The following is a 287,406-nucleotide window of genomic DNA, read 5'->3' as shown; positions in this document are numbered from 1 at the left end:
TACCATGGGAAACTTCAACACCAAGGAGAAGGAATGATGGCTCAGGAAGTAAAAATCATTGAAAATTACCCAGCTAGGAAGTGACAAAGGCCGCAGACATTTGAAAAAAAGCTGGGGAGATCTAAAATCTAAGAGAGCTGGAGTTGGGCTCTCATAATGAGCTATGAATAAATTTCTCTGCTTTTCTGAGCCTGGTCTCTTTGTGAAATGGAAATAACAGTTACCTTAATTATATTAGCCAGGGCTTCCCAGAAAAACAGATTCAACAGGCAGCATATACATATACATATACATACACATACATTTCCACCCAAATATATACATACTCAAACATAGCTCTGTATTTGCATATGCATAAGCATATATACATAAATAGATATGGTCCTCCACATACATACATAAATACACATGCAGATATATCTCCACATAAACATACATGCACAGATATATGCATATGTACACATATACATGGATTTCAATGTCCGTATATATATGAATATGAATATATAATATGAATATATATGTCTGTATATATATATATGAATATATATGAAGGACAGATAACTCAATGTATACGTGTGTATACACACAAGCACAAAAAAATACATGTGCATGTGGCTACATAGCACCATATATGCATGTACATGTACAAACAAATTCACTGTGGTTTTATTTCCATATATACATACATGCACACACATATGTAAAGAGAGAGACTGGGATTAAAGAAACGGTCACGCGATCGTGACGGCTGAAAAGTCCAAAATCTACAGAACAGGGCAGAAGGCTGAGAATCCAAGGACGACCCGATGTTGTGTTTCAATGTTGTGTTCCTTGCTCTGTGGAGGTCAGACTCGCTCTAGTCATGTCTTCAAGTGATTGGACAAGGCCCATTCCATTATTGATGACAATCTGTAGTGCTCAGAATATACTGATTATTCATTTTGGTTGCTATTGAAGAGGCACACACACACACAGAGCAAGTGAGAGAGAGAAAGAGAGAACATCCCATCTGAGATTCACTCCCCAAATGCCTACAACAGTCAAGACAGCCTGGCTAAAGCCAGAAGGCAGGCCTCAATCCAGAGCTCCCCGGTGGAGGCGGCACAGACTCAGTTACTCGAGCCATCACGAGCCATCACCGCTACCTCCTAGTATCTGCATCAGCAGGTGGGAGGAATCTGAAGCTGGAGGCGGGTATTGAACCAGGTATTCCAATGCAGCACACAGGCATCCTGACTGGGTCCTAACTTCAGACCGAGCACCTGTTCCAGAATCTTCCTTTCCACACCTCATCCATATAAACATCCAGACAATGTTTGATTAAATATTGAGCATTCTGTGGTTCAGCCAGGCTGACATATAAAATCTCTATAGTAAGGACCATATTCATTTCCCTGCCTAGGAGAATGTATACAAATGTTTTGAAACTGTTAAGAAGAATGGTAAGAATGCCAAGGCCAAGAAGTATATGCAAAAGTGTTCTACATCATTATTTACCAGAGAAATCCAAATCATAATCACAACGAGGTTTCACTTCACCTAGAATGGCTACTATCATAAAGATGAACAACAAGTGTCAGGGACTGTGTGGAGCAGATGAAACCATGCACAGTGTTGTTTGGGATATAAATGGATACAGTCATTACAGAAAATCAGTGTGCAGGTTCCTCACAAACATAAAAATAGAGCGGCCACATGAACCAGCAATCTCACCTCTGGAGATAAATCCATTGGAAATGTCCAAGAGATAGCTGTACTGACCTTTTCATTTTAGCTCTGCTCACCACAGCCAAGATGGAGAACCTTGTGTCTAAGTGTTGGCCCGTAGAGGAACGGGAAGTGAAAGTGTGCCGTATATGCACGATAGACTACTGGCCAGTCACAAAGAGGAATTTTGTCATTTCCAGTAAGGTGGGTGGAACTGAAGAACTGTTTGTTCTGTGAAATAAATCAAGTAGTGACAGACACATAAACTTTATGGTCTCATTTACATGTTGCATCTAAAATAGCTGAACTCATGAAAGTAGAGTGGGGAGGAAGTTGTCAGGGCATGTGGCATTGTTGGGGGTTCTTCAAAGAGCCACCTATCACACATCATGGTGACCAGAGTTAAATGCGACGTATCATTTACTTTACAATTGCCAAGCACAGATTTTAAGTGTTGTTCCACACAAAGTGATAGTTACGTGAAACAATGCAGTATCAATTCATGATTTGACCATTTTAAAGTATGTACATAGTTCAAAACATTGTATATACAATAAATAGATATAATTTTAATGTATCAATTAAACACACAAGAATTGTGGCAGAGAGAGCCAGGAGACCATCGGCTGTGTGGGTTTCCCCAATGTGGGCAAATCCTCCCTCACCAATGGGCTGGTGGGGCGCAAGGTCGTCAGTGTTTCCAGGAGCCCCGGCCACACGCGCTCCTTCCAGACCTACTTGTGAAGCTGTGTGATTGCCCCGGCCTCATCTTCCCCTCCCTCCTACCTAGGCAGCTGCAGGTTCTGGCAGGCATCTACCCCATTGCCCAGATCCAGGAACCCTACATTGCTGTGGGCTTTCTGGCCTCCCGCATCCCCGTGCAGGCCTTGATCCACCTGCGCCACCCAGAGGCCAGTGACCCCTCCACAGAACACCCCTGGAGCGCCTGGGACATCTGTGAAGCCTGGGCCGAGAAACGTGGCTACAAGACCGCCAAGCCGGCCCGCAACGATGTGTACCGGGCAGCCAACAGCCTCCTGCGGTTGGCGGTGGATGCCGCCTCAGCCTGTGCTGCTACCCTCCCGGCTACAATGAACGGAAAGGCACCTGGGAGTCTTATCCAGAGACCACGGAGCTGGTAGTTTTACAGGGCAGGGTGGGGTCAGCAGGCGACGAGGAGGAAGAGGAAGAGCTGAGCAGTTCCTGTGAGGAGGAGGGAGAGGAGGGCCGCGATGCGGATGAGGAGGGAGAAGGGGATGAGGACACCCCAAGCTCAGCTCCAGCGTCCAGCCTGACTGCCCGAAACCCTTACGCCCTGCTGGGTGAGGACGAATGCTGAGTGCCTGCCCAGGCCCACCTTCCCACCCGATGGCTTTGCTTTCGAACTGACTTAGGGGTACCATCCCTCTGCCGCCCCAGTTGTGAATAAAGAGTATCTGTTTTGTAAAAAAAAAAAAAAAAAAAAAAAAAATGTAAGGCCTCCAGGTTTGAGTGTGCTGACTGAAGGCAGAAACCACACCAGGGTGGGTGTTTGGCTTAGTGCTTATTCTGCCAGTTCAGACAACAAGTGCCATATCAGAGTGCCTGGGTTTAATGCCTGGCTGCAGCTCCTGATTTCAGCTGCCTGACAAAGCAGATCCCGGCAGACAATACGGAAGGTTTGAGTGGCTCCAGCTGCTGATTTCAGCTGCCTGACAAAGCAGATCCCAGCAGACAATACAGGAGGTTTGAGTGGTTGGAAGTTCATCACCCACTTGGGAGCTAGGGATTGAGTTCCTGGCTGCCAACTTTGGCCCATGAGCTGTTGTGGGTATTTGAGCAGTAAAGCAGCTGATGAAAATATTCTCTCCCTCTCTCTCTGCCTTTCAAGATAATAAATAGTAATTGAAACAAATAAATAAAAGTGCATGACCACTGACGGTGGAAAGCCCTAGTTGATAAGAACTGTGAAGGGTTTAACTTGCTATCTGTTATAAGGTCACCTTCCCTCACTTCGTGAATTCAAGCAGAAGCCAGGGAACTCCTAGGCCAAAGGCCAGGACTTTGGTGAGGGCAGTTGGCAGGTGATGTGTACATAGGCTTGACAGTTGTATTCCAGAAGAGGCACAAAAACTTTCCTGCTCTAACCCTGTGTTACGAACTGTAAGCTCTGCTGGCTTTCCTGCCATAGCACTGGGCAGCACCAAATTTCCGTTTACTCTAGAGACAGACCCTACACTCACACAAAGACAGCCTGGAAGGGGAGATGCTTGCTGAAGCTCTCTTGATGTGCACACACATGAGACCCACAGGAAATTAACTCTCAGGACAAGCCTGTACATGAGAACACCTCAGACCTCAGGTCCTCTGCGTGATGCCAGAGCACAGGAAGACATCAGTAACTGCTTAGACTCCTTCTCAATCTGGATGCCAGCAGGAGAAAGTGCATGGCACTGATACCAGTGGAGACCCTGTCATACATGCTTCCTTGCAGAGGTGAGATGGGCAAGAACTCAGCATGAAGCAAGCACTACCCCTTGCCTGGGCCCAGGCATGATGGAGCAGTGGTGGGTCCAGCTGTCTCTTCAACACCAGCATCCCATATCAGAGCGCTTGGAAGAGTCCTAGCTGCTCCACCTGCCACCCAACTTCCTGCTGATGTGCCCCAGAAGGAAGCAGAAGATGGCCTGAATGTTTGGGACCCTGCACCCATGTGGAGCCTTGGATGGACTTCTAGGGTCCTGGCTTCTGCCTGGCACTGCCCTGACCGCTGTGGCCATTCAGGGAGGGAAACACATAATGAAATAAACAAAGAACAAAGGTTGTCGGCCTGATAGTGTCAAAGCAATTTCACCTCCTCATGCTGCTTGATCTCACAACAGCATTATCCTGGACCTGTGACTCATCTCCGTTCTACAGACTAGATAACTGGGCTTCGGAATGTCAGCCTAGGTGCCCAGCATCGTTGCTCCTGTCTTCACAGGCCATAGTCTTCCCACCACACCACAACTGTGTCCAGAGAGCAGGATGAAGGGGCTTACCGTGTTGGGTATTCTGCACTTCTGAATTGCTCTGTGCTGGTTGTGACTTGCTTCTCTGATCTCTCGCTCAAGTTCAAGCTCCAAAATCTTATGCTCATGACACCCCCGGGGTGACTTGATTCACCTACACAGTTTAGAGACCAGAGTGTGGGAGTGTGATTAGGTTGGATTAGATCATTAGAGTGGGATTCCTAGGACTGAATCCTTGTAAGTTTGTAAGGCTTGAGAGTGACACATGGACACCCTGGCTTGCGTCATGGGGTATCTGTGTCACCTGAGGATTCTGCAAACACGCTGTCACCAGAGGTCCAACCAGTGACAGCCACTCTGCCTTATACTGTGATTCCCCAGAATGATGAGCCAAATCAAATCTGTCCCCTTTATAACGTAACCTGCCTTGGGCCTGGCACAGTAGCCTAGTGGCTAAAGTCATCACCTTGCATGCGCCAAAATCCCATATGGATGCCTGTTCATGTCCCGGCTTCTCCAGTTCCCGTCTAGTTCCCTGCTTGTGGCCTGGGAAAGCAGTCAAGGATGGTCCAAAGCTTTGGGACCCTGCACCCTCATGGGAAACCCAGAAGAAGCTCTTCGCTCCTGGCTTCAGATTGGCTCAGCTCTAATCATTGTGGCCACTTAGAGAGTGAACCAGCAGACAGAAGATCTTTCTGTCTCTCCTCTCTGTAAACCCGACTTTGCAATAAAAATAAATAAATATTAAAAACAAAGAAAAGTAACCTACCTCAGTTGTTTCTTATGGTAATGGAAAGCATGTCACATGTACTCTCTCCTAACAGTGTTCATTATATGCTAATTGCCCTTCTGGGAGGGAGCAGAGTCCATCACAGCTGGAATAAGCCCTTTATATGTACACCAGGGGCTTACATTTGGTACAGCAGCTGGGATGCCTGTATCCTGCTTCGGCATGCCTGGCTTAGACTCCTGTCTTTTCCACTCCCTATTCCAGCATCCTGCTATTGCTGACACTGGCAATGGTTCACTGAGTTGGGCCCCCGCCACTCATGTGGGAGGTCTGGATTGAGTGCCAGACTTCTGCCTCAGGCCTAGCCCAGGTTTGATAGCTGTGGGCATTTAGGTAGCGAAGTAGTAGCCTCTCTTTTCCTCTGATTTCAAGTGAATAAATAAATACATGTCAGAGGATACCACTCTCCTGCTGTCCCTTCTAGTGGACACAATAACAAACCCTTACTAAGTCTAGCCTGGCTCTGGCAGGGTGATCCCCCTAGGCATGACTTTCTTAGTCGCCTCCCTGTTCTCCTTCAAGCACAGCAAGCTCAGGTCCCATCCCAGGCTCCCTCCACCAGTTGCCCTCTTCACTTGGAATCCTCTCCCCAAGGATTTACACCGAAGTTTTCAAAGAAGTGTGATTCACTGAAGCAGTTAGAATTTGGGGTCATTTGCATATAAAGCATCAACTTCCCCAAGAAAGCCTTCAATGAAAGGCACTCTGGGGTTACGAACCACACACACACACACACACACACACACAGTCTTTTAGGGTTCACTTTTTCCAGAAACACCCAGGCAGGACTCACCCTTGACCCCTACCTTCTTGCCTCTTTCCCTCATTCCCTCCTCACTACCTGGCAGTGTATTTATTCATCATCTCTCTTCCCCTCGGGCAAGTACATGCCATGGAGGCAGCAATTCTTTCCATGGTCTCCAAAGCGCGTGGGTGGACGAGGGAGGAGATGCAGGGAGCACAAGACTGGGAGTCCCAGCTCAGAATTGTCAACTTCTCATCACTGTAACAAACCACCTGAAGCAATGAACTTAGTGCTTCACATCCAAGATAGGCCAGCTCAATTAGTTCAGTCTCTTCTGACTGCAGCAGGTGGACAAGGCAAGCCCTGAAGCAAAGTGCAGCTTGTCCAACTCAGCTTTTATACCTGACCTTCTGGGAGCTCAGTCCCCAGGACCAGCCCACCCCCAGGACACTGTCATTGGACTCAGTTGCTTCCCCCATTAGTGCCATGAACTTATGATGGCGACCTAAACATCTGTATGCATGGAGCCAGATCTTGTTAGATCTGCACTGACCATCTTCCTCCTCTTCCTCTCCTCCTGCTGGGGGCTACAAGCTGTGATATTCCAAACGCAGCTGCAAGTGCCCCCTTGCAGGGTGTGCTCAACACTGCAGAGCTCCCGAGCAGGAAAGAGGATCTGGAAACACACGGAGGAAATACACCAATCCCAGTTCCAGACGTTAGGGATCCCTAGGAGAATGGGCAGGGAGGATGCCATTACACTGTCTGTGGTATAGAACTGGGTCCCTGCCTCATCCTGGTCTCTGGTTACATCTGTGCTTCTTCCAGGGAAAAGAACAGCCCCGTCTGCCCCCAACCCCCAGCTCCTTCTCCCCCTCTTCCCCTCCCCGCCCCCAGGGAAACACAAGGCTGCAGACAACAGGGAGAGGGAAGACCTTCATCTTTTTGTCCCCATCCCTGCTAAGACAGGGAGCTCTGAGGCTCTTGGAAGCCTCTGTGTGCCTGCTCGTGCTTGGAATGCTGGACATGTTCATAGCATTAGGAAAATTTGCAAAGGACAGTTGCTCTCTGGCAGAAATATTTCTTTTTTAAAAAAGAGACAGCAGTTCTGTAAATAGTTTTACTCAGCACATAGTAGGACCCTGTACAGGGCGCTTTAAACATTTCATGGAAAATAAAATCAAGAGTTTAGTTGCATCCAAACATTTTAATAATTTGTGCATAATTTTCTCATGATACCTATTTTCCACGAACTTTTGGAAGACCCCCTATCCATGCATTTTGAGAAGAATGAAAAATTGCGAATTTAATGAACCAGGTTGGTGCCACCTGCAGAAACCAGGATGTTTCAGAGCGAGTTAGGCGTTGCAGCTGGCTTCTGAAGCATTTGACCACCTCCCTGTCACCTTCTTTCCAAGCTGCCTACAAGGACACGTGACCCAGAGCTTGACAGAGGAATAGGAGAAGCAGTGGGTGCGGCCAGGCTGTTCCTTGGAGCACTGGGAGGTGTGATTTACAGCTCTTTCAAAGCAATCGCCATGAGCAGGGATCCATCAGCAATGAAGGACAGAGTGGCCTCCAAAGTCAAGGATTCACTGTGTTGCTGCACAGGGAGAGGTGCCATGGAAAAGGACAACAAGCACAGGCTAGGGGACATGGAGCTAGCAACAGTGATGCCACAGCTCCTTCTGCCAGCAGTGAGCCCCTAGAACCCAGGACAGGATGAGCCAACGTTGGAATCTAGAATTCAGCGAGCCCATGCTGGTCACTCAAGCCTCTGTGTGCACAATGTAGACTGCAGCGTCCACCTCCAGCCTACAGCAATGGAGGTGTGGACAAAACATCACAGCTTTACCCAAGCTCCTGGTGAGCTTGAGGAGCCCTGGGCTCTGTACGGAGCAAACCAGAGTATTTCTTGGCAGCTTGATTTCCATCTGCAGAGTGGAGTTGATCACACATCCTCAGAGGCTGGCAAAGGATGAATCAAGGTTGCTGCCGTCAGGCTCACAGGCTGAACACAGTCGCCACCACCAGTCCTCGGGGCAGTGGCCATGGCTGGTGCTCTGTCCTCTTGCCACACTGAGCTGTCCCCTGGAAGATGCACAGTCCAGCCTCCTTGAACAAAACAGTGATGAGCAACCATTCTGCTGGGCAGCCCCGCTTCTCCATGTGATCTTTGTCACTGATGTATGATCTGATGGGAGGTTTTGTGGGCAGCTGAGGGGGAGGCCAGTGGACAACTCCTAGGCAGAGAGACTTGTCCATGCCTCTATAGAGTCAGAAAGGAAACAGGCTGTGGACAGCAAATGCTTCTTCATCTACGTGAGCCTCATATGTACAGTCTAGGAGCTGCCAGGTTGTCTGGCAGGACCCTCCGGGCAAGGGGTTCTGTGATCTTTTTTGAGGTGTGCATGTGTGCTTGCTTGCCTGGTGAACTGCACTAGGGGTAGACTGTGGCGGGGTGAGGGTATGATGTGCACCCTCTGAGATACCTGGTTCTCCTTGCAATCTGAACTCTGAGAAGCCGGAGAAGATTGTGCCATATCTGCTGGGAACCTCATTACAACAAAGCTGGTCTGTTGGGGGGAGACCTGTTGCAGACACTGCTAGACTCCTTCTAATGTGGCAACTACCTGAGTTTCCAGGGCTCACACAGGTGAGTTCTGAGCAAAACAGGACCAGCTGGTCACTGTACACTCCTGGGCAGGCTGTCAGAAACAGGACAGTGACCTGATTATCTAATCAGCCTTCCCATCAGTCACTATATTTTCTCTTCTCTTCCATTCCAAGGAGAGGCTCCTGTGCCCAGAAAGGCACACTCTGGGCAGGCTGAGAGCCGAGCAGGAATGAGGATGAGGGCCGATACTCAGAGACGAGTGAGAAAACAGAAGGAGCCCACAGACCATTTTTAATAAGCAGCAGTTAAGCCTTCACTGTAGGCATACAATACTAGAGCTCTGGTTACAGTCCAATCCACCTAGGAAGACAGCAGATGGCCCAAGCGCTGGGACCCCTGCTAGGCATGCAGGAAACCCAGGTGGAGTTCTTGGCTCCTGGTTTGGGCCTGGACCGGCCTTAGCCATTACAGCTGTTTGGGAAATAGATGGAAGATTCTCTCTCTCTCTCCTCTCTCTCTCTCTCTCTCCCCCTCCCTCCCTCCCTCCCTCTCTCTCTCCCCCTCCCTCCCTCCCTCCCTCTCTCCACTACACTGCCATTCAAATACATCTTTACAAAAGAAATGGTAATACCACCCACTTTCTTAACAAAGCGAGGCCCAGCCCCAACCTCTGCCCCATGGGCTTTGCGTGTCCTTTTTGTCATCACACTTGTTAAAGCACTTAAGTCCTACTGACAGCTTTGACCGCTGCTGGCCTGAACCCACCATCCATTTTCCCCTGAGGGACACGTCCCACCCCAGTGTGGGTCTTCCCTGCCCTGGGAACTTGGGGCCAGGGTCAGGGCTCAGCTGCTGGCCTCAATACTTGGGGCCCTACTTCCAGCACCAGAAGGCCATGCACACATCTGCTTCTCGGCATCTCAGATCAGCCCCAGGAGTTCCTGGAAGCCAGAGTGATTAGCTCAAGGTCACAGTAGAGCTGTGCTGACACCCAAGCTCTGGCTCCTCACTCTGGCTCTTATGCTCCACTCTGCAGCAGCACGGTCAGACAAGGCCTGCCAGGCGCTAGATGGTCCAGGCAGGCATGGCAGGTGTCATACCACGTGTAGATAAGCACGGAGCTGCAGGTGCCAATGACCTGGGATATGGCCCAGATGTCTCCACCCCCAGGGTCCCCACTTTAGATGTCTATGCCAGGCCTAAAGCTGGATGGAAATACCTTTCAGGACAGACTGTACCTGCAGAGCTGCCAGCAAGCGCTCAGCAGGTCTCTAAATACTGGCGCTCATTCCCACAGATACCAAAATATAACAGAGGTGTCAGCTCTTTTAAAGCTGCATTTTCCATCCCTTTTCCAAGTTAAATGCTCTCAGCAGCGACGGATCTTCTGGGTAATTTCCTGCCAAATGAGGGGGTGTGAGGCAACACATGCCCCCCAGCTTTGAGAATGGAAACAGCATCCTTCCTCAGAGATGTGGCCTCTGATGGGGAGGCGTGCACTAGAAACGCAGACGCCAAGGCACTGGGACCTCCCATCTACCTCCTTTCAACTGTACAGAAAGAACATTCTTACTCCCAACATGAAAGCGACCTCTGAAGGCAATCTGAAGAGGAATACTCTATCCACCCTGGGGAGCCCCATCTTTCGTCTTCTAACTCCTGGGTGGCTCTGGACTCTGCAATTCGGCATCAGCTTTCCATGTCTATGAAATGGCATCTTTTTGTTGTCTTGTTTTATTTTTGATTGTGCTGTTTAAAATATTGTTGATAACAATTATACGTATTTTGAGCACAGTGTGACATTTCTGTGTGCTCCTAGAAGCGTTTTAAAACTTTACCGTTAAGATTTCACAATTTTTAGGGCTCGGCAGCGCGGCCTAGTGGCTAAGGTCCTCGCCTTGATCCCATATGGCTGCTGGTTCTAATCCCGGCAGCTCCACTTCCTCTCTATCTCTCCTCCTCTCAGTATATCTGACTTTGTAATAAAAATAAAATAAATCTTAAAAAAAAAAAAAAAGATTTCACAATTTTTAACATTCTGCCATGTTCCCTGCATATGTAAATGTTATATACATATATACTGCACTGTTTTTTTCTTGAAAACAGTGGTACTAATTTCACACAATGTGGTTTTTGTAATAATGATCATAAAGTGAGAAAAGGGGAGAATATTGTCATGTAGACAACATAATTCAGGGAAGACAATATTTACAGCGTCCTGTAATTGAATAGTAATATAGCCACACAATTTTTAACACGGTGTGGATATCAGCTTCCACATGGGAGAGAAAACGTGGCTGTCTTTCTGGGTCTCATTTCATTTAAATAACCTCCACTTCCACCCATTTTGTGACAGACAGGATTTCATGCTTTTCACAGCCCCGTCATATTCCCGCATGCACGTACCACATCTTCCGTGTCCCGCCATCACTTTGCAGATGCCCTATCTTTGCTGCTGTGACTTTCACTGCCACAGATAGGGTAGCACAGATGTCTATTTCATAAGCTTAGTTCACTTCCATTCGATCTGTTTCCAGAAGTGGGTTAATCGGGCTGTGGGGTGGACCCACTTTCAGTTTTCCGAGGAATCTCCACACTGATTTCCGTGTGGTTGCATTAAGTTGCATTCCCAACAACAGTGTATCAGGATTCCCTCTTCTGCATAGCCTCATCAGCACCTGTTATTTTTTGGACAATAACCATCCTAACCAGGGTGAGATGACACCACGTTGCAACATTCCCGCGTTTCAGTGAGGATCCTAGTAATGCCCACAGGTGGTAAGAGAATCCTGGTAACACCAGATGAGTGAGTACAAGTCTTCCTGCTACCACAGTCCTGGCTCACAGTCCATGTTTCGATGTGCGCAGGGAGCAGGACAGGGAACTCCACCAGGGACGATATCTGTGTCACCTCAACTAATCTTAAAAAAAATATTTTGAAGCCTTGAGACGGATGGTATTCATTTCTGTTTTAGAGATGAGGAGCTAAACTGAGCAAGGTCATGGGGAAGTACACGACCAGGTCAGCAGAGGGTCGGAAGGCTGGAGACGGGGCAAGCGGACATAAAAACACAAATCCCCCCAAAGGCTTCCTCGCTTGTCATTGCGCTGAGATTCAAGTTCCAACAGCTGCTGCCTTCCCTCACCTTGTCGCATGTTCCAGAATGTTCCTTGCTCCATGCCTTCCGACCTCATCTTTCCCCTCCGGAGCTTCCATTTTGCCACACACCTAGCTGGCGCCTCCTCAGGGACTCCCAGATCATGGGGCAACCACAGGAATTAAGAAGAGGTAGCTGTGCCAATGATGTAGGACCCGGTGCAGGCCGTGTTTCAGGGCTTTCCTGGTTCTGCACCCCAGAGGCTCCCTACCCTAGCCTTCCTGCTGCTCTTAGCATGTCCTGCCTGGCATTCACTGCATTCTTCAAGGTGTAATATGTTTCTTCGTCAATATCCACTGCCCCGTCTGGGCTCAATGAAGGAAGCACCTATACCTGATTGTGTCCCAGGGACCCAGCAAATGCCGAGTTGGGTGGCTGTGTGGATCAAACAGCAGCACCATGCCTTGCACTAACAGAACCGCCTGCTTGGCTTCTGCGAGCACCAGGGGTCAGAGATAATTTACGTACATATAAACACTTCCAACAGAGCCCTTGCTGGGGACAGACACTTTCTTGGTGGTTCAGCATGACGTATGGATTTCCAAAGTGGTGACTTCCATCACAGGCTAAAGGGTAGACGTGCTCTATTCACTCTCTGAGTCGTTCCTGCTAATGACCACTGTTCCTGGCACATGGCAGAGATGTCACCTACTTTTGTTAGATTAAGAATGTTTCCTCCCTGCAGAGGACACCTGGTACCACAATAGAGGACAAAAGACAGAACAAATTGCCAAGTGTTGGCAGTGAATACCTGGGCAAACAGAGACTCTAAGGTGGACTACGTCAACCAGTGGAGTCTGCAGTGATTACACCGTGCTTGGAGTGGTGAGATTGGCAGCAATTCAGAACTGTTGAACTATCAAAACCGCTTGAGCAGGACCCCCGGAGCATACCCCACATCAGAGACCTGGGATGGGTGGGAGGCTGAGTGGGTTTTCTGCCTTTATCTTCCCCTTTACCCCAGATACAGAAGGAAAAAAAAGCAATAATATGGAAGCAATAGTCTTACCCACTTTCCTGTAGCCCTTGACCTTTTGTGCCCTCAACAACTATGTGAAGATTGTCAAAATAAAGCAATTTCAAAAAAAAAAAAAAAAAGAATGTTTCCTCAGAAGTGGATTTCACGGAGCCATGTTTGTATTTAAGCTAGAATTCCATTTCAGATTAAAAATTAGCTGCAAAACCATATACTCTGGAAATTTCCAGGAACTTCCGGGAAAATGTGATCATGACATAGGCTTGGGCTTCAGCATGTAAGCGTCAGGAGACCGCGTTGGTAGGTCATACACCATCACCCTCTCTCTGTACAGGTAGCAATGACACAATGCACTCAATAAACAAAAACAGCGCCACCCAGGGGCTGGTGGTGGGCACAGCAGTTAGCATCCCCCTTGAGAGAGCCACCCCTCACCCCCCTTACTAAAGTGCTGTGTAGGAGTCTGGGCCTCAGCTCCTGGTTCCAGGTTCTTGTTAATGTGCACCCTAAGAGGCAGTGGTAATGATTCAAGTAGTGGGTCTCTGTCACGGCCATTGGACACCTGAATGGAGTTTCTGGCTCAGCTTGGTCCAGCCCTAGCTGTTGTGGGCATCTAGGGAATGAATCAGGATATGTGAAATCTCTTTCCCTTCCTCCAACCTCTCTTTATATAAGTGTGTGTCTGTGTGAGTTTCTCAAATGCAATATATAAATAATATTTTTTTAAAAAGAAAGAAAAATTGGGTCCAGCAGTGTGGCATAGTAAGTTAAACTTCATCTGAGGCATCAGTATCCCATATGGGGATACTCAGTTCCAAGGCCCAGCTGCCCATTTATGGCCTAGGTAAACAGCAGAGGAAGGTCCAAATCTGTGAGTTCCTGCATCCGTATGGGAAACTTGGAATAAGCTCCTGGCTTCAGACCAGCCCAACTCCTGACATTGCAGACTTAGTGGGAGTGAACCAGCAGATAAGACCTCTCTTCTTTCTGTCACTCTGCCTTTCACATAAAAATAAAATAAATCAAATCTTTTATTTAAAAAGAAAAGTAAGAAAAGTGCTTGCCTGGGCTCGGCAGTGTGGCCTAGTGGCTAAGGTCCTCGCCTTGATCCCATATGGCCGCTGGTTCTAATCCCGGCAGCTCCACTTCCTCTCTATCTCTCCTCCTCTCAGTATATCTGACCTTGTAATAAAAATAAAATAAATCTTAGAAAAGTGCTTGCCTGACTAGACTTGCAGTCATGTATTTTGCAGAAATACATGAACCTCAGTTTATATATCTCTATGTAATGCAGATCCTTACTGTGCAGGGAGGATTTAAGTCATTATTTCTGAAAGATTTACTTTTATTGGAAAGGCAAATTTATAGAGAGAAGGAGGGCGGGGGGGAAAGATCTTCCATCTGCTGGTTTGCTTCCAAATGACCGCAATGCCCAGAGCTGAGCCAACCGGAAACCAGGAGCCAGACGTTTCTTCCAGGTCTTCCACGTGGGTGCGGGGTCCTAAGGACTTGGGCCATCCTCTACTGCCTTACCAGGCCGTAAATAGGGAGCTGGATAGGAAGTAGAGCAGCTGCGTCACGAACCAGTGTCCATATGGGATGCCATCACTTGGAGGTGCAGGATAAACTTATTACCACCACACCGACCCCAGGGGGTACACATGCCGCACACTGAGCAGTTATTATTACATCTGTTTGCATAGAAGGTATTATTTCAGAAGGAATCTGTGAGGTCTTGAAGAACTGTCCAGATATGATTCTATGTATGAGAACAAGTCAAGACATTCTGAAATGTGGTGCCTTAACAGGAGTTTTGCATCCAAACCCCATATTCACCACAATTAGTTATCCAGTTTGAGGTGGATTCTGATTGAAATAATAAAAAAAAATTTTTTTGGCAACAAGAATGTATATTGCAAAACAAAATGTGTTGCTTTTAAAGTGATTTTGGAGCCTCAGTAATTAGTCTAGCAAGTTCCAAAGATACATTCTGTAGTCATCACTCAGTGTTTGCTTCCTCTGCTATCTGCCTTTCTCAAAAACTGGGGGCAACATCTGCTCCGAAGCTGCCTGGGCTCCCTGTCGTGAGGAACCCCGCTTGGATCCCACACTGCTCCCCACCAGGCTGCTCCAGGGTCACTTCTCAGCTCGGGTGGCTGCCGAAACAAGACAGCTGCTGCTACACAAAATAACTCAAGAACATACCAGAGCCTGTTGCTTCCAGCACTTGGAAAATCTGACATTCAAATATGCAAATATTTTATGGCACGAAGAGAAAAAGAGCTGGAAAGTCACATTTGAAGTGAAACACTCTGGAGATGTAAGCAAACTGGAACTTAAACTTCTGGATTAAAATTAAGCGGAGTCTATTATCAGAAAAGAGCAAGGATTTTGCTGGGATGAGCCTAGGGCTCCCTCCTTGCCGCTGACGTCACCGGCTACGCTCCACCCAGCACCACCCCGTGAGAGCCAGTTCTCAGTGCGATCTGCAGACACAAAGGGCCCAGGCTGGGGGTACTGCAGGGCAGGCAAAACGCTGTCTTTGCATTTCTCTAAATGTGTGTATTTAAAAAACTCATCAAGCAATCTCCGGTATTCATGTTTTCTCAGAGCCATGAGGGGATACAGAGTCAGTCTTACTATCTCAGATAGTGAATTGGCAACAAAAGCAAAAGCAACGCAAGGGCAGTAGCCTAGCAGCTCAAGTCCTCTCCCTGCACGTGCCGAGATCCCATATGGGAGCCGGTTCTAATCCCAGCAACCCTGCTTCCCATCCTGCTCCCAGCTTGTGGCTTGGGAAAGCAGTCAAGGACGCCCAAGGCATTGGGACTCTGCACCCGCGTAGGAAACCCAGAAGGAGCTCCTGGCTCCTGGCTTCAGATCAGCACAGCTTCGGCTATTGCGGTCATTTAGGGAGTGAATCAACGGACAGACGATCTTCTTCTCTGTCTCTTCCCCTCCCTGTTAAAAAAAAAAAAAAAGGTAATCTGGGTTGTACCATTCATGGTAGAGTTGAATTGACCCAGTAATTAATCTCTTAGGGTCTCTCTCTGTAATGTAGCAGGAGAATCAATCTGGATGATTAGTTGTTTCCATGATACAGTTACATAGGTATAGGGATTCCTCCCTTCACCTCCCCTTCCTCCCTCCCCAATCTGCCTCCCCCCACTGTTTTCCCCCATATGATTAAAACAGCATAGTTCTTCAACATCGGTTACAAGAATCTGGATAACTGTGAAGTTGCTTCCCAGAGGGCAGAGTCCACGAAGATGGTAGTAATAAGGTTAGAAGCACACAGAACCAAGTTTAAATTGTGGTTTCATTTACTAGCTCTGTGAACTTGGCAAAGTTGCTTACTATCTTGGAGCCCTGGTTTCCCATCTGTAAAAGATATAATAATAGCTTCTTGCTCATAAGGTTGCTGTTCAGTTTAAATGAAGGTGTGTCAGTAGAGCATTTGACAGGGTACATTCCAATTTTATTCTGTCTTTTATATCCCTTCTCTGTTGCGCTGTAAGCTACAGGATACAACTAGATGAATTATGTCCAGGGAGAATTAGCTGCTGACATATCTATATTCTTAATCTCATTAGTTGTACGTTCCAGGTAGCTGGGATAGCTTTGAATGTCTAGATTCAGATGTAGTTACCATGGCACTTTTTAAACTTATAATTGGTCATCCCCTGATGCCAAATGTACTTTTTTTCAAGATTATTTTCTTCTTTTTTTTACTTGACAGAGACAGGCATCTTTTATCCACTAGCTCACTCCCTCAGATGCCCACAACTCCTGGAGGTAGGCTGCTAGTTGGTTCCAAAACTAGGGGTCAGAAATTTAATCCAGGACTCCCGTCTGGGTGGCAGGGATCCAATCACTGGAGTCATCACCTGCTCTTTGTCAGGCTCGTTAACAGAAAGCTGAAATTGAGACCTGACCCTTGAACCCACGTACTCTAATATGGAAGATGTATATCGCACCTGATATGTATCACCAAGTAATGTGTGTTTAATGACTAATGGTATTTTTAACACAAATCTAGCAACAAAGTGCAACCTTTGCTACTACTCAACTACTCTTCCTGTGAGTCAAAAACAGATGTACAGAGTTGTGCTTTAATGTTGTTAGTGAGAACAGTTAAAAGAGTTGGCTCCGAGTTGGCACTGCAGTATAGCATACTAAGCTGCTACCTACATGCTGGCTTCAGGCGAACACTTGTTCTAGTCTCAGCTGCTCCACTTCCAAGCGAGCTCCTTAACTAATGGCTTGGGAAAGCAGAGAAGGATGACCCAATTACTAGGGACCCTGTAGCAATGTGGGAAACCCACAAGAAATTCTTGGTTCTAGGCTTCAGCCTGGCACAGCTCCAGCCATTGTGATCATTTGGGGAGTGAACCAGCAGATGGAAGACCTCTCTCATAAACAAAAAATAAGTTGTTGAAAGAGTCATAAAGAGTCACTTTTGGAGGGACGTGATGAAAGAATCCTTCCTCTGAGGGAAATGGGAAACATTACCTATTGGTGGTTAATGAAACACCCCAAACTTCGTAGCCAAAAGAGTTAGGATTATGATTTTAAACCATTTCTAAAATCTGGAAGCCACTTGCAGTAGCTTAACTAGATGGTTCTGTAATCTTGTGAGGTACAATTAAGAGAACATCTGAAGACTTAATTAGCACAGTCACATGCCTGGAAGAAGAGCTCCGGTTCTAGAAAAAGCCTTAACTCCTCCTCTAATGGATCTTTCTGCTGGGGCAGTTTCAGCATCCTCATGGCATGGCCGTTGACATCTCCCAACAGAAGCAGGTCTTGGAGAGCGAGCCAGGAACAAGCCACATGCTTTCTGCCACATTGTCAGTCCCACCTGCTGTTGCAGGGCCCCAAGAATTGCACAAGCGAGATCTACTTGAAGTGGGCAAGTATGCTTAGAGTGGGCCCATCTGCTTGGAGTGGGTAGGTTCTATCATGAATGTGATGCCAGGAGTCAAGAATCACCAGGGGCCGTACTTGGCACTGGCTGCCACTCATATAAGTGGACCCAGAGTGAATTCTGACTTTTGGGCATGGAATTTTTACTGGCAAAAAGTGGAGTTCTGAATTTCTGGCCATGGAATTTCTACTGGACAAAGAGACAGGAAGGAGGCCTTGATAGAAATAGCAGTCCCAGGAGCACTCACACTGCACGTCTGCTATGGTTAGAGTGTGTTCCCGAAAGTTCATGTGTCGGGAACTTAGTCTCCAAGATCAGATGTCGGTGGGTTTTGCAGCTGCATCCTATAGAGGTAACTGGGATAAAAGCCTGGCTTTCTAGGACAAAGGAAAACAGAGACCTAGGCCGGCACCTCTGCATTCTCTTGGCATTGGACTGCCTTTGCTGGGTTACCTTGATGAGGAGGAGACCCGCCCCAAGGGCTCTACTACCTTCACAATCTTTCCTGTCCAGAAGCAGTTTCCAAAACCCTATATACATGATCAATTACCAGGTGCATCATCACAGCAGCAGAACGCAGAAGAAAGAGGGTGTTGAAGGAGACAGCATCAACTTCACATTCTAAGGGAGCTCCTACCCCAGAAGCCCTTGTATGCTCCACGTAATGATTGTGTCAGGGTCCCCAGAGGGAAGAAAGCACCTCACCTTCTGAAACGTGAGTCATGTTTATATGCTGGAAACCTTCGGGTCCTTCTTCACTAGGTGCTTTGAAATATGGCATCAAATGTTACACATCATAGTTCGCTTCTCATGCTATTGAACACTAGCACTAACTCTTCTCCAGTTACACGTTGGTATCCAAAATAAGAAGCCTCCAGAAACTTCACAGAAAATGCATTTTGTGAAAATAAAACTATGCATGCAGTTCAATTTTTTGGGCACCCAATAAGCTTGTCTGTCACCTGCATTTTTGTCACATTATTTCTGTAAGCACCCTATAGCCTAACCTGTCTCTATCCTCTGAAGACCTTTAAAAAAGAAGTTTTATCTAAACATCAGCCTCCATATGCCCATAAAAGTTGTGTGACTGGCATTTTTCATGCATGAATTATATATGTCATAATTTTTGAATGATCTACTTTAATTATTTGAAAAAGCAGACAGAAACAGAGAGAGTGACAGAGATCACTTAACTGCTGGTTTATGCCTGGACTGCTCACACAGCCAGGGTCAGACCAAGCCAAAGCCAGAAACCCAGAACCTGATTTGGGTTTCCTATCTGACTGGTACAGGTCCAACTGATAGAGTCATTCACTGCTGCTTCCCAGGGCCTTCACCACTAGCACCCAGGCTCAGGCCTGAAGCTGGGACTCCAACCCAGATATTCCAACATGGAATGCAGGTGTCCGAGTCGTCAACTCAGCCAGACTAAATACCCCTATCATTGTAATTTTAAAATGAAAACGAGAATGCAGGTATTATATTTAAAACTAATATCCTGAAAGGCATCGTTCTGAGGCTCCCAGCTTCCCACCAAGCAGTGATCTGACTCCGTGTGCTTGCCTGGGGCCTCTGGGGGTTACTGTTTTGCAACCTGCAGGCCCTCAGCTGTAAGCTAGTTGTGACAGAGAGGCAGAGCTGACAACTCCCAGCACTTCTGCAAAGGCCAACTAGTAATGAAGACAGTGGAGCCCAGTTTCCCCTCCCCATCAGCCTGCAAGTGTGTTGTCCTCCTTCGGGGCTGATAGCACAAGAGCTGGTGTCATTCCAGAGCCTGCAGCCTGGTAGAAAGAACTTAGAGATGGCAGGAGGCACTGAGACTGTTTGCCCTGGTGACCGATAGCGTCAGGACCAGTCTATTCAGAACCACCTGCCTGTATCCCTTGAGAGACAGCATAGGACAGTAACAGGCTGTGGGATTGTAATGCAGCCAGAACCCAGATGCTCATGAAAGGGACGTGGTCTGACAACAGAAAGCTGCACAGAGCTCTCTAAACTCTGGTACCCTGGGGTAGAGCTTCTCAGTGGCTCACACATCCTTCAGCACCCACGGCAAGGTGTCAGGGCCCAGCAGATAGGAAGCAAAACTGGCCACAAGCACACCGTGCGAGTAGCTGGGACAAGGGTGAGAGCATTCTTTCCTCAGAAGAAAGACGCTTTCCTCATCAGTCAGGAGCTGCTATACCACCAGAGAAGCCACCAACCTTTGAACAGCTCTGCTTCCTGTTCATTGTTGCCCCACAGCTGAGAGCCTGCTTGCTCTGGGATCTTTACATCAGGGGTAGGGCTTTGGCCTTGTCCAGTAACCAGAACAGCTGAGACAGATGTGGAAACAGACTCAATCACCTTACCCTGCATGTCATTCCCCATCCTATTCACTCTGCATGGATGTCACGTCTTGCCCTATGACAGGCATTCCTGTCCCCAACATGAACTTTTTTTTCTTCCTTCAGTACCATGTCACAAGAAAAAGGAATCTGAATTTCTGTTCCAACTTCTTTTGGGGGCCAGTGTTGTGACCTAGCAGGCTAATCCTTCACCTGATAGTACCAGCATCCTTTATGAGTACCTGTTTGTGTCCCAGCTGCTCCATGTCTGATCCTGCTCCCTGCTTATGGCCTGGGAAAGCGTCTGGAGAGGACTCAAGTCCTTGGGACCCTACACCCACATGAGAGGAAGCGCCTACTTCTTATTTTGTTGTTGTTGTTATTTTATTTTATTTTTTATTCATTGATTACATTGTATTATGTGATACAGTTTCGTTGGAACTGGGAATCACCCCGCCCTCCCCCCATGTGGAATATTCCACCTTGTTGCATATCCACTGATCAAGTACAGTTGAGATTCCCTCTTTGCAAGCATAAACTGAACATAGAGTCCAACAAGAAGCGCCTACTTCTTGGCCTTGGCTGAGCTCAGCTCTGGCCATTTGGGGAGTGCATCAATGAATGGAAGACCTCTCTCTTTCTCTCTTCTCTCTCTGTAAAATCTGCCTTTCCAATAAAAATAAGTATTTCTTTAAAAAGCTAATCATTGTATCTTTCTAGACAATTGGTTAATTGATTGACTTGAAAGACAGAAGGACAAAAGGAAAAGCTGTCAAGCACACATGGACTCCCCAGATGCTCACCATCGATGGGGCCTAGGAGAGGGAAAAGGCAGGAACCAGAATTCCAATTAAGTCTCCTGTGTGAATAGCAGGAATGCCTGTACTTGGACCATCAGCTGCTGCCTCCCAGACACATTAACAAGGAGCTGGTGGAAACAGAGGAGTTGGGACTCAAACCTGCACTCTGACGTGGAATGCAGGTGTCCCAGGCAGTGGTTAAACTTGCTGGGCCACATCGCCCACCCCTGAATACCTTGCCCACTAATAGCGGCAGCAGGAGAGCAGAGTTTCAAATCCCTTCCCTAATGGCCTGGAAAATTCATTAGAGAACGCATAGTAAAGAATATATATTCTTAGAGTATATACATATATGTGTGTGTGTGTCTGTGTGTGTTCTCAGAGAATTTAGAGAAAATCGCGTAACCCAAAAGAAAAATGACTACTAAGAAATCCAAACAGGCAATTCATTGCAGAGAGTATCATGGCCATCAAATACATAGAAATACCTCAGTGATCAGGAAAAAATTAAATCTATAAGAAGGCTACTACTGCACACCCATTAACATTTAAACTTAAAGGATGGTAAAAAAAAAATTGTACAAGGCTGTAGCACAAGTTTGCTCCTTCAAACTGATACAATTACTGTAGGGACATGTTTGGCAGTGGTAACTACAATTGAATCTATGCATCCCTATGATTAACCATGTTACTGCTAGACACAAACCTTTCCAACAGGTGTGCACATTCTGCCGAAAGAGACATGAAAATGTCACAGCAGCAGCATGACTGGACATCCACCACTAACTAAATAAATGAATTGTGGTAGATGAGCAGACTTCAGGGAGTTTACAGAGAGTGTGTCATTTTTTAATTCCATTTTCCATGAGCTTTTTGAAGTTCCATCATATTCAAATAATGGAATACTATACACTGATGAAAGTGAATAAACCACAACCATAAAAAAAATAACCTGGATGAACCTCAGAGTATAACCTGTAATAAAAGAAAGTAACACAGAAAACATATGGTGAATGGCTACATTTACACAAATGCATAAACAAGCAGAACTTTTAGTTTTAAGAAAGAAAGCTGGAATGATAAAAGTATGAGGACTCTGCTGAGAGAAATGGCCATGATGACTTTTAGGGCAACTGGACGGATAATGCTTATAAGGAAACATTATGAGAGTATTGGAAATGTTCTACGTTCTTAGCAAGAGCTTGATGTAGGATAATTTGTTGAGCATTATTTTATGCAGTATTAATCTATGTGTGCACAGAAGTCGTCCCTTCTGCCCCGCTTTGCCCTTTTGGAGGCATGCTAAGAACACAGGCCCAGCCTTGACCTCAGGCACACATAGGATGAAATCAGCTCCTGACCTTGGCAAATCACTTATTTCCGCAAGCTTCAGTTTCCTTGTGTAGGCGATGAAGCGAATAATGATTAAAGGGTCCATGAAATATCACACAGTCCAGAACAAGTTGAGACCTGTTTAGAAAACTAAAGACACTTTATAAATGGAAGGTGGGCATAGTCAGAGAGGAAACAGCTTGCTTCTTGCCCTGTCATCAATTTACCTCAATTATTCAGTTCACACTGTGAGACACAAGGAGGTATTGCTAATCTCGAATGAAGCAGAGAGTTATTTGCGTTCTTTATGATTCAGTTGTCATATCTTTGAAACGTGACTAATGCTGCCTACCCCAGATGGTTGTTGTGAGGATTAATAGCATGTCTGGAACATGGTAGATGCCCAAGCTTGTTTCTCCTGCAGTATCAGCAGTTGTCATTGTTTAACTTACGACACCCACCAGGGCAGCACTAGAAGGAGGCTGCAGCAGCCTAGGATGCTCTTCTGCTCATGTATTGCCACATGGTACTAGTACAAACCTAGAGTTTGCTGGGTCAAAACAGCAATTTTCTTTCACTTCAAACTATGGGGTCAGGGAAGGGAGGGAAGACAAGGTTCCAGTGGGTAGTTCTTTAGGATCTATCATGCAGTTACATTTAAGGCTCAAGGTTGGCATTTGGCATAGAGTCAAGTTACTGGTTGAAACACTAACATCTGTATCAGATTACTTGGATTTGACTCTTGGCTTCATCTCCTGATTCCAGCTTCCTGCTGATACACATCCTGAGTTGCAGCAGGTGATCTTCTGCCATCGACAATGAGAATCCAGATTGAATTCTGAGTTTCTGGCTTTGACCAGATTAGCCCTGGCCACTGTGTATGCGTTTGGGTGAGTGAATCAGTGGATGAGGCCTCTGTCTCATAAACAAATAACTTTTACTTAAGTTAAAAAAATAATTTTAACTTACGTTTATAACGTGGAAGCTAAGCTTGGCTGGACGTCAAACAGGGCTCCTCGCTCGGCTGGCAGTTACCAGTGGCTTTTGGCCGAAGACTCGCATGGCCTGCTGACCCCTATGGACACCTGTACAAGACAGCCCCATTTGGACTTGGCCTCCTCAGACTGTGGTGAGGCTACAAGAGCGTCCTGTGGACAAAGCAGAGCAGTATTGTTTTCTAAGACCTATTCAAGAAGTCATCTAGTGTTACTTCCCCTTAATCTGTTCTTCGAAGTAGTCTCAAACCTGGCCAAATTCAAGGAAAAGACACATAGAAATTGTCTCCATGTTTTCATTTCAGTGAGCAACACTGAGGCCCCTGTGGATCCTGTTGGGAAACGTGTGGCTTCTACTCACAACTGCATTCAGTTCTAGGTTCTTTGCACTGGTTGTGTACGCCTTAAGACATTCTCAGACCTCCACAAGCTTTCTGGGCAGGTGACTTTCCAGGGATCTGGGACATGTGACCCCTCCAAAGAGGATGAACCAGGCACTTATGTTAGAGTTTGAAGAGCACTCAAAGCTGGGTCCAACAGTCCACAGGGAAAGTCCTCTTCCTGGCTGTTACTTGAGGGACACATTGCCCACTCTCTGAAATACACTTTCCTCATCTGTAAAGGGTGGATATTCAATGAGAGAGTACTGATGGAAGCACTTGCACCAGGACTTCGTATGTGTTTGGTATTTTCTTCATTTTTAGTTCTCAGAGACAAAGACTATGAGTCTCAGAAGGTAATTTAAGAAGCCTATGTCAGGGGCTGTCATTGTGGCATAATGCGTAAAGCTACCGTTTGTGATGTCAGCACATCTTATGGGCACTCTTCCCTGCCCTGGCTGCTCCACTTATTATCCAGATCCCTGTTAACAATCTTGAAAAAGCAACAGAAGATGCCCCGAGAGTGTGGACACCTGCACCTATGTGCAACACCTAGATGAAGCTCCTGGAACCTGGTACCTGCCTGCCCCAGCCCTGGCTGTGGTAGCTACCTGGAGAATGGTTCAGCAAACGGAAGACTTTTTTTGTCTCTCCCTCTCTCTGTAAATTTGATTTTCAAAATAAACAAATCTTTAAAAAGTGTTTTTCGGTGGCTAAACACCTCAATGAAAACCATCCTCTTCAGTCAAGAATTGGGTACAGCAACTCTTGGTCAAGGATGAAACGTTAGTGCTTGCTCTTCTTGGCGCCTTCCCACACACTCCCTGATCTCTCTGAGCCCTACAGCTTGAACAATCTCTGCCCTCCGTAGACACATCAGAAGAAACATGGTGCTACCAGCTCTCTGGCAACCGCTGCCACTCCCTGGCACTCTGGATGCATGCAACCCTCCCAGGCTTGTTCCGTTGGCTCTTTTCTCTGTGTAGTCCAGAGGTTCTGTGATGGAAGTTCATTGGCCTCTTCTCTCCCCCCAACCCATGAGCAAGCCCCCCTGATATTTGTTGAAATTCTCCAGAAAGGATTCAAGGTCCTTGGTGGGAATAGGCTGCATCCTCCCTCATCTTTTCACTTCCTTTTCTCCATTTGATGTTAAATAGCTCTCACCGCCTATCTTGTCTGGGCTTCCCTACCTCATCATTCCTGTAACTGGCATTCATTTATTTTTGTTCCTAAAATAATTAAAATGTGATTAAAACAGCATGCAATCTTGATTTACAAAGTTGTATTTTTTTTGAAGGGCAAAAAAAGAAGAAGAAAAAGGGGAAAGAAAAAGAAATTTGTGAACATTCAGTGTAGTCTCCCAAATGCTCACAACAGCTAAGAGCTATCCTGGGATGGGACAAAACCTGGGCCAGGAGCCCAACACGGATTTCCCATGTGGGTAGCAAGGTTCCAGGCATGAAGTTCATTGACTGTTCCCTTCCAGTGTGCACATTCATAAGGAGCTGGAATCAATAGTGGAGTCAGGCATTCTAACATGGGATATGACCTACGTCAGTGATTCCTTCACTACAGTGAGCACCTGCCGTACAACTGATGCTTATTAAACACTTGCTGCGCAAAACAAAAGCAAAGAACTCTGTTTTTCTGGACTGCATTTTTACCAGGCTATCTTCACCAGCTCCCAAAAAAACCTTTTCCAGCTCCTGCCTGAAGCACAGACTTCAAAAGATACAGCCCACCTAAATGACCCTGTAGGGTTTTAAGGTTGCTTCTAATAGAAGGCCCATTTGGATTGTAGCTACTGATGTGAATGCACAGGGATGGCTTGGCTGAACTGTGGGATAGGGTAGCGGGTGCGACGGCCAGCTACCAAATGCCTTGCAGCTCCAATCAGCCCTGAATTTGCAGATAACAGCAACACTTGAGTTGGAGTAGGACCCCAGCAAGTCTGGCCAGCAAACCCAGAAAAGAGCCAGATGATCGCTTCTCTCTTGGACATTCAGGGCCTACAAATATGCCAGCAGTGTTAGGGAGGGAGTTCGACAGCCACTCTCCCAAAGAGCTGTAGAAACTACCCTACCCATGTCACAGGTCTGCAAGCAAGCAGGTGGCTTTGCTTTTCAAAAGCAGGAGTGACCATTGACTCTTGTGAAGATCAGATGCTGGGGACCACCAGGAAGCTTCTCTGCATCCGAGCCACCATGCTATTTCATTTCTGCACCAACTCTGAAACGCTGAAGAGCACCCAGTCACAGCCAAGCACACACCCCCGAGCAAACTTGAATGTCAGCACTCAGAAAGAAAATTATACAAACAGGTCAATGCAGAACAAACAGAACAGAGATTTTAAATCTTTGACAAACTGCCCGAAGTTCATCAATAGCACTCGGTTCTCTGGCATCGCTTCCTGACCTCTAGTGCAACCCATCTCTCACAAATCATTGTCAGCATAAGATGGCATAATCAGAAGGTGACATGGATCTCTACTTCCGTCCTCAGAAAGAACAGACTTTGGAAATAATTTAAGTACAAGGGAAAAAAGTTTCCTGAGGGAACAGCCAGGGACAGATTAACCAAATTACATCAGGGTGACAAAGACACTTACCTTGATGCCTGCATAATTGAAATGTTCCTTTGATTTTTTTTTTTAACTTTGCTCATTGTGTCCTGTGGGTGCTTGCCTGTGCTACGCTGCTCTCAAGGGGATCTCTGCCTCAAATAATGTTTCTTTAAAAATACAAACAAATGGGACCTGGCACAGTAGCCTAGTGGGTAAAGTCCTCACCTTGAGTGTGCTGGGCCCCATGTAGGTGCCGGTTCTAATCCCAGCAGCCCTGCTTCTCATCCAGCTCCCTGTTTGTGGCCTGGGAAAACAGTTGAGGACGGCCCAAAGCCTTGGGATCCTACACCTGCATGCGAGACCCGGAAGAAGCTCCTGGCTCCTGCCTTCAGATCAGAACAGCTCCAGCTATTGCTGTCACTTGGGGAGTGAATCAACAGATGGAAGATCTTCCTCTCTGTCTCTCCTTCTCTCTGTATATCTGACTTTCCAGTAGAAATAAATTTAAAAATGCAAACAAATGAAATAAGCCAGGCTCAGAAAGATAAATATTGCACATACTCACTCATCTGTGGAAGCTAAATATGCTGATCTCGTAGTTAAGAATGGAAGAGTAGTTACCAGTGGCTGAGAAGAATGACAGAGAGACCAAAAAAAATGTGGTCAGTTAGGAGGAAAAGAGCCAGTGTGGCATAGCTCATCAGGGTGACCGCAGGACTCCAGTGACAAGCTTCTTAAAGACTTCAGCAAGGAAGTTAACTACATAGGGAAAGGACACTGGTTGTGAGGATGAATATGTTCACTGCCCTGATTTGATTATGATATGTTTTATATCTATATCAAAACATATACTTCCCAAATAAGTGAAATTCTTAAATGTCCGTAAACTTTTGGAAGTAGATGAGTCTGCCTACTTTCCGTCAATGTGGGGAACACGGTCTGAGTGAAGTCTGAGAAAGAGGTCAGAGTGTTGCTCTGCTCAGCAACAACTTCTACCCTGTTTCTTGCTCCTGAAGTTGACAGACACAGAGAGGAGGCTCATGACAATCATCCTGGGCAAAAAGGTGCCAGGAAATGGGATGCCCCTGCCCGAGAGCAAGAGCAAGCTTTATTGGGACTGTTGGTGGAAGCTCTGAATGAGGAGAGAATGTTCAACAGTAAACTTGGGAGCAGGCTTCGGCACAGCGGTTAGGAATCCTACATTCCATATCGGAGTACCTGCGTTCATGTTCCAGCTGTGCTTCTCATTCCAGTTTCCTGCTCGAGGGCTCCCTGGGTGGCGACAGGTGACATCCCAAGTGCCTGCCTCTCTGCCATCCGTGCTGGACACCAGGAGGATTTCTCACCTCCTGGCTTCCTACTGGCCCAAGCCTGACTGTTGCATCCATTTGGAGAGAGAAACAATGGATGGAAGGTCTGACCTCTCTTTAATGTGTCTCTCAGCTTGAAAAAAAATGAGTGAATGAATGAATATTTTCAAAATGTTTCCCATGTTTAGAAACAAAAGGTTCATAAGTGAAAAGAGCAGAATAGAGACTGAGATTTTCAGGGACACATGATTAAGAGCTGGGAGGCAAAACTAAGAAGTTGAGCAAGTCAATTGGATTGTTGTAGAGAGCAGGGCCAGGGGATCCTGGCAAAGAGGATGCTGTGAGGAGGTACTGCCAAACGACCAATGTTGGTGCAGACAGAAGGGTACGTTTAACAGATCCATCTTACAGTGTGGTAACTATGTGTTATGCACTTAAGAACCAGTAAGAGGGAAATTGTTAAAGTATTTTTTTAATTGTAAAAAAATATATATTTGAAAAGCAGTGAGAGAGAGAGAATGTACCCATTGTCTCTCTGCCCAAATGACCACGGCAGCCAGAAATAAGCAGGCCAAATCCAGAAGTTCAGACTATCTGTGTCTCCCACATGGTGGCAAATGATAACCATGTGAGGTAATGCATTTACTAATTAGATCAATTTAGTGCTTCCATAATGTTTACATATATGAAAACATGTAGCACACCACAAATACACACAATTGCTCCTTACTTGCGTAAAATGAACTCTATAGTAACAAACATTTGGTGCAGCAGTGGAGATGTTGGTTGGGGTTTAAATACCACTCTACTCTGCTTCCGGCACTGCACACGCCGGGAGGTATCAGGTGATGGCTGAAGTTGTTGGGTGCCTGCCACCAAGGCGAAAACCCTGCAGTGATCTCTATACTCTGGTGATCATCTCTCCCTCTCTCCAAGCCCTCACTCTGTCTTTCTGCCTCTCAAATAAAATAAGTAAGTCTACAGTCTTTGAAAGAACAGGGAGAATTAGAAAAAGAAACTATGTGAAATATTCAAAGACAATGGATTCATTCTTTTAAAAAGAAAAAAATATTTATTTTTATTGGAAAGGAAGATTTATAGAAGAGAAGGACAGACCAGGAAAAAAATTTCATCTACTGATTCACTCCCCAAATGGTTGCAACAGCCAGAGCTGAGCTTATCTGAAGTCAGAAGCCAAGAGTTTCTTGCAGGTCTCCCATGTGGGTGCAGAGTCCCAAGACGTTGGGTCATCCTCCCCTGCTTTCCCAGGCCATAAGCATGGAGCTGGATGGGAAGTGGAGCATCTGGGACACAAACAGGGGTCCATATGGGATGCCCAGTGCTTTGCATGCGGAGGATTAGCCAATTGAGCCATTGTGTCTGGTGTAATGCATTCATTCTTGATTTTTAACAATGCAACAAATGGTACCCACGAATTTCTCTTCAGAAGAAGGAAAAGAAATTCATGCAGAAATACAAACTTCCTCAAAAGAGTGTTTTCTCGCATTTGCGTTCTACATGATCGCTGCACAGTTGCGCCAGACATTCCCCCCACTGGTGTTTACGTAGTTGACCAGGGTGGGAAAGGTCAAGGACTAGGGGAAAGCAGATGAGACCATTGTTTCCAACTTTGCCCTTTCTTCTGCTTGCATCTGGGGGAGGGGGGGAGATTAAGGGAGAAGCAACATCCACCCTCCCAACCTCCTCAGTACCCAGATACGGGCAACAGCCACCTGATGTCATCCTAGGGTCCCCAATGTAGAATATGCTACGAGGATTCCACTTAAGCGGTTTCAATAGTTCTGAATGCTGTTGGTCTCATCGATCTGAGGATGAGGAAATCCTTCCAAGGTCCATTTGTCAGCACAGTCCATCTCAGAGTTTCCATCCACCCAAATATTTGCTGTCAACTCTTGGCTGGGTTAGTTGACCAATTAGCTCTTTCCTTCCTCTGCTATGGTACCAGAGGTCCTCTGCAGACCCTGATGTGCTCCCAATTCTTCCATGTGCATCTGGGCCTGCTGTCCACTGCTCCATCTTAGCCACTGAGGAGGCCCAGTTCTGACACATGCACTCCATGGTCAGACCACAGGGCCTGCTACTTTCCCCATGATTGGAGTTCTGATTCCAGCAGTTTAGTTGGGAGAGATCCTGAAAGAAATCTCTGAGGTGATCCCAGACCTCACTCTTGTGTGTGCCTGCCAGCATGAAGTCTGAGCCAGATATGTCAATAAAAGAAACAAAAATCTGACTCCAGATCACCCATCGTGCACCAGCTACTTACAGTGGCTGCATGGGAGCCTCTGACAATGCAGTCCGGCAGTGTGTGCAGCCTCACACCTTCTGCCAAGACCTCACACTGATCTCTACATTTCTAGTAGATCCAAGATATCTACGGGTGTTTTTAGCCTGGCTTCTTAGCAGTTTTCCAGGATGTTCATATGCGGAGACCTTAACAGCACAAAATTGAAGGGCTCCCCAGCAAATTTCCTACCGCACCAGAACCCTCAGCCCTCAGAAGCCCCATCAACCCTGCCTTGTTCTATGTCTTCTTTTGGTTCTCTGACATGCTTGGGTGCCACAAACATACACTGGGTCTAGCTTCATAAATCAACTTGAACTCTGGCATGCAATGAAAAAAAAAGCTTTCATAGTTATTACTTTTTTTGGACTAACTTTCGTTTGACTGTAGGGCGTTCCACGCCGGGAAGTCTAGAGCAGGTGAAAGACAGAAAGCATATAAAGGGTGGATTTGCTGATTTGACGCTGGTGGAAAAAGATTTAAGCATGGAGAATCCATGTCCTCTGTCCTGAAAAGCTTAAGAAATTGGGTCACAAGAAAATGGAAAGTCATGGAAAGAAAGTTGTGATGCCAGAGCAGTGTTCCCTGTCTAGTAAAATGAACACATTGAATCATTTTCTCCATAGCAACTTACAAACACTTTCCCTTACAGATGTTTAGGGAGAAAAGAGATGGCTCAAAAGCAAATGCACCTGAAAGTAACAGTGAGTTGGAGCAACCGAGCGTGGCTTGAGGAAGAGTGACTTGTGACAAATCACTTCAACATTTGGGCCTCAGTGTTCTCTTGTATGGAGTAAGAAGCTGATGGGGGAGATTGCAAGACCCCCTCCAAGCTCTAGCATAGTTCGATTCTGGACCTCTCACCCAACTTAAGATGAATTTGATTCCAGATGGAGGAGCCCTGAGCTGGTAAGTTCACACAACTAAAAGCCATCAGCTCAACTTTCTCAACTACTGTTATGCATCATCGGAGACTCATCTCTAGGCAACTGAACGAACATCAGCACACACTACAAGAACCTTGATGGAAGACACCAATCCCTGCCATGAAATCAAGGGACTTACACTGTGTTACTACAACATGCCGAACTGTCTTATAGTTGACTTTTAATGTAAGAGTATACTTTAAATTACAGCAAAACGTATGACGTAGCAAATACATTAACCTGTGCCAAGGTCATTTATTATCATTACCAAAATATTATAGACAGCACATAGTTGAGTCTGTTGCAATCAGTGGCACAGGGCATGTGCTTTCGCCAGCATTGCCACAAACATGTGACTGATGTGCTGTGCTAAGACATTCTGACGGTGTCAGCATCACCGGATGATGGGAATTTTTCAACTCCATTACCTCTCATGAGATCGCCATCAAATACAGGATCTGCCAGCTGCAGGGTCGTTGTACACACAAGATTGTGTTTGTGGGGGAATGTTGGACTTCTTGGATGTCATAAAAAGGTTAGATTGGAGGTCAGGAAGAATGCATGCTCACAGAAAATCCGTGGAGAACTTTTCGCTTGATAGGGCTCAGTGGAAGGAATATGGCTGGGGGAGGCAGAGGGAAGAAAATATGAGAGGAGGATTGAGACCTTCCACTATCTGAGGACTGCAAGAAGGGAACCTACATATGTTTGCCTGTCCAAGAAAAAGAGGAAATTATGTCATAGGAATACACAGCTGCCCTTGCATAATGGCTCATGCCCCAATTCACAAGGTGAGCTGGAATATACTAACCCTTGTACAACAGCCTTGTTCACATTTCTCGTGTCTCTTTCAAACACGCGGCAATTGACAGGAAGGGCAGTTTGTCTCCTTTCCTCACAGTGATGGACATGAATGGTGTTGTGCAGTGATGACCTCTCTGGTAGGAAAGAAGGCTGAAGCTCATCACAGCTGTTCCCTGTGCAGACTTGTGCATTGCCCTCCAGGATCTGAGACCACACTGCACTGCTGAGTTCTTGTGCTGAACCTTGCAGCACCGGGTTGAGCAGCACAACCTGGTCAAAAACCTTTGCCATTGAGCTTCAGATGTGTACCTGGCGTTTCTTAGGAAAACATTCTGCTTTTTCTTCACATGTAAAATGACATTGAGATCTGTCTGTTCTTGCAGGGTATGAAAGCAAACCAACAAGTGCATGTAGATAAGTCCACAAAAGCACGCTGTCCATGTTAATAAAAGCTGCTATTAGCACACTGCCCTCCCTGTTGGAGACATGGCTGCAATCCCAGAGTTATTTACCACACAAAAGACATCTCTGCCTCTTGCCACCTGGAATAGGCATCTTGCTTCTGTCTGTTTTATTGATTGCTGTCTCATTTCCTTTCTTGCTTTTAAAAAACAAACACCTCTTCCCTTGCTGCTACCTCTTGATTTCCCTCTCTTCTCTCTCTTACCTCTCGGTAGCTCTGCTGTTTAGCTCAGAGCAGACAGTTGGTAGGAAAGCAACCGTGCTCACTGGAATAGTATTGGAATCCAGGACAAGCTTCTCTGTGGTTCGAAAGCACTCCACAAAGCACATCATAGCTTGGTCATTCTGCAAGGGGATTCCTTTGGTAAGAGAGGAAAGAACACCTTGAATCCCATCCCTCCCTCATCATTACACACACAGCACAAACTCCAAGAGCAAGCCCAGTACACCTTTTTTTGTCAGCATGAATGTAGCTGTAACCACCCTTCCTCCTTCTGGTACAGGAGACTCAACAACCATCTGAGTCTTGGTGCCAGTCCCTGCTCCAGAACCAGACAGCCTAATGCCCTGTTTTTGTTAGAATAAATGTGTAGTGTTTGCAAAGTTGTTCAGATTCTTCTCAATACATTGAACTTGGCTGGAAAAAATAAGCACTACTCCCTGTTTTGGGAGCCGGAGGATATGTGAGTTGCCTGTGTGGGTGATTGCAGAGCTGGTGATCTGGAGCTGGGACTTCATGCCCCACGGGGTCACCATGTCACCCTGAGCAGCTCCCCTTCTCCCGTTTCTGGGTCCACAGCAGGGTTCGCAAGCTGCTGGGGCAGTCCCCGCTTGTGTCAGTTCACCAAGAGAAAGGGTCTTGTAGTAGAAAATGAGCCCTGAAATCACTCAGTGATCCAACCCCAGCACTGCTGCTCCTGCCTGTGTGACCATAGGCAACCTGCTGAACCTGCCTGGCCCCAGCTTCCTCATCTTCAGACTCAGGACCAAACGAGAGGAGACACAGCTCTTCCATTCATTGATACATCTTAAAAGAAAGCAAAATGGTTTTAAAGGCAAAATCTTTTTTAAAAAGATTTACTTATTTTTAATGGAAAGTCAGATATACAGAGAGGAGGAGAGACAGAGGATGATCTTCTGTCCCATGATTCATTTCCCAAGTACCGCAATAGATGGAGCTGAGCCAATCTGAAGCCAGAAGCCCAGAGCTGGATGAAAAGTGGGGCCTCTGGGATTAGAACCAGCACCCATATAGGATCCTGTCACATGCGAGGCAGGAACTTTAGCTGCTGGGCTACTGTGCCAGGCCCCAAAGACAAAATCTTATAAGTTACACTGCACGAGCCAATAGAAAAGCTGGCCTGACACTCGGGGATCCTTATGTGCTAACGGGTCATAAATATAATTCTTTCATTGACTTGTAAATCCTGAAGCTATAGATATAATCACCAACAATGACAAAACCAATCATTCATAGCAAGCCTACAGGGCATCACTCCACTCTTTCCCTTGAAAGTTTTAAAATATGGAGGGGCTATAAATTTTTGAATCACTAAAAGATGAAGGAGCGTAGCCTAAGTGACAAGTGATGGAAGTGTACCACGCAAGGTCCCCTAGCTTCAGAGGAGTGAGTGACCATCCCGGCACCATGGAAATGGGCTTAGCCCCTCCCATTCCCCCACATAACTCAAGGCTCCACTTGAGCTTAATCAATTCCCACTTCAGGCAGAAGAAGACACGATAATGTGTCACTGGGAGGATGAAAAAAACTCCCAAGTTTTCTGTTTTCAAAGGAAATGGTGAGGCATGTGCTTCCTGGTCAGGCTCCTGGTCTGGGGAGTTGTGTTATGGCCCTGTGGAAGAAGTGGCCCCACTCAGAGTCAGGAAACATCCCCGCATCTGCATGAGGAGTGAGCATAGCTTGGAAGTAGCAGAGCATTTGGCTGAATCCAAGTCTTACAACTTCCCTGGGACTCTAGCAAGCATAAACCGCAAGGGAAGGATATTTTCCTAAGTTTCAGACACTGAACTGTGGGTGAAGGTCTTGAACCCTAGACGGGCTCTAGGTGGTCGCATACACACACCTATATCCCATCCCACACACAGCTCAAGCTGTTGCTCAACCCCGTGGCTGAAGCCTGGTGAGGGACATGTGGTTGGTGCCAAGAAACAGTCTGCATGGGTGGAGAAGGAAGAGAAGGAAGAAGAGTCCTCTCTCTAGGGAGCCAGTTACTCTCACTGCTGGGTTTATGCTTTTCGAATAAATCACTTGGTATAATAATAGAAACGGAGGCGCTGGAGTGAAACATCGCGACAGGAAGAGTTCCCACTGGTGTCTCAATCAATTATCTCTCTCTCTCTTTTTTTTTTTTTTTTTGGCCCCAGTGTCCTCCTGCTTACAGGCAGAGGCAATCCTGACCTGAGCAAGGAGAAGCAGCCACTTCCTTCCCCTGCCGAGATGGGGAGGCTGCTTGCCACTGTCTTTCTGACCTAAATCCGACTTCCAAGGAGATCCAAGTGCCGTAATCACTTTTGTTCAGCTCTGCTGTGTATTTAGAAGGAAGAAGACAGTTTTAAAGCTGGCAAGGACTTCAGAGAGCTCAGCAAGGTATTCCAGTCATGCAGCTGGTCCACAGGGCTCCCCAAGTCCAGACATGCATCTTCTGACTCTCCTTGCCATGAGCCTTCTTCCACCACAGCAGTTTACCCCTGTGGGAAGGTCGCTGGCTGCAGCCTTTGAATAATGAGTTGCAAGGCAGCTGGACACTGGCTCCTGCTCTTGGCTTTGCTTCCTAGGTCAGAGAGGAGCAGTCCGCTTGTCCTTCTCTCAGTCTTATGGGCCCACCTCAAGCCTCCATGTCCCCCACTGCCTTACCCTCACCTCTGCTCTCTCTGCGAGCTTCCTGCTCCCCAGGCTGACTTGCCTGTTGCTCCATTTTGTTCCTAAGCAGCCTCCTGCTTGGTGCCTTTTGAGTCACGGGGACAACCTGGCTTTGCTTGCCTGCTTCCTCGCTCAGTGGAGTCATCCTTGGAGGGCAGAGACCCCGTGCAGGAGGTGAGGCAGCCCCAGTGCAGCAGAGTGTCTGGCACAATTCAGGGATGCAACAAAGTTTGCAGGATGGGCACAGAAATGCTGACATTGCAGTCCTGGTCTGTTGAGAAATGACAGCGTCCCCTCCAGGCGCTCCAGGCCCTTCTCAGCCAGCTTCAGGGTAGGAAAGCAACAACTAATGGGGGCAAGACCAGCTGTGTAATGCACAGAAAGGAACAACAGGTGGAGTGGAGGAGGCCCCAGTGGAGGCGGTGATGGGGTGCGGATAGAGAACGTGTTCATGACCAGTTCGTTGTGGGAGTAGTGATGATGACGAGTCCAAGTTACAGGAGAACTCAAGGAGATGCAAAGGAAATGACTGGTTGGAGTTTTGCAAGATCACTCAGAGTTTTGGCTGTTGCAAAGACTGATGGGATTCTGGAAGCAAAGTGGTGCTTCTCTTGGCTTAACACTCCCTGATGATCCCAGGAGGACCCACTAGACTACACACAGGACACCTTAGGAAGGACTTAAGATAGCAAAAATGTGTCAGGACTGCTGTTCAGGGCCAGAGCCCTCTGCAGTGGAGAAGGCTTTGTGGACAGCAGGAAGCATTGGGAGTAGGGCAGTTTGCATTTTCCTCCTGTTCTCTATTCAGTGTGCAAGACCTTTGACAAATCACTACATCTCAGGAGGTGTCAGTTCACTTTGATAGAAACCCCAATGTATATTCTCATGTATGTATCTAGAAATACCTACTCCCTCAGCTTCTGCTTCAAATCAGACCCTGCACCCCAGTTGGCTGCCCTGATCCCTCACGCCCAGGGAACCACAGTTACCTCTTCAGTGCTTCATCTGACAAGACTCAGCCAAGAGCAGGTTGGGGCAGAAAGTCAAACGAGGGGTGTTGGGAAAGGACTGAGACCCAAACTCACCCACTTAAAGTATGCAGTCATGCCAGGAGATCAGGATTGGGCTTCAGCACCTGCTGACCAATGGAGCAAGGAGGTATCACAACACAGCCAGCAACCTGACACTGGGTTGGCTCCTGTCCCGCCCTTTCCTTTTTGCTCCTGGGGAGGAGTGGGCCATGGGGTAGGAAGCCTTGTGATAATATCTGCCTTAAGACTCTTCACCGTGCTCTGTCTAAGCAGCAGAGGCAGCTGAGCAGCTGTCTTCTGGAGGAGGCCAGCTCAGTTTCCATAATGTGCTCCTCCTGTATTTGCTTGCTCTTCCTACTTTTGCAGTTCCATCTATATACTGAGTCTTGGTAGCCACTCACTAAATGGCAAGAGGTTTCAGCCCACAAATGTGAAGTGAAAAGGAAGCTTCACGGGAGAGTCATATATTGCTCTTTGTTTGGTGGAGGCTGATGAATGCGTGGGGGAGCGGGCTTTTGGGGGAAAAAAATGGACTCCTCCAAGCTGAGAAGGACACCTGAGCAGCCAACAGCCCAGGGAGAAGCAAACCTCTCATGGCTATAAGAATGGGGATGTTACTTCTGATGCTCGCTGACATACAGGTCTTAGGTACCCGGCTACCTGATCTAGTGGTAAAATCATCTTGCATGGCAGAGTTCTTGCAATTCATAGAATGTTCTGGATGCAGTGTGCGAAGGAAAAAACCCTGATAGATCCAAAACCCAGACCTGCTTAAGGATGCTCCTGAAAAAAGAAAAAAAGAACTTTGCTTTTCTCAATTCCATAATCAGCATTTAGAGATGGAAGGGAAGCTCTATATCAATTGTTCATACCTGGGAAACAGGCCAGCTCATAACAAGAGTTCTGAATGGTCGGAGAGCCAGAGCTGGTGTGACTGCAGGATTGAACTAACTAGAACAAGCAGATGACTCCCCTCCACCACGATGGGGTGCCTACGAGCTGAGCTCTATCTGCGAGAACACTGCTATCTCTACTAGTTGGAATCAGATATGGAGCAGGCAAGGACTCCCACCGGTGCCCATACGGGATGTCGGCACTGTAAACAGAGGATCAGCCTGTCATTCCACTACACCAGCCCCAAATTAAAACTTTGCTTTAGGCATATGCTTAGTGTATCCCAGCCTGAGAGGGGCCGTTAGGTAAACTTGTCTGAGATCCAGCCTCAGCTCCACGCTACAGTCCTCTCCCCAACCCTCGACACAGCTGGGCTGAGCGGTCTTTTTTATTCCATATGCATTTCTCCAGAATCCCCATGGCTTCCCAACACCTCATCGCTGTGGCTCAGCACCCCAAACATAAAGCAGTACCACCTAGGTCTCCTCCAAAGCCAGCTGGGCACTTTCAGGCTATGTGTGTTTTCATGGCCTTCCGCAAAGGTGCAAGGCTGGTTGGCGATGCTAACACAATCTGTTTCATTAAATAGTTGCTGTATCTTTTTCTGGTGATTTGTCTTCATGGCTGCTCCACACCGGCGACTGTGCATAAGCCAAGCCCAGCTCTTGCTGCTGGTCTAATGTGCTTGTTTCTCTGGGAATAGAGGAGAAGACCAGCAGAAACATGGGATGCTGCTTCTTTGAAGGCATGTGCTAGTCGTGTCCCCTCCCGGGACGGAAGCAGTGAAGGGTGCTCCATCTCATGATCATCAGCTCCAAGAGCCCCACATCTGCCTCGGAAGTGGCCATTCCTGAACACAGAGCTTCCTGCCCTTCATGTCCAGGAAAGGCTCTCAGGCTCCACACATCACCACAAGAAGGCTTAAGGAATCTCAGTACAGCCTTGTGAGTTGCTGTGTAGACAAGGTCCTGAGCTGCCTCTGGCTCGCACATCTTCTCAGGCTGGGCGCTAGTAAGGCAGGTGAGGTGGGAGGGGAGACAAAGCCAGCCAGCCACAGTCCTGAGTCAGCGATGACTCCCAGGTACTTCTCAACACAGATGAATCGCCTCCAGTTACAGCCTGTGACTTAGCCGAGAGTCATTTACACATTGCCTCCGCACTTTGCTCTCTCCGCCCTACCAACTGGCTACCTCGCAGTTCAAGAGGCTGGTCACACACCCTCCTTCCCGGAGGCCCCCAGAGGTGTCCCAGCAGCCAAGTGACACAAGAGTAAGGACTCCACCCTCTCCCCCTCCCCATCAGCACTCAGTATCCTGAGGCTTGTTGGAGCAAAACTAAAGAGGGACATGAAATCTCCCTCTGGAAGCCTGGAGGGCTTTAGCTCCCTCCTTTAGCAGATTGGATAATACCTGTTGAACTTCTCTTACATGAACAGCCGCCACACCCCCTGGCAGGTCTGTGATGCCCCCTTGGATGACACCCCATAACTCCACCTCCCTCTTGCCCCAACTCCCTCTCTGACTTCACATGCACACCCACTTCCCTCCTGTCACTGAAGCCTGGGACCCAGCTGCCTCTATGGAATTCCTAAGCTTCCTCATTTTGGCTGCTGGCCCAGGCACATGGGTCCTAAGGGCATCATGCCAGTTGCCCGCCTCAGGGGGTGTCACACTGGGCTCCATGCCCAGAGCCACCAGCCAAGGGAAGGGCACAGCACCCCATAGAGCATGAGTAGGGACTGGCCCAAGTACTGAATGCATTTCTATAGCATGGTACAGTTTGCAAAGAACTTACCCAGATATGGTTCATCTGTTCTTTGTGCAATCAGGAACAATTGCCGTACAGCTATTCTCCCTGAAAATATGGCAGCACTGCTAACCCTGCTCTTAAACTCATCCACACCTACTCAGCAGCCATGTGCCACCCAGGGCCTTTAGCTCTCCACTGTGTCAGACCATGATGTTTGCATTAGGAGGAGAAAATATCTCCTGAAAATCTCTCCCTAAAGCATTGAATTTTCGAGTTAGGGAGAAAGACCTATGCTTGATGCTAAGCGCTGTTGTTTTTTTAAAAAATTATTTTTTATGATACAGTTCCATAGGTTCAGAGATTTCCCCTTCCACCCCCCCACTTTGTTTTCCCCTAAGCTGTTACAATAGTATAGTCCTTCAACAACAATCACAAGTCTGTCATTCTGCTATTTAAGTATATCATGGCATTGTAGGTATAGACAATGGTAGAAAGTCCAGCACCCTATTATCAAGATGCATGTAACAGTTTCATTGGGAGTCCATCTTTTATTCGTAAGTAGAGATGTATACTGCAATGTATCTTCACTTCTCAGTAATAAATATTAGTCTAAGACTTTCAAACACACTTTAAAATTCCTTGATCTCCATAATCGCCCTTGAAGCAGATATTACCTCAATCTGCAGCTGAGATGGTAGACGCCGAAGTCAGCTCACTCAGGAGGGGTGCCTGCCGTAACCCCTCTGCTAAGCATCTCTTCCCACTTTTCGTCCTGTATGAATTGGGTTAAATAGAACTTTTCTTGTTCCAACCTTCTCATCTTGCATTATTTTGATTTTGTTAAATTTAAAGGCAGAGGCAGACAGAGAGAGAGAGCTTCTTCTATTCACTGGCTCATTCCTAAATTCAATTTGGGTCTCCCATGTGGACGGCAGGGACCCATGGACTTGAGCCACTGCCTGCTGCTGCCCAGGCTGTGCAGCAACCAGAAGCAGAGCCGGCACTCATGCGCAGGCACTCTGAGACGATGTGTGGGTTTCCCAAACATCATCTCAGCTGCTGCGCCAAGTGCGTACTCCCAGCTTCATCTTTCAAAGGGCAATAGTTTGAGAACCTTTCCTGTGGTGATGTGTGAGGGTCAATGGGTGTACCATGGAGGGAGTCCTGGCACAAAGCAGACCTGCAGCACACAGATGCACAAAGGCAGGAGAAGCGAGAGACCGGGATATTCAGGTGGGGATGTCATGTAAAGAAGACTCACTGCTCCTTTTACTCAGAGGTCCCCACTGGGGCAAATGCTAAATCTTGGAGACCCTGTGCTTTGGAGCAGGTGCAAGTTAACTTGTCTCATGTTCTTACCCAGTGCTCATCCCTTTTCTAAGTATCTTTAAAGGATCCCCAATCAATCAGTACCTGAGAGAATTCTGTTTCTGAAAAGCAAAAGCTTCTAAAATTAAGATTATTACCTACCAAGAACCTTTATCATCTTACAAAAATTGTAACCCATTTTTCCAGAAAAATCCACACAAACACATTTTTAAAAGTTCGGGTGATCATTAGGTCATTAAGAGGTGCATTTGAGCCCAAGCTAATGAATGAGTCTCTTTTCTACATGATCAGGACGCATCCTTGTAATCTTGTTATCATCATAGCTGAGACTGTCAGATTGTTTTTTCTCCTCTTCCTCTCCAATACACCCACAGGCTTTCTTCTCTGTCTCTCTGTCTCTCTCTCTCTCACACACATACACACACACACACCCTATCTCCCCTCCCCCTGAGTCCCTGGACACTGCCCCTAGCCGGTGCAGGAGTTGCTGTCGTGGTTGCGATAGCAATGGGCATGGTTGTTGCTAAGGGAGCCAGGAGGCCAGGGTAGAGGAAGAAGAGTGGGCAGCAGCCCAGCAGGGCGGCACCCCCCATGCATGTCTGAGTGCCTCAAGCCCTGGAAATGGTGTTCCCAGCTGGTTGCCATGGCAACAGCAACCATGGGAAACTATTTGTCAAGGTCTGGACAGGTTTCCCAGCCTGCACTTGTGCGTTCTTCTCCCTAAGTGGCTAATTGAGGTGAAAGGGTCTGCTGTAAGTAGGCAAAGAGGCATGGAGGTGATGAAGGTTTGGTGAGCAGGAACCCCTTTAGTCTGAAAGGTCAGGGGTGAGTCCAGCCAGTTTGCAAGCAGAAGATCCAATTGCTAAGGAGATAGCCCTGGTACCCGGAGATGCCCGTTGCCAGTCCCTCTGCCAGATAGCTGTGCTTATGAGCCCCATTTCCTTACCAAGAGGTCATCCAAGGGAGCAGAGCTACTGGGGAGACCCAAAGTAAGCAGCAAGTGGGTGACACACAGCACAGTCACTCAGAAGATGGGTAAGGGTGAAACATTGGGGATGGATGGTCGTCCATACCCGAGGACGGATGAAGTCAGAGCTGATGAAACCATGCCACAACTTTAATACTTCTGAAATACCAGTCTAGTTAGAGCTGTCTGGAACTATCATCATCTAGCAGCACCATCCTTGGTACCACTTCTTGAGTGGTGGTTAAACATCTTTCTAACCTCAACATCAGCTTCAAGGCAAACTTTTTTAAGATTATATTTATTTTTGATGAGAGTTGATTAGGGTGATAAGGGTCAAGGGCTACAGGAAGGTGGGTGAGATGACCATTTCCACATTCTCTCTCTTTTTTTTCCTTCTTTTATCTGGGGAAAGAAGGGACAAGCAGAGAAGCCACACCCAGCCTCACAAACACCTCTGCAGATGGAGAGGAGGACAGCCACCCGACACCACTTCAGATTCCTCAACGTGGTGCATGCTCTGAAGGTTCTGCTCAAGAGGTTTTGATAGTTCAACAGTTCTGAATTATTGCAAATCTCACCACTCCAAGCACGATGAAATCACTTCAGAATCCACTGGTTGACATAGTCCACCCTAGAGTCTCCATTTGCCCAGATACTCACTGCCAACACTTGGCTCGGGTAGTTGGTCAGTTTGTTCTGTCCTCTATCATGGTACCAAGTGTCCTCCGCAGGCTCCAATGTACTGCCATATCCTCCATATGCTTTCAGATATGCTGTCCACTGCTTTGAGCCACTGAGGAGGTTCAGCTTTGAAACATGCACTCCATAGTCAGACCATGGAACCTGCAATTCTCTTCATGGACTGGGTTCTGAGTCCAGCAGTTCAGGTGGGGGATTGCTAAAGAAACTTCATCTGAGGTGATCTCAGACTTGATTCTTGTGTGTGCTTGCCAATACAGGGTAAAGCACAGTCCGTTGCCCAAATCGGCTTATGCATATACTGGTAGTTGCAATTGCTCGGTCAATTTTGCCTCCAGCCTTGTCTTCTACACAAACCAATGGGTGTTTGAGTCCAGCCCAATCCTACCCACCACACACTCAGCCCTCACACAAAGTAGTGGGAACTGCAGCCTAGTTGGAGTGACCCCCAGTAACTCCCACCAGTCCCATGCACTTCACTGGTTCCCATGCCTGCCGGTATGTACAACAGACTGGTCTCATTTGACCCGCATCTCATTCAGTTCTCATACATGTCAATGGGCATTGAACCCTAGTTCAATCCAACCAACCCCACTATCCAGCCCACACATATACTGGTGGGTACCACTCCCTGTCTAGCCATGCCTGCCCCAGTCCTGGTTCTCATGTTCACCAGTGGGAGTGGCAACCCAAGAAGGAGGTGCCCATTGTTTCCCAAATGGGCCCTCTCCCCGATCTGTACTCTTCAGGTGGTTCTGCAGTTTAACTTGACAGAATTTGCCCCCAGTACCAGCATCTGCCAGCTGTTGCGATGGCAAAGCCCAACCAACCCACACCCACTCTGGTTTATGCATGCACAAGTAGGAATAGTCACCCCAGCCTGCTTTTCCCTGATCTAGCTCACGTGACGCCAACAGGCATTGTAGCGCTGCCTCGTCTGATCTGCTCTCCAGTGGGGGTGGTGGTCCAGCATGGGAGTCCCATGCAACCCCCCTACTGGTTTTACCCCCTCCCTCCCGGGGTCCTATTTGTGCTGGTTGAGTGCTGTGGCTTGATCTGGCATGGCCCACCTCACCTCAGCATTTGCCAATGGGTGCTGTAGCCTGGTCGGGCCCAGCCCACTCCCAATTCCAGCTCATACTGGTGGGGGCTACAGCCTAGCTCAGCCCAGCCTACCCACAGTCCCGACTCTCATGTGAACTGGCATGTGTATGAGGCATTTATCATCCTCCATTTACAAATACGGAAATTGAACCTTAGAAAAATCAAATCATTTTACTACCAGAAAGTAGTAAAGCTGAAATTTGAACTTGTATCTGTCTGCTTACAAATCCCATCCACCACTGATGAATCAGCAGGCCCAAGGCCACAACTAGAGCAAGCACTTCAATAGGGGTTTTGGAGTTTAGAGCCCTGGTGGCCGAGTGTGCTTCCCTAGACACGCAGCCTGTAACACCAAAAGGAGCAGTTCTATTCCTTGGGGATCCGCAGTGCTGACTGCTTTGTGTAGTTGTTTTAAAACATACGTGATAAAAGGGAAGGATGGCACCCATGCAGCAGCATCCATGTGCCAGAGCTTTCTTCACCTGGTAGTGACTCCTAGGAAGCTCCACACAGAAGAGGATCCTGTGTGGGCCACACTGCCCCCCCCCAGAAACTTCCACTGTAAGAGGGTCTCTGGGCCTGGCAGGGTTAGTGGAAAGGAAGGAAACTGGCACTTGGAAGCAGTTGTTATGTTGCAAGAATTCTAGTGTAATTCTTTGTTTAATGTTCACAATAACTCTCTAAGGTTGGTAGTCTTCCACATGAGATTATGGAGTGAGAATTCTGAGTTCAGTGGTGTCAAGGAACCTCAATCAGGACTTACACTCAAATTCATTGGCTTTGAAATCTGTGCCCATCACTTCCATCCTCTGACCAATCCCCCACCCCACCCGAGGCCGCTCCATGTGGCCTGTTAAGGCCGCTTTGCTGGAGTCCAACCCTTTCCACACTCCCTTGCCCACATGACAGATGGGCACCTTTCCTCCTGCAGCTATTTTTAGCTCTCTTCCCCATTCATACTCTCTCGGCTCAGCCCAGGCAGCAGAAGAGGAGTCAGAGCGAGCCAGAAGCCGAGACTAGGCTCTCAGTCCATCTCTGTCTCCAACCACAGGCAGAGGGGGAAGGCAGGACCCTCACCATCCTTGAGTGCCAAGGGAGGGTTGTCAGGGAACAACCTGGGTCTTGGTCCCCAGGCTGGCCTCAGGCCGAGTGTCCCTTTCTTCCCTGGGCTCTGCTTCTTCGGTGAGGCTTTCACATCCACAGCTCCTGCTGTGACCCTAGGGGCAAGTGGGAGCTGGGAAAATGTGTGCCTTAATGCCCCAATTTCATGCCTGGGCAAGGGCCCTTTCCGCCTCAGCCCGACCTTCCTTCCCTGTCCAACACCAGAAGCTGCCTTCAAGCTCAGCCTGATTTAAGGGCCGCGTTCCACTGTGACCTGTTCTCAGGAGGTGGCTTGGGATTATGGGAAGAAGTCAGGACTGGCAGTCAGAAGGCACAAGTTACATTCTTAGCTGTGCCGCTGACAAGAATATCACCAACAAGGGCTGATCTTCAACTGGGAGCTTCGAGACCATGAGGCTAAATCAAACTCCGTCCTAAAGTAGCTCATCTGGACTGTTTTGTTGCAGCAACCACGAGTTGACTAATACACATGTCTTAGCTCTGCCTGCCTCTTCCGAGGCTCGATGTGTAGGTTAGCTTTCTAGGATACCTGAGAGCAGTGACTCTGGTGGGGGAAGGCTTAATGAGGCTTCCAGTTGGAGGCACACAGTCTGTGACTGGGGTGCCCTGTTGGTACTGACATCTGATGAGGCCCAAGGATAACAGAGAAAACTTTCACATGACGGCCAGAAGCAGAGAGGGGCAGAGAGCAACACCTTCTGAGAGCAAGCCCCCATGGCCTAAAAGCTTCCAACTGGGCCTGCCTCTCACGCCATTTTTTTAAAAGATTTATTTATTTTTACTACAAAGTTAGATATACAGAAAGGAGGAGAGACAGAAAGGAAGATCTGCCATCCAATGATTCACTACCCAAGTGACCACAACGGCTGGAGCTGAGCCAATCCAAAGCCAGGAGCCAGGAATTTCCTGCAGGTTTCCCACACGGGTACAGGGTCCCAAGGCTTTGGGCCATCCTCGACTGCTTTCCCAGGCCACAAGCAGGGAACTGGATGGGAAGTGGAGCAGCCAGGATTAGAACCGGCGCCCATATGGGATCCTGGCACATTCAAGGCGCGGACTCTAGCTGCTAGGCCACCATGCCGGGCCCCCTCTCATGCCATTATTAGCTAGAACAGAACAGAACAAAACTCATGTTAATCCACTGACATGAGTCTATTAACTATTACTATAAGACTTTGGGGACCTAAATCTGATTTAAACCATAACATTTCGCATTTGTATTCTCACTGCCAAAGCAGCTGGAGAGGTCTCAACATCGCCAGGCAGTGACCTGGAGCTGAGTGGTCACATGCTCTCTCCTTGTCTCAGTTCACAAGCAGCTCTGCGCTTCTCTCACCTATATACGTTGCCCATGAAGGTAGATCCTCATTCCTTGCACAACATCTGTCTGCTAAGAGAGTCATCACTTACCTGCACAGCTCACCTGCCATCAAGCACATCACAGCTTTCAAATCCTTGCATTGGGCTGCAAAGCTGCAGGATCTACATAGCTGAGGCCCTGTCAGGAGAAGCTGTGGATGGTGGTTCCCTTGACTTTTCCCCCTCCAGGAGACTCTGCACACTTCTCCCATATGAACAAGGCCCAGGCTGTATGCTCAGCCTGCTCCTCAGTGCACCTGTAGCGGTTTTGCTCTGCATCCGCACAAACCCGTGTAGGGCCACCGCCTGGTCCTTAGGCAGAGCTCCTGCTGCCCTGCCCATGCACTTTGACCTCTGTGAGCCCTGGGCTGTGGGCCAGCAACCCCTGCTCTTTCTCCCCAGATGGGCTTTCTTCCACAGCCAGATGCTTGCTAGTTCTTACATGGGGCCCCCAGGCCAATGTTCTGTTCTGTTTTGTTTTGCTTTTTGATTTTTTCCTTCTTTATTTCTGCTCAGGAAAAAAAAAAAAAAACAAAGGAGAAGGGGAAAACCACAAGAAGTACACACTGCATGTTCTCAGCCTTCGGTGTCACTACAAAGAAATCGATTGTCCATCTGGGCTGCTTTGCCTTCTCCTTAGCCGGGGGTGTGGGCACAGGAAAACTTGGATTTACTTGCACCTTGAATTCGGAGCTCTCAATTAACATAAGGAAATAGGGTGAGAACTTCAGGTGCAAGCCTGCAAGTGCCTCCCGCTCCTCCAGATCCTGATGGTGGAGAGGAGTGGTGAATGCAGTAGGAAGAAGGAGTTTCTCCCTTTCATTGCACGTGGAGGACCTTGCTGGAGGTTGACAAAGCAGCACCCAGGGCAGAAAGAACTCTGTGACATCCCAGCTCAGCTCAGCTGATCCTGCTGTGAGGCCTGGGGCTGTTCACTAAATCTCTCTGAGCCTCAGGTTCTTATCAGTCAAGAGGAGCAGTAATAATCCTATCTCACAGCGTTGTTGAGAAGATTAAATGAGGAACTATGAGGGCAGGCCTTTCGCAAATTACAAAGAGCTATAGAGAAGTTATTATTTATGGAGCAGATGTGGCCGTTTGGGTGTTGAGAGTAAAGGAGGAGAGGAGGCAGCAGGCAGCAATTGCTAAGAGGTTTAATGATGGGATTAGAGCAAAGAACTCAGGAACACAAAGCTGCCTGGGAGCTCAGGGGCCCCAGGAAAGGAGGAAGGCAAGTCCCCACTGCCTGCACCATCTCCGCCTGCTGAGAGTGTCATGGCTTGCTGGCATGGACACCACCCGCAGGGCACAGAACTGTGGTGTGCTGCAGGGATGCAGGAACTACGGTTCTGTGATCAGGAACAAGGTGAGAGCCTGGAAGCACTAGGCTTGGATGGTAGGGCTGTAAACTGGAGCCCTGTCTTAGGGTCGAGTTTCTCCATCCTTGAGAAGATAGGACCATGGCTCAACGATGACAAAAAAAATGTGGTACTAGTAGAAAATGAACAATTAGGTGAGTAAGGAAACGTTAACACATTGAAGCACATCAGACACTTTATCCTTCACACTCCACTCCATGTTGCATACCTGTTGGTTTTTAAGTTCCTCTTGGACGAAGACCTTGTCATTGTGGATTACTTTACTGTATGGTGCCTCACTGACACATCCACTTCATATATATTGCTTGACCAAGTGATTGGAAAAGATCAGGGATGAAGAGAAGGTAATAAGAGATGGGCTTTTTTTGTTTTGTTTTTTGTTTTTTTAAGATTTATTTAGCTTTATTGGAAAGTCAGATACACAGAGAGGAGGAGAGACAGAGAGAAAGCTCCTGTTTGATGATTCACTCTCCAAGTGAGTGCAACAGCCAGTGCTGCGCTGATCCAAAGCCAGGAGCCAGGAGCTTCTTTTGGGTCTCCCACATGGGGGTACAGGGTCCCAAGGCTTTGGGCCGTCCTTGACTGCTTTCCCAGGCCACAAGCAGGGAGCCAGATGGGAAGCCGAGCTGCTGGTATTAGAACCGGTGCCCTTATGGGATCCCGACGCATTCAAGGCAAGGACTTTAGTCACTAGGCCATCACGCAGGGCCCAGAGGTGGGCTGTTTTTATGTAATCCGTTGTGCAAGAGACTGAGCACCCTCTTGTTCTTACTAATTGGGGCACAGTTTAAATTTGATCTTCTGCCTGGTTAGAGAAGAAGTTATAACAGCAACAGACCAAGCGCTTGGTCTCTCTCTGTCTCGGTGGGTCTGGACATCAACCGGTGGAGTGCAAGGCGTCTTTTGGTAAGAGAGGGTGATGGTATGGAAGCAGTACGGGGGACAACGAAGCTCAGAGGAGCAGTTTTGAATCTTAGAATGGAGTGGTTGGTCCAGTTATTACGGATGAGGAAACTGAGGCACAGAAAGGCAAAGAAAGGGAACTGGGTTTAGAGTTGTGGTCTCGAAGCTCGCAGTTGAAGATCAGGCGGCCCTGTTAGCTCGGCCTTGGATACCGGTGCGGTTGCTGGCAGCATCCTGAGGCGAGCAGAAGTACATGCTTGTCTGTGTCCACGGGGTTTCTCAGAGAGCCACCAGGATTCACTCATGAGGGCACCACCTGAAGGCCCCACATCCAAACACCGCAACTGATGTCCACCCCCTAAGCATTATTACACAGAGTTGAAGACCAGCCCCGTAACATACCTTCCAACTGATATCCACAGTAAGTGGGTGGGAAGGATGGAAAGCGCAGAAAGCCTACAGAGCAGACAGAAAGGGGGCCTAAAGATGCGAAGGAGAAAGAAGCAGACAGGGTCTGTAAGGCCAGGTAATAGCCGAGAGACAAAGGAGCTGGGTGAGTGACCCAGGTCGCAGTGACCCATCCTCTTCTCCTGCCACTGGTGGTCATCATGACATTAAACAGGCACCTGCCACTCACTCACACCCTCTAGCCTCCCTGCTCCCCTTCCCTGGGGGCTGACATAGGCTCTGCACAGCCCCTCACCCCTCTGCTCCCTACAGCGCCACAATCCCTGTTTCCCAGGCTCTGTCTGTGCATTCCCCTGCCACAGCCAAGGGTTGAAATTCCAGAAGCCAAGCTTCCGATCACAGCTCCTCACACGCTGGTATCACTGGCGTCGTGTCTCCTGTTCTGACACAGCAGTTTCTGCATTTCCGAACCTCCCATGAGAGTTGTAAGGGGATAACAGAGCGCATGCAGGATTGTAAGAGCACTGGAGAATGAGCGTCTTTGGATTCTGCATTTATTTCTGGAGCCAAAGCCCTTGGGTTCCTAAAGGGGAGATGCTACCCACCCCCTGCCGCCCCAATGTTTGTAGTGTCACCTGCGGGAGGCGCTGCAGCCTGCCTGGGGGGGCCATCCACTCACGAAGCACCTTGCTCCAAGTCAGAAGAGGCAATTCTGGAAAGGCTGTGCCCTGCTTGGGCAAAAGGTAGGTGTGTCTAGTAATTTTCTATCCAACTAATGTGGACTACGGTCTGAGACAGGGTCCTATAATACTAAGAAGTTTCATTCCTGAAACAGATCTTGGCTTTTAACAAGTCAAATAATCGAGGTGAATTTTCCAGCAGCCACTGAATTATGTATGAGAAGTAGGGAGCAAGAGCAAGCGAGAGAGAGAGAGAGAGAGAGAGAGAGAGAGAGAGAGAGAGAGAGAGAGATCAACTGTGGGGAAAGCAGCAGAGAAACAAAAAAGGAGTGAAGGAAAACGGTAAAAGGGTGCAGGCCGGGGGAGGGGGGTCCTGATGCGGTGGGACAGGGACAGGCAGCAATGCTGGGGCAAACCGGGGCCAGGGCCGGACTTAGAGCGAGAAATAAAGAGGCCGAGGGAAGCTGAGCCAGGCTGCCGGTGGAGCAGGCAGATGGGCCGACAGAGACAGAGAACGGAGCCACGGAGTGGGCACGCAGCGAGGCCTGGCAGCCAAGCCCTGTGGGTTTCCGTGGGAAGCAGATGCTTCTATGGGGAGCAGCAGCTGACTGCCCCGAGCACGTGCTTCCTTGTTGACTCCGGGCCCAGCTCAGCCTCCTCGGCAGGCAGCCGGCCCTCTCACGCAGCAACCCTGGGGCCAGAGAGGCAGGTGCAAGGTAGCCCCCGCCCTGCGGCAGCTCCGTGTCTTCTCCCACATCCTCCTCCAGGCTCTCCCCAGCTCACCATCTCCGATGGAGAACTTAGGAATCCTAGGGAAGCCATGAGCTTGCTCATCACTCCCGGAAGGAATTGGGCTGTGTTGGAGGGTGAGGGAGAGCTGCAGCAGACACTGGGTGCTGGCTGTCCCCCTCCACCCACGCTGAGAGGGGGACAGGCGGCTGGCACTGGAGTCTGGTGCCAAGAGGCTAGACGTGGGGGCGGCCGCAGCCCTGCAGCATGGCTGGCAAGGGGTGGAGGCACTTCTGTTCCCAGAGCCCTCTAGCTCCAGGTTGCGCCAAGTGCTGCTCTGCAGCCCCCAGCCTAGCTAAGCCGCAGGATTGAGCGCACAGCCTCTTCTGAGCAGCAGGGAGTTGAGGAAACCCTGTGTGCTGATTGGAAGTACCCCCTCTGTAACATTTGCGGAGCTGATGGAGGTACCACTCCCCCTTCCAAGTCTTCCCTCCAGCAGGAAGGGAGCCCAGAAGGGCCTGGGGAGAGGCAGGTACTCACCAAGACCTACCCTCCTAGTCTAGCGCCCCACCTCCAATGGCGTCCTGAGACCGCTGCAGTGACATTCCACATCAGACTCCGCAATCCCTACAGACACCACAGCAAAGGTCGAGAATTCCCCTCTGGTGGCCCCAGATGGACAAAAGTCAGCCCTGCGAGCAGAGGTGACGGAGGAGGAGCTGGAGGGCAGGGAATACAGTCTAGAGGGCCGGCTCAGCCGGCGTGAAAGACAGGTACCACGGGAGCCAGATGGGCCGAGCAGAAACAGAAGTTAAGTAGGAAGAGACGGATAAACAGCAGACACCAAGCAAGCAGCCAAGCATATGCTTTGCAAGCAGGCAACACAAGCACCCAGTAGAGTTTGGGGTGGGGGAGGGGGACACGCAACCACTGGGAGGGGGACATAGATGTCTGGGCGGAAGAGGTGAGCTCATTCTTCTCCATGGAGCTTCAGAAAAAAATGGAGTCTCGGCTCCAGCTGGCATGGAAGGAAAAGAGGCATTTGGCAGGGTTGGGGGGAAGGAGTGCTCAGGCTGGCTGCCCAAGGAATTGGTCTCTGATGGAAGAAACACAGCCTCAGACTTGCATGTCTGAATAGGCAGGCACCAGGCCCAAGACCCCAGAGCAGAGGCCCCAAGCACTGAAGCGGACTGAGAAGAGAGGCCGACAACAGCGGCTTGCAAACCAACCCGGGAAGGAAATCCTTGCGCTCCGCATTGCCGACTGCCCTGCTAGGGAAGCCCGGCCAGCCTGCAGCCCTCAGCTGGGTGATGTCATCCTTTTGAGCTTCAGGCGGGGGGGGGAAGGGGCGGGGCGAGGCTGCGGCTTTACTGAGTTAGCAGGCTCCACCCCCAGTGTCGCCTCTGCTTCTGGGCCCTGCTGCAGAGCTGCGGATGGAAGGAGGGTCACCCAGTGTCGAAACCATGTCTGGGCAGGGGATGGCCTTTCCCTAGAGCCCTTGTCTACCTCATCCTCACTCATTCCCACCGTCATTTAGGGCAGCTCTGAGACTTATAGCAGCCCAGTCTCAGCCTCTCCCCTCCCCAAGCATATGTAGAAGTGCTCAAATGCACGGCCCAATTTCATGAGTCTCATTGGACTTCTCTGTCCAAGGTCAATGAACATCGAGGCCTGTTTGTGCTGACCCCAAGGACTAAAGGCCGTGAGACGAGTTCCAAAGCCCAGAGGCCCCCTGAATGAGGGACCTCTCACACATTTGTGCCAGACACAGGATAGCCCCATGTCAGCTGGTGGCCTCTTTCCAAAGCTGAGAGTTGGCCCAGTTTCTTGCCTGTCCTTCTCCAGAGCCACCCAAACCCGCATCAGTCACTGGCCTTGGACGAGGCAGAAACCTGCTCGAAAGGTGTGACCTTGCCCGTTCGATGCCAGGATACTGTGGGTTGGTCAGTGAAGATCCGTAGCTACGTGGGGTAGCTGAGGAGCAAGAACCAATGCCAACTTGATCTGTTAAATTCATCACTCCATGGCTTCTTTTAGACCCAGCTGCCTGGTGGGTGGCCAGGAGCATAGAGGAGCTCCTTTAAGTGGGTGCCCTTGGAGGGCTGAGAGCCTGGCCCACGCGTGCCCTACACCGGAGGAGAAGGCTCTGCTCCCTGAAGACCCTCTTAGCTCTTGGTGCTGTGGCTGTGATTTGTTGGGGTGGACAAACATGGACATGAAGGTGGTGCTAGCAAGAGGCAAGGAGGGGCTAGGAGGGAAAATTGCACTTGGATTTGCTGAACTGTAGACTGGGGCCTCTTGGTGAGACCAGCACTCAGCCAACTCATACAGGGAGAGCACTACACTGGATACTGTTACGTCTTGGACTTGACTCATGGAACAAGACAAGTGGCTCTGAAACTCCCATTCTTGTGCACACGATCAGCCTACTTTCTTGTGTATCACATTTTATTCCCATCATTTACCTTAATGGCAATCAAGCAGTTGCAGGTTCATCCATTGTGTAGATGAGGAAACTGAGATAGGAAGACCTCACCAGCATTTCAAGGTACACAAAAAATAACTGTGGGAACCAGTTCTTGGGAATATAGCTGAGGCGGGAGCCCAGGCTTCCAGGCTGGCACAGACTCGCTGCCCTCCCCCGGGCAGCTTGATGAGGACACTCATGGCAAGACTTCCGCCCAGGGAGGGCTGCTTGAGAAAGGAAGGAGGAAAGACAGCAGGGAAACGGTGTGACACAAGGAGAGGCCACGCGCATGTGGACATGCCTGAGCAGATCAGCTGGGACTTGAATTGACACACCAATGTAGGATATCAGTGTCACAGGCGGTGGCTTAACCAGGTGTACCGCAACTCAGGTCCCATGTTGTCATTTCTGTGTGCAGTGTCTGTGTGCAGGAAATGCATGCTGTCTGTAGTTGTACACGTACACTTAGAAAAAGACTTTCAAAAGTTCACAGAAATGGGATTTTCCACGCATGTGGGTTCCATGAGCTTGTGTGTGTTTGGATGTACAAGCATGTCCTGTGTCTAGATGCAGATGAGTTCTTAGGTAAGGAACATGAGCGCAAACCTCAGAAGGACATTTCCTGGGGCTCCTGGCTAAGACGGACTCAAGTGCACCTCTCCTGCTTTCAACGTGACTCATAGAGAACCTACCCACCCAGGATGGAACAGTGAATGTGCCCAGGCCTGGGTGGCTCTGGCAGAGCTGTACTATCCTGCACTATATCCTCCATTTCCTTCCCAATTCTGCAGGAGACAGTGGGGGCGGCAGCAGTGGGGCAGTAGCAGCCCAGGCAGATAAATTATGGCTAATCACATTTGAATTCTGGCCCAGAGGTGCTGAGAAGGCCCTGGGAAAGAGACAGGAAAAATTGGAATGGATTTCAAAGGCAGGACTTGGAGCTAGCCACTTCCCACTGCATAAAGTTCTCAGTGCCCAGTACTTCTTCCCTTGTGATGCCTGGAACCTGATCCTGGAACCTAAACCTAGCCCTTTGTGCTGAAGCTGTGGCTAGGGCAGAAGGCTTCAGGACATTAGGCAGACCCGCTCACATCCATGCTTCTAAGAGTAGCACGGGGCAGACAGGGTACTATCCTCTACTCTGTGAGCAGTGCTCCAACTAAACCACTGGCAAGGTGGTCCTGGATATCCCTGACATTGCCATAAGTCCTTGGGAGCAAAGAGCCATGCACTCGCACACACACAGCCCTGCTGCCCAGGGAGTCCATCTGCCACAGTAACCACGGCTAGCCTAGTTTCTCTTCCACCTCCAGTGTTTCGACTGCGCTGAGCCCTCCTCATGGAATGAAGATTTATAAGGCAGTAACCTCTGCCACAGCGATGACAGCCTCAGCTTTAATCATGGAACAGGGGTGCTAGATGCTGACGCCCCATAGCAGCTGCTACAGCTCTGGCCCCCTGTATCCAGCTTCGGCTTCAGAGGGAAGAGTGATGTGGAAGGAGGGCAGAGGGGTAGGGTGGGCAGAAATATGGCAGGCGCGCACACCTTCCAGCAGCCGAGCGTTGTCTCCTGGGCTCAAGTCCCCAATGCCTGGGGAGCTGCAGCACGGGTCGCGGGGCGTTCTTTCCCTCCTTAGTAGAGCACACAGCTCAATGGCCGCACTGCAGAGATTCAGAGCTGAGAGAGGGCTCAGCACTACCCCAGTACCTTAGTCACAAGCCAGGAGGTGGAGCCCTCAGCCTCACTCCTAAGAGAGAAGGGTCTCTGTCAAGGTCATGGAGTTCGTCAGGGACAGCAGCACACTGAGATGGTAACTTGGCAGGATTTTTGAAGATGGGGTGTTCAGCAGTGTAGCGGAACTTAGAAATTTTTCATCAGGCTAGACAGCAGCCAGCTTCCCCTAATCTGCACTGGCAGAATGCTGTGATTAAAATTCAGCTGCATAGCTTTGCTGGGAAATCTGGTGATATATCCATCCACGCAGGCCCCAGCAGCTGCCTCCCACTCTTAAACAAGTGCTCTAAATCCAAGGTCCACGCGTGTGAGTCTCCTGGAGCACACAACCTCTCCAACTGTGGGAAGATTTTTGAGTGTCTGTTCTGGGCATCTTTCTGCAGACAGGTTCACAGCTTTAATTGATTTACGAAGAGCTGCATAGCATAAGGCAGGCTGAGAGTTACAGCCTGAGCTTCCAGAATTGCACCCCTGGGGAAATAAAACAGAAGCCATTGGTTGCTAGGGACCTCAGCAGCACTGAGACACAAAGGGTTGGCCAGTTGTTCATTGTGTGATACTCAACAGCGTCTGTGCTTCAGTTGTGAGTTCCTCTAGGGAACGGCCCTTGCCCATATGGGAGCCTGGTGCGGTACCTGAGCTTAGTAGATGCACCCACAATTGGATAACCTATTATCCTACACAATGCTCCCCTTCCAATGCTGTCTCCCACTTGGTGTCCAAGAATCAAGAGAATGACGCCCTCTGGGAGTCGCATACCCAGAATTGCCACAACTATCTTGTAATTCATTGTTGAGCTTCTAGACCATTTTGCCTAATGCTAAAATGGTGTTACAAACTGATCATCCAAAGAAGCCAAGGCAGACAACCAGATCCAGGGCCCAAGCCTCTCCATGCAGCATGTGGTGTGTCCTGCAGGCACCTGAGCTCCTTGGGGAAGCCTGGTTTCAGGGCCACTCATGAGTGGAGGCAACTGTGCATAGCTGCCTTGAACCCTGCAAACAGAGCAAGACTGATAAATCCCCTGTCTCAAAGACTACACCACAGGAGCGTGTGTATGTGTGTGTGGGGGGGTGCCAACTAAAGAGAAGTTCCGAAGCTGGCTAAACAGAGGCTGGTCAAGGCCTCAAGGCAGGCGCAGGCTGCTGTGCCTATCTCAGCCCCCCTCTGCAGCTCAGCTGCTAAATCCACTGAGGATTAAGAGGCAGGTTCGTTAGGATGCCTGCAACTCTGCATCCCAGTATGTGGGGGCTGGTTCTTGGCTCTACTCCTAACTCAAGCTTTTTGTGATTGCAGACCTTGTGAGGTAGCAGGGGATGGCTGTGCTGAGGGGCTCCTGCCCGCTGCATGGGCAGTTGAGCTCCTGGTTCTGGCTTCCAATCCAGCCAGGAAACAATGTGGGCATTTGGAGAGTGAACCAACGGATGGCATCTAGCTAGCCCTCACTCTCCCTTTCTCTCTGTTTCCCAAATAAATAAAAACAAAATTTTTTTTTTAAAAAGGAAATGAGAAGTGGACGCAGTAGGCAAGTGAGAATCCGCTGGTCCAGGACCAGAGGGCCCCTCTCTGAGGAAGGCAAGAGGAAGCTGAATCTGGTAGTCCTGCTAACTTGGATGAGCTCGGAGAGACAGAGGACAGCTGCCGTGCGGTCCGAGTCTAAAAACAGCCACCTTCCTGATCATGTCCAGCCCTGGCAGTTCTGCAGAGGACTCAGAGGCAGAGGGATCCAGGGGGGGCTGGAGACCCCCCAAACAAAGGCCAGGTGCAGCTGGAGTGGGGAAAGCACAGCCTTGCTCCCACTTGTCACCCAAACCCCGCTCATGTCTTCAGAATCTCTCATACCAAGGGCAATGGGTTTCTCAGCACTGTTTCCAAGGGCCCACGGTTATGCACCAAAAGGCACCATTGGTGAACTGCAGCCCAGGCACCTGACACTGCTTCACAAACCATGGATGGAAAAGGGGCCTTCGACATGGCTGTTACTACTGCTGCTATTCCTCTCGAAGAAATGAAAACCCCAAGACATCTTTTTCAAGTGGCTGGTGTCCCCCTGGGCAGCCTGAGTGCATAACCCAAGCCCCTGCCATGCCCATGGCCCCAGACGCAACAGACACATGGGTTCTTAGGAGCTAAAGTCCCATGCAGGCCCGAGGAAGAGTGGTCTCGGAACTGAAGGGCCTGCCTTCATTTTAACCTTGGACTCTCGACATCTTGCTAGGCCTATGGCCCCTTGAGCCACTCCTTCAGATTTGCTGCAAATGTTTAGATCAAGTTCCCCACTCACCCCATCCCCCCTTGCATGCTGCGTGTTCCCACCACAGGGAAATCTGCTCAGCTGCCCCTGGAGGCGTAGGGGTCCCAGAGACAAGGCGGTCACAGCTGAGTGTAGGGATGCGGCAGGAGGGCCAGCTGAAGGTCAGTTAAGGGCCTGTGTACACATTGTAAAGCGGGGGTGAAGATGAGAAGGACAGAGGGAAGGTTAAGGAAAAACAGAAAGGTTAGGAGAGAAGGTAGAAGGTGGAAGAGGAAGGATGGTAGAGGATAATTACCCAAAGACAGCTGCCAGTCTGGTGCCTCTCCCAGCTAGAGGATCCCGGGAGGGGAGGGCACACCTTGCTGGCCCTCATGGGCTACAGTTCAGCAGCAGTGGAGACAGGTGGCCCGAACAGAGCCTGGTGTTGGCAAGAGGGGGAAGGAAGAGAGGAGCCCTGGTGGCCCCAGCTTTCCGGATGCCTTGTCCTGTCTGCTGTACAGACACCTCTGCTGGGCTCATCTTGTTTAAGGCCAGAATGTGCTCCATCCTCCTGCAGAAACAGTAATGCAATTAGCAAAACGCATTCATAAATCTTGCATGACGTCCGGAGCTGTCTCCTCTTGCCACGCATGGGGGCCAGCTCTGGAGATGCTTTGCAGAGAGTTAGCTGGCCTCTCTGAATGCAGCATGACTCTTAGTAGGACAGCAGGACCAGCCCTTTAGGTTGAACCTCTTACAAGGAGGCTGGGGGTGGGGTGGTGGGGATAGAATTCTGAAAGTACAGAGAAGTCAGAGGAAGCTGAAACAGGAGAGGCAAAGGTGGAGGGGAGTGACTCAGGCCTTTCAGGCTGGGAGAGAGGACATTCTACAGGGTCCCACAGGGTCACCTCTGCCTGGGCCACACGGTTGTAGGAGAGTGCAACAGACCTAAGGCACCCGTGTGGCATTGCGAGCATGTTTCGGGATGTGTTGGTGTTTCTGTTTCTGTTTGCCTATGTGTGTGCATGCACGAGAAAGGCTTCAGTCTGGAAAAATGGTGACTCACTAACACAGGGAGTTTTCTGATCGGAAGAGCTTCTATTCAGCTATTTTTATCTCCTCTTGTCTCTTGGCCCTTTTTTCCCCTTGTCTTTTCCCAACACACAGGACGTGGGGGCTGTGGATGCTGGGTGTGCATTTGCTGCTTTGAGGCCTAAATATGAGCACCCCTCAGAAGTTCAGCGTCATGGGTGGCTTGTGGGGGCCACTGCACTGATGCAGACATGAGGCACACCATGTTATTTGGAGATGGGCGTGGGCACACCATGCATGCACACCAACGTGACAGAGGCCAGAAGTGTCCCTGGAAAAATTTTATAACAGCTGCCTAAACTCGAATGGGATTGGCTCATATCTAACCCTTAGTACACGTCCCATAAACAGGTCCCCCTATCCCATATCAGACCCACACCCACCTCACACAGGCCCAGGTGCTACACCCACCTGAACTCGTGCCTGTCAGTCTGGCCGTTATTTCGGGGTGACTCTGGTGCTTGTGTCTGCTTATTCTCTGCCTGGCCACACTTTTGACCCCAATATCATAACCTCTTGCCATAAATCCTTTCCCCATTGATGATCATTAGGGCATAAGAGGTGGCCCGGCACTGAACGGCACACCTCCCATGACTGAACTCACTAAGGCCCTGGGCTTTGCCCAGCCCATCAGTCATCACCATGTGGGGCTTCACAGTACTTGGTGAGGTTGAGCACTCTGGTCCTCTGGGCTGGCATGGGGGAGAGAGGACAACTACTCTGACAATTATAGGAGCCAGGGAACTTCGTGTGACCATGTTACAGGGCGGGAGCAGGCAGGGCAGACTGCATCCTTCAGGGCCCTAGAATGACTGCAGGGGCCTCGACTTGGACTCTCTGCTCACACCAAGTCCCAGCATCACAGCAGGTGACCTGTGTTGTCAGCATCTCCTGCACCCAGCAGGAGGCCCATGCTGCCTTTCTGGCCACAGGCATATCTGTTGTACACTGGCCCAGAGCAGGCCAGACCTGAAATCTGTGCAGATCCTGTTATTACCAGTACCAGAGCAGGCTCCAAGCCCCCCAGCCTCTGAAGCGTGCGACTCACAGGTGACTCCTAGACTCCAGGCCTGGGGACTGAAATTCAGTGTAATGCTACTCCTTGAGAGAGCCAAGGCACAGGGCAGGGCACCTGTGTTTCCTCTGTGTGCCCAGAGGAACTCCTGGAGCAGACTGGCTGTCTGTCCACCCACTGACTATTAACAGCACTCTACAACCAAACGAGGATGAAACACCTGGGTAAGTTACCCCAAGAGTCATTACAGAGCCCCTGTCCCCAGATCTGCGCCCCCAGAAGGCAGCCTGCACAGTAAGCTGTGACAGAATTGCCCCCTGAGGCTGGCCACTCAGGAGAAATCATTGGTCCCTCTTACAGGGCTTCTCACTTACATGGAAAATGGAGCACATGCCTAGAGCTTTCATTTTCTTCATGTTCAACAGTATTTTAAATTCTATCTATTGATATGAAAGTTGGAGAGCTCCCATCCTCAGGTTTATTTGCCACATGCCAGCAAAGGCCGGTTCTGGCCAGGCTAGGAGCAGACCATTGCGGAGGGGGAGCAAACCCCACTCACCCGAGTCATCACTGTGGCTCCCAGGATCTGCATCGGCACCAAACTGGAGCCACCACGTGCCAGGAACTGGGAATCCAACCCAGACAGGGCTATGGGAAGTAGGCATCTCCACTGCTACGCTAAACACCTGCTCCCTTGAACTTGGCCTGGAGAGATGAACAGATTTCATCAGCTCAGGAAGCAACCTCTCAGGTCAATGCCTCAAGTGTCCCCTGACACAGCTGTGGTCCTGTGGAATCTAGCTGGGGTTAGTGGGAGGCGACAGGTCCGTTCAGCTGGCAGACCTGGGCTCCGGGTCTGCCTTGTCTAGGCACCGACTGCCTCTCTTGCTTGAAAGGTCTGCGCAGCCTCTGTTTGGACACCTTCCAATCATCTGTGAAATGGCCATAGGGATGTTCTAGAGACTCAATGAGTGACTTCATGGGCTAAAGAACTACATAGTTTTCACTTGCGATTATTAGTCTATTTCATAGTCCATGACAATGATTCTGAACCCATTTTCCTCTCAAGAGACACTTGGCAGTTCCTGGAGCCATTCGTGGTTGTCACCACATGCTGGCACCTGGAGGGTGGATGCAGGGTTACTGTTAAGCCTCCCACCACATCCAGGGAGGCGCCTCAACCATGGGGATCGACTCAAAGGCAATGGTGGTGGGAGAGAGAATCTGTCCAGTGGAGTCTGATGTGCTACGAAAGCCAATGAGTAGCGGTCATGGTGAAGCAGGGAATGACATCCCAAAATGTAAGTGTCTGGTGAGGTGATGATACGACCAGAGGGCTTCATCAGGAAGCAGCACAGTTGAGCAAGATGCTAGAGGGGCCTGGAGGGGCTATTACAGCTAGAAGAGGGCCCAGGCTGAAATCCTGGTCAAGAGGGTGGGGGTGGAAGGGACACACAGCTAAAGAGGGAGCTCTGAAGTCTCCAGCTATGGGTTGCTAAGAGCAAAGGACAGACACAGTGACAACTGAGGGCTCTGGGCATGGGCCAATGTGATGCGTTCTTTGATGGCGTCAGAGACGTCTCCATTCTGAAACTGTACTCCTAGGGTCCTGGCCGTAGGGAAGCATCCTCAACAGCCTGATGGTGAGTTGAGCACCTTCACTAAACGTCCCCCAGTACACGCTTGGCATGCGCATCAGTGCCCAGAAGCGGCAGGCATCTGACGGTACCCTCTCCTCCTCTTCCCATCCAGCCCCCTCCCTCACCAAGTGACTGGGGACCGGGAGGCCCTGAAAGGGAGGACCACAAAGACAACCCTCTGTGTGCCTGATACTCCAGGTACTTCCAGATGATCTGAGTACCTGGAGCCACCCTGGGCAGACTGATGGACGTGGAAGCCCTGGACAGACTGAGGCTCCTCACAGCCCCAACTTCCCTGCCCTTGGATCTGCTCTAAGGAGAAATCAGAGTGGGGAGATGCGAGCAGTTCGTGCATCAGCAGGTGAGCCTGTCATTGTCCTACCTGGTGTTCAGTGAGGCAGAGTACTAGAGCAACTTTAGGTAACCTTTCCACCCTCACAGGTATTACACCTGCAGGTGGGAAGGTAAGAACAACAGGCGAAAAAAATCAAAACACAGCCCAGGGGCCTGCATTCTGCTGTAGCAGATAGAGCTACTGCCTGTGGCACTGGCTCTTCATCTGGGTGCTAGTTCGAGTCCCAGAGAGTCCATTTCCAATGCAGCTCACTGATAATGTGCCTGGGAAAGCTGCAGAATGGCCTAAGTGCTTGGACCCCTGTATCCATGTGGGAGACCTAGAGGAAGCACCTGACTCCTGGCTTTGGACTCGCTCAGCCGTGACAGTGAACCTGCAGATAGATTACAAGCTCTCTCTCTCTCTCTCTCTCTCTCTCTCTCTCTCTCTCTCTCTCTCTCTTTCTCCTCCTCTGTAACTTTTTCAAGCAAAATAAATAAATACATCTTTCTAAAGGCAATTAAAGAGGTGCCTGGTATATAGGAAAAGGAGCTTTGAAGAGAGCCTAGACCAGTGTTTCCATCCCAGTGCCTTGGGAGAAAGATCCTGCCCCTCAGCAAGCTCCAGCTGCCTCCAGCTGCCTCATCATGGAAGGCAGTAGCACTTTCGGCAAGTTGTGCTGTGCTGTGTCAAGCAGGACTCTGAGGCAGTACACAAGCTAACCGAGAGTCCTGTGATCAATTGGCCATACTTGTTGAAACACTTTGCCAACGTGACTGCTGCTTGTTCACCACTCCTGAGGCAGAGCAACTGACTGGGGTCATCCCTGAAGCCTCTTCCAACTCCCACACTCTATGATTCAAGTGTTCAATTTGGAGGCACTGGCTGCAAGCACAATGAGGCAGAGGAGGCTGCGATGGGTGTAGGCCCAGATGATCAGAGAAGGCTTGGGGAAGGAGGCTGCACTTAGTAAGGCCTCGAGGTGGGAGAGTGTGAGTTGATGTGCACGAGGTGGGAGGACATTTATGTGTGTGAAAACAGGGCTGAGCACGGGCTGTTCTTAGCACAGGGAGGAGGAGGAGGCCAGCGTCACAGGCACGCACTGCCTGTATTCGGGTTGACAGGGATTACATCAAGGAGGCCAGTTATGGACTTAAGCAGAACTAGCATGTGTGGACAGCTTACAGTGCAGTAACACGTGGGACAAAAAATGATGTTCCATGTACCATCTCATCCAAACTCAAGGGAGGAACCAGCCTTCCCCAGAATGTGAAGGCAGAGCTGTCCAGCGACAGGACCAGGGACATGTGACAAGCAGGTGCCTTAGTGAGGGATGCAGCTTAGGCAACCTGGAGCTCACAGCTGCAGGCGTAACTTCTCTACCCTTTACCTCCTCCACCCTCAAAAGATGGGCATGGAGGAAACCCAGCATTGCAACGGGGGCATCACAGCTGGATGTGCGGAGTCAGAGGTCTAGACTCAGGAAGGAAACCTTGCCCTAAGCAGTCCTCATACACACATGGATCCAAACCAAGCATAAGGTGGCATGGACATGGACCACAAACAGGTGCTGAGTGCCACAGAAGACCTTTCCAAAGCCTGATACTCTACTGGAAGCCATGGGGGTACTTCCCCACAATCCTAGGGACAGACATGAAATTCCAGGGACTTAGAGGGTGACAGCCTCCTCTGCCATCATCTCACCAGGAACCCTAGAACAGCAGCAACCTGAATGAAGATCTTCTTTCTGTCTGACAAAGCCTAACCTAGCCTTTGCCCGGGGCTGCCATCTCCTGCCAGGCCACCTCCGCTGCTGTCCCTGCCTTGTGGTGTGCGGGGGAACTTTGATTCGCTCTCCTTTCCCCAGCCCTTTGTAGTGCTGCTCTCTCTTCCTCTCTCTCCCTCCCTTTCTTCCTTCTCTACTGGGTTCCAAGCAGCTCCAGCCTCTATACTCAGCTGGGCTTCTCACTTTGGTGAAAGCCTGAGTAGTCCTGCTTTGTACCACACTGTCCTCAGCCACCAAAGCTTTCATCACTCCTGGCCTTGTCTATTTTAGTCTATGCCAGCAGGTGTTTCTCAGACTTCAACACTATAGCAAAATACCTGAGGCAACTAACTTTGTTTAAAAAATAAGCAGGCTTATTTACTCACAATTCTGGAGGTCCAAGTGCAGGATCAAGTGACCCCACAGGTTTGGTCTCTCACAGGGCAGTGGATGGCAATGGCTGAACTTGGGCCAAGACAAAAAAATAAGGATCACATGGGGGCAAATCAGACAGCAGACAGAGCAGCTAAACCACCCTTCCAAGGACTCCTGGCTAGACCCACTTGCGAAACACCGCAGTTGGATTAGGCTTCCAACCTCTTAGCACTGCTCACTTATGACCTTGGAGTCTATACACCTGCATGAGTAAGGAGCCCCATCTTGCTCAAACCATGGTACCATCAGCAGCAGCACCTATAACAAGACAGTGCCGCTCAGAAGCATTGAGATCCACAGTAAACTTAAACTTCAGAACTTGCCGGCCCCTCACACCAGCTCTCGCTCTTGCTCTCTCTCTCTGCCTCTCTCACTGTCACCCTCTTTCTCCTCCCCATGGAACTTGCTGGCTGCTGGCATTAGCGGAAGGAGCAGAGCTGAAACGCACAGCTGAAGACCCCAGAAGCCAACAGCCGCTCCTTCCCTCCCATTGCCTCCTCACCTGACACTGATTCTCCTTGCCAACTTGTTGACTCAGGGTCTGATTTTGTAACTGTTCAAGAGTTAGTTGCTTTCTCCTGGGGCCAGCAGGCCAGAAGAACCATTCTCAGTGTCGGGAGGTTCATCCTCATTTCCAGCTCTGTTTCTCAAGTGTGCCCACTCTTCCCCTCTTCTGGGTAACAGCAGGCATGATGCATCCTGCTCCCATGAAAACAACTTCCTGTTTTGTCTTTTCCAAAGTGCATGGCCCCAGATATGGACTTCCTTCAGTGGGTGACAAAGCAGGACAAAATCCCAGGCTCCCAGACTATGTCATCTACCTCTGGGGGGGGTGCCTTGTGGACCCAGAAGTCCTATGGAGGCCTGGCCTCACAGACAGGCAAAGGGACACCCACGGAGGCGTCGAGCCATCCCTGATATAACCTCAGCTCCTCCAGCGAGGACAGAGCTCCTACGCCTGGCCCCAGCGGGCTGCGCTCGAAGGACAGGACAGGTGTCCTGGCCATCAGGAGGAGCTGCGACAAGTGGGAAATGATGGGAAAGAGTGGCAGCCACTTGATGTCATCACTCTCTGCCTTCTGGAGGATGAAGTCCCCGTTACATAAGGCTCCAACTGACTTGGTATAAGTTATGACTAAGAAAACTTCCCCAACTTTCCAAAGACAGTTGGTGATCCTCCACCCTCCACTGTCAACTGGGAGAAGCAAGCCCACCCCCCCCCCCAACCACCGGCTCCCTGCCCTGACTCATCCACACACAAACACTCCCCAACACTCTTTCCCAAAACAGTTTCTCTCCCACCCATCCACCCTCCTACCCGCCCTGGGTGACAAAATGAACGCCCCAGAGATCTTGCCAAGTTCTCGCCCCACTGAGCTCAGAGAACATGAAATTCCCACGGAGAATAGAAAAAGAAAGACCATGTCCCTTTGGAAAATAAAATCACCATTGACCCTCCCATGACCATTAGTCTATTTTCCAAATATCTTTCTCCCCCACACACCACCACCATTCCAACAGAAGAGCTCAGAGCCCTCAATTCATAAAGCATCAGAGCTTCAAATAATCTTGGAGGTCCCTGATTCCCTCTCGTTTCCATCAGTTCACTGGTCTCTTTCTTAATTCGTCAGGTAGGTGTTGAGTTCCTACTGTTTGCCATACATGGTCCAGCCACTGGAGACTTAAGAGCTGTAGTCTGTTTCCCAAGGGAACTGTCTTGTAATGGATAAGAATGCAAGTGGAAAAGCAGTTACTGCAAACTGTGGAAAGAATGCGTGTTCTAGAAGCATCAAGAGGGCACCTCACCCTAGTTGGGGGTCATTGGAGACATCCATGGAGACTTCCTGGGAAGCGCTCTGTTTAAGTCAAGCTATGGAAAAAAGGGGGAAAAAATCCCTTTTCATCCACTCTTAACATGACTAAAACACAGTGTTGGTGCCTCATGCTGCATGAAGATGGATATAGCAGTGCCCACAAATAGAGTCTACCTCCCGCGGAGGACATAAATTAAAGGTGAGATGACTAGAGTGTACCGCGAAGCATCAGACAGTGTGCTGGGAGAGAGATCCATGCGGCGCCTTGGAGGAATCCGGGTGTGCTCGGAGCACAGATGGGACTCCGAGGCACAGTCAAGATGGGGAGCAAGGTGCTTGGGGTGACCAGAATGTCCCCAAGGAGGCTGAGATGCGCACAGGAAGTGTGGTGGATGGAGCTGAGCCAACGTCAAGGGTCTGTGTGTGATTCTTCTTCCTCAAGGCCACAGGCTGAGAGGCAGGCCTTCTGGACTCCTCTTCAATGCTGCTGGGACGCTTCTGACCTCGACACCCCTCTCCCTCGAGGGTTCTCTGCAGGCCAAGTGAGGCAATCCAGCTGCCCTCCCCCCCGGCTGCCTGTCTACAGATGACAGAAACATCTCCCCAGCAAGCTGAAGTGGGGCCTGGATCTAGTCCTTTCTAGTCCAGTTTGAAATGTTTGTAATTGTTATTTCTGTGAATTTCTGTGTGTGGGACCTGTGGCCGTTAGCCTTCACCCTTGATTGTTTCATGTACATATCCAGTTCCGGGACTCCTGTTCACAAGCACAGGCTCTTTAAAACACTGGGACGCAGGATTAAAATATTGTCCTCAAAATTCTGCTCGCGCTCTGAACATGAAGCAGGCACGCATTTAAAACGAATGTGTGTCCTTGAAGGGCTATTTCTGGACCTCGTGGGACTAGGGTGAAGGGCATGTCTAAGGAAGAGGAATTGTAATAGTACGAACTGACCACAAGGTGGAGCAGTGAGGCTGAGGAAATGGCGTGTACAGGGCGGAGAGGAGAGCTCCCCATTAGTCCTGGAGTCCGGGGCTCAGGAGGCTGAAGATCAGGTGGTGCAGGGGAGCCTGGGGACCACCAAAGCCTCTTTTGTGCTTAGAGCTCCTTCTCTCCTTCAATACGGCCATCTGTGGTCACGAGCAGTACCCAGGGTACCCGAGGTCATGCGGTTGGACCCTGCTGTGGGCAGCCTTGACTGTGATGGGAGACCTGTGCTCCGATGGGAGCAGTCCCTTGTGCCAGCCGGAGGCTGAGGGGTCCTGCTGGCAACCGGGGAAGCTCGATGTGTGTTCTTGAGATTGGAACCCTGTGAGGTGGGGTTAAAGCTGCTTTTATCTTAGTCTTAGGAGCTCTTTCCTGGATTACAATCACACCCTGAGCATCGGCCTCTGCTCTGGGGTGTGATGTGGTAAGGGGGCTGTCCTAGGAGCCAGTTTGAAACGCTTCCTGGAGTGTAGGTGGGCTACTTTTTTGTCCTTTGCCCAAAATCCATCCTAGTCATAGATCACACAAATCAGAGACCTCTCCCTCCTTAGATCCCACATACCATTTGATGCGTATTCCTGCAGAAATTCTTTCCCAAACACTCCTTGATAGCTTTCTGCCAGTGCCGCTCGGAGACGGGCCTCTATTCAGGCCTGCACATATCCACCTTCCTTTCGGCCATGCACTGACCACCAAGCCAACTCTAACCTCTCCACAGCTCCATGGCCAGACCTGCAGAGAATTGTGCGTGTCCTGTATACAGACGCAAGCAAGTATGCTCGCACACCCCCCTCCAGAGCACAGATGCAGCTTCCTACGGAGACACGCACAGAGATCCTATCCAGCCGGAGGGCTGATCCCCATTTGACTTCGGAATGGGCTGCCAGTGTCCCTCGCATGCCCAGTATGACCCCGAGTGTCCCTCCTGTGCCCAATGCAGCCCCGAGTGTCCCTGCCATGCCCAGTATGACCCTGAGTGTCCCTCCCACACCCAGTATGACCCCGAGTGTCCCTCCTGTGCCCAGTGCAGCTCCGAGTGTCCCTCCCATGCTCAGTATGACCCCGAGTGTCCCTCCCACACCCAGTGTGACCTTGAGTGTCCCGCCTGTGCCCAGTGCAGCCCCGAGTGTCCCTCCTGTGCCCAATGCAGCCCCGAGTGTCCCTGCCATGCCCAGTGTGACCCTGAGTGTCCCTCCCACACCCAGTGTGACCCTGAGTGTCCCTCCCACACCCAGTGTGACCCTGAGTGTCCTTTCCTTGCCTAGTGCAGACACGAGTGTCCCTCCCACGCCCAGTGTAAAGAGATGGGGTGGGGAGGAGAAACAGAGGAGAGACTTGGTCAGACTGTAACCTCTGATGCCCAGCTTCCCTAACAAAAGCACACAGCAGAAGGAGCTTTTGATCTAGAATTTTCTATGAGGTCAAGAGCATGTGCGGAAGACACACCCGGGAGAAGCTGGTCTCAGTAAGGGAAGGAAGAAAGACCCAGATCCTTGAATTTGACCTTTTCAGGGCAGCCAAGGGTCAGAATCATTTGCTGATGCAAAGGAAGTGCGTAGATCTCTGTAAACAAACAGATGTGGTGGGGGAGCAGGCAGAGAGGAGCAAGAGGCAGCAGCCCACGGGAAGAGAAGGCACACACAAAGAACATGGTGCAGGAATGGTTAGCTCAGGAGAGGAGAAATGGAATCCAGGGTGAGAAGTGAGTAGGGAGCAGGAGGAACTGAGCAGACGCGAGGGGGAGGAGGGCGGGAGGCTGGAGCAGAGCTGAGCCGGGCGTGCTGCAGGGCTGGGCTGGCCTGGCTGTGAGCACGGCCAGGCTTGGGGGAGACCGCCCAGCTCATCTGTTACTTACAAGCACAAGCTCAGCCTGGATCCTGATTAGCAGGAATTAGGTGGCATATGGCTAATCCTCCCTGCCACGGTTATTAATACTTTGCAGATTCTACAAAGGGAATCCAGAGGCTCCTCCCAGGCTGGTATGTGGGTGCAGGCAGGGCTAGACTGGACACCTGCTGTGGAGGGACCCAGCCCATACAAGGAGGAGGAGGCGGAGAGGCAGAAGTGTCTGGAGAGCTTTCTGGAAGGCCTTGAGAGACTCCTAAGCCCGCACAAGTGTGTGCCTCAGGCTCTTCTCCCAAAACATTACCGTGTCTCTCTTTCCATGGGAATGGTCACAGAAAGCCTGTGGGGAGGAGAGAGGAATGCCGGAAACTGTTGCCCTCAATGTTAGGCAAACATAGCCAAGAGCAGTGCAGCTCAGGCATCCCCACACCCTATGAGGTGTGTAGAATGTGGCGGCTGACGCACCACATGACTTGAGGAGACAAAACAGAAAGGCAAGGACTGTGTGTGAGTGTGTGAGAGTGTGAGTCTGTGTGACTGTATTATGTGTGTGCCAGTGTATGTGTGTATGAGTGTGTGTGCGAGTATTGTGTGCGGGAGTGTTGTGTATGAGTGTGTGCGCGTGTTGTGTGTGTTTGTGCGTGTGTGTGTGCGCATGCGTAGGAGTTTCTGAGACTTCCCAGTGCAACTTGCTAGGCTTTGCCTCAGGTGAGGGACAAAAGCCCTTGTGGGATGAGGATTGACGTGGGAGGAAGTGTTCCCTGAGGGACTTGCAGTGTGGGAAGCAGGTGGTGAAGGGTCGTGGCCTTCCAGAGCACACATCCAAGGACGGCCCTGCCTCAGGGGATCCCTAGGGAGCTGGGGAGGCTGCAAGGAAGGGATCAACAGGCCTCCAGAGGACAGAACTGCCAGGCACTCACAGTGAGCAGGGGGAGTTGCACCCCCAGCCATCCTCTGAAGAGAGTTGGGGTGCACAATGTTCCTTCCTGCTGGGTGTTACCCACATACGCACAGGAGAGCGTGGAAAAGGATAGGTCCTGCTTCATGGATATCTCCAAAAGCCTTGGGAGCGTGGAATGGGAGATGTAGTTCTGTCCAGGAGGGTCAAGCAGGGCAAGCCTCCATCAGCATTGCTTGCTCACAAGCCAGCTGCAGCGCGTCTGCTTCCCCCCTCCCCCGGCAGCCTGGTCGCTATTCAAGGTCCTTTGCCAGGTCCCTGTTGTCTCAGTCTCTGATCTGGACCCTGGCTGCTTCTCTGGACTCCTTTTAATATGGAAGCACACGCATTTGCCTGGGAAACCTAAGCACAATGAAGCTGTCCTGGTTTCCCACATGCCATGGGCCTTCCTCCTCCAGTTACTTGTGCTCCTTTTATTTTCAGCCTCGCAGGATGCTATCATGGGTGCCAGCTTAGGTTGCAGAGATGTGTCCACTTGCTTATGAACTTCTTAGAACTGCTGCCTTCCAGCGATGGCTCCCTCCTTTTTAAGTGTCTTCTAGGGTTTCTTTCTATGAGTAAAAGAGCATAAACGGTCTCAATTTTTTTTTTACCTCTACTCTTTTTTTCTTAAAGATGCATTTATTTATTCAAAAAAATCAAAGTTACAGAAAGATAGCGAGACCTCCCATCTGCTAGAGCACACCTCACTGGCCACAGCAGCTGGGGCTGGGCCAGAAGGAAGGCAGGAAACGAGGATTCCATCTGGCATCTCCCACCTGAGTGACAGGTGGTTTAGAAGTGGACCATCTGAGACGAGCCGGCGCTCCCATGGGATGGCAGTCACAGGCAGCAGCTTAGCTCACTGAGCCGCAACATCAGTCCTCGCCTTTGCTCTTGAATTACAGTTTCACTGGGCGTCGAATTTTGAACTGATTTCTTAGAAGCAGTTAATCCTCACTTTCCCCGTGAACAGCAGATCTTTCCAAGGTAACTAGTCCCAAGATAAACCTCCAGTATTTCATTAGGCTGTGTCTGGGAACAACCACGTGACTGAACGATGAAACATCTCCTTATTCTGTTTGAGATAGTGATGTCTTTCATCAGTTCTGGAAAGTTCTGAGCCATCGTCTTCTGTTGCTGCCCTTGTTACGTCTTTGCTCTCATTTTGCTCCACTCCGTCTGTTACTCTAGCATTGCGCAGCCCCGGGCGACTCTCCCACAGGTCCCTGTCTCACCTCTCCGAGCTTCCTCCTGGACCAGCCCTTTGTCCTCACTGGCTTTCTTTCCGTCTGCTCCTTCATTCTCCCATCGAGCACCTCCTGTCTTGGTTTTGCTTTCCAACATGCTTTATTGCTGACGGTTCCACACGGCTGTTTCTCGTCCGCCAGCCCTTTCCAGTGTCCTCATTCCTCCGTGTCCCTCCTGCCCTGTTTGATCACTCCCTGCAGGTTGTTTGACGAGGTGAGGCTCAGGCTGTGCCAATTCTCTGGGCTGACTTTCCCCTTGGCCGGCGCCTTGAGTGTGAGATCCGCTTCTTGGGGATTGTTTTGTCCTGGGGGGCGCCCTTTGGTTCCAGGGTACCTGGGCAAGAATTGTGTACCTGCTACTAAAGGTTTCCCGGAGGTTTCCCCAGTGTGACAACAAGGGTTACATGAACGGGTTGGAGACTTGATAGTGTCACTGCGCACTCTGCCTCACCTGGAGATGCTAGTTTCTCACTGGAAATGTGTTTTTCTTCCTAGCCAGAAACTAGGCAGAGAAATCTGATTTTTAAAATAGATTTATTTATTTTTATTGCAAAGTCAGATATACAGAGAGGAGGAGAAACAGAGAGGAAGATCTTTCGTCTGATGATTCACTCCCTAAGTGACCACAACGGCCAGAGCTGCACGAATCCAAAGCCAGGAGCCAGGAACTTCCTCCTGGTCTCCCATGCAGGTGCAGGGTCCCAAAGCTTTGGGCCGTCCTCGACTGCTTTCCCAGGCCACAAGCAGGGAGCTGGGTGGGAAGTGGAGCTGCTGGGATTAGAACCGGCGCCATATGGGATCCCAGGGCACGTTCTAGGTGAGGACTTTAGCTGCTAGGCCACAGCGCTGAACTGTGGTGTTTTTGTTTGTTTGTTTGTTTGTTTTAATTTCCTAGACACCTTGCTTTGAGGGAGTAAGATTTTAATTCCAAGGCTTAATTTCATAACTTAGTGGTTGTTGTCCCTGCTACCTTTGTTGCAGTAAAAGCCATCCCTGCCTCTTCCTTACACCCATGTCCCTTCATTCCCATGATCTTGATCTGACTTGCAAGTGTGTTGGGAGTCTCGGTCTCCCACTGAAGCTCTGCGTGCATTTTAACTGTTCTGTTCTCTTGCGTCCAGAACCTCTGTGTGCAATATGCTGAACAGCAGACATCCCCATCCGAGGCCGAGCAGGCCGCTAGTCACCACGACCAACTTTTCTCCAGCAGGCTCTCGGAGGCAGGAAACTGCGTGCATGTCCCGTGTGGTCCTGAGGCTCAGTGTCAGCCAACATGCACAGAATGAAGCAGAAAGTCACTATCAAGTCAGAGCTCTCCATCCTCAGGAGGCTGTTCCTTATGGAGGGTTCTGCACCGCACACCCCCATGTGTGGATCGCTGTGCGATGAGCTCTGCTGAGCTGGTAAGGAATTCATGACTCTCACACAGCGACATGGAGAAAGAACACCGTGTGCCGCACGCTCATTCCTTTGAGGATCGTGCTTGTGGGAAGACAATGTTTAACAGGCCTGCGTGGGGGACCATGGCGACGGGGGCAGCTGCTCCGAGGCCAGGCAGGGACTGCACGTTGAGCCGGATGGAGGAGGCAGTGAAAGAACAGGCCGTCAGCTCTCTCATGCCACCAGGAGGGCACCACATTCCAGAACCTGTGCCACATGGCTGAAAGTAAAGCACCCTGACAGAGTGACGGGATTTGAGCAATCCTTATCAAAGTGGGACTTTTTAAAAAGATTTATTTATTGTATTGGAAAGGCAGATGTACAGAGAGGAGGAGAGACAGAGAGGAAGATCTTCCATCCGATGATTCACTCCCCACATGACCGCAATGGCCGGTGGTGCTGTACCGATCCGAAGCCAGGAGCCAGGAACATCTTTCCCGGTCTCCCACACGGGTGCAGGGTCCCAATCCTCTGGGCCAGCCTCAACGACTGCTTTCCCAGGCCATAAGCAGGGACCTGGATGGGAAGTGGGGCTGCTGGGATTAGAACCGGCGGCCATATGGGATCCCGGGAGCGTTCAAGGCGAGGACCTTAACCATTATGCTATCACGCTGGGCCCAAAGTGTGATTTTTTAAATAACAGTTTTCAAGAAATGATAGCAGAAGAAAGCAGCCACAACAGCAAAGGTAAGGAATGTGCTACTGAACACTCAGTCCCTGTCCCTGCGCCAAATCCTGACAGCGAGGACAAGGGCTGAGGGTAAATGAAACAGCAAGTTTAATCTATTGGCAGGTGGCGACACTGGCAGATTTGGGGGACGTTCACCTGGCTGAGAGAGGCTGTTTGGGAGCTTACTAAGGAAACTGCAAGGGAGAGGGAGCTGGTGTGGTGAGCGCGTGCGTGCAGGGACCACCCAGTGCTGGTGTCCGCCCCCAGAGATGTCTCACCAGCCCACTGGCAATACTTCCCTGCTCTGTTTCTTCAGGATGGAACCTGAGTACTACAGCGGTGAGGTTAGCTTCCGGTGGCCAGGTTATTCTGCTGTTTGTCCATAAAAGAAACTCAGACAAGGAATGAGGCAAGGTCCTTAGGACATGAGCAGGCAGGAAGCCCACTGGCCAGCCCCAAAGCATCAACAAGGCCCTGCGGAGACATCTCTGTCCCTGAAACGTCAGCTGGTTGGAATCTGATCTGTACAAACAGAACAACTTCCTGTCTTTACGTGTATAAATGGTAGCAATATACCTGGTGTGCTATATTTGCATAGCATAATAAAGAAACTGAATTTATAGCTTGAGGCCTTTATCAACTATGATTAATATACTTTTGCAAGAAGAATGTATTTATTTGTTTGAGAGATAAGGGATAGAAATCTCTGCCCTTCTGATTCAAACTGCAAGTCCTGTGGTGTCCAGCACCATGCCAGCCTGAAGTCAGAGCTACAAACAACAAGTCGGTTTCTCGCCCGAGTGTCAGAAATCCAGTCACTGCTACCCAGCTCTCGGTTAGAACAAAGCTGGGATCAGATGAAGCTGCAAATCAAACCCAATACTCTGATACAAGAGTACCTGAAGCAGGTTTCTCTCTGACTCTAACTGGAAAGGCAGATTTACAGTGAGAAGGAAAGACAGAAAGATCTTCCATCCGCTGCTTCACTCGCCCAGTGGCTGCAAAGGCCAGAGTTGAGCCGATCTGAAGGCAGAAACCAGGAGCTTCTTCTGTCTCCTATGCGGGCACAGAATCCCAAGGTTTTGGGCATCCTCAACTGCTCTCTCAGGTCACAAGCAGGGAGCTGGGTGGGAAGTGGAGCAACTGCGACATGAGCCAGTGCCCACATGGGATCCTGGCACATGCAAGACAAGAACTTTAGCCACTAGGCTACTGCACTGGGCCCAAGGCAAACATCTTATTTTTAAGCACACATTACACATTTTATTTTTAAAGATTTATTTATGTTATTGGAAACGCAGATTTCCAGAAAGGAGAGACAGAATGATCTTCCATCTGCTGGTTCACTCCCCAAACTGTTACAATGGCTAGAACTGAGATAATCTGAAGCCAGAAGCCAGGAACTTCCTCCCAGTCTCCCATGTGGGTGCAGGGTCCCAAGGACTTGAACCATCCTTTACTGCTTTTCCAGGTCATAGAGCAGAGAGTTGGATCAGAAGTGAAGCAGCCAGGACCTGAACCAGAACCCATATAGATGCTGGCACTTCCAGATGGAGGATTAGCCTGTCAAGTCACCGCATTGGTCCCCCTGCACTGCACATTTTAAACAGTCCAACTTGGAGAGGGCATTAGGCCTGCTGGTTAAGGTGTTGGGTAGGATCCAGCAGCCCAAGTTAGAGATCCTGTACCAACACCTGGCTCTGCTCCACATCTCCCGATTCCACTTCCTGCTGGTGTGGCCTTGGGAGACAGTGCGGATGGCTGAGCTCACTGGATCCCTGCTGCCCGCATGGCAAACCTGAGTTGAGTTCTTGGTTCTCTGCTTCCGTCGGCCCAACCCTGACCACCACAGGCATTTGCAGAATGAATTAGTAGATGTGTACTCTGTTTCTCTTGCCTTCTCTCTGATTCTCAAATAAGCACTGATTTTTTTTTTTTCAAAAAAAATATGAAAAGCCTGTTATGGGGTACAGCCAGGGATAGCCAGCACCCGTTGGCAGTGGGGAAATGAAATGTGGCTGGGTCCCCCACTCTCTGTCCTGAAGGTGGGGTCTAACAGCAATAGAATTCCATCCTCAATCACTCCCCCCACGCCCTAATTTAGCCAGGATGTTGGAAGCAGATAAATCCGATTAGTCTAGGTGTTTTTAGCTACAAGTACAGTTCCTGTTCCTGCCATCCCAATGAGCACTAATCAACTCCTTAGCCCACAACACTTAGGTATTTCCTCCTGCCCACCTGTGACTCACCTATCAACTGAGAGGGGATGGTATTGCATTGTTGTGTAACCACTCCCCTCACAAGCCCCTTTAAAAAGGCCCATGAAGCAGGGGCTCTCCCTCTTTCTGGTCAGGTGCTTCTGTTACTCTGGCACCTCGACTCTTGGCTGACCCAGGACAGGTAATCCCCTGAGCATGGTCCCTGTGTGCTGCTTAGATGGGACAATGGTTATAATAATGTTGTTTCTGGTCTGTGTACTATCTGGAGTTCCAGGAGAGATGAGGCCGAGCAGTAGTGGGATGTGGGCAGAGAAGCCAGGGAAAGGTGAATGTCTGCAGCTTTGTAAGTGTGTCCAGGTTATTCACTGCATGTCTCCTAGGATAACTTATGTTGTTGGGGAAGCTGGGACATAGGTCTTCAGGTTAATGGATGAACTTAAGGATAATGACCATTTGTTCCTCTTTGGATCATATTTGGTTGGATTATGATTGGTTGAATTGCCATATAGACTTGTGATTTGCTATTTCTAGTATACTCTGTTATCACCAAGCTTGATTAATAAAGACTCCTTAATAAACCATAGACATGTCTGGTGTGATCTCGCTCGCACCCTGCAACAGGCCTTATAAAAGAACCATTTCTAAGCCATAAATTCTATCTCCACAAAGACAAAACATTTGACTTTATACAAAACTTGCTCTTGGATCACAGCAGTTAGTGTTAGCAATATAGCCATCTGTCGAAAAGGTAGTAAGTCAGACTTCGAAGTGATGGCTGGCTAAGTAGAGATCCTCAATGAAGTTATAAAACTCTCGGGAGGGTATGCTGTCTCTGTTCACTGTAGGGCAAAGTGACCATCCCACTGAAGAAGGTTTCCGCTGAGCCTATTGAGTGCTTTGACAACCTGACATTTCCTAAGAGGACCAGACGTGTCTACTCCTCCTGGTCCTAAATTTTGTGGGACTGTAATCCTAAGAGATTAAACACAGACTATACCCAGACTCCTTATCTGCTTCCTTAAGAGACATGATATTGGGAGGCCAGTAAAAATGCTCAGTTGGCTAATTCTCTGCCTGAAAGTGCCCAGCACCCCATATGAACACCAATATATCTATCTAAAAATAGATCAATATCAAAAACGAAAAGGACACACAAAAAGCAGAAGCTGTTGTCAGGAGTCCAGGAAGTGTGTTCTTAAAAAGAAAAAATAGGAAAAAAAAGGAGACACGGTATTGGATAACATATGAGGAGAATGTCTTCCAAATACAATCCCTCCCCACTATTGCGCAGTCCTAAAGCAGGGTATCCATGTCCTCTTTGGGGGAAGTCACAAAAACCACCCTTGGATTTTCTGGAAGGGTCTGAGCAGTACAATGACCTGCTAAACCTCTGGGCCCAGATTCTTCTGGAAGAACTGGTTCCATCCCAGACTCTGGGATGGGGTTAACTTTAGGTCTGTGTGTAAGATGCAAAGTCTCTATAGTAGAAGCAGGAGGACATCAGAGTGCCCCCTCCTGCCACCCCTCTCATGCCACCAGGGAGTAAACACTCGATGGTGCAATTTGTGTGAAGAGAAAATTACCTCTAATTGGAGGGCTGGGATAAAAATATCTGCAATCTGTAAACAGAGCTGTTAGAGCATCCTGGAGGCATGCAACTGGAGCACCGTGGTACGGTACCAACCTTACGTGCTGGTCTGCAGGGGCAACCCCAACCTGGATCCCCAGCCTGATGGAGGCTGCGGACCTCATGAGCAGCAGGGGGTCCTGGGTTTCATTTTAAGACAAGTTGCTGCAACATATATACTCTTCGGGTTCCCTGGGGCCCCCAGCCCTGAGGCCGAATTGAGGAAAACAACTTTTCACCTTCTCCCCCAGTCCAGAACAAGAATTCAAATCAAATGGAGAAAAAACAGAGAGAGAGAGGGAGAGAGAGAGGGAGAGAGAGAGAGCGCTGCTCTGTTTCAATTCATTGCAGGTGTCCCTCCTGGAGGGCGTCTGGAACTGTTGTCTCCTGGCTATCCCGGATACACTTTCTCTGGTGTCTGCAGGAGGTACCCAGCCAAGCGCTGTTTCTTCTCATCTACAAAGAATGAAAACAGGCACCTAGACAGAGGCAGCAAAGGTGAACTTGTCCAGGGGACAGGGTTTGCGATTCTGACGGTTCTCCGTCTTGGATAGCATTTCTGGACCCAGTAGAGACTGGCGTTCTTTTACCTATGGCTGTATCCTCTGTTGATCATCATGTTGCATTTCCTTTCTCTTTCTCTGTCTTTATTGATGTTTTATTTTCAGGTGCACTGGCTAGCAGTTCCTGTCTGGCGAAGATGTGACTGGGGCATTCTTCTGTCCCAGTGTATGTGGCTCTCTTGGAACGCGGTTTACAGACACGCAGGACGTGAGTTCTTACACGCACACGCACACACACGTGGTTTATTAGATATGATAAAGGCCTCTCTCTCGAAGCCACTGGCTTTTAGTATCAGCATGGCTTTTGCTTCCTTTACAGAGTACAGGCAAATTGTCTTATTGGAGGAAACAAAGGTTATGTCTGCTATGATTTTCCTAGGTAAGGGGAACCCGCCTATGTTTAAATCAAATACGTGCTTTGAAGAGAAGAAGCAGGGGATGAAATGAAATGTGGGCAGAACATGTTAAGAAACATTACAAGGAAGTTGGGATTTAAAGGGAGGAGAAATGGAGCAACAGAAACGTCAGCTGGTCTCTGGTGAGCCTTGAAGAGGAACGCTTGTGGGTCAGTGTGGAGTCTGAGACTTCCCTCAAAGGCTCACACTTCCCTCAGGATGTGCGGGTGCAGTTCGTGTGTTGTTCAGAGGTGTGAGGGTACAGTGTCAGAATTTTACTTTTCAAGAATATAGACACAGGGTAAAGACAGCGGAGCACAGGTGCAGCTTTTTGCTGATCACATTGAATACATGTTGGCTGCTGTAGCCAGAGGAGCCCCTTCAGTGGGAATTAAAGATGCAAATGGCGCCGCTAGCAACTGGGAAGAAACGGAAGTCCATTCTGTGTGGTGAAGCGAGTACACATGAAGTGGAGCCATGATCAAGCACAGAGATTTGGGGTATGGTGGCGTGGGCCCTGGTTACACAATGCCAATGCACAGAGTTTAGAAGCTCACCCAGCGAAACTCACATTCCCGCAGCTCAGTGGGTGCAGAGTGGCTTCTATGAAGCAGGCATCCACCAAGCCAGTTGGCGTGCATGCATCTGTACGCATCTGTGGCTGGAGTGAAGGATGGTCACACTTACTTGTCAGGTATGTATGCAGTGTATTTTTGCCTGGAAGGCCAAAGCACTGGGAAAGTGAATGGGAAAGCTTGAGAAAACATACAATGAATATGCCAATCATACAGCCATCCTAACCCAAAGGAAACTTCGAAGGACCAAGGACGGAAGATAACGCAGAAGTTGGAATCTGCCATGCAGTGCATTTAGGAGGCTTACACCAACTGAGTTTAAGGACTGCTTGGTTGCCATAGCTTAAGAGTGAAGTGAATGAGACGTTGGAAATTTTACACATTCAATCTAGTTAAATACATTTAAAGTATGTTTTTCTCTGTGCACTTTTAAAACTTTTTGTTCATTTTTATTAGAAAGGCAGATTTATGGAGAGAAGGAGAATAGAGAGAGGGATCTTCCATCTACTGATTCACTCCCCAAGCGGTCGCAACAGCCGGAGCTGAGCAGATCCAAAGCCAGGAGCCAGGAGCTTCTTCCAGGTTTCCCACGCTGGTACAGGGTCCCAAGGCTTTGGGTTGTCTTCTATTGTTTTTTTTTTTTAAAGATTTATTTTATGTTCATCACAAAGTCAGATATACAGAGAAGAGGAGAGACAGAGAGGAAGATCTTCCGTCCGATGATTCACTCCCCACATGGCCACAACGGCCGGTGCCGTGTCGATCCGAAGCCAGGAGCCAGGAACCTCCTACAGGTCTCCCACACGGGTGCAGGGTCCCAAAGCATTGGGCCGTCCTCAACTGCTTTCCCAGGCCACAAACAGGGAGCTGATTGGGAAGTGGAGCATCTGAGATACAAACTGTGCCCATAGGGGTTGCTGATGCTTGTAGGTGGAGAATTAATCAGTTAGGCCACTGTGCCAGACCTGCACACTTTTTGCAAACTTATTTCTGCATAGTTTAATGGACTGATGTCCTGGAAATGGTACTTACAAATCGTACTCAGCTGTTAAATCCAAAAAGGGAATATAAGCACACCAAGAGAACACTGATGTCAGACTCTTTGCTTCTCATCCCTTCTGACCCCCTTTCAAGCTCTTCAGAAATATTGGAAACATTTTGCCTAATTTGAAGCAACATAGCAGGAGAAGGCAGGTGTATAAGTAATAAACATTTATTGAGCACTTAAGTTTCAGAGATTAACCTCACATGATCCCCACAATAACCATTTGCGATAGCATTCTCCCTATTTTAAACAACAATATCAAGGCTTAGGAATTTAAGAAACTTTCCCAAGTTTACAAGAAACAAACTCCTCGACTGTACTCAGATGTGAGTTTCCAAGAAAGCCAACTCTTTGTTGCCACTTGATCTGCAGTTTTTATATTGAATAGCATTGCAGATCATTGTGCAAGTTCAACACAAGTGTATTTAGCTCCCTGAACTCTTTTAAGAAACTTGCATTCTTTAATCAAACAAACATGGAAATAAGCGTGCTCTAGTGCACGATGCTGTGACAGGCACAGACCCCACAATCCTGTTATTTCTTCCAGGCTTTCCTTCTGGCCCCACTTGATCTCCAGTTCCCTTCTCAGGGCCAGAGCTTTCCAGGAAGCAATGGGTCCAATGGAGGAGCAAATCACATCCCAGCTACAGGAGTCCTACCTGGCCCTGCCACATTGCTAGGTTATGCCTCTACCCCTCAAAATGTGTCTCGGCTACTGGTAATGCCATGGGAACTCCACCAAGAAAAATCTGTGTTTCACAAGGAAACATCTGCCATTCACTCTCCTAGAAAACCCTGACCCTTATAGAATATTCATGAGATTCTTTATAATCTTAGATTGAATTCCAATAATTGCAGCTGAGAAGAGTATAACAGAGGAGAGCCATTGTACACAGGTAATCAGGCAGCAGAGAGCAGGCTCTGGATTCTGGAAACTGTCCACACCAACTCACATTTCCCATGGAAACAAAATGGCACCTCCAATTAGGTGAATATTTCTGGCCCCATGGCCAGGAGATCAAGATACAGTAAGGGGGCCCGGCGGCGTGGCCTAGAGGCTAAAGTCCTCGCCTTAAAAGCCCTGGGATCCCATATGGGCGCCGGTTCTAATCCTGGCCGCTCCACTTCCCATCCAGCTCCCTGCTTGTGGCCTGGGAGAGCAGTCGAGGACGGCCCAAGGCTTTGGGACCCTGTACCCATGTGGGGGACCTGAAAGACGTTCCTGGTTCCCAGTTTTGGATCGGCGCGCACCGGCCCGTTGCGGCTCACTTGGGGAGTGAAAAACAACGGGTGGAAGATCTTCCTCTCTGTCTCTCCTCCTCTCTGTATATCCGGCTTTCCAATAATAATAAAATCTTAAAAAAAAAAAAAGATACAGTAAGGAGAACTGAGAGGGCAGGAAAAGAACTCATTGGACCTAAGAAGAAACTCTTCCACCTTGAAATTTCTCTCTTTTCTGTCTGATGGAGAGAGAGATATCATCATTATAAAATAACATACACAAAAGAGGGTTTAGGAAAGAAAATACAAACAAAACATAATAGATTAGTGTGTTATTTTGTATTTTAAACTGCCTTTATGAGATTTGAGGGAAGGTCATTTTCAAACAGGCACGCATTTGAGAAGTTTTAGGAATTTATAAAGTGACATAAGTAAAAGCATATTCTTGGCAACATCCTCAGTTAATTTCCTATCTCTTGGCATTTGCATAATGTTTATAAATAATGGACTTAAGAGATAAGTGTATTTTTGTACAAATATTTTTGAAATCCATGCAATGCCTTCATAATATTATTTTCTATAAACTACTTTGTGAAAGATCATTGTATAAATGTAGCATGTGCTACATTGTAAAAATACTTTGTAAAAATAAAAACCCCCAAAATACTAAAAAGAGTTGGATGGCGTATATGATTAAAGTCTTTAATTCAAACATTGAAAATGGGGCCTGGTGTGGTAACCTAGAGGCTAAAGTCCTTGCTTTGCATGCACAGCTATCTCATATGAGTGCTGGCTCTAATCCCGGCAGCTCCACTTCCCTCCCAGCTCCCTGTTTGTGGCCTGGGAAATCAGTCAAAGGTAGTCCAAAGCCTTGGGACCATGCCCCCGTGTGGGAGACTAGGAAGAGGCTCCTGGCTCTTGGCTTTGGATTGGTTCAGCTCCAGCAGTTGCAGCCACTTGGGGAGTGAACCAGTGGATGGAAGTTCTTTCTCTCTGTATCTCCTTTATGGAAATCCGACTTTCCAAAAACAAAACCACATTGAAAATATTAGGTTTTGGAAACTGGTATGTCTTACTAATACTTGTGATGATAATTGTTGCCCTATTGATTCTGAGGACCTCAGTGATGTACTTTCCATACTAGATAAAATAGATTCTTTCCCAAGATTTCCCACAATATTAAGCAATACATCCAAGCCTGCTGCCTTCTTTGGCCCAATTTCTGGTCCCAGCTTTCTTTGGTTCGATTTCTGGTTCACTTTAGTAACCTTCTTTTCATCTTATCTGTTTGTCCTTGTAAGATCCTGCCCCTTTTTCCTCCCCCAGCTCCACCATCCTCTGGCATTCAGAAAGCAGAGTAAAAAATTAGCCGACCTTTCTGCAGAATAAACTATTTTGGCATATCATCATGCCTTTGATCTACCACAGAAACAAACCAGTTCTGTTTAGTTTAGCAAGGCATTGCTTTAAGGTACTCATGTATGCGTTGCTTACGCTTTATCAGATTTCAGTGCTTTTTCCCCTTTCCATTGCATGTGTAATTTGGGACCCAAAAGATAAGAAGGCAAAAATGATTTCAAGATAACTGGACTGCAGTCTTATTTACAAATTAGGAAACGCTTCCTTTTCTCGATTCTATTGTATCTCCTCAAACCTGTCATGATGGATTCCTTCCACAGCTGGGGGGTCTCCCAGAGCATCGCCGCATCCACAGCAACAGTCGTCGGCTTCCTCTGTTGCCATGGCAGCAGCTCGGTGGGGCTGGGCGGTCGCTATGGTAACCGAAGGCGGGTCGCAGGGTCCCGGCCGCCGGGCGCATGCGCGCGGGGACGGCCTGGCGAGCCGGAGCGCGCGGAGCCACCGCGGCCCCTCAGGCGGCTCGTCATGGCGCTGAGGCGGCGGCCGGTGCTGCGGCTGTGCGCGCGGCTGCTCGACGTGCTGCTGCTGCTGCTGCTGTGGGGTGAGCCGGCGCGGGGGCCGCGGGGCGGTGAGGCCGGGGGTCCCCGAGGAGCGGGGGCGGGAATCCGGGCTGGCGCTGCTGCAGGGTGCCCCGGGCGCGCCCTGCACAAAGGAAGCGCCCTCGGGGGGCGCTCGGCGGGGCTCGCTGCGGGCGGGGAGCCCGAGGAGAACTTGGGAGACTTTGCGGAGTTGGCCTTGGAGCTGCTGTCCTTGGACGGCCCGCGCTGACGGGGTGTGACTCCGTATCCTGAACCGGGCACGTGGCAGCCACGGTCTCGGTGCCCACAACAGTTGTTGGGTCGGTTGTTTTCTGGGCCCGTTGTCAGAGCCGAGTGTTTTCCTAAGTCAGAGATAGGACGCGGACTGAAAAAGTTGGCCCGAAGCAACGCCCCGCACTTCCTTCCCTGGTGTTGTTATCCACAAGTGGCCGAACCGGGTCACCGAGAAGTTTGGTCCCAAGAAGACGACAGAGTGTAAGGGAAAGAAAGCAAATTCACTCGACACTAGTAGACTTCCTTCTCAAAAGCCGCTGTCCTGCGCAGTGAGGGTGTTTGGGATTTTTTAAGGAGGCCACAAGGAAAGAAAGGGCAGATCGGGGCAGCAAGTTACTGGTGGAGTTATGGTATGCTGGTCATTGGCTGCCGAGGAAATACTCCTTGCCCCGTCTCATCATGGTCCTTCCTCAAAGCTGCAGGTGCGGGACTGGAGTCCCCTGGCCGGCTCGTTCTGCCGCGCTGGTCTGCGAAAGAGGCAGGCAGGAGGGACAGGCGCCGTGCCTCTTAGGATGTGGGCATGGCAGGCAGCCCCGAAGCATCACCAAGATGCCCTGGGGAGCCGCGTGCGCTGCGTCCTCCGCTTGGAATCTTGTTTGTAAGGCCAGAACAACCGTTCCTTTTTCTTTAGTTCTCTGAATAGTTAGCACTATCATTTAATACCTGGTTCTACCAGGACCTTTTTCAGTTCTAAAGTCATTTTATTCTCTAGTTTCTGAAGTTGCTTTATTCTGTAGTTCTCACTGTTATCCCATGATGTTTTCCAGAATGTTCCAAGTAAAACACCAACGGACTGTTTGGAAGTGGGGGTGGACAGATTTAGGCAAACAAAGCATCCTTGTGTTTCACGCTTTTTCTAGTAGGGTGCTCAGGGTGGTGGTGGCGAAAAGGGAGGTTCCCTCTGGGGGGCCTGGAAGCAGGGCTCTCTGACACAGGGCAAGCTCCCTGAGGTCCATTTACTTTCTTCAAGTGCTTTCCAAAAGCAGCTTCGATTGGCGATGGAGGCGATAGGAGGCTGTCCAGGCAGGAGGGTGTGGGCAGGGGCCAGCCCCCACTGTGGCAGTCACACTGATATTGTCCTGTTCTCACACTGGAACAGCTCTCTATTGTTGGAAAAGCCTGTTCACGTGGAAGTTTGCAGTTTTAATTGCAGAAACATTTGGCATAAGTTTCGGCTTGGTGCTTTGTTAACAAAACTAGAAAAACGTTAAAAATATAAGACTTCTGATTTTGCTCTAACCAGCTATTTTTTTTTTTTTTTTTGAGTGACAACTGAAGGTTAGGGTCTACCTGCTGACCTAGGAAGAGGAATCAAAATTTTCAAGCTAGAACGAGTGACAGAATCAAGATGCAAGGGGATATTAGTGTATTCTGAAGGGATGTACTGAGGGTTTTTTTAGTTAAGGTCCCTTTTTACATATTTGCTTTGTTCTCTTAGCCAATTCCTGAACTTTATTAGCCCGCAGATCATAACAGCTGTGTCTCCTTAAGTTTCTCTAATCATTCTTTTCAATTGCTGTAACTGTTCTGCGTTTTCATTCTGATTCTTTTTAATAGCCAGCATTTCCTTGGGAGTTACCCTTTGTTAGGCTCTGTTATAATAATTAATATAAGCTGATTCATTTCATCTTGATAACAATTCTGAGGAGCTGTTCTTTTTAGTTTGACCACATTGTGAATGAAGAAGTAGAATATGGAGAAATTCAATAATTTGCCCGGGGTGGTGGAACTCTTCAATTGTTTTTATTAATCCAATTTTGGTTACCTGAATTATTCCATTTGACAGGGAATAATAAGATCAGTGTAACCAAATTGTTCAGTGCTAGAAGCTATGTGCTTTGTTTATGTTCTTTCGTTAAATTGGTGACAGGTGCAATTCAGCTTTACAAATGTTATGCCACATGTCTTGTGATTTATTACGTAGTAATTACTATTAGGTTTCTACATCTTTTGATGTCCTGCAAAGAAATGCTTCTTGTAGAGTCAAAATCCTAACAGTTTGTGTTCTTGGGACGAGAGAGTTTGTATACTGAAAGACACAAAAATGTGAAAATGAGGATTACCAGGAAAACAAGATTAATTCTTCCATTTGCATTTGTTTCGATTCCTCTAATATATTTTAGAGTGGTCTTTTCTTTTATGTTGTTTTGATTCTTTTTTAATGATCGGGGAAAGTATAATTGATGTTAGACTTGCCTGTGTGCTCTAAGAAAAACACGGGACACCTGTCCCGAGAACACGAACTGCTGTGGCTCAGCTGCTCATTCCCGGATGGTTTGCTGATGGGCATCTGTTGTCCAGCGCTTGGGGCAAGGGACGCCGAAGGATAGCTACCTCAGATGCTTAAGCACACGTCCTTGGAGTCTTACACCCACAGAGATTTATCTACAAAACCCCCTGAACTCTGTGGAATTTGTTGTGAAGGCAGCCCCAAAGGGTGGAAAGTTTTAGTTAGTCATTTTGAAAGAAACCAGACTTTTATCAAGCATGCTTTCTGGGCTGGCCACATACATAACAGCAGCAGCTATGCATTTAATGCCTTCAGCCAGCAGCTGTTGGAGGGATGTGATATTAAGAAATTCCTCCTCCATGAATTCCTTTAATTTTTTTGAAAGCACAGGTGTTGGAGAAGAAAGGGAGATCTGTGGGAATGAAGTTTAGATAGTGGAATCTGAAGAACAATGCCGTAGTCATGAGCTGGACTCTCTCTTAAGATATGTTCATAGTCAGATGGTGTAAAATAACGCTGTTAGGGTTGCATGCAAATAATAACATCTTTTTACATAGCCTCTGGATACTAGCAGTATATGAAAAAATAGTTTCTTTGGAGTATAAAGAAATCCTGGTAGGCACCGTTTTTACACCTGGTTTAGCAAGGACAGTATCCCCTTAGATATTGTATGTGGAGAGCTAAATTCTTCATTTACTCTTTCTTTGCTATTCTGTCATGGTGTACAGAAAGCTTGCCGAGAGTTAATCCTTGCTTTGATGTTCAGGAAATGTTGTAGTATTTTCTTCTCTCTTTTTTTAAGATTTATTTTTTTGAAAGGCAGATTTTATAGAGAGAGAAGAACCAGAGGAGTCTTCCATCTGCTGGGTCACTCCACAAGTAGCTGCAGTGGCCAGAGCTGAGCTGATGTGATCCAAAGCTGGGAGCCAGGAGTTTCTTCTTGATCTCTCACGTGGGTGCAAGGACCCAGAGATTTGGGCCATCCTCCACTGCTTTCTGAGGCCATTAACGGAGAGCTGGGTTAGAATCGGAGCAGCTGGGACACGAATTGGGATGTGGGTGCTGCAGGCTAAGGATTAGTTTGCTATGCTGCTGTGCCAATCCTGTTTTCTGTTTTCAAACACCTGCTGTGTGTTACATACAACATTCAGCATTTTTTGTGCAGAGGACCAAACTATTTAATACAGTTAGGACTATATAAATGTTTTTCCTTCTGTCTTTAATTTACAGAGGTTTCTATGGTTCAGTTTTCTTTCCTCAAATTATTGTGGAAATCACATTCTGGCGTCTGTCCTGCCTCCAGTGTCTGACAACTTCAGCCTTGGTGATTCTTGCTGGCTCTAAGCTTAGATCTGCAGTTCACTTCAGTGCAACTGACCCTGAGTATCTGTTATCCCAGGCACCATTCTTCATGTTAGGGATCCAGAGTGAATGAAATGTCCCCAGCCCTTGAAAAGTCAGTGTGACTGCATGTTGCATCAACACTGGCCTTTAGTTGTTGGCTATGAATAGATTGTGTTTTCTCAATGATAATAGAAATTGGTGGTGGAGGGGAAACTGAAGCTAAATTTGCTTTTTTTTTTTCCTGTAGCTTTCTAGAGGCAACTCTTAGATATGTAGTTTGTCTCTGTTGGTGGAAAAACCAATGAAATTTTCTTTAACACTGCTAAAATATCGAGAAATTATTGATGGAGCCTAGCCTCAGTGCCCTAGGAACTTAGGAAAGTCTGTTTTTACTATAGTCGCTTCTGAGGCAGAGAATAGTATTTCCTAACTTTGGTTTAAGTTTAAAGTCTTTCAGGGTACTTGTTTGACATGGGGCGTCAGGTGCCCCATGGAGTGCCTGGGTTTGAGTCCCATGACTGCTCCTGATTTGGATTCTTATGGCACCCTGGAAAGCAGTGGGTGATGGTTCCAGTACTGGTTCTTTGCTACCCAGCTGGGAGACCCAGATTGAGTTGTGGGCTGCTGGCCATAAGCTGGTCCAGTCCTGACTGTTGGAGGCATTTGGGAAGTGAACCAGTGGATGGGAGAGCTCTAGCTCTGCTTTTCCAGTAAAATAAATTAAAAAGTTTAGAAAAAAAATGCTCCATCTGTCTGTGTTATACAGTTTCAAGGTTAACCAAAACCAAAACCAAACCCAGAACATAGAGAAATGTTCTTTGAAGCAACACTGTGGGTCCTTATAGTATTTAGGGTATGGTCAGATTAGGCAAAATGTCATGTTCCCTGGGGGAAAAAAAATATCTGGAAGAAAATGAAGCAGGATATAGTAGGTTGTTGTGTATGAGCTGTGGGTCTCTGGCTTATTGTTTTCTATTTTTTTGTTTTGTTTTTCTGTTGGATTCTTTTGTCTGTTTCTAATCAGGATGCTTTTTATGAAAAAAATAATTGTTTTGCTTCCTGTAGATACAACAGTGGAATTTTAAATTTGGCACTAGGAATCGGGAAGCGTAATTTGTTTAATGTGATATCATGTGGATGGTGCCTTTTTCTAGCTTCTTAATTAATGCCAGCCACATTGAATGAAGGAGGAGCTGACTTGAAATGCAGTTATGTAATCGTGTATTTGTGGTGACTCAGTTGAGAGATTGCTTCTCATTAGCTTTTGGGTGAGGGATTCAAATATGGCTTCCTCAGTAAATGGTTAACTGGAAACCCTACTCCTCGTAGTGAATAATAGTAATAAAAAGTCCTACAACCTGAGTAATTGACTGCCTTTGGCTTTTCTGAGTTGGCCAGTGTTGACTGAGCATCCATGCTGTGCCTGTCAAGCAAGTGCTGGAGGACCCGTTTTCTTCCTCTTGGGTGGTAGGAGTACAAGGCCAAGGCGATTTCCCTTGGAAGTAGACTCTAAAAGATGTTTCCTGAAGCAAGTGAAGCAACCCTTCATTTCTTCCTGTCCAACATGCACTTCCTTGCTGCGTTAGTGTTATCTAAGGGAAATAGTTAATGTCTTCAGTATGAAGTGCAGCTGTCTGGAGGCTTACAAAGAATAAAGCAAATCCAAAGCCAGCTGCATTTGTTTTTGAGGGGTGTCTGATTTTTCTTCCCTTGCAGTGTGTCTATTAGAATGTTGAAATATTTAATCATTTAATCCATTTATTTAGTAGTATCCGTTTTCATGATGGTAACACCTTTCACGGCCAAAAGAGTAAATTTAAGCTAATGTCTTCCATAAGAGCAGTGTTTGGTACATACCTTATGTTTTTGGGAGAGAGAGGACTTATATGGATTGGCTTGATTGGAGATTCAGGAAAGAGTTGAATTTTGAGGAATGCTTTTGATTTATGTAAATGCAGATTTGGGGGAATGGGGATACTGAAAACTGGCAATATAGAGGAAATATTATGAGCTAAGGCATGGCCTTGGAAACATGAATGTTGTGTAATGCAACCACTCATTAAAAACTACGGGCCAGGCACTGTACTGATTGCTTTATCTGATGTTTTGGTGAGTTTGGATTACTGTAAAAGAAGGTCTCAGACTGAATGACCTAAAAAGCAGATATTTGTTTCCCACAGTTTTTGGTGACTGTTAAATTCAAGATCAATGATCAAGGTATCAGGAGATTTAGTCCTTAGTGAGGGTTCCCTTCCTCCACGTGACCGAGAGCTCTGGTGTTTTTCTTTGAAGGGCGCGGATCCCTTGGGAGCTGGTGCCATGCTATAGTGGGTTAAACCTCAGCCCGCAGCACACTGGCATCCCATGTGGGCGCCTGTTCAGGTCCCGGCTGCTCCACTTTTGCTCCAGCTCCCTGCTTGTGGCTTGGGAAAGCAATGGAGGATGGCTCAAGTTCTGCACCCATGTGAGAGACCCTGAAGTAACTTGCAATTCCTGGTTTTGGATTAACTTGGGCTGTTGTGGCCATTTGGGGCACAAACCAATGGATGGAAGACACACTCTCTCTCTCTCTCTCTCTCTCTCTCTCTCTCTCTCTCTCTGTCTCATCTTTCTTTCTCTGGCTATTTCAAATAAAAATAAACATCTGTAAAAAAGAAGAGGGGACACTAATCCCATGACAGGGAGCTTCACACCCATGACCTTATGTTTACCGGATCACCTCTTTCAACCTGCACCTGCTGATACCATCACATTAAGGGGTAGGATTTCCACATCTTGATTTTGTGGGGGAACACATTCAGTCTAGAGTACTTAGGCTTATTTAGCCTCAGCAATTAGTTTTGTAGGTTTCATTTTGCAGATAATCAGAGATTTGAGCTGGCTAGTCACTTGCTGGGCCATGGTCTGGGGAGAGGTGTATTATCCATCACACAGAAGGTTAGCAAGTAACTGGGTTGTAAAGCACTTTAAAGGCCAGACTGAGAGATGTGGGTTGGATATGTGGGGTCCAGAGAGTTGTCTGACACTTTTAAAGAGAGAAATAGTAGTTCCGGTCAAGAAGATTGGAAAGGGAAGGTCAGCTGGGAAACCGATGGACTCCTAGCTAGTAGAGTCCTGTTTCAGTGTTCTTGATGCTGAATGGGAGTAGCTTTCTTCTGATGGCTTTGCCTGTGGAGAATGTGTTCAGGAACCCTAGCCGATAACTGGGACCCTCGATAGTGCCCAAGCCCATATGCACTTGTACTCCCCCCGCCCCTGTTTTTTTAAGAGTAATTACTTTTTTGAGAAGCAGAGTTCTCTTCCATCTGCTGTTTCACTCCCCAAATGGCTATGACTCCCAGGGCTGGGCCATGCAGACCAAGAGTCGGGAACTTCTAGGTCTCCTTGGGTACAGGGGCCCAAGCACTTGGACCATGTTTAATTGCTTTCCAAGGTACATTAGCAGGGAGCTAGATTGGAAGTGGAGTGGCCAGGATACAAACCAGCATCTAAGTGGGTTGCTGGCATTTCAGGCAGCTGCTTAACCTTTTTACACTATAATCTTGGTCCCTATACTATGTTTGGTAATTTTTAAAATTTTTTATTACAAAGTCAGATATACAGAGAGGAGGAGAGACAGAGAGAAAGATCTTCCATCCGATGATTCACTCCCCAAGTGAGCGTAATGGCCGATGCTATGCCAATCTGAAGCCAGGAGCCAGAAACTTCTTCCAGGTCTGCCATACGAGTGCAGGGTCCCAAGGTTTTGGGCCGTCCTCGACTGCTTTCCCAGGCCACAGGCAGGGAGCTGGATGGGAAGTGGAGCTGCCGGGATTAGAACCGGTGCCCATGTGGGATTCCGGCGCATTCAAGGCGAGGACTTTAGCCTCTAGGCCCCTTATAAATGTTTTTTAAGATTTGTTTATTTGAAAGGGAAAGTTCAAGAGAGAGAGAGAGAGATCTTCTGTCCAATAGTTTACTCCCCAAATGGTTGCAGTGACTAAGGCTGGGCCAGGCAGAAGCGGGGAATCAAGAGCTTCTCTCGGTCTGTGACAGGGGCGCAGGGGCCGAAGCACTTGGGCCATGCTTCACTGCCCCCCCAGGTGTGTCCACGGGGGACTGAGGCATGGAACATCCAGTGCTGTAGGTGGTGGCCTAGCGCACTGAGTCACAACTCTGACCTTGCCATACTTTCTACATCTTCTGAGATCAGATGAGATCGGGCGTGTTCAAGATACTTTTTGCATCTTAAGTAAGCACTAATAGCTCGCTGTGGTTGTAGCTTTTGCTGTTTGAAATGTAACAGCAAAACCAGCGCTTTTTTTCCCCTTCTAAATAATGTCGCAGAAAATATTCTGTCTTACATACATCTCAGCATCCTTAGTATATACTTTGGTTTTCCTTTCCATGTTAAGAAACTCTGCCTTTTCACTTAAAAGGAGCATTTTGTGGCACCTCCTTGGCACACCCAAGTTTCTGGTAGCACTGTCTTTGTGCTTTTACGTCCTTGTTAAGAAAAACAAAGATTTCTTCATCACAAAGCATTGACATGCATCGGCAGTAAACCTGATAATGGCTTGTAAGTGACTGAGCAGTGGGTAGCATACACAGCATGGATACGCTGGACAAAATGATTCACATCGTGGGTGGGACAGAATGGAACAACACTGAATCTCATCACTGGTTAGTGCACGGTGCAGCTAAAAGCCATTAAATGTTTGTAGAGTTTCCCAACTTAGTATTTTTGGACATTGGTTTGCAGTAAGTAACTGAAGCCATGGAAATTGAGCAAGACACCTGTAACTGAAAATGTGAACATGCTAATCCTGTCCTGGGATGTCAGTCTGCTGATTAGGTGTCTTCAGGTTGATGTCTGGGTTGTTGTATTACTTGGACCATCTGTACTTTCTGCCTTTTATTATTATGGTTGCAAAATTTGCAATTCGTCTGCAATATCTTCACTCTTTTTTGGGTTGAATCTTCTCCAGCTGCCTTGATCATATTTTGTCTTTGACCTTTCAGCGTGTTTAGGGTGATTTTATTTATTTTGAATTTTATTTTTATGAAAAGGGAAGTGAGAGAGAGAGAAAATGTATTTTCTGGGTCACACATGAATGTGTGCCGCAGCCAAGGCTGGACCGGGCCGGCACTGGTAGCTGTGAGCTCAGTGTAAGTCGGCCATGTGGTGGCAGGAACCTGTTCCCTTGGGCTGTGAATGTTGGCTTGGTAGGAAACTGGAATTGGGGATGGAGCTCGGTACTCCTTGGTGGAATGCGACTGTCTTAGTCACTAAGTTATGCTTTGTGTGTCTGGAATTTACTTCCTGAGGAATTCTTGTATACTATCCCTTCAAATATTGCCTAACTTTTGCAAATTCTTCTGGGACCCTGATTGTAAATTTTCAGTTGTTCAATTGCAGGAGTGTTAACCTTTCTGTTGCAGTTTCGTAATCTCTTACAGCTTTGTTGAACCCATTCCTTCTTTTGATGAACACAGGTGCCACGTGGCTTTCTGTAATGTTTTTGTGTTTAAAAGTATGTGTTATTTTATCTGGCGTTTATGTCCCTAGGAGGTTCTGATAGATCTGGGGGAAGCAATTGTGTGACTGTTGCTAAGAATCGTATCTTTAGGAATGGGATTATGTCACCTGATAAGTCTGCCCAGTCCTACGGCTGTCATCTGTGTCCTTGGAGCACTTTGAGAAGCAGGCACAGTTTCTGAAAATGTGTGCTTTCATAGCTCTCCCACCCTGGAAATCCACCTGAATCTGCAGCTCCCTCCTCTGCTGGTAGCCGACATAGGGGAAGACAGGCAGAGCCGAGGTGCAAAGACCACCCTGAGCTTTCCCCTTGTGATCTGAGACTCCAGTTTCCACGAGGTGAAGTGCTGTGCGCTAGAGGTCAGAACGCTCCCTCCGCTGCTGCTAGGCAGGCCCCATTGTTCAGAGCCGCCCAGTGCTGTTAGGGCTGCGGGGAGGAGCGCAGCGTCGTGGGTGGTAGGCATTCTGGAGTCAGGTCCCGACTGCATGTGATTCGATTTTTGGACCTTGTGGAAATAATACTGGTTTTAATCCAAACCACTTGAAAGTAGTTTAAGCCCCACCTCTCTCACACCACCTACACCAAAAACATAGACGTTTCTACGTTTGCAACGCTAAACCTCTTTAGCTATGAGTGTGTTTATATCCAAAGTGTTTCTATAGATGTATAAGAATTTTTAACTAATTGATTGAGTCCATTCATATTTGTTAGTTGCACTTGCATTTGAAGGTTTTGAAAGCCCAGTCAACAGAAATCCTTTCAGTTTCTTCAAGTTTAGCTATGTTTTGGAGTCAGTTAAACTTGATTTGAAGTCCTTCTCCATTCTGAGAAGCTTGAAGATTTCCTCTTTCAGAGCCTCAACTTTTTGTCTCAGCAACCAGCCCTACTTACTAGGTGTGGTGTTTCAAGAGCCCCATGCTAGTTTGCCATTGAGCAAAGCTGCCTACCTGGTTGGTGGGTTGGCATTCTCAATTCCGGATGATTTCCTAGCCTCAGATAATAAGGTTTTGCTCTGACCATGTTTGGTCCTGCTTTCAGGTCCACTGATAGAGTGAGATTGGCACCATAGCTGCAGGTCCTAGCACAGGAGTTTAGCGTCTCTTTTACCAGGCGCTGCTAAAGACCTGAGAGGAACATTGGCAGCCTAAGTTTTGAACATTTTATAGGAAAAGATAAAAGCCGTGAACCCAGCCTAGCAAGAATGACTTATTTGTGTGTGTGTGTGTGTGTGTGTGTGTATGAAAGATTTTGTATACCATTTTAGGGGTGTGATTTTCCAGAAGGCCATTTTGCTTCTCAAGTTGAGAAATGTGCTCTAAGCGCGAGAAGCCTTGTGTGGACACACATCCAGAGCATCTTCTGAAATACCCCCCAGCTGCATGTGGGGTGCAGCAGGTGGTATGCAACAGCATTCTTTTATTTTTGTCGTTTTATTACCATTAATTCTGTAAAAGCTTGCCCTTGCTGTTAGACTGTTTCATGGTTGATGGGTGTTAGTATCAGACATTTGATCAAATTCTTTATGCATTCCCAGCTTCAGTTGTTCTTTGGAGGTACGTCAGGGTTGAGATTTTGCTTTAAATTGAAAAAAACGGTGTATGCATATAATTTTGAAGATGGCTTAATTCCATTATTTTCACAGTGTTTCCTTATGGTCATATGGTTCTGGAAGAGATGTAGAGTTAACTCTTACAAAAAGCAGGCAGCAATGAGGAGATGGAATTATTGCTGGAATTTCTCTTTTGTCTACCCTGTTGTCCATTTCAGCCAAGCTCTGTCTCGTTTGGTCTCTTTTCTTCACTTACTGTTTCTCTAATTTAACCAATAGTGGTAAGAGGATGTTTCATTACTTTTGATGAAGGATTTATATCTTATCAAAGCCAGAATAATTTTTCCCCTGCTGTTACCCCGCGGCTAATATCCTACAGGCTGCTGGAAAGTTAAGGCAAACTATTCCTCCGAGTGAGTGCAGAGGTAACTTTTTTTGAGGAATTTTGGTTGTTGTTTTCTCTTGAACTCACAGATTTTACTTTTTTGTGCTGTTCCTGTCAAACACATGTACTATGTGCAGAGCAGATAAAATGTCAAAACTCGGTTGCTGCTGTTAAGTGTCAGCCACAACTTGTATCTCACACATTTGTAAAGCTCTCCTGGTGAAACATTGAGGACAAACAAACCTAGCTGGCACCGAGAGGCTCCAGTTTCAAGCCTCATGTCTTGTTCTTCTCTGAACCTCACTGTGACGCCATGGAGCTTTGACCCTGTTGCTTGCCACGTCTCCGTGTTCCGTAAGAGCATTAGAACCTCGGGGGCTGCAGAATTGGGTTTGGCTGTGTGGATGCTCAGACAGGGCAGGTCTTGTCTGCATCCACCCTTATAGAGGATGGAGTTGGATCCTAAACAAGTGTTGCTTTTTTTCAAGGCTGGGACGCGTGGATTTTCTGCTGCAGTGGTTGCAGGTTGGCTTAGCGTGGCCTGTGGCTCTGTAGAGCTGTGCCCGTCTCTACCTCATGTATACCCCATTCATTGCCACTTTTCTTTATTGTGGCCCGTGCATTCCCTATATGGGGCATTGCCTTCTTTTTCTGGTTTGCTCATTTCCCATTATGCAGTTTCTCTATCTTCTCTATAAAGCTGTTTTTCCCCCCGTGGATTTCATAATCTGAGGCTGTCTTTTCCTCTTGTAAATTCTGGTTTATGAGGAGCCAGACTTGACTTTGAATCTCAGTTCTGCTGTATATGACTTGTCAAAGTCAATTTCTTCTTTCGAAGTGGAGAAGTAGTAATGTGTGACTTTGTATGGTTGATAAAGTACCATGGTAATAACAAAAATGACATTAACATGGTTAAGGTAAATAGTGTATGTGAAGTGCTTAGCCGAGTGCTGGCGTGATAGTGGGCCTTCTGTGTTGAGCCGTGTTGCTCATTGATTTGCCATCTCTGACTCGTCGCTGGCACCACTACTTCTGTTACCATCACGTTGTAGTTCATCTGGTCTTCATTACGTCAGAGACAAATTTAAAATGAAGCTTATCAATCAAGACAATGTAGGATCCCTTCCTTACAAAGGAACTCTTCCAGGTTCTCACTCTAGCAATACGTCCACACATTGCCAACAATACTTCAGTTACATTAAGACAGTTCTCTTATTCTGCTCTGCTTTCTTCTCTTTCTCTTGTGTTAGTATTTTTTCCTGTTACCATTAGGATGTCCAAAAGCATTTTTCCCAGCTAAGGGGAGCTGAGTTTGGGATTGTTTGGTCCACAGCCCTTGCAGTATGTGGCTGTTATGCTGACCATCTCCATGTTGGAATGGCTTTATTTATTTCACCTGTTTGTACCATAAAGTTGCAGTGCCCATTGTGAATGCTGCTGTAAGCTTCTAAATGCCATGTTAGTGGGATGTGGCTGCAAAATTAGGTAATTTATCATATCAAAGTTTATTTAAGATTAGTCATTGTACAAGAAAACCTGAAATCCCCATAATCTCCTAGAACTTCAATGTGGAACAAACTTTGTTCTTTCGTAAAAATCCTCATTGAAAGAATCTTCTTGTTTTTTATTTGAAAGTCAAAGAAAGGGGGTGAAAGAGACAGAGCTTCCATTTGCTGGTACGCTCACTGGATTGTCACAGTGGCGGGGACTGTACAAGGCTGAAGTCAGGAGCTTCGGCTGAGTTTCCCCTGTGGGGGGTAGCGGCCCATCTTTCCTTGCTTTCCCTGCATTCGCAGGGAGCTGGATCAGAAGTTGAGCAGCTGGGACAGGAACCAGCACCCACGTGGGATGCCAGTGTCACGGGCAGCCGCCTTGCTTCCTGTGCTACAGTGCCTGACCCTAGGCCCTTCTTTTGTGAAAGCATACCTGATAGCTTACTTCGATGACATAGCAAGATTAAAATGTTTTTTTTTTCCCATGTTGCAAAAATATTTTAAAGTATGGATTGTTGTTTGAACTTTCCTAAAAAAAAAAACCACCTAGTTTCATGTTTCAGGAGTAAAGAAGAATTTGACATTCTTGGATTTAAAAGTTGGTTCAAAGTTATTTGTAGAATAAATAAATAGATAAAAATAAAAACATCATGTCTCTTATGCCAGGGAGAGATTTTCATGCCTGTACTGACAAACTTGAAACAAGAAGCGATGTTAGTGGAAATTCCAGCATATTTTTAAGTATGAATCAGGGAGTTGACATTATGAACAGCCTACTATGTGAATAGCCACTTAAACTGGCTGACTTGGGGGTAAGTAATGGTGTGTTAACAGCCGGGCTTCGTATTCCAGGACCGCCAGCAGCTGACAGCTGGAGTGCCGCTTTCGGCAGACACAGTGAAGTGAAGCAGCGGGAGTTGTACATCCTGAGATCTAATGCTGTGTTAGAGTACAGTGTGCTGTGTTGGTGTAGTAGGGAAGACTATGAAAGGAAAGGAACCAAGTCCTCAACAAATGAAGCATCTCTTAAGACCCAAAGGATGTGTGGTTTTCAAGAACTATTGAAACAGCCATGCGCTCGGGCGTTTGAACGAGGCACCAGACATCACTGGCATTTCGGGCCGGATAATCTTGCGTTGCTGTGGGCTGTACTATGCACTGTACGCTGTTGCCCATTAAGGGCTGGTAGGCAGCAGAAAGGACTCCATGTATTTCAAGAATTGCTCTTCTATGACATGAGGCAGCAGAGGCCTAGAGCAAGTCACAAACTTCCCATCACATGATTTAGGCAGTGGAGCTGGGAGAAGAATACAATTGCATTAATGTACTCCAACCCAGGTCCCCAGGGTTTGGTTCTATACCCAAAGCAGTGCCATATATTAAAAAGGTTTTACACCAGGGGCTGGCATTGTGGCACAGTGGGTTAAGCAGTGTGTCACTGGGGTGCCTACAGCCCATAGTCAAGTAACAGTTATAGTCCTGGCTACTCCATTTTATTTTCCTCTGAGGGTGGAACCAGTTATTCCACTTAGACACTCTTGTTATTATTCATACACACAGAACTAGAGATATCTTCTATCCACAGCTTGATTCCACAGTTGGTTGCAACAGCCAGTGCTCAGCCAGGCTGAAGCCAGGAGCCAAGAGCTCCATCCAGGTCTCCCATATGGGTGCAGGGTTGCAAGAACTGGGCTATCTCTTGCTGCTTTCCCAGGTACATTAGCATGGAGCTGGATCGAAAATGGAGTAGCCAGGACTTGAACTGGCACTCTTACGGGATGGTGACATTGCTTAACCTGCTATGCAATGATGTCAGCCTTCACTCCACATCTGATCCAGCTTGTTGCTCATGTTCCTGGGAAGGTAGCAGATGATGGCTCAATCACTGGGCTCCTGAAACCCACATGAGAGACTTGAGGAAGCCACCAGGGGACTGGCTTCAGCCTTGTGCAGCCCTGGCTGTTGCTGACATTTGGAAGTAAGCCACAGATGGAATATTTCTCTCTCTCTCTCTCTTTCTCTCTCTTTCACACACACACACACACACACACACACACACACACACACACAGAAGCTCTGCCTTTCAAGTAAGGATTTTTCCTTGTTTTCCAATGTACAGAAATTACCATTTTCCTTGGGAACATGAAGAACAAGATAGGAAAGAGGAAATTCAGTAATATTCGTTGTGAGGAAAGAAACTGAATGTAAGGTAGGAAGGCTTAAAACTTAAACACTTCTGAGTCACCTGAATGGTGGGGTTGTGGAGAGCTTTTTTATTTTTTTAAGATTTATTTATTTTTATTACAAAGTTAGATATACAGAGCGGAGGAGAGACAGAGAGGAAGATCTTCCGTCCGATGATTCACTCCCCAAGTGAGCCACAAACGGCCGGTGCATGCCAGTCCGAAGCCCGGGACCTCTTCCAGGTCTCCCACGCAGGTGCAGGGTCCCAAAGCTTTGGGCCGTCCTTGACTGCCTTCCCAGGCCACAAGCAGGGAGCTGGATGGGAAGCAGGGCCGCCGGGATTAGAACCGGCGCCCATATGGGATCTCAGTATGTTCAAGGCGAGGACTTTAGCCGCTAGGCCATGCTGCCGGGCCCATGTGGAGAGCTTTTTAAGCTTTCTACCTGAGCCCCATAGATTTCAGTGTGGCCTCATTGATAGAATCTTTTCTGTGATCGTTGTGTTAACAAAGCCATGTATCTTGAAAACTCATGATTACTGCAGTGTTGAAAAACTCTAATGCTTGTCTTTAAAGGTGCTTTGCTTTATCTATTGAGATAATTGATTTTGGATAGCTGGCATGTTCCAGAATACAGTTCTGAACAGGAATCAATTAACAAGTTTCAGACTCAGAGCTTTGTAGACTAGCTATACTACAGTGTCACACGTTTAGACTAACTACCTTCCCGTGGTCATATTTACTTGCTGGTTTTCCATTCCTTCTCCTGGTAAGTACAGTATGAAGCCGCTGAAGCCCACGTTATGGCTAGACAACTTTGAGGTTTCATTCTTCTATTTGGGCGTCAGTATTCCTAGTGGTGTTTTTCATTAGAAATGTGGCAGGACAAACAACTTAAACGCTGTGAACTGGCCTGGTACTGACAGGCACTTAGAGATGGTCATCTGAATTACAACTTTGGTAGGAGTGGGATGAAGGCTTTAAACATCCTAGGTTTCGGGTTGGGGGCTGTATCCTGTAAGTAATGTGTGTGATGCTAGAAAAATGCGTGAAGACAGGCAGGAAGGGAGCCCCTGAAAGGCTGTGTTCGGAGACATGGCTGTGTTTCAACAAGAATTTTTGTATGGTAGAAATTTGTGAAATTTAAAAGAAAAACACTCAAAACAAGGTGATTTTACAGCATCATGGCGTTTTTCATATTCAGTCATTGTTCTGAATATTTTAAAAGTGACTGAGTTCGTAGTCGAACTGTATTTTTGTTCATTTGAAGGAGACATGCAAACACAGACCACGACAGGGCAAGAGGAGGAGCTTACATTCCTGGATGCACTGCCCAAATAGCCACAGTAGCCGGGACTGAGGAAGGCTGAAGTCAGCTGCCTGGAATTCTGTCGGCCTCCTGCCTGAATGGCAGAGCCCCCATGACTTGAACCCTTCTCCTCCCTCTCGGGGTGCACATTCGCTGGAAGCTGGGACTAAAGCAGGGCTAGGACTCTAACCCAGGCACTCTGTCGGTGTCCCAGGGAGTGCCTGCTCACTGCCCTCACAGCCTGCTTCTTAAGTACAATGTGTTTTCTGCTTCTGTTTCCTTGCCTAGAATTCTTTAGGGGCTTCCCGTGTGTCTTGGTGCAAAGCCCCATGTCGTGTGCTGCTCATCAGTGCTCTGGTTTTCTGTCTCACTGTTGCCTCTTGTTCCCTGCAGTTGCTCTCCTTTGGCTTTGTCAAGGTTTTTTTTTTTCACTCATATTTAGCACTCTGGTATGTGTGGCTCGTTGTATGTGTTATGGTTGTTGGTTATTGGCCACATTTTGCATGACTGAACCCAAAGATTTAGACCTCCTACTCATATGCTTTCCTATCCCTTTATGCTTTGGGGTTGGTTGCAGTCAGTCATGTTTGTCACACTAGCTTGTGGTTCTGTGTAGATCGTATGCGTGTATTATTGGAATATACTTACAACGAAGGGGATCCATGGGAGCAGAATGTTTTTGCTATTTTTCAGAACCCCCATTTTAGAATAAGTGGGTGACTACCTGAATAAATGAGACAGTGCTGTAGGCAGCAGTCTGCTTCCTGCAGATGTAGTCAAAGTGTGATTTGTAGCTAATGGCTGAGGAACTAATAGTAACAGTAAGCATTAGAGCATTCTTGGAGGCACTGCTGGTCTTGACTGGGGTTCAGGTTTACCTGGTGGGGCTTCAGGACTCGGGGGTGGCTGCCAAGGATGGTTTTCACTAGCTGCTCCCTAGCTGGTTTGGAATTAGGTGGGTAGCATTAAGAACCTCCTCTCCCACAGGCTTCTTGTCCCTTTCCTTGATCCTGTGTAAGTGTGAGTTCCAGGATCACACCCAACATTGACACTTTTCCTTCGGGATGCTCTTAGCATCAGGGAGGGAGTATTTTGTTGTGGCATTTGTTCTTCTTGCTGCAGCAGCAGAACCTGATTGGAGTTTCAGGGCCTGCCAGGCCCACTTCACATGCCAGAACACAATGGCTCAGGTGGGTATTTTCTCTCGGTACTCTTTTTTAAAGATTTCTTTTATTTTTGTTGGAAAAGCGGAATTACGGAGAGAAGGAGAGACACAGAGAGAAAAATCTCACATCCGTTGGTTCACCCCTCAAATGGCCACAATGGCCATGGCTGAGCTGATCCGAAGCCAGGAGCTTCTTCTGGATCTACTAGGTGGGTGCAGAGGTGCAAGGCCTTGACCCATTCTCTGCTGCTTTCTCAGGCCACAATCAGGGAGTTGGATGGGAAGTGGAGCAGGCAGAACACAAACAGGTGCCCATAATATAGGGTGCTGGCGCTTGCCCTTGGATGATTAGCCTGCTGAGCTACTGCGCTGGCCCAGTTGTACTCTCTCTCTAAAGTAACACAGAAGAGGGGAGAGGTTGAATGTGGTGACGTTAGAGGCTCCAGGGTTCCCTGAGCACAAAGGGTTCACTTTAGTCCTGAATTGTGGGACATAAGAATAGGGACACCGTGTTGGCAAATGTTTCCCAGAAGCCCCTAACAAGAACACTGCCAGACTTTAACTTTCATTAATCATTTGAAAATTGAGTTGAGGGTCTCGGTGCTCAAGGTGTGACCTAAAGACTGACAGCTTATAGAAATGAACTATTTCAGGCTCAGCTTCAGAATTCTCATGAAAATAACGCATGCTTGAAGATCAGATGCCCGCCAGCTCTGGAGGTTGTTGTATGATGTGTGGGCGGAATGGTTGTGAATCAGGGACCACGAGCATTTGGAAACCTGAGTGTACACTTAGACTACGATGCTCAGTGTGTTTGATGTACTGAGATCTTTCCTGAGAGGGGAGAAAGTAGCTTCTGTTTGACTCAGTCAGAAGTGAGCACTTTCGTAGTGTGTTAATCTGTACTTTTTTGTTACTTATAATTTAATTTGCCTGGTTTTGTATTTTACATTAGAACAAAACTTTCAAAAATAATCTTTGTCAGTGGAACAATAAGTTCTTCCTATTTTTATATTCAAAGAGATGCTTAGAAGATACAGCAGGTATCATTAACAATATTATATTTTTCTGTGAACCTGATTTTAACAAATGAAGAAAAACAATGGATTTATTTTCTCTTTCTGTTGAAATTTTTTCCTGTCACATTTGCACAACGGAAGTCAATCTGACAGGTTTTTTGCGGGGGTAAGATTTCTTAAAATTTAGCACACAGAGCCTGGAAAGGTAGCTTAGAGTTGAAGTCCTCACCTTGCATGCGCCAGGACCCCATATGGGCGCCGGTTCATATCCCAGCAGCTCTGCTTCCCATCCGGCTCCTTGCTGGTGGCCTGGGAAAGCAATTGAGGACGGCCCAAAGCCTTTGGATCCTGTACTCGCACGGGAGACCCGGAAGAAGCTCTAGGCTCCTGGCTTCGGATTGGCGAAGCTCCGGCCGTTGCGCTCACTTGGAGAGTGAATTATCAGATGGAAGATCTTCCTCTCTGTCTCTCTTCTCTCTGTATATCTGCCTTTCCAATAAAAATAAAAATTAATCTTAAAAAAATTGGTACACAGCAGGTAAATCTTATTTGCTGAATTAATTGCTTGTACAGCTGTTAACACTGTCTAGGGTTTACATCTGTGCTGATGACACTAAAGTGACTGAGTAACAGAAAGAGAAGAGGGCCTGAATTCTCTGGTTCTTCGTCTGTGCATGTCACCCAGAAAGCCTGGATCTGTGAACTGGGCGGCTGAGTTTGCACAAGAGAGTATCAGGTCGGGGCTGTCCTCTGCTGCTTACCCAGGCCATAAGCAGGGAGCTGGATGGGAAGCGGTGCTGCCGGGATTAAAACTGGCGCCCAAATGCGATCCTGGCAGGTGCAAGGTGAGGACTTTAGCCCCTAGGCTATGGTGCCGGGCCCTGGTAGTTAACACTTTACATAGAAACAGTTTTAAGAGGGAGTCTCGTAAGAACGAGGGAAATGGGTGAATTGTGGAAACAGGTTTTACTCTGTGTGGCGGGTGGTGTGTGCAGTAAGCGTTTGCCTGTTGGATTGTCTGCTAGTCATGTGCTCAGGAGCAGGCAACATTAATGCCGCCTGCATTTTTCCATTTGGAATCATGTGGCGAAGCTCACTGAGCATTCATGGTACAAGTTAATGTCTTTTGTAGAGACATCTCTTTCTTTTTTTAAAAAAAGATTTATTTATTTTTATTGTAAAGGCAGATATACAGAGAGGAGGAGAGACAGAGAGAAAGAGCTCCTATTTGATGATTCACTCTCCAAGTGACCGCAATGGCTGGAGCTGAGCCATTCTGAAGCCAGGAGCCAGGTGCTCTTCTGTGTCTCCCTCATGGGTGCAGGGGCCCTAGGATTTGGGCCGTCCTTGACTGCTTTCCCAGGCCACAAGTAGGGAGCTGGATGGGTAGCGGGACTGCTGGGATTAGAACCGGTGCCCATATGGGATCCCGGCGTACAAGCTGAGGACTTTAACCACTACGCTATCGCGCGGGGCCCGAAACATCTCTTTCTGTATCTTGTTGGTACTTTGCTGTGCTGGCTTTGAGGAGCAGCTGTTAATTTATTTTGGTATTAGAAAAGTGGAGATATCACAAGGAATGGGGACTCAATAAACATCTGTATAAAATTATATTTTACTTGAAAGAACATTTGGTATATGTAACCAACTGTTGTTTGGCAGAGTATTGTTTCTTTACTTTTGCTGTTGTATGATAATATTTTGTAAGACCCTTAAATCATGAAAAGTAATGTTAAGGCGTGATCTTCAGATTTTTGAAAATTTAAATTATAGGAGTTTTAAATTATGTGTGTATGCTACTTTTTTCTTTGGCTTGTGAGCTTAGAATTGAGTCTATAACATTGTTCAGCACTCTGTGCTTGAGATCTGGGCAGATTTAGTGTGGACTAAATTTAGGAGGACCAGGGATAGGAGGTTGGCTTAGTGATTGAGATGATGCTGAGACTTCAAAGTAACAGAGAAGACAATGAAATGCCTGGGAATAAAGCTAACTAAGGAGGTGGAAGATCTCTGTGAGGAAAACCACAAATCATGAAGAAAGGAGACAGAAGACTTCAAAAAGAGGAAAAACATACCATGCTCCTGGATGGGCCGAGTCAATATCATCAAAATATCCGTATTACCAAAAGCAATATATACACTCAACACGATTCCAATCAAAATACCAAGAATATTCTTCACAGAGCTGGAAAAAAATGATACAAAGCTTCATCTGGAAACACAAAAAACCACGAATAGTCAGAACCATCCTGAGGAATAAGAACCTAGCAGGAGGGATCACAGTCCCAGACCTTCAGACGTATTCTAGGGGGTAGTTATCAAAACAGCCTGATACTGGCACAGAAACAGAGGAAGACCAACGGAGTAAGATAGACCAAAAGGGAACCCACGCGTGCACAGCCATCTAACCTTCAACAAGGAAACAGAAAACAATCCAGGAAAAGAGGAAGGTCTCTTCAATAATTGCTGTTGGGACAACTGGTTAATAGCTTGAAGAAGTAAGCAGCAAGATCCACACCTTTAACCACACACAAAGATGAAATCTAAATGAATAAAAGATTTAAACCTGCACCCGAAAATCATCAGATTTCTGGCAGAAAAAGTTGGAGATATTCGGCAAGATGGAAGTGTAGGTGCTGACTTCCTAGAAAAGTCATCAGAAGCAAAGGAAGTCGAGATCAAAATAAACGAACGGGGCTACATTAAGAAGCTTCTGCGCAGCAAAGGAAACAGTCAACGAAGTAAAAAGGCAGCCAACAGAATGGGAGAAGATCTTTGCACAGTGCACAGGAGGCAAGGGGTTAATTTGCAGACTAGCAAAGAACTCCAGAACAACCATAACAACAAAACAAACTAACCAGTCAAGAAATGGGCGAAGGAAATGAACAGACACCTTTCAAAGGAACAAATTCAAATGGCTAACAGGCATATGAAAAAAAAAATGCTCAAGCTGCCTGGCAATAAGAAAAATTCAAATAAAAACTACACTGAGGTTCCACTTAACCCTCATTTTATATTGGAGTCCTGAGATTCCATAGTCAGTTCTGGCCCCTGATTCCAACTTCCTGCTCAGACAGACTTGGAGAAAACTGGTAACTTAAGTGATTGGGTCCCTACTTTCCAGGGAAGAAGAGCTAACCATTGTTTCACTGCAGGTAGTGTGCCTGCACGTCACCTGTATGCAGCATCTTCAGTTGCAGATGGGCTGCTGCTTGAGGAAGAAGCGCAAGCAACACTAGCTCCAGAGGGCAAAACTGCCAAAAGCAGTTCCGTATTAACGGAGGTGTCAGCCAAATAAAAGCTAATGCATGGAAAAAGCACAGTCCCCATAACCAGATGAAACTTGTTAGAACTTTAGTGGGAGACATTTGGGAATTGAAAAATTAGCTTGAATGAAGTGGGCAGTACACCTGTGTCTGCTTGTGCAGGGCTTTGCTTGTCCTGCTTATGTAGGCAGAAGCAGTAGTCCTTGAGGCTTTACTGCCGGGGTAAGCTTTCTCTTTGCATTTGGATCAGCTGTCTTCACTGTGTGTTAGCCTTGCTTCCAACAAGACAGCTAATAGTGAGGAGATACCCTTTGTTGAATCATTAAAGGATGTTGTCAAAGTACACTGAACTATGAATTAGACAAACAGTAATATTTACCTTTTATCTTGCTGGCTTTCCCAAGCAGTGTGCTTCCGAGCCAGCTTGCAAGGTGGAGTCCACCTGCTGATACTTGTAAGGATGTATCAGTAAACCCTCTGCTTCCTGCTGGCTGCCTTTCGCGTTAGTGCTGGTACTGGTGTTCACTGTTAGCGCCAGCGCTTTGGGTTACATCACTCTGCAGAAAATTGCCGTTTAAGAACACCTAGACTGCACGGTGAAGAATGAGATTAGATAAAACTGAGTTGAAGGGAAAACCCTAAACAAATGGCTCTTGGCCTGGGAAAAGCAGGTCTAGGGACAGGTTTCAGAGTTACACCAACGTTTTTGTTGTCGTCAGTTTTCATTTTCTTAGGTTTATTTTCCATTCTTCGGTACTTAGCGGAAGATTGAAGAGGAAAGAGTCTGTTTGGATCATCCTCTCGTGTGATGTCTTGCTCCTGCTGTGCCGGTGACACTGTGGAGTAACAGTGTTTGTCAGCTGTGGTCAGCCAGGCCGCATTGTGAAGGTCAGAGTCTTACTGGGCTTGATCTGCCAGCAGTTCTCTCCAGATTTCTGCCCTTTGCAAAATCACTCCCACCCTTCAGCTAACCCCAGAACTTTCTGCTTTATCCAGCAGTAATATTATCCTGAATGCAGAAATGATTCAAAGGCTGCTATATATATATTTTTTGAAATGGCTTCTATCTTTAATGTTAGACCTCTTGTAAAGAAAGTTGGATCTTGCTATGTAGGAAAGTGATAGTGTATTTTTTATTGAAGCGAACTGTTCACTCAATGGATATAAATATGGAAGTGCATATTGATTTGACAAATTGTTCTCAACGAAGTTCTCATTAGAAAAGTACTTTAAGTTTCCCTTCCCCTTTTAAAAAAATAAAAAGATCAGGGCTCGGCACAATGGCCTAGCAGCTAAAGTCCTCGCCTTGAATGTACTGAGATCCCATATGGGCGCCAGTTCTAATCCCGGCAGCTCCACTTCCCATCCAGCTCCCTGCTTGTGACCTGGGGAAGCAGTCGAGGAAGGCCCAAAGCCTTGGGACCCTGCACCTGTGTGGGAGACCTGGAAGAGTCTCCTGGCTTTGGATCGGCACAGCACTGGTCACTTGGGGAGTGAATCATTGGAGGAAGATCTTCCTCTCTGTCTCTCCTCCTCTCTGTACATCTGACTTTACAATAAAAAATAAATAAATCTTAAAAAAAAGATCAGTAAAGTGACGGCATTTCTCTGCTGGGGACGGCTTCTCTGACTTCTGAAGAGCAGCGGCTCCGTGCGTGACACACAGTGTGTGCCTTGGCGCCTTCCACCCACAGAACCTTCCTTGTGAAGGAGGAGATGGGAGGCGGGCAAATCATGAGAGATTTTCAGACCTGTGTGAGGTGATGGTGCAGATGGTGAGGAAACTCCCTGGGGAAGTTAAACATTAAGTGGATAATAGCAGATCATAAGAACCCGAAACTAGACTCCCTTCCTCTTGGAGACCGCTTTAGAGTCCACACTCTTTCTGCACTTGCGCTCCAGTTCTCAGTATTGAACTCCATGAAGGCAGTCTTGGTTTTTGTGCACTGTTGGAAACGCTCGTGTCTAGAAAGTGTTTCTCTAAAATAGCAGTAGTGGCTGATGTTGGTTGACTGTTTTCTGTGCGTCAGCTAGGGTACTAAGCTGATTGAATTTTTAGCCACATGCCAAGGAGAGTACTGTAATTGTCCTTGTTTTATGGATGAAAAACACAGGTTGATTAGGGGTTCAAGTCCCAGGCACCTGGTAAGATAGCGGTAGAATTCAAATCCGGTGTTTTAGAGTTTCAGCTCTCAGTCCCTATATTGCACTGCTCCCAAAGTTAGATGCTTAGTTTTAAAATCATATTTGTTGAGCAGAGGATGAATGAATCACCGTGAGGTTTTATGTCCTCCTAGAGTTAAATCGTACATAGTTTAAGTGGTCAGCATGGATGGAAGCTCCTCAGTGTAGCACTTGTAATCCAAGAAGATACCATGCTTGTTGCAAACAGCCTGCACGGGTTAAGTGTGAGTGCTGGGACAATGTCTTCTCTATTCTTACCCTTCTTCAGATAACAATGAGCAGCTTAACAGTTCGGCAACTTAAATTATGAATTTCACATTTACCATTTGATGGTAATGATGAGTTAATTGTGAATCATTTACAAAATGATTGTTATTTGAATACAAACTTAAGTATGAGGTTTGTTTTTTTTTTTTTTTTTTTTCCCCTTCAGTTCTTTAGAAAGTGATGTGTCCTGGGAATCATTGAGGGATTTTTTTTTTCTTTTTAAAAATTTGTTTCTTTATACACGGTGGACAAATTTCACGCATACAGATTTGAGAGCATAACTTTACTCTCCCACTTATGCGTTCATCTTGCCTCCTGCCCTCTTGCTTTCCTTGCTTTTTTTCTTTTAATTTTTGCAGTAACATGCTCCAGTTTATCACCATAAACTTAACGCTCCACTAAATATTTGAAAAGTAGTAAGTTGAACAATCGCTATTCTCAAGAGGTAAAGTTAGACACGAGATAAGGGCTATAGACAGGAAAATGTCAGATTTTGTTGCTCAAGAACAAGCATTTAGAAGAATCCTTTGATGTGGGTAAGGACTGTGTCCTAATGGAGAAGTCGCTGACTGGGATTCCAGGTCCCTGAGGAGTTGGGATATTGTCAGTGCCTTGGATTTGCGTTGCAGCTGGCTGACATTTGCTGTGTACGTATTCTGTTAAATTGTGGAAGAAGCTAAAAAAAGAAATCTGTCCCCATTGAGAGGAATTATGTAAAAAGGATATGAACATTTGCAGTTTTGTTATTTATATGAGGTGAGAACAAATATTTTTCTAAGCTTCAGTTTTATTTTGTGAACCTAACCATTCTCTGACTCCCCCATTCTCATCCTTGTTCCTTGGAGAGTTGTAGGATCCCATTCTAAGGAAATTCAGAAAGGGACCACAAACTGAATTCTGAGATGTCAGGGGAGCAGAACTGCCTGGTGTCGGGGAGAGCTAGGGTTCCTTCTTCTTCTAGCACTGTGGTTTTGTCGACTGTTTTTCTGTTAGGATTGTGTAGAATGGCAGGACCTGAGGTTGCCGGAATGTTCACTGACCCGTTTCTACAGTTGAGTTAAAAGGCTTGAGTGTGTGTGGTTGGGTTTGGGTGATGGTGCGGAACCCAGTGTTACCCTCAAGGCTCTCTGTTAGCTCTGGGCTCTGCCCCTTCCCTTTCCACACGTGGGGTAGTTAGGATTTCCCCCAGTTTTGGATCGTCTCTGGCCATTGCAGCAGGTTGAGGAGTGAACCAGCACATGGACCAGCTTCTCTCTATCAGATCTGCTTTTCACAGAAAAATCAATGAAAAAGAATTTTTTTGTGATAGCTCCATGATGTGTTGTCAGAGCTCTGTTTTCAACGTTTTTGTGTCAATTCCTTTTCCTTTATTTCTAAGTGAGATTATGTCATTCAGTAATATAGTTACTTTCATCTATAAAGTCTACATTACATCTTAGGCTGCTGGATATTCTACCTTATCTTTTAAAGAAATTTTTTACAGTAAAGTTTCAATCTTGGAGGTGTATAGTTTTAGAATTTTTGTAAAATATTTACAGTCAAATTCATCTAAAAATTCTACCATGGAGCTCCTTTGTATCTCTGTTTTTTTTTAAAGTGAAATTATTTATTAAAATAAACTATTTTGTTACTAAGGCACACAGAAGAGTGCTAAGGTTGTGTTTTCCTAGTGTTTTTGAGGTGAAAACTGTGTAAGTTGTGACTGTGTAGTCATTAGGTCTTGTTAAATTGAAATCAGTAGTAAGGAAATCAGGTTCAAAGACCATTTGTTTTCCTTTCGTCCTAGAATGAGTCTCTGATGTGACTTTCCAAATGTACTTCACTCTCGAAGTAGCTGCCTCTGCTTTTCCTATCCTTTTAGAGCAGTTGAAAACCAGTGGGTGCAGTGGTTGGTCAGTTAAAAGTAGGTGAAGGGTCATTATCCGTATCCTGCCACTATTAATATTTCAGAATCTCTGACTCTGTGAATGACGTGAGTTAGCTTTTATGTCTCTATTGTATTTTCTTTCCTATCTTCTTTTTAGAGAAATCCTCCATCTTCCCCAAATGGCCCAGTGGCTGGAGCTGGGCTGATCCAAAACCAAGAGCTTCCTCCATCTTCCAGAACTTTTTCTTCTTCTTTTAAAAAAGATTTGATTTATTTGTATTGGAAAAGCAGGTTTACAGAGAGAAGTAAAGGCAGAGATCTTCCACCTGCTGGTTCATTCGCCAAGTGGCCTCAATGGCTGGAACCAATCTGAAACCAAGAGCAAGGAGGTTATTCCGGGTCTCCCACGGGGATGCAGGGTCCCAAGCCTTTGGGTCATGCTTCCCTGCTTTCCCATGCCATAAGCAGGGAGCAGGATGGCAAGTGGAGCAGTGAGGACATGAACTGTTGTCCTTATAGGATCCTGGTGTGTACAAGGTGATGATTTAGCTATTAGACTATCGTGCCAGGCCCCCTCCAGGTCTTCAGTGTGGGTACAGAGACCCAAGCACCTGGACCATCTGCTGCTGCTTTCCTAGGTCCATTAGCAGGGAGCTGGACTGAAAGCAGAGCAGCCAGGTTTCCAGTTGGCATCCATACAGGATGCTATTGCCTCAGGTTGCTATTCCACAGCACCAGTTCTCCAACCCATTTTATTTTATTTTATTTTATTTTTTTTTTTTTCTCTTTTTCTAGGGATTTTTTTTTTTTATTGTATTGTTGTTGACAATCTTTACATAGTTAACTATAGTTGAAGGAAAATCAAGAAAGAGAAGAAAAAAAAAAAAGGTTCAGGGGGATAGGGAGGTGGGCAATGCTATTATGTCCATATTGTTTCCATCATGTATCTGAGGTAAAAGGGGATATTGAGGGAGAAGCCCCACCCGGTTTCCCGCCCACCCCAAGTCCCGGATGTGGGGCATGCTCTGAGATATGTGCTCAAGTGGAGTTAATAGTTCTCCAGTTATGAGTCACTGCCAGTTTCGCTCGATGAGGTGGTCCACTGATTGATATGGTCCATCATGAAGTCTCCATTTGTCCCATATTTCGCTGCCAACATGTAGCTGAGATGAATGATTGTCCTATTCTGTCTTCTGTCTTTTCTTGGTTAGAATTCTGAGTCCAGCAGTTCAAGTGGGGAGATCTCCAAAGATACTTTGAGGTATTCCCAGACCAGATTCTTGTATGTTCTAGCAAGCACAGGGCCCGGCACAGTCCATCACCCTGATCAGCTGGTGGTTGCAATTGCTGTGTTGGTTCTGTTTTCAGTCCCGAGTTGCACTGGAACCAATGGGTGTTGCAGTCCAGTCTGGTTCGGCCCTTACATCAACCAGTGGGAGCTGAAGCCTAGTTGGGGCGACCCACAATAACCCCCACCAGACCGCCCCCTACCCTGGTTTGCCAGTATGTGTAGCAGAAGACCAATCTGTCCCCCATCCCATTTGGCTCTGGTACTTGTCAATGGGTATTAAAGCTTGGTTTTATCTAACCAACTCAACCATCCAGCCCTCACAGATATTGTTGAGTACCTCTCTATCTAGCCATCCCAGCCCCCGTCCTAGTTTTCATGCCCTCCCACGGGAATAGTGACCCAAGAAGGGGGAACCCACTTTTTCCCTCCCAGGTCTCTCTGTCCCGGTTTATGCACTCTTTAGGTGGTCCTGTGATTTGACTCGACAGAATTAGTCCCCAGTGCCAGCTTCTGCCAGCTGATGCTGTGGCCCTGATCTTGTCCACATGCAGCACACAGGTGTTGTAGCCTTGCTTAGTCGTGTCTGTCTCTATCCCAGCCAACACTCTCCAGTGGGAGTGGTTGTCCAGCGAGGGGACCAGCCCCTTAACCCCCCCGCCAGCTCTGCCCCTCCCTTCCTGGATCTCACGTGTGCTGGATGGGTGCTGCATTCATATCCTGTACAGGCAACCACGCCCTGGCGTTCCATAATGTGTACTGGTTTTGTCGCAACCAAACCCGGCCCATTCCACACTCTGTTCTGATGATCGGATTTGCCAGAGGATGACATGAACTGATTCAGCCTGGTCTGCTCCTGACCCATGCCGAATGCATGCCAGTGGGAAACTTTCCATGGCCTATTCTGGGCTGTTTCCAATCATGCTTCTCGCGCTTACCTGCAGGGACTGTGTCCTGCCAGAGGAGTTGCCCAGGCTCCTCCATCAGAACCCCTCCCAATGCCAGATTTTGCGCTTGCCAGGGGGTTCTTGAGCCAGCCCTACTCAGTTCACCTCCTGTCCTAGCAGGAACAGTGGCTTTTCCTGGCTGGCTTTCACCCCATTCTGACTCTTGTTGTTGGATGTTTCAGCCCAGCCATGGCTCGTCCATACCCACATACAGCTCACACATGGCTCAGAAGGGGATTGAGACCCAGCCTAGTCAGTCCCACATCTACCCTGTTTCTCCATAACACCAGATGGTGCTGGGATCTGAACCGGCCTGGTGCATCCAATCCCAGCCCACACTAGTGCCTCGGGTGACTGCAACTGTTTCCTAGATAGAACGCAGCCCCCATTCCAGCACATACACCCCTTGGTGGGAACCTCATCCCAGCTGTGGCATCCCAGATTGGGACCGTTCCTAGCCGTAAATCACGCACCTGCACGTGGTTACTCCGAGGACCATTAGGTGCCAGCCTGCTACTCAAGCCGGAGCTTATCTTTTACTTGATAGGTGTTCAAAGCTCAGCATTATTAAGGGATTGGAAGTTCTTCAAAGGAAGAGTTACTGGCATTGGGAATCTTTAGGATTGACTCAGATCCCAGAAACAGTGGGGTCACTCTAGAGCTATCTCAGCAGCGATTCAGATGTCCAATACCCCAGAGCTCCCCGGCCGGGCAGCCAGCAGGCTCAGCCTGGCGCCAAATGGCGCACTGGCCGCCCTGGCCCAGCCCGCCATGAGCCATGGGCACATGGCGGACTGGGTTCGGGATCCGAGCTAGACGTCCTCTCCCGCAGCCCTCGCTCTCCAACCCATTTTAATGTTAAATTGGTCTGGTTCCTTCTGGCTTCTTAAAATTATTTATTGGTATTGATTATATTATTTGTTATGCTTACGTATGTGGAGTACATATAATAATCAGTATGTAACGTATGCTTTTAATATGGGTATAGTTAACTGGGTCTTAATTTATAATAGAAGTGGACTGAATATTTTATCCCTCATAAACTACCTCCTTTTTTTTTTTCAATAAGCTACCCCACTTCCAATCCAGCTTTCTGCTAATGTGCCTGAGAAGGCAGTAGAAGATGGCCCAAGTACATGGGCCCAAGCCACTCACGTGGGAGACCACAGTTGAGTTCTTGTCTTCTGGCTTAAGCCTGGTTCAGTCCTTGCCATTGTGGCCATCTGAGGATTGAATCAGTGGATGTCTCTGTCACTCTGCTTTTCAGATAAATAAAGATTTAAAAATTACTTCTGTATGAGCGTATGGCTCAGTGGTTGTTATGGGAAAAGGTATAGCTATGTTTCTGTTTATATGTTTTTCGCTTGACCACATTTCTTCTTGTTGGTATGTTAGAGGACACTATCTCCTGAAAGGTGATTGGTGCAGTTCCTTTTCATTTCTAAGTCTGGAGGCCCTGATGTGGCTCAGGAGTTCATGTTCTAATGTAGGGTAAGAGTGAGTGTGGAGAGGATGAACTGCGTGGATATGTTTCCAGTGTGTTCACAGTTGGTCTACAGGTGCCACTCTGAATTGTTCTCTTTCGTGTCTGAGAGCACATAAGCCTCTCTTGGAATTCAGATACCAGAATCTGTAATCATATGCAAATAGTTTTTACAGGACTGGGCTCAAATAGAAGAGTAGCTTCATGCCGAGGTTTTGTGTTCTGGGCAAGTGTTAGTGATAATGTATTTCCGGATGAGGCATTTTACAGAACAAGATATCCCTTGACACATGTTCTGTGTTTAGTCATACACATTTGTCATGCCTCAGTACCTCTGAGATGAGTCTCATGGCAACAGACAGAAGAATTTTCTGTTGTTTATCTGTGCTGTAGAGTGAAAAATATTTTACACTTGGTCTGATTGGTCTCTGGTTACAAAAAGTAACGGTGCTGGGTTCATGCAAAGATGGTACGCTTTTCCATCAAGCATTTATGTAACTCTGGTTGCTTATTTATTTGAGTGAAGAGCTAAGCCAATGTTGAGTAAAGGTGAATGTTATTTCTATTGCATAGATATCCTGAACCATTGGGAAAAGCTGGGAGATTATTGTGCGATTACAGTCACACTGGGTCATTCGGCTCCTTCCTCCCTTTACTCAGTTTCCCATCTCCATATTTCCATCTAGTCCCTCCGTTTTGTCTGATGCCTTCCCCCTTGGCTGTCACCGCCCCTGCCTTCCCGCGGTCACTGATTTAGGATCATTTACCTTTACTCTGCTAGTTGAATGCGTCGGATACTGAGAGAGCATGTAAGACCTAGCTATTCTTTCCCCTTTTGGGTTTCTCTAACTTCCATTGACATGACAGTCACTTCGGTAGGATATCCTTATGATAACTTCCTGCGTGAGGTCCTTCAGCCTGTCTTAGACATGGAAGGAGGATGCATATTGCTCCTTTCAACTCAGCTACCCCGATAAACACTTTTGGCTACAGTGAGTGCTAGATGGAATTTCAATCTGGTGTTCTCTGTCTGGTTTAATCAGATTCCTGTCTAAGAAATATCTCCTGGTCTGGGGTTTCAGACAGTAGAATCAAATAGGAACCACAGGATAGTGTACTCGGAGAGGGAGACCTCCTTCTGATGTTTTCCTGCTAGCTTGAAGCTGAAATATTACACGGTACTGCTAACTCTGGGAGTGGGATTGCTGCCATGTAAGTTCTCAGTATTTATGCTGTGAAATGGTGTGGATTTTTTCTGCCATGAAATACTGTAAGTGTAGTATTAGTATATCCATGTTGTCCGGGGAAGCAGAACTATTAGAAGAGAAGATTTAGTATAAAGGATTGGATTATGTCATTTTGAAGGCTTGTGAGTTACAAATATGGCTGGCAGTTTGCTGAGCATCCTCTTATGGGGAGAGGCTGTTGTCTGTTCTGTTGAGGCTCCCCACATTGTGGAGGACAGCCTGTCATAGGCCAAGTTCAGACTTGGTGTTATCTCATCCGTAAGCATCCTGCAAGTTGACACTGAAAGTTAACCATCGTATCAAAATTTATCCGAACTTTCATAATATATTGTACTTAAATTTTTTATAAGATTTATTTATTTTTATTACAAAGTCAGATGTACAGAGAGGAGGAGAGACAGAGAGAAAGATCTTCCGTCCAATGATTCACTCCCTAAGTGACCACAACGACCGGTGCTGAGCCAATTCGAAGCCAGGAGCCTCTTCCAGGTCTCCCACGCAGGTGCAGGGTTCCAAGGCTTTGGGCCGTCCTCGACTGCTTTCCCAGGCCACAAGCAGGGAGCTGGATGGGAAGTGGAGCTGCCGGGATTAGAACTGGCGCTCATATGGGATCCCAGCGCATTCAAGGCGAGGACTTTAGCTGCAAGGTCACAGTGCCTAAAAAAATAAATAAAAATAAAAAATAATTAAAAATCTTTAAAAAGTGATTAATGAACTGAGACGTGGTTGAAAACATGCTGTTTGTTGAGGTATTTCCTTGTGTCAGATGATTATTGCTCATCAAGCATGCAGAAGAGTTCTTTGGAGAAGGGGCGTGTAGCCGTGCTCTGCTGGAAAGCCCGTGTTGCTGCCTTGTATTTAGATCCCCCGGCGGGCCAGTGCAGTCCCCCAGTGATGCCTGCTGACGTGCACCCATGCTGCGCGAGTCCTGCCCAGCAGAAGAAACTGGACAGAGCGCCAGAAGGCTAAATATAACTCCTCAGCAGCCAGACATACACAAACGACTTAAGGAACAACACTTTGACTTGGAGTGGAAACATTTTCTAAAAGAGCTCTTGCTTTATGGTAATGTTTAAATATTCTCTCAGTTTAGTTTTTCGTGGAAAACCAACACAGCTATTGCCTCGTCCCTCTTCCCTTTAGCTGTCTCGGCACTTAAACAGCAAGCCCGGGGGCGCAGACAGCAGCCCCTCCATCTCATTGCCCAGCACTCTTCAGGAGTCCGCGGCCTGTTCTGCTGTGCCCATGAGTTCTGCTTTCACGGGAGAGGGAAGCAGGTGGCTTGCATGTTGAGATCTTCATCTGGGCAAGTGCATTAACTTGGCGGTTTTAGAGCCCTTTCCTCTGCTTCAGGGTGCACACATTAGTGTGCCAAAGCTTTGAGGAAAATCAATCAGAATAAGCCAGCCTCTACTGAATTAGGCGGTTACGTTACCCCAACCAACGTCTGTTCAGTTTATTTTTATTTTGATATTTTTTGTTCTTTTTTTTTTTTTTTTTTTTTTTTTTTTTTGCGTGGGATCCTGAGAGCATTTCATGACCAGTCATTCTTCATAGCAGTACAGGAAGCGGGAATGCTCAGTGTCGGGGCTGCGTTGCTGTACACGTATCTAAAGATTTTGCGTCTTGCCCTCACAGGATGAATGACTTAGGACACTCCAAATGGGATGCGTGTTGTTATCTGGGAGACTTCGGAAAGAAAGATACAGACGCAGCCCTTTCTGAGCCTAAATCAAAATTTTGGGATGTGTGCTCCATGGTTAAGAAACATGATTCTAAGCAAGAGAAGTGATCGGCGGGTAATTGGTCTGGTATGAGATCCTCAGGCGCTGGCAGAATTCCGGAAAGCTGAAATAAACGGCAGTGTCCCACAGTTGGTAAAAGTGTTCCAGATTAGGAAAGGGAAGGAAAAACAAAGAACTGAGCAGCTCCAGGGAATACTTGGAGCAGCCTGTGGACTGGGGGGGCATTGTGAAGGCCCGCAGGTCGGGATTTCCTCTCTCGCCTTATCATTCCCATCTGCTGGCTCCTGCTGCCCTTGAACGGCTCAGCTCCACCTCTTCCCTGGAAGGAAGGGATGCTGTGTGAAGGTGACAGTGCCAGCTGCACATCATGTCACAGGCTTGTTGTTTAGAGCACTTCCTTGGCCAAGTCATCTAAGAAATGGTTTTTGAGAACAATGGGACATGAGCTTAGGCTAGGGGGTCTGACTCATGTCTTCCTTTTAGTTCTGGGTAGATTTTAAATCTGCTCCATATCACAGACAGATCATTATGAACTTTGGGCTTATTTTGCATGGTGCTCACAGTCAGTCGCCTCTGTGGAATCTGATCCCCCGTCTGGGACGTGGGTGCACAGTAGTTCTTCCCCTTGTCAGTGGAATGCCAGCAAGTGGAGTTGGTGTTATGTTCTGGGAGTCGGCCCAAAGATCCTCAGGGGGATATAGAGTTCATTAAGGTCCTAGCAGTGCTGTGAGCTCACTTTTTCCTGCCTGTTGCTTCATTCCTTATCAGAGTACAGGTGGGAGATGGGACAGTGCTCTGCTCCTCTTGGCTCTACGTTAGGTGTCCATTCTGCTGGCAGGTTGCCAGTCACATTTGGAGATGAAGTTCTGTTCCCCACGATGGTTGGCTGACCTACAAGAAACTACACTGTAGCTCCGTGTCAAAATACTGCCTGTCCCTTGTGAGTTCAGAGGGTCCACTTCTCTGTGCTTGTTTCTCTTCCCTATACCGCTGACTGGCTTCATATTTGTGAAAATGTATATTCTGCATAGCTGGTAGTTTGTCTAATGACATTTCCTCAAGCCACTCCTGTCTTACCGATTAATACCTAGTTCTTCCTTGCAGACCAGTCTCCATAGGGTGGAGAGCTGGTGATTGCTGGGCCTAGTTGTTTCGTCACAGGAGATTAAAAAACTATGGTTCAGACAGTTAGCTCTCTGCCAACTACGTGGAGGCCTGGTGCCTGGCTCCTGGCTTGGGCCTGGCCCAGCCCTGCTGGTTGTAGGCATCTGGGGAGTGAACCAGAGGACTGGAGGTGTCTGTCCCCCTGTCTCTGCCTTTTCAAATAAATACTAACAGAGGCAAGTTGACCTGAGCGTCTGCTTGCTCTGCCCGAGCTCCCTAACCGAATGAGGGAAAGGCTGCTGCTCTGGGTTGTGACTCATGTGCAGAAGAATGGCCACACTGTGCTCCCTCCCTGTCATCTCTCTTTGTTATCTTCTGCAGGCCCACGCTGCAGTGCCCTGCAGATTCATTTATATGCATGACTCTTTCGTCTGTGCGAGCTGAGGGGTAAACCCTCCCTGGAAAGGGCCTGTGCTCTTTATCTGGGGGAGTCCCCCTTTTCCGCAGGCTCAAGGCAGCATTCTAAGCGAGAATCCTTCACACAGCAGTGCCTTTTTGCTGCGTCTCATTATTGGTTTTGCTCAGCCTTGGGCACACACAAGTGCAGACTGCTGGGTGGCTGTGTGCCTGCAGGTCGACCTGACTGGGGAGATCTGTGCTTGAGCTAGGGGAGTAAGGACAGCTGTTTGGTCAGGTCTTCCTGTGTAGAAAACTGGATGCCAGTTGCTGTTTATGGCATGAGGACATGAGGCACGCATTTGCAAGTGAATCTTTTCTTTTGTATGTAGTCTTTCTATATCCTATATTGTTTCTTCTTTCCCAAATCCTTGGGGATTTCATAATCTGTTCAGTGCCTAGCTCTGGTTTTAAGGTAGCAGCAGTAACTCTCCCTTCTCCCTTTCTCTTCCACCTTTCAGCTTCCCCTTCTGCTTCTCTTTCTCCTTCTCTCTCTTCCTTTTATTGTGATAGACGTCACCAGCTTTGGTGCACTGTGGGATAGTCTTGCTTTTAGTGTTATGGAACACTTAGGAAATAAGTGGTTATGTTATAGAGGAAGAATCCTTATTATCTTACTTCTTGTCAAGCAAGCACAGATGATGCATGACACAGCCACAAACCAGGGTTGTGGCCAGGCCAGCACCTGCGATGCTCCTGGCCCAGCGGAGGACTGCCCAGTGCCACCTGTTGTGGGAGTGCGTGTTTCTTGGCTTCGCCCTGGCTCAGACCTGTTGTGACCATCTGGGGAGTGAACCAGTAGATGCACACATTCTCCTTTCTTTTTCTCTGTGACTCTGTTTCCAAATAAATCTTAGTAGGATACAACCAACACAATGTTTAATCAATCTCTCCTTGAGCAACAGAGAACAAAGCATTGCAGGCGTTAATGGGAAAAATAGCGCTCTTGGAGTCTAAGGACACAGCCTGAACTGCTAGCTTCCTCAGCTGGGGACTAGAGTTAGCCACATCATCACGTGTAAGTTGGACGTCCCACCTGCCGGTTTTTGCAGAGTGATCCTAAGGAATGTATGTGAATCCTCTTCACTTCCTACCTTACCCCTGGAATTGTGATCTCTCTCACAGCCCTGACTGCAGGAAGGGAAAAGTAGCCCATTAGAGTAAGCCATTTCAGAACTTGATGTTTCTGCAAATACTGAGCTGGCTTAATACCTTTGAAATCAGTAGAACCAATGGAGAATGGTGTGGTCATTGCTGCTTCTAAGATAATGTTAAGAAAGCCACAGAGAGAAGCCAGGTAGGTGAGGCTTGTGACTGGGGCCTGGTTTCCCACCACGGCCTTTGCCCTCCCTCTGCAGCTCCTAGCTCCCCTGACTTGTCTTGTTGAATGTCAGTGCATCCAATAGTGTTTTCCTTTCTTCTTTCCTTCCTTAAATTATTCATATGAAAGGCAGAGTGACAGAGGGGAAAACATAGAAAGAAGAGTAAGAGAGGTCTTCTGTCTGCTGGTTCCTTGTGCAGATAACCACAAAATTCAGGTCTGGGCCAGGCTGAAACCGACACCCAGGAACTGCATCTTAATCCCACCCCTGGGTGGCAGGTGCTCCAGTGCTTGGGCCATCTTCATTGCCTCTCCAGGAGCATTAGCAGGAAGCTGGGTCAGAGGCAGAGCGGCCTGAACGGATACTGGCATATGGCATGCCAGCTTTGCATGTTGCAGCCTGGCCTGCCCTGCCACAGTGCTACCTTAAGTTTTTGCTCTTTGGGCTGTAAAACTAAAATCAAGGCCTTTTGGGTTTTGAGAGATCCAGAAGAGGCTTCTGATTCAAGGTTTCGGATCAGCTAGGTTCTGGCTGTTGCAGCCATTTGGGGAGTGAACCAGCAGATGGAAGATCTTTCTGTCTCTCTTCTCTGTAAATCTTTCAAATAAAAATTTTAAAAAGTCTTTTTTTTTTTTTTAAAGTGGGGATGGGCAGGGAGGAGTGATTCAGCCTCGACACTGGAGCTACTGTGTTTTTATTTATCATCAGCTTGACAGCACACCAGTCTGAGGTCCAGTCTTCTTAGGGTCCTGGGGCAGCCAGTCCATGCTGTTTTGTCTCTGCTTAGTGCAGACAGCCCTCCTGGTACAGACCCAGGGCCTGTACCTCGAGAGCTTATCTGTTGCCCAGATTCAGTTAAAAATCATGGTGCAAAGATAAACAGCTTTGTCAACCGTCAGCCTGAACAAATTCTGATGCTCAGAAATGTACAAAATTTTGGGGTTTGTCGTAAAGTCAGGAATCATCATTTTTATGTCTTGTTTTCCTTTTCTTTTCCTTTTGAAGGGTTCCTTTTAAAAGTTTTCTAGAGATGTTATGATTAAATAGCACAAGCCCATGACTTAAAATAATTCAGTTCCTCATAGTTTTGGAGGCTGGAAGATCTACATAAAGGTGCCAGCGGGGTCGCATTTCCCAGGTCTTTCTTAGAGCATTCTTTTCTTGGCAAAGTTCACCCAAGGAGAAACTGTCTTACTAGAGCCTAACCTCCCAGGATTTCATTAGAACCCAACTAGCCTAGAGAAAGGAAAACACCTCAGCCTACCTCCTTCTAGCCATCTTGTCCAGCGTAGGAGTGTAGGCACGGGAAACAGAAAGTCACACAGAAGCACAGGCTCACTAAATGCTTGAGGCCTCATTGTGGTGCTGTAGACCTCCCTGCTCACTCCACACGCCTTCCCAGCACAAAACCAAAGGCACATTTCCTTCCAATAAATTATGTCTGGCTTGACACCAAAAGTTACAGTGCATGCTAAAAGGCAAAATGCATAGGTGAGGAGACAGCTGGCATTGGAATTCTGCTGTGGCAGAGATGTTCACCTGATCAGAATAGGGATTAGAGCCGGGCACAATGGCCTAGAGGCTAAAGTCCTCGCCTTGAACGCCCCGGGATCCCATATGGGCGCCGGTTCTAATCCCGGCAGCTCCACTTCCCATCCAGCTCCCTGCTTGTGGCCTGGGAAAGCAGTTGAGGACGGCCCAATGCATTGGGACCCTGCACCCGTGTGGGAGACCCGGAAGAGGTTCCTGGTTCCTGGCATCGGATCGGCGCGCACCGGCCCGTTGCTGCTCACTTGGGGAGTGAATCATCGGACGGAAGATCTTCCTTTCTGTCTCTCCTCCTCTCTGTATATCTGACTTTGTAATAAACTGAATAAATCTTAAAAAAAAAAAAAAAAAAAACATGGTGGGAAAATTCCCTTTTATATTTGGGAAGAAAAATGACTTGGGGACCCAGAATACCCTCACTGCCTACCACCCAGTCTAACTCCTCACACATTCCGTCCCCCAGAAGAAGTGACCTTAACTGCTGTTAAGGGGGACAGGGACGTCATTCGTTCTTAACTGCTTCCTGCTGACAGAGGACGTAGTTAGGTACTCCTCTGGGGGCCTGTGAAAGACACTATTAAAAGGCCTAATTTAAGAGTTAGGGGAGTCCCAGAAGGTGCAGAAAGAGAAACTAAGTTTACAGATGTATTTTTTGGAATAAAGTAAAATGTCCCTAATCTGGAGAAAGAATTGGGAAACAACATCCAGGAGGGGCACAGAACTCCCACCAGGGTTGCTCAAAAGCGATCTTCACCCAGACACATGGATAATCAAGCTCTTTTCAGTAGAGCATAAGGAAAAGATGCTGAAATGTGCACGTGAGAAAAATTAACTGATATATAAAGGAATGCCAATTAAACTCACAGGAGATCTCTCACAGGAAACTTCACAGTCAAGAAAAGAATGGAGTGACATATTCCAGCTTCTAAAAGAAAAAAATTGTCGGCCTAGGATAACATATCCAGCAAAGCTTTCCTTTGTCTTTGGAAATGAAATAAAAATCTTCCACAGTAAAGAAAAGCTAAAAGAATTTGCCTCTTCCAAACCTGCCCTGCAAAAGATACTTAAAGATGTTCTCTTGACAGAGAAGAGGAATAGCACCCTCCAAACCCGAAGGCAAATGTGAAGAACATCCCAGTAAAATGACAACAGAAGACTAAATCAATGAGCAACCCATTGCTAAAATGACAAGACCAAATTATCCATACATATTAACCCTGAATGTAAATGGCTTAAACTCATCAATCAAATGTCATGGATGAGTTGACTGGATTAAAAAAACAAAACCCATCTATTTGTTGCCTACAGGAGACTCATCTCAGCAACAAAGATCAGCGGAAGCTATATCAAATGAATTTTGATTTTTTTTGGTTAGTCTCATCTCTTCAAAGCACTTTCTTCTGATTAAATCTTCACTGACTCATAGATCATACAGTAGCATCATTTTCTTCAAGAAGGTTCTTGATTTTCTTTTACATTTCTTTAGTGACACATTAGTCACTCAGTAGCATGCTATTTAAGTTCAAGGTGCTGTGCATTTCTTTTTTTCCTTCCTGTTACTGATTTTGTATTGTAGCTTTTCATTTAAGGGGATGTATAGTAACTGTGTAATGGAGACTCTCATATCCAGATGTGAGGATACAATGCAGTATGCATCTCTACTTCCAGACCAAAGATGGACTCCCAAAGAAACTGTTTACTATATCTTGACATAAGGTCATTGGACTCTGCCACTCTCCATGCCCACAATGATGGACATATGACTGTATATGAAGAACTATACTATAGCAATGATATAGGGGGACTCAGTGGAGGGGGAATTGGGGAGGGGATAAGGGAAATCTCAGGTCCTATGTAATTGTATCATAAAATGATAATAACAACAAAAAAAAAAGTAAAGTATTAAAAAAAAAACCCAAACGGCTCCCATGTTAGGATCCCAGAGGCAAGGACTTTAGCCACTAAGCTACTGCACCGGGCCCAATTTTTATGTTCTTAAAACTCTGTATGAGTGGATCTAAACAGATGTAGCTATGGTAACTGCTGGGCCGAAGATGGTGGCTCCCAGCAGGTGAGTCACATGCTACGGGGAAGTCGGAGATAGTTGGCCCCAACTGCCAGCCCACAGTGCCTGGCCCAGTGAACCAGTGGATGGAAGATCCATCTCCTCTCCCCTCTGCAACTCTGCCACCCAAACAGATCTTTTCCAATAAGGCTGATTATTTATTTGAGAAGCTGAGTTAGAGAGAGAGAGAGAGAGAGAGAGAGAGAGAGAGAGAATGAATCTTTCCTCCTCAGCCCTACACTCCCAAAATGCCACATGGCCAGGGTTGGTCAGGCAGAAGCCAGGATCCAGGGTCTGCTCTTTGGGAGCAGGGACCTAAGGAGTGGGACCCTCCTGCACTGCCTCCCCGGGCACATCAGCAGAGAGCTGAAGCAGAAGCAGAGCAGCCAGGACTTGATGTGGTGCTTACATGGGATGGTAGCCCAGCAGGTGGTGGCCCGACGGCTCTGCCGCAATACCAGCTCCAGTAATACATCTTTAAATTTTTTTTCCCCCAGTGGACCGTATCCTTAATTTTCACAGCAAGTTTGTGGTGATACCGGTTGTTTTATTTTGCAGTCGGGAGCCTAAAGCTCAGGGACGTCACCCAGATGTACCGTAAAAATTGTCCCTATAGATGCTTTCCGCAAAGGTGTGCCCTTTTTTTCTTCTCTCTGCTTTCTGTGTACAAGCTATGTGATGACCATTTTCTGCCTCTTTGCCACCATTTGGTGCTGTCCTTATTGAACAAAGTTTAAATTCTGATCATTTAATGTTACCATTTAAATAATTTTAAGGTCTATAGTTCACTAGTGTTAAACATTCACAACAATCATCGCTTCTCGTTTCTGGAACTTGGCATCATACTAAATGAAAGCTGTATCCATTAAGCAATGACGCCACATTGTTCCCTGCCAACTTATATTGGCCTGTTCTAGGGGCCTCGTGTAAGTGAGCCCATACGCTTGATTCTTTGGTATCTGATTTATGTCTGTGAGTTTCATCTGTGCTGTAGTGTGTGTCAAAATGTACCCCTTGTTACAGTTGAATAGTGTTTCACTGTAACCATGCGGCTGTACCGCACTGTGTCCGTTCATTTGTAACAGATGTTGGGTTGCCTCTTGCAACATTGTAGTACTTCTATCTGTACCTGTTTGAATTTGTTTTCAGTTCTTAGGCGTATGTATGCTGGAGCATAATTCATAACTCATATAATAAGCCTGTTTAGCTTTTTTTTTTTAAAAAAAAGATTTATTGTATTTTTATTTGAAATGCAAAGTTACACAGAGAAGAGAGAGAGATCTTTCACTCACTGGCTCATTCCCTAAACTGCCACAACAGCTGGAGCTGGGCTGTTCCAAGACAAGCAGTGCTGGGTCCCAAGGCTTTGGGCCATCCTCGACTGCTTTCCCAGGCCACACGGCTGTTGGGTCCCAAGGACTTGAGTCATCCTCTGTTGCTTTTCCAAGCTATAAGCAGGGATCTGGATTGGAAATGGGGCAGCTGGAACGTGAACCAGAACCCATGTGGGATGTTGGCCCTGCCGGCGTTAGCTTAGCCTCCTGTGCCAGAAAATTGGCCCCTGCGGTTTAGTTTTTTAAGGAACGGAGACACTTAGACGTAGTGATTGTGCCAAGTTACATTCCTGCTGGCAGTGTATGAGCTGGAATGCTCCAGAGCCTCAACAATGCAGGGGGTTTTCTGTTTTTAAGATTAATAACTATCCTACTGGGTGCTAGTGCTATCTTTTTTTTTTTTTTAAGATTTATTTATTATTATTGGAAAGTCAGATTTACAGAGAGGAGAAACAAACATCTTCTGCCCGGTGAGTCACTCCCCAGGTGACTGCAATGGCCAGAGCTGAGCTAATCCAAAGCCAGGAGCCAGGAGCTTCTACTCTGTCTCCCACATGAGTGCAGGGTTCCTAGGCTTTGGGCCGTCCTCGACTGCTTTTCCCAGCCACAGGCAGGGAGCTGGATGGGAAATGGAACAGCCAGGATATGAACTGGCACCCATATGGTATCCGGCACATGCAAGGAGAGGAATTTAGCTGTTGTATTGTGGTTTTGATTTCATTTTTCTGCTGGCTAGTAAAATGGAGCTATCTTCACGTGCTAATGGCCATTTGTGTAGTTTCTTTGGAGGACTCTCCTTTGCTCATGTTGAATCTAGCAGTTTGTTTTTTGTTTGGTCAGTTGTTGGAGTTATTTATGTTTTCTAGGTATTAATCTCTTACATATAAATGTTTTACAAATCTTTTTTCTCATTTTGTCGGTTATGTGTCCATTTCCTGGATAGTGTCCATTAAATTATATCTTAAAGTTTCTTGATGAAATTCAGCTTACCTATTTTTATTTTGATGTCCATACTTTTAGTGTTATACCCAAAAATTCATTGCTGAATACAGTATCATGAAATTCCTTAAATGGTTTCTTCAGAGTGTTGTTTTTAAGATTAATTACTTGGGCCTGGTGCGGTGGCCTAGCAGCTAAAGTCCTCGCCTTGCACACCCTGGGATCCCATATGGGCGCCAGTTCTAATTCCAGTGATCCCAATTCCCATCCAGCTCCCTGCCATGTGGGAGACTCAAAAAAGACTCCTGGCTTTGGATCAGCTCGGCTCCGGCCGTTGAGGCCACTTGGGGAGTGAATCATCGAACGAAAGATCTACCTGTCTGTCTGTCCTCCTCTCTGTGTATCTGACTTTCCAATAAAAATAAAATCTTGAAAAAAGATTAATTAATTACTTAATTTGAAAAGCAGAGCAATAAACAGGAACGAAGGGTTCTCATTTACTGGTTCATTCCCCAAACGATTGGCTGGCTAGTATTTCTAGTCTTATGTATTTGAAATAGCGATAGGATTCTTCTATCTGTTGGTTCTCTCCCCAGCTTCAGGTGAGTGGCAGGGACCCACGTACTTGAGCCTCTCAAGGTGCACAGGAAAAGGAAATCCATAATAAAAAATGGAGCTGAATTCTAAACCCAGGCTCTCTGATAAGACTGCTAGCCACGTAGTCTTAATGGTTGCATGAATGCACCATCTCATAGTAAATTTTCCAATCAGATATGAAGATGATAAATGTGGTACCAGGATTTTGGTGGTTTTTTTTTTTTTTTTGGCACTAAAATTTAAGCTCTGTGACTTACTGGATTTTTATGTTTTATTCATTTATCATCGCTTTATATATATATACCGGGGTGTAGTACCCAAGAGGTACAAAATAAAAATTGCTGTGTATTGGGTTCTCAGAGCTTAATGTCTGATTCATAGGCCAAGATACACATGTGGCTGGATGGGTTGGATAATGCTTGGTTGATTGTCAGTTTTTTTTTTTCCCATTTATGTTCCAGAAAACCTTTGTTCACTCTGCAGGTGATCTCAGTGTGAGCGTTGGTTCGTGTACAGTGTACAGTGTCGGTGTGTGTACAATGATGCTGAGGCAGCCAGCACTTCACATCGACTCTCTGACCCATTTCCTAGCCAGTGATGCCATCTGTCCCTGGGCAGAGATGGCACCTAGCTGAGTCACCTGTTGATGTCTGTCAGGGTGGACTTTGTGGCCGTGGTTCCCAATAGGACCATTCTTTCATAGCTATTACTGAATTGAAAGTAACCCAGTATGCTGTTAGGATGGGGCAATTAATACTTAGAAATTTAACCACTGTTTTGCAATAGATTGAGAATTTTTAGAAGACACTTGCCTTGGGCTCTCTCAGACCTTGACCCAGCTATTACAGATAATCATGCAAGCTGGAACTTCTTTTGGCTTGAATGCTTCTCTATGCGTGCATCTTCCTAGGACATTTTGTCTCTTAGGATTGGCATAGAAAGTTGTTTGTCAAACTTTTCTAGAAGGCTTCAGTAACAACAAGAAGGCACAGGGCAGAGAAATAAAAGGGTGGTTTCTGTTATCTGGGACTGGTAGCTTCTTTCAGATTAAACGGAACAGGCGGAGAGCCAGGGTTGTAGCCCTCCCATGTGGGTGCTGCTTCGAGTCCCAGTTGTTCCACTTTCCATCTGCTCTCTGCTTGGGTCCAGGCACCCCTACTTGGGGGACCTGGAACAAGCCCCTAGCTTCTGGCTCCTGGCTTAAGCATGGCCCCCCCACTGGCCATTGTGTTGGTTTGGAAAGTGAATCAGATTATGGAAAAATCTCTCTCTCTCTCTCTCTCTCTCTCTCTCACACACACACACACACACGCACACACGCACACACATATTCACAAACACATATGCACATAGCAAATTTTTTTTTTTAAGATTATTTTTATTGGAAAGTCAGATTTACAGAAAGGAGACAAAGAAAGATCTTCCACCTGCTAGTTCACTCCCCAGGTGGCTACAACGGCCGGAGCTGAGCCAATCCAAGGCCTGGAGCCAGGAGCTTCTTGTGGGTCTTCCACATGGGTTCCCAGGCCACCAGCAGGAAGCTGGAAAGGAAGTGAAGCAGCTGGGACACTAACCAGTGCACATATGGGATCCCAACACGTGCAAGGCAAAGACGTTAGCCAGTAGGCTACTGCTCTGGGCCCACAAATAAATCTTGTAAAAGAGGATCAGATTGGCTTAGTTTACTTTGACCTCCCCCCCCCCCCCTTAGGATTTATTTATTTTTATTGGAAAGGCAAATTCACAGAGCTAGAGAGAGCTAGAGAGAGAGAGCTCTTCGATCTGCTGGTTCACTCCTCAAGTGGCCACAGCTGCCGGAGCTGAGCTGATCTGAAGCCAGGAACCAGGAGCTTCTTCTGGGTCTCCCACGTGTGTGCAGGGTCCCAAGATTTTGAGCTGTCCTCCACTGTTTTCCCAGGCCGCAAGCAGGGAGCTGGATGGGAAGTGGAGCAGCTGGGACATGAATTAGTGTCCTTATGGAACCCTGGTGCATGGAAGGTGAGGATTTAGCCACTAGGCCGTCGCACCGGGCCCTGCTTTGAACTTGTAATGTCAAATAGTTATGTATCTCAGTTGCCTTTGTGAAGATTTGACTTTGAACAGACACTCTGTTAGCTTTACTGGCCTGCCCATCTTTGTTTGCTCTAGTCCATGTCTTGCTGCCAACTCTGGTATTTCCATTGTTTTGTTGAATCAGCCCAGCCCCCCGCTACTGAGTATCTGTTCCGTGGTCTCTTGCGAATGTAAGACTTCTCCTCAACTTCCTTATTTGTGTGGAAGTACGAACTTCCCAAGACAAGGAACAGAAAAAAGCAGAACAAGTACAAAGTGTGTAATAGATGAGTATGTACATTGCTGCTACGAGGGAGAGAAGAAGGGCACGGAGTTACTGTCGGAAGCAACAATGACTGAGGCGTTTCCAGCTACTGTACAAGATTGGGCTCTGGGACTGAGGAGAATTCTAGAAACCAGCCTCGATCTAGAGCTTCTCGCTTGTATTGGAGATGCATGGTTGTCTGACTTGACTTGGCTTTTTTTTTCCCCCTTTCAGGTTGCTTGATAGAAGCTGTGAATCTCAAATCCAGCAACCGAAACCCAGTGGTGCAAGAATATGAGAGTAAGTGCAGGAGAGAGGGTGAGGAGAAGGGCGCCACCCAACGGGCATCTGCAGGTCTCACAGCAGACTCCACACAGCGTTTCTGTACTGTAAGGAGCAGCTCCTTACAGCGCATGTGTGCGGAGAGCGCATCCTTCCCATCCTGGGCCAGCAGTGAGCTCTTCATGGTTACACTTGCTAAACTAATGATTCCTTTGTGGATTTGTGTGTGTGCAACAGGGAAACTCCTTACACAGTAGTGACTTACGATCTGTGTGGGATTTGTTGTAAGACCCCAGTAGAATGCTTGAAGCAGGCATGGGACAAAACCCTCTACATACCATGTCTTTTTCCTGTAGATGCGATAACATCGCTCTCAGAAAACTAGGCACAGTAGGAGACTGGTATCAATAATAACAAAACAATTCTAGGAATATAGTGGAATGAAAGTTTTATGATCTTTGCCTCTTTCTCTCTCAACTCACCCATCTTGTGAGATCTGTGAGGAGGGAAGAGGTGTGCGTGACTCAGCCGCTGAGATGTGACGTGGGGCCTGTGCGTGAGGAGTACAGCATCACCACCACAGTCAGTCTGATGACCATGACGGCTGCTAAGTGACTAAGGATTGGATCAGAGCTGATACGCTAGACAAGAGCTGGTTCCCAGCCTGCGCAGAGTGAGGCAGAGATTTCATCACATGGCTCAGAACAGTAGCAGCTTCAAAGTTGCGACTTGTTTATTTCTGGAATTACCCATTTGTGACTTTTGAACTGCAGTTGATTGTAAGTAACAGGAACTGCAGATAAGAGAGGAATGCTGTATAAAAGTAGGGTATTTAAGGAAGGGTATACTTTATGTAGCAAAATTCTTACTAGTTATCTTTATTTTTCTAGCAAAAACTCATCTTTTTGAAAAGCGTAGAGATGACTAGGTTTGTAATTTGTGTGAATAATCTCTTTTAAACCTGACACAGCTTACAGAGTCTGTGTATGCCAGCGAATAAGACACTACGAGTGGCTCCACTTTCACAGAGTTCTTTTGTCCCCTCTTTGCTCATTAGGTGTGGAACTGTCTTGTATCATCACCGATTCCCAGACAAATGACCCCAGGATTGAATGGAAGAAAATTCAAGGCGACCAAACTGCATATGTATTTTTTGACAACAAAATCCAGGGTATGAGCTTATAATACTGTCTGCTGCGTTCTCTCTGCACAAGGCATCTACGATGAACAGAAACTTCAGACTGCCAACCTGCACCCATATCTGTGAGACTGTTTTGGTTTTCAAAAATTTATTTTGGAAAATTTTGAATCCACTGACAGTTGATGAAAGTGGTATATTGGACAGCTCTGTACCTGTCACCCAGCTTCCCCAGTAGTGTGATCACAACCCATCTTTCTGAGGAATCACAGTGAATATTTTTTTTAGATCCTCTTCACATGGAGTGGATGGAGTGCGACGTGAGGGATATGAGTATTCAGGGAGATCAACAGGGGGACGGGTGTTTACTGAGCTGACCCCTCGAGGCCAGCCAGTGGCCACCCGCACAGAGGTGGCATCTGGATGGTGGGGTAGAGAATGATGAGGGCACCACGGAGGAAGGTGCTGGGCAGGAGAGAAGTCAGAGAGCTCTGTTGATGGGAGAAATTGGACACTCTTCACTGCCGCTAGGGCTTGGTTGGAGGGACCAGCATCTCGTTCTTTTAAACTTCACAGTTTAGTGCTGTTAGTATCTACAAGGTTGTGCGGCTATCGCCACTGTCACTTGCTTTTCATTAGCCCTAAAGAAACCTCATGCTCACTGGTAGTCACTCCCTCTTTCGCCAAGACCCTGGCGGCCTCAGGCCTATTTCTCCATGCGCTTGCCTGTTCTGGACACTTCATACAAATGAAATCTGAACAGCCTTCTTTCTCTAACTTCTTCATACAGCAGCGTCTGTGGTTTCTTTTATGGCTGAATGATATTGTAAATATAGCATGTTGTTGGACCCATTCGTCAGTTGATGGGCATTTAAATTGTTTCCATTTTTTGGCTGCTATTGGTCCTGCTGCTGAGCACATGCCTGTGCGAGTTTTTGTGTGACTATAAGTTCTCAGTTCTCTGGGAGAAGTGAGCAATTGCTAAGCCATTCAGCCACTTTATATAGAAATAAATAAATAAATATATATATATATTTTTTAATAAGCTGACGTGTTTTTCTATATTTGTGTCCCTTCTAGGAGTGTTTACTTACATAATCCTTAGCAGCACCTTGTATTGTTTAACTTCATTTCTAGCAATCCTAGTGGGTAGAATGAGGAGGCTGCGCATGATTTTGATGTTGATTTCTCTGTTGACTGATAATGTTGAACACTTTCCTCGGGTACATATTGGCTATTTGTTTTCTGTGGAGACATGTTCACATCCTATCCCCAGTTGCACATTGTTGAATTACATTCTTGACGCTGATACATTGCGGATACTAGTCCTTTGTCAGAAGACTTGAAGATGAGGGGTCCTGGCTTTAGCAACAGACTTACATTGAGTGTTCCTTACACAGCGGGTACTGTGCTTACTGCCTGGATTGCAAATAGGAACAAGTCACAATTCTAGTTCTCAAGGCATTGATTTCTTTTACAACCAGTCTGCGTTCTGCTTATGGTGGTATCCTATTCTCTGCCCCCTTCGGGTGGTAGAGATCTTTAGTTTCTCAGTGCTCCATGTCTTCTTTCCTGTAGGAGACTTGGCAGGACGTGCAGAAGTCACGGGGCAAACTTCCCTGAAGATCTGGAATGTGACTCGGAAAGACTCAGCCCTGTATCGCTGTGAAGTTGTTGCTCGGAATGATCGTAAAGAAATTGATGAGATTACCATTGAGCTCATTGTGCAAGGTAGGGATACAAGTGCAGGTAAACACTTCCACTGCTTTCTAGCTTGACGGATCCCTGTAGAAGAAGAGGTAGGTTTTGATCTCTCTCCCAGGGAATCACCTGACTTTGGGAGGGAGGCTTGAGGTTGAGACTGCTGGCATTAGGGTGGGAAGTGGAGTTCCTGCCTGCCTCACCATAACCATGGTGCCGGAGCAGCGTGGCTGGCTTTCTTTGGACGCATCTCATTGATAGGGATGCATCCATGTTGCTTAGATTTGAAACCGCAACCCCTGTGTTTCCTACAGTGAAGCCAGTAAGCCCTGTCTGCAGAGTACCCAAGGCTGTGCCCGTGGGCAAGATGGCAACACTGTACTGCCAGGAGAGCGAGGGCTATCCCCGGCCCTACTACAGCTGGTATCGGAATGATCTGCCACTGCCAACGGACTCCAGGGTGAACCCCAGATTTCGAAATTCCTCCTTTCTCTTAAACTCTGAAACAGGCACTCTGGTAAGAGTCTTCTAAGAGGTGATGATGGAGTTGTCTGTTGGGGCTAGGGATGGTTATTGTTGAAAGAGCAGTTGTTGGGAGAGACACTGAAGCTAACTGGGGAAGGAGCTGAAAATATTAGAGATCCTACGGAAAGAAAACCCTGCTTGCTTTTATAGATGGGGAAGCTCTGAGGGGTGCAGTAAGCAAAGGGAATGAGCAGGTTAGTAGAAACTGAGGGGAAATATTAAATGTTATGGACAGATGTTATTAGAGACAGGGTTTGGATAATTAGCTGTAAAAGCAGTAAGGGACAACCAGGGAAATCTTACTGATTTCTTCTTTGATGATAATAAGCAGCTAATTGCTTTTGGCACCATCATGGCATTGTGGTTATGGTTTTTAAAGTCTCTTATCTTTTAGCAATATTGAAGTAATTATGGATAAAGCCTGGTATTTGCATCAGAAGATCCCTGAGGTGGTGGGGGATTGGTTGGTGGGACAAAAACAGTCCTGTGCTAGCAGACAGACAGACTCAGCAGCAGGTAATTCCTGGGGCCTCTTGGCCTGTGGAATATCCAACTACATGTAGGCAGACATTAGGCGGATGATGACAGGATAGGATCTGTGCTATTTATTTTGTCAAAATGTTGCCTGATAAGCAGTCATTATCAGACCACTTTCTGGAATAAAAGTAAGGGTTGACCTCTTCCTTTGAATGTTACCAGCTTTGTTATAGCAAGGGGAGCTGGTTGTTGGAAGCTGTGTCAGGAAAGGATGTCAGGGGAAAAACCCTAACAGTCCTCCAGAAGCAACGAGCAGAACATCGGGTTCCTTTCTGGGCTCAGTGAGGGAAGGGTCTTGGGCGGCAGCTGTGACGTTGTCCCCTCAGATCTGCCCTGTTGACTGGTCTGTTGATTTCCTTGCCACTTCTTTGCGACAGGTCTTCAGTGCTGTCCACAAGGACGACTCTGGGCAGTATTTTTGCATTGCTTCCAATGATGCGGGCTCAGCCAGGTGTGAGGAGCAGGAGATGGAAGTCTGTGAGTCTCTTTTTGAAGATTTCATCAGAAAACTAGAAAGTGAATAGGACATTCCACATTGCGTATTAGGTCATCAGCTTAGGTAGCTGCTTCCTCGCGGGTCAGCTTTCTTCTGGAGCTGACTGGAGGATGCACTGGGGACATGGAAGGGAAGGAGGACTCTAGACAAGGTCCCCGACAGACTTTCCTTTGGTGTTGGAGATGTGACCAGTCATGTTACATTCACGGTGAGTTTAATAAACTCCATTTCCTGGGTAAGTGATAGCATTATCAGGCATAATCAGTTACAATCATTTTCTTCAGGAAACTGCAGGAGCTGTCTCTGGTGATGTTAGCGCTGACGTACTGGCCTTAGAGTGCAGGTGTTGAGGGGATGGAAGAATGTGTAGGAGTGTCTTCATCATTCCCAAAGCTTTTCAATTCTTCTCCATCCTGTTTGCATCCGCCCCAGAGAAGTATTCTCTAAAGATCATTAATGAGAAGCATCTTGGACCACTGTTCCCACAGTAGAGTTTCCAGGCCCATCCCAGATATTTGTGTATAACAAGCCTTCCAGATGGGGAAAGGCCACACTGGGGTCATTTTCTCCTGAAGAAAGACACCGGAGTTTGCTGCAGACTGCTGAATCTTTAGGGATGGGACTTGAGCACTGATGTTTTCAAATCAAACTGCAAGTTGATTTAAGGGAACACTCGCATTTAAGAACTAGAGTGCTAGGAAAAGGGAGAATTTTGACAGCTTCTAAGTTTGTTGAGTGCTCATGAGCTCCCTGCGTTTTTAAATCCTGTGTATAAAGAGAAACAGCCACCAGTACTCTCCCAGTATGGAGAGGTGGTAGCGGGAGCTCAGGGGCTTTCCTGGAGATGGGCGGCAGGTGGCTAGTGCAGGAGAAAGGCGAGGTCTCCCTGTCTCCCCCTTTTATCTGTATGTTTGAAAAGCAGAGTTAGAGAGAAGATAGAAAGCGTGCGTCTACTGTTTCACAGCTCACATGGCTGCAACAGCCAGAGCTGGGCCAAGCCGAAGCCAGAAGCTTCTTTCTGTTCTTGGAACTAGCTTTCTTTCAAATAATTCACAACAGAAGATCTTGATACCTAATCTTGGCCTTATAATGTAATCATTTCATCCATTAATAACAATCTTGGGCATTTAGCCAGAGGATTTCTGTTCCTCTATGAACAAGCTCTTTGTAATACAGAAGGAACTGTCACTGCAGTTGAAATGTGCGCCTCTATTTTTTTTTTTTAACCTGTGAAATCAGTTATGGCACCTTGTGTTCTAGATGAGGAAAGTTTGCTCTGTTGGCTGGGATGGGCAGTAAGGGGAGAGGGCCGAGGCTGGGAGGGAGGAGCATTCAGGGTCTTCCCAAGGAACAGCTGGTATGTATCATCTTGTCTCCCAAAACTTAGATGACCTCAACATCGCTGGCATTATCGGGGGTGTGCTGGTTGTGCTCGCTGTCCTGGCTCTGATAACGCTGGGCATCTGCTGCGCATACAGACGTGGTTACTTCATCAACAATAAGCAGGATGGAGAAAGGTGAGCCTGCCTTGCGTGAAAAAAAGCTAAGTGCAAGTTGACCTTCATAAGCGCATGGCATCACTGAAACGACCCTTTCCATCCACAGTTACAAGACGCCGGGGAAGCCAGATGGAGTTAATTATATCAGGACAGATGAAGAGGTAAGTAGTGGAAAGCTACGAGTCCAGGGCTGCCAGCAGGGAACTCAGGTGGGCTCCATTGCATCCCTCAGTCCTTAACTGTAGCGTGCACACACTCGCCGCATGCACACTTGGTTTTCGTCTGCCCACTCTCCAGGACACACCTGGCCCACATCCTATGCCGTTTTTCTGATTTTTACTAACCGAGGCTTCATGTTGTCTCTTAATGTGTGTTGACTTTGCAGGGTGACTTCAGGCACAAGTCATCCTTTGTGATCTGAGAGCTGGTACCGTGGCTGCGAGCAGTGCGGACACCTCTGCTACAACCTCCCGTCCGGGCAGCTGCTGTGAGCCTGCCGAGTGCACCCAGGACGCAGCCAGACACTCACGCAGCAGCTTTCTGTTTTGGCCAAAGTTGACCGCTACTCCTTTCTTACTCAAGCCACGTGAATAAGACTTCTCAAGATGGGTCTAGTCACCACGAGGACAAGCAGCGGAACAGGTGTACCGAGTTGGGTTTTCACACGAGTGTTAAGTCTGATCGCCTCAGCTGTCGGCATGTCGCTGGCTATTCAGCAGCCAGACGGGCCCGTTAGAAGGGACGAGGCAGCTGTGTGACGCCAGCCCAACCCAACGTTTGCATCTGTGAACCCAGAAAAGGCCTGGCATGTGACAGCCCTGTTCCACTGCCCACAGCTGCCCCCCTGCCTCCCCCTCTCCCCCACATTTCCTAAAGGCTCTGGTGGTCATTGTTGTAGTCATCTTGACAAATTCTTTTTAGATCAACATTTTATAAAAACAACCAAAAATCAGGAGGGCAAATCCTTGCTGGAAGAGAGATCTAACCTGGGAATCCTGGGTGTCCAAGAAGGTATGAGCATTGAAGGAAGGCCTTCTTCGTCTTAGGCTAAGTCAGAAATGGTACTGAAATACGCTTTTCTATGGGTCTTGTTTATTTTATAGAATTTTACATTCTAAATTTCTTCTAAAGATGTATTTTGATTATTGAAAAATTCTATTTAAACTGTAAATATATTGTCATATAATGTTAACCTATTTTTTTTAAAAAGTTCAATTTAATATAGAAGTTTCGAAGCTACTAGTGTTAAATTGGAAAATATCAATAACAGTATTTTATCCAAGGACTCCTCTCAAGAAGGCTTACTGTAACATTCCTTTTGCCACTTAATTGTTAGCATTTTTCATAAGGGAACTTACAACATCTGTACATCAGGCTGTTGCCACTTAGGAAACCTTTAAAAAGTTCTTAGTCTAGCAGTATCCAAATCTACATCTGTCCAGGTGAACCTAAGCAGCTCTCAGGTTAGCTTTGAATTACCTCTTCCCAAGATTACCCACACTGCCTGCGCCCTAAGGCTCCTGCAGCCCTCGGGTGTCCATGTCCACACCACACTGCTCATCTCAGGGTGCCCTAGCCAGGATGGCCTTCCCTCCCGTCTCCACAGCCCTCACGTGGCTCTGGTCAGCTTTCGTGGTGGAGTGCGCTCGTCCTGGGGCACTTGCTGCATTCCAAGTCTTCCCGGTGTGACGGCCCAGCCTTTGGGTTCTTGGGACAGACCTTTCTGGCTGTGGTTGGCTCACAAAGCAGTCACTGCCATTTCGTTTAAATTGTTTGTGTAGCTCACTAGACTGTCCAGGGTCAAAGGCAATTGTGACGTCAGATCTGACCACTCAGTATTTTTCAAGAGGCACCCCACCGTTCCTCTTCGCCATGAAGAAAGGCCCTGAACACCACAGGTTCTCCGTCTCCTTGTAATACAGCTTTGTGCGGCGGCAGCCAGCCTGGCCTTCCGAACGTCAGGAGTGCGGTGAGGACAGCTCACGCCTGAATCAAAAGTAGTTTTCTAATTTTGATTTCAAACAGTTTATCTGCCCGGGACACTGCTCACTTTGTGGGGAACATTAGACATCATCCAGAGCCTTTGTTCTTCAGAGAGCTGTTCTTCGCCTCAGACACACTGCTGGGTTAGACTCATGGCTTCTCCAAAGGGACATCTAATTCCATTGTGTGCCTGAAAGATGGTTTTTATGTAGAAAAACGTAGTTACCTTGTGACTCAACTTTGTGTCTTATTTTTTCGTATTTTCAGTTTTGTTTTATTGAATACGTGAGAGATGAGTTGACTTTTACTTTGTAAGTTACGTGAAATACTTTGCTTCGAGGTGTTTGGCAGAAGTAGGCAACTATTGCTTACCATTTTCTGCTCACAGTTAAGACTGTCCCTTCATCTTGGCCCTGTCTTGGTAGACAGGGATGGCCCCCAGCTAATGGGGTGTAACCCTGTGGCCCCTTCTTGGTTGTCACAGGGATGGCCTGTTACCTCCTTTCTTACACGGAACCATCTCCTGTGGATGTGACAGAGGAGGTAGCAGGAGGGGGTGGGGTGGGGAAGCAGTTACCTGGAGCACTCAGTGTTAATGTGCATGTGCGGAAGGCTCGAGGTCTGAGCAGGTGGTACTTCTGGCCTCTGATGCAGATGTTACTGTACATAGATGTTACAGACTTGTACTGACACACCTACAATTTGGTACTTGTTAAAACTCACAGAAGCTTTAAATAAATCAGTCTCTGCATCTTTGCTTGCTCTTGTGTTCCTGGGAGTTTTCAGGCAGGCACTGCCACGGTCTCACCTCACTGCTGTCTACAGGGGGAACAGGACCAGATGTGACGCAGGCGTTGATGTGTCTCTCGACGCACATCTTGGGGAGCTGTGGTACACTCTAGGGGCCAACCTCCCTGCAAGTGACGACATCCCATATGGGTACCAGTTTGTGTCCTGGCTGCTCCACTTCCCTTCCAGCTCCCTGCTTATGATGGCCAGGGAAAGCAGTAGAAGATGGCCTAAAGCACTGGGACCCTGCATCCAAATGGGAGATGTGGAAGAAGCCCCTGGCTTTCAATTGGCTCAGCTCCAGCTGTTGCAGCCATCTGAGGAACGAAATAGTGGGTGGAAGATCTTTCTGTGTCTCTCCCTCCCTCTGTAAATCAGAAATGAAAAAATCCTAAAAACAATCATAACAAATAATTTCATTCTTTTGTTGTAACACTGGGGTTAAAAGATGAGCAAACTGTTAACCTTTTTGGCCATTACTAAACAGATACTCTTCAAGTTTGCCTCATGGTCCCCTCACCGTCTCCTCCTCACTCCCAGCAGTTCTCAGCAGAGCTGCAGAATTCTGTCAGTGCCCCCCAGCCTAGGGTTTCTGGCTTTTTATAAGCAGGAACCTCCTTATCATGTAGGAAAGGGCGACTGCAGTTAGGAGACAAACCAGGTGTGTGAGAACAAACACAAAACTTCTAACACAAAAGCATGTTCTCAACAGCAAAGATACAATGTTTCTTAAAATCCTGCACATAAAATAGAAATGACAAGCAATGGAAACCCTGTTCTAAAAATAGGAAAATTGTATTGAATGTGGGATTTATGCTCTTTATTAATTCATTTTAGAAAACTGTACACTTCCACAAATCTGCAATTATAAATAATAGAAAAAATATTTCAGTCAATATTTTATCACCAACTGTGGGAAAATATGTACTAAAAGGAATTCAAACAAGCCAGAAGAGGCTTGGCTTATATAAAAGCTGACGTTTTTGAGTTGTGTTCTTTAAAGATTAGATTATGGCTTATCGGAATGGACTTGACACTTTTCAAATGGGACACAGTTATAAAATTAAATAGTTGAAGTTCAGGATAAAAATTGATTCGGTGTTCCCTGTTATTTCCCATATTTTGAGCCACACAGTTGCCAGCTGAGGGCACGCTCAGGGAGGAGCCAGGGGAGCGCCCCAGGCACGCAGGGCTCCGTCTGTCTGCCCACATGCAGAGCCCAGCAGTGTTTCCCCATCCTCCCTGACTGCTGCTGGGCTGCTGTCATAACTCAAGACAGTGCAGCCTGTCAAGCTGGCCTGGTCACCGAGGTGCTGGGCACAGATGCTCATGGAGTTCACGGATGATGAGCTTTCAAAACCCTGTGGTTTGAAAGGCCCCAGGTGTCGGCAGCGACTGCTGGAGCCGGGCCGAGAGGCTGGCAGGCTGTGCTGAACTTGCTGTTGGGTCCCGGTGGTGGGGTCTGCCTGGCCACAGGGGTGAGCTGCAGTGTTTGTATGTCATACAACAGGAAAAAGAGGAAGAGGGGAAGAGTGTCGAGCCCTTGCCTCCTTGGACCCCGCTGGAGCACACTGCTTCAGTTGGCTGTTTTCAGGGGGGGCTTTCGCAGGGACCTCCTGCTCGGGGGTGGGTTATCTTTATTCCTGGCTGGAGACTGCACATTCCATTGCTGAGGCTGTGGAAGCCTGGGAAAATAAAAGACACATTCTGGCACTAGGAAGGAAAAGACCTGATAAAAGCGTTGACCTCAAAAGGGACGTAGTCAACTTACGGTTTATCCGGCAATGATAAACATAAAATGTCATTTCCTTGACTCTGCATTTCAACTTTCTCTGAAAAGGGAGTAAAACACAAATTCAGCTTTCCCAGAATATCAAAGCTAGCAAACTGAACAGACAAGGAGGAAACAGAGAACTTACCATTGTTTGGAAAAGGGGTGCGCGGTGTCCCTATGTAGCTGACCCCTGCTCCAAACGTGACCTCATTGATGGTGTCTGGGTAAAGGGCAGAAACACGATTAACACAAAGCTGGCAGGAAGCATCAACATCCATGAGCGGCAGGTGACAGCGTTTTACTCTGGTGTCCCTGAGGTCCCTTCAGCACCCTCATGGAGCAGCATGGATCCCTTCGCCAGCCTCTGAGCCCAGGACCTGACAGTGCAGGGCCTTCCCTGTGGCTGCTCTGCTGGCCTCGAAGCATGCACTGCTCACACAGCTGACCTTTCACCTGCCTGGAGTCTCCTCTAGGCTCGGGTTCCTCCCGGAGCGTCCCCCTATCCTGATGTTACCCCCTCAGTGTGTTCCCAGCCACCGCAGAAATGACAGGCATTGGTAACTATTCCTCCCATGGAATCGGTAAGCAGGTCCCGTCAGTTCTGTCTCCTTAGGCTCCCTGCACCCCAACACCGTGCTCCCTCCTCACTGTGCTCCCCGAGCCACCCTGGCCACTCTTCTACTCCTCTTTGGGAGGCAGGGGAGTATAGACCCATACAGATGGGTGGAGTTCTGCTTCTGCTACGTGTGAACTGCTCTTGGAACTTCAGATTGCTTTATCACTGAAATGGGAAAAAAAGTACTACCCACCAAAAAAAAAAAAAAAAACAAAGAAAAAACAAAAAGACATCCCTACTTTATAGAGAGGTTGTCAGGAAAAAAATGAAATAATCTATGTAAAGTGCTGATAATCTATGTAGAGTGCTGATAGCCTGTTAGTGACCGCCATGCTGTCATTTACTAGCTGTATGCTGCCGTCACTGGTAGAGCATTTGCCCTCCTAAGGCACCTTCACGGCTGTGTGTCCCAAGAACAGCCCTTTAAGCCAAGACACCTGTGCAAGCTCACTTGCTAACGTGGACACAGCCTGCCGCCAAGCGGACTCTGGCTTGGCACTCCTGCCTGCCTGGCCTGCCCCCACCCCGTCTGACTAGAACACAGAAGCCCATCTTTGAGCCTGGTGGGGGCAGGGTGCAGCCTTGGCTCTCGGGGATGTGGGCCTCTTGTGGCACTGTGCATCTGGCATTAGCTTCCAGCAGCCAACTGCACTGCCTGCCCTCCTTTCGGCTTTAGAATTCTTGCTACTCTCAACACGTGGAACCTTCTGTGGAGTACAGACTGTATCTTTCTGGACTATGGGTACACAGTAGGGTAGAGAATTCTGTTTCTCTGCATTGACATAGCTCAGTTCTGCCTGTCCTGTTCCTGTGAGGTCGCTCCTGTTTGGAAGGCTCTGTGTTTTCCAGGTAGGCAGGTGCTTACCCATACAGAAGCACCTGTGCACTGTCCTTAGGGTCAAAGGCACAAGAATGACAGCAGTAAGAGGAACTCACTACCTGACATCACCTCTTAGCCATGACACTCTTCCACTGAGCAAACCACCATGCTTGCGAACACCTTTGGTTCATCATACCGCTAAGCTGTGTAGCATTTCCCTACGAGCTTTGCAGAGCTGAGGTCACTTCCTGATAGCTGGACTCACTTGAGATAATGTCACAGAGTGTGCACGTATAAACCACAGCGAAAACACAACGGAGTGCTTTCCAGGTTGCCATGACTTGTTCCAGGGAAGGAGAGCTAATAGGAAAGCTTCCTGATTTATTACGAAGAGTGACGGGCGTCGCTGGGTGTCCTGTGCCACACGGCCGTCCCAGGCACCCTGAGAACCTTCAGGCTTCGATGCCAAGACAGCTGCCATGTGCTCATGAAGGCAGCATGGAGGCACCACGCCAGGTTTCCCTGGCAAGGAGCACATGCTGCCAGGACACCCACCAGAGAGAGAGATCAAGGCTCACTGGGAGAGCAGAGCTGGAATGAAATGCACCCCACCTCCGTCTGCAGCAGATGGCACCTCGCTGCCGAAATAGAAGTGCTGCTGCCCCCAAGCCAGGAACAGACAGGAAACTTTTGTTGGAAAGAGACTAATTTTTTTACATACATAATATTCCACCTGTTCGGTATATGTGCAGGAAGCTAAAACTACCCAGTGCCTTTAATGACAAAACGCCGTCCACATTTCAGCTCTTCTCTGAGGAGAGGTAAGGTGGGGTTCTGCTCCTTAGGGCTCCTAGAAAGGAAACCCAAATGGACCTTCTCTGTAACCCACTCAGGATCTGGGAACACCCAGCACCAGTCGCAGAACTGAGCAGGCAATGTGAACTGACCAAGGTGACCAGTGAGTGGCTTGGCACCTGTCACACCGTCATGGAGGAAGTGACTCTAGGCCGTTATTCTTCACTTGGAAGGTCCAAGATAATCTGGGGCAGAGAGGCTGGAGCACAGCCTAAGCAGAAGCCTGGCCCAGCACCCCACGCTGCGTGGCAGCCAACCAGGGAACAGAGCTCTGGCTCACGTTCCTCACCCTCCCAGCCTCCACATGGCCCCATGGAGACGGCAGGGAGAAGCCAGCGAGGGTGGACAAGGAACTGTCGCCACCGTTTAGAGGCACCAGAGGCACAGGAGAGGGCCTGCTGTGTCCCGAGGGACTGCGCTGGGCGCATAAGGGGGATGAAGCAGCCAGCAGCACGGGCTGATAGGAGCCTGCTGCCCTGACAGCGCAGAGGTGGGGTGCAGACGGTGGAGCCTCGGGCAACCCTTTGGCATGGCTCTGGAAACTGCAGAGAGAGCCAGTTTCCTCCTGTCACGGTCATTTTCTCTAGTTTCTCATGGGGTTTGTTATGGGGTATGAGATAAGATGCTATATAGCAAATAACAGGATAAAATATTCTTCTAACTCTCTTCTATTGGGGTCTTCAAAACATTGGTGGAAATTGCATAGTATGAAAAAGCTATGCATGAATTTCAATCTGTTTGAACCAAAACTGAGGGTGTTTTATGAAGCACCCTCATCTTACAAAACTAAATGACAAACATAGGTGCTGAGGATAGAGCTGCAGATAGTGAAAGGGCACAGGCTCCTGGCGCAGCTGTCAATGCAGTTTGTTCCAGAGCACAAGTGCAGTTGGTACACAGTACCAGCTAACATGTCATCATAGTTTAATTGGCAGCAATAAGAAGGGCTGCCTCTAGGAGGCGCTGTCTGGCTAGTACGTCACCTCCGGGGGCTTGCCATGTCACCCCGGATCCCTGAGGGATCCGCCATGTAAGAGCTCAGTTAACAACAATGGTTATAACTGTAAAGCATGCAACCTGCACTATGCCCGCCTTGCTGAGCATCAGGAAATCTACCCAACAGATACACAAGGACTGAGGCGAGAGCAGGAGAAGCCAGCTTACTGAAATGAGTCACTTACTCTCAGGGGTGCTGATGGCCCGTTTAGCAACGTCGTCAATAGCCCCACTGGACACTTGCTCCAAACTGAATGAAGGCGCTAGGACAGAACACAACAGCTTCATGTATCCATAACACAAACCTGGCACAGGCCAAAGCAGCCAGTCGAAAAAGACAGAGAAAACATCCCTTGTATTGGAAGTGTTCTGATAAACAGGTGACTTAGGAAGGAAAGAAAGAAAAACAGAGGAGAAACAAAGAACAATTCTTACGAGGATCCAAAGAACTGGAAATAAAAGCCATATCATACTGGGGCTAGCAAGCTCAGCATAGACAATGAAAAACTATAAAACCAGAGCTTCTAAGCAGCAAAGTGAACACTTGTGAACCATTCACAAAAATACAACTTGAGGAGTGGGTGTTGGACCTAGCAGTTAGGACGCCGAGTGGCAGCAAGTGACGGAGCAGGCGACTGCCTTCAGCCACTCCTGTGGGAAAAAGGATTGAGTTCCTGGCTCCCAGCCTTGGAGTCAAGCACCAGATTCTCTCAGAAACTCTTTCTCTGATTCTCAAACAAACAAATAAAACCCCCAAAGGTGTGGAAGATTTATGTGGAACATTACTACTAAAAAAAATACTTCATGGCATAAATCATGGAGGATAGCCTTGTGCTATCACATGTTAAATATTCAGTACCCTTGACTGCTAGGAATTCTATCAGGATCACACACATGCAGGGGTGTCTGACGCTGGTGATAGCAAAAACTAGAAAACCCTGCATTTTTAAGACTGGGGCAGTAATCAGTGTACTTTGGTACTGCCTCAGGAAAGCAGGCAGTGGAACCATTAGTACCAGTTTTCAAAGTTCATAGAGAGATTATCACTGTTTATTACTGTAAACGTGTACAGAGAGCAAGTAAGACTGCAAATGTAGAGGGCCCTGCACGATGGCTCAGTAGCTAAATCCTCGCCTTGCACACACTGGTCAGGATCCCCTATATGTGCACCGGTTTGTGTCCCGGCAGCTCCACTTCCGATCCAGCTCCCTGCTTGTGGCCTAGGAAAGCAGTCGAGGACGGCCCAAAGCCTTGGGACCCTGCACCCGCGTGGGAGACCAAGAAGAAGCTCCTGGCTCCTGGCTTCAGATTGGCTCAGCTCCAGCCACTGTGGCCACTTGGGGAGTGAACCAGCAAATGGAAGATCTTTGTCTCTTCATCTCTCCATTAAATGTGATCTGCTTTCCAATAAAAATACATAATTTTTAAAAAAAAAATACATTGCAAATGTACAAAGTGTGCTTGTGTGTATGTGTAGTATGAAAGCGGCATTGCTTCATAACCCACATTGCTCAACAGTCAACTAATGGTGCTTGTGCACAGATGGGAAAGAAGAGATCATCTTCAAAGGAGCAAGAAGTAGCCTGTCTGGTGTGCAAGCTTGCTCTCGGGGGGCCGAGCTGAAGGCTTACCACGATGGCGCGTTTTGTCTGGGCTTTTGGAATTTAAAGTGAAAGGCACAACCTCCAAGCTCCGGTTCTGGTTCCTGTTCTTTGATTCCATGGCTTTCTTGACAGAATTCAGGATGGCAATTGTGCTATGGGACATGGGCCTGTGGAGAGCCAGTCACGGGCAAAGCCGCTTAGCACGGACCCTGCCACGCGTGCCCCGTCCATGCCAGCCTCAACCCCCAGGGAAGGGCGGGCTGAAGCCTGGTGAGGACCCGCCCTCGGCTGCTGCTGCGCTCTTCACCTGGCTTTGGGCATCAGCATCCTCAAGGGCCGACCCTCTGATGCAGGAGGCAAGGTTGCAGCATGGCCAGAACTTGGCCTGGGAGTTGAAGGCTGGCACACCGCAGGGGACACAGAAGGATTTTCTTGGCCAGCAGGAGCTGGTGTTATTTCTGAGCCTGGAGCAGCCTGTTAAAAGAAATGGCATCTTCACACACTGTGACAAAGTCCGTATATAGTGTATTTTAAAACTGCGTTAGCCCTAGGCTAATGGAGAAGTTTCTCTTCAGAAACAGAGAACTGCTAGCCAACTAGCACACAGGGACGTAGCATTACAACAATGGGCAGTGCACAGTTTATCCTCATCACCCTTGACCAGTGCAGAGCCGTCTGGATTCCCCAGGGCAAGGAGAAGACCGTGCTTCCGACCGTGGGCAGCAGCGAACCTAGCACGGCTCCCCAAGGATGACCAGAGCGCTAACACTTGGGATGCTGACGAGACCTGGGTGGCCTCCCACCTCCTGCAGCCCGCTCTCGGGCATGCACCCACTTCTCCTAACTACTATCAGGAGATGACCTGGTCAAGTCCCCGTGGCCATGGCTAGCAGGTGGCATGCTGAAGGTCAGACTCGGGCCAGAGGGCAGATGGGGGACCTGATCGTGCTCCAGATGAGACTCTGGTCTACCTGCACCACTGAGGCCCCATCGACACCATTTGTTGTCCGAGTCCCGCCCGCCAGTCTGGCCTGCTCTTGCTCCTGGGCCAGCTGCTCGTTGTACTTCTTCATGTCGTACTCCAGTTCTGACGCCAGCTGCTTGTCCACAGCGAACAAGTCCTTGATTTCATCGCGGTAATCCTGCATCACCTCCTACAACACACCCAGAAGCATCCTGTAACGTGTCCTTGAGTTAGAAACAAGCCTGCCTCACTTGACTGGATCCTCAAGCCCACGAATAATTAAGGCTTCTATTACTGAGGTCAAGACTATTTCTACTACATTAACTAGCAGGTTAACGCACGGGTCTGTTTTCAGGTAACACTAACTGCTCTTATGAGGACCACACAAGCAGGTCAAGAGCCTACACGATCATACAAACAGTTGCAATCCCTTAGGAAACTTCCTGTCTCTGCCTGATGAGGGAAATGAGGGAAAGACAGGGTTCTGCTTCAGAAAGGAACCCCTCGGCAAGGTGCAGGACATTTCTGAATTAAAGCATTTTGCAAAAACATCTGACAGCTCATTGTGGTCTGCAATGTGAATAAACAACCTGCACATTTGCCTGCAGGGAGTCTCTCAGGGTCCTCCTGCGCATGCGATAGGTCCAGCCCAGGCCCAGTGCAGTTGACACAGAGCCCAAGTCCCCAGACATGTCGGCCCAGGGCTGGGAGGTGACGCCCTGACCTTGCCGATCTAAGACAGTGCTTAGCTGATGGCTCTGTCCTTGACCTCAGTTAAGAAAGTCTTCAAAACAGACTCCAACCCCATCATGGGCTTGCCTGGTCAGTAGAGTGAGCTGGCTCACATAACACATGAGAAAAGGAAGGACAACTCTGGAGGAAGCTCTGCCCAAATGCCCGCATCCTCTCCGCAGTCGTCACAGGCCTAAAGAAACCGGCATGCAGGCCGAGTTCTTAGTGTGCACCGTCGGTTCTGTGCTAACTTGCAGGCAGCTCTGGGTCACGGACTGGTGTGTGGGCAGTGGTGATGGGAACCTGCTCCTCACTCACCATCAGATAGTTCATGAGTTCCCTCAGAGCTGGGATCTTGTTTTTCTCCAGCAAAGTCTTCAAGGTGATGATAACTGGAATGATATTTTCTATGAAATTCCTCTTCTGAACCTGCAGTGACACAAACAAAGGCCTGCTTTAGGTGTGTGACCTTCAGAGACATGCAAGCTTCTTCCGTTGGCGTTCCCTGCACGACTGAGCTCACGAGTCCAGCTCATGTCTGGTGTTTGGTTATGCTGTGTGGCACATGCTCTTGCGGAGACCCTGTGAGCACTGCTTGTCAAGGAGGATGGGGGCACACACTACACGTATTGTCTACCCAAGGAAAGGGGGAAAGCCGAGCTGTGTTAAGGAGCTTGGGGGAAATCAAATCTCCACCTGAAGCCATAACAGCCCCTGAGCTCGTAACATATCCGGTCCCTCCATCTCCCCACCTCCCCAACAGAAAGAGGGCTGGCTTGTTCTGGCTATGAAAGAAACACTTCGTACTTCCATGGGAGAAATGATAAAGTTCTCAGAATGGCTGAATGTAGCAGTCAGTTTAGCGCTCTCCATTTTTCCTCCTAGATGAAGCTGTGCACAGACAGCGCTCTGAACAGACGCAGAATTAAACAATCTGATAGTTTTCAGTGTTTACCCTCAAGAATCAGAAGACACACACGTTTCACAAAAAACCTCTTAGAACTAAAAATAACTCATTATATAGTGTGGGCATTTAATATAGCAATTACATTGTGGAGTATGAGTGATATGTGGGACACGGAACATCCCATACTGGAGAGGCTGGCTTCAAGTCCCAGGTTTGTTGTTCACACTTCTGATACAGCTTCCTCCTGAGGTCTAAGTGATGCCCACGTGCTTGGGATCCTGCCTCCCAGCAAGCAAACAAATAAAAGATCCCTCTGTCTGCTTTTCAAATACACAAAAATCTAAACATTTTCTTGCTATATAGATTCCCTATTAGAAGATGTGTTTTTCTGAGCTTAGTGGCCTCTTTCTTCTTCTTCTTCTTTTTTTTAACTTTTCCAGTGCTTCTGACCTGTAAATCATTCATTTCTAAAGGCTTATCAGTGTTCCTAAGATCTGCATGAGGGGATGGGAGGACACAAACATGCAGAGGAGTAAACAAGCTTGATTACAGCAGCAGCCTCGCAAAGTGCCTGCTGCCTCTCGCTGACAGGTGTCATCATGCTGCTGCTCCTGCACTGTCCCCAGGGCTGACCCGTGGGAGCAGCAGGTGTATCGCATGCCGAGTGGCAGGGAGGTGAAGCCCTGGGCACAAAGGATGGAAGTGCAGGAGGAAGAGGGAGCCTGGAGAGCATGGGACGCTTCTCGGTTGGGGCGCTTGGGGGCCAGATGAGACAAGGATCTGTGCCAGGGCACAGGAGCAGGAGGCTGTGTCCACAGCTCAGGGCTGCAGGCGGAGGCAGAGGCAGGCCAGGAGAAGGGAAGGGAATGGGGTGAGGTCAGGCACATGGAGTTGTGTGCACCTTGAAGGACAATAAACGATGACAGGGAGCCAACACAGTTTTCAAAGATTTCACCAGGGAGGTACAACTTAAAAAACAATAAATGTATCCATTTTAAACAAACAGTTCTGTGATTTTGATCAAAGTATACACTTATTAACTACTACCACACAGCACCCACAATCATGCCAACCTACTTTAAGCAAATGATCAAACCTGTATCGGAGCAAAAACTTCTCTAGGGGCAAAGTGGTACATGGCCCATTGCAGAAAAAGACCGGAGACAGAAAGAATGCCAGGGAAACAGCTAGAAACAGCATAGGCTTAGACAAAGCCAAACCCAGTGGAAACCTAAGAGGTGGGTGGGCCAGACCAAACAAGAAGGACCCATGGCAAACTGGATGTGACAAACGACTATTTTTGGGATCAGAAGCCATAAAGTGTCCGATAGGAAATATGGAAGGGCAATGAAGACTGGGCACAAGAACATGGGCCTGGTGAGGGATACGGCAACCACGCTCCTGGCCCAAGTCATCCCAAACAGATCTAACACTCCCTGACCAAACAAACAAACGCCTGGCACTCCAGACTCCATCTGGGGTAGCATCAGGCTCTTCTCGACAAGTTGATGGACACTGGATTGTGTAATAGGAAGAGACACAGGACAGGAAGACAAGACGATTGATTCTATCTTGACGGTAACAGTGAGATGCCTTGGCCCATCCAGGACATCAAGAGGAACTGGGTTTAGGTTCACAAGAAGCTGCTGACAATCAGCAGCACAGGGTCGGGTGCTGACGCCAGCACTGAGGAGCACACGGGTCCTTGGGGACGGCGCTGAGGGGCAGGCAGGGGACGCGCACAGCAAGAGCAGCACTCACTTGGGAGATGAGCTTCTTCTGGGCCTCCTGCATGACTGCATTTGCCAGGGCCATGTCATCATCTTCCATGAGCAGGTCCTTATCTGGTTTAGACCTCATGGCCAGGAGCTTGATTTCCTTGGAGCTGAGGACCTCGAACGTGTCTGTCAGCAGCTCACTTCCTTCCATGTCCAGAGGGAGGATGCCATCGGCGAAGTACACTGAGAAGAAGCGCAGATGAGCCCGGGGAGCATGCCAACCCGAGAGAGCAAGGGACATCTCCAGAACTGGGGCCATGGGGGACTGCAGGATGTCTGCAAGGGGCATGGCAGATGCCAAAGCACAGAAAACGGGCGTCCCTATGGCACCAGGACCTGCCTTCCTTGTAGACCAGTTAGGCCACCAAAACACACATTTAACCCCAGACATACCAAAACCTACCCAACACATCCAGGCAGATTTTAGAAGTAATGTTGAATCGCTGTTCATCTGTGAAGTACTCCAGGAGAAACTTGTAGATTTTCATCCGTTTCTCTCTGTTTGTCTTTCCCTTCAGTGAAAACAGCTGCTTCTCTCTGTAGCGGAACAGAACAGCTTCACTGTAGCCTATGGACAAAGGTGACAGACTCCCTGCAGTACTTTGAGCGTCCTAAAGCCTTACGCCGGGGCCCAGCACAGAGATGGCAGCACGCACCGCTGTACTGCCCCGAGGAATCTGGTCTCAGGGCAGAATCTCCTTGTCGTCCTGCCAGGGAAGTGGTGACCAGAACAAGCACCTGGTTTAGGGTGGTGTCCGACTCGTGTGCGTGCGCATGGTTCAGCTGAGCCATGCAGGCCGCCGCTGCTGCTTCACTAACCTCTCTGACTGCGGGAATTTGTTATATTTGTCATGTTTCTCATAGTTGTTGAAGTGGAATATGCACTCAATGAAGTGCTGGAAGAACATGACAGGGTTCCTCTTCAGTAACAGGTGTGCCAGGCAAAACTCTCCAAGGCTGCAAAGAAGAAACAGAAGAAATCCATTTGCTACTCACATCAAGAGCGCTGCAGAACAGAGAAGCTAGGGGTGGCACTGTGGCTTAACTGCTGGTTGGGATGCCTGCAAGCCACATCACGGTGCCTGGGCTGGTCTCCTGCTTCTGCTGGGAGGCAGCAGTGACGGCGCCAGGACCTATGTCTCTGCCATCCACGTGGGAGATCCAGATAGTTCCTGACTCCTGGCTTTGGTGCCAATGCTGGCAGTTGCTGGCATCATTTGAGAAGTAAGTGAGCCAGCAGGTGGAAGATCTCCATCTCTCTACCTTTCCAATGAATAGGCAAACCAAAAACCAAATACACACAAAGCCAGTCCCACCTCTCCCCCAAACAAAACACAGAACCACAAATAAGGGCAGGGGATTCTAAGCTCGTTTCAATAAACATCCTGACTAGAAGGAGCAGGAATGCTTTGGCTTATTTTCTCTGTCCTTGCACAAGTTTCCTTTTGGTATCCAAGGTTAGCGTAAAGGTTTTCTGTACCAGTCTCATTTCAAGAGTCTGCAAAAGTATTATCTAATCACAGATGGGAGAAGACATCCAATCGGCCTATTCCAAACCACTGCTTCTCACAGAGGCCAGAGCTTAAGGCTGTTTAAGTAACCAGGGTTACCTGAAAATGAACAACTGGCCCCATCCCCCACAGTCCCTCATAAAGAACCGTGTCACTAACAGGAACTTGCTCAAGATCAGGCATTCATTCTGAGTGTCTTCAGTTGACTGCAAGAAGCAAGTCCCCTCCAGTGACGTTCCCTGAGCTTCCGCATCAACAGCAATCCGTGGGCACTCTTCTTCCATCTGCACCCCCAGATTTACAAGAGGCTCTCCACACATCCTTCTGGGAGTTCTGGGCTCCTGACTTTGGATGTGGCCCAGTCCATGGCTACGGTGGGCACTTGAGGGGTGAAGATATCTGTCTCTCTCTCTGCCTTCCAAAGCAGCGGAAGATGAGCACTTGGGAGGTTCGCATCGTAAACCTGCCATGGCACAGCAGTTTCCACGTGAACCTTGACTTCCTCCTCAGATGTGAAGTCACATGACAGTGTGAAGGCGGGACACCTTCCTGCTTGGACTTGGTGCCAGATGCCAGTTTACTCGGAGCTTAGGTTAAGGATCCACACAGGTGGGACAACATCAGAGCATCCAGGCCTAAGCAACTACACAAATTCAGTGGCACCAACAACCGTGGCAGGACTCCACGCTCAGGCTGAAAGCAGAGACAGGAGCCTAGAAGTCAGTGAGTGAGTGCTGGCCACGCCCCACCTTCTACGGGGCCTCCTTTAAAGGGCAAGTCCTGGCTTTGAGCAGGTGAGATTTACATCCTATGAACTTGATGTTCCACAGAACGGGGCTAGCTTGTTTTATTTTGCCCACTGAGAAGTGAAAAAAAAAAGAAGAAGAAGAACATTCCAAACACTTCCCAGAATATTTCTTTAGTGACAGAAAGTGGTACTTCCTGAAAATCTAGATCTGAAAGCATCAATGGCTCTAAAGAAACATCAGTAACTTAGGAAGTTGGTCAGTTTCTCTCCTTGTTGCTTCTCGCCCCTCAGGATGATATGAAGGACCAGAAAGGTTATCAGCACTCTGGGCCCGGTGGCGTGGCCTAGCGGCTGAAGTCCTCGCCTTAAACGCCCCGGGAGCCCATATGGGCGCAGGTTCTAATCCTGGCTGCTCCACTTCTCATCCAGCTCCCTGCTTGTGGCCTGGGCAAGCAGTCGAGGACGGCCCAATGCATTGGGACACTGCACCCGCGTGGGAGACCCGGAGGAGCTTCCTGGTTCCCGGCTTCGGATCGGCGCGTACCGGCTGTTGCGGCTCACTTGGGGAGTGAATCATCAGACGGAAGATCTTCCTCTCTGTCTCTCCTCCTCTCTGTATATCTGACTCTGTAATAAAATAAATAAATCTTAAAAAAAAAAAAAAGGTTATCAGCACTCAGGACACTCTGCAGAGCTCTGACATCTTAACTGTAATATGTAGGAATCTATGCCCAATCTGAGCACTAACCCCATTGAGAAGAAATGATTCTAAGATCCAAACAGCACAAGGACATAAGGGAAGGGCAGTCCATGGACTTCCATTTTCAGCTGTAGTAGCAAACAGCAATTTGACCTCCTGGGGCCAGTGTTGTGGCACAGTGTAAGCTGCCACCCTGCAACGCAGCATCCCATATCAGAGAGGTGGTTCGAGTTCCAGCTGCTTGCTTCCTCTCCAGCTCCCTGCTAGTACACCTGTGAAGGAAGTGGAATGTGGTCCAAATACTTGGGTTCCTGCCACCCAAATGGGACGTGTGGCTGGATTTCTAGGCTCCTGGCTTCAGACTGGCCCCAACGTCAGGCCCAATTGGGGACTGAACCAGTGGATGATAGATCCCCCTCTCTCCATCCTTTTGTTACTTTGCCATTTCAAATAAATTAAAAAAAAAATCTTAACAGAAAGATACTGAGTTCCTTAAGTTTCCTTCTTGGGCCAGGTACCACTCTGGGGACACGTCTGTTCTAGAAAGGACACTGCTGATGCCCTCCTACTGCTGATCTGGGCAAAAACACAACTTTACTTCAGGTTGGGGCGGGGCTCAGCTCCATTTCTCCCACAATTCCGAATGAAACGGCGGTAAGCTATTGCCCACACCTTTGTTTCCTTGTCATTAGGCCTTTTACGTTGCTGTATCTTCACTCCTGATCAAATGGCCCGTGATTCCTCTTTCTTGTCTGCAACTCCTCTACTGCACTACAGTAGGGATACAGCTGCCACATGGGCCATACAGTGTGTGGTCAAGTGTTCTGAGGACGACAGCTGCGTCTGCAGGGGGCAGCGAAAGAGGGGAGAGGGGTGACTGCTGGTTCCCACACAGCTCCTCCATCTGGTCAACCGCTGCAGTCAGCCTCTTGCACTGGCTCCCACCAGCTGCTTGCGGTGTCTGGCCTCTGGTTGGTTTCCTTCTCCATTGTAAGAGTGTCTTTGGTAGCAACAGATGAACTCGTCTGACACACTCACATTATTCTTTCTGGTCTTGTTATGTTCAGTTTCATCTTTTACGTAATCTGTGCCACACTCTGCAGTCCTGTCAAGGTCTACGTCATCGCACTGCGTCACATGCGCAGAGCCCACAGGGGGACCAGTCTGCCCTGCTGTCCTACTGCACTGCCAGGAACAGAGCCCACAGGGGGACCAGTCTGCCGTGCTGTCCTACTGCACTGCCAGGAACAGAGCCCACAGGGGGACCAGTCTGCCGTGCTGTCCCCACCACACTGCAATGCACAGAGCCCGCAGGGGACCAGTCTGCCGTGCTGTCCCCACCACACTGCAATGCACAGAGCCCGCAGGGGACCAGTCTGCCGTGCTGTCCCCACCACACTGCAATGCACACAGCCCGCAGGGGACCAGTCTGCCCTGCTGTCCCCACCACACTGCAATGCACAGAGCCCGCAGGGGACCAGTCTGCCGTGCTGTCATGCCGACTCCCTCACCCTCCTCAGCTGTCACAATATCATTGAGCCTTCTAGATAGACGAGTACTTTCTTTGTTCCCAAATCAAGCTATGTTTATCTTTTGTCTCTTTTCTGTCTCATCAGTCTATTTTTTCAGTTGCTTTCCTGTCTGGAAAGTCTCTGGTCTCTGCCATTCTTACGCTTGTGCAACATTTGCTCAGTTTAATCCAAAGTGGCTAGCACCTTAGACTCATACTGCTCTACAAGGCTGCCCCCTAGTGAGCAGAGGGGAAAATACACCACACAGTTTTGCAGGTCCCCCCAAATTTGTGTTTACAGGACCAATTTTAAAAAATGATGCAAACCTGGGACATCTAGTTGGACAACAATAAGTTGAAAAGTCTCTGTAACTATAGTCGCTTTATAAGACTGGCATTACCAAACATATGGGCAAAATCAGTACATGTGATAAAAACAGCTGAGCCTGGCTTTGGCCTACATGTCTGCAGAATAGCCATGAGTCAGTATCACAAAGGCATTGTAAGGTAGGAGTATGTGGCTCAGCCAGTTGCTCCACTTCTCATAAGAAGAGAAAGAAAATGTGATAGCCTGAGATTTCTGCTTCTGGATCTACAGAGTACTAATTACAACATTAACCTTCTGATAGTTTGCTATATGAAATGTTCCTCTTTGGAAAACTACACCCAAAGAAAACCAAGCAGAAATTTCTCCTTGAACTCGCAGTAATTACTGGTGACAATATTTAGAATCAGAGGGACCTGTTATTATAAGCTATTTATACTGCATGAACTATAAGAGGCCTTCCCCCACTGAGGTGGTTTCCACCACAGAATTTAATATTCCACTGTCCAACTGTAGACTTATATTAAAAAGAATTATTCAGGGCCCGGTGCAGTAGCCTAGTGGCTGAAGTTCTCACCTAGCATGTGCCAGGATCCCATATGAGTGCCAGTTTGTGTCCTGGCTGCTCCGCTTCCCATCTAGCTCCCTAACTGTGGCCTGGAAAAGCAGTCGAGGACGGCCGAAAGGCATGGGACCGTGCACCTGTGTGGGAGACCTGGAAAAAGCTCTGGGTTCCTGGCTTCGGAATGGCTCAGCTCCAGCCACTGCGGCCGCTTGGGGAGTGAATCAGTGAATCAGTGAAGATCTTTCTGTTTCTCCTCCTCTCTGTAAATCTAAGCGTCCAATAAAAATAAATAATAACTTTCTTTAAAAAAAAAAATGATACAGGACAGGAATAAACAACTGACCACACTGCTCTCCTGCCCCTCATTTCTCAAGGAGCCTCATGACTTACGTACTCCTTTCACGCTGCACAATTCTTTATTCCTGGAATTTCTTACTTGCAATTCCTGAATATAAAGGCTGAACTCTACTGAAATGCACCCAGGTTAACTCCATAGTCCATGCAAACTCTGTGTAGTTTATGGGACAAAGGCGGGTGCTGTTCTTCCCTATTCCTTTAGCAAAACCAACAACATTTGCAAACGCAACAATGCTAAGGTTCTTTCAGGATGAGCTGAACAAGTATGTTCACTGTTTCAGCGTGTACAGCAAATACAACTGCTTTCCCAGTATAGTTTAGCATTTCAAAAAGCCGCTCATTTTCCTGGCAACTAACAAAACTTCACTGAATCCGAAATATCTGGACTCTAAATCAACTCGAAAGAAACCTAGTGTATATTAGCAATGAAGTAAACTATTTAACTGTAGAATGCAAGGGGAAGACTTACCTGGCAATGTCTGGGTGTGAATCGATCAGAGTACCGACAAACCTAAAGAACAGAGAGCCCTTCCATTTGACAAATTCTTCCTGTACAAAGAGAAACCAGCTTATTTCAGGACAAAATGTCAACATATAAACCTCCAGTGTATCCAATCACACAAGCACCTGTTAATGTTCCCTTGTGTGACGTCACGCCTGTAGGCTAAGGGTCTGTCAGGGTACTTGCTCCTCCTCATGTGCACAGCACACACCATAGATTACAAACAAGTACAGCGAATCAGGAGAGTGGAACAGACTGCGCACACATGGCTTCCGAGGAAGAGAGCCACTGGGCTCCGCAAGGTGCACACCGCGCGAAGAGCACCCTGACAGATGTACACAGAGATGTGCAACTGGGCCAAATGCCTTCTTCTGTAAAATCAAATTGTGCACATAAAATATTTAATGTTCCACGGAACTTTATAGCCAACTAAGCTCTTCCACACACTTGACTTCTTCCAGCAACACTTGATAGAACCTAGCACAAACATTTTACAATGAAGAAGCCTGAGAAATTTGAATTTTTTTCAGTCAGAAGAATAACAGAATTGTAATTCAATGTCTGTCAGGTGCATTTTTTCTGTATCATTAATTTGCAAAATCAAAATTTCATACTGCTTGACAAAACCAATATTCATAAGTACTGATCTGTTTAAAAGACTGCAATGAACATTACAAGAGGCGTATTCTAAATCAGAGGTAAGGCTGTTTTTGGATTCTACAACAAAGCAAGCACATTTCTAATGCTACCCAAATTTACTCATAAATTAGAAGCAATGGTGGAAGGCCTGGCGCAGTAGCCTAGTGGCTAAAGTCCTCAGCTTGCATGTACTGGGATCCCAAGTGGGCGCCCATTCATACTCCGGCTACTCCATTTCCTTTCCAACTTTCTGTCTGTGGCCTGGGAAAATGGTCAAGGAGGGCCCAAAGTCCTGGAACCCTGCACCTGAATGGGAGACCCGGAAGAAGCTCCTGGCTCCTGATAGGCTCAGCTCCAGCTGTTGTGGCTACTTGGGAAGTGAATCAGTAGTTGGAAGATCTTTCTCTCTTTCTGTGAATCTGACTTTCCAATAAAAATAAAGAAATCTTTAAAAAAAAAAAAAAAGCAGCATGGGGGAGAGGTCTAAGTCTCCACGTACCTGTAAGAGGTTGGTGAGCAAGATGAGTGTCTGCCTCCGGATGAAAGGATCTGGGTCCTTCAGACACATGGCTATGTTAGGAATGTACTTGTCCACCATGACCGTATACCGGATGCACAGGTCACACAGGACAATGATGACATTATTGCGGACAGCCACGTCTTCACACATCTCAAGCTCTCGGACAAGGGCTGGGATGCTCTTCTTAGCAAGGTCCTCATTCTGCAGGCACAGCTTCCCTGTTAGAGCAAACAGGGAAGTGTCATGATTTTGCTGTATCTTAACTTCGTGCCTAACTTTCCTCCAGCTATACCTTGCTATGGATTATGTTTCATCACAAACAAGAAACTAAAGCAGAAATGAAATATGAGAAAGCAAGTTGTATCAGGGTTTCATGAGATACATGCTATGGGACAGTCTACATTAAAAAATTACCTTCTGGTGGGTCTCAGGACAGAGTGTCTCATGCCTGGATCCCAGACGCCAACCACCATGTGCACGTGGTGAGCTGGCCCCAGGCCTGCCTGGGCTCTGGGGGCTGCTCCCTTTGGGGTGAGTACACCAAGGGGGGAAGTCCCCGTAACTGGGTGGGTGGGCCTTCTCCCTTAATATCCCCCTTTAAATATGAAGGAAACAATATGGAAATAATAGTCTTACCCACTTTCCTATAGCCCTTGAACCTTTTTACCCTAATTAACTATGTAAAGATTGTGAAAAATATAATAAAAAAAGAAAAGAAAAAAAAACCGAGTTAACAAAGTCAAAAACAAAATTACCTTCCTTTCAAAGTCAATATTGGGATGTTGCACTTACCTTCTCATCTGGAAAATGGCTAATAAGGCCTAATGTGATACATTTCCATTTGATTTTATATGTATGTATACACTCTAGGGAGCTGAGTGAATTTAATAAATTTGAAATCTGAGCTAGATACATGGGAAATAGTGGTCATCTCATTTATTTGATCTTGTTCACTGTTCTAGGAGGGTTTTTGGGCTTTATGATTATCAGGCAGCCTGAACAAGCTTTGCTCTCATTCTCGATTCTGAGATATCTGAAATATGAGCAATAGAAGAAGATGGTAACTGACAAAAATATACAACAAAATTGCTAGCAAAACAATCAATTCTGTTTCTAGCAGAGGCCAGTGTCATGAGCAGCCTGCTTCCCACTTCCCTCGCCAGTCCCAGAGAGCGCAGAACAAGCCACCTCATTATCAACAACTGCACTGAGCTCTCCAGCCCCAGAACTCAGCCTACAACGCTGTTCTGACAAACACAACATGCATTATGCGTATAGAAAAATCACAGGAACAGGCATGCTTGTAATAAATTAAGATAATCCTACTAAGAACAACAGCTCCCCATCAAGAGTGTTCTGAGTCTTCTAGTCTTGTTTTATGATCATCCTGTTAGGTCTACAGAGCTGAGAGCTCCAACCAGAACGTCCTGGAAACCGGTAAGAGTTAGACCAAGCACAAGTACAGCAGGACACGCCAGCCAGACACGGCTGCGAATATTCAGGACAAGAGCTACCAACGAATGCAGACGGCACAACCACATGGTAATCTCACCTAAGGTAATGACAGCGTGAGCTCTAATCACACATGGCATGGCGGAGCCTCTGACCTGGGAGGGCGGCTGGGTGCCTGCGACGAGGGCAAGGAAAGAGGTTTACTGATGGTCCCCCAGCTCATGACAGCCCAGCACAGACACGATTCCAAGGCCTCACCGTGGTCTGTGTCAGCAGAGGAAGCCAGGATAGACTGGATCATGAGGAAAACTCGATCCTCCACGCTCGCTGGACACAACTGGGCTATGTCCCCTAAAGTAAAAATGTACTTTACCTATAAACAGAAATGGTTTGGAAATAAGAATTATGCAAAACAAGGGGGAAATTATCTTTGTTAGTCAAACATGTCAAAAGCATACATTTTGCCTCCAAAGTAAAACAAAAAACTTCTAAAAACTCAATCAGTACTCAATCAGAACCTTACTCAAAAGCAAAATGAAATATTAACTGCATCATCTAAACCCAGACACTTCTGCAAATAAAAAGGGTTGTTGCTATTAGCAATCATGTTATCACAGGTACAAACCAAGACCTTTTGGGGTAATTGACTTACCTGTAATCCCATCACCAAAGATAATATCACTGTTTTTGTGTATTACTATCTTATCAAATGTCTCTATAATCACATGGCTTTATGTTTATTTGCTTTTTAATTTTCCATGATGGGGTTTTGTAGGTATAGCACTTTCCCCTCCACCTCCCTTACTCCCCTAACTACTATTTTCCCCTTATTATTACAACAGTATAGTCCTTCAGCAACAGTCACAAATCCAATGTTGTGCCATTTAGGGGGTATTCTGGCATTGTAGGTATAGGCAATGATAGAAAGTCTAGTATCATATTGTCAAGGTATATGTATGTCTCATTGGGAGTCCTTTTATATGGGATCAGAGACATACACTGTAATATATTTTCATTTCCTGCTATGCTAGTCTCCATTATACAGCTCATCTATGAGAATATATGTACATGCATGTTTGCCTATATTTGTTTTGTATTTTGCATTAGTGTTGCCTTGTAACAGACAGAACGTATGCTATTTGTCCTTGTGGGATTGGCGTATTTCACTGAGCATTATGGTCTCTATCCAAACACATGAGAAGAGCAAATTTAGGATCCTAAGCCACATCCATGCTATTCATCACGGCCCTTGCTTGTGTCTGAGTTCTCCTAGTTAAACTGTTAGTGACTGTGAAACACACTGGTCCTTCTATCAGTTTACATCTGATCTGAGATACTTGGAACTACAAGAACTAGGTTAGTGAAACAAAAATTGAACACAATTTTGATACGAGGAAGTTTTGATTAAATGATGGCTTGTATCAGAGGCATCTTATCCTTTCCTTTGTTGTACAGAAACAGATGACGAAATCACATTTATCACAACTCAGCCACTGACATCAGCCAACTGGTTGGCCATGACTGGCTCCTCGGAATCTTTCACACAGAAACCATTTCTAAAGTAGGGGAGCCACGTATGACAGTCTTGCTGCTCCAAGTCTCAGCTATGCATTGAACAGTTAACTCTCTCGGCTTCTTTAGACATTACTTTGCAGGTCTGCTCCAGTTCCATGCTGTGATGTTCAAACATTTCAGAAAACATGTTACAGTCCTTAAAATAATGAAAACAGGGCAGGTGCTGGGGTGTCATGGGCTAAGCCTTTTTCTGTGGCACCAGCTTGCCATGTGGGCACTGGTCCTCAGGCCCCTGCACTCACATGGGAAACCCCAGAAGACACAGGCCTCTAGCTTCAGGTTGGCCCACCTCTGGCCATTCTGGTCATTTGGGGAATTAATCATGGATGGAAGATCTCTCTCTGTCCCGCCTTCTTTCTCTGTAACTGCCTTTCAAATGAAAATAATGAAAAGTAAACCTTTTTTTAAAAAAATCAAAAGGACAAAGAGCATACTCAATTTTATTAGTTTTTACCTTACTCTTTCTAAGCATTTCTCTACCAACTTACAGCACGTATTGTGCTTTTCTTACTGGAATAAGGCTTCACTTGTACAGTAGGTGAAAGCACCACCTGCAATGCCAGCGTTCCACATGGGTGCCAGCTCCTGTCCACGCTGCGCCACAAGTGATCCAGCGCCAGCCCCAAGGCCTGAGCAAAGCAGAGACAGGGGCCAGCTGTCACCACGTGAGAGAGCTGAACGAAGCTGCTGGGTGGCCTCACTCAGCCTGCACGTTGTAGCCACTTGGGAAGGGAATCAGGATATGGAAGACCTGTCTCTTTCTCTCTGAAACACTTTCAAATAAGTAAAGCTTTTAAAAAATACATAAAATAAAAACAATGAACACTTTATCCATAAAAAAAATTCTCCTAAAAGCAGTAAGTTCTAGGCAAGGAAAGCTGTTTTCTGGTTATCAGCACTTGAAGTGTACATTATAAAACCATCTTTATAAGGCTTCTGTTGCTAGACTGGCCAGTTTTCGGAACCAATGCTGTGGTGCCATACGTTAACCAGCAATCTGAGACACCACATCCTGTATCGGATCCTTGCGGATCCATTTTGGATCTAGCTCCTTGCAAATGTTAAGAAGGTGTTCTGAATGCTGGGGCTCCTGCCATCCACATGGGAAATCTGGATGGAGTTTCAGGCTTCTGGCTTTGAACTCACCCAGATTTGGCTGACATTTTGGGAGTGAACCAACTGAAAGAAGACCTCTATCTCCTGTGTCTCTCCACCCACCTCTCCCCATTGCTCTTTCAAATGAATAAAAACTATTTTTTAAACTGAAGTCTCTGTGGCAATAATTGCGTCATGTTTGTTTTCTCCTTGCTGCCCGTATCTCACTTCAGAATGCCTGAGTTCAAATCCTGGTGTGGCTCCTGACTTCAGCCTCATCAACACAGACAGACGCGGAGAGGCACTGACAGGGCAGGGATTCAAGAAGCCGAGTCCCTGCTAATCCCATGGGGGATCTGGCCCGAGTTCCCAGCTCCTGGCCCTGAACCAGCCTTGGTCACTGTGAGCACTTCATGGAGCAGATGGGAACTCTTCCTGTCTCAAATTTTCCTCCATGTTTCAAGTTAATGAAAGAATGAATAATAATAATGGTAGTCAATATAAATGAAAACTGATAGGTCAGACACCTACTGTTTCACTTGTGTCTCAGAAAATTCAACATGTAAGAACTGATTGCCAAAGGTCAGACGTGTGGTGAGATTGAAGACACAGCCAAATGCAAGTCTCTTATTACAGACTTACAGGTGGAGGTCTATAACCTTAAGTAACCACAAGATAGCAGATCTCCACACCACAAGGCAGAGAAAAGGGATTTCCTAGACAAGGTTGCCTTTGGCTGACGAGAATGCTCCTGGTGTTTCTTTCTGGAGAAAGTTAACATTTATGGTCACCAGATAAAAATGCCAGGTTGTGTTATCCACCTAGGCTATTCCATAGGGCGAGACACCATCAACATCACCCAGAGGGCAGCATGGTGCCGAAAGCCGAGAGGCCGAGTCCCGTCAGTCTGGATTCCTACAGCAGGATCTGAATTTGCTCACACACGATTACATGCAGGCACAGATCCATGCATGCAGGAAAGGGGCTGGAAGGCCCGCCTCAACTAGGGTCAATGGCTTCCCTGGCAGGAAGAGCTGGGAGAATGGGTGGGCTTCTACTTTGTACAGGGCATTTGAATTTTGTCAGAGAGGTTCACAGTTTTCCTACGTTATTTTTATTTTTAAAGCCAATAAAAATAAATAAAAGGAAAAACATCTTAGGAAAAAAAAAACCAACCCTCGCATTAGTGTTCAAAGGAAGAAGCAATGAATAATGAAGAAAAGCAGCTCCTTACCAACAAGTCCTCGTCCACAGTCTCTGCTCCATGCTCCTTCAGGATGACGTTGGAGAGGTGGCGCTCACAGGTAAGCAGCACGTCCCCGCACACCTGCTTGAGCAGGTCCTATGACGAGCCAGACATCATCTATGAAGCACCCTGTACATTCCCCAGTGTCCACCAACACTGTCTCATTAGAAGTATGATCTCCAATTGCACCAGCCACAGGCATGACAAATCCTAGGTGTCTTTTATCTTTCTGCAGATAGTCTCACACCACATGCTTCCACAGCTAGCCATACAGAGCCAGCGTTGTGGTGTAGCCGGTTAAGACTTAGCCAGTGACGCTGGCATCCTGCTGTGCTGTCAGCTTTTGGCTCAGCAGCTCCACCTCTGATCTAGTCCCTGCTAATGGCCTGGGAATATCAGGGAAAGATGACCCAAGTATTGAAAAAGTGCCTGGCTCCTGGCTTCAGCTGGCCCAGTCTTGGCTGATAACTGTATCTGGAAATTGAATTAATGCATGAAAGATGTCTCCATCTCTCTCTTTGTCCCTCCTGCTCTCTCTGTAACTCTTTCAAATAAATACATCTTTATATAAAAATTTAAGTAATAATTTAGCTGTAAGAACTAATTGGCATTTATGCATCATTTTTATTTTCTATGATTTCCCTATGAAGCAAAAGGGCAAATATTTACAAAGACCTAACGATCTGATTTATAGTGATCCATAATAGCACTGCTGCTCTGATAATGGAGAAAAAGGTACAATTCTTCAGGCATATGCAGGTAGTGATTAACCACTGTGATAAACAGTTGATTTTAAAAAGACGTAAAATAAAAAGCACGGTGTTATTCTTCTGGATCGTATTCTCAAGAGGCGAGTTTTCAGTGTGATATCTGCTAGGATACCTTTAAGGGATTAGTGTATTACATCTTATTGCACATCTATCCAGCAGAGAGAAAGCTCAACTATATCCCAAACTCCTGCGTGTCATGCCCTCTGAGAGGCTATTCCTACACACCTAAGTTAAGCTAAGTGCCTCCACTCTAGAAGTTTAATGTTACCTTATGTATATTATAGTTTTAGGGTTGACCATATTATGTTGGAATTCCTCGTTTATGTATACCTCTCCCCCACTACAGTGCAGGTGCCTTAGGAAAAAGCCTATCCCAACAGAGCATCTAAGTAAGCAAGGTTGTCAAATCATGAAGAGCATCATGGTTTTGGTCTGACTTGGCCCAAAATTTATCAAAACAACTCTCTTTATCACTTCCGAAAGAATGACCGTACTTAAGATCGCAATACCCTATATAACCTAAACAACACTAAGAGCTTCTAAAACTCAAATTAACCCATTGGAGACCTCAAGATGTGAACCTGTCGTGCAGCTGACAACTCTCAGAATGGCAGCCCGTGAGGGCACAGGCAGAGCATCCTGTGCTGGCACTCTCGCCACACACAGCCTCTCCTCACTCCAGTCACCAGCGGTGTGAACCCTTTCAGGCAGATCTCAGGACATTTTCTCCTCACATGGCCAAAACATGTTTCCTTGTCATTTCTGCTTGTGCTACTGTTTGGCTCTGGAAATATCAAAAGAAATCGAATTCTCCTGAGAGTCCTCTGTATGCCTGCTGAACTCCCTACACCACAGCATTTCCCTTCTTTATGAACACTCCAGGACTTTAAGGTATCCCTTAAATATCTATTACCTTTATCCAATTGCTTTCCTGCAGACATATTCTATTTTATTAATCTGAAAAGTTCCCGCTGAAGTTGAATTATGGGAGTAACAGTAACTGTTTGCCTAGCATAAGTCACTGATTTGGACTTGTGTTCATGCACGTCTGTGCAAGCTGTAACCAGTGGGCAATTCTGGAAACATGATACTGGCAAGTTAGCAGGTTAGAGTTGAGTGATGCAATCTCTTGTAACAAGACAGGCACTTTCCAGGATTACAAGTTATCAAAAGACCAAAAACTGAGGTCTGAGGGAACTCCCAGATACAGAGCTGTCTGTTACATGTTCTTGGGATGGGAGTGGAAATGAAGGATATCCACATCTCAGAAGCACCTGGGCTACAATGTCCAGAAGACAGAACCTTGCCAGGTTCTCAGCAGAAGTTGAGTCCAGTCAACAGGTATGCCTTACTAAAAGACACATGGCACCTGGAACTAGGATGCTGACTAAGCCAAGAGCACCAAGCTGTTAGGTGGATCTGCTCGGGGAATGTCAGTTATTGCAGCTAACTGTAATAACTGCTGGGAACTACACATCCTTCCAGGGCCTCTGTTCATGAAGAACATTCCTCAAACTTCAGAACAAGAATAACAGACTGAGGGGACAAAATTAGAAGTACATCAAGGAGAGTTTGTGAGCTTACATGTTCTTCCATCAATGTCTTTGCAGATGCTTTACAGAGCCTTTGTAAGGTATCAACAGCCGAACTGATCGACTCCAGAGACCACTGAAATCCATTCAGCTTACATTTGATCACACCTAAGAAGGAAGTCAAAAGTCTTGAAGCATAACTTGTTAACCACAGATATAAGCATACAAAAGCCAAGTGGGCATCAATGCCCTTAAGAACTAGTTACCAACGGACACTTACCAGTCACCTTGTCCCGGGTAACCTTAGGCAGATGTTTTGCAATATGCCCAATGACACATAGAATGTGTCCTAAGGTGTCTGCACGAGGATTCTGTTGACTAGAGAAAGGGCAGGAGAGATAACAAGACAGAAGAAAATTAAACAATGCTGCCAACAAATCTGTGAATGATGAACACTGGAGCACATAGGGTAGGTAGCATGGTGTAGGACACAAGCTCAGAGCGAAGGCGCTGAACGCACGTGGGCAAGTTACCAATTTAAAAGTGATCCTTTGTTTCTCTTGGATCTTTTACAGGCAAGTGCTTATTATCTGTTTATAATTTTTTGTCTGATTCATTTATTTGTTTGAAAGGCAAAGAGAAAGTGAAAGGAAGAAAGAGAGCAAGCAAGCAAGCTCTGCCACTCACTGGTTCTCTCTCCGCATCTCCAGCCAGGAAGAGGCCAAGAACCAGAAACAGTCTCCCATGGAGGCTGCAGAAAGTCAAACACCTGCATTACCACCTGCTGCCTGCCAATGTCTGCCTTAGCAGAAAGACGGAGCTGAGGAAGCAACCAGGACTGGAAACCAGGCCTGTCAGGGTAAGTGGCATCTTGACTGGAGGTCAAACGCCTGTCTGATTATGCCAAAATTTCAAGAAAACATCACTGTCCACAAACAGCTTGAAAACAGGTCACTCCTTCCTTAAGCCATCAACTTTGTTACCAGAAATTGTGAGCGCCCCTTCTGGGTGGAACAGAAACACACACACACACCTGCTGATCTTCTCCCACGACTGAATTATCTTGGTGTGGTCCAACTTGGGTGACGAGCAGGCAATTTTGGAGAGCAGCATCCAGGCTGGTGCAGAATGTTTTGTGTCAGTGTGAGAGACCATGTTGTTGATGAAACTGGGAGAGAATTTATCTTTCTTGGACCAGATGTGAAAAGCCTTATTTAAATAGCGGCTGCGAAGACAGACAGGAAAGCAGTTGTAAATACAAAAAACAAAACAAAACAAAACAAAAAAACCCTCAGATTGGCTTCTTCTGATAGGGCACCAACTCCTGATGCCCCAGACTTCCCTCTGGCACAACATTCAGTGCCACAGCTGATGCCAAACCAGGTGGCTTCTCAATCTTCACCTAAGGATATGATGTATTTACAAAGCAGAGCAACGAATTTCATAATTCATTTTGTGAGCCCTAAGTTCAAGCCCTCTACAATTTCTATACATGCACATGGGACAGTTTATCAATAACAACACATTCAAAGCCCCTAATTCACAGTGACAGAAAAAACCCTGCAACACTGTATTTTGTTGATTGGACAGAAGGGAGAGAAACAGCATTCTAGCATTTAAATACAGTGGTAGTAAATGAGTTAAAATCTGTGGGGAGCGGGGTGCTGAAGCCGATCTCCAAAACAGGAAAGCCGGAATAGGAGGGGCTGTCGCAAGATGGCGGCTGGCCCAGGGCCAGGAGGAGGAGCTGGTCTTGCCAGCAGGTAAACAGGAAGTCAGGGATAGGCTAATGCCCTCGCTGTGATTATTGGCCTATCACGTAGCTCCAAGTGGACCCACGGGAGACGTGATTGGTGGAGAACGATATAAAGGTAGCCGGTTAAAGCTAGGCGGGGCAGACGGGGAAGGACGGACGGACCACGAAGGACAGAGACTGGGAGGGATGGATGGAAATGACAGATGGACTACAGCGGACGGAGAAATACGGAACGAGGGAGAAGAAGAACAGGCGGGAAGAAGGGTGCCGGAGAGAAAGTAGAAAAGAAGGATACAGACAGAAGCAGCAAAAGCAGGACGGAGAGACGGGGCCAAGAATGGAGAAATGCAGCCGAAATACAGGAAGAAATATGGGAAGAAGGGTGCCGGAGAGAGAGCTGGAGAAGAGGCAGAGGAAAGCTTAGACCAATGGGGACCTGAGTAGTGGAGATAAGGATTTAAACGCAACCATTTTTGGCATCGGGGGTCTGGTTGCAGTTCCGGCTTTTCCCAGACCCTCAAGAATATGCCTCGTCTTTTTAGTGTCGCCACTGCTGGGCGGCAGTGACAAAAATCTGCTATAACCTATGCCACTCAGAAATAGACTATGCCGGGTGCGGCGGCGTGGCCTAGCGGCTAAAGTCCTCGCCTTGAAAGCCCCAGGATCCCATATGGGCGCCAGTTCTAATCCCGGCAGCTCCACTTCCCATCCAGCTCCCTGCTTGTGGCCTGGGAAAGCAGTCGAGGATGGCCCAATGCATTGGGACCCTGCACCCGTGTGGGAGACCTGGAAGAGGTTCCTGGTTCCCAGTTTTGGATCGGCGAGCACCGGCCCGTTGCGGCTCACTTGGGGAGTGAATCATCGGGTGGAAGATCTTCTTCTCTGTCTCTCCTCCTCTCTGTATATCTGGCTGTAATAAAATGAATAAACCTTAAAAAAAAAAAAAAGAAATAGACTATGCCAAATCTTTTGAAAAATACAATCAAATATGATTCTGATGGTCCAATGGGACTATGTTGATGTCACTGATATTTTTAATCTTTTGTGTGACTTGTTCTAACAGAGATGTGTAAGACCACATGGCTCACGACACCATGTTCTTCTCCTAATTAGTTCACCTTTGACTACTGGGAGATAACACACACACACACACACACACACACACACACAAATTTTCTTATTAAAATTTAAAAAGTAGATTCTCAAATGAAGCAGAGTACAGAACCTATGATTAAAATGAAAATATCCACACCCAGGAAGCATCTGGATATAAATGGTCTTATTAACTACTGATTTCTTGAAAATCTGTCCATATATGCCAAGTTTACCTGCAGGTAGCCAACAGCAAGATTTATACTTGACATATTTAAACGTAAGATACAATCAACGAATACGTGAAAACTTATTTGAAAAGATTCACCTGAGGTATGAAGTGATTGTTTTTTTAAAGAATTATTTTTATTGGAAAGGCAGATCAGATTTACAGAGAAAAGGAGAGACTGAGAGAATGACCTTCCATCCACTGGTTCACTCCCCAATTGGCCGCAACGGCTAGAATCAAGCCGATCCGAAGGATATGACCTGGGCCCATATGGGATCCGAGGGACTGCCAGGCAAAGCTTTAGCAACTAAGCCTTCGTGCCAGGCCCAAGGTACAAAGTGCTATTTACCACATGAAACCTAAGGAATAGAAACAGAATTGTCAAATCCTCTGACAACCCCCACCCCTACATGTGAGCTGTACAGTCTCAGCAAGCCTTGTCTAGACCTGGTACACCACGTCTATTAGAATTTTCCTCCAAAGTGCACTCTCAGATTCTCACTTCAGTGATCTTCCCTCTCAGTGTCTTTGAATTAGGAGTTATTTAGAAGGTTCTTTTTTCGTTTGTTTCTGGAGATTAGAGAATACTACCAAAAAGGAGGAGAGACATCAACCCACTGGGCCTAAGGAGTTACTGGACGCACACTCTGAAGGGATTATGCTTAATATAGTCAAGGAATAAAATAAGACTGACAATTCCAGGAGACAACTGGAAACCATAATAAAAAACATAAATTCCACAAAAATGCAATGATACTATTTCAATAAGTCGATTTTATAGTGCACTGCATACAAAGAGGGCCAGGGATAAAAAAGATCTATTCAAGAACAGTACAGGTACAGGGAGAAAAGAGGAGGCTGACTCCAGGGGCCAGCAGAAGAGAAAGCTGTAATAAGAGAATGTGTCAGACACCAGTGGAAGCAAATATGCTAATTGAGTAGAGCAGAACGGTCTTGTGAGCTCAAGCTAAGAATTCCTCACTTATTCTTTTTTGTTTTTTTTAAAGATTTATTATTATTGGAAAGCCGGATATACAGAGAGGAGGAGAGACAGAGAGGAAGATCTTCCATCCGATGTTTCACTCCCCAAGTGAGCTGCAACGGGCCGGTGCGCGCTGATCCGATGCTGGGAACCAGGAACCTCTTCTGGGTCTCCCACGCGGGTGCAGGGTCCCAAGGCTTTGGGCCGTCCTCAACTGCTTTCCCAGGCCACAAGCAGGGAGCTGGATGGGAAGTGGAGCTGCCGGGATTAGAACCGGCGCCCATATAGGATCCCGGGGCATTGAAGGCGAGGACCCTAGCTGCAACGCCACGTCACCGGGCCCCTCCTCATTTATTCTAAAGGTGGAACTTCAAAGCAGTGAAGAAAGGGTGGCCTCTCTGATTAACAGCTTAGTTTTATTTAGAAAAACATTAAAGTTGATCTCTAATAGAGTACATTTAAATCAATGACAGTAAGTATAATAGTAAAAAGGAACTATTTTAGGGCCTGATATGATGGCTCCATGGGCTAACCCTCCCCCTTCAAGCTCTGGTATCCATAGGGGTGCTTGTTTGTGACCTGGCTACTCCACTAGCCATCCAGGTCCCTGCTTGTGGCCTGGGAAAGGAGAGGATGGCTCAAACCCTTGGGACGCTGCACCCGCACAGGAGGACCAGGAACGAAGCTCCTAGCTCCTGCCCTTGGATTAGGTCAGCTCCATTCACTGCACACATCTGGGGAGTAAACCAGTAGATGTAAAATCTTTCTCTCTGTAGATCTGTCTTTCCAACAACAACAAAAAAATAAATAAATAAAAAAACCCAAAAAAATCAGAGCTCTAGGATATTATATAAGGAGAGTATCTACATGACTCTGTGGTAGGAAAATGCTTCTTAGAAAATATGAGCCATAGAGGAAAATCACTGACAAACATCTCAGAAGACATCATGCATAAAACAATAGCAAACTAGGATGGGAAAAGATGTTTGCAATGCTTGTGGATAACAGCTTACACACAGAAAATGTACTGAGCACTTCAGGTGAGGAAGAATAGCTGTTCAGTAAAAAAAAAAAAAGAAAATCTAAACAAGTAATTCACAAATGCAGGTACATGCTGATTCATATAAAAAAAGGCTTCGGGCCCGGCGTGGGAGCCTCGTGGCTAAAGTCCTAGCCTTGCAAGCACCAGGATTCCATATGGGCGCAGGTTCTAATCCTGGCGGCCCCGCTTCCCATTCAATTCCCTGCTTGTGGCCTGGGAAAGCAGTCAAGGACGGCTCAAAGCCTTAGGACCCTGCACCCACGTACGAGACCAGGAAGAGGCTCAGGACTTCGGATCAGCGCAGCTTCAGCCATTGTGGCTGCTTGGGGAGTGAATCATCAGATGGAAGATCTTTGTCTCTGTCTCTCCTCCTCTCTGTATATCTGACTTTACAACGAAAATAAATTTTTTCCATAAAGGCTATATCTTATTAATCAATATGGCAGTGTAAACTGTCATACAGCTTTACTGGGCTGGCTGTGTCGAATCAGGCATCCCTTTAAATATGAAAATAAAGCCAATTCTCTCACTGGTTAAATCCTTTTTAAAAATCTTAGAAAAGCACATAGCTGGTACTGAGAACAAACGTGGAATACCACGTTATTCAACTGGCTGCTCTTACAAATAGGAAACTGTAGCCCGGAGAGTTGGCTTAAGACTACTGGGAGTATATTAGATACTAATCCCATTATTATTTCTGCTAGATAATCACATACACTATATTTAAATGAAGAAATAAAGTATTTCTGGTATGATAAAAGATGAAAGAACAAACCCATTAAACATAGTCTAAACATGAGCTAGTTACAAGATTCCTGCAGCACAAATTAAAATTGATCACCACGGACACTGACGCCTAACTAGTTCCACTCTATACCCATGTGGCTCAATAAATGTTGTCAAAAGAGGGAAAAAAAGAAAACCATTGCATAGTCCACCAATCTTATAACATGTTAGAAGAATTTAAACCGAAGAAAAAAGCAGCTACATTCCCCAATAACCATACTGGTAAAAGGCAGTATTAATGTGCCATGTTCCTCGGTGATTTCTATGCCATGTAAGACCCCGTTCTCACGCTACAGGGTACCCGGGGAGAATCAGGAGAGAGGAGTGGGCTCTCCAGAACAGCTGCCATGAAGGTGCTAAAGGATCCACAGATCAAGAAAGAGAGACAGGGACTGATTTTCCACATATACTGAGTAACTGGGGAAGGTGACGTCTCAGGGGCACAGGGGACAAGCTGCATGGCCCTGCGTGAGGAACGCAGGCTGCACGATGACCGTACCTCAGTTCCCGGCTTTCTGTCGTGAGGAGGCCAAGAAGTGCCCACACGAGCACCTGGCCGTTGTCCCCACTGTGAAATTCACTGTGATGTTTAATATTCTGCAGCAGGATCTGGTCAAGGCATTCCAGGGCCTTCTCCTGCACAGTGCTCTCCGAGTCCATCACCACGGGGATGACGCCCAGCAGCCAGGTTTTCTGGATCTGGACACATCTTGGTTGGGCCTTAGGATTTCAAAATGGTGATGTCAGAAGGGCTGACACGATCAGAGGTCTAAACCCAAGTCCATGAAGTTACAATCCACACATTTGAGAAACATGTTAAATATAAGCAAACATACAATTCAAATAAAACATAACATAATCAAACAGACAATGGCAATAAACCATAAAGTGAAAAAAAAAAATCAATATTTAAAAGCATATGCAAAAAACAAAATTCAGGGCCTGGTGCGGTAGCCTAATGGCTAAAGTCCTCGCCTTGCACACACCAGGATCTCATATGGGCACTGGTTCTAAACCTGGCTGCTCCAATTCCCATCCAGCTCCCTGCTTGTGGCCTGGGGAAGCAGTAGAGGATGGCCCAAAGCCTTGGGACCCTGCACCTGTGTGGGAGACTCAAAAGAAGCTCTTGTGTCCTGGCTTCAGATCAGCTCAGCTGCAGCTGTTGCAGCTACTTGGGAAGCGAACCAGCGGACAGAAGATCTTTATCTCTGCATCCCCTTGTCTCTGCAGATCTGCTTTTCCCATAAAAATAAGTAAATCTTTAAATAAAAACATTCAACTTCCAGCTTACTATAAATTAGTGCATACTGAAATTTTAAACTTACATGTTGAAATCATTACTGTATTAGGAGTAGCAAATCATTTTTTTGATCATTCAAAAGCAAGAATAAATAATGAACAGTTATCCAAAGGAGGAATTAGTATAGAATGTTGGTGGAAAAAATTAAAATATGCATTATTTAATGCCTTCTCTCATAAAATATAAACATTCTAAAATTCTTCAACAGTAAATTATTAGGAAGTCAGTTATATATAGTCAATTAGATATGTGCTGCTTTGGCAATATCATATATGCCATATTATATACAGTACCAGTGTTGCTTTGGCAATATTATACATATATGGACAAATACGCATATATATATGCACAAATTATGTGCACATTTAAAAGATCTATGTATTTGCAAGGCACAGTGACAGAGAGGGGGAGAGGAAGTGCAGAGTGGGAGAGGAGGAGGGGGATGAGAGATATTCCTGCTATTAGATCATTCCTCAAACGCGACGGTCAGGGCTCATCAGTCCAATGCCGGAAGGCGGGAGCCGGCCAGACACCAGGCTGTCCTCTGCCGGCCGAAGGGGCCTGGGCACTTGGGCCATCAGCTCCTGCCTTTTCAGGTGCATTAAAAGAAGTTGGAATGGAAGTGCCTCAGCCGGGACTTGCAAATTGCAGTCCTGCAAACTGCAGCTTCATCTGCTATACCACACTGCTAGCCCTATCTGTATATATTTTAATTGAGAAAAAAAATGTATCTGGACTTCTAGTTTCGCCAAATTAATCTTAGAACTTATTTCTTTCATGCATTGTTTAAGTAGAAGTCGAGAAATGAGCAGATGAGGATTCACAAGGATGTATGAAGTGACACAGCAGGTCAAGCTGCCACCTGGACATCTGTACCGCTTATCGGAACACCAGTTTGAGTCGCTGGGAGAGCTGATGAAGACGGTTGCTACGTGCAACCTGGATGGACCCTGGGCTCCTGAGGCTGGCCTGGCCCAGGGACAGGCTACAGGCACCTGCGGAATGAACCAGCAGATGGAAGGTATCTCTACATTTCTGGCTCTCCCTTTCTTCCTCTTGATACTTGTCTTTCAAATAAATGAATCTTTGAAAAAAAAAAAGATTAGTATACTCAAGCATTAGTTCAGCATTGGGCAACTTGCCACTCTTGTAACAAAATATGTGACAGAAACTAAAGGTGAGAGTTTTATTTCACTCACAGCTTTGCAGCTTCAAGTCTAAGATTGTGCAGCCATATATGTGGTCTCTGAAGAAGGCAAAGCCACGGAGTGCTATGTGTGTGGGAGGCGGACTGAGTGCGTCTGATCAGGTTTACACAATCAACACTCACGAGAATCAACCTTCTGAGGGACCGCCCTCAATGTCCTAAAGAACCCTCACTAAAGGCAAGGATTATAGAGGAACACACTAAACCACCACTCACAGCACCAACATCCCATGTTGAAGTACAGGTTCGAGTCCTGGATATCTGATTTTTTCCCCCCAGATTTATTTATCTTTATCTGAAAGGCAGGGTTACAGAAAGAGCAGACACAGAAACAGAGAACAGCTTCGAGAGCTGGAGCTGGGCTGGTCTGAGGTCAGGAGCTGGAAGCTTCCTCGGGGTCTCCCATGTGGGTAGAGGGGCCCCTTCCTAGACCATGACCACAGAGCCGGATCAATGTGGAACAGTTGGGACATGAACCGGCAGCTATAGGGGATGTTGGAGTTGCAGGTGGAGACGCCTACTGCGCCACAGCTCCAGGCTCCTGAGCAATCATCTCTGACTCACTTCCCTGGTAATATACCTGGGAAGGAAGCAGGAGATGGCCCAAGTGTTTAGGCCCCTGCCATCCATGTGCGAGACCAGGATGCAATTCCTGGTTCCTGGATTTGGTTTGGCCCAGACCTGGCTGTTTGGAGCCATTTGGGAGTGAACAAGTACACGGATTATCTCATGCTCTTTTTCAAATAAATAAATAAATTTTTAAAGATTTATTTATTTTATTGCAGAGGTAGTTTAGAGAGAAGGCGAGACAGAAAGGTCTTCCATTTGCTGGTTCATTCTCCAAGGAGCTGCAACAGCTGCAGCTGAGGAGATCTGAAGCCAGAAACCTGGAGCTTTCTCTGGGTCTCCCACATGTGTTCAGGGTCCCAAGGCTTTGGGCTGTCCTCCACTGCTTTCCCAGGCCACAAGCAGGGAGCTGGATGGGAAGTGGAACAGCCAGGACATGTACCAGCACCCATACGGGATCCTGACCACTAGGCTCCCACACCAGGTGCAATAAATACATCTTAAAAAAAAAAAAAAAGACCTCCCACAGTAAGTCCATGTTCTAAAATACTGTAATTACACTATATTTTGATCCCCTTATATCATTAACATATGGCTTTGGGGATAATTTTCCTTTTGCAGATCTTATTTATTTGAAAGGCATAGTGAGAGAGAGAGAGAGATCTTCCATCTGCTGCTTCGCTCCCCAGATGCTTACAATGAATAGGACAGGGCCAGGCTGAAGGCAGGAGCCTGGAACTCCATTGGGTCTCCCACATGGCCATCAAGCATTTGTGCCATCCTCTGCTGCTTTCCTAGGTGCATTAGCAGGTAGGTGGATTGGAAGCAGAACAAACAGGACTTACATCAGAGTTCTGATATAGAATGCTAGAGCTGTAAGAAATTGCTTAACCCATCTGAGCTGCAATGCTGGCCCCCCCAAAATAAACATCTGCATGAGGTCAGTAGCCAAATTTAATTCAAAGGAAAGCCAACTCTCAATTACAGTCAACAGGAAGCACAGTCTATCAAATGCAATCAACAGATGGCTACTTCTTTCCTCTTACACTACGTAGTCCCACAGCTGACGTCATAGTTTCTAATGGGCAACTCAACATTCAGCAGGAGGTAACCATTACAGAGTTCTTTTAGTGTAAGCTACCATGTTTCAGGTTTACAACGCCTTGCCTCTCACCATGAGAAGTTCAGTAAGGGACTGGAGAGCCTGCTTCCGGACAGACACTGCAGGGTCCCTGCAATGGTCCTGCAGAACTGACAGGTCTTTTTCCATATTTAAGACGTCGCAGTGTTTCAAAATACACACTAACACCTGGAAAACACATGCGTGACATGAAGTGATGACTGCAAAACTCTCCAGAAGTACAGCATATTTTAAAAGTGTAGAGAAACCTCCCACCTGGAGCGCAGATTTCCTCACATTGGTCTTATCATCCTTGATTCTCTTCCTCAGCATGGCCATGATGCATCTCTCTGTCGAGGGAATGCCAGAGTTTCAGTGTAGTCCGAGGGAGACGAGACAGCACAGGTAAACACACTCAGTGTAGACTTACTACCTAGCTTGTTTTAAATCTTAAGAAATCCGAATTAGGGCCTGGCGGCGTGGCCTAGTGGCTAAAGTCCTCGCCTTGAGCCTGCCAGGATCCCATATGGTCGCCGGTTCTAATCCCGGCAGCTCCACTTCCTCTCTGTCTCTCCTCCTCTCTGTATATCTGACTTTGTAATAAAAATAAAATAAATCTAAAAAAAAAATAAATAAATATTGAATAAACCACCTTAAAAAAAAAAAAGAAATCCGAATTAAAAAGAAGGAGGAACAAATGGAGTAATTTAATATTCACTATTAACAGCATATTTTTGAGACTCTCGTAAGTTTTACTTTAGAGGCTGGTACTGTGATGCAGTGAGCCAAGCTGCCACGCACAGTGCTGGCATCAGATAACGGAGTGCTAGTTTCAGTGTTTACAGCTCTGCTTCCACCTAGTTCCCTGCTAATCCGCCTGGGACAGCACGGAAGATGGCTCAAGTACTGGGGTCCCTGCACCCCGCATGTGGGACCATGACGGAGCTTCTGGTTGCTGGCTTCAGTCCGCTCAGCATCACTCATTGCAGCCAGCTGGGAGCCAAGCTCCAGATGGGCGAGCCATCTCTTTCTCTCACTCTGCCTTTCAAATACATTTTAAAAAACAAAACGAAAAAAAAAAATTGGCTTTAAATCATCGTCCCCACTTTTAAAAGTGAGTACTTTCAGACTGTTTACTGGAAGGCCTCTTTATACTCTGAAAAATGATGGAGGATCTCAAAGAGGTTTGGTAAGTAATACCTTATATGAGTTAGGAATTTGAACTGACAATTACAAAAGCACTTACTAATCCATTTAAAATCAGAATGACATGTTACTTCAAATGACATTTTTTCTTCTATTAATTTTTAATTTTTTAAATTTTATAGTAGGCTCTTGCATTTCTCCTACCCTATCCCTGTATTCCAACTCACAACTGATTTCTCCAATATTGTTACAGCATGGCCTTCAGTATGGTCCTTCAGAAGCAGTCATAACCCCATTATTCCGTTGGTTAAGTGTGTCTGACATTGCTGGTACAGACAATGGCAGACAGTCCAGCATCCTATTGATTTGGCAGTGGCAATGCATCCTGCATTGTATTTTCACAACTGGATATGATAGTCTCTATTACACCATCACTATACATTTCCTTAAATGAGAAGCCATAAAACAAAATCAACAATAGGAATAAAGATAATAAAATATAACCATATATTCCAAACGGACAAACAGAAAACAGAGATGTCTTGATATGAATTCTGTATTCTCTTTTGGGTACCCCTAAATGAGACTTAGTGACCCCTTTGCGGGGGGACCCATACCATAATTTAGGGACTATTGCTATACAAGAATGATTCAACACGGAAACAAATCAATGTAAGAATCACCATTGTAACAGAATAACCAGATGATTGTTTTAAGAGATGCAGAGACAGCATCCGTAGCATGCAATGCCCCTATAAGACAAAAATAATAAACTTTGGATAGAAGGAAACTTTCTTATGATGACGAAGGCCATCCTGAGAAAGCCCACACTGGACACTGTACTCAGTGGTGAATACCAAAAGATTTGTCTGTAGGGTTAGAAAAAAAGCCAAGATATTTAGTCTTCCCACTTGTATTCAACACTGTGCTAGAAATTCTAGCAATAGCAAATAGGCAAGAAAAAAATGTAAAAGTCCCAGTTTAGAGAAAAAAAAAAAAAAGGCAGCAGCAGCAAACTATCTCTATTCCCAGGAAATTTGAGCTGCTACATAGAAAGTCCTAAGGAAATTACCGAAAAAAAAAAAATCAGACTAGATAGTAAGTGCAACAAGGATGCAAGATACAAAATAACTAAAAATTACGTATATAAACTAGCAGAACACTTTGAGAATGAGACATAAGTTTATAACAGCAACACAAAGAATGAAATACTTGATACAAAACTTGAGACTGAAGTCCAAGAGCTGCTCACCTAAAACTACATATCACTGCAGAATTTAATAATTACTTGATCATTTTAATAGATGCAGAGAAATCTTCAAAGATCTTTCTAAAGAGTTAAATACATAAAAAGGCACCCAGTGTTGATGGGCTGGAGGCTTAACATGTTAATGTAGCTGCACTTCCAGCTGCTCTGCAGCATCAAAATTCAAGAGAATCCTGTTTTTGCAGGACATGCTGACAACCAGCTTCTTGTGGGAAGGGTTGAATCAACTTTGAAAATCACAAACTATCACCTCAAAATATACCTCCTTTAACACAGGAATGTTTTGAGATTGAAGACAATTATTCAACAGCAATCAGGGAAAGAGCTCTTTTCCTCTTCACTGCAGACACCCACCCCCAGGCTCTCATCATCTAAGACAACAGAAGAATGCATAAACCTTGCAATTTACTGTCCTCCATACAACAACTTCCCTACAGTTTCCCACTCTTGCTTTCCATTGCTTTGTGATTTATCTATAAGTTCACTGCTTTTTGTTGAGGATGTTACATAGTGGAGATCTACATTACGGCCTTGAGTTCACTTGGTATTGCAATTTTTCCACAAGGTGTGTGCCATGAAGCACTTTTTTTTTTTTTCTTTCTTACAGAGGTCTGTCTCAAATTCATTAATGCTGGTACTTAATGCTGGTACCTGCATTGTGGCACAGCAAGTTATCCCAACATGTACAATGCCAGCATCCCATATGATGGTGGTTCAAGTCCTGGCTGTCCTATTTCTGACCTAGCTCCCTGTTAATGTGCCTGGAAGGCAGCAGAAGATGGTCTATGTCCTGTAGGCCCACACCATGCTAGTGGGAAAAACCAGATGAAGTTCTAGCGTCCTGGCCTTGGCCTGGTCCATTCGTACCTGTTATGGACATTTGCGGAGAGAACCGGCAGCTGGAAGATTTCTCTCTCTCAAACATATTGACTAATTTTAAAATAGAGTTGACTCAATTTATAAACAAGTGAAAGAGATGGACATGACAATCACTGGCAAGGATACAGAGACATTGCCATAAATTGCTAGCGGGATTATGCAGTGGTACAGCCACTGTGAAAAAGTTTGGTATTCCCTGATCATGTCAAACAGTCACTGCATAGTCAAGTGCCGCCAGTCCTACAGACAGACTCAAATGGAGTAAAAATACATGCCCACTCAAAAATGTGCACAAAAATGATTACCTACAACAGCCAAACAATGGAAATGACCCAAACGGATAAAACTAAGTATGATATATCCATGCAATGGAGTATCATTCAGCCACAAAAAGAAGCAAATTGTAGATTTATACACTAACATAGATCAACTCTGAAAACATGTTAAATGAAAGAAGCTAGACACAGAAGAACACGCATCGCAGTATTCCACTGATGTGAAATGTCCTGAAAGGACAATTCTATAGCAACAGAAAGTGAGCGAGCGTCAGGGCCAAGAGGAAAGGGGGAGTATAAAGTGACCTCTAATGAATATGGGTTTCCTTTTTCAGCTGATGAAAATGTTCTGGAATTAGACTCCACAGTCTAAAGGTTTAAAAAAAATTATATTTGTTTATTTGAAAAATGGAGGGAGACACAGAAAAGAGAATTTTCCACCTGCTGATTCATTCCCCAAATGGTGACTGTGGCTAAGGCTGGGCCAGGCTAGACCAGGAATCAGGAGCTTCTTCTTGCTTTCCCATGTAGGGGCTGGGGCCCAAGGACTTGGGCTGTCTTCTGCTGCTTTTCCAGGCACATGAAAAGGGAACTGGATCAGAAGTGCAGCATTTAGGACTCCAACGGGCACCTATAGGGGATGCTTGCAACAGTCAGTGGTTTTACCTGCTGTATTGCAATGCCAGTTCTGTGATTTTTCTTTTAAATATTTATTTATTTCCAGAGAGAGAGAGAGAGAGAGAGAGAGAAAGATATATTCTTTGTCTGCCAGTTCACGCCTCAAATGGTAGCCAATGGCGGGGCTGGGCCTGCCTCCAGCCAGAAGCCTGGAACTCCCGTGTCTCCCACATGAGTGGCAAGAAGGAACCTGTGTACATGGACAATCTTGTCTTGTTTTCTGAGATACATTAGTAGGAAGTTTGAGCGTAAGTAAAATGGCTTAGACTCAAATCAGGGCTCATACAGGATGTCAGCAGGCAACAACTTAACCTGTTGTGCCACAATGCTGGCCCCCAATCCCATGACTATACCAAAAAAACCAAAAAACAGACAAAACCACCCCCCCAAAAAAAACCCACTGAATTATATACTTTTAAGTATTAAATTTTAAGGTCTATAAATTGCATCTTAATTAAAAGTAAAAACAAAGAAAAGAAAGCACTTGGCATAATGCAAAGCATGAAATAATCACACAATTTAAAAATGGGTATGTATTTGAGAAGCAAAGAGACAGAGACAAGGAGTAACAGGGATGGAGAGCTGTCTTCAGCTGGCTCATCTTCAAATGCCTGTAACAGCTTCTGGCCTGAAACCAGTAGCAAGGCACTCCAGGTCTCCCATGTGGGTGGCATGAATCTCATCTCTTAAGCCATCCCCACTGCCTCCCAGTAGGTGTGTCAGCAGGAAGCTGTCATCAGGAACAGAACCGGGCACCAAACCCAGGCACACTGATGCCGACTATGACTGTCCTAACTGATATCTTCATCACCACGATGAATTTCCCATCCTGTCCAATGTCCCAGGGTACTTGTAATGTCAGTAATGAATACATAAAGGAACTTCAAAATCTCTGTAGAAAAAAATGGAATTAGAAAAGAGGTAAATTTTGGCATTAGACAGAGCAGGTCTTAACACATCCCAGTTTCGAGTGCTTGGGCTCAGGTCCTAACTCCACTTGATTCCAGCTGCCTGCTGGTGCATATTCTGGAAGGCAGCAGGTGATGGTTAAAAGAGCTTTGGGAGACCAGGACTAAGTCCCAAGCTCCTGTCCTCAGGCTGGGCCCGGTTCTGGATGCTGTGGGCATTTGGAGAGTGAGTATGTAGATGGAATGTCTCTGTGGTTTTGTTTGTCTCTCTAAATCTCATTAAAAAAAGATAATGCGGCATAATAGACCATCATATCCAATTGTGAAGATACAATGCAGTAGGCAGCTCTACTTCTAAATCAAAGATGGACTCCCAGTGAAACTGTTGGATATATCTTGGCAATAGGATGCTGAACTGTCTGCTTTTGTCTGCACCAGCAATGTCAGGGCACACTTTAGTAGCAGAATGATGAAATGGCTGGTTATGAAGGACTATACTATTGTAATAATATGGGGGAAAGCAGTCGGAGGTGAGGGAAATCCCAGAGCCTATGAATTATATTAAAAAACTTAAAATAGAAGCAAAAAATTGCCTATGATGGTAAATTTAAAAAAAAGAATGCACATTTCTCATTGGTTGTCCAAAGTCCTGCTGTACATACATATCTGCTATTTCCAGTGTTCCTTCATATACGTGACTATGCTTTATTAAATCTGTAGACCCTAGGCCCGGAAGGGATTAAGATCTATATAAACATGCATTGAATAAACTTCACTATGCTAATCCTCTAGACACACACACATGCTATGTCTCATCTATTTATCTAGATGGTACAAAGCTGGACAGAACTGGCAGTGGACAAACTGTCTAAGCCATGGTGAAACACTATCTACTGTTGGGAACAGTTAGTGGTCAGCATGAGCCTTGCCATGTTTAGGCCTAAGAATGAAGAAGGCCATGGCAAGTGGTAAAGTGGGTGTCTTTCTGTCTTCTCAAGATGAAGCACTCCTTCGAGTGGTTATCAATCCCTCCAGGTGAGTGGGAACACCTCACTCTGGTGGAGCCCAGCTACCTGAGAAAGGCAGGTATAGGTATATACACACTCTGCAGCCTGGCCCAGTTGCTATGGAAACCCTGGTAGTTGACTGAGTGCTAATCTGAGGATAACGTGAAGGTCGCCACCTGGAACCTGACTGCTCCACACTACAGAATAAACAAGACTTAATCTAGTCACTATGTTCCTGCGATTTTAAGTTTTCCTGCTTTTTCAAGACCCTCAAATCTTTTGTAATCATGTACTAGAGGAAACTTAATATAACTGGCGTCTAGGGGCAGCTCGTGAATGTCTGCTGGAGTGGGTCTAGCCCCATGGTCCTCTCCAGCTAATCTTAGGTCACATGTGCTCCATCACTGTCTTCAAGCTTGTACTTCTAAGTCTTCCAGCCTTGTTTATGGAAGGACTTTATGGCTGGCATGTGATAATCGAACTACTCATGTTTTAAAATCACTTCTCTAAATGTATTTCCACACTCTCAGAACAGCAGTTGAGAGAAGACATGGAGAGTGTAAGAACTGTTTCCAAATAGGTTAGAACTGCTCCTAAATAGGTTAACCAAATTAACTAGTGTGGTGAGACCTGTACTGTTTACACAGTTTCTCTTCTAGGAAAACTCATGAGTTGTGGAAATCAGGAAGTTTTATAAATCGTAGCGCCTGAGGTGATGTATCTATTTAGTAACAGAGTTGGCACAAGAATCCAGATTTCCCCATATCTCTATTGTTTTTTTTTTCCACTGTTTTTTTTTTTTTTTCACATCATAGATGGAGTTCACACAATCTGACGTGAAGTGGGCTCTGGGTGTTTCTACCCTCCTGGCTCATCTGTACATCCCCAATAATTCAACCAAAGTTCCGGCAGCAGCAGCGTTCAGCATCTTGGGCTGAAGTTCACAGGAGAAAAGCCCATGAGGTACTTTCAGCAATATGTACAGCCCATTAAAAAAAGGTCTCACAATGTCAGTAAAGAGAAATTGTATCTAAACTGTGAATTGTCTTGTTCAATGGATGCTTGGACTCCATAGTTCCCAGACATGCATTAATATGTAGACTCTGGAATAGCTTATTCAATCAAGATGACATGGTGACAAAAGTAATAAAGAATGAAAAAACTTTTTTTGTAATGAGCTTTTCCCCCAACAGAAATTTTATCTCTATTGTACATTTCCTGGTAATGAGCTCTTTCGTTTGTCAGCAATCTCAATAGTTCACAACAAATTTAAAAAGAAACTGCAAGTATATGTTAATATTCCCTTTATGTAACATGTACAGTGGCTATCAATCCATGATATCTTGATATCAATTAATATCTTGGATATAGATTATTCTTTATCTTACATTAAAATGTTACAGGTATAACAGAAGTTTCTCCACATTTAAGATGAAAAGATTTCAATTTCTCAGAGTGAATTCATGAAAAACAAAGAAACCAACAAGTCTTTTAGAGTCTGTTGACAACTGTCTGAAATTCAACAGTACTATCCATCTCTCTTTGCTAAAATCTAACATACCCCTGGATCCAACAGGTTCACCACTGCCACTCACGCTGGTCTCCTCGGAGGGATGAGAAGGGTTAAGGAGCTGCCTTTGAGAAGAAAAAACTTGAAAACACAGAAGGCACAATCATTAAGGTAAGAACATATTTTATACTTTCAATAATGTCAGTATGACATTTTGCTCATTTAAGTTACATTATTAAAATGAACTTCAAATTTTTTTCATATTAATATAAATATATGGAAACATGGAATTAAAAGACAAGCTTATTTGGATGTAAAAATTTCGAAATCCATGCATAATTTTTTCCTAACACACCTGAACTTTTGGAAGACTCCTCATGTAAAGGACGAAAAAACATTTAAAATCTACGGAAAACTTTCAAGAGATGATTATTCAACATTTGAAACCATGTGGATTGGTTACCTGATGAATTTCTCAGCAAGGTGCCGGGGTGACACTCTGTTCCTATATCTGTAGAACCTAAAAATAGGTAAGAGGGGAAAAAGTCATGGTATTATCAGTCCACGGAGTAATCCAGATGAAGCTAACGGCACACAGGCCCTTTTGCAGATAAGGTGAACAGACTCCACAATGCCAAAAGCCGACCATGGCCTCCTCACTGGGTACGCTGTTTCCATCGATCACGAGCCCAAGACTGGCAATGTTCAACATGCAAGTAAACAGTGAAAACGGCTGCATCTTTAAAACAGGAGTATTTGATATACTTTGAAAAAGGCCTTTTAAATACATCGGGCTTGCTTATTTAAAAAGTTATTTAACAGTCAAAAATATCAAAAATAGCTTCTGACGTAAAGCTAGTTCATACAATGTGTGCTATTTTCATTCCAACAAAGAATTACTTCTTTGCAGATATTTTCTTGCCAAGCACTGCCCCAGTTTCATTTCACAGCAGCCACCACACTTACTGCTAATCATGAGTTCTTGCAAACTCTCCGACATGCTGGCCACAGACTGCTCCAGGCAGTGTGCGAAGCTGGACAGTGCTTTGCTGCGGACAGTCGGCGCCTTGTCTGAACAGCGCTCAAACATGATTTCCTGAACCAAGAACTTATGCTTGAGGTACTTCTGATGCTCCAAGGGGACAGTATTATCTGCCTCTCTCTCAGGCAGCTCTAAAACAGCTAAGACAACATCAAGGGTAAAAACTCGGTGTTGGATCTAGGAAAGCAAGATGAGAAGAATCCCCATCAGATAGGATGAAGAGCCAAGGGGACCCTTCCCCTGCATTCAGATTTTTCTGGCATCACAAGTTTCCAGAGTGAGGACTTGTGATTATTCAGAGAGATGTACTACCTTGGAACTTCGCGAATATTTGTAAAGCCAGGCAATAAATGTAGCATATTCCTCGCAAGGCAGTTTACTGAGCAGCTGGACCAGGGCTTGGGCTGCAGAGGTCCGATTCTCTGATTTATCAATCACCTAAAACAAAAAATGAGTCTCTGATTGATCAATCACCTAAAACAAAAAATGAGAAAAGCTGTCTAGCTAATATCGACTTGCAGGACTATTGAAACACACGGTAATACAGGCTGAAATTTGGTCAGTTGGTATTCTTTCATCAGTCTTTAAATATATGTAAATAATGGAAAGCTTCAGCATTAAGACATTCAGAAATGAAGCTGTTAAGAAATCTGCAAACCCTTGACCCAGAAAAGCACATATAGAAACCTAAGATATAATTTCAGAGCTTATGAACTCTTATGGTCTATAGGGTTCAAGTTAAGAACCACCTGTCTATAGGCCCGGCGGAGTGGCCTAGCAAATAAAGTCCTCGCCTTGAATGCGCCCGGGATCCCATATGGGCGCCGGTTCTAATCCCGGCAGCTCCACTTCCCATCCAGCTCCCTGCTTGTGGCCTGGGAAAGCAGTCGAGGATGGCCCAATGCATTGGGACCCTGCACCCGTGTGGGAGACGTGGAAGAGGTTCCTGGTTCCTGGCTTTGGATCGGCGCGCACCGGCCCGTTGCGGCTCACTTGGGGAGTGAATCATCGGATGGAAGATCTTCCTCTCTGTCTCTCCTCTTCTGTGTATATCTGACTTTGTAATAAAAATAAATCTTAAAAAAAAAAAAAAAAAAAGAACCACCTGTCTAAATGGTTGTTAAGAGGACATAGGAGGGGCCCGTGTCATGGCATACTGGGTTAGGAGTCTGCTATAGCAGTGGCTTCCCATACACCCATACATCAGGGCCAAGGTCTCAGGTCCGGGCTGCACTGTTTCAGTTGCACTGTTTGTCTTGCTAAGCAGCCAAACAACACCCAAATGGCTGGGATTCTGCCAGCCATGTGGGAGATCGGGATGCAGTTCCAGGCTTCCAGCTTTGGCCTGGACCAGCACTGGTTATTGGGGCCACTTGGGGCCACTTGGGGAGTGAGGAACCAACAGATGAAAGGTCTGTCTGCACCTCTCCCTTTCTCTCTGACAATGCCTCACAAATCAATAAATGCAATCATTAAGCAGTCTGAACACTGACACCATAAAGGAATTACTGTGTATTTTTTAATTGTGTTAATATTTTGAGACCACTTTTAAGCAGTTTCTATGTTTTAGAGACACATACTGTTTAAAAACAAACAAGCCAGTGTGCATGTGTGTTGACGCAGGGAAGTGGGAATAAATGACCCAAGACTGTCAAAGTGACTTAGCTGTTGGTGGTGACTCACCAACCTGTTCTCCCTATTTGTGTGTAACTAGACGCTTATTTTTTCTTTGTAAGAATGCTTCATCTAGAGAACATGTGAACATTAAAAAAAACTACTTCTAGTAATGATGTAGAGTTACTCCCAGTAGCTAATCCACAAACACACACATTTCTTTTCAATAAGCTTATGTTGCTCATTGAAATATTGCTATGATTATGAAGGCAAACAGTACCTTGGCACAGATGTGCTGCAGTAAGATACGAAGCAGCGGGAATACACTTTCCTTCAGTTCATCCACAAGTGAGCTATTGAGAAGAAAAGCACAGGCACTGTTTACAACACGCCTGTTATTACAACACAACAGTAATTTCCCTGGACTCTGTTCTTAAAAACCACTACCCTTGTGTTTCAGAAATTCTAAATAGCAAAAAACAATCTAATTTCATATTATAAGAGTTGTTTAAATGGAATAATGATCTAGCGTGTCAGTGGAAAACTATGAAGTTCCTTACATGTACAATTGTAAACAGCTATCACTACTTAGCCAAGTCATCATCAAAATGCAAATACAATTTTTTAAGACTCAGAGGGCAGTCACTAAATTTTACATTAAAATAAAAATATATCCTTTTGGGATACACGCAAAAATAAAAATATACTATAATACTGTACCACCTGGTGGTATCACAGCAAAATGCTGCTTGTTTAATGCATTTGTAGCATTCTCCAAACTTCAACCCCAGAACTTACCAGTGTGAGTAAATTTGATTCACGTTTTTAAAAATGGCCATCTTTTAAAAGGTTTATTATTTTTATTGTAAAAACAGATCATATTTACAGAGAGAAGGAGAGACAGAGAAAGATCTTCCTTCTGCTGGTTCACTCCCTTAATGGACTCAAAGGCCGGAGCAGAGTCGATCCAAAGCCAGGAGTCAGAACCTTTTTCTGGGTTTCCCACATGAGTGCAGGGACCCAAGGCTTTGGGCCATCCTCCATTTCTTTCCCAGGCTAAAGCAGGTAATTGAATGGGAAGTGGAGCAGCTGGGACACGAACCAGGGCCCATATGGAATCCCAGCACTTACAAAGTGAGGACTTAGCCACTAAGGCATTGTGTTGGACCCTTTGACTCACTTTTAACACCAAGTTTATTTGCACCATTTTATGAATATCTCTGCAACAAGCAAGATGATGAACTCTTATGGGAAACCAAACACCTTAGTTATTTCAACTTCAACACCTTAGTCATTCAACACCTTAGTTATTTAATGCTTTAAAAAAGAAAGAGGGGTTTTCCTGTGGTGCCAGCAGTCCATGTGGGTGCTGGTTTGAGTCTTGGCTGTTCCATTTCTGATCCAGCTCCCTCCTTATCGCCTGGGAAAGCAGCGGAGGATGGTGAATCAAGTCTTTGGGATCTTGCGCTTATGTGGGAGACCTAGAAGAAGCTCCTGGCTCTCAGCTTTGGATCATCTCAGCTCTGCCCATTGTGGTCATTGGAGAGTAAATGGGAGATCTTTCTCTCCTTCCCTCTGTAAATCTGTCTTCCAAATGAAAACAAATCTTAAAAATTCCAGAGGGATAGATATTTAGTTATTTAATGCTTAGAAACACTGTTAAGGAAGAGACATTTACCCCATGACCAGGTGACAACAGAGCTGCCCCAGGTGTGCACCACACTGCCTGCCATACATTCCTGCAAGTATGGACACACAGCATGCACCTACATACTCCCTCCACACTACACCATCAGGAAGGGGAAGAGAAAGCTGATGGCATAGCAAATACATCTTCCACACTAAAGGTATGACTTTGGATTTTACTTATTGATTTTCACTGATTCACTCCCCAGATGCCCACTGGGGATGAAGCTGGGAAAACCATGTGGCTCTTCCACATGGGCAGCAATAACCCAAACACCAGGGTCAGCACCCGCCAGCAGCCAGTGTCATGAACCAGGGATGGGAATCAGATACACAAGACAAGCATCAGTTTCCAGACACGGAGTTTTTCAAGTGAAGTTGAGTGGTTCATGAGGACAAAAACCGTCTACCAATGGTGATAAGAAAGGAAAAAGCAGGTTAGTCTTCTCCTTCAGGGAGTATTTTTTGTTGGAGGTCAGGGATGGAAAAAGTAGGAGAAACCAAGGAAAAGGTAGTGAGGAACAAAAGCCTACAGCTGTAGAGAAAAAGGCAGACTGGCTGGAGTGCTTAGGACGGAAGCAGACCAGCAGGCAGAGACAGGGCATCCATCCCTCCTGAGAGGCTGTCCCGCAGGCTGGGGAGTCAGCCCAAGACGGGCTTGGGCCCAGGGCTCGCAGGCTCCTTCTCTAACAGTGCCCGACACAGTACTAGCAACAGGGATCACAAGAACCATGGAGTGCTGTTTAGATGTTCCCACTGCCCTGAGGCCAGACATTCCAACTCCTAAGGCAACAGAAATCTTGATTAATGGAGAACAGATGATAGCCAAAACCCAGCATTAGTGTGCCTCACCTGATAAACTGGACGGCGTGGTTTCTTCGATTGATGACTTGGGAAGTAACGGTAAGGGGAGCACGATGAGACTTTTCACCTTGCTCTAACATTAATATTACGTTTAGCATTTGTTGAAAGACACAACGGATAACCTAGAAAAGGAAAGAAAACCCAGCTTAAAGAAGGACAAAGAATCCAAACAAGGCCTTCAACGACAGCTGTGTAGATTAAACTAGTTCAAGCCTTCTGAAGGAAGTCAGGTTAACATAATTTCTGGCTAAACATAGTGATGTGTTTCTTGGACAACTCTCAGCTATTCAGTTAAAGTGCAGTGTACATGAACAGTGTTCAACAACTGTTTGCAGGCAAAACAGAGACTCCACTTTCACTCCCACCCCTGCATGCTATAATCCCAAACTGTGGGATGGGGAACTGTTATTTACACATGGCAACAACGCTCCTAACATTGCTTTATTGAAAAAAGAGGAAGAATGCCATCTGACACTTGCATTTGACCTAGATTTGCCAAGCATCCTTTATTATATTATCTCAAATAACTCAACTGACTAGTTTACTGACTACATAAAAAATTTACTGAGAATCAAGTGTTTGTGGTATATCATTAAAAACTTCTGTACACATACAGGACTTTACTATTTGAATTTTAAACCTCACAACTCTATGATGTAAGTATGATGTGCTGCATAATTTCGATTTTGCATAAAATACACCCCAAAAGTAGTTTACAGTTAAATAATTAAAGATCTGGCTGAAACGGAGGCTGGGCAATTATCAAGTCAATACTTCCCCAATTTAAGAAATTGAACATCTTTAGAGTGGCAGTAAATGTAGTAAAAGGATATATTTTTGGAGTTATTTTATCTTTTAAGATTTAAAAAAAGTTTGGAAATTATTAGTTAATGATTTATTTGTGTGAAAGGCAGAATTAGAGAAAGTGTTCCATCCAGTGGTTTACTGCCAAATGGCTGCAATGGCTGGACCAGCTGAAACCAACAGCTAGAAACGCCATCCTGGTCTCTTCTGTGGGTGGCAGGAGTCCAAATGCTGGGGTCATCTTCCACTGCTTTCCCATGGGTAAGAAGTGGAGCAGATGGGAATGAGCAGGTGCCCATATGGGATGACAGCAGCTCAGTGCACTACACCATATACTGGTACAAAAAAGGCACTGGGGATGAAAGGCATCATTCTGAATTCTATCGCATTTATATTTCAAGCACACAGAAGTGATAAGGATATAATAAATTAGAAAATAGCAAACATTTCTTAAACTGTGCATTCTGTTCAGCTCTTGACAGGTATAATTTCATTTAAACTTAGGACAAACTTAAAAAGAAAGTAAGATTTTTTAAATCTTTTCTGTCTAGGTATGAATTCTGAGGCTTTCACAGGTTAAGTAATTCATTCAAGAACACATCGCTAGGAAGTGGTAGAGAGAGAATGTGTACAGAGACTTGCAGCACCTTAAAATCGCTGTCATCAAACTATGATTTATTTACCCTTTACTTGGGGAAGGAAGAGGAAACAAGGAAGAGCTCATGTGGCTGGCTTATTCCCCAGATGTTTGCAATTGCTGTAACTGCCTCTGCATTTCACAGAAATAAATTTTTTTAAAGATTGATTTATTTTTATTGGAAAGGCGGATATACAGAGAAGAACATCTTCCATCCACTAGCTCACTCCCCAACGGGCCGCAACAGCTGGAGCTGAGCCAATCTGAAGCTAGGAGCTAGGGTCTCCTACGTGGGTGCAGGGTACCAAATCTTTGGACCATCATCAACTGCATTCCGAGGTCATTGGTAGGGAGCTGGATGGGAAGTGGGGCCGCCAGGATTAGAACAAGCACTCATATGGGATTCTGACCCGTTCATGGCTAGGACTTTAGCTGCTGAGCTATCGCACCGAGCCCAGAAATAAATTTCTGAAAGCAATGTAGGGGACAAAAACAGGTGACATTAACCAAGAATGATAATCTACACACTGCCTCTAAAATATCAACTTAGGCCAATCAAATACTAAACAAAACATTAAAGCACACATGGTTTGCTCAGGGAAACCTGAAAATCTTACTACTGTTCACTTCTCTTTACAGTAATTTGGTGAATACTGTCACAAAAACAATAAATAAGCTGTTCCGTTTTCTGTCTGAAGTGTAACAGTAATTTGGTAGGGGTCCCAGTATTTGGGTATAAAGTTGGTATTGCAAAGTAGCCAGCAAATAGAAACCATTATGTTCTTTGCTGAGCAAATAACACAGAATCATGAAAATGTCCTACTGAATTGTCATTATATCGTATGTTTTTAATATCTTTCCACTGTAGGGTACATCTGCTTGTAACCCAACCAACAAATAAACTGAAGTGTTTTCTTTACCATATCTCCTCCATGGACTGGGGAGCACAGCAAATACAATCCATGATAGGCCAGCTCTGGAACAGACTTTGCTAGGTGGAGGCTTCTAAAGAAGGGAGGATAAAAAAAAACAGCATGAAGATGATTCTCTGTGGAATACTCCCTATCTCTATAAGCAGTATTTGAAAGAACAAGTTCTAAAGAGTTGTGTCGGTCAGGGTAAGATGGCATTTATACTTCCGAAGCAAAACTATGACACTGCTTTTAAAGTATAGTTCTGGAGGATTCACTGGCTCACCTGGCTTGAGTAACACAAAATTCATGGAGAACTGGCTCGAAATTAGTTAATGCAACAAAAACCTGGAAAACAGAATTTATGAAGAGGTCTGATTTTTCTTCCTCAGCAAATATTAACCATCATCTCTGGCCGTTGAGGCTACCCCCAAGGTTTCTGGAATTTTTATTTACCTCTACACAATTCTGTATACATTGTGGCTTTTCCTTCAGGGAAAACTTGGGAAGGAGCCTCAAAAAATTATTTAGAAGGTCAAAAATGGCATTTCGAATTTGTGAAAGGTCCCGTGCAGAAAAACAAATATTCTCCTCATCTTCTTCTTCTTTTATAGTTTCATCCATCTAGAAGAAGAAGATATGTGGAAATGACTGTGCTAAAGGTTTCAGTTACCCAACCCCAGATAGGACCTGGGTGACTGGGGTGACCTGACGGTGACCAGGTCCCTGGGTGATCTAGGCCCCCAGTCCCCATGGCTACAACAGTAAATCATCAGACTAACTGACCTCTGCGCTAGCTTCCAGTCACCAAGAATTCCTGTGTTTCTGGGAAGTTTTACATCAACAAGTCTGTTATCTTAGCACGACACATAAGATCCCGAGTGGACATCAACACTCAGAACACTTCAACCCTCCTCTCTAAAGACAGCAATGTGGCAAATTTATCAGCGTGTTTCAAACACAAATAACAAAGCTGGGAAGAGATGACCCAGGAGGTTGAAAGGTGAGAATATGGACACCCAAGAGAGAACTAAGTCCAATTTCAAATCTGGTGATAATCTGGTCCTTTTGGTTACAAACACGATGTCTCAAATCTATCTGGTAAAAAGCCAAACTTGAAAACAAACAAACAAACAAACAAACAAAATCACGTATCAGTAGAGATGCTTGATTATTCCGGTCCCGTCTCACCTCAATGTCCTCTTTCCTGAGTGGTTTTCCTCTTTTTCGGCTTCCCCTTGGATTAGTCTGAGAGCTTTTAGGCTGTTCTTTCTTTCTTTTCCGACTTGAATTAAAGTCTTGAGGCCAGCTCTTCTTTAGAATCTGAATGCACTTGTCAAACATCACCGGGTGGAAAATTTGATTGGCTATACTGCCTGTTCATAAAAGTAAACAGCTAAAAATCCAAAACAACAACAACCCCCAACCTCCCCAAAACCATGCTTTTCACTAACTCTGAATAACTGAACTGTCAGTAGAAAAGCATCATTCTCAACTTAGGCCTTAGGAATGAGCAACATTACATAATCAGAAATAAATACAGTTACGTACTGTGTAACTGTTTAGTTCAGAGACACTCAGGCTACTTCGACAAGAAAAAGAAGCTTTTATTCTAGGCAGGGGAAAATCTGACTGTCTGCTCCCTGGTGGGAGATGGCCTGGGATCACTTCCCTGTGGGGTGATTGTGTGAGGAAAATGGCTACCTAGGGTGTACATTTTAGGTTCAAGGGGTGGGAGAAGGCAGCAGCTCCTCTGTTTGAGCATGCAAGTGTCCTGCAGCAGGACTTTCATCCTGGGGAGTGGTTCCTGTAGGGCAATCCAGGTATTCCTGGTAAGTTCAGCATGATCCAAGGACTCATTCCAACTTGGACTCAGGCCCACACCCTGCTGCGTCCAGCCTCACAGTAACAATGCATCAGTCCGTGTGATTCCAAGAGACTACAACGCAGTTGAACATTTCCCATCATGTGAGTCACCATGAGGCATCACAGCCATGGTAAAACCAACCACAATAGAAGACTCCTATGCATGTAGAGATGTTAGTGTAAACAAACGTGTGCCCCCCAGTCACACGGGGGCACACGTACTATACAACACAGAATGCTACTGGCGATGATAAAAGTCCTCACTACTGGTTTATTTTTCTGCATTATTTCACAATGCATGCTTAGAAAAACAAAGCTCCCGGTGAGAAGTGTTATGCCATACAAGGTTGTGTCATCATCAGGTTGCGCATCTCATGGTCTCTGTGTCTACTGACTACATCAGGAGGCTGTGGTGGACATCTGGCCTAGGACACCAAGGCTTAGTAAGAGGAACTCTAGGGTGTTTGACCGACGGCGAAGTTCCCTAATGACGTGTTTTTTAGGTCATATCAGAATCTGAGCTACAAGTAGCTGTAAAAAGATTTCTTATCTGGCCATGAAGTAGTAATTTGTTTTGTACATTCCCTGTTGCTATGAACAACTCTAAAGCTAAACAAAAATTTCTAAAAGAACCATCAAAATACATTGGGCAGCAGGCAACCAAAGAAAGATAAGCCCCCACAGAGGGCAAACAAAAACTGAAATTTTCCCCAGTTCTGTAACTACAGGCAGTTTCTGGACAGTGCAGGAGAAATGGCGAATCCAAGCACACGGTGATGATCTGAAAGCAGAGGCAGAAAGGTAGAAACAGATGGAATGTCTGAAGAGCTGGAAGGGAGGGATCAGACACTCACACACAAGAATTCCAAAACTCCATACAAGGGTGAATATAAGCTATGCATGCCTGGGCCACATGGACGAAGAACTATCTAGAAGAAACGAAGGGCGCAATATTCCTACATTTCACACAAGGCTGAGACAAGGTAAAATTTTGGCCAGTCAGAGCGGAGAGATATTGAAACATCTGAGGCATAATCAGACTTCAGAAGAAAGGTACCTACAGTAAAAAGATAGCCAGATGTTACCACCACCACCCCGGATCCCTTATACAGTATGCACAGCATTTGCATAGCGCCTACGTACATCCTCCTGCATAACCTAAATCATCCCTAGATTACTTATGCCTCGTAAGACATAAATCATATGTGAGTAGTTATTACATTGCCCTGTATGAACAGCGACAAGAAGTCGCCTAAACACTTGCGGGGTACAACCAGCCATTACAGCGCACACCACCTGGTATTTACCAGCAACGATGTAACTTCTTTTCCTTAATACTTTTCAATCCACAGTTCACTGAATCCACTGATAGAGAGGGCCAGCTGTATACACACCTGGTACTTCTAGCAGCAAGAAATAAAGCCCAGCAGCATGAAGGCCATACTCGCGGTACTGCACACTGGCACTTTTCGTATGGACTGTTTGAACAAAGTGATAGAATAATGCCACCAAAGCATTGTGGGAGATATTGTTCTCAATGAAGAAGGTCCAAATGCTCTAAGGATGAAGATAAATCATAAAAGCCAGACATTAGCGAAATGGACAAATCTCCTATTTTTACTTGTATACACACTTAATGCCTTACACCGCAGGAATATACCAAACTGGCTCCTAATGTTAAATCTTCAGAAGGTCTACAACAAAAACATAAAACCTATAAATGTGTTATCCAAAATTGTAAAGCAACTAAGCATGTAAGAAATTTACCCATTTTTCAGAAAAACAAACAAACAAAAAACCCTTTTTGTAAGTCTGAAACATATATACTTCTCAAAAGCTATGGCTTCTTTTGGCTAGTCTTTCGCATGATGGCTTCATTGACTAATCCTCCACCTCCAAGCACAGTCACCCTATATAGACCCCAGTTCATGTCCCATCTAGCTCCCTCTTTATGGTCTGGGAAAGCAGCAGATGATGGCTCAAAGCCTTGGGATCCTGAACCCATATGGGAGACGAGAAAGAAGCTCCTGGCTTCAGATTGGCTCAGTGGTCATTTGGGGAGAGAACCAGCAGATGTAAGATTTTTCTGTCTAACCTCCTTTTTATAAATCTGCCTTTTCAGTAAAAATAAGTATTTTTTTTTAATGGCTTCAAATGACATGAACATTTTGATACCTTTTATACTACTCAGAAGTGTTATTCCTTTATGTATGTGAGATGTATCTGAATCCACTCATCACTAATTACTAAGCAACTTAGAGCACTTTCTTTCTTTAGGGTTTACTGACTCATCGATTTGAAAGAAAGAATGACAGAGGGAGAGGGGAAGACAGAGATAATGAGAGACACGTATCTTCTGTCGGCTCATGTCCCAAAAGCCTATAGCAGCCAGTACTGCACCAGGCCCAAGCCAGGAGCCAGGAACTCCACAGGTCACAGGGACCTGAGCACTAGGGCCATCACATGTTGCCCTGCAAACAGGAAGCAGCATTGGGAGCAAAGACAGGACACGACTCCCAAGAGGCAGCTGACTCCCTGAGCCACTACACCTGCTCCAGAGCAGTTTCTACATGTCCTACAGGTTACGGGCAATGGGAGCAGGAAAGTAAACACCTGAAGGTTTTCCCCCCGTATTTTTCAAAAGTAGCCAAGGATTAGACAGAAAATAAACTCTACAATAGAAGCAACAATTTGATTAATTTGGAAGAGGATATTGATAATTCTTGTAAGCTAAAGATAGCGATTACTAAATATGACTTATCCTTATCTTTTAAAAAAATAATAATACACTATGACTCGAGGATTCAAGAAACCAGATCCTGAACTTCCTACTTCCTTGAAGCACGTGGTAGCTACTGTGATCACCCACAATTCGTATCTCACGCCACATCTGTACCCCCTTCTTCATTATGAAGCTTCTTATCCTGTCTTTACAGCAACACTGTAAAGACATCCTCACTACTAATGCCACTTGCACCTACCTCCTCTGCCATGGAGCATCCAAGCACAGGCCTCCACCTGACCGGTCCCTTGGCCAGGACCTCCTCTCTTCTCCCACAGGACTCTTCTGGTATTCTACTCCAACACTGCTTCTGTCTATTATACCTCCCAAGCATGTCCTAACAGTCCCAAATGCCAAAGCTGAAAATCAGATACTTGCCCATATTGCTCCCTTGGTTAACAAAACCATCCTCTTCCTCCCTCGGAAATTTTGGGGAGGCTTGACGTCTTTCAAGCACTTTCTATATCCAGTTTTCTTTCCACTTTACACCATCTCTTAGCTAGCTGATAAAGGTCACTAGTTTACAAAAACCTGTTGATTTTAACCCCCAAAATGTCTCTAGTGTTTTCAGCTTTCCCACTTCCACAGCTGCAACTCCATGCTACACCATTAATATTCTTAACATCTAGACGACCAACATAATCTCCAAGGGATTTCCCTAAATTTTTTTTCACCCTGCTTCAGCCCATCTATGTCCAAGAACGCTCTTTTTAAAATGCACTTTTTTACATGCCCAAAGTCTTTTGCTTATATAGCTTCCTCCACACAGAACTGGTTGTAAGGATTAAATGAGTGAGTAAATTCATGATGCTTACCTCACAGATAATTAATGCCCTATTAAAAATATGAAAACTCTAAAGCTGACCTCTATGGTCTACTCTTAGTCTACTTCCCACCATCATTTCAAAACTCTGCATGCTCATGCTACATGACTCACAATTTTCAACACTCCCTGCATACCCACTGTGTTGTTCCTGCACCAAGAAAACCCTACAATCCTAATTTCTGCTATTAACTTTCTACCCGTTGTGAAAACAGGGCCATTTTCTTTTTCCCAATCCTCTGCGTTCCCTGTTGTATGGCCCCATAGGCCATATCTCCTCTGCGTTCCCTGTTGTATGGCCCCATAGGCCGTACCTCCTCTGCGTTCCCTGTTGTATGGCCCCATAGGCCGTACCTCCTCTGCGTTCCCTGTTGTATGGCCCCATAGGCCGTACCTCCTCTGCGTTCCCTGTTGTATGGCCCCATAGGTCGTACCTGCACTTCTCCGGGAGCATGTTTTTTCACAGTGTGGTTCACTATTTTAGGGCTTACCAATGTTAGGTTTATTTTATTTGTTTATCTTTACCTCTGTGGACCTGTGCTCTTCAGTGGCAAAGGGCAAAAGACTTTCATACAGTTTTGTGAATGCATTTAACCCAGTCTCAATGATCTCTGCTTCGATGTTGGCATCCAAAGGCTCCGTTTCGGTGAAGTCCAATTCCCACACGGTGTCCACCCATTCTAAGGAAAAATGCAATGAGTTTAATGAAATACTCAATATTAATATTGGCTTAGCATAATTAAAGAAAGCAGAAAAGAAATCTTTTTTCTTTCTTAAAACCCTGACATGTAGCTATTGGGTTAGTTACCTTCTAAAAACACTGTAGGAACCCTTTTTAGATACTTGTGGGGAATGACACCTGACCAACACTTAATGACCAGGCTTCCTTACATACTCCATCAGGAGAAGAAAAAGGTGGCTGCCGATGCTCCTCGTGACACCTGACCCCTGGGACAGCGATGCAGCGTACTACCAAAGAAACACCACGTCCCTGAGAGATTCCAACTACGGCCGACCCACAGGGATGCCAGAGCACGCCGATGCAGAATGTACGGTGACAATAATGCAGCGTTCCAACTGCTGTCCTGGTCAATCTCCTACTCTGACTTCTCTAACCAACCACACTTCAATGCTTGGTTTTGTCCCATCTACCTAAAATTAGGACTAGAGGGAAATATGTGGACATCTCAAACTACTCATCAGATATTTCTTCAAACTAACAGTCTTTAAATATTTGATCACTCATTATGGGAAATTGGGCAGTGCATGAGAGAAAAGAGACAGAGAGCCTCCACTTTCCTAGCAGAATTTTTTAATGATTTTATTTTTATTGGAAAGTCAGATATACAGAGAGGAGGAGGAGACAGGGAGGAAGATCTTCCGTCCATTGATTCACTCCCTAAGTGGCTGCAATTGGCTAGAGCTGCACCGATCTAAAGCTAGGAGCCTCTTCCAGGGCTTCCACGTGAGTGCAGAGTCCCAAGACATTGGGCCTTTCTTGACTGTTATCCCAAGCCACAAGCAGGGAGCTGGGTGGGAAGCAGGGCTGCTGGGATTAGAACCTGCGCCCATATGGGATCCCAGGTGTGCAAGGCAAAGACTTTAGCTGTTAGGCTACCGTACTGGGCCCAATCTTTCTAGCATAATTTTGATCCCTATAGTGAATTTGGAAAAGGCACAGCTAACAAGCTCCATCTTTCTTAGAACACAATCTTTCCATCATAGTTTATCACTGGACTTTGATCCTGGAGAAGAGCTCTTGCATCGTACGTGGCTCTCACACACTCCATCCAAAGGCACACAATGTGCTGTCTGAAGGAAGACCTGCAAGCATCTCGGTTTATCTTTACATTTCCAATGCATTCTTCATGTGATAAAGTGTTGTCTCCCAATGTAAAACTGGTTGGATGTGTTTATGCATCTTCAGCGGCAGCTGGCGCACTCCTGCAGGACTGCCCTCAACAATCTCCGGTCTCTCTCAGAGGTCCCAGCCAGGATTATAACTTACAGCTGGAACCTTCCTTAGGGGCAATCACAAGCAGCCTTATCAAACAGGAGTAGGTTACCAAGTTTCTCCTGGACTTTGTCTTTGCCCTTTTGGGTCCCAGCCCCCAGATATCTTCCCGGGCCTTTACCTTTCTTGATTTACTTTCTGGTATGCTTTTCTTGTTGCACTTGGGATCGCAGAGTTTGGAGAGCAGCGGCAGCCACTGCAGCCTTGCTAAGAGATCAGCAGAACGCTCTGGCAATGGGTTAATGCTCACTCTAGACAACAGCAAAACACCTCATTTTTTCTTATGCCTTGTTTACAATTACTCTCTCTAGTAGCATCAAATCTAACTAGGAAGGCAGCCATTAGCCCTGATTTTTAGTCTTCCTCAAAATCACCTGTATGACTTCAGCTATCTCACTGGTAACACTCCTGAGCCTCTACGGCTTCACAAGGTGTAGGTAATAATAGCCAGCAAATGTTCTAGAAGGAGACTCAGCATGTTACAGGCAAGAGATCAAGATGAAAGGAGCCAGCAGAAAGGAAGGAAGGTCAAAAATGGTCACTCTTCACAGTGGATTTAACACTTGTTGAATAAACTTCAAAGTGAAAACTTCTTATATGCTGACTTGTTTGTTCCTGTGAGCAGAAAAGACTATCAGCATCTTAACAAAAGAGTACTGGAGCCCAGTTCTCATTCACATGTGTTCAATGAGAACACAGACTGGGGACTACAGATGAACCATGCACAATGTTTAGCATCTCATAAAAATAAATAAATTCAAATTAAGTCAAGAGACAATGGAGACAAGAGAAAAAATCTTGCAAAAGAAGCCACTTTGCCATTGAGGGGCAAAACAAAAAAGGTGAGGTGCTGAATTTCCTTAGCACCACCCCAAGGACCCACAGGAGAAACCAGACGATGGAGGGAAGCTATCACAGCTGTTGTGGCCAACGAACAACAAATGACTCCTTTCTCTTACAGGCTCACGCTGCAGGTGCTCAAGACTCATTCCCACCCAGTTCTGATGATGTCAGCAACCTCCCCGTCTTCTTTTAGCAACTTCCCCTGCATTTATACAAGTCTCAAGAAGAGAGACGCCCACAGGTATACTTACCCAAGTCCATCAAATCCTAGGGACAGACAGAGCTGCATGTGTTTCAAGCGGAAGATGCTAACAGGTAGGTCCTAATTCAAGAATCATCTTTTTTCTTTTTTTACATTTAAAAATATTTTCTTTTGTTTAATGATATAGTTCCATAGGCTTTGGGGTTGCCCGTGCCCTTCCCCAAGCACTGATTTCCCTTCTAGTTTTACAATGGATGTCCTTCATGAACAGTCACAAGTCCATCACGCTATTATTGAAGTGTTTCCCGACAGTGTAGGGATGGACATTGTCAGGGAGTCCATCATCTTACTGTTAGGATGTATTAAATTCTTTCACTGGGGACTTTGGTCTGTATGCATAATCTTTTTTTTTTTTAAAGATTTATTCATTTTATTACAGCCAGATATACACAGAGGAGCAGAGACAGAGAGGAAGATCTTCCCTCCAATGATTCACTCCCCAAGTGAGCTGCAACGGGCCGGTGCGCGCCAATCCGAAGCCGGGAACCTGGAACCTCTTCCAGGTCTCCCACACGGGTGCAGGGTCCCAATGCATTGGGCCGTCCTCAACTGCTTTCCCAGGCCACAGGCAGGGAGCTGGATGGGAAGTGGAGCTGCCGGGATTAGAACCGGCGCCCATATGGGATCCCGGGGCTTTCAAGGCGAGGACTTTAGCTGCTAGGCCACGCCGCCGGGCCCTGTATGCATAATCTTTTAAATTGATTAAAACAACTAAAATGAAAAATGATGGTAGGCCTTGAGAGTCAATGGAAAAAGTGTGCAAGAATGCAAGATACTTCAGCTCAAAAGAAATCTTTCCATGAACTTTTAAACTAATATGCTTTAGTTAATGGCTGTAGGAGTATAACTGATCAGATCTTTAAGAAAATAATTGATCAAAGAAAGGACTTTGGGAATCCTTGCCAGTGCGGAGCCAAAGCTAGCTGCAATACCCTGGGAGCAGTTACTATGGAAATGAGTGGGCAAGAGTCTGCAGGTTTAGATAACAGATCAAAGAGAGGTGCTTCTTCCCCCAGGCAGGGGAACAGGAATTTACAGACAGAGGAAAGGAACCTGCTAGACCAACAAATTGTGTTTTAGGGGACTACTGCTTGCTGTTGAAAGGTAAATTCCTTAAACCTCCTCCCTGACGCCTACTGATCACCTGTCTTTAAAAAGTCTGAAGATACTGAGTCTGGCACTGTAGCCTAATGGCTAAAGTCCTCGCCTTGCATTGAAGAACCTGGAAGTTTTCTGCCTTTTGTGATTCCGCCTTAATGGCTTGACTGGGGGCTGTGTGAACTCCAGCCCTGATAGGCTAGGTGACACCCAGCAGGACACCTGGCAGGTCACCTAGGCAGACCACTCCTCAAAGTACCTGGTGTTTGATAAGATCCACAGCCCTATAGCTCATCGATTTGTACTTTTTGAAAGTTGCTAGTTTCAAACCCACCAACAGAAGCCTGCTAGATCATGACTGTATAATTAATAGCCTGAAATGTATAAAAACTGGGGGGCTTGCGCTCTAGGGGGCTCTCTCTGGCTCGCGCGCTCGCTGTTGGCTATTCCTGGGGATCCTGCAGCGGCTGCCTCTCCCCCGCCCAGCCATGCTGGGCTGGGGGAGGTGGCTGGGAGACCTAGGTTTGTTTGAATAAATCACCTTTCTGCCTTAGCACGGACTTCAGGCTTGATGATTACCTGGGGATTTCAAAAAACTGGCCCAACAGCATGTGCTGGGATCCCATATGGGCACTGGTTCTAATCCCGGCTGCCCCACTTCCCACCCAGCTCTCCCTGCCTGTGTCCTGGAAAAGCAGTAGCGGATGGCCCCCTTGGGAGACCTGGAAGAAGCTCCTGGATCTCCCTCTCTGTATATTTCCCTTTCCAATAAAAATAAGTAAATCTTTGAAAAAAAAAGTGTGATGATGTTAATAAACCATGGCTATTGACCACCAGCCAGTGGTCCACATGTATTCTTATATCGGCTCCCTGCACCCAGTCCATCGCTGCTGGACAGTGAACAAATGACTCATTCACTGTTCCGAGTCTGTCTACCAACAAGTCACTATCACCTTCCACAAAAACAAAAAGTCCCTGCATGTTTTCCGCCTTCATTCTTTCATAGTCTTCCACTTAATTCATATGCACATCTTAAAAAGCACATCAGAGCTCCTGATCTCATTTCTGGGATCAGGACTACCAACAGAAGAAACCTAGTTCTGCTACTGACTGCTTTAAATTACTACCAAATCACTCCGTCCTCCATTTGAACCAACCCCTTCATTACTTATTTTCTCAGCTGTCAAAAGAAGACTACTGCGCTAACCACTTCACTTAGGTGAAAGAAATTTATTACTCACTCAACAGATATTCCAAAACGATGGGGAAGACTGTGTGAGGTGCTAGGGATAAAAACTGGACACAAGATGAATAAGCAGCTCTCACCATCCAACATTTACACCAACAAATCAGGCTCATCAAGCTGCAGTCAGAGAGTAAGACCACCACTCCAACTTGCTCATTTATGAATCCCTTTCCTCGGGAGCAACTCAGAATGCTGACAACAATAACGTAGCAGACATCCAACCAGGGAGAGTTATGAGTAGTATCTTTAATAGGTGAACTTTAAAATTAGTAACTTACAGAATCTAAACTGTAAAATTAGAGCGAGCATGGTATGGGATAGAGTCAGTGAGGAAGATTTTTCATTTAAGCCAGAAACGGAGTTTATCAAGGGGAAGTGCAGAACACATCCCATTTGCAAAGGACACAACAATCAGAGCACAGAGCTGGTGTGGGGAGGGTGGGAAGTGAGTATGTACCGGGCCGTAACTAGGTGCCAAGAGCTCCGTTCACCACTACCATAACTTCATGAGGGAGGCAATACACCAGAACCCCTGTTCACAGATAAGGAACCTGACAGGGACTCTATGTGCTAAAGGCAAGACACCAATCAACTCAAGCCGGTTATGCTTCTGGAAACCTAGACTTGGAGAGCATTCAAACAGCACGCCAAAGATCTCATCACTCAGACAACAAACAGCAAACATGAAGGCTTAAGGAAGTGATCCTGCAGAGTGCAGGAGACGGGCCAAAGCAGTGACCATCAGCAGGTGGCAGAGGCATTCTATGGGTGTCCTGGCTGACCAGGAGGGCTGCAGCCTGCACGTTAGCACCACGAATAAACCGACACCACAGCACCACAAGCAAGGCTGGAGCTCCCCTGCTAGGAAACATGAAGCAGCATGCCACAACGCAAGTGGGTGGCTCGCCTGCTACCATTTCGCCGGCTCTGGGAATCCGTTTCATTCGTTCACATGATACTTGATTGTGTCTCAGTCTGAGAAATTCTTCCGAATCGATGAATTCATAATTAACTCTGGCTAGGACTTGTCACTAAACTTTCATTAAAATTACCGTTATGGTCTAATAGAGATATGTTTAAGATCTGAACGACAAGAAGGGACATGGGAGAAAAATCACAACGTAGCAGCAGGCATGAGGGGCACTGAAGATCGGGCTGGGAGCACATGTTAAATTGGGTTCCGCGCAGGTCCACCACTGAAACTTTCAACTCCACTGCCTGCATTTCACTGCCTATGCTAACCTCACCTCCCCCGGATTTCCTAGCAACACCAGACCAACCCTTCTCACAAGACAACTTGCTTTTAGGTAATAGCCCACCACAATTCCTGAATAGCCAATGACGTCACCGCTCCCCTCCCCCTGACCAGGTGATCTTAGGTTTCAAGGCAGGCACCACCTTGTCTTCAAAACTGCCCAAATCTGTGTTTTCCCAGATTATAATCCTATTTTGCTACCAATAAACGTGGTTTTTCTTCATTCTCAGGGTGGTTTTTGACCCTCAGCCAACATGGACAGGATCTAGAGTACTTGCTCCAGCATCTCAATGCTGCCTAGTCCCACGGTACCCAGCACCCGGAACCCACCTCAGGCCGTGCAGGGCTGCAGGGTAAGTACTTCCGGGTTCCCATTCCCAGCCTGGTTTGTGTCCAGGTGTGAAATCTTTCTACAGCTGCTTGTCTGGGGAATTCTCCTTGCTGCCAGGCATGGGTCAGGATTACAGATAAGTTCCATCCCAGCCAGGAGGAGAGCACAGAGCAAGGCAGGAAAGACGCTTGGGTTAATTGGGTTACAGGTCTTGTTCTTTCTATGTGCGCCTTTACATCTAACAGATTACAGCTCAGCTCCCTTTAACATCTTATAGCCATTCCCAATGTCAGTATTGGACTTTGAGTGAAAAAAGGATCCTAAACAGTGCTCCTTCACTCCCTCCCGTTGTTTTAGGGGACCAAAAACCTGTGCAGCTTGCCAGCACAGGCAAACAGGCATGGCCTGTTATGGGGACAGTTGTAGCCCTCGGTGGGGAATGCTCACAGCAGCCGGCACCGTCTAAGGTTGAGAGATCCCCGGGAATGGACACTGTGGCATCAGGGCGCAAAACACTGTTTCAACAGTCGGAATCCCTGCGAGGTCCAATGGGAAGCCCATCCTCCAAGCCCCTTCGGAAACTCCATTTGGAACCCCGGATCTTCCTCACGTAAATGTATCGGTGCACGGACCCCAATAACGTCGGAAGATTCAAAACCGCAGTCGCCCAAGCACGGGACTTTCACAAGACCCGGGGTACCTCCTCCTCACGGCTGCCTCTCTGCTTTGCTCCCCCTCCCCCATTACAAGCCTAGCTAGATTCCCCAGAACGTGATGCCGTCGGCTGACAGTGGCTCCGGTCGGCCCGGCAGGCCCCTGGCGCGGAGCGGCACTGGCCCGGGAGCCGCAGCCCGCACCCCGCCCCGCCCCGCGTCTCCTTACCCGGGCTCAGGTCCAGCGGGCACCAGGGCTGCAGGCCGCTGCCCAGGGCCCGCAGCGCCTCCATGATGCCCGGGCGCTGCGCGCCGCCGCCGCCCGACTTTGAAAGCTGGCTCCCGCGCGCGCCCCAGATGTCCCCGCGGGCCAATCACAGCCGAGGGAACGCCCCACGGCCAATCATCGCGCAGGGAGGCTCCTTCCTCTGGACCAATCATCTGAGGGTGTCCGCCGAATGCGCCAAAAGGGGGGCGGGCCGTGCGTCCGACTGGTCTCAGGAAGTCTTTTTGAAGTGGGAACCAGCCGCTGAGCTAACGTTTACTTGGCTCTTCCCTGCCCCCTTCTCCTTAAGTGGGAGGGAATCTAAAGGAAATGTGGAGCAGGGTGTGACAGTTAGTGTCACAACTGGCACTTGGCCTGTCAGAGGTCTCTTGATCCCGCCAGCCTGAGTGTGATGGTGGCCCGGCGTCTTTACAGCTAACACGACAGTGGAACATTCTGGAGGGCGGCAGCTGTTCCTTTCCAGGAGACGACCCGGCACGGGGTCAACTGGCATGAGGTCTCGGCGGCCATGCCATCTAAGGGAAAGCTAGGCCTTCCTCCTCGCCGCGCACATGCGTACTGAACACACCTGCCGGAGGCCCCCAGGCCGCAGCCGGGGAGCCCGCGGCGTGCGCGCCTGCGCACATCATCCCCGGCGCATCCGGAGCTGCCCTCGCTCAGCCGTGCCCCGCCCGGAGTCGCCGAGGCGCTTGGGTGGCTTGGCTGGCCCGGAGGCTGGGCGGCTGGCTGGCTGCCGGCCACGCACCCCCGGCCCTGCGGGACTGCGCTGCCCAGGGCTGCACGGCGGAGCCCGGGCCGCCCCGCTCGGCGCAGTGCGCGGGCGCTGTAGCCCGCACTCGCTGTCTGCCCCCGGGGGTCGCCCCCCGGCCGGCCACCGCAGCCAGGCCGCGCGGCCCTGCACCCTGCCCGCGCGCCCCGGCGCGGCCCCGCGGGGAGATGAGCTTCTTCGGCTTCGGTCAGAGCGTGGAGGTGGAAATCCTGCTCAACGATGCGGAGAGTCGGAAGCGGGCCGAGCATAAGACGGAGGACGGGAAGAAGGAGAAATATTTCCTCTTCTACGACGGGGAGACCGTCTCCGGCAAGGTGAGCCTTGCGCTCAAGAATCCCAACAAGCGGCTGGAGCACCAGGGCATCAAGATCGAGTTCATCGGGCAAATCGGTGAGTGACCTGGGCCCCGGCCGGGCCTGCCTCGCTGACCTGGGTTGCGGCCTCCCGTGGGCAGCGAGCGCCTTGCAGGAGGGGCCCCTGGTGGCCACCCGCTCCCGACTCTGCTGTCAGAGCCTGCAGGTGGATGTGCATGGGGCTGGAGCTGGAGGGACAGCTCCAGACGGCCGCGGCTGTGGGTTCCCAAGTGGAGCTGGCGTGTGCGGCGCTCGGTTCTCCTGTGACCTGGAGTGGCAGGGAGAGGGCCCTGCCGCGCCCTGGCAGCACGTGCCGGAGAGCTGTAGTGTCCAGCCCCAGTCTGTCTTGTTTAACTCACCCACGTTTCTCGGACTTGGGTGTTGTAGCGCTGGTTTCCCACAGTCTAGTTTTCTGCATAAAGACAAAGGAACGATGTTTCCAACACGCGAGCTACAGGGCAACGATTGCTCTCGGCGCATTCGAAGCAGTGTATGCATGGTTAGAAGCAGACAACCAAAGGCTCAGAAGCGGGTTTTGGGGGACTACCCTTTAGGACTGCGATGTCTGTCACCCCGAGATAGGGTTTGCCTGCTTTAAAATATTCGGGTGCTTCTTAAAGTATCCGTTTCTGTGGTTCAGTCCCCAGAGGATTTCACTGTGGATACTCCCATGGGCTGCAAACGCCACTTCTCTGTATGCATACCACTGCTTAAGACTGACTTGGGGAAGCTTGTAAACTCTCCTATCCTGAGAGTATAGCACAGAATTGGATCTCTCCCATGTACTGGGGCGTGCAACATAGCAACAAGGGTAGGAAGCAGGGACCCATCGGCCTGGCTATGCAGCCCACACAGCCTCTTCTACTGGGAAGCTGCAGGCAGGCTCTGGAACCGGAATACGAGCAACCCAGGAAAGGGGCTGTGAGGAGAGGCAGGTGCTGTCTTCCGTTACTGGACTGCAGGGTCACCAGAGGTGTGGCAGCATGGCCAGCCTTGCCCCGCCCCCCATCCAGATCCCAGGAGGACCCCAGCTGGGGGCCACAGTAACATCTGCCATTTGTCTCCATCTTCCAGAGGCATGGAACAGACAGGAAGCACCCAGAGCCTTGTCTGAGATTGTGAAGTAGTCACATGGAAGTCGTCAGTGTAAGGCAAATCCCTTGTTGTCTTTGTAATGCCAGTGGCATGGGTGGTGGTACGGGTGCCTGTGTGTGGCACACAATGCAGAACAACTCCTGCAGACACTAGCAGGACCCTAGCAGGGTCCCTTTGCTGTTAGCGGGAGGCTGCGGGCTCTTCCTGCTCCTTCTGGGTCCTCCTGTGGCTCTCATCTTCAGACATCCCTGCCCAGTTGCCTCGGAAGCTTGTGTTGCTCCATCTAATAACTCTTGCCCGGAACCGGGGGCACTGTGGACTGAGTGACTGGGGGACTCTGCGGTAATTGGACCCCTTCCTGGGCTTCAGCTTCCTTAGCTCCCCGGGAAGACTAATACCATCTCCTGAGGGAAAATACATGGGGCAATTGGACGTCACATCCCCAACATGGATCCTATGTGAAAATCAAAGCAGGCGATGTAATGATGTTTCCACTTCACAGGTGCAGTTCTGAGTCTCTGGCCTGCTGCCCACTCCCCTCCATCCTGGGCTGGATGGCCTTGCCGTGACTGTGGCGAGTGTGCGTGTCAGCCCCTTGGAGCACTTGCTTCGGGCACGTGGGCCTGTCCCAGCTGTGTGCTTGAAGTAGTCCGTTCACACTGAGTGACTGCGGCTACGTGAGAGCCTAGTGATGGGATAAGGCAGAGTGCCAGGCAAGATGCTTGTTCCTAGGCTCCGGGATGCGTTCCTTGATCTGAAACAAGGCATTGCAGGTAGCTTTTTCAGATATGTTTACTGTATAACATGGACCGGCCTGCGCATTGTCCCCTCTGGGCCCCCACAGAAGCAGATGTCGCATGTCTGCAGCAGTCCCCATGAGTTGATCTCAGGGCACCAGAGCAAGGCTGGTGAGTGACTGCTGATTTGTGGTCTTGTGGTTTTATCCTTCACTGAGTTCTTAGACGGTGAAGTGGGCGGAACTTCCGTCGGGGTCTGAGGTCTGGCTGTATATGGGCTATGCGAATGAGGCTAATGAAGCCGATGTCATTCGACTGTATCCCTCTTCCTCACTAATTTTGGGTGAGGGTTTGGGAGGCAGACAGGAAGAAGTGCAACTTACATGCCCTGTCCCATATCTCCTGTAACTGAGTCTCATCTCTGCGCACGGCTTCAGCATCTTCTCATGTTCTCATCGCCCCTGAACTGTGCTTGGAGCTGCCTGCTGGCTAGAGCCACTGGATGCTCCCAGATGCTCTTCCTGTTTGTAGCAGGCTCCTTGCTGGTCTTCCTTTTCTCTCATGCTCGGTGAAGGGTGAACTTTGTAAAAGGCAGTTAACCCCCTCCTGAAGATTGTTTTCTGGACTCTGTTTAAAGGGGAAATTATAGCTAAATCCTCCCAGATGAGATCACCATCTTTCTTTCAGGCCTCATTTCTCCTTAACCCTTCACTTTCAGGACTTGTAGCATCCTCAGAATACCTTACCTTTCTGGAATGTTGGTCTCTCCTCCTTTGTACGTTGTCATCTTTCCATAAGGCATGACCATCTAGCCAAGCTCTTACTCATGCTGCAAAGCTTATCAGCAACATCTGGTCCACCAGAGAGCCTTCCCTCCCTTGCCCAGGTTGACCTGCTCTTCCAGGGACATCATTGATATCCCATCTCAAGCAGGAGTTGAAAAGATTCAGACTAGCTTTTGGTTTTTCCTTAAACTTGCCTATCTTTCTCAGTGACATCAAGAGTCCGGCAGCTAATGTCTAGTCTTAGTGGCTAAGAAGTTACAGAAACTATTTTTTTTTTTTTTTTAAGATTTATTCATTTTATTACAGCCAGATATACACAGAGGAGGAGAGACAGAGAGGAAGATCTTCCCTCCGATGATTCACTCCCCAAGTGAGCCGCAATGGGCCGATGCGCGCCGATCCAAAGCCGGGAACCAGGAACCTCCTCCAGGTCTCCCACGCGGGTGCAGGGTCCCAATGCGTTGGGCTGTCCTCGACTGCTTTCATAGGCCACAAGCAGGGAGCTGGATGGGAAGTGGAGCTGCCGGGATTAGAACTGGCACCCATATGGGATCCCGGGGCTTTCAAGGCGAGGACTTTAGCCACTAGGCCACGCCGCCGGGCCCCAGAAACTATTTCTTTACTATTATCTCTTGCAAGATAAACCAGGATTATTTTAATGAAGTAATGGGGTGTACAGGTTGGCTTTCCTAGTTACCATTAGGTATCTGGGCTTCCTACTTGCATTGACAAGCCAAGAGTGGCCCTTAATGCACCCTGCTGAAAGCTGGGATGACCCATGACCGGTGTGAACCCAGGGAGGGAACTGGGCTAGGAAAGCCTTAAAACCCATGTTAGTTGCTTGCTTTTACAACTTCTTTTTCATTCTGTCATGCCACATCGATGCTGGTTTCTCCTGGTACTGGCACAACATCCCTAATCTGAAGATCGCAGAATCCAAAACCCCCAGTTCTGATGTGTTACTGCATAAGTTTGAGATTTCAGGCTTTTGGATTAGAGATGCTCAATTGGTAATAAGCGAATTTTCCAATCCTTCCCCATGTCAGTCACCGCACCCCCCCCAAAAAATAAAACCCTTGTGAAATCTTACAGGTTTCTGGGCCAAGCTTTTTGGATGAGGTGCACTCAGTCCTGCACCCAGCTACTCATCGTTACAGTTTGAACGTTTCTGCGTGAAACTGTGGGACTTACTCTCTTATGTCTCTTGGGTCAGGCCGGGTGGAAAGGTTGGGTCAGTCACCAGCCAGTGGCTCGCATCTTGAGAAAGACACATGGCACATGAAGAGCAGCACGGGAAGAAATGTGACGGTTAGGATGAGAGGAGACCATTTTGCAGCCAGAATCCTTTGGGGAACACTGGTGGAAGCTGTAAGACATACCTGGCCCGTGTTAGGGTCCTGACGGGGCGACATAAACCAAACACAGTGTGAAGATGAAGCCTGCACAGGACAGACACACAGGCATCCCTATCGTCTAACGTGAACCCATCAGTACCACATCTGCCTTGCACCTAGAGTTTTGTGTATCTCAGTTCATCAACCTTTAAAAAACAAGTAAAACACACACACATATTGGGAGTAAATGAATGGATCCTGGTCCACTTGATAGCAGAGTTTGGAGCAATGCCACGTAGAGTAGTGTTGGCTACAGGCTGAAGTTTACCAGCATGCAGTTTTGTTGGTGTTAGCTGACCCTGCTGGCCAACCAGCACATGGATGGGAACATCACATGACCAGGCTGTTCCAAGACCAGCATAAGGCCTGGACTGAATGTGGCCCTGAGCCAACAGGAGTCTCAGGGCTTCTGTCACATGATCAGCCTGTGATGCAAACCTAGCTCAGTTTCCCTCCCAAGTGGCAAATTCACTTCTTGGCCATTAGAACGGCAAGTTTTGCCATGAAAGCATCCTGAATGCAATAGCTATTTCCTCCTATCAGATTAAAAAGGAAGTTCAGGACAGAGAAGTTACCTTAAATAAAACCTGCCAGTTCCTCCTCCTAACTTGAAATGTCTGGCCCTGGAGCTCTTTGGCGTTAGGAGAGAATTAGACATGATTTTGAGGTTGCCTCTTTAGGCTGGAATGGAGGCATTTTATGGTCCCAAAGGGCCCCAAATTCTTGCTAGAACAGTCTTGGGTTTTCTGTTTTAATTCATGTAGGAGAAAACCAGACTTTCTGGCAAATTGCAAAGTAATACTGCTGCTGCTGTCCCTTGGCGCCTCAATGTTTGTAAAAGCTTATAAATGATAAATTAAAGAGTCCAAGTGAGCCCTACTCAGATCACACTGGCCACTCTTCCGCCTGTGACATTTGATGTAGGACTGGATATTAATGTGGGGTCAGGAGGAGGTGTGCTAAGGGGAAGGTGATGCTTTGCAGGGCCGGGAAGGATGGCTAGCCGAGGTCTCCTGCGGGGCCAGGCCTCCTGCCGGATTCTGCACTGTTGCTAGGCACTCGCTCCAATGCTGCCAGCCTCAGGCCTTCTCGGGTTTGTTTAGTTCTCCAGTTCCCTTTCAGCTGTGTCATCACGTTTGTGTATTTTTCCATCCTTTCTTCCCGTATTTCTTTCAACTTTGGGATTTTCTACTTGAATTTCACAGACGTTGGGGGTCTTCCTCTATATGCCTCTGTACCTAGAAACTGTGGCCAGAGTTCATTGTTTGGGAACTGAAGTGCTGAGTTCCCAAGATAGGGGTTCAGTTCCCATTTCTCCCTGCAGTTACCAATTGTCATCACCCATCTCAGGGATTTGTGCAGTTATCACTCACTGCCTAGAACGCTACCCACTGCTAAAACCATTTAGTGTTTAAAGAGAAGGTGCACATTGTAATAAAGATTAACCAAAGTTTGGCTATACAGGATGTCAGCCACAAATTGTGACCAGAAAATACATTGTAGGTATTACCTATGTTCCTGCTGCCTTCACAGATTAACTGAGTATCGTGACAGAGCCCACCTCTGCTTCAAAATGCCTCTCTGGGTAGTGGGAAAAATTCCTTGTTGAATAAGTGGATCGAAGGAACTCCTCCACCAGCAATGGGTGCAGATTGCAAACCACCACATGAAACATTTTTCCCGGGAATGATTTTGCCCCTGGAGCCGAACACCATTGGTTCTGGGAGAAAGCAGTCTGGTTTCTTGGGCCAGGAAGGCTTTGGTCTTAATGAGGGATCTGTTTGGGGGTAACCAGAGCATGCAATCCTCCTCAGCCCTGAGTGCTCTCAGAGAGATCCAGGGCTGGACACCGTGGGCAGTGGTCACAAAGAGCCCTCTTTGTGGACCAGTCTCTTCCTCCAGGAAGCAGCAGGTCTACTCTGCCCGCTCCACGTGCTGCTTGCCATGCTGCTGCAAGTTTAGCACAAGACATGAACCCAGAAATATCTGAGGCGCAGTAACTTGAACTGTAAGGTGGCAGTGTTGCATTACTGCAGGGTCAGGTGCCGGGGGTGTTCACGGCAGCTGAGGGTATAGGTCTTCAGTTCAGAATGAAAAGAAAGACCTTGTACGATGTGTGGCAGAATATGAAGAGCTGGGAAATGCTGCAGAACAGACACTGATTGTGAACAGACACTGGGCTGCTGACTGTGAAGAAACACCAGAACTGAAGAGGGTAGATTTAATTAGAACTGTGCTTTTCCAAGGGTGCTCCCTACCCTCCCAAAGAAACTCTCTTAGAAATATGCCCCCCCCCCCAGGCTCCCCCCAGACAACCTGAACCAGAGGTTCTGAGCGCGGTGTCCGGCCTTGTGCTACAGCCGGTCCCCCGGTGGTCCTGGCACGCACTGAATTTTGAGGACCACTTTAGAGAATCAAATGAAAACTTCCACCATCAGATGGTCAGACGGGCTACACGCTTTCCTTTTGGAGTGCAGCAGTGGCTCTCTGCGATGCATGTTAGTCTTTACTGTCTGCTAGATGATGTTCTGCATCCTTTCCCCACATTGCCTCCTTTGCTGCTCACGAAACCTTGTAAAGTAGGTTGTGTCCTAGCCCAGAAATAGCGGCAGTTCCGGAGGAGGCCTGCTCCTGCCTCAGCCTTGCAGCCAGTTCTGTGGCTAGCCCAGGCAGACACGGACATGCACCCTGCCTCCGTGTTCTTCTCCATGAACTGGACTAATGGGGTCTGTCTAGTTGCCTCACAAAATTACAAGGAAAAGACAATTGGATAACTACAGAACCTTCCAAAAGCTGGAAATATGCTGCTGAAGGAAATGTGGCCTTTTAAAAAATGCTGGCATCCATGATGTCTCTTTTTTATTATTTTTTATTATTTTTTTTTATAATAATTACATGGTTGATCAGGGTGGGAAGGATCGAGGTTTAGGTAAAACTGGGTGAACTCCTTGTTTCCAGATTTGCTATTCTTGTTTCTGGGGGAAGGGGAAAGAAAAGGGGGAAGCCGCACGACTGTCCAAATGTCCCAGCACCCAGGGAAGAGGAACTGCCACCTGATATCCACCCAGGCTCCTGATGTGTGCATATTCCGAGGGTTCTGCCCAAGTGGTTTGTATGGTTCTGGAATGCTGTCAGCTTCACTGATCCAAGGATGATGCACTCCTCTCAGTGTCCATTGGCTGACGTAGTAAGCCACAAGTCTCCATTCACCAAGATTTTGTGCTGTCATCATTTGGCTGGGGTGGTTGTCCAGTTCTGTTCTTCTGCTATAGAACCAAATGAGTTGCCGTATTCTCCATTTACATCCGGATGTGTGTCCACTGCTCTGCCTTTTTCACTGAGGAGGATATGTTCTTGCAGGCGAGTCCAAAGACCAGGCCAGTTATCCCAAGCCTTGCCAGATCCCCCACCCCTGGGGTTTACAACCTGGCACCCACCTCTCAAACAGGTTCCAGGACCCAGGCTAGGCGACCTGAGTCCCACCAGATTCCCTGTTCCCATGGCTCACAAACCCGGGCCCCAACATGCAGGTGGGCCCTACGACCCAAGTCCTGCCAGATCCCACACCCCTGGGACTCACGAACCCAGCACATGCTGACCCCAGGCTGGCATGGCTCACCTCACCTCAACATCCACAATCTTATTGTACATCCTGGCCTGGTCCAGCTTGTTGCCTGTACCAGCTCCTGCTGGTGAATGCTGCAGCCTAACCCAGCCCAGCCTGATCAATGTCCCTGCTCTAATGTGAACTGGCTGGTGTTGCGGCTCGATCTGGCTCCTGCTACACCCTGTCCTGATTCTCAGATATGCCAGTCGGTGTTATGAACTGGCCCAGACAGTTCTGTCCCCAGACCTTACCCATATGTATGCCTGCGGGTACTGAAACCTGGCATGGTCTGGGCAGTTCCTTGCCTTGATTCTTGCGCTCATCTACAGGGACTGCATCCCAGTGAAGCAGTTTCCCAAGTTCCTCCATCGAGTCTCCTCCCTGTGGTAGTTCTCACACACACCAGTGGGTCCTTGGCCCAGGTTGACTCTGTCCACCTTCTGTCTTGGCAAGAACAATGGTCTTGCTCAACTGGTCCATACCCATTCTGGTTCTTACTGTTGGGTGTTGCAGCGCAGCAACACCTGGTCCATGCCCAGACACAGCTCTAGCTTGGTTCGGCAAGGGTCAAAACCTAGCCCAGCCCGTTCTGTACCCAGCCTGGCTCTCACGAGGACCAGTGGGTACTGGGCTGCAACGTTGATTTTGATTAAGATGCTGCCCTACTGTCTTGGAGTAAGAATGACTCCTGTACGACAGAAGTTCACTGTGTAAAATCCAAGTTTTTGGGAACAAGGGTAGGAGGGAGACCACCATCCCGTGGGGCATGCAGTGATGGAGCAGTATTCCGAGTAGAGGAGATCAGACCCAAGGCTGGAGGGATGTTTCAGGGATTAGTCTTCCAGAAGCCTCATGCTGGCAGCCTTGGAGCCTGTGGTCTGATAGCTGGGCTTACTGCTCTCTCTCCAGAACTCTACTATGACCGTGGGAACCACCATGAGTTTGTGTCCCTGGTGAAGGACCTGGCTCGGCCTGGAGAGATCACCCAGTCGCACGCCTTTGACTTTGAATTCACGCACGTAGAGAAGCCGTATGAGTCCTACACAGGCCAAAATGTGAAGCTGCGGTAAGTCATCCCCAGTGCTCCGCGCGGTCCTCCCAACCCAGCATGTGTGGAGGGGACTGGAGGCTGACCCTGCTTGGAACACCTGCGGGTGGTTACTGAGAGGGCCAGGCTTTTTGCGCTGCGGCATGAGGGTTACTGTCCAGCAGCTGCCTGCCTCAGAGAGAAGCCCCTGGCTTGTAACACTGACTTTCTGCAGGGTACACTCCAGCCTGCCAGCCTGGTACCCCTGAAGCAGAGAGGTAGGGAGAGGCTTGTAGCCATGTTTACACCAGCATTCCCATTGCACAGAGAGCAAAGAGCACCAGAAAACGTTGGGAAATAATTGGGAGACTACGGCTTCTCAGTATGCATTGCCTTTGTTTCAGGATACTTTGTCTAAGTTTGTGTAATTGAAGTTTTAGCTGTTTTTAATAGTCCATAACATTCTTTGAAATGCAGTCGTCGGTTTTTGTGACTGCTGGGCCCACCATGGTCATGGCTGGGTCCTGGCTACTGCCCACCACTGCCACACGGTGTCAGTGAGGCTGTGGGCTCTGGGACTCCACAGATTTGTATTTGATTCTGTCTTCTCTCTTAGGAGTGGTAGGAAAATAAAACTTAACAGTGTGATATGTATGGTTTTTTTAAAATTAAGAGTGCATTGTAAGTACGCGGGATTGTTTTGCTACTGCAGCCAGAGGAACTCCAAAGACGGGCCTCAGGAGTGAAAGCAAACAAACAAAGACTGGATAGCAGCTGCAGACACTTAGCTGTATCCCTGTAAGTGGGTGAGGTCACAGAAATAAAACAGACTCATGTGTTACCCTGCCTACCTGACCAGGTCCCAAGAGGAGTCCATTTTCCCCTGAAGGACTGGGCTTAGGCTGGTGCAGCCTGTAGAACCTTCCCTGCCTGCATCCCACTTCCACCACAGCAGTGCCCCCACTCTTCTCAAATCCTACACACAGGTCCCAGCACTGGGATTGCCCACACGAAACAGTGTTCCATGACTGCACTCTGAAAGCAGCTGGGGTGAAGCTTATTAGAAGTTATCCCTTGGGCTTATCAATGCATTTATTAGTATCTAATATTTTTTGTGAAGTTTTGTTTTCCTTTTAAAAATACTATTTAGTTTTATTTTGATGGTGTTTACATAGTTGGTTAGGGTGGGAAGGATCAAGAGTTAGGCGAAAATGAATGAGACCATTGTTTCCAAATTTTCTTTTTCTTCTTCCTGTATCTGGGGGAAGGAGGGGAACAGGCAGAGAAGCCACACCCAGCCTCCCAGCCACTTCAGTACCCAGGGATGGGGAACAGCCACCTGATGTGGAGTGTGCCCCGAAGGTTCTGATCAAGTGGTTTCAGTACTTCTGAAATGCTGTCAGTCTCTCAGGTCCAAGGATGAAGAAATCAAGGTCCATTGGCTGACATAGTCCACCTTAGTGTCTCCATTCATCCAGATATTTGGTAACAACGTTTGGCTGGGGTAGTTGACCAATTTGTTCTGCCCTCCTTCCTCTGCTATGGTACACCAGATATCCTCTGCAGACCCCAGTAGACTTCCATAGCCTCCATGTGCATCTGGGCATGCCGTCCGCTGCTCCGTCTGAGCCACTGTGGAGGACCAGTCCTGACACATCCATTCCATGGTCAGCAAGTACATGGCCTTGCCGACAGAAGTCCCTCATAAGTCATTCCTCACCTTCAACATATTCCCTCAGCCGTCCTCACTCCCCACATTCTCCTTCTCCTTTTCCCTGGTCAACCCACAGTCTGTGTACCCAGGAGCATGTGAGGTTCCTGGCGCCAAATGGCCCTTGTACAGGCCAACCTGAGCCAGGCTAGTGGCCCACGGTTCCAAATGGCGTTTGCATGGACTGGCCCAAGCTGGGCTGGGGGCCCACAGTGTCAAATTCCCCCATATCTCTAAAAAAATCATAATAGTAAAATTAAAAAAAAAAATAGACAACTGTGCTGGCACACTGGTGCAGTTAAACACAAATTTGGCATTAATCAGGTCCACAATGCCCACCAGCTGTTGGCCGCTTTTCTCCCAGCAGTGTAACACTTGCCTAGGTACAAGGCAGCCTAGACCATTGCCTACAGCTGGGGTTTGTTTTCAGATTTATGTGTTTGAAAAACAGAGTGATAGAGACAGAGGGAGAGAGACCGTCCATCTGCTGCCCTGGTGCCCAAATGCCCGCAGACCAGGCTGATTCTGGGATATCAGAACTCCATCCAGTCTCCCGTGTGGCTTACAGGGAGCCAAGGACTCGGGCCACTGACTACAGCTGGGACTTGAAAAACAATGCTGTAATATGGGGTGCAGGCACCCCAAGTAACAGCTTAACCCATTCTGCCTCAGCACTTGTCCCATCAAGGGTCTTATGTCAGAAAGAAAAATGTTGAAAGCAGTATGATAGTTCCTCAAAAAATTAAACATAGGATTACTATGTGGTCCACAAATTCCACTTCTGGATATATTTAAAAAAAAAAATCAAAATAGGATCTCAGATACTTACACACTCATTTTCATACCAATATTATTCATAATAACCACAAAGTAGAAGCAAGCTATGTCCTTTAACGGCCAAGTGGATAAAATATATATATATATATATATATGGCAGGCGTTATGGTGACATATTAAGCTGCCACCTGTGACCTCAGTATACCATGTGAGCACCAGTTTGGGTCCTAGGCTTCTCTACTTCCAATCCTGTGCCTGGAACAGCAGCAGTAGACTGCCCGGGCGCTTGGGCCCCTGTCACCCATACAGATGGCTTGTATGGAGTTCATGGATTTGAACTGGTTCGGTCTTGGTTGTAAGTCTTTTAAAAAGTGAGGGAGAGATATACAGCAAAATATTATACATTCTTTTTTTTTTTTTAAAGATTTATTATTATTGGAAAGCCGGATATACACAGAGGAGGAGAGACAGAGAGGAAGATCTTCCATCCGATGATTCACTCCCCAAGTGAGCCGCAACGGTCGGTGCTGCGCCGCTCCAAAGCTGGGAACCAGGAACTTCTTTCTGGGTCTCCCATGCGGGTGCAGGGTCCCAAAGCTTTGGGCCGTCCTCGACTGCTTTCCCAGGCCACAAGCAGGGAGCTGGATGGGAAGTGGAGCTGCCGGGATTAGAACCGGTGCCCATATGGGATCCAGAGGCTTTCAAAGCGAGGACTTTAGCTGCTAGGCTATGCCGCCGGGCCCTATACATTCTTAAGAGGGAAGAAAGGGGCGGGGAAACCCCAATGACATAAAATAAAGAATGTCATAAAATAAAGAATGAAGAAAAAAAGAGGGAAGAGAATGCTGTCGTATGCTACAATGTGGATGAACTTAAGGAAGTTCTGCTAATGTGAAATAAGCCAGGCACAGCAGGATGGGTGCTGTGTATCTGTTTATATGTGGTCCCTAGAATAGTCAGATCCTACGGACACAGAAGGGTGCTTGCCAGAGGCTGAAGGGAGGGGAAATGGGGAGCCACCCTCAGTGAGGAGGTTTTTTTTTTCTTTGTAAAAACAAAGGAAAGGAACAAAGGCAGAAGATGGTTTGTTCTTGTTTAAAAATATTTTATTTATTTGGAGGGTAGAGAGAATGAGATGTTCCGTCTGCTGACTGACTTCCCAGGTGGGCGAAACTAAATTCCAGAGCCAGGAGATCCATCTGGGTGTCCCACATAGGTGGCAGAACTCCAGACATTTGGACCATTCTCTACTGCCTTCTCGGCGCATTAGCAAGAGCTGGATTGGAAAAGGAGCAGCCAGGGCTTGGACTGGCACTTTGATGCAGGATGCCAGAGGTGGTAAAAAGTCAACAGGTAGTCTCTTGGTGGAGAGGAATATAGAGACAGAGCAAGGCCCTAAGAATTTGAGTTTCGTTAACATAGTGGGAACAGGTGGAAACTGAGGAACTCAGTGGATGCCAACAGAATGCACTAATGAGTAGGGGCTTATGGCATTGGAGGTGGGGACAGAAGGTATTTGGAGGAAGAAACAATTCAGAAATCATGATCCATTTTGTAGAGAGGGATTTGATGTGCTGACAGTATAGACAAGTGTAAAAAAGCACCCAGTAATTGAAACACAAGCGTGTTGCAGAGGACAGAGGAAATATTAGAAATGACAGTTGATGGGTCCAGCACTGTGCAGTGGCAGGTAGAGCTGCTGCTTGCAGCAGTGACATCTTGTATGGGTGCTGGTTTGATCAAGCTTTCAGCTAATGCACCTGGGAAGGCAGAAGCAGATGGTCCAAGTCCTTGGGCCCCTGCACCTACCTGAGACACTCAGATGATGTTCCTGACTCCTGGCTTTGGACTGGCCCAGCTCTGGCCTTTGTGGCCTTTTGCAGAGTAAGCCAGTAGATGGAGGATCTATCTCTTACTCCCTCTCAAATAAATAAATAAATAAATCTTTAACAAAAGAAAAAAAGGAAGGAAAGAAAGAAAAGAGTCATGAATTGTTGAAAGAAAGAAAAGTCAGGTCATGAATTGTTTGCTCCTAGGCAGTGCTTATGACAGATAGTTTTTGGGCACCCACAGAGGAATGGGAGGAAGAGGAGGAAGGCCCACCAGGCCCTACGGAGCCATGGACCAGTGTGTCAGGACAAAGAAGTGTTTTACCCCACACAGAAGGGAAAGCTACTGGATTTGGCAACTGAGAGCCCAGGCATTGTGTTGAGTGGAAGTTAGGCAGTCTGAGGCCACGGTGGTCAGTGCAGGATGTAAAATCACTGTGACACTGCTCTCTGAAGGGAAGGAAGGTGGAGTGAGTCAGGAGTGAATAGGGGACATAGAAGGATCAGGATGCCAGGGTAAGGTTCCCACGTAAGAATCATTTGGAAATTGTTCCAGAGCAACTAGATGTCATCGTGCTAGATGCAGGAGAGCAATCCTGAGGGACAGGGATGCTATTGGAAGGAGTAGGAGGCTGAAGACAGCAGAACTTTTAGACCTCAAGTCAGAAACAAGACAAAGCAGAGAAGGGAGACAGTTTTCACTTGGAAGACCTTTGTCTTTTAATGAGTAAAAAGCAGCGCCTTGGGGGTCTCAGCAGGCCCCGAGACCACCCAGGGGTGAGGTGACAGTGTTCTTTTACAGCAGAAACACTAGAAACAAGCTGGTGGTGAAGAATGTCCACTTATTTGAGAGAAGTCACAAGCTTATGTAGGAGAAGGGGGCAGGTAGAAGGGCGGTCCCGACAGTACAATAGCATTGTGATTGGCTAACAGATATGTCTATCTCTTCTAGACCCTCCAATGAAGTTAAAGGTCAGGAGGCACAGGAAATTGTATCTCAGGTCAGGCTTGTAAATACTGAGAAGCAGGATGAATGTAACATTTGACTTCGTAGAGTTGTTTACAAAGGAAGTCCAGCAGAGTAGGGAAGACATACAGGTTCAGCCCATGCTCTAGTTCCATGCCCAGTGAACCAGTCATGTTGGGGTCTGTTAGCCAAGGGCACAGTGTGCCATGTGCCTATGGCCTCCCATATGGGCTAGGCAGGCAGAGATCCAGTGGCAATCTCCCACAACAGTGTACTTCCCAGACGGCATGGGGAGGCCTGAGCAATTGGGGAAGGATTGCAGATGGCCTGGGTAGTGTGGTGGATGTTACTGAGATGAACAAAAAGGAGTGCCAAGAAGAAATCAGTGCCACATGAAGGATGGCATCCTTTTTTAAAATTAATTAATTAATTACATAATGACACAGTTTCATAGGCTCTGGGATTCCCCCACCCCCTCCCCGTACCCTCCCCCCATGGTGGATTCCTCCACCTTGTTGCAGTATTACAGTTCAAATTCAGTCAAGATTCTTTCATTGCAAACATACCAAGCATAGTGTCCAGCATCTTATTGTCCAGATAAATTTAACGGTTTCTTGGGGAGACCATCTCTGGTCTGAAGGCAGAGCTGGCAGAATAGCATCCCGATCAATTAAAAGCCACAACATAACATCGACAACAATTTACAACATTATGGAATTATTTGACATGATATTGAGTAACCAATATGTTAAAAAATGCAAGTTCTTAACCACTTCCTCTGACTACTTCATTGACATTTCAATTTTAGTTTATGTACAACCGGCTCCTAAACACCTTAAAATGGCTATAGGGTACTATTCAGCTGTCTCGTGTCTATTTTCATTTTAGTATTTAGCAGTTTATAGTGTTGAAGCATAATTTTGCTGAACTTGGCAGATTTTAGGATAGTGTAAACTGGCTTATAACTAGGACTGCATCCTTATAATTTTTTTTTTAGCAAAAAAGTTTTATCAGAAAATATTAATTGAAGCAGTGCTTTATATGTCTCTGGGTGTTAGCATAGAATGAAGGTGAGGGGCAATGATTTCCAGGAAGGCAGTGCTAAATCCTGCTGAGACAGTCCCTGTGTCTCCTTTCCACTTTGTCCCCTGTGGGGAGCAGGGTGCCAAAGCGGCTCCCCAGAATAGGGAAGGCCATTGCAGGATGGCCCAGGGCTGGGAGGTGGGGTTGGTCTCGCCAGCAGGTAAACAGGAAGTCACAGGGATAGGCTGATGCCCTCACTGCAATCACGTCATTGCTACTGGCCTATCAGGTAGCGCCAAGTGAACCCACGTGGAGAAGTGATTGGTGGAGAACGGTATAAAAGCAGCCGGTAAAAGAAGGATGGGGACAAGAACAGGGAAAAGCGGCAGAGAGGGGTACAAAAGCAATATAGACCTACGAGGAGAGGAATGGGAAGAGAAGTAGCGGAGGGAGGGCTAGAGAAGCAGGGAGAAAAGCTAAGACCAACGGGGATAAAGGCAGCGGAGAGAAGGGTATAAACGCAGCCACTTTTGGCAATAAGGGGTCCGGTTGCGGTTCCGGCTTTTCCCAGACCCTCAAGAGGGTGCCTCGACATTAGTGTTGCTGCTGGTCGGCGACAGTCCCCGCCATAGCAACCTCCTCCATAGGATCCTGTGTTCAGCCACCATCGTTGATCAGACCAGGTCCTCTTTTTTCCACTGCTTTATATGTAAGGTTTGCTCTTCCATAATGCCCTGTTCTCTGGGCCCTTCGCACCAGATTACAACATCTGCATTGACACTATCTGTGTTTTTTTTGTTTTCCTTTGTTTGTGCATCTCTCTCAGTAGCCTGTGGCTATCTCCTGAAACTGTGCTGCATGCATGCCGTGCCTGGCCCAGTTCTCAATAAACATGACAGTGCAAAGCTGAGTTGCTTTCTCAATTCACTCTTCTTTGACCTATGAGGGATGTCAGAATGCTTGACTGAATGCTGTTGAATGAGCAAGTGTGCCAATATAAGGATAGGAGATCTCAGCACTCAGCCAGGAATTGCATTAAATCTGAACACACACACACGGTAGTAAACAGGGCCTAAGAACAGCATAGGGAAACACTTGGCACACGGTTTTACAGTGGGATTTGGGGAACCAGTATGGAATTCTCTAGAATTAGAGCTGCAGATTTTTGTGTATAGATGCATATGTGCATTGTTTTTTTTTCCTGGAAGGAGGGTTTGTAGAGGGATACGAAGTTCCTGAAAGTTAAGAATGAACTTATGTAATGGGTTTGCCCAAGTAGGCCACTCTGGTGCTGCTCCCCCCGTAGCCTAACCAGGATTCATGTGCTGCTCCCCCATCCCCTGTACATAATCAGGGTTCTTGTTGTGCCCCCTTAGCCTAACCACGGTCCTGTGGTGCCACTCTTGGTGGCATCTAGAAACTGGGTATGTTCATTCATTGGTTCCTCCAGCTATTTCCTTCGAGCCACGATCAGCCGCCGCCTCAACGATGTTGTCAAAGAGATGGACATCGTAGTTCACACACTCAGCACGTACCCGGAACTGAACTCATCGATCAAGATGGAGGTTGGCATCGAGGACTGCCTACACATTGAGTTCGAGTATAATAAATCCAAGTAAGTGTCCCATGCCCCAAGACAAGTTGAGAGGATTGTGGGAGATGTGACTGAGGCATTTCATGGTAGCATGCCATGGAGGCAGACCACATAATGTGAAATGGTAAAGGTGTGTGTTCAGCCAGTTGCAGATAGATTGAAGTCAAATGAAGTTTTTAAATCCCAGACAACTATGTTAAATTATACTGTATATTTTAATTCGACACCCTGGGGTGTCTTTCAGCCTCCATTAACTTTAAGGGTTATTTGATTGTGATTCTTGGTATAGCTGTTTCCTTTTGACGAGACCAATCTCAGAATACGACTTCATGATCTCATGTTTCCCCCACACACAGACGTATTTAGCAAGCAAGGGGCGGAAAGCAGCCACTGACCCTAACTTTGCTGCTTCCTCTCTGAACTGTATGAATTGTAGAAAAGGGTACCTGATGCACTGTCGTAAAGGTTGAAAAAGTATCCTAACTGATCGGGAAGCCATCTGTTTTAAGCTGTGTTTTGTATTTGAATATCAAATCCTGTAGCTGCTGATAAATCAGTCTGATGTGTTCATTCTGATGGTTCAAAAATATCTTTATTTTAAATACATACCTGAAAATGTTTGGAGATAAAATATCTAAAAGTTGAATAAATATTCTATGCAAAGGGAGCTTAAAAAAATCCACAAAAATTACCTAACCAGGGTTCATGACTGCCCTCCAGACCTAACCAGGGTTCGTGTGTTGCGCCCCCATAGCCTACCTAGGGTGCATGTGCTGCCTCCCACCCCCTGTACTTAACCAGGGTTCTTGTGCCCCTGTAACCTAACCAGGGTCCTGTGGTACCACTGTAATGCTCTGTCATCCAGAGCCTGTGGGTAGTTGAAGCTGAGCCAGATGGTTTGCCTTTTCAGGCACTGAGAGTTTATGTTTCTTGTTTTAATTGGGAACATACTTAGCCCCTGAAATAGCCCCTGTCCACCTGGCCCAGTAAATAACCAGAGCACCTTGAACCGGCCCTCTTGGCCTGGCTGCACATGTGGAATTGGACTTGGGCAAGCTGAAAGGAAGGCAGACCTGGACCTAGCAAGGGCACAGGCTTCTTTCTCCTAACTGTCTGGGTGCTCAGTATGGCTTCTTAATGCCCCAACCAAGATGAAGACAGCAGTGCCACCTCTAAGAGATTTTAACAGTCATTAAAAGTATACCCAAGCCCAACTTTGAAAGATGCCTCTTAGAGTTAGTTATAAATGGTCAGGGGCCAGATTCTTACAGACTGCCTCTCTCCTTCATAGCAGGCTGCACTGCGTGAGGGTGTATACATGGTATGTAATAGAACCCAAGGTTTAGACTCAGATCTTCTGGTATTAACAAGCTGCTCTAAAGTTTGTTCTAACATTTTTGTGCCTTGATTTTTTCATCTGAAAAAATGAGGGGCTTTAACTGAGTGAATTCAAACACACACACAGGAAACGGGAGGTGAGACAACCAGGCTGGAGTCCCGAGGCCCTCTGCTTCCCTTCAGTCCAAGAGCAGGTCTTCTGGCTCATATATGCTGCTGTGTCTGACAGTCCCTGGAGCCTGTGGTCTCCCAACATCCCCCGTCAGGTGCTGCGGGTAACTACGCAGTGTCTGCAGTCTTTCCCATCAGCTGAGCAGACGGATATGAAGTGTGAAGAAGCATGCAAGCTGAGGAACCTGGATTCTGGGTTCACCTCCTGTCTCTGCGTCCTAGTTATGTTGTAGTCGAATTATCCTCTTCCAGATTTCCTTTTCTTCTATAGCATGAGGTGGCTAAATGCCAAAGTCCCTGCCAGCACTTGATACTCCATGAGCTTCAGGTTTGACCACTTTGTCCTCTTTGTTCTTGCCTAACATAAGGCTTGCACATACAGACCAACTGTTGACTGACCCAGAAAGAAAAACCCAGTGGCTCTTGAAACGTTGTGCAATGGGATGAAATTGGAAACAGCTTACCAGGCCTGGAGAACAGGCCCTGAGGCAGCAGGACACCAGCTCATCCTACACTTCTTCCCCTGCCTGGCCTGTTGGGCCAAGGCACACAGGATTGTTTGCTGCAGTAGGGTCATGGAGCTCTGGTAGGGATATGAAACGCATAGCTTTGAGTGTACAAGACCTGGGAAGCCATTTTACCAGAGCAGCACAGGTGGGGACCCCGGGGGTCTGTGCCATGCTATACCTGGACATGCATGGCTGTGGTGGTGATGAGCCAGCCACCGTAGCAGCACCCTTCTTCCTTTGTCTTCCTCAGATACCACCTGAAGGATGTCATTGTAGGGAAGATATACTTTCTACTGGTGAGAATCAAAATCAAACATATGGAGATAGACATCATCAAGCGGGAGACCACGGGCACTGGCCCCAACGTGTACCATGAGAATGACACGATAGCCAAGTACGAGATCATGGACGGGGCACCAGTGCGAGGTAGGCCCCCTGCCCAGGCCCTTGCACGCAGTGTGGGAACAGCCAGAGGGGAGCTTGTGGTTGAAGAAAGTGTCCTGTTGACCGTGCTTTCTTAGTCTCTGTGCACTGTGGATGCCACTGAAGCAGGAAGAATCGCCCATCTCTGCCTGGAAGAGCTTCACTTTGCTCTCCTTTACATTCCGAGTTGGTGCTTGACATTTAGTCTTGAGTCCTCACTCTTTTGAAAATTTCACATGAAGAGTCTCTTTTTGCCAGAGGTTTAAAATTTTTACATTTTTACCCTGACATGTTGACATTATTTCTGGCTTCAGAATAAGAGATGCATGCACAGTAATTATTTTTGTTTCTTAGCTCAGATGGGGGTGATTCACTCTCTGATTATATGCATCAAGTGTGAAAGAATTGACCCACACTACCAGGTGTGCACACAGCAAAGAAAACTCAATGTAAATGGTCCCTCCTCACCCTCTAGACCTAACATCACATCAGAGGCAAAGGGAGAGGACAACATTTGTTTGCTGGCAACCAGTTGTAGTTATTTTGGGATAGCAGTCACTTTTGGTCCTCACTGGCTGCATAACATTTGAGAAATATCCCCTCATTTTGAAGTGTTCGATGTTTGTAGAGTTTGATTCAGTTTATTCAGCAGCCTGATCTATGAGGAGAAAGCATGTCAAGGAGGCAGCAGCCCAGAGAGCTAGACAGTCGCATCGGGTTCCTGGATGTCACCACGCCAGGCCTTGGTGGGCAAACTGAGCTCTCCAAACTCTGTCATGTTCCATTTCTCTCACCATCTGTGCACCCACATCCAGTTGCCGTTTTCCCTGTACAACTGAAATGGGGTATTGAGAAATAACATGAAACAGTAGATAATTACAAGATCATTTATATTTAGCTTTGGACGACTTTATAGTTTGGCCTTTCTCGGTAGAGTTACTGCCCTGGTTTTGTTCCTCTACAGGAAAGAAGTGACCTAAAATATCACACAATCCAGAGAAAGAAGCAGACTGGCTCAGGAGTCTGACTGTTGGAGAACAAGGGACAGAACGAGGAATTTGTTTCCTGCTGTACCTTCTGTGTTGCAGCAGGACTGTACTTCAGGGGCACACACTGTTCGGCTGCAGGGAGGTGGCACTGGCACTGAGACCGTGGGGTAGCCTGTTGGGTCAGCGAGGGCTTGACAGTTGGCTCCTGAAGACCTGCTAACTAGACCTACTGCCTGTTGTCAGTGGTGCTTCATAGAGGTGTCCCTATGCAGTGCACACGGCTGCTCCTCATTGTTCTCCGTATGCTGGCGCAGAGAGGACACTCAGGAGCCACAAGACCTGGACCAAAGTCCTATCACATTTCTTCTTCAGCTGACTGCTAGGGAGCATAGTACACCTTCCCTGGAGCCACAGGCATCCTGCTAGGGAACAGAGTGCAGTCTTCTGGAGACACGGGCATTCCTGCTAGGGAACAGAGTACAGCCTTCTGGAGCCACAGGCATTCACTGTGGTGTGGCAGGCTGTGAGCTGGTGGCATCCCACCTACTGTGCTCAGAGTGGGTCACTCTGCCCCTTGTTCTGATTCCTTCTCTGCTCCCAACAGGAGAGTCCATCCCGATCCGGCTTTTCCTAGCAGGGTACGAGCTCACGCCCACCATGCGAGACATCAACAAGAAGTTCTCTGTGCGCTATTACCTCAACCTGGTGCTGATAGATGAGGAAGAACGACGCTACTTCAAGCAGCAGGTGAGGCAAGGGCCATTCCTTCAAACCCCTGGCTGCCCTGGGGACAGAACAGAGAGGCTGTCATTCCTGTGAAAGGTCAGGTTCCAATTCCAGCAGACCAAGCAGAATGGAGCAGCGAGGAAGCTTCTAGCCTAAGTCTATGTCACTTGTCATGGCAAGAGATGGTAATGTTAGGTTAGCCAGATTTCCACAGCTAAAATGAAGCTTCTTCTTGATACCCAGAATCCGTTTTCCGGGCCTTCAATCCTGTAACCACCCTCGCCTTATGGCCCATGACAAGGACAGGAAGGAATCAGCAACCACGGCCCCTGGCGAGAGAGCAACAGAAGTTCTTTTATCCAAGAGTCTCCAGGACAAAGTTGGGAGCTTTTGGGGAGCCCCATCCCCTACCTTCTCCTCAGGTGTTGCATTGTCCCCTCTCCCCGATCTGCAGGAAGTGGTGTTGTGGCGGAAGGGTGACATCGTTCGCAAGAGCATGTCCCACCAGGCAGCCATCGCCTCACAGCGCTTCGAGGGCACAACCTCCCTGGGTGAGGTGCGGACACCCAGCCAGCTGTCTGACAACAACAGCAGGCAGTAGGCCCCCAGGGCCAGAAGCTGCTGGGCTGCACCCCAGCACCCCCATCTACTAAACACCAGCAGCTGGGGGGAGGGAGAGCACGGGGTGAGACTCAGCTGACTGCTACTGGCAACCTGAAAACAAATCATGTTTTTGACTTTATTCTTTTCTCTGGAGGACCTAAGGGGCATGGGTGGGGAAGCAGCCTCCTTACGATTCCACGGCTGGTAGGGGGTTGGGAGGTACAGCGTTCCAGAAGCTGATCTCTGAGGAGTCAGCCTTCTGCTGAGGTCCTCCCTGTGGGGTCACCTCCTGTCTTAACGGAAGGAAGGCAGTGAGCATGCATTCTTGTCTCCCGGCTGTTGGAGCTTCCTGATTCAGGGTCCACAGTTGTCCCTGGGATTCTGAGCCACCCATAGGGCCCTGGGTGGTCACGTCCTATACTTCCCTCTGCTGTCCCCGAGGCAGTGGCAGAAGGAGGTGGGTCTCCCCTTCCTGACTAGTTGGGGGATGGGGAGCCTCAAGATCGGGAAGCTACCTCTTTGGGAGTTTGTATGTGGTGCTTTGAAGTCTCCACAAGCCACCTTCCTTCTGGCCTCCCTCTGTGGGGACCCAGGCACATGCCTTCTCCACCTCCTCTGGATCATCGCTAATGTCCTTGGGCAGAAGCCAGGAGAGCGACCTGGGCTGCCCATCCTTCACCCAAAAGAAATGCAGCAGCATGAAGCCCAGGACGTGCAGCTGGACGCCCTGAGGAAGAAGGGGTCAGTGCACAGCAAGTGTTGCCTTCATTGTGTGGCCGCTCCACTTGGGAACCTCCCAGTCCGATGGTTGAGGAGTACTGCTTGTTGTACCCCAACAGCCCCAAACAGGATGGTCTGTTTTCTGTAAGAGATCTAAGAAGGGGCTGTGATCCCTTTGTCTCCCAAGAGCAGACCCTCATTGCTCTCTGCCCTCATTTAACTTCTCGGATTGGGGCTTGGAGAGTTTTCTGTTCTTAACTCCCACCTCAAGCCCCTGTACCACTCCACCTGTAAGTTAAGAGAGGGAGATGGGGGCCTTGCCTGATGATTCTACCCGCCCAACTTCTGAATAATTATGCTTGCCAAATTCTGTCTTCATCTTCCTCAGCTGACTGACCCAAGTCTGTGAACATTGGTATTTTTCATTTGAAAACACATGAAGCAAACAATCTGGTAAACTTTCTTGTTATGCTAGACAGGAAGGCACTTTTCCCTCTGTTTCTCTGGGCTTGAGCCTTGAGTCCTAAAGTTGTTAATAGTCCTTTTTTGCACCACCTGGGAATGGCCAGGAGTCACCCCCATTTTGGCCTTTCTTTTCTTTTTAGAAAGGCCAAGCTGACCTGCTGGACAGGAAGTCCAATATTTGGCGGTCTAAGTTTGAAGTAATTTGGAAAGTAGACAGGTTGGTTCCTGTGTTGTCTTTCCATTAGTGTGGAACTTGAGGATCTCCCCTTTTCCTTAGGAATCAGGGTAGGGCTCTCGGATCAGAGCTGAGACTTGGTCGGGACAGCCTTGGGCAATACATGAGGCTGGGGGCCACAAGGGCCTGTTCCTCCACATTGGGCCAAATTCAGCCGCGATACACAATCTGTGGGGGACGGAAGCATACATCCTGCTGCTGTCGATGACTTCAAGTGTAGGACGGAGGCAGGTTCTGTGTGCCCTGGCCTTTTCAGAGTCCAGGAGCCTTCCTTTTGATTGCTGGTATTCTTCACTAGAAAACACTTGTCCATTCCTCTGCCTACCAACTGACAACATAAGCTCTTCGTCCAGCTTCTCTAACACTTTCAACCTTTCTCCGGGGAGAATTAGAATATAGAATTGCTTTCTCTCAGGAGTGGTGTACAAGCCAGGTCTTTTCTTTTCTTGTACTCTACCCCCATTCTACTTGTCTGTCCAACTGTGAAAGTGAGGGGAGCCTTCTGCCACCCCTCCTTTAAGGTCCCCGTTCCTGGGAGGGCTTAGGTACTAAACCAAGCAGTGCAACTTGTAATTAAGCAGCTGCAGTGTTTACATGTTTCTAAATGTGTTGTCTTTTCAATGGCTGTATTTAAAAGAACACCTGTTTTAACGGTCTAATTAAAGGAGGCCTCTGTGGCTTTGGAAGCATTGTGCCAGTGGTCCACCAGGGTCTGTGGTCTCTTCTGTCTACACTGTCCCATCTCTGACACTCCAGAAAGACACACATGTGCCCTGACTCTGGCAACAGTACCTGCAGTCTCAGTGAGTGACGGGGAGTGCCCTGGGAAGTACCAGAGAAATGAATTCTGGTTTTAGCACTACTTGACAGCTTATTTTGAAACCATTCACGGTTTAAGGCTCTGAGGATCCCAGATGACTTCAGGAGCAGGTGAGGAGGACTGTCGTGGAAGGACCAGCCATCAGTTACAGTGGCTGTTAACATACCAGGTTAACACAGGTTCTACACCTGCTATTTGCTGTCACCACTGATAGTAGTGAAGGAAGATGGCCAGAGGCAGTCTTGGCATCTTGTGAGGCAAAAGAAGCCAGCCCAGGCTAGTTTAGAAGACCAGCTTTCCAGTTTCAGTTTTATTGAAAACAAGTCACCAAACCCACATATGTACAAGGCAACCCCCAGGGGAATTTACCCAACAGTCTCACATCTTCTGCCTTGACTTCTCTGGAATGTCTTGCCTGTGCCCGCAATGTGTCTCAGTTAACTTGGTTCCTTCTCCTCCAGGCTCAAAATAAAATTAAACTCTTCTACCAGAAAGAGAAGAAAGGAGGGGAAGAATTAGGGCTTATGTTACCAGACACCAGTAGGTGTTTTATCCATGAGACAGAAGCAATGCTACTGTTCATTCAGAAACCACCGAGTTACCAAGTGCCAAACACTGCTGGGTACTGCATTTACAGCTACAGGTAACTCGGGATATACTCTCTCCCTGTGACTTTACAGGTGACGACCCACAGAGGTTAACACCCTGCCCAAGTAAGGATTCCCAGGGTCATTGCAGTGGGAGGAGCAAAAAGCCCAGGCCCCGGCTGTTACCTTGAGTCAGGGGCTGAACTGACAGTCTCTGGCGAGTGAAGAGGGCCATGTTTTTTAAGGGGCCACCAGTGACCTTGTGAGCTTGGTGATAGGTTTTGAGCTCTGCCAGGGGGATGAAACGCTTCATCATCCGAACAAACTGTACATCCACCTACGTGACGGAAGCCATACGGAACAAAGACACATCCAACTGTTTGTACTTGTCCTGTTTGCAGAAAGCAACTAAGGGCAGGGTTGTATCCAAAGTCAGCAAAACCTTTAAGGGGCAACAAATGCACTGTGTTCCCTGATGTGACAGCACCTGGTCCCTCCCCCTCCCTGCTTTGCCCAGTCTTCCCTTCTCATGAAATAAATAGGAACAGTCAGTCTTTACCATGGACCATTTGGGGTTGTCCTCTTTGCTGGATGGGTCATAATGGGGACTGCTTCTCTCAAACTGTGTGTGGTCTGGGTAAGCCTCCTTCACAATCTGAAACCAAACCAAAGGGTCCAGTCATTTACCTGTACAATCCGTTGCATGGTCAACTTGAATCCACACTACCCTTCACTTACCACCCTGCACATGGCTGTTGAGATGCCTGGATATAATGCATAGTTTAAGGCAAGTAAAGTTCCAAAATCAACCTTGGTTTTATAAAAATATAGAAGTATACCTTAAAACCAAATGGTATATGTCCAGTATTGGAACCACTGGTTTTTCCCATCTGCAGATTTTAACAATTTTATGCAGGTAACTTTTAGCTTGGAGGAACTATCCCATCGTGCCTATTTTTAAAATGAGAGGCCAAAGCTTAGACCTGCAGAGAAATCTTGTGTTAATGGGGTCTGAAAAGAAGGATGGTCTTTTCCAATCCTTGTCCTCTAGGAAGGGGCCATAGTTCTCTATGCCACATGTCAGTTTTTCCCCACGATCTGCTGTGAAAAGATATAGAAAGGAGGGTACACATTTTTCTGTTAACTAATTTAAGCCTCTTAAGTACTATACAAATACGTCTTCCTGGAGGCAGAGGGATTGAGACCAGAACCATCCAACTAACCTTCATAAGTCCTGCGATGCCTGGTTGTTTGCAGTTGCTGTGATAGAAGAATGCTTCTTGTTCCAGTTTCATGGCTCTAAGGAAGTTCCGAGCCTGTCCCAGGGCAAGATAAATAAGAATTCTCTTTCCCTGCTAACTTTTAGCAAAAATCAAGTCTGCTTTTTAATAGTTGGCTTTTTCTGTTTTGCAGCCTGCCTCCAATTCATAATAAAGATGCTTCCGCTCTGCCAATTCCATACAGGCAATGTAACTAAAGTATTTATGAATACTTTTTTTAGGTTTGGATTCTGAGAAAAATCAAACTGTCCAAAAGGTTTCACTGTGGAGTAAGTCGTGACAGGGCAGGCATCAATCCTGTCATGGGGTTCTAGGTCTTGGGTGCCCTGTCTCTTACCCTCTTACCTGGTAGTTGCGAACACCATCCCAGCATGCTGTCTGCTTGGGTTGTGCTTTGAGATCCTCAATACCAAACTAGGCAAAAAGAAATAAAGTCCTTCATCAAGCAGTCCTGGGCCATCTGTAAACACAGAGCTCCGGCCTCCACGCAGAGAGGTGCTGACCGCAATACAGGGTCATTTAGTGCAATGCAGGTACACAGACTCCCTGATACTGGGTGGACAGAAATAAGCTGTGCTATCTTGTCATCCTTGGCAATTAAGAGGATCAGTTAAATGGATAATCCACATATCCTACTAGTTACATTCATTTCACTTATTAAAGTACTATCCATTTCTTCTGGAGTTTTTTTACTTTTATTTTTTCCCAAGGCTATTATTAAAATAAGTATATATATATATATATATTTCCCACATGTAAAGTGGTATGGATGGATTCTGTGTGGGCAGGGACACACCTGGGAGCAAGTTGTAAGGGAACAAGTTGTAAGGGACCAAGTTTGAGGTTAGAAGATTCTAGCTTTCTGGTCAAATTAGCTCCTGCTGGACTCTGTAAATAAAGTTTTACCTGAACACAACCACAACTGTTTGCTTATGTTCCCTCTTAAGGCCACCTTTTGCTACAAGGGCAGACTTTCAACAAAGACTCTTAAGACCCAAAGCCTGGCCCTTTGCAGAAAACTTCTGCCTCCCTCTGCCTGGACATGAAACAAACTCCCCAAAGGCTTTGAACACCAACAAAACCAGAGAACTCAAGCCTGAAACACTTCCAAGCCCATGCACTTCAGATGAGAATCAGTTGATAATAATCCTGATTTTTTTTTCTTTCACTTTAGCCCTTCAGACAGCAGCAGCTGGTGGCAGAACCCTGCGGTGCTCCCATCTTAAGGGACTGTAGTACAGTCTCACCTTCACGTCCACACCTTTCTCCAGCCGGCTCTCTGGCTCTGATTTCATGAGCCAGTGGCTGCTTGGAGCCTTCTCACAGTTTGTAGAGGCTGGGGCTTTCTCAGGCCTTGTGCTGTCCACCTGATCTGAGGCCTCACCCGAGTTCTCAGTTTTGGAACGTTTTTCAGATCGTTTATCTGCAATGGGAGAAGGGAAAAAATATCCATCATGCTTGCTGACAGGTAACATTACACATGGACAAAGCTTAGGTTCTGCATCAAACTTGAATTCAGATCCTGGTTCCACCAATTACTATCAGTACTACCGTAACCTTACAGATAATCCAATTTTTTAAAAAAAAAACTAGCAAGAATATGCACTCTACAGGGTACCTTCCGGATTACCTATTCACTAACACTTTACAAGGCTGTTTAGGTTCTTCCTGGCAGCAGTTGATAAATGGTTTTCTTCGCTCGCTCCAATGACTGAGGAAACTCAGAGACTTGAAGTTTTAAAAATGCAATAGGATAACATTTATACAGTGGCTAGCACTGTCATTTCCAATGTTAAGCACTTCTACCATCCCATACTTCTTTCCTTGCACACCATGCTTCTTGGCCTTTCTGCTCCTTAAACGTTCAGAGAAGCTGGAAAAATTCAGGACCTTACAGACATGGTTAACACTGTTTCATTCTGAGAGAATTAAGGGAAAAGCACTTAGACCCAACAACGAATACTTGTTAAATTTTTACTGTATGATGGGCCCCAAGCTCTCAGCGACCCTAACCCTAGTCTGACTAATATTTATAACCTATGAGATGTTCTGTTCTTCACCTGGAAAGCACTGCTGATCACACCTCCAAAATCAAGAGCCCATTCCTCCTGTCTGGCTGGCTCCACTGACTGCACTGTCGTAATTTACAGTTTCTACAAGTCATTAAACATGTATGGATGTCTAATGCTGTGAACTCGCAGCATGCCTCCCTAACCTGAACAGGTAACGAGTGCGCTGCCAACACCATGTGCTATTCAATAGACAGTTGGGCTTCAGCCAGTCTGAGGCCACGGCTCTGCCCTAGGGAGGCGCTGCTTTGTTCCTTCTCTGTGTATGATACCCATTCTTCTGAGGATAAAAATGGCCTTTTTGCATTTCCTTCAAGCCTGGATTCAAATTCTCCCTCTTAAAATAGCTGTAGCAATTCAGCCTCCTGGACTCTGAGACTTGATTGCAACACACACAGACACACACACACCGCCCCAAGGTAGGAACTGTTGATTTACTTAAGTGTGTGCCACCCTGTACTGCCAGTGCACGTCAAGGAAGCAGCTGTTGCTTGAATGTAGAGTAGGGGGACTGAGTAGCAAACTTGGCGGGAGGGATAAACAAGGAGAGGGGTGATGAACTCAAAGCTAAATCACGCAGGAGTCTGTCCACAAGCAGGGAGCAGAGGTGAACACCTCACAACAGGCCTTGGAAAGACTTTTCTACAGGGATGTTTTCTCGCAGCCCGGGTGCAGCTCACCTGGGCCTCCTCCAGCCAGCCTCTTCCGGGGTGTTGGCATGGTCTCCCAGCAGCGCGCTCCAGTGCAGAGGAGATACAAGAAGCAACTCTACTGCCCCCCAAAGCCCAGGATGAGCAAGATGGAGGCAGTGGTAGAACGCCTAAAGGGCCTCGCACTTGGGTGGAGGACGCGGGCACCCGTGCTTCAGCCGTCCGGGACCCCTCAGTGCTCTCCAATCCTTCTCCCATCCCTCCGCGAAGGAGGCCTGCGGAGCTGCGCGCCAACTGTACCTGCGGAGCTGCAGGGAAGCCGAAGCTGCCGCCTGACGTCCCGCGGGTCTCTGGGAGTTGTAGTCCTCCCCCGCCTTGGCAGTCTGGGGACTACAAGTCCCAGGGTGCAATGGACCAAAGGGTCGCTACCTCAAGTCCTGGCCGGCGCGGAGCAGCTCACTCGCGGGCTCGGCCGCTCTAGCAGAGGAGACGCTGAGCGATGCTGGGCGGCTGTCGACGATTCAGGGCGTTCCTGGGAAGCCTGCATGGCGGTCTCCGGGGCCCCACCAGCCGCCGGAGCTTGACTTCTTGCATCGACCGTAAGGCTCGCCCTGGACTGGGGAGGGACAGAGAGATGTCCGGCAGCCGGGCAGGCGTTGGCGAAGGGCCTCGGTCTCCTTAGGATGGTCATCTGGCCGAGAGCTCCCCTAAAATTCGCACCCCTCCCCATTCCGCTCGGTCTTGTCCCGTCACCCCTGGGCCAGCAGCCACCTGTGCCCGGTCACCTCCGAGCGGTCACTCCCGCGCCAGCTGCCACCGGGGCCGGACCCTGCTTTCCTATCTCCTCTCCCTCCTATCTCCCTCCCGCCAGAGCCCCATCCGCAGCAGCCTTTGATGTAAATTTTATCAGGTGCCGGTTCTCTGTTGCAGTTCTTGGTGAAGATTAATTCCTTCGGTGAAGAGAGTGACCTACCTAGTAGCTGGCTTCTTCGTGTGAGCCTGTATTCTGAGAGCTCCTGCAAGAACTCAACAGGCAAAACTTGGAATGAACCAAGGCCAGCGTCCTCTGGTTACACTGTAGATGTAAAGTTTCGCAGGAATTTCAAGCCCCTGTCGCAGAAAACTATTACTCAGTGTACCTTAGACCCAGATTGGAGCTCACGTCTGCCTTTCAAAGGGAAACGGCCCCTTTCACCGTCCAATCTGTGCACACTGTGGCCCAACTGGAAGCCCGTGCCTGAGCTGATCGCACACTGCTCATCCCCAACTGTGAACTAGGAGATTCGCTGACTCTATTCCCCCGGGGAGCATGGGAGCGAAGCCCTGGCCACCTGGCTGCTTGCTCTGCTCATTGCAATGAATTCCAGCTTTTCCCCACCAACCTGATGATTCAAGCTTCCTGTGCTTGGGGGTTCTATAGCAACTCTTCCAGCCAGTTTCGGGGGATGTTCTATAGCATTCCATTCTGTGCTCCTGGGCCAATTCCTCTGTCTCCTGTCTTCTGACCACTGATTGACTCCCCAGGGGGCCACAACCGGCTGGAGCTGAGCTGATCCCAACCCAGGAGCCAGGAGCTTCTTCTGGGTCTCCCACGCGTTTACAGGGTCCCAAGACTTTGGGCTGTCCTCCACTGCTTTTCCAGGCCACAAAGCAGGGAGCTGGATGGGAAGTGGAGCAGCTGGGACATGAATGCGCAATGTGGTCAAGGCTGCCCTGCCACGCCCTGTTTTGCTTCTTAAAATAATCACATTAGGTCATTAAGATGACTTCAAAATGATGGGTGCTGGTTGAGATAGATGAACAGAAGTTGCAGGTGGGGTCGACGTAGCCTGCATTGCTGTGGGCAACAGTTGGAATCCTGGTTGTCTCATTTTCAAATCCAGCTCCCTGCTAATGGGCCTAGGAGAGCAATGGCAGCTGGCTCTGGTACTTAGGTCCCTGCACCCACCACTTGAAAGACCCTGGTGACAGTGCAGGCTCCTGGTGGGTCTGAAAGAACAGTGGAAGATGGCTCAAGTAAGTACTTAGACCCCTGTACCCAGATGGAAGACCCTGGCGACAGCCCTGGCTCCTGGTGGGCCTGGCTCAGCCCACGTGTCTCAGTCATTTGGGGAATAAACCAATAGACAGAACATCTGTCCCTTTACTTCTCTGTCTGTAACTGTGGCTTTCAATTAAATCATTAAAAAGTCTTTTAAAAAAAAAGTTTAGATAGCTGAAGATTTGCTGATATACATAGATTTATAACTTAATGCCTGTAGTTATAAAACACTTTTATTGTTGAAACTCCCATAGGAAAAATAAGTATTATTGCAGTTGGAAAACTGCCAGGGATCATAAAACTGAATGTCTTTAGGCAGTAGGCAAATACGTCATTGTAAATGGCTGGAAGTGCCAGGGGCTTAAGACACTCAAGGAGTGCCAGTTTATGACTTTCCTGTCAATCACCTAAGCAGTGTTTTTCTTCTGAAATTTTTAAAACTGATTTTAAATAAGTGATGCTTTTCTTCATGACAGAATGAGTTCCTTAGGATGACACCAGATCTGTTAAATACACTCAAGTACAGAGTAAAATTCCTTCCCGAAGTAGTGCCCAGCCCTATTACATCTATTAAGGTTTGGTTAACAAAGTCACCTTGACTGATACCAAAACAAAATTCAGCAACAACATGTTCGTGTTCTTAGCATGTAGGTCATCCTTGTGTGAATGAATCTTTTTTTTTTTTTTGGTACAGCCAAACTGTTCTAATACTTTGTTAATTAAAGTACCACAGGAACTTTCTTTCCCCATTGGATTTATTTATTTTTCTTATTCATTAACTACATTGTATTATTTTTTTTAATTATTTATTATTTAACTTCAGTAATTACATTGTATTATGTGACACAGTTACATAGATACTTGGATTCTCCCCACCCCTCCCCACAACCTGCCCCCATGGTGGATTCCTCCACCTTGTTGCATAACCACAGTTCAAGTTCAGTTGAGATCCCCCATTGCAAGCATATACCAAACATAGAGTCCAGCATCTTATAGTCCAGTCAAGTTCCTCGGCTTCTTAGGGAGACTCTGTCTGGTCTGAGGGCAGAACCAGCAGAGTATCATGTGGGAATGAATCTTCGTCTCTGTTACCCCAACACTGTTGTGTGCCATATGCTCAAGGAGTGTTTACACCAGCATTTGGACAAAAATAAACAAATAATGACCTGACCCCACGCCAAAGAACAATGGATTTATCCCTACCAATATTTCTGACTGAAATGATCTGGGCTCCTCAAGGTGGCCTCATGTGCAGTCCCTTCTCTTTATGTCTGGGTCTCGTGCTTTGATGAGAAGACAGCGGTGTTTTCTCCTGGCTCACACAACCAGCCTTCCAGGATACCCAGCTTGGCCTCCGAGCAGCACTCTGCCACCCGCACTGGGTTCTTCCGCCAGAAGGCTCATGTGTGACCCGTAGGTACTGTCCGGTGTGGCCCTAGAGTTTTGTCAGCACCGCAGAGCCTCCGGGCCTCCTGTTCCCGACATAGGTTCTCAGTCTTCACGGCACCAGAGCGCTTCACTGTGCCTCCCAGCACAGGCATGCACTCCTTTCCAAGCAGCAGTACTGAGAGTCAACCAAAGAGCTCACTGCTGTGGACGGACGGGACCTGGGCTGTGCTGGCCCTCAGAACGGGCTGTTGGCCTTTCTGGAAGCTCATCGTGAGTCCCAAAGGGTGTCTGTTTCACAGGCGATTTACTGAGATTGTTTATGGTAGCCTGCTGCTGGGAAGGCTGTATCGCCTTGTGCAGGATTAAAAAATAATACAGGTTTTATGTAGCTAGCTATTTGTAGGTAGCTTTCTCATTCACTCCTGTCTTGCTGTGTATAGTGTTGGAAAAAGTATGTAGAAAGTAAATTGTTTGTCCGTGCCCTCAGATTGGTCAGCTGATGGTATTGTGCATTGATAATAGATATAATTATCTTTTTCCCATTATGCCTTTGACTGAGTCTTTTGTAAGTTTAAAGTTCCAGAAAAATTTCCCCAGTCTAGCTATACTACCTGCCTATCAGTACCGTATCAGTCTGTCAATTTCAGTCTCCTACGCTTTTGGATGTCTAGATCTAGAAATTAATCAAAAAGCCTAAAGCACAACATTAATAATTAAAATAGAAACCCTTTTTTTTTCCTGTTACAATGATTTATTTATTTTTATTTGAAAGGTATAATCAGAGACAGAAAGAGAGTTCTTCCATCTGCTGGTTCATCCCCTAATAGTCACAGTAGCCCAACTTGTTTCTTTTTTTGTTATTATTAATTATTTTGCATTATGTGACAGTTTCATAGGCTCTGGGAATCTCCCCACCCCTCCTCCTCCCCCTCCCCTCCCCCCTGGTGGATTCCTCCACCCTGATGCAGTATTACAGTTCAAATTCAATCAAGATTCTTTCCTTGCAAACATATACCAAGCATAAAATCCAGTTACTTATTGTCCAGATGGGTTGAACAGTTTCTTGGGGAGACCATTTCTGGTCCGAAGTTAGAGCTGGTAGAATATCATCCCAGTCAATTAAGAGTCCCAATATAACATCAACAGCAATTTGTAACATTATGGAATTGACATGGTTTTGAGTAACCAGTATGTTAAAAAAAAAAAAAAAGCAAGTCCTAACCACAACCTATGATTAGCTCATTGACATTTCAATTTTAGTTTATATACAGGACCGGCTGCTATATACCTTAAAATGGCTATAAGGTACCATTCAGCTGTCTCGTGTCTATTTCATTTTAGTATGTAGCCATTTGTTGTGTTGAAGTATAATTTTGCTGATCTTGGCAGATTTTGGGATAATCTAGACTGGCTTGTAACTCTAACAAGATATTTGTCGACATTTAAGGTGCAGAACATTTTTTTTTGGGGGGGGGGGTTGTGCAGGAAAATCCTCAACACCATGGTGAGGAGTAACTAATCTTTGTGTCCCACCCAGCGAGGCATGAGCCAATCCACGCCAGCTCTTTCCTGTCAGATTTCAAGCTGTACTTTCTGTTGTTTGTCTATTTATTTTAGGTTTTTTTAGTTTGTATGATTGTTTGTTTGCTGTGAGGGGTTTTCAAAGCGATCCCGATGGTCACTGCGAGGGAGGGCGGGGGTCCAGAGGTGGGGCCAGGCTCGGACCAGAGAAAGCTCTCCTCCCTGATCCCGAAGGACATTTATTGTTCTTCTGTGTCTGTGGACCGCTCAGGGCTTCTGGCTGTCTTTCCGATGACGTTGGTTTCTGCACGGTAGTGTTTGGACTTCTTCCATCCCCTGTGGAAGCTCCGGTTGGGGGTGGGTGACCTGAGAGTACTCGGCCTCCGAGGGCATCCAATTCCCTGTGGCCTCCTTGGCAGTTGGGATATAGTCCTTGTTGCTCGTATTAATAGTTTGTGGTGAAGATCTGGGAGTCTTCGTGGTTGGGATCCAAGCTTCCTCCTTACCACCTGCTCCACTCTGGAGTGCCCCCCTGCTCCACGCACATGACCTCCTGTTAAGAGGTTGTCAGAATCGCACCCGATTCCCCCCTCATGCATTGGTATAGTAGTTTTATTGTTGTTTAGTGCCGCTTTGAGTCTGTTGTCTATGAATTACCAGATTAGATCTTGATAGGCTATATTGTACTTTTTTTCTCACTCTTTTTATGGTCCTGAAAGATTTCCCTGCACTCCCTCCCCATTACAGGTTAACATAGCGTATTGAGGGTATAGTAGGTAGAAACCCTTTTTTAAGAATTCTGATTTTACTGGGTGAAAACTTAACACTGAATAAGCATTTATTCATGTTTTACCCATAAAAGATTTGTCATCAGTCTAAATTAGCAAACATCTAAAGCTTACCAAATCCACAGTCTTTTTTTTTTTATATGCTCTTTTCCTTAATTGTAAGCCAAAGTATACATATTATGATTGCTCTGTTGATCTTTTAAAATGGAAACATTGATGCAAAGTCAGCTGGAGCCAGGTTTTCACAGATGGAGTAAGAAGATAACCAATACAGAAAGTGGAAGACTTTCCGAAGTAGGGGATGGTTACCATAACTTGAGAATCAGCATGTGTTTGTTACATTTTAAAATGGATTATGAGAAATACAGGCTGTGAAAAAAATGAATAGATAACTGTCTTCAAGCAGCCCAGTTGAGAGTAAAGGAGGATGGAGAAAGTTGGTGGTGTTCGATCTGTCCCAGTTGGTCTGCATACTCTGTGGTCCTGTCTGTATCCCAGCTCTGCCTGCTTGCTCTCACTGTGACCTCCACCTGTATAGGACTCATTTTTCAGTAAATAGGTTTAAAAAAGCCTGAAAAGTCACCAGATAACTACCATGCGTTAAGCTGGGTATATGTGAGAACTTTCTCTTCTTCACAGGGGAAGCTCACTAGTAACAGCTGGTGCCCTTGTCTTGCCGTGGAGGAGCACTCTGGGTGTGAGGAGTGCTCCAGCTGGCCACTCGATTGTGCTTCTTGCTGGCAGTACTCTTCTCTGCTGTCAGTCCTAAAACTGAGTATGTGTACCTCTGCCCGTAGCTTCTGTGGGGCTAAATGAAGAACAGAAAGAATTTCAGAAAGTGGCGTTTGAGTTTGCTACCCGGGAAATGGCTCCAAACATGGCAGAGTGGGACCAGAAGGTAGGCATTTTTTTTTTGTGGCTAAATGTCCTAATAAATGTTGCCTGCAGGGACCCTCATCTTGATTTCCTTATGGTGAGTGTCCGTTCTCTACTCACCAAATTTTATTGCAAGTGAAAGGCGTGGGTATTGGTAATTCCTTTTGTGGAAGGCATCCTGAGCATTTTATAGATACCTTGTTGTATACATTGAACAGGATTTGTACCTACTGAGAAAAAAAAAAAAGCTATAGACTTGTTTGATATCAGAACAACAGTTCTCAGGAAATACGCCTTAACTCATGCCACTGAAAGATGACGGAGAGGCATATTAAATAGAAAATCTACACACTGTCCAAATGCAAGTGTCCCAATCCTCATTGTCTTTTCTGAAGGAAAATCAATCCCTGACTTAGTCATTTAAGATCTTCCCCTGTGTACAGGAGTTGTTTCCGGTGGATATGATGCGGAAGGCAGCGCAGCTGGGCTTTGGGGGAGTCTACGTGCGGACAGATGTTGGGGGATCTGGTCTGTCACGGCTTGATGCCTCTGTCATCTTCGAAGCCTTGGCTACAGGATGTACCAGCACCACAGCCTATCTGAGCATCCACAAGTGAGTGTGCCGACTCGGAAGGCATCCCCATGGGTCGAGTGGGGAAAGCTGGGCCCTTGGGAAAAGATTGCCCCTGGGGAACTAAGACTGTCAAAAATGCACTCCGGGTCAGTCGCTGCCTGTTAGACTTGCTTCTGTTGTCTTGTACTTTGCTGAGAGGATCCGATCGGCCTGCCGGCTTTCTCAGACGAAGGCTGAGCGGGTACCAGCAGACTGCTCCAGTGGTGTGGTAAGGATTCCATTATGAAACCTGTAGTAACCAGAAAGTGAGGAGAAAATACATGGAACTGTGCTTAGTAGGAGTTGCTTTGACCTGGTTGGAGGCAGAGCATCTGGTCTCTAAGCACTACCTGTTATACATGTATATTTTAATCCAGCCCTTCGTTTCCAGTTGAAGCTTCTCAGGACTTGTCCCTACTTTCTCTCCCTGATGCCCTTTGCTCTCTTCCCCCACCCCACCCCGATTTCCATTTTTCCCATCTTTATTTCTGTCAATGTCTTTTCTCCTTCGCATGCCCCATCAGCATGTGTGTCTGGATGATTGATAGCTTTGGAAGTGAGGAGCAGAGGCACAGATTTTGTCCACCGCTCTGTACCATGGAGAAGTTCGCGTCGTATTGCCTCACTGAACCAGGTGGGTTTGCTACACTGTGGGGGACCCCAGGCAGAGAGAGAGAGAGAGAGAGAGAGAGCCAGCTGGGAAAGTCGCCAAGTGCTCTTTCTCACCTGCCAACTCACACAAGCACTGTTTACCAGGCAGCTTTGTCACGGAGTAACACAGCCCCACGACCTGATGCCAAGGACTGAGAAGCCTCCGGTTACAGACTAGAGGCTGAAATCAGGCTGCTGCTATGCTGGGAGATGGGGCAGTGGTCAGAGCAGAAAGCCCTCTGGCCAGGCCGACTCTTAGCTGCTTCCCCGGGAGTGGTCTCCTGAGGAGTGCTGCCTGGACTCTGATAATCTTCTCATTCCCTCTGCTTCAGAAAGTGGGAGTGATGCTGCATCCCTTTCGACTTCCGCTAAACGACAAGGAGATCATTACATCCTCAATGGCTCCAAGGTACCAGCCAACTGCCCTCCCACATCAACTGGGAGATTGTCCCCACCTTCCTCCTGACATCTCCTGGTTCATACTCCCATCAGATGTTTAAGTGTTACATTTCCCTTAATTCACACTCAATTCACTATTTCTCTTTTTTTTTTAAAAAAAAAGATTTATTTATTTTATTTTTATTGGAAAGTCAGATATATAAAGAGGAAGAGAGACAAAGAGGAAGATCTTCCATCCGATGATTCACTCCCCAAGCAGCCACAATGGTGGAGCTGAGCCAGTCCAAAGACAGGAGCTTGGATCCTCTTCCATGTACGGGTCTCCCACACGGGCGCAGGATCCCAAGGCTTTGGGACATTCTTGACTGCTTTCCCAGGCCACAAGCAGGGAGCTGGATGGGAAGTGGAGCTGCCGGGAATTAGAACCAGCACCCATATGGGGTCCTGGTGCATGCAAGACAAAGACATTAGCCGCTAAGCTACCACACCAGGCACACACTCACTATTTCTTTCTCTTCTGATCTGATTCCTGATTCTTTCTTTCTTTTTTCTGTTTTCTTCTTCTTTTTTAATCTCTTCTTCTGATACTCTAATCAACTAAGTCCCCAGTTCCTGAATGACTACAGCTATCTTTTAACTCTCTTCAGGCCCTTTGAGCAAATAAATGTGCCTTTTAGTGTCCTGTTACCCAGAAGACCTCAGTGGTTTTCCCAGACATTAACTATTCCCTGATCCCTTTGTACCCCCTTCTTCACCCCTACAGGCTTTCATCAGTGGTGCTGGTGAATCAGATATCTACGTGGTCATGTGCCGAACAGGAGGACCAGGCCCCAAGGGCATCTCATGTGTAGTTGTTGAGAAGGGGACCCCTGGCCTCAGCTTTGGCAAGAAGGAGAAAAAGGTGAGTAATGACTAGACAAGAAGTAATTCAAATTATGAGACTACCACCTGCTGAGACAACTGTATTTGCTTTTCAAATATTTCTATATTTGAAATTTCAGGAAACAGTTCACATTGGACTTACTAACTTGCCTTTGAGGCAGTTGCTTTTATTGGGCTTTTCAATAGAGGCATATAAAAATAGAATGGGGCATTCTTAAAAAATATTGAGGACCTTTTGGGAAAGGCATAAAGTTAACTCGTAAATTCCATGAACCACCATTTAGTCACCTCTCTTACCCCCAATTCTGTCCTCTCTTACCTTGTATTACTCTGTGTGTGTGTGTACATGCGCGTATGCGTGCACACATGCGCCCCTTTTATCCCAGTAAAGATCAAGATCTCGTGTTGACCAGAAGTCTTACAAATAAGAAGCATATAGGTCACATTTCCTGTTTCAATAAAAAATCAGGTCGACTCATTGGAGGTGGCTGTGGATATTTCAGTTATATAAGAAAGATGATGTTTCTGAAGATACTTTAAAAAGTCAGGGATGCCTGAAGATGAGCTAGCGCCATAGCCGGACTGTGAACAGCAGGTCCGCCGTGGTACAGCCATAGTTGGGAATCAGAAGGTATCGATGCCCACTGTGTAACTTGATTAGAGCTGTCGTATAGTTTTAATGTTGTTAATTGTTAGGACTTTGGGGCAATAAAATGATTCCTAAATAAGCTTCTCCATCACAACTCTTGTATCTGCCCGTTTCGCTGCATGATCTTTCCTGATGATTTGTGGCTGCCAAGGAGTTAGCAGTTAGGGCCTGTTTTGTAGAATAGCTGACATTTATCAGGTACTTTCTGTGTGCAGAGCCTCCTGTATTTGGATTCCTGGGGAAACAAAGTTTTGAAAGTTACTGTTAGCATTGTTTGTTTCTTGGTCTGTACGCAATGCCCATGGGTCTTCAAACTCTCACGCTTGCTTTTCTGACACCTCACTAAGTTCTCCATCCTCAGTTTCCATCAAAATCTACCCTGAGTAAGGCCACCGGAGGCCTCCCTGATCTTGCTGTCTCTTGCGCTCCAGTAGCCTCTACCACAGTTTGAAAGCTGCCAACCCTCACCTGTGTCGAGGTTATCTGTGTTCTTCTATCTCCCTGGCTGGAATTTAAATACCTAAAGGCAAGAGTGCATCACAGTAACCAAATAGATAAAGCACAAAGCAGGGGAGATTGCAAAACATGTTTTTTCATCTACATAAGCACTCTCTAATTTTTGAAAGATTTATTTATTTATTTGAGAAGCAGAGAAACTGAGCTTTTGCCTGTTGATTCATTCCCTAAATGGCTGCATTAGTCAGGGCTGGCTTAGGCTGGACCAGCAGCCTGAGACTGCTGCTGCTTCTCCTAAGTAGGTTATGGGCTCAAGCATCAAACTGTGTTCTGCTGCTCCCTCTGGCATGTTAACAAGGAATTGGATTGGAAGTGGAACAGCTGGCACTTAATCCAGTGTCCCAATGAGATGTCAACATAGCGAGTGGTGGCTTAACCGACCTTGCCCCAAATCCAGCTGTCTCTATTTCCAGAGCAGTAGGAATATATAGTATATAGTATATAGTATATAGTATATAGAATAGATAATTAAAGGATTTCTTCATCCTAGGAATATCTGTGTGGGATTGTAAGGTACATACTGATTTATGTAACCTGGCATAATTTTCCAGGATCAAGTTGAACTGGTTCAGGTGTTTGTGTTTATTAAGATACTGGTGTGCTAGTGACAGATCTACTGAAAAGCACTTCCCTAAGAGTGCTCCTTTCATCTAACTGTATATGTCCTTTCATTTTGGTTATTGTATTTTTTTTAAATTATTAGCTCTGTTTGATATATTGTTGATTGTATGGAAAATGGTGAAGGACATCTCTCCATTTGTTAGACAACCAGCAAGTGCCCCCTGTGTGCCAAGCGCCCCTCTAAGTCATAGGAATGAAGCAGCGAAACAAAACAGACATGCTGCACACTAAATGTAGATTCTACACCTTTAGTAAGCAGCATACAGATAAGGTGGCTTCCTTTTGGTACTAAGTGTTGGGATGATGGGATTCTCATTGAGTAGGAGCTTACTTAGATAATGATGTTCTCTCTGAGGCCATGACTTTCTTTCTTTTTTTTTTTAAGATTTATTAATTTTTATTGGAAAGGCAGGTCTGTACAGAGGGAGACAAACAGAAAGATCTTCTGTCTACTGGTCCACTCCCTAAATGGCCACAATGGCCAGAGCTGAACTGATCTAAAGCCAGAAGCCAAGAGCCTCTTCTGGATCTCCCACATGGGTACAGGGTCCCAAGGCTTTGGGGCCTCTTCTACTGCTTTCCCAGGCCACAAGCAGGGAGCTGGATGGCAAGTGGAACAGCTGGGACACAAACCAGCACCGTACGGTGTCTTGGCACTTGAAGGGCAAGGATTAGCCAATCGAGCTATTGCACCAGGCCGGAGGCCATGAGATTTGAAGTGAGGTTCAAGGTGTCAGAAGAAGGGAAACAAGGAGCAGGGGTGGGAATAAGTTTAGCATGTAGAAAAAAGCAAAACAGTGCAGTATGGCTGGAGTGTAGGAGGTAGTGAGCAAGGCAGGGAATGGTGTGGGATGGTACTGGACAAGAGAAGTCTTGCATGTCAGAGGGAGGAGGCATTAATTTCTTCTTGGTTGATGTGGCTGTTCTAGCAGCCTGAGCAGCTGGACTTTGTCCCACTCTCTGCTCCTGTCAGTCTACCCCCAAGCACGTGCTTTGACATGGCATATGAAACACAGTACGTTGCTGAGAGCATTCACCCTTCATTTTTACACTGTCTTTATGGCAAAATAACGAGGACTTGCTTTAACTTGTGTTTAATTATTTTGTATTGAAGTGAGTTTTATCATGGAAAGGTTGGAAGTGAAGAGGGCTCACTGATCATTTGTAGAATATGGGACAAGACTGGCGGTGGGAAAGGGCCTGAGCAGTAGTGGTTCGGGTGTGCAGGTCTTCTGCTGGGTGGGCAAGGCCATCTGCCCATCCTGGCTGCTGCTCTCTGGGGCTCCAGCTGCATCAGGGAGTAATTCTGTCTGGTTGGGGGGAGGAGTAGATGATTTCACAACACAGGGTCAAAGGGCAGATGCACTCTTGCCTTTAGGTATTTAAATTCGAGAAGGTTCTTGATTTTCATTTCTTCAGCTACACATTAGTCGTTTAATAGCATGTTACTTAACTTCTTGGTGTTGTTAATTTATTTTTTCTCCCTGATGTTGATTTTGTTTTGTGGCTCTTCATTTAAGGGGATGTATAGTAGCTGTGTAATGGAGACTGTCATATCTAGTAACATGTCGTTTAACTTCATGACATTGTAAATTTCCATTTTTTTTTCTATTGTTGATTTTGTATTATGACTTTTCATTTGAGGGGATGTACAGTAGCTGTGAAATGGAGACTAACATCCAGATGTGAGGATGCAGTGTAGTATGCATTTCTGCTTCCAGACAAAGATGGACTTACAATGAAACTGTTTACTATATCTTGACAATAGGATTCTGGACTCTCTGCCATTGTCCATGCCCGCAGTGATGGACATATGACTGTGTATGAAGAACTATATGTTAGTAATGATATAGAGGAACTAGGTGGGGGGGAGGGAATAGGGGAGGGGATAAGGGAATATGGAGCTGTATCATAAAATGATAAGCAATAATAATGAAATGTAAATAAATAAATAAATAAAATCCTACACAATAAAAAAAAATAAATAAATAAATCCCAGCCAGGGAGATAGAAGAACACAGATAACCTCGACACAGGTGAGGGTTGGCAGCTTTCAAACTGTGGTAGAGGCTACTGGAGCGCAAGAGACAGCAAGATCAGGGAGGCCTCCGGTGGCCTTACTCAGGGTAGATTTTGATGGAAACTGAGGATGGAGAACTTAGTGAGGTGTCAGAAAAGCAAGTGCGAGGGTTTGAAGACCCATTGTGCACAGACCAGCTACTATAGTTGATAACACACACAGGATGATGAATATAAGACCGGGCCCACAAGCTGAGAGACCTGAAGTACAAGGTTTATGAATGGATTTTATTCTGTCCAGGAAAGAGAGCTGTTAAATGTCGTAAGGAAATGAGATGAGAGCAGTGGTGCTGGAGCTGGAAGGAAACAGGAAGACTATATAGTTTGTGGTTTTCACACTTGCCTCATTGATCCCGAGAGTTCTGTGAAGGCCAAGGGTGCCTGGAGGAAGAGCTGACGAGGATCAGGAAGTGAGGACCTTCATGTGCTTATATAGGGAAGAAGCGAACGCACCTGTTGCAAGAGGCAGGCTTTGCTGGCTCTCTTGCCCAGCTCCCCGAAAGGAACTTGACCGCAAAGTCGGGTGATTTGCCCCAAACTACAGATACATAGTTGTGCACATCAGGTAGGGGGAGTCAACGTTTCTTTGAGCCTGTGACTGGCACATGAGGGATGTCCTAGTAAACCAGCTCGCTGGAAAAATCAATCAATAAATATAGAATTAAAAAATATATCAATAAGTCAATCATGCATTCATAGTTTGCCAGTTCCTGTGGCATAGTCTCCCTGTGGCTGACTGCAGGCAGCCCTTGTGATGTGACGCAATGCAGAACTAGGAAGAGAGCTGCCACCAGCACAGCTGTGATTTCTGCAGCCATGCGCTACAATAGTGTCTCCAGTGCGTTTGCCTCAGCTGGGATCAGCACAGACCTTTAGAAACCTGCGGCTTTCAGAAGGGCAAGTGTTGCTGTTGTGAAGGGTGTGAAGGCCTGTTAAAGTAAATTAAGTTCCTCTAAATCATCCTCATATTGTCTTTGTTCTTAGAAAAAGTTACGCTCACAGACTGCCCCAAACCCACAGGCAATCGGGAGCAGTATTTGTGGATAGTTAGTCTGGTAGGCCAGACCTTAGAAAATTGGTCCTCTTCATGTGGCAAAATATACTGAGTTGAAACAGTCACATCTTTGTGAGTACTGACAAGTCCTTAAATCTGAAGTTTTCCTTTACTCCTAACACCCCACATTTTAAGTTCTTGTGGGTCCAAGTGTCAGGATACTGGATGCAGTGCTTCACAGGCTTGTCCCCAGGGACGGCCACCCTGCCCAGAGGATTGTTGGGCAGCCACCCAGTCCCTGATTTTTGCCAGGTGGGGTGGAACTCCCAGCCAACCCGAGCTGTGATCTTCGAAGACTGTGCTGTCCCCGTGGCCAATAGAATTGGGAGCGAGGGACAGGGCTTCCTCATTGCCATGAAAGGACTGAATGGAGGGAGGATCAACGTTGGTGAGGATGTGCATGGGTGTGGCGGGAGGTGGAGGGCTGGGTCAGCCAGCACTGGCAGGCCGGCTCACATGAATGTTGTCCTCTCCCCCTTCAGCTTCCTGCTCTCTGGGAGCAGCTCATGCTTCGTTTGTGCTTGCCCGAGACCACCTCAATGTCCGGAAGCAGTTTGGAACCTTTCTGGCTAATAACCAGGTAATGTGCCAGCTGTCGGCCTTTGCTTCCCACTTGTTAGAGCTGCTCCCTTTTGTAAAACCTGCCACTGTCTTACCTGTAATTTGTGCTGTATTTCCATCCGTGATCTTTGTCAGGAGGAAATAATATAAAAGTGCAGGGCAAGGGAAGTGGACTTGGAACGTAGGAGGCAGGCAGTTTTACTGGTAGAGGAGTCAGAGCCTTGGGCCTCTCAGAAAAGCTACCTCATTAGATCAAGTGCTGGCCTAAGCCCCTCTGTTGTGTCTGGTTTTGTTCTTCCCTTTGCTGCAGTACTTACAGTTCCAACTGGCTGACATGGCGACGAGGCTGGTGGCCTCGCGGCTGATGATCCGCAACGCGGCAGTGGCTCTGCAGGAGGAGCGGGAGGATGCCGTGGTCCTGTGCTCCATGGCCAAGCTCTTTGCTACAGATGAGTGCTTTGCTGTAAGTGAAAAGGCCTTTCACTCTACTCGCAAGGCCAGTGAGCAGCTAGGGGACCCAAGAAGGTAAAAAGGTACAAGCCTACTTTGGACCCCAGCCCTCCCAGTATGCTGCAGGGAACATCCCTGGAGAGCTTAAAATCTGTTAGGTCCCGTCATCCTAGTTATAGGACATCCATAGACTTGCATAGAGCAATATATTTATCGCTTTCGGTTTACTGAAATAAATGTCATTGAAACATTTGCGGAATTGAAAACTTTGGCCTTAATGGCCCAAGTATGTGACTTAGGTTGTGAGAGGCCTGCAGGGCCTTGGCTAGCTGGTTATTTAGCCTGATCTGGGCCATTTCACACTTCCTAATGTCAATCACTTGACTGTGTTTCTGGAAGGCTCAGAGCAGCCCAGTGCCTCTTGCCCACGTTCAGTATGGTCCAAGGTTGTCAGGGGCAAAGCCTCCTGCACAGTGAAGCTGCATGGCCTCCTGGTGGCACCTAGGCATCCTGTAGTCGCAGTGGGTGGTGTGGACTCTGCCTCCCCAGCAGGTGGTAGGAAAGGTAGCAGTCTGAGCTACCTGTCTGGGGGAATGGACTAGTTTGGCAGGTGACTAACCCTTGCTGTCCCTGTCATGCGGAGTGTGCAGAGCTGGTCTTTAGGCTTGGCTGATTGTCGGCTGTACTTCCTCATCAGATTACACTGGACACTAGACTGGGGACTCTGGGAAGGAGTGAAGCCTCTTGTTCCATGTCCTACCCAGAATCAAAGACGCTTTTTCCTTGTTCCCCTGCAGATCTGTAACCGGGCTTTACAGATGCACGGAGGCTACGGCTACCTGAAGGATTATGCCGTCCAGCAGTATGTACGAGACTCCAGGGTCCACCAAATTCTAGAAGGTGAAAGGGGTCGAGGGTTCTTCTCTTTCCTCCAGCATGGTGTCAGGATCAGTGTGCTTGCCCCAGCATGTCTGTCCTCGGAGTCCCATCAGGTACTCCCTCTTTTCCCTTCTCCCACCCTGTGCTGGAACGACCTGGGGCTGCATTAGCAAGAACACTGTCCTGAAAGACGGACTACTGGGGTAAGGCACTGAATCACACTCCGCAACTTTGAGAGAAGGCTCCAAGGAGGTTGAAACTTGCAGCAATCGTTGTTGCTTACTGTGAAGTGTCTGGTTGGTCCTCAGGGATCCCAGAATGTCTGTGACAGATATCAGGCAGCATGGTCACCAGCAGGCAGCCACAAAGTGATTGTCAGCCAGACGGTCTGAAAGATAAACATGTCGGTGCTGCCAATGGAGTCATCCTATGTGGGTAGCTTCTTGGTAGTACAGATACTCTGCTTGGGACATGTCAGCCACTGGCATCAGACTCGGTCAGAGTGTGATCTACCCCACTGCCTACAACATGAACTTACTGAGCATGCACCCACGGCGGGAGGTAGCAGGAACTGTTCCACTACGGGAAAAGCAGCTGTGTGAAGGCCTCTGTAGTTGACTGAAGTGATGCAGGGCCGCTTTCACAGGGGTGGGAGAGGAGCCTTTTGCAAAGCCTCAAGCATGACTTGGTTTTGTCCTCAAACCTGACCTTGTTGTGAAGGTATCTGTAGGACAGTTCCTGACCCCCGTACCTGGGGTCTGGCTGGGGCTCAGTAGTGGGAGTCACTAGCAGGTTTTCCAGCAAGGCTGTGCGCTTCCATGGGCAGCGCACTTAGAGAGCCACCTCTTTGGTGTGAAGTCTGAATCCTAGACTTCTCCAGAGCCGCTGCCGTATGCCACAGACCTGCTCCCTGTGCTGTGCTTGGGAGGTCAGCCACTAGTGCTCAGACCCCATTGTTGCTATTGCTCTTGCAGTTATTCTGTCAGCTTTCTTGAGTTTGAGGAAATGCACCTTCATTCTAACTCTTTTGATCCTGCTGTCCTCAGTGGGAAAATTTATTTCAGGTCGTGCTCTCATCCACTTGTAAAAAAAATGTGGGAACAGGTCACTTTGTCACTTCGTCGCACCATGGGCTTACCTGTTGGATAAATCTGTTATTTTACGTTTGGCTTATTTGAGATTGTCTGATTATTCATTTCTAGTAAAGGGCATTGTTAAACTTGAAGCAAACAATTGATCCCCTCCTTCAAGGGAAAATGTTTTATTCTTTAAATCACTGAATAACCGAATTCCTTGTTGAAAAATTATATAGAAAGTCAAAGAAAATAAATTGGTCATATTTCTACATGCAGAATTAATATTTCATTATATTCCCCTTTGATTTTTTCTATGCCTTTGTAGGTGCATTTTACAAAATTATAGTTCTTTTACAGCCTACCTTTTAATATAAGCATTTTACCATCAGCAGAGCTTGTTTTTTTAAGTAAATATTGTTCCTCATTTCCATTAAGCTTCTAAAAATTCAAAGACAGTCAGTATTCAAAATTCCAAATAATCTTAGCCCTTGGTACTAGCTGTGCAGATATAGGATGTTCTGTAACCCACAAATTTGGAGTAGTCGCCTGGTTGCTTCTTCTGCCATGTTTTACACCTGATTTGGAAGCCTCTTTGCCTAGTATTTCCCTTGAGGCGCTTTCTCATTTTTGTTTTCTGTACTTTAGAGGAAAATCTATGAAAGCCCCTTCCTCCCAAGGATAAAAGCAGTAGCTTCGGTTTAAATCCACAGCCAGTGTGAGTGAGACAGGCATAGAGCAGTCAGGTCAGAGCTTCAGGGAGCTCTCAGACCAACCTTTCCTTCTTCTCCCCCTGCAGGCAGCAACGAAGTGATGAGGATCCTGATTTCCCGCAGCCTGCTGCAGGAGTAGCACTCCCTGCGGGACAGTGAGCATGCGCTTTTCTGGGCAGCTGCAGTCAGCACCGAGCAGTACCTGCTGGGCTCCATGCTGCTCCGTGCTGCTGTGCTGGCTGGATCGTGGGCTGGATGGAAGGAATGGGCTATTCCAAAGGGAATCTGCACTGCCTACTCAGACCCATGTTGACTCTGACAACAGCAGAGTCCTCAGTGGAAATGGGAAGATGACCCTGATAAGAAAGCACTTACTTTGATGTCCTAGTGCTGGAAAGGCAGACAGCGAAGTTTCCTTGTCCAACCAGAGTCCTTTCTTGGATCTCCACTGTCTTGATTCGTCTGCAACCTGCTGGTTCTTACTCTAGGGGCCGTTGAGGCTTCTTGTGTTTATAGAGCCAAACATATGGGAGGGGAAATGGAGAGAAAATACCTGTGTGCCTGCTTTGCTTCTTGTAGCACAGCTGCAGAGACAGAAGGCTGGTGCGGCTCGCTGCTCTGCACGCATGTCATGACGTGATGAACAGCTGGGAGACAGCTCCAAGCCTGGCATGTACACCTAATATCAAGGGCTGAGATTCTTGGGAATTTTGAATACTTTGGCACTTTGAGAAGCCTGTGGTCTAGGAATGGAATTCCATAAGCCTTTCTCATAAAAGGAGTATCTTCTGAGCTTTGGGGTTGCTCTTTATTAATGTTTTTAATCACCATCTTGTTAAATAAAATCTACCCCTTTCTATACTGTGTCTCTGGTCTTACTAAAGTTTGTTTTTCTTTATGCTTCTGCTTAGGCATTTACAATTTGATTACTGGATTAAACATATAACTAGATTTTGGAGTAATCAGAAATCTTCCCTTGACCAATCTCATCCCTTGTATTATGAATGGATTTGGAAACGAAACATCATGATGCAGGTAGTATTCAAAGATGGAAAATTTCTGGGAAACATGGTTGTAAATGATCATGACATTTCTCTGTTCACTCAGCTCTAGGAAAAAATATATAGCCATAGTAATATTTCCTTCTACAGAAAGAACTGGATTGGAGACTTCTAGGAGAGCAGTGCGTGTGTCAAAAGTTGAAGATGTGTTTTGGCCACCCAGGGCCTTATTTAACGGAGGAACTAAGTCACAACCATACTGCCAGGTAGCTGATACCAAAAGCATGACCAGGCAAAAGGGTACATACAGGAGATAAGAATTTATTTTATTTTTATTGGAAAGTCATATATAGGGACAAGGACACAGAGAGAGAAATAGCTTTCGTCCGTTGATTCACTCCCCACGCAGTCACACCAGCCAGAGCTGAGCCAATCAGAAACCTGGAGCCAGGAGCCTCTTCCAGGTCTCCCACGCGGGTGCAGGGTCCCAAGGTTTGGGCCATCCTCAACTGCTTTCCCAGGCCACAAGCAGGGAGCTGGATGTGAAGTGGAGCTGCCAGGATTAGAATCGGCGCCCGTATGGGATCCTGGCACGTTCAAGTTGAGGACTTTAACTGCTAGGCTACCACACCAGATCCAATGTATACATTTTTTTTTAAAGATTTATTTATTTTATTACAAAATCAGATATACAGAGAGGAGGAGAGACAGAGAGGAAAATCTTCCATCTGATGATTCACTCCCCAAGTGAGCCTCAATGGGCCGGTGCGCGCCAATCCGAAGCCGGGAACCAGGAATCTCTTCCGGGTCTCCCACACGGGTGCAGGCTCCCAAAGCTTTGGGCCGTCCTCGACTGCTTTCCCAGGCCACAAGCAGGGAGCTGGATGGGAAGTGGAGCTACCGGGATTAGAACCGGCGCCCATACTGAAAACAGAACCAACCCAGCAATTGCAACCACCAGCTGATCGTGGTGATGGACTGTGCCGGGCCCTGTGCTTGCTAGAACATGAAGAAACTAGTCTGGGAATACCTCAAAGTTTCTTTGGAGATCTCCCTAATCGAACTGCTGGACTCAGAACTCTAATCAAGAAAAGACAGAAGACAGAGCAGATCAATCATTCATCTCAGCTATATGTTGGCAGCGATATATGGGGCAAACGGAGACTTTATGATGGACCATATCAATCAGTGGACGACCTCATCGAGCGAAACTGGCAGCGATTCATAACTGGAGAACTATTAACACCACTCGAGCACATATCTCAGAGCATGCCCCACATCCGGGACTCGGGGTGGGCGGGAAACCGGGTGGGGCTTCCCCCTCAATATCCCCCTTTACCTCAGATACAAGATGGAAACAATGTGGACATAATAGTATTACCCACTTCCCTATACCCCCTGAACCTTTTTTTTTTTTCTTTTCTTTTTCTTTCTTTAACTGTAATTAACTATGTAAAGATTGTCAACAACACAATAAAATAGATTATAAAAAAAAAAAAAAAAAAGAACCGGCGCCCATATGGGCTCCCGGGGCTTTCAAGGCAAGGACTTTAGCCGCTAGGCCACACCGCCGGGCCCCAATGTATACATTTTTAATGAGAATCCAGAGTCCGTTTCAAACAGCAGAGAACCAGCAATAGAAAAGGTGAGGGTTTGTGCGGGAGCCGTTTATTATGGTTTTGGGGTGGCCTACAACAACAAGAAAATACAAGTTGACTCTCAATGGAGAGTTACGAAAGCCAAGGGTAGGGTTTTATTTGCTCAGCAGTAGATAGTTATGGAAGGTTTTTAGTGAAGAAGCTATGAAGAGGTTAATCTGTTTCCAAGAACATTCTGGAATGTATATGTGGGATGAGAATAACTGGGTAAGAGGTAGAAGGATTTTTTGAAATAGTCAACAGGGTTGGTGCTGTGGTGTAAAAAGCATCACCTGTTACATTGGCATCCCATCTGTGGATTGGTTCCCGTCCAGCCCAGAAGTGGCTCCCTTCAGTCAGGCCCAGCTCTGGCTGCCGTGGCCAACTGGAGAGGAACCAGTGGGTGAAAGTCCTCTCTCTACCACTTCCTTTTGTCTGCTTTCCACCGTAGTGTAATTCTGACTTTCAAATAAATGAATGTATGTATATATGTGTGTGTGTGTGTGTATGTATATGTATGTATTTTTTTAAAGATTTATTTATTTTTATTACAAAGTCAGATGTACAGAGAGGAGGAGAGACAGAGAGGAAGATCTTCCATCCAATGATTCACTCCCCAAGTGACCGCAACGGTCGGTGCGTGCCGATCCAAACCCGGGAACCAGGAACTTCTTTCTGGGTCTCCCATGCGGGCGCAGGGTCCCAAATCCTTGGGCCGTCCTCGACTGCTTTCCCAGGCCACAAGTAGGGAGCTGGATGGGAAGTGGCGCTACCGGGATTAGAACTGGCGCCCGTATTGGATCCCGGTGCATTCGAGGCGAGGACTTTAGCTGCTAGGCCACGCTGCCGGGCCCTTAAAAATGTATTTTAAAGATGAATGGGACATGGAGAGCAATCTCTCATTTCCTATTTCACTGCCCAGATGGTCATGACAGCAAGGGATGGGTCAAGCTGAAGCAGGGGCCTGGAGCTCTGTCAGGTCTCTCACATGGGTTCCAGGGCCCCAAGCCATTGTCCATTGCCTTCTTAGGTGTGTTAGCAGGAAGATGGATTGATAAAGCAATAGAGGGACTCAAATCTGCCCTGTGAAATTGGATGCTGGCCTCTCAGGTGGCGGTTTACCTCACTGCACCACACTGCCAGCCCCAACATAAGATACTTCCATCTGACCAAGGACTTCAGAATTAGAGAAACATCTGATTTATCTCTTTTATGATTTCCTGGAATGCCATGCAAATAATTTTAATGTGCATAGGCTGATGTGGGTGACAGACTGAGCCAGACCCTCTACTGGCAAGCACACACAAGAGTCAGGCCTGGGATCACTTCGGACAAGGTGGTTTGGGGATCCCCCAGCTGAATCCACTAGACTCAGAACGCTAACCATGGGGAGAATCACAGCATCCGTGGTCTTACTGTGGAGTGCATGTGTCAGAACGGGCCTCCTCAGTGGTTCAGACAGAGCAGTAGACGTCATTCCCGGATGTACATGGAGGATATGGCAGTCCACTGGGACCTGCAGAGGACATAGCGGAAGAAGGTGGGCAGAGTAAATTGGTCAATATTCTAGTCAAGCATTGACAGAAAATATCTGAGCAAATACAAACTCTAAGGTAGACTAGGTCAGCCAATGGAGCTTGGACAGAATTCTTCATCCTTGGACCAGTGAGACCTACAGCATTTCAGAAGTATTGAAACCACTGAGCAGAACCCTCAGAGCATGCTCCACATCTGGGACTCTGGGATGACATCAGGTGGCCATTCCCCGTCCCTAGGTACTGAGCCAATTGGGTGTGGCTTCTCCACCTAGTCCCCTGCTACCCCCAGATACAAGCAAGAAGAAACAGAAAATTTGGAAACAATGGTCTCATCCATTTTTTCCTAATCCTCCACTCTTCCTACCTTAATCAACTGTGTAAACATCCAAAATAATGTTTTTAAAAATAGAATAAGTAATAAAAAATGCCACGGAGTTAGATTTTTTCCCCTGTGTTGTGTAGTTTCATGAGCAAAAGAATGAAATTTGATCCAATCCTTACTCAGAATGGATGAAAGTGCTAAACCTAAGTAGATGAAATACTAAAATTAAGAGTTGATCATGTAGAACTCATAGAGGGAAGGCTTTTTGACATTGGTCTGGCAATGACTTTGGAAATGATCCCAAAAGACACAGGCAATAAGAATGAAAAAAAGACAAGTAGAAGAAGAGCAAGCAAAAAGCCTCCTGCACAGCAAAGAAAACATTCAGTAGTGTGCAAAGGCAACTTACGGAATGGGAGACTATACCCGTGAAAAGGGCTTTCTTTCCGAAATATATGAGGACCTTCAATAGCAAGTCAAAATTGAGACAGCAAATAACTGGATGGCAAATGGCAGTGAAGGGGACTGATGGGTTACAAGGTGAGATCCTTGAAAGAACAGCTTCTCAGAAGGTTGTCCAGTGGAGGCCTAGGAAGCACATTGGGTAGGGTAAGACAAGGCAGGTAGTCTTATTTGCTGCATCAGGCAAGACAGAGGTGGCCAGGAGATGACCGTGGGAAGAAGGTACAAGCAAGCATCTTGAAAGAGGGCTCGAAAGATGTGGCCCCAAGATGGATGCAGGAAGAGACTAAGGAGCAAGGATGCTTTCTGTACTAGCAGTAGCGGGGAGACAGCAGGACAACAGCAGGTTTGCTGTGTTCATTTACTGAGCTCAAATTTCCAGCAGGAGATGGTCTTATCAGAGCAGACCGGTTCAGCATGTTTTCTTCTTGGAGTAGGATGATTCAGCATGTGGGTGTAGTGCTCAGCCTGAGCCAAACAGCCTGTTCTGTTTTATTAACTGGGCTGCCCATATGGGAGCACTTGGCCGTCACCTACTGCTTGCTCAGACACGTTAATAGGTAAATGAATGTGCAAGGCAGTCAGGAGTCGAACACTCTAATATGGGATGCTAGTGTCCCCACAACAACTTAACCAATGTGCCACAATGCCAGCCCCAGGAATACTGTTTTGGTATAAGTATATCCCATGCAATATTTCGGGGGGGGGGTGTAATTACACCAGTTAAATATTTTTGGTTATTGTTTTTTAAGTTTTAAATGTAACTGGATATTCTGCATTTTATCTGTCAGATTCTGAAATCCTATCCAAGGGGCATCTCCTATTGTTTATTTTCTTAGCTATTTTTCAAATGAAACCTTAGAATGCCCTATAAAATCTGTTAAAAATACAAAATCCTTCATTTCAGCCAAGATCTTTTAGAATCAGTCTGTAAGAGTAGAATCCAAGAATCTGTTTTTGGTTTTGCCACTCTTGTTTTTCTAGACTTGACCAGTCCACAGACTGACATCTGGGCACCACGGCCTATTCAAAACTCGCGAGGAATCCAAAATGAAACTACTTGCCTTTCGTTCTTTGAACACCAGGCCTGAAGGATGCCTCTAAGATGATGTCATGGGTTCAGATAATGCTGAATTCCTAACTCTAAGCACTTTGCATTGGGGGTCTAGTTATGAAAATACGGTCTTGGCAGACATAATTCATTAAGATGAGATCATTCCTGAGCAAGGTGGGCACATGAGACACAGGGCCTAGCAGAACACCACATGAAGATGGAGGCGGAGGCTGGAAAGATGTCAGGCCAAGTAACACCCAGATTTCCTAGACAGAATTTAGTGGGAAGGGTTCTAGAACAGGGGGATGAGTGTTGCTAATGCTTTGCTTTTGAATTTATGGCCTTTGTAATGGTGAAAATTCGTTGTTACTTTTTAGAGATTTATTTATTTTTATTGGAAAGGCGGATCAGATCTACGGGAAGAAGGAAAAAGAAAAAATTTCCATCCACTGACTGGCTCTCAAAATAGCTGCAATGGCCAGAGCTGAGCCAGTCGGAAGCCAGGAGCCTCTTCTGGGTCTCCCACACAGGTGCAGGGTCCCAAGGCTTTGGGCCGTCCTCCACTGATTTCCCAGGCCACAAGCAGGGAGCTGGACGGGAAGAGGAGCTGAGACATGCACTGATGCTTGCAAGGTGAAGACTGAACCATAGAGCCATTTTTTAAAAAACGACCCAGTTTGTAGTCCTTGGTTACGCCAACCCTAGCAGGCTGATTTCATAGCGGTTCCCCAGCTATTTCTTTTCTTTTTTTTTTTATTTGTCTAACATTTATTTTCAAAATTGTCAAACACATTACAAGCATTTATAATTACATGTTACAGAATATTATATCTGGTATAACATATGGTAATCTCAATAGCAGTCACTTCTTGCATGGGATTATAATGAATATATGTATATGCATACATAACCAAAAGAAAGTTAAAATCATTTTAATATGATATTTAAGATGAATCATTTTATTGTACTAGTGCCCAGCTATTTCTACCCCCTAGAGGGAGTGCTTGAGTGGTAGTGCTGGTCAATCTCAGGCTCTTTCTCCACCTTCTTTGTGTCTGTCTCTGTGGACTCCACCATTCACATTTCCTGGCGAGTAGGCTTCTGGGTGGGTGCAGCCAAGGGAGGTGTCCGCAGGAAATCAGAAGGTGAGAGAGAGACTGTTCTTGGCTCCTCCCTGCTCTGGTGCCTGGTCTCTGGCTGCAGTCTCTTCCCTCCAGGCTGCATCTCACGCTGTGTGGCTCCTCTCATGAACCATCGCTCCCGACTGGAGAGTTCTTGCTCCTCACTGTGCCTTAGGACCTCTTGCTGCATTATTCCATCTTTTGCTGAGATGTGTGGCAGTCCAAGAACCTCCTGGATTCTGAACTCTCCTCTGCAGCGTGCTCCGTGTGTCTGGGACTCTGGAAGTGGCTATGCAGGTGGATCCGTGTTGCCTTCCAGAGGCTGCCACAGCTACTTCCCTGCCCAATGATGTGGCGATGGGAAGAGAAAGAAATGGGTTATGGACTGATTGATCCTTTTGCTTTGGGATTAATGTAAGGGGCAGAGCCAGCACTGATTTATACTTTTTTCCTTATTCCTTCCACCGTAGGGTTGTAACTGTCTTCTTCTATTGGTGCTTCACCAATATAGGTCCCTTCTTTTCTTTCATTTTTTTTTTTTAACAATAGCCATTAATTTCTAGGCAACCCTTGATATCTGAAGCATGTGTACACTGTGTTTGTGTTGAGACCTTAACTGATGCATTGGGTGAAAAAAAGATTGCTTCCGTTAGCAAAGTTGTGTCAGAAAAATTCAGGGATATATATATATATACATATATATATATATATATATAGTCATTCAAAGGAATTTTTTTAAATTTAATAATCTTACTTAGTTGATTAAGGAACAGAGTGTCAAGGGCTACAGGGTGAAAGTGGGTAATTCCGTTGTTTCCACATCAATATCATTTTACCCTGTATCTAGCGTCAGGGAAAAAACAAAGGGAAAAGCCCCACCCAATCTCCCACCCATCCCAGATCCCCAACAGGAGGCACGCTCTGAGAGTCCTGCTCATACAGTTTTGATAGTTCATCAGTTCTGAATTGCTGCCAGTCTCTCAGTTCCAATCGCAATGAGTCCTATTCAGAATCCACTGGCTGACAGTCTCTTCATGGTTGGGGTTCTAAGATCAGCAGTTCAGTTGGAGGGATCTCCAAAGAAACTTTATCTGAGATGATCCCAGGCCTGATTCTTGTGCGAGTTTGCTAGTACAGAGTCCGACACCGTCCGTCACACCAATCAGCTTATGCTCATGCTGGTCATTGGGATTGCTGGGTTCGTTCTGTTTCCAACCCTGTCTTCCTCATGAACAACGGGTGTTGTAGTCCAGTTTGAGCCTGCCCACTTCATACTCGGTCCTCACGCAAACCGGTTGGAGCTGCAGCCTGGTTGGGGCGACTCCCCATAACCCCTACCAGTTCTGCCCCCTACCCTGGTTCCCATGCTTGCCAGTACGCACTGCAGGCTTGTCAAGTCGGTCCCACATCCTGTTTAGCTCTCGCACGTGTCGATGGGCATTGAAGCCCAGCTCAACCCAACCAACTACTATCCAGCCCACATACCTACTGGCAGGTGCCCTTTTGTACAGCCACCCTTGCCCCAGTCCTGGTGTTCGTGCTGTCCAATGAGAGTGGTAGCCACGAAGGAGGTGTCCACTATTTCCCTTCTAGGCCACACTCACTCCCAGATTATGCATTCTCCAGGTAGTTCTGGCATTTGACTTGACAGAATTAGCTCCAAGTGCCAGCCTCTGCCAGCTAGTACTGCGGCTAGCCCAACCAACCCTCACCCACTCTAGTTTTTGCTTGCACCAGTCAGAACAGTCAGCCCACCGTGGCCCTTCCCTTATCTAGCCCACATGAGGCCCACAGGTGTAACAGCCCTGCCTATTCTGATCTGCCCCCTTCCCGACTCACACTTTCCAATGGAAGTAGTTGTCCAGCAGGGGAGCCCACATTCCCCTGTCAGCTTTGCCTCCTCCCCCTGTTTATCACATGTGCTGTTTGGGCGTACCACATCTGGTACAGCTCATCTCACCTTGGCATTCCTTATTGTGTACTAGTATGTGTTGCAACCGAACCTGGGTCGACCCCCACTCTGTTCTGGCGCTCTGACTCACCAGTGGGTGATGTGAACAGGTTCAGCCTGATCTGCCCCCAACCCATGCCATGTGTATACCAGTGGGATAATTTCCATAGCCTGTTCTGGGCTGTTTCCTATTGTGCTTCTTGGGCTTACCTGCAGGGACTGTGTCCTGCCAGAGGAGTTGCCAGGCTCCTCCATCAGAAACTCTCCCAGTGCCAGGTTTCGCGCATACCAGTGGGTCCATGAACCAGCCCTGTTCGGTTCACCTCCTGTCCTAGCAGGAACAGTGGTGTTTCCTGACTGTTCTTCAACCTAATCTGGTTCTTATTGTTGGATGTTTCAACCCAGCCATGGCTCTTCCATATCCCCATACAGCTTACACATGATTCAGTAAGGGCTGAGACCTAGCCTAATCTGTCATACATTTCCCCTGGTCCTGCAGAGCACCAGATGCTGTTGGAGTCTGGCCCGGCTTGGTGCTTCCATTCCCAGTCCACACTTGTGCCAAGTGGGATTACACTCGTATCCTGATCGGAACGCAGCCCCATTTACAGCCCATGCGCTCATTGGTGGGAAACTCAACCCAGCTAGAGTATCCCCTTAGCTGCCCAACTGGGCCTGTTCCCAGCCTTAGAACTTGTGAAGGCCAGTGGTTGCTCTGATTCAACTTGGTAGAGCCCCTCTCTTGTCATGTCCCCTTAGATGCTGTAGCTTAGCATCCCTATCTTACGCAGATCAGTAGGTGCAAGGACCTACTTGGCATGGCCTGTGCTCCAACCTGATTTCTGTTGTTTCTTGTGAGTTAAGGTTTGTTCAGCCCTGTCCATTCTGTCCCCTTCCAGTGGCAGCACGGCCCACCCCACATCTTGTTAAAGGATGCACTTTCAGGTGCTGCTGCCTTGACCTGTGCTGACTGTTTTGGTTTCCTGCACCCGTGTGTGATGGCAGGTGGCATGGTCACATCTAGCTTAGTCCATCCCAACCCCAGCTTGTGAACTAACCAGGGGAACTTGTATTTCCACAGGATTGGGCCCACACAACCACATAGAGTCTACCCCCAGACCAAGTTCTCTCGTGTGCTGGATAGAGTCTTGACCCTGCCAAATGTGACCACTCCACCACTTCACCAAACAGTTGGGTAATGGTACCCACCACAGACAAAGAGGCCCCCATCCCTAGCATTGGTGTGGGCTGGTGTGTGACAATCAGTGATGTTCTAGGTAAGCTGGCCATTTCTGTATTCCGAATTGGGTTGGTGTAGCTAACTAACCGTAATTGTCTCCTGGGTACTTCCCTTCAAACCACCAGGTCTAAGTCCCCACGCATGCCTAAAACTTCCATGACCCTGTCACTGGGAATCACCCAAGATTCACTACTCACCTACACTAAAATTGGACTTAGTCATGGGTGTCCCCAGGCAGCAAACATATCTTTAAAAACCCCAGAGTTTGCCGCCGGGCAGCCAGCAGGCAAAGCCTGGCACCACTTGGTGCACTGGCCGCCCTGGGGGAGGCCGAGGACTCGTTCACTGCCTTGCAGCAGTGTCTTTGGTGTGAGCCCCCAGCATTGGGTCCGACCCGGCAGGGGCACCCCCCACAGCCGCCACACTGTGAGGAGCGGCACTTGCCCCCAAACTCAACGCCCGAACCCCTCCCAAACTCACCCAGCCGCAAGATATTAGTAGCTGGGTGGAGCTAGGAATTTTAACCCAGTTCCCAAGTTCCCTCATGGCGCACTTACCCTGAGGAAAGAGCTCTCTTGGGTCCTGGGGGAGGCCGAGGACTCGTTTACTGCCTTGCGGCAGTGTCTTTGGCGTGAGCCCCCAGCATTTGGTCCGACCCGGCAGGGGCACCCCCCACAGCCACCACACTGTGAGGAGCGGCACTTGCCCCCAAACCCAAGGCCCGAACCCATTCAAAGGAATTTATTTTCCCACTAAATAAGACTGCTGTGCTCAGGGCTAATTAGAGCTGCCATACCATCCAAGATTTCTGTAAGATTTTTTTTTTCTCATCAAAATTAAAATTTATATGGAAAGAAAACAAAACCACAAAAATACCCTCTCAATGGGTGTGATTGGGGAAAAAATCAAAGCTCTCCAGAACAGTTACAATTTGTCCACGTCTGGAAGGAAAGGGTCACCAGCACCAACTGTGGACACGCGTCGAACTGACTGGCTATGCTGACCACTGGTTCAGCGTAGAAGGTATCTGTGGGACACAATATACTTGAAAAATTACTTTAGAATTAGAGTATGGGTAGGCACACAAAGTGAGCCAGGTTCAGGAAGCCTCCTTAAATGTAATGCTAATTATTCTCTATCCACACTATGTGTCCCTTCCAACCCCAATTCACACTTCTCTGGCTTACTCTGTGCTCCAATATTCTAATCCTTGAAGCCCACACCTCCAGAGGCCCCTGGCTCATTGACTTCCACGGGTGATGTTGAAAGATGAGAGGAAACACATGAGATCAGAAGGCAGAGGGCTGAGGAAAGAAAAGATGCAGTATTTGTTCTGGCAGCATCGCTTGATTATTTAGCTTTTGTTGGATGATTTCACTGCCCTGGCTCCAGCACTGAACACACTTCTGGTCATTGAGTTCTTTCTTTATCCTCATACATCCTTGCCGATTCTTTGTCCAGCACTGCCATTGGTTCTCTTAACTCTGACCATAGCTTTGCACACTATCCCTTTAGTCAAGCTCCTTCAGAATCAGAGCTAATCCTAGCTGCAGGCAACTGTTTAGGTAAGTGTTAGACTGCTGGGAGAAAAGCAGCCCAAACTGTCAGGCCTAGTGCAGAGGTGCACTGTGTACGACTGTCTAAAATCTGTTAAGTCTCTAGTCTGCTGCTCCTAGACCAGCATGGTGGCAGGATTCTGGCATCAGACCCCAGCTTCAGGCACCTGTTCTGGCATGGTGGCATGCTGCAGTTGTGGCCTCTCTAAGGACCCCAGTTTCAAGCTGTTGGTTTGTGACTCCTGAGACCAGTGGGGTGGTACATCATGGGAGCAGCCTATCTTTGACCTGTGAGGCCCCTTGGCTGCTGGTCCCAGGCCAGCAAAAATTTTTCCTAAGACTTGCCAGTTGCCCATAACTACTTTAGAAATAGTGTCTACAGATTTAGGTGCTTGAAGTGTAGAAGCTGGCTTGAAGTGTAGACCAAATGGCCTAAGATAACAGCTTTTAAAGATTAGCTTCATGTGACATACTGATATCTTCTAGAACTATAGCAGAAGAACTCACTAAGTTCTTCTAACTAAGGCATTCTCCTGCCAGTAGCAGCTTCTAGAGAGGTCAAGAGAAGAGCTCAGTGAAACGTGTCTGTGCTAAGGCGCTGCAGCCTTAATATGGAGAAAGCAAAGGCTATACTTCTGTTGAAGAGGTAGTTGAAGTCTTTGGCTGCTTCACTGGGGTAGCCAGACATCCTTTGCATACATCCAGGCCTAGAGATCAGCAAAGACACACCTTTGCAAAAGAGTCAGCAGAGCAGGTGGTCCAACATGCAACGTGTGCATTGAGCTCAGGGCACACTGGTGTGCTGTGGTCTGTGAGAGTGATCATCTGAAGGTGTCTGCAGCCCAGTCAGACCTTCTGCAAGAGCTGGGCAACCTCCCTGGCCCATGTGGCTCAGGTCCAATGTCCTCTCAAGCTTGGCAAGGTGACCACTCCAGCCTGTATAGCTCAGACCCTAGGACCTCTTTCAGCCAGGCTACCACCTGGGTCCTGCGGGTTGCCTCAAGTCCTCAGCCATCTGCCAGTAGGGCTGGATGACCATCCTTGCCTGTACAGCTCAGGTCCCAGTGATTTTATGCTTGTAGATGACATGCTAATGTTCTATAGGTATACCGCTAAGCTGTGTCCATTTCTTTTTTATGGTGAATAGATCTGCAATAAACAGGGAAGTACAGATATCCGTTTGACAGTGTTTTATTTCCCTTGGATACATATCTGGTAGTAAAACTGCTGGTTTCTATGGTGGATTTATTTATTTAAAATTGTTTATTTTATTATCTGATGGTACAGTCCCATAGACTTTTGGATTTCCTTTCTCTCCTACCCAAATCCCCTCCCCACCAACTGATTTCCCCTGTATCGTTACAATAGTGTGGTCCTTCATAAATAGCCCCAAGTCCATCATTCAGCTATTTAAGTGTATTCTGACATTGCAGGTATGGGCAATGGCAGTGTCTTTTTCTTATTAGATTCCTCAAGGACTCAGGTCACACAGTAGCATCATTTGCTTCCAGAAGGTTTTTGATTTTCTTTTTTTAATTGCTTCAGTGACACACTGGTCATTCAGTAGCAAGTTATTTACCGTATTGTTGTAAATTTTCTATTTTTCTTTCTGTTATTGATTTTGTTTTATGGCTTTTCATTTGAAGGAATGTATAGTATCTGTGTAATTGAGATACAAATATACAATACAGTATGAATTTCTTACTTTCAAATCAAAAGATGGCTTCCCATCTTTGATTTATATATCTTTTTTTTTAAAGATTTATTTATTTTTATTGGAAAGTCAGATGTACAGAGAGGAGGAGAGACAGAGAGGAAGATCTTCTTCCGATGATTCACTCCCTAAGTGACCACAACGACCAGTGCTGTGCCGATCCGAAGCCAGGGGCCAGGAGCTTCCTCCAGGTCTCCCATGTGGGTGCAGGGTCCCAAGGCTTTGGGCTGTCTTCAGCTGCTTTCCCAGGCCACAAGCAGGGAGCTGGATGGGAAGTGGGTCTGCTGGGATTAGAATCGGTGCCCATATGGGATCCTGGCACGTTCAGGGTGAGGACTTTAGCCGCTAGGCCATGCTGCCGGGCCCAATTTCTATATTTTGATATATCTTAAATACGTCTTGGTAGATTTATTTAGCTTTTTTTTCTTTTTTTTTTTTTAGTGAAAGTCAGTATAACTGAAATGAAGTGATATCTAATTTTGGGTTTTATTTGCCTCTGCTTAGTGGTGTTGAGCATCTGTATGTGCCTGTTGGCCATTTGGATGCCTTCTTTGGAAAAATGTTTAAATCTAAAGCCAGGTTTTATAAACAATTATGTATTTGGAAGCCAGAGAAACACACACACACACACACACACACACACACACACACACACACACGAAGTGAGAACAAAAGAGAGAAAAAGAGAGTTCCCTTTCATCAGCTGATTCACTCCCAAAATGGTGGTAAAGGGTAAAGACTCCAGAGTTAGGGGCTAGGAGCCCTAAGCAGGTCACTGGCATGGGTGTCAGGGTCCAAGCACTCGGTTGTCTTCCTGTTTTCCCATAAGCACTAGCAAGGGAGCTGGTTTGGAACTGAATCAACTTAGACTTGAACTGGCAATCTGGTATGGGTTTAGGAGTTTAAGTGATCACTGAACTCTCTGTGCCTTAATCCCTGCTCTGGAACAGTGTGTGTGTGTGTGTGTGTGTATGTATGTACGTATGTATGTATTTAATCTTTGTGAAGAAAGGAGAGAGGTCTTCTATCCACTAGTTTATTCCCCAAATGGCTGCAACAGGTGGATCAGGGTCAGTCTGAAGCCAGGAACTGGGAACTTCATCCAGGTCTCCCACATGGATTTAAGGCCCTGAGCACTTGGACCGTCTTCTGCTTTTCCAGGCACATAAGCAGGGAAATGGATAGAAAATGGAGCAGGTGGAACTCGAACTGGCACCCATATTGGATGCTGGTGTCAGAGGCTAACACTTAGCCTAGTACATCATGGTGCTGGCTCCTAGCCTCTTTTATTGTCGTAATAAAACTTGACTCAGTTGTTTCTCACCTGGCTTGCACAGCTCTTCTGAATAGTTGTTTACTCTTGTGTCTCTGCGGTGAGTTGTTCTTAGCGTTTCATTCAGCTACCACCTGCCTTCATCAGCCCAATGGTAGTTTTGAAAATGTGAAAATTGCACATTTTAAAATGATAGTTAGAAGGTTATGAAGGAATGTTCCCGTGCACAATTGCCTAATACTAAATATCACAGAAGACTGCCAGGACAATAATCTCGCCTCAAAGACCACTGTAACCTTACACAAAATCTGTTTACACCAGGGCGTCTATCCAGAGACCACCTCAGCCTGACATCACCCTTGTTATCAGGCTTCCTGGCTAAGGATTACTGTTTCATAACATCCTAGGCAATACTCTTCATTTCACCTTTAAAAGCCTTTCCCGTGCCAACTTCGTTGAATACATGTCATCTACTAGGACATACAAATTTCCATTGCAGTGCTCTGCTCAACAGACTAAGTCCTGTGAGTCTTTGGAGATGAATGCTAACAAAATGAAAAAAAAGAATGAGTTGTTTATGTAAGATATTTTGAAACAGTTACCGTGACCACAGCAGTGACTAACAACCGTGGCACGAGGGTGAGGCCGAACGCACAGGTGATGTGCGGCTCTGATGGTGCACTTTGTCTGCAGGGTAATCCTGTCAGGCAGTGCTTTTTGAGTTCCTCCTTCAGAACCTCCAGGTTGTATTTTATTTATTGTTAGTGCTAACACAAGCAACCCCATTTTAATTCTAGTAACTTTCATACAATAATTTCTGACAAATATTTTCTCTGGGCATTGAGATCATCATGTACTACATTTCCTTTATTTTTTTACATAGTATTACTGATTTCCATATTTCTAACCAATATTAACTTTTTAAAATGAATCATGATTGGCCTAATATGTAATTCTTTTTCTATGTTGTTGATTGAGTCCTACTGTTTTGTCATTGACTTTGCATCCATGAAGGGTTATGATAATTTTCTTGTTTATATATATATATATACATATATATATATATATATATATATATATATATATATATATGTATGTATTTTTGCTCTTTTTGGTAGCTGGACATCATAGAAGTGTCCCTCCTCTGCTTTTTGGTATTATCTGTGAATAATTGGTATTAAACTTTCTTTTAAGATTAGTGGAAATGATCAGTGATGCCATTTTGCTTTTTGATAGCTAACTCAACCTCTTGTTATAGCTTTATTCAAATTTTCTACAGCCACTTTCAGCGGCTTTTGTTTCAATTTTTCCATTTCAACTAAAGTATCTAATTTGTTGGAATAAAGTTATATGAACTATTCTATGTAATATAGTTATATTAAGTATTCTGCTCTAACTCTTTATTTTGTTAAGTTTGGCAGTAATGAGATCCTTCCTGGCCTCAGTGAAGTGAGTTGATTCTTCTCTCATTTTTCTTTCCTTTTATTAAAAAAAAAAAAAAAGGATATATGTGGGAGACTTCAAAGCAGTTCCTGGCTCCTGGCTTCAGATCAGTTCAGCTCTGGTCATTGCAGCCATATGGGGAGTGCAATAGGATGGAAGACCTTGCTCTGTCTCTCCTCTCTCTGTAAAAATTTGCCTTTTGGACCCGGTGTGGTGGGCTAGCAGCTAAAGTCCCCGCCTTGAATGCACCAGGATCCCATATGGGCGCCAGTTCTAACCCCGACATCCCTGCCCCCATCCAGCTCCTTGCTCCTGTCCTGGAAAGGCAGTCGAGGACAGGATGAAGCCTTGGGACCCTGCACCCATGTGGAAGACCGGAAGAGCTCCTGACTCCTGGCTTCAGATTGGTGCAGCTCTGGCCGTTGCATTCACCTGGGGGGTGAATCATCGGACAGATCTTCCTCTCTGTCTCTCCTTCAGTCTATAGAGATCTGACTTTGCAATAAAATAAATAAATCTTAAAAAAAATCTGCCTTTCAAATAAAAAGAAAGAAATATCAGAAAATTATTTATTTATTTGATAGGCACAGTTACAGAAAGAGGGCTACGCAGTGAGAGGGGAGACAGGTGTCTTCCACCACCTGGTTTACTCTGCAGGTGGCTGCAAAGGCTGAGAAAGGACCAGGCCAAAACTAGGACCCAGAAGCTTCATCCATGGCCCCAGAGGCCCAACCGTCTAGGACATCTGCTGCTCTCCCAGCAGCATGAGCAGGGATCAGAGGTGGAGCAGGATACTGGTGTTACTAGTGATCACTTCACTTGCCATGATACTGGCCCCTCACCTTTCTCTTCGTCAGTTTAGCTAAAGGTATGTGAGTTCTACTGACCTATTCAAGTTTTAGTTATTGGTTTCCTCCTTTGTTTTTCAATCTGCTGTTTCATGCGTATCTGCTCTAATGTAGTTAGCTCTTCCTCTTGTTTGCTTCAGTTCTTGTTTGCTGTTTTGACTAATTTTTCAAGGTAGAATATTAGATTGTTAGTTTGAGCTGCTTCTTCTTCCTTTTTTTAGTATATGTGCTGCCGAGTAAGAGATGAACACATACAAATATCCTTGGTATTCAGAGCTGTGTTGGAATTCAGACAGTGAGACCCTGAAGACTGGTGCATGGATACGCGGAGGATCCTCAAGACTTCAGCTTTCCTGTATCTCCCTCTTGTCAGTGCAGCAGGCTTTCGGCAGCATTGTTTAATCTACCTAGAATCTGGTACACAGTTGACTTTACTGGGATTGCTGAAAATCCATCAACCAGGGAAGATGAAGCTTACATTTTTTTTTTTAAAGAAAGACTTATTTATTTTTACTGGAAAATCTGATATACAGAGAGGAGGAGAGACAGAAAGGAAGATCCTCCGTCCACTGGTTCACTCCCCAAGTGACTGCAATGGCTGGAGCTGAACCAATCTGAAGCCCAGAGCCCAGAGATTCTTCCAGATCTCCCATGTGGGTGCAGGGTCCCAAGGCTTTGGGCCGTCCTCGACTGCTTTCCCAGGCCACAAACAGGGAGCTGGATGGGAAGCCAGTCAGTTGGGTTTAGAACTGGTGCCCATTCGGGATCCTGGTGTGTGCAAGGTGAGGGCTTTAGCCACAGTGTTGGCCCCTGAGCTATTTTTTTTTTTTTTGTTTAATAGTTACGTTTATTTTAAAGGCAGAGTTAAGGAGAGAGAGAGTTCATCCATTCACTATTTTACTTTTCAAATGGCCATACGTACCAGGCCAAAGTCAAGTGACAGAAACTCCATGTTGGTCTCCCACATGTGTATCAGGGGCCCAAGTACTTGAGCCATCTGCTGCTGCTTTCTCATGCACATTAGCAGGGAGCTGGATGGGAAGTAGAGCAGCTGGGCCTTGAAGGATGTCAGCATTGCAAATGAAGGCCTAAAAGTTCATATCGCAATGCCAGACTCTGAGCTTTCAACTAAGATTTTTCCCTTTTATGTGAAATTTGTCCTGTGGAACTTCCTTTGGCATAGCTTTGTTGGTGGAAAACTCTTTTTTTTTTTTTTTTTTTTAATTTGAAGTGTTTTTGTTTTACCTTCTTTCCTTGTCTTTTTCTATTTGTATCTCTTAACCTCTTCTTTCTACTTTCTGTTGTCTTTATCTTTCTTTTTAAAATTTTGGATAATGGCTTTATTCTTTCAATCGGTTATTTTTTCATGCTTAACTCTTTGATCTTCCAATTGATTTTTTAATTTCAATGAAAAATTTTGAAAAGATTGGTTGATTTTTTATTTGGAAGGCAGATTTTATAGAGGGAGAAGGCCTTCCATTGGCTGATTCATACCCCAGATGGCCGCAATGGCCAGAGCTGAGCTTATCTGAAATGGGAGCCAGATTCAGGGCACCGTGGGGCTGACCTGTTTTGCCGGGGTGTAAGCAGAGAGCTGGATAGGAACGGTGCAGTCGGAACATGAACCAGTGCCCATATGGGGTACTGGCATCACAGGCTGGAGGATTAGCCTGTGTATCACTGTGCCAGTCATAATTTCCATGAGATCTTTTAAAGATTTATTTGGCTTTGTTTTGCTGTCCGTTAACTGCAGTTGTTCATTTAATAGCTTCATAAATCACCTAGTAAAATGTGTGTATCGGATTGTTCAATTGACTAAAGTTATTTGATTTTGCTTTGTTTATCTTTCTTTGATGACTCATGCTGGATTGATTTTCACATATGCTTTCTGTGAATTGTGATCTCATTTTCAGAGAATTTGATTCAAGCACACTAAGCATGCGTTTCATTAAGGCCCCCAAGGATAATGTTCACTTATGATTATTTTTTACTATTTCTTCAACATTTCCTTCATACTTTTTAGAGCGAATTAAGTTTTCTCTTGCGGTAAGTATGCCGTATATGAGATTTCATAAGATTCTTTACCTACTTAATATGCTGTTTTAGAGCATGCATGCTTTTTTGCTTTTAAATTTTATTTCATTATATTTCAAATATTTTATTCTCTTTTTGTGCACTGCTTATAGTATCATGTTATAGGAATCCGAATATATAATCAAAAAATGAAAAGCAAAATTTTCTTGAGAACCAATTCCATTCCTTGTTTGAAGTACAAAAAAACCAATATATAATTTCCAATTCAAATATAAATAAGTGAAAGACTTTTACCAAGCCATGTTGCATGCATCACAGCATCACCTTAACTATTTTAACCATTGTGATTTGAGATTTTCCAAGATGCAAAATAATACTAGACTGGGCGAGTACTAACTAGGCAAGAAGAAGTGTGTTGCAGCATATACATGAATTGAAATCATAGTTATAATTTTTCTACCAAATTTATTTTATTTTATTTTATTTTTATTGGAAAGACAGATTTACAGAAAGAAGGAGATACAGAGAGAAAGATCTCCTGTCGGCTGGTTCACTCCTCAAGTGGCTGCAAGGGGTGCAATGACCAAAGCCAGGAGTTAGGAGCCTTTTTCAGATCTCCCTTGTAATGTACAGGATCCCAAGGCTTTGGGCCACCCTCCACTTGCCTTCCCAGGCCACAAGCAGGGAGCTGGATGGGAAGCGGAGCAGCCAGGACACAACTGAGGCCCATTTGGGATCCCAGTGGATACAAGTTGAGGATTTAGCTATTAGGCCATTGTGCTAGGCTCATAGTTAACAATTGTTTTTTCTTCTTCTTATAATTATTACTATTTTATGATACAATTCCATATGCCCTGTAATTTCCCTTACTCCCTCCTCAAGAGCCCCCGACCCATATTGAGTTCCTCTATGTAATTACTATAGTATAGTTCTTCATAAATAGTCATATGTCCATCATTGTGGGTATGGACAATGGCAGAGAGTCTAGCATCCTATTGCCAAGATATATGAACAGTTTCATTGGAAGTCCACCTTTGATCAGGAAGTAAAGATGCATTGTATCCTCACATCTGGATATGATAGTCTTCATTATACAGTTACTATACATCCCCTCAGATGAAAAGCCAAAATACAAAATCAAAAACAGTAACAAAATAGAAATTTACAATGCCATGAAGTTAAATAACTTGCTACTGGATATGACAGTCTCCATTACATGGTTACTGTACATCCCCTTAAATGAAAAGCCACAATACAAAATCAACAGCAGGAAGAAAAGAAGGATTTTACAATGCCATGAAGTTAAATAACATGCTACTGAATGATTAGTATGCTGCTGAAGAAATGAAAAAAAGTTAAGAACCTTCTTGAAGAAAATGATGCTGCTGTATAATCTGTGAGTCAGTGAAGAATTTAATAAGAAAATGTTTTGAAGAGATAAAACTAAAAGAAATGAAAACCATCAAAATCCATGAGATAGAGTTTCTGCTCCTGTAGGCAAAAAATAAATGTTTTTCCTTAATCCAGTCTTCTTATCTATGACATTTGGTTGATGAGTTTAAGCCATTTACATTCAGAGTTAATATGAATGGGTGATACTTTGGTCCTGTCATTTTAGCAATGGGTTGTTAATTGATTTACTGGGATGTTCTTCACGTTTGCTTTTGTTTTTGGTGGGCGCTATTCCTCTTCTCTGTCAAGAGAACATCTTTATATATATATATATATATATACATTTTATTGTTATTGCTATCATTTTATGATACAGCTCCATGTTTCCTTATCCCCTCCCCAATTCCCTCCCCCCCACCTAGTTCCTCTATATCATTACTAACATATAGTTCTTCATACACAGTCATAGGTCCATCATTGCGGGCATGGACAATGGCAGAGAGTCCAGTATCCTATTGTCAAAACATAGTAAACAGTTTCATTATAAGTCCATCTTTGTCTGGAAACAGAAGTGCATACCACACTGCATTCTCACATCTGGATGTTAGTCTCCATTTCACAGCTACTGTACATCCCCTTAAATGAAAAGTCATGATACAAAATCAACAATAGAAAGAAAAATAGAAATTTACAATGCCATGAAGTTAAATGACATATTACTAGATATGACAGTCTCCATTACACAGCTACTATACATCCCCTTAAATGAAGAGCCACAAAACAAAATCAACATCAGGAAGAAAAAAGAAATTAACAACACCAAGAAGTTAAATAACATGCTATTAAATGACTAATGTGTAGCAGAAGAAATGAAAATCAAGAACCTTCTTGAAGAAAATGATGCCACTGCGTGATCTATGAGTCACTGAATGTTTTAATCAGAAGAAATTGTTTTGAAGAGATGAAACCAACAGAAAACAGCAAAACCCATGCGATATAGTTTCCACTGATCTTTGTTGAAGTGTGTCTCTTCCAGACAATAAACAGATGGGTTTTGTTTTTAATCCAGTCTACTAATCTATGGCGCTTTATTGAACTTAAGCCATTTACATTCAGAGTTTAATATACATGGGTGTTACTTTGGTCCTGTCATTTAGGAATGGGTTGTTCATTGGTTTAGTCTTCTGTTGTCATTTTACTGGATTGTTCTTCCCATTTGCCTTTGGTTTTGTTTGGTGCTATTCCTCTTCTCTGTGAAGAGAACATCTTGAAGTATCATTTGTAGGGCAGGTTTGAAAGAGGCAAATTCTTTTAGCTTTTCTTTACTGTGGAAGAATTTTATTTCATTTTCAAAGACAAAAGAAAGCTTTGCTGGATATGTTATCCTGGGCCGACGATTTTTTTCTTTTTGAATCTGGAATATGTCACTCCATTCTCTTCTTGCCTGTAGTTTCCTGTGAGAGATCTCCTGTGAGCTTAATTGGCATTGCTTTATATGTCAATTGATTTTTTTCACATGCACATTGAAGGATCTTTTCCTTATGTTCAATTGAAGAGAGCTTGAGTGTCATGTGTCGTGGTGAAGATCGCTTTTGATCAAGCCTGTTGCGAGTTCTGTGCCCCTCCTGGATCTTGTTTCCCAATTCTTTCTCCAGATTAGGGAAATTATCCTTTATTATTTCATTAAGTACATTTGCAAACTCAGCTTCTCTTTCTGCACCTTCTGGGACTCCCATAATTCTTTTTTTTTTAAAAGATTTGTTCATTTTATTACAGCCAGATATACACAGAGGAGGAGAGACAGAGAGGAAGATCTTCCATCCGATGATTCACTCCCCAAGTGAGCTGCAACGGGCCGATTAGAACGGGCGCCCATATGGGATCCCGGGGCGTTCAAGGCAAGGACTCCAGCCGCTAGGCCATGCCGCTGGTCCTGACTCCCATAATTCTTATATTTGGCCTCTTATTAGTGTCTTTCAATTCTTTTTTTGGCTTGATCCAGCTCTGCTTCCAGCTTTTTGTTTGCTTCCCCCTGGTGACAGGAAATATCCACGGTGGAAATCTCACAAAAGAACCCAGACCTGGATCTCGCTGGAGGTTGTGGCACAAGTGGCTGCACGCAGAAATGTGTGTATCAACGGCAATAAGTAAAATCTCATTGTAGCCCTGTGGGTGACACAGCTTCGAAACCTGCCCCAAGGAGAAGACTCTGCTAACCAGAAGTACAATGATCAAGAGCAAAAGAAGAGACAAAGGCACAACGAATATTACTGAAAACTTCCCTGCAAAGGAGCAAAATCCTATGCCAACCTCAGAGTTCACTGAGGAAGACATCGAGAAAATGGGGCACACATAATCCATTAGACTCATTTTAAAGATTCTGATCAAAAATGAGAAGCTCATGCAAGAGTTCAAAGAATTTAAGGAAGCAACAATGCAAATCAAGGCTGGTATATCAGAAATGAAGAACAGAGTAGAGCAAATTAAAAGTACAGTGGAAAATCTTCAAAATAGAATGAATGAAGCAGAAGAAAGAATTTCAGAATTGGAAGATATTTCTGTCACCACAAGGAAACAAACAAACAGCTGGAAGCAGAGCTGGGTCAAGCTTAAAAAAAGTATTCAGGAATTGAAAGACACTATTAAAAGACCAAAGAGTTGTGGAAGTTCCAGAAGGTGCAGAAAGAGAAGCTTGGTTTAAAGATGTGCTTAATGAATCGCTTCTTGGCCTTTTGGCTAAGATCAAGTGTAAAAATGTACTTAATGAGACAATAAAGGAAAATTTCCCTAATTGGAGTAAGAATTGGGAAACAGTATCCAGGAGGAGCACAGAAGCAATCTTCACCATAACGCTTCACAGTTACCAATTTTTAAAAACTCTTCAGAAAACCGTATTCATTATAGGAACTAAGCACAGAGACTAAAGACTGCACCATCCCAAACACAAACTGTATTTCATATGCAAAGGCCAAACGCTCATAAAACAACTTGAAGGCTCTCACATACCATCAATTTAGCAAAGATACTTTTATGCATATACAGAAACCTCAATATCTTAGGTTTTGGTTACTGGTGGAGACAATTGTTAAATAAATTCCTAAAGACTATTTTTTCCATGAATGTTAAACATTAGCCTCTGGCCTCAGATGTATTCTGTGTAGGTAAGGACTTTTCAGAGAAGAGGAGCCAGGAGTTAACAACTATGCACTTTATTTCATCCAGATTTATATGTTCAACTTAATGATTCATGGTACCTTAGATTTTGAATCCAGAGTTTCCACACTCATGAGATGAGAGCAAGAGTGAGATCAGAGAAATTCTGTAGTTTTTGGAAGCCATGTGAAGGTTTACTTCATAGAAGAAAATAACCCCAATCCAGACACGGGATCTGTTCTTTTTAAGTTGTGCATGATTTCATTGTGGCTCCTGAATTCTAATAAACTCAAAATCTAACTTTGCTTGGTAAGAGTTGGAATCTAAATGCTAAATAAGGACTAAATCTAAATTTCCAATAGAAGTGAAAAGGAAACTGTGAAGTAAGATGTATCTTTAACACAAAATAAGGGTATAGTATAGTTTGTTGCACAAGGTTTCATTGTATTTCAGGTGTAGCTCTTCCGTTCAGAAACTGGAGACCATCTTTTCATTATTTGCTTTTTCCCCCCTAGCTTAGGGATAGGCTGAAAAAGGTTTAATTGTATAAGTTGCCTTGAACTTAAACGTTCATTTACATATGCTTTTAAGTTTTCATAAAGCACTTTTCATAAAGCACTACAAAACTGTAGCCTGTATGTATACTACTTTTGAAAAGAGTGGTTTTTAACATGTTCTGTAAGAATAGTCTACATACGTGCAAATGATTTTATTTAATTTTTAATATTGTTTACATAGTTGAGAGGGATGCATACCTACGTGGGTCTCCAATTAGGGTGGCAATGGTCAAGGTTTGGAGAAAGATGGGTGGGACGCATGTTTCTTTTTTTTTTTTTTTCTGTGTCTGCAGGGAGAAAGGGGAGGGAGTCTCTTTGCTGTGAAACTACATTGGCATTCGGGGATAAGGGACGATTCTTTGATGACGCCCTAGAGACTCCGATGTGGGGAACAGAGTTCCCAGGGTGTTACTTGTGTGGTTTTGATAGGTCTGAGACATTGTTGGCATGTTTGCACCTGGTTTGAGCAAATCTTTCCAAGGTCTATTGGCTGACTAGATGCATCTTAATGTATTTCCAGGCTCAGGAACATGTTGCAAAGTTTGGCCAGGAGAGTTGTCCAACCTGTTCTGCTTTCCATCCCCAGATGAGGCATCTAATGTTCTTTGCTCACCTAGATGAGTTGGGTGTAATGTCCCCTGTGTGCATCTGAACATAGTGTCCATTGCACATGGATCAGCACTTGAGGAAGCTGAGTCCGGAAACGTGCACTCTAAGGTCATACCACATATACTGTGATTTCCCCTGTAGCCAGGTTTGAGTCTAGTGATCTACTTGGGGAGTCCCTTAAGAAAACTTGCCTGGGGTGACCTCAGACTTGGCTCTTCTGTGTGCTAGCCAGTTCAGGATCAGGTTTGGTCTGTCACATGCACCAGCCATTGCACATACCACTTAATACAGCTGCCTGGTCAGTTCTGCCTCAGCCTCATCTCTCACATGAACTAACGGGTTCTGAGGCCTAGCCAAGCCCAGTCTGCCATAGCCCCAGTCTTCATGCACACCAGCAAGTGCCATGGCTTAGCTGGGTAACTCCCAATAACCCCTACCAGGCCTGCCCTCAGCTCCAGTTTTTGCATGTGCTGGCATGTGTTGTGGCCTAGTGTGGTCTGTGTCACATCCCTTCTGGTTCTTGTGCACACCCATGGGTGCTATAGCTTATCTCAGCCCACGCACATGCCAATGGGTGCGCTGACTTGACTAGCCTGATCATCCCCAAGCCCTGGCTCTCACTCAGCAGTGGGAGCTGCAGTCTGGCAGGAGAGTGCCTACAGTTCCCTTACTAGGCACATCTCAGCCCTAGATCTTGCATTTGCCAGTTAGTACTGCAGTTCAGCCTGATAACTCACAACCATTTATAACACTTGCCAGCAGGTGCTGCAGCCTTAACCTCGCTGGAGCACAATAAATCCCAACTCTCGGGCTCTCCAGTGGAAGCACCAGTCCAGAAAGTTTCCGTACCATGCCAGTTCCCATCCTCCAGGGTCTTATGTGTGCCAGTGGGTGCTGTTGCCCAGTCTTAGATGGCCCACTCACAATGTTGGCATTCATCAGAAAGTACTACAGCTTGGCTTGGCCAGACCCACCCCCAGGCCCAGTTTTCTTTGGCAGGTACAGCAGTCTAGGCCAGCCTGGTCCACCCATAGCCCTCATGTGAACTGGCAGATATTGTGGTCTAACCCAGCCTTGCTTGCACCCATCCTAGCTCTTGCTTGTGCCAGTGTGTGTTGTGGACTGACCCAGCCCAGTCAACTGCCAAACATGGCTCACACATATGCTGATGGGTGCTGCAGCCCAGCCTGTCTTGTCCTGCCCCTAACCCTGGCTCTCATGCTTGTCAGTGTGAACTTCAGCCTAGTATGGAAATTCCCAAGTCCCCCCACAAGGCCTGCTCCCAGCTGTGGATCTTGGATGTGTCGGTGGGTGTTGCTGCCCAGCCTGACAAGGCCTGCCCCTAGACCTGGCACTTACTGTGGTCTAACCTGACTAGCCAAGACCCATTTCTGCCCTCATAAATGGATGCTATATTCTAGCCCAAAGTGTCCTACCACTAGATCTGACCCACACAAAAGTTGAGGAGTGCTGCAGCTCTGCCTGGCCTTGACTGTTCCCAGCCCAGCTCTTGTGCTTCCCAGCATGAACTGCAACCTAGTAGGGGAGTTGCCCAAGTTCCCCTACCAGGCCTGACCCCAGTCCTGGATCTCACGTATGTCAATGGGGCAGCAGCCCTGCATGGCACGGTCTGACTTCAGTCCCAGGCCTTGCATGTGTGGGCGGAGTGTGCTGCAGTCCCAGAGGCAAGTTCATTATTCCCCTACAGAATCTTCCCCCAAGTCTGGTTCTCTCACTTTCTTGTGGGTGCTGTGGCCCAGCCTGACGTGGCCCACCTCCTTCTCAGACACTCATGTATAGGTATTGCAGCTTAACCCAGCCAGTCATGCCCTTAGCCCCAGCTTTTGTGAGCACCATTGGGCAACGGGTAATGCTATTTAGTCCAGTCCAGGTCTCCGGCCCTAAACATGCCTGCCCTCTGGTTTCTGCCTCCAAATTACTCTGTCTCAACTCCCTTACTTACCTTTGAGTGCAGTGGTGCCATTCATGGAATACTCTAGAAAGCATTCCTTCTCTGTCAAACATGCACTTAACCATTCTTGCTCTGGAACCTGTGGCACCCCTGCCTTGGAGCCCTAATGGCACGTCCTGGCCTGGCATGCTCCACCTTCCCCACATACACTTAAAAAAAAAAAGATAGGTAACTCTGCTGGACTGCTGGTATAGTTTACACAAATGGGGCACTAACCAGCTCAGCGTGCCCACCAGATATTGGCAGCTTTTCTCTCAGGAGTTACATCAATATTTTCAGTGTTAAAGTACTGTGTACCAGCTAGTGTTCAATTTCTATAACTGCTAATCTTACTCAAAATTGTTGTTAAACCCAATTTACAAAAATATACTTTAGAAATAAAGATACACTTAAAGCAAAATAAGATCGTGAAAAGAATGTGCATGTTAATGAATTAAGCAAGACAGACACATTTGTACTTCACATGCAGACTTTCATCTCCCCGGAAGGTAACTTAGAATGCACAGACGCACTCTTCTTAGATTAATCAGAGCTAGGGCTTACTCAGAATCCATACAGAACAGCAAAGGAAACAATCAAGAAAGTAAAAAAGCAGCCCACAGCATGGGAGAAGATCTTCGCGCACTACGTAGGTGATAGAGGGCTAATCTCAGGAATATACAAAGAGCTACAAAACAGCCAAAACACCAGAACAAACAAGCTACTCAAGAAATGGGCACGGGAAATGGGCAGACACTTCACAAAGGAACAAACCCAAATGGCAAATAAACATATGAAAAAATGCTCAAGTTCCCTGGCAATAAGGGAAATCCAAATTAAAACATCAATGAGGTACCACCTAACGCCAGTAAGACTGGCCCACATGAATAACACCAACAACACTTGTTGGCGAGGTTGCGGGGAAAAGGGATCCCTACTCCACTGCTGGTGGGGCTGCAGGCTGGTACAGCCTCTATGGAAATCAGTATGGAGAACATTCAAACAACTCAAAATCAACATACCGTATGATCCAACAATAGCACTCCTAGGAATATATCCAGAACACTTGTTTTATGAGAAACCAACATGCACTCCTATGTTCATAGCAGCACAATCAGTAATTGCAAAAACATGGAAGCAGCCAAAATGCCCATTAGCAGAGGATTGGATAAGAAAGTGGTTCATCTACTCCATGGAATACTACTCAACTATTAAAAAAACCAAAATGCAGGGCCCGGTGGTGTGGCCTAGCGGCAAAAGTCCTCGCCTTGAAAGTCCCGGGAGCTCATATGGGCGCCGGTTCTAATCCCAGCAGCTCCACTTCCCATCCAGCTCCCTGCTTGTGGCCTGGGAAAGCAGTTGAGGACGGTCCAAAGATTTGGGACCCTGCACCTGTGTGGGAGACCTGGAAGAGGTTCCTGGCTCCCGGCATTGGATCGGCGCGTACTGGCCCGTTGCAGCTCACTTGGGGAGTGAATCATCGGACGGAAGATCTTCCTTTCTGTCTCTCCTCCTCTGTGTATCTGACTTTGTAATAAAATGAATAAATCTTTAAAAACAAAAACAAAAACAAAAACAAAATGCAGTTCTTTGTGGCCAAATGGGCCAAACTGGAAACCATAATGCTAAGGGAAATGAGCCAATCCCAAAAGGTTAAATACCACATGTTTGCCTTAATTTAAGATGATATGATCTTATGTATAACATGTTATGTATGTTATATGTTGTGTATAAACTAAAATTGAAATGTCAATGAGGTGGTCACAGAAGGTGGTTAAGAACTCGCATTTACTTTTTAACATATTGGTTACTCATTACTATGTCAATTAATTCCATAATGATGTAAATTTTTGCTGATGGTATGTTGGAGCTTTTAATTGATCGGGATGATACTCTGCTGGCTCTGTCTTCAGACCAGAGAGGGTATACCTAAGAAGCCGTTGAACTTGACTGGACAATAAGATGCTGGACTCTATGTTTGGTATATGCTCGCAATGGGGGAATCTCAACTGAACTTGAGCTGTGGTTATGCAACAAGGTGGAGGAATCCACCATGGTGGGAAGGTTTGGGGAGGGGTGGGGAGAATCCAAGTACCTATGAAACTGTGTCACATAATACAATGTAATTAATGAATTAAAAATAATTAAAAAAGTAAAAAAAAAAGAATCCATACAGAGTCCAAGATGAACGATTTATTTATAATCTCTATTTACTGGAAGTGGTCATAGCAGCACAGACAGTATTTTTTTTTTTCTTTTCTGCTTTAAAAGATTCTACTCGTAAGTTTAATTATATCAAGAGAACCAGACAAGCTTAACGTTTCAATTAAGCTCATTTAACATTATCATTTAAAAAATCGTTTAGAATCAAATCAGTCTTCCTTAATAAATTGCAATCATGCTAATGATATTTGAATATTCTTTAAGGCTTGTGGCCAAACTTCAGGCTGCGCGACAACCGTCAGAAAAATTGGAGATAGAAAATGTTGATTTCTAATGGATGATGTCATCCTCATCTCCTGTGTCATCAAGCTGGACTCCCTCATCACCCCCAGGTCCCAATGGGTCAGTTTCATTGATGTTTGCGTGCCCTGGAAGCTCGGCACATGCTTTCAGAAGTCTGGCTTTGTCTCTGCTGCAACCTAAGACAACGTCAGTAGTCTCCTAGACCAACCAAAGTAACTTTTGGAATATTAATCCAGGCCATTTGTTCTGTTTCCCCCAATGTGACACAACCTCTTTCCATTTCCCAACATTTTGAGTGCCTGAGCATGTGCTTGAAACAGCTCAATTTTTAAAGAGAACTGCTTTCAAATCCTCACTTTAGCTTGTTACATTACAAATCTTTGAGTAAATTCTGTACTCATATGGGAACCGAGTTATGCATTTGTAAGAATGCTATCTATTTTGTCATTTAGCATTGTATCTGGAATTTGGCTTGATTTGTTGTGAAGAAAACAGAATTTTCTCCCTACTTCTTTTATCATCGTACTTTGTGGGTTGTTACATTAGAATTACTGGCATTAAGGAAGCTCAAAGAAACGTTAGGAACATCTCACCTGTGTCCTGTCACCGCAGCTCTCTGTGGCCCTCACGCCTGGCTCTGCTTATAGCCTTTGTCCTGCCCATTGCTCTTGCTGAATTCAGTCCCATTGCCTTGCCAGTGGATTGGCCTCTTTCTCTTATCTGACTCCAACGTCATCCTTTGTCTTGAGGCCTAACTCCTGTTTGTGCCACTTGTTGAGCGCTCTGCTGTTAGACAATCACCTGCCCCTTCAAGAATCCTGTGAGCCCCATGCCAGGTGTAAGTCACTCAACTATCACTCCACTTAGACTCCTAGGTTTCCTGTTGAGGGAAAATCGTGCATTTTTTTTTCTTGTAAAATGATCTGTGTTCCAGAATGAATCTTCCCAAGAGCCGCATGCAAGTTAGTCAAACCAAGTCTGTGCATTGGTGGCACCTTCTCAGTGGTTCATTGGCCCCAAGTTTGCCTTCTCACGTTGGTCATCAGAAGACCAATGTGTAGGCAGAGTCCTTAGGTTTCGAGGTTTGAGGAATGGTGGAAGGGTGAGAATGTTATTAAGCTTTTAAATATGTGATATGTTTATAGACGAAAAAAATCTTCACTCTTCTCCCTCAACCTGTTCTGGGATTTTGGTTCTTTTCTAAACTTGAATTACCTGGGTCACCTAGAAGAGCACTTCAGCTTTCCCACAGATTCCCTACTGTGAACCAGAGAATGTTCAAAAGAGGAGAGCCAGTGTGATATGACCAGCACCTCAGGTTTCACTTTCCAGGATATTTCATGACATTTTTCAATATCCTTTGGGAAAATTTACATACAGAATGGCCCATCTCCTGCCACTAGTTTTTACCTTACATGTGAATATTTGGATGGGTTTTTCTGGAGAATTCTTTAAACACAAACCAAAAAGCAACTTCATCTGAGTTGTAGATGTCACGATGGTCCATATTTGTATAAAAGATCCAGTTATGTCCATTGAAATATTGAGATAATTAACTTTTTAAAACCACAGCCCATTAAGAGAGCCATTCTTTGAAGCATCTGAGTGGGAAGTACTTTGTGGTCTGGTAGCTATTTTTATCTCAACTACCTTTTATGATGAAACAAACTGTAACTTGACATCTTTCTGAACAGCATGTCAGCATGAGTCTTTAGTGGCTAAGATTAATGCAAGTAATGTCATAATCCTACTGAAGCACACCTGTTTCTTTAGCCTAAGGGAAGGTAAATAATTTCCTAGAGATCAAAGTTTGTTTTTCCAGGTGACTGCTTTTCTATTTTAGCCATCAAAGAAGTGCTTGGCTATGTGCTTACCGATCCTCACACGTCTCTCTCAGATGTTCCCAGGGATTGTAGTCCTCTAAGTCACCAATGTCATTATTTCTCTTGATTCGGGAGGGGTCTGTGTTTGTTAAGAGGCTTTCTACATTTTGCTCGCTCAAAGAATACTTGGTGACAACCTACAATATGTCAGGTGTCGCACTTGCCTGTCTAGATCCCCTTCCATTTGTCAGATGACAGTTCAAAGAAAGTAAAGAGAAAATCACTTAAATGTTGATAAGTGCACCGAATGAAGGAAAGAGAGGGTGGGGAAAAAGGAGATTGGGGGATGGGAGAGCTCATTAGAAATGGAAGAGTTTAGATTTGACACCCTGGACTGACATTTGGACTGAGAAGGAGCTGCATGCAAGGAGAGGGGGGGGCATATATCCAGGTCAGAGATGGCAGATGGAGACCAAGGCTCTAAGTAAAGAGGGCTGGGCCTGAGCAGATGCAAACAGACTTGAATGTTGAAGGCAAGGAACAAAGTGGGGTTTTGGGGGAGGTCCTGGGAAGGAGAGAGGCTGAGAACCAACAAAATGGGAATGCCTTGCGGTCTCATCATCTTGAAGGCAGTCCAAATCTGGCTGATCAAACACAGAATCCAGATAAACCAACATAAAACAAAATTCCTGGGCCTACATTAGCTTTTGATGGTGCTGCAGAAGGACTATGAATTTCTTGTGTAAGCGTAGGAGTTCAGGTTTTTATTGAGTGCTCTTAAGAGATCATCCGATGAGTTCAGGTAGGCGAAGAAGCTTTTTGGTTCATACAGCAGCTGGGAGCTAGGCCAGAATGAAGGGAGGAGCTGGTACTACCTTCCTTCCTTCCTTCTTCTAAGTAGTAACTATGGATTGCACAGTATTTCTCATACTTTCCCACTTAATACTAAGCTAAAGCAAATATTTATGACACTGTCCTTAGATTGTGGCTCAACTGTGAATAATCCAAATATGAGGAAGATGGCATTTGTTTACATATTGAAAAAATTAAATTCATATTTATTTTAAAAGCTGTGATGTGAAAATGAACCTTCAAACCAAGAAAAGACATGTCAGAAACTCAAGTTCTAAGTAGAATATGCCAACCTGAAGAGGCTCTGTGTTGTATGGTGTTTATTATGTCTGGGAAAGGCACAACTATAAAGACATAAAACGATTTGTGGTTGTCAGAGAGGACTGCGGAGGAAAGGCTGAATGAATAAGCACAAATGTTTTTGGGACCATGAAAGTAATGAAAAATGCCATTATAGTTACGCAGTTGTCCAAAGGCACAGAATGCAAAGGAGCAATGCAAATAATGAGCTCTGGTGATCATGAGTTGTCAGTGTAAATGCATTTAAAATCAATGTCCCATTCGGATGGGTGTGTCGATGGTGGGGGAGGGCACACACAGGCAGGGGAACATACAGGAAATCTGCTCCTTCTTATCAGTTTTGCTGTGAACCTAAAACTGCAATGAATATAAAGTCTACTTTTTTTTAATCACTAGATGAGTTAAGACATAAAAAGGACCCTGGATTTCTGTAGCACCTCCTAACACCTACTTTTGGTAATATGGACGTTTTGATCATGTGGATCCTGCCAATCCAGGAACACTGTACATTTCTCCATCTTTTAATGTTTTCTTTTATTCTTCCTTTAATGCTTTGTGATTTTCCTCCTAGAAGTCCTCCACATCTTTGGTTAGGCTTATTCCAAGCTATTTAAGATTCTTTTCCACTGTTTAAAGGGGACTGTGCTTATAAGTTCTGTCTCAGCCATGGAGTTATTTGTGTATATTAGAGCCATTGATTTATGTTCACTAATTTTGTATTCTGCTATCCTACCGAACTCTTGTAAGTTCCAGCAGTCTCTTGATTGCGTCTTTTGGTTCTCTTATGTCATCATGTCATAATGTCATCTGTGAACAGGAATAATTTCAATTCCTCACTTCTGATTTGAATTTATTTAATTTTCTTTGTTTTTGATATGTCAAATAGCAGTGGTGAAAGTGGACATCCTAGTCTAGTTCCAGATCTTAGTGGAAAAGCTTCCAGTCTTTCCCCTTTTAGAATGATGCTGGCATTGTGTTTTTTGTATATTTCTTTGATTGTGTTGTAGAATGTTCCTGCTATGCCCATCTTGCTTAGGATTTTCAGCATGAAGTAGTGTCAGATTTTATCAAATGCCTTCTCTGCATCTACTGAGATGATCATATGGTTTTTATTCTTCAATTTATTGATGTGGTGAATCACACTTATTGATTTGTTTATGTTTAAACATCCCTGCATATCAGGAATAAATCTCTCCTGGCCCAGGTAGATACTTTTTCTGATGTACAATTGGATTATGTTGACAAGTATTTTGTTGAGGATCTTTGCATCTGTAGTACAAGATTTCCATTGTTATATCTCCTTTTTTTGCTCTGATTCTATTGATTTGTATCTTCTCACTCCTTTTCTGATTAGTTGGGTTAGTGGAGAATCTATTTTATTGATTTTCTCAAAGAACCAGTTATTTGAATCATTGCTCTAACTTTCTTTTTTTGGTCTCTGTTTGGTTTATTTCCTTCCTCATTTTGCTCATTTTTTCCTGCTAATCTTGGGATGGTGTTGCTATTGTTTCTTTTAGCTCCTTTAGAGGTATAGTTAGCCTGTTTACTTGGTGTTTTTCTAATTTCTTGATATAAGCATTGATTGAAATGAACTTTTCTCTTTTTTTTTAAAAGATTTATTCATTTTATTACAGCCAGATATACACAGAGGAGGAGAGACAGAGAGAAAGATCTTCCCTCCGATGTTTCACTCCCCAAGTGAGCCGCAATGGGCCGATGCGCGCTGATCCGAAGCCGGGAACCAGGAACTTCTTCCGGGTCTCCCACGCGGGTGCAGTGTCCCAATGCATTGGGCTGTCCTGGACTGCTTTCCCAGGCCACAAGCAGGGAGCTGGATGGGAAGTGGAGCTGCCGGGATTACAACCGGTGCCCATATGGGATCCTGGGGCTTTCAAGGCGAGGACTTTAGTCGCTAGGCCACGCCGCCGGGCCCTGAACTTTTCTCTTAACACTGCTTTGATTGTGTCCCAAAGTTTTGATGTTTTGTATGCCTTCCTTCATTTCAAGCAATTAAAACAAGTCTTCTCTTTGATTTATTCTATAACCCATTGTTCATTTAACAACATAGTCTTCAATCTCCACGCATTTGCGTATTTTCGGGGGAGGCTGGTATTTTTACTTCTTGGTCTCCAGGTTCACTCCATGATGCTTGAGAAGATGCATGGCATGATTTTGATTTTTAAAATTTTGCTGAGACTTGTTTTGTGGTCTATAATGTGATCAATCCTGAAGAAGGTTCTGCGTCGGTAGGTGAAAGGTTCTGTAGATCTTGGTTTCAGATTGGCTCAGCTCCGGTCATTGCAGCCATTTGGGAGTGTTAATCTCTATCTCTGTCTCTTCATCTCTATAACTCTGCCTTTCAGATTTTTTTGAACAACTCTAATGACACAATTACATGGGCAAATAATTTTGCCAAATAGCTTCATAAGGCTTTTTAAGGCTTCTGGCAGATTTTATTCCCCACCAGCTGATCGTGGTGATGGACGGTGCCGGGCCCTGCGCTTGCTAGAACATACAAGAATCTGGTCTGGGAATACCTCAAAGTTTCTTTGGAGATCTCCCCAATCGAACTGCTGGACTCAGAACCCTAGCCAAGAAAAGACAGAGGACGGAGCAAGTCAATCAACCACCTCAGCTATATGTTGACAGCAAAATACTGGGCAAATGAAGACTCTATGATGGACTGTGTCAATCAGTGGACAACCTCATTGAGCGAAACTGGCAGCAATTCATAACTGGAGAACTATTAAAACCATTTGAGCAAGGATCTCAGAGCATGCCCCACATCCGGGACTTCGGGTGGGTGGGAAACCGGGTGGGGCTTCTCCCTCAATATCCCCCTTCACCTCAGATACATGATGGAAACAATATGGACGTAATACTATTACCCACTTCCCTATACCCTTGAACCTTTTTTTTTTAAAACCGTAATTAACTATGTAAAGATTGTCAACAAAAATACAATTAAAAAAAAAGAAGAAAAAAAAGATTTTATTCCCTTCCATTTACTGTACTGACGATAGTGGGAACTTGTGAGTGGTCCTTCTTTTCTCCTAAAGAATGCTAGTTGCATTTAGTTTCTAGGACACTTTCTCACCTAATTTCTCCCGACTTTCATTGTTTCCACTCTTAAGTTTCTTTTTCCGGTTCTTCCTCATGTGCATAATCTCCAGGGTTCAATAGTTGGAGCAAAGCACACATCAGATGCAGTCTTATGCCCTCCAGTCACACTGATACGCCTGTCATTTGCAAATTCACATCCAGCTTTTCCCTTGGCATTGTACATTTCTGCTTGGATGTCTAACAAGCATGTTCAACCTACATAATTACGCAGCTCTTGCAGCCATGCCTGCTGAGCAGATGGCTCCACTCTTCCAATCTGTTGAAGGAAGAAACTTTGCTGTCTTCCTTGGCATTTTTGTTCTGCTTTACATTCTACTTCTAAATGATGCTTACCTTTCGAACACATCTAGAACCTCATCACTACACTCTATCCCCATCACTTACAGTCTAGTACAAATTTGCAAATGAGTCTGGCTCTTTCTAATCATTTCCTTGGGCAATTAGACCATGTTAATGGACATGTTGGAACACAACAGTCCTTGGCTCAAAATGTTCAGTGGCTTTTCAGCTGGTGCAGAGCAAGTTACAGACCTCCTGAGCGCCCAGGCCTGATGATCTTTCTTTCTTGTTAACCTTTTGACCGTATCATCCACTCTCCAGTACTGTACCCACTTCTTCTCAAGCCTCTGCAGCTTCCTCATATTTGCCAAGGAACCTCTACGTTTGTAGCGCTTGCTGCTTGAGAAGATACCCTCCTGTTAAACAGCTCATGCCTTTCACTCCCTAAAGGCAATTATGATAGGCCTTCCGGATTTCATGGGAAACAAATATTATCAAAAAATGTGTGTGGATTTAAAGGATAGGCATTTTTGTGCCAAAATAAACTTATGTAATAATTACATTTTTCCATGTTTAAAAAATGTACCCATTTTATTTAAAAGGAAGAGTTACAGAAATATGGAGAGAGATATTGTTCTTTCATCAGTTCACTTCCCCAATAGCCAAAATGGCCAGAGCTTGGACAGAATGAAACCTGGAGTTTGGAACTCCATCCGTATATCCCACAGGGATGGCAAGGGTTCAAGTTCTTGGAGCATCTTCTGCTGCCTTCTCAGGTGCATTTCCAAGGAACTGAATTGAATGTGGAGCAGCTGTGACTCAATCAGTGTTTATATGGGATGCTAGCGTCACACGTGGTGGCTTAACTTGCTACAACACAGTGTCAGGCCTTTCCATAAACTTTTTGAATTATCTTCATACTCACATGTTACCATCTTGTGAGACTTTCTACACAAATACCCCACCCTTTCTTCTTTATAAAAACCACTCATCATATTACCTATCACCAGATGACCAGGTGTAGGTTTTGCACACTCTTCCTGTTACTTCTCTGCCACACTAATTATAGTAAGCTCTGGGGCTGGCATTGTGGTGCAGCAGGTTTAGTTACCGCCTGCAATGCCAGCATTCAGTATGAGTGTTGGTTAAGTGACAGCTGCACTGTTTCCTCTGCAGCTCATTACTAATGTGCTAGGAAATCAGCAGAAGCCTGATGAGTGCCTAGGTTCCTGTCATCCACTTGAGAGGTTTGGATGGAGTGCTCAGCTCTGGGCTTTTGTCTGGCCCAGCCATGGCCAGTGTGGCCATTGAGGAAGTAAACTAGTGGACAGAAAATCTTTCTTTCTCCTTTTCTTCTGTGTAACTCACCTTTTTAAATGAAAATAAACTCTGCAAGGGTAGAGTGATTCTTTAATAGAAGAACAAAGGTGTGAACTTGAGCTATGTAACAAAAAATTTGCTGCATTTTTTTTAGGAATGTTCAGACATAGAAGGTAAAACATACAGGATGTAGCTCCCAAGTTACATTAATGTAACTTACATGATGCAATGTACATTAACATAACTCCTAAGACACATTAAGCATAAACTCCCCAGTCACCTGAAAGGCACAATAGTAGATTTAGATATTGGTAGAGCATTTTTGTATGACCATAGAAAGGGATGGGCGAGTTTGTTATATATTCATGGGATCTTAAGAGGGAGTATATCATTACATTTTGTGCCTGAGATGCCTCACTCCAGTTCCTGCATGGACGCCTGAATGTTCATGATATGTTAAGGCTATGTGAAATGTAGCTATCATTTTATATTTGTGCAGTCCTAATTCCATCACCCATTGGAGCCAATTTCTAGCCTAATGGGTCATGTGCTTTCTAAAGACCAGGCCTAATTTTCATATCGTCTGTACTGAAAGGAAAGTGAACATCATCGGTTAAGGCAATTACGCGCCTTCTGGGTTCCTCAATAATTAGACCAGTAGTGGGATTCAGACAGTGAGTTTCCTTCTCCACGGGCACTGACTCCTAAATACATTAATCCATTCTGTCTCTTTCTGCATCTTCACGTGTGTTTGGAACTTAATTAATAAACCATGTGATTGAGTATCATTTGTTTTTTGTGTCTTTCCTTTGAAAGATGTTTTGGATAACTTGCAATAGACTATTTAGAAGCCAACATTGCAACGAAGTAATTTCCCTCTGCAAAATGCTACAAGAGATTGGAGCTCAGGACTGAATAGAACGGACTTTGAAACAATATCACCACAAACTGAAGTCTGGAGCTGCCCCTGACTGCTCTGTCAGCTTGGACAAGTTACCCAAATTCTGTCTCCATTCCTAAATCCTTGGAACAGGGATAATGAAAGGGCCGATTCAATAATATTGTTGTGAGGATAAGTGGATTAACATCATTATACGATGACTTCAGAACTGTGTCAGGCACAGAGTAAACTGATGGCATACTGATTCGGAGCAGATGGAATACTGGAGTAAAATACTCATTCCAAAAATAGCACAAATATATATTGTAACTTGGTATAAGATACTTCTTTTCAAATTGATGAGGAAAGAATTAAATTTGGGAACAACTGTCAGTCATTTAAAAACAAATGAGAGAGCCATCCATATTGCAATCTGGTATTAAAACATTCTTGATGATCCAAAGGTTTTTTGAAGTTCTCTCTCAAGCTTGAATTCCAATTTTTCTTTTATGTCATGTATAGAGTTCTTTAATTCAATAATTTCTTTCTCTGTGCTTTTGAGTAATTCTGTGACCATTTTTCCCATTCATTTTCAAGTGTTTCATCAATCTACTTGTTTTCTTTTTTTTGATTTATTTTATTTTTATTACAAAGTCAGATATACTGAGAGGAGGAGAGATAGAGAGGAAGTGGAGCTGCCGGGATTAGAACCAGCAGCCATATGGGATCAAGGCGAGGAGCTTAGCCACTAGGCCACGCTGCCGAGCACGATCTACTTGTTTTCACGTTCCAATGTTGAAGAATTTTTGTGTTCTTTTTTGGGAGTCATGAGGCTTCCTCATTTTGCTTCTTGTATTTCTGCATTTATTTTTGTGCATTTCTGGATGCACCTGTTGGTTTCCACCTGATGATTTTTATCTGTGAACCATGTCTCGTGGTGGGGTGGAGTGACTGCTCTTTTAGTGGATGTCTCAAGTTGTATGGCAGGTGTCACTAGAGTACTGTGGTCAGTGCCCTATTGTGGGATGAGAATCCAGGGTGACACCCCAGCTGGGTGTGTAGATCTCCTCTCCGCATGGGGGAAGCAATGACCATGGGTGTTAGAATAATCACAATATTGCTTCTTCTCTTTCAAGGTGATTGATACTCATCACTGAAATGTGGCTAAGACCCCTCACGGCAGTGCATGAACCACACAAAAGATCTGTGACACCCAGCTACACACCACAGGCTATCATGCAGTCACAGAATTCCCATAGTCTTTGAGCACAAGAGGATTCACTCAGCCTGTGAGCCTGCCCTTACTGCAGATAAAGCAGAGACATTCTGTGCACTAGCTACCTGTAAGTACTCCACCTTGGTAGTTTGTGCAGCACTTAGAGCTGTAGAAGGGTGGGAGTGTGTGCTTGCTTCAGGGTCCCAGACGCACACACTACTCTGTTGGGTTGCAATCACGGCTTCATCCCTGCGGCAGAATTACCTAATTGAGTGTCCCTGTGTAGAGTCAGGAATGAGCTACACCACAGCCACCATGACTTCTGTTGATCTTACTTTGGTTGTCTTTCCTTGCTAGTCTGAGTGCTTTATGGGGGAATCGAGTAAAGAAGCGTGCTCTTCCCCCGCAGGACCCACAGAATCCTTCTCCCAATTTGGCTCCAGTCCAAACCCAGAATCAGTGGGTCCATGAGATACTATGGCAGACAATGCCACAGTGACTAGCTGCCATGGCCTGTTCCCACCTTTCTCTCAAGATCTGCTGTCTTTTCCAGTCCCTGATCTGACCAAATTTTAGAATTTTATGTTGATTTTGGAGGTGGAATATTTTTGATCGGTGGTGATGTTGGTATATAGCACAAACGCTGAAACCATCCACAACATTAAATAAAAACAAAGCCTGTTTTGATTTGGGCACAGAATTGACTATTCAAATCAGGAGACATGGAAGGGGAAAAGTAAGCCAGCACTTCCAAGGATGAAGAACTGGGTTTTTAAAGGGGGGACAAGAACAGTGGGATGAGAGGAAAAAACTTATGTTGAATAATATTTTCCTAACACTTTACTTATTTGTGATAGCGACAGATAAAATTTTACCATCTGCTGTCTCACTCCCCAAATATCTGCTATGGCTAGGGCCTAGCCAGAGTGAACCAGGAGCTGGGGATTTGCCTTGATCTCTCACACAGGTTGCAGGCAGTTTACTTGAGCCATGCCAGCTGAATTCCCCAGGTTTCCATTGGCAGGATCCTAGAGTGGAACTTAGGCAGTGGAACGCGATGCTGGCCCCATTAGTCACAAACAAAGCACTGAGTGAATTTGGATTAGTGTTGGAGATTACATGAGGCTTTAAGGTGAATGAATAGTTGGTGGGGGCTAAATCAAGGTCACCACCAATAAACACATTTTCTGAAATAGTCATCAAGTCAGTAAAAACCCTGATTGGGAACTGTCACAATCTTTTTTTTTTTTTTTTTTTTTAAGATTTACTTGGTTTATTTGAAACGAAGAGTCACAAAGAGAGATGGAGAAAGTGTGTGTGCATGGGAGGAGAGAGAGAGAGGGAGAGAGAGAGGGAGAGAGAGAGGGAGAGAGAGAGGGAGAGAGAGAGGTAGAGAGAGAGGCAGAGAGAGAGCGCGCGCTCCCACCTATCGCCCATTTGTTGGATTACTCCCCACATGGCTACAATGGCCAGAAACAAGGAGCTTCATCTTTGTCTCTCAGAGAGATGCATGGCTAAGTGCTTGGGCCATCGTTCCCTGCTTTTCCTAGGAGTATTAATAGGGGAGTGGATCGGAAGTGGAACAGCTAGAACTCCAACGAGGACCCAATAGGATGCTGGCATTGCAGGCAGCTGCTGTGTTACAGTGTTGACCCCAACAATTTGTAGTCTTACAAACACATTCTTTCCAAACAGTACTTTTCAGCTGGAGCCTCAAGACAGTGATTTTTGTCTGGCGAAGTAAACCCCAAGTGTGATCTTTGAGACTCCTGGGGAAATCCTGTCCTGTGGGTTGACCACACTGCAGCCATCTTTTGTTTCCATCTTTGTTTCCACAGTTTCTCCCTACACTTTGGTCGGTGAAGAAGTATGAGAAATATTGCTGGAATTCGGATGGGTCATTGTCTTGGATATAGGAGGCTAGCTTGTTCCTGCGTCTATGGCTATCAAGAGACAGTCTGTACCGCATTTCTCATTAGGCTCACCTGTGTGGCTGGGACTGCGCTCTTGGAACCATGACTCCATGCTGAATTCAACATTTGATGTCAGGGCAGCCCACCCAGATCCTCCAGGTCAGCGGGCTGCAGGGCAAAAGCGGCCCCTGTGGTGCATGGTCGGGGTGGGGGGAGTTGTTATGGGAGTTTCAGGAGACTCAGCCGCAGGAGGGCGGAGGGGGGTGGGGTGCCACCGCGGAGCTCAGCCTGGGCTAGCAAATACCTTTGGTCTGGCTTTAGGAAGCTGCGAAAATCGCCAAAACCCAAGCCCCCCGTTGGCCACAGTAGCAGTAGCAGAGTCCCTTCCTGTGTTTCTGGCAGCGAGGGGGAGAAAGGGTGTGTGTGTGGGGGGGGCGGGGTTTGTCCCTGGATTGGGGAGGTGGCCCACCTGACGGTGGGGGGGAATTGGATGCCTGCGCTTGTTG

General features: G+C 46.5%; 5 protein-coding genes and 1 pseudogene across 5 annotated transcripts; 4 read left to right on the top strand and 2 right to left on the bottom strand.

Moving 5' to 3' along the window:
- Nucleotides 1-1,797: 1,797 nt before the first annotated feature.
- LOC131480022 (guanine nucleotide-binding protein-like 1) lies at nucleotides 1,798-3,150 on the top strand (annotated as a pseudogene).
- A 77,189-nt stretch (nucleotides 3,151-80,339) lies between these two features.
- Nucleotides 80,340-132,848, top strand: JAM3 (junctional adhesion molecule 3). Its single transcript, XM_058664092.1, has 9 exons — nucleotides 80,340-80,610; nucleotides 125,288-125,353; nucleotides 126,393-126,506; nucleotides 128,052-128,204; nucleotides 128,489-128,691; nucleotides 129,614-129,713; nucleotides 131,120-131,249; nucleotides 131,338-131,392; nucleotides 131,617-132,848. Exons 1-9 carry the CDS (start codon nucleotides 80,535-80,537, stop codon nucleotides 131,650-131,652), a joined length of 933 nt encoding a protein of 310 aa, XP_058520075.1. The 5' UTR covers nucleotides 80,340-80,534; the 3' UTR covers nucleotides 131,653-132,848.
- A 1,960-nt stretch (nucleotides 132,849-134,808) lies between these two features.
- On the bottom strand, nucleotides 134,809-199,009 carry NCAPD3 (non-SMC condensin II complex subunit D3). Its single transcript, XM_058664091.1, has 35 exons — nucleotides 198,808-199,009; nucleotides 191,402-191,556; nucleotides 188,666-188,828; nucleotides 186,597-186,781; nucleotides 185,862-186,029; nucleotides 185,692-185,753; nucleotides 185,415-185,499; nucleotides 183,042-183,175; nucleotides 180,784-180,856; nucleotides 179,202-179,327; nucleotides 178,814-179,066; nucleotides 178,311-178,367; nucleotides 177,899-177,988; nucleotides 170,454-170,527; nucleotides 170,232-170,366; nucleotides 166,483-166,703; nucleotides 161,130-161,321; nucleotides 160,377-160,474; nucleotides 160,149-160,264; nucleotides 157,783-157,890; nucleotides 154,137-154,251; nucleotides 153,979-154,053; nucleotides 152,406-152,644; nucleotides 151,235-151,314; nucleotides 145,869-146,006; nucleotides 145,453-145,586; nucleotides 145,033-145,232; nucleotides 142,683-142,793; nucleotides 141,640-141,822; nucleotides 140,976-141,142; nucleotides 140,696-140,835; nucleotides 139,250-139,327; nucleotides 135,923-135,997; nucleotides 135,775-135,835; nucleotides 134,809-135,688 (listed from the first exon to the last, which is right to left on the bottom strand). Exons 1-35 carry the CDS (start codon nucleotides 198,869-198,871, stop codon nucleotides 135,580-135,582), a joined length of 4,464 nt encoding a protein of 1,487 aa, XP_058520074.1. The 5' UTR covers nucleotides 198,872-199,009; the 3' UTR covers nucleotides 134,809-135,579.
- A 547-nt stretch (nucleotides 199,010-199,556) lies between these two features.
- Nucleotides 199,557-221,428, top strand: VPS26B (VPS26 retromer complex component B). Its single transcript, XM_004593265.2, has 6 exons — nucleotides 199,557-200,023; nucleotides 208,514-208,670; nucleotides 216,389-216,553; nucleotides 218,801-218,976; nucleotides 220,567-220,709; nucleotides 221,143-221,428. Exons 1-6 carry the CDS (start codon nucleotides 199,801-199,803, stop codon nucleotides 221,287-221,289), a joined length of 1,011 nt encoding a protein of 336 aa, XP_004593322.1. The 5' UTR covers nucleotides 199,557-199,800; the 3' UTR covers nucleotides 221,290-221,428.
- Nucleotides 221,429-223,459: 2,031 nt separating this feature from the next.
- THYN1 (thymocyte nuclear protein 1) lies at nucleotides 223,460-228,402 on the bottom strand. Its single transcript, XM_004593263.3, has 7 exons — nucleotides 228,148-228,402; nucleotides 226,646-226,821; nucleotides 225,744-225,812; nucleotides 225,342-225,434; nucleotides 224,678-224,773; nucleotides 224,305-224,455; nucleotides 223,460-224,015 (listed from the first exon to the last, which is right to left on the bottom strand). The coding sequence occupies exons 1-7, from the start codon at nucleotides 228,185-228,187 to the stop codon at nucleotides 223,969-223,971; spliced, it is 672 nt and encodes a 223-aa protein (XP_004593320.1). The 5' UTR covers nucleotides 228,188-228,402; the 3' UTR covers nucleotides 223,460-223,968.
- A 111-nt stretch (nucleotides 228,403-228,513) lies between these two features.
- Nucleotides 228,514-246,096, top strand: ACAD8 (acyl-CoA dehydrogenase family member 8). Its single transcript, XM_004593303.3, has 11 exons — nucleotides 228,514-228,716; nucleotides 234,654-234,754; nucleotides 235,176-235,345; nucleotides 235,870-235,979; nucleotides 236,329-236,405; nucleotides 237,159-237,296; nucleotides 242,449-242,584; nucleotides 242,679-242,776; nucleotides 243,068-243,220; nucleotides 244,005-244,107; nucleotides 245,959-246,096. Exons 1-11 carry the CDS (start codon nucleotides 228,617-228,619, stop codon nucleotides 246,009-246,011), a joined length of 1,239 nt encoding a protein of 412 aa, XP_004593360.2. The 5' UTR covers nucleotides 228,514-228,616; the 3' UTR covers nucleotides 246,012-246,096.
- Nucleotides 246,097-287,406: the final 41,310 nt, after the last annotated feature.

This window comes from Ochotona princeps, chromosome 4, assembly GCF_030435755.1.
Source record: "Ochotona princeps isolate mOchPri1 chromosome 4, mOchPri1.hap1, whole genome shotgun sequence".
Taxonomy (NCBI): Eukaryota; Metazoa; Chordata; class Mammalia; order Lagomorpha; family Ochotonidae; genus Ochotona; species Ochotona princeps.
The sequence above is the reverse complement of the archived record's forward strand: the minus strand, read 5'-3'. Positions and strand labels throughout refer to the sequence as shown.

Bases quoted from the DNA above. Each gene is read 5' to 3' on its own strand.
- VPS26B (XM_004593265.2), top strand. From the start codon at position 199,801: ATGAGCTTCTTCGGCTTCGGTCAGAGCGTGGAGGTGGAAATCCTGCTC. The intron at 200,024-208,513 runs GTGAGTGACCTG...CTCTCTCTCCAG, and splicing joins CGAGTTCATCGGGCAAATCG to AACTCTACTATGACCGTGGG. The intron at 218,977-220,566 runs GTAGGCCCCCTG...TGCTCCCAACAG, and splicing joins GGACGGGGCACCAGTGCGAG to GAGAGTCCATCCCGATCCGG.
- ACAD8 (XM_004593303.3), top strand. From the start codon at position 228,617: ATGCTGGGCGGCTGTCGACGATTCAGGGCGTTCCTGGGAAGCCTGCAT. The intron at 234,755-235,175 runs GTAGGCATTTTT...CCCTGTGTACAG, and splicing joins TGGCAGAGTGGGACCAGAAG to GAGTTGTTTCCGGTGGATAT. The intron at 235,980-236,328 runs GTGGGTTTGCTA...CCTCTGCTTCAG, and splicing joins GTATTGCCTCACTGAACCAG to AAAGTGGGAGTGATGCTGCA.
- JAM3 (XM_058664092.1), top strand. From the start codon at position 80,535: ATGGCGCTGAGGCGGCGGCCGGTGCTGCGGCTGTGCGCGCGGCTGCTC. The intron at 80,611-125,287 runs GTGAGCCGGCGC...TCCCCCTTTCAG, and splicing joins GCTGCTGCTGCTGCTGTGGG to GTTGCTTGATAGAAGCTGTG. The intron at 125,354-126,392 runs GTAAGTGCAGGA...TTTGCTCATTAG, and splicing joins AGTGGTGCAAGAATATGAGA to GTGTGGAACTGTCTTGTATC.
- NCAPD3 (XM_058664091.1), bottom strand. From the start codon at position 198,871: ATGGAGGCGCTGCGGGCCCTGGGCAGCGGCCTGCAGCCCTGGTGCCCG. The intron at 161,322-166,482 runs GTACGGTCATCG...CTGTCTTCGCAG, and splicing joins ACAGAAAGCCGGGAACTGAG to CCGCTATTTAAATAAGGCTT. The intron at 152,645-153,978 runs GTGAGATTACCA...TTGCTCTAACAG, and splicing joins TCACGCTGTCATTACCTTAG to GGAAGCTGTGCCTGCAGAAT.
- THYN1 (XM_004593263.3), bottom strand. From the start codon at position 228,187: ATGCCAACACCCCGGAAGAGGCTGGCTGGAGGAGGCCCAG. The intron at 224,774-225,341 runs GTTAGTTGGATG...GTTTGGTTTCAG, and splicing joins GCATCGCAGGACTTATGAAG to ATTGTGAAGGAGGCTTACCC. The intron at 224,016-224,304 runs GTAACAGCCGGG...TCTTTCTGGTAG, and splicing joins AGTTCAGCCCCTGACTCAAG to AAGAGTTTAATTTTATTTTG.